Source organism: Nipponia nippon, unplaced genomic scaffold, assembly GCF_047370975.1.
Source record: "Nipponia nippon isolate SJK-2023a ecotype South Korea unplaced genomic scaffold, ASM4737097v1 scaffold_8, whole genome shotgun sequence".
Taxonomy (NCBI): Eukaryota; Metazoa; Chordata; class Aves; order Pelecaniformes; family Threskiornithidae; genus Nipponia; species Nipponia nippon.
Window position 1 is genome coordinate 45,762,213 of NW_028262402.1, and position 237,537 is coordinate 45,999,749.

General features: G+C 39.0%; 6 protein-coding genes across 24 annotated transcripts; 2 read left to right on the forward strand and 4 right to left on the reverse strand.

Annotated features, from left to right (window-relative positions):
* Nucleotides 1-485: 485 nt before the first annotated feature.
* Nucleotides 486-32,450, reverse strand: LOC148050588 (uncharacterized). Of its 2 annotated transcripts, none has more exons than XM_087742435.1 (7): nt 32,335-32,450; nt 28,761-28,925; nt 26,743-26,865; nt 23,123-23,170; nt 20,642-20,730; nt 19,080-19,172; nt 486-10,094 (listed from the first exon to the last, which is right to left on the reverse strand). In XM_087742435.1, exons 2-7 carry the CDS (start codon nt 28,870-28,872, stop codon nt 9,915-9,917), a joined length of 645 nt encoding a protein of 214 aa, XP_087598561.1. In that variant the 5' UTR covers nt 28,873-28,925; nt 32,335-32,450; the 3' UTR covers nt 486-9,914. The 2 variants fall into 2 exon arrangements, with proteins under 2 accessions (XP_087598561.1, XP_087598560.1); XM_087742434.1 differs by having other exon boundaries at nt 23,099-23,170.
* A 14,144-nt stretch (nt 32,451-46,594) lies between these two features.
* On the forward strand, nt 46,595-101,680 carry BRD10 (bromodomain containing 10). Of its 4 annotated transcripts, XM_087742126.1 has the most exons (10): nt 47,306-48,120; nt 50,660-50,860; nt 55,809-57,241; nt 68,697-68,773; nt 74,592-74,681; nt 76,907-76,986; nt 82,564-82,696; nt 87,014-87,129; nt 90,851-91,038; nt 93,261-101,678. In XM_087742126.1, the coding sequence occupies exons 1-10, from the start codon at nt 47,531-47,533 to the stop codon at nt 96,887-96,889; spliced, it is 6,537 nt and encodes a 2,178-aa protein (XP_087598252.1). In that variant the 5' UTR covers nt 47,306-47,530; the 3' UTR covers nt 96,890-101,678. The 4 variants fall into 4 exon arrangements, with proteins under 4 accessions (XP_087598249.1, XP_087598252.1, XP_087598250.1 ...); XM_087742123.1 differs by lacking the exons at nt 76,907-76,986; nt 82,564-82,696 and adding an exon at nt 46,595-46,903 and having other exon boundaries at nt 47,474-48,120; nt 93,261-101,670; XM_087742125.1 differs by lacking the exons at nt 47,306-48,120; nt 50,660-50,860; nt 76,907-76,986; nt 82,564-82,696 and adding exons at nt 54,081-54,141; nt 55,139-55,171 and having other exon boundaries at nt 93,261-101,680.
* Nucleotides 101,681-107,395: 5,715 nt separating this feature from the next.
* MLANA (melan-A) lies at nt 107,396-117,218 on the reverse strand. Of its 2 annotated transcripts, none has more exons than XM_009474939.2 (5): nt 117,133-117,218; nt 116,154-116,252; nt 113,460-113,556; nt 111,856-111,957; nt 107,396-110,905 (listed from the first exon to the last, which is right to left on the reverse strand). In XM_009474939.2, exons 2-5 carry the CDS (start codon nt 116,225-116,227, stop codon nt 110,837-110,839), a joined length of 342 nt encoding a protein of 113 aa, XP_009473214.1. In that variant the 5' UTR covers nt 116,228-116,252; nt 117,133-117,218; the 3' UTR covers nt 107,396-110,836. The 2 variants fall into 2 exon arrangements, with proteins under 2 accessions (XP_009473214.1, XP_087598194.1); XM_087742068.1 differs by having other exon boundaries at nt 116,154-116,278; nt 117,133-117,198.
* Nucleotides 117,219-126,163: 8,945 nt separating this feature from the next.
* On the reverse strand, nt 126,164-134,877 carry LOC104021399 (monocarboxylate transporter 13). Its single transcript, XM_009474949.2, has 4 exons — nt 134,676-134,877; nt 130,691-130,834; nt 128,750-129,556; nt 126,164-126,888 (listed from the first exon to the last, which is right to left on the reverse strand). The coding sequence occupies exons 1-4, from the start codon at nt 134,875-134,877 to the stop codon at nt 126,662-126,664; spliced, it is 1,380 nt and encodes a 459-aa protein (XP_009473224.2). The 3' UTR covers nt 126,164-126,661.
* Nucleotides 134,878-150,748: 15,871 nt separating this feature from the next.
* ERMP1 (endoplasmic reticulum metallopeptidase 1) lies at nt 150,749-170,476 on the forward strand. 2 transcript variants are annotated; one of them, XM_087741674.1, is made up of 15 exons: nt 150,750-151,115; nt 152,063-152,364; nt 155,795-155,922; nt 156,269-156,374; nt 157,197-157,343; nt 158,898-158,990; nt 160,151-160,363; nt 161,311-161,531; nt 163,120-163,294; nt 163,878-164,068; nt 164,706-164,858; nt 165,397-165,599; nt 166,331-166,446; nt 166,914-167,077; nt 168,225-170,476. In XM_087741674.1, the coding sequence occupies exons 1-15, from the start codon at nt 150,826-150,828 to the stop codon at nt 168,387-168,389; spliced, it is 2,667 nt and encodes an 888-aa protein (XP_087597800.1). In that variant the 5' UTR covers nt 150,750-150,825; the 3' UTR covers nt 168,390-170,476. The 2 variants fall into 2 exon arrangements, with proteins under 2 accessions (XP_087597801.1, XP_087597800.1); XM_087741675.1 differs by lacking the exon at nt 168,225-170,476 and having other exon boundaries at nt 150,749-151,115; nt 165,397-165,451; nt 166,914-167,051.
* A 2,811-nt stretch (nt 170,477-173,287) lies between these two features.
* Nucleotides 173,288-230,394, reverse strand: RIC1 (RIC1 partner of RAB6A GEF complex). Of its 13 annotated transcripts, XR_015700994.1 has the most exons (27): nt 229,626-230,393; nt 218,580-218,687; nt 213,884-213,960; nt 202,531-202,638; nt 201,241-201,383; nt 200,877-201,013; nt 199,782-199,873; nt 198,579-198,709; nt 197,485-197,629; nt 196,927-196,975; nt 195,677-195,829; nt 195,124-195,327; nt 193,651-193,689; nt 193,272-193,382; nt 192,592-192,681; nt 187,291-187,451; nt 186,160-186,298; nt 184,145-184,261; nt 182,529-183,257; nt 182,045-182,203; nt 181,801-181,934; nt 180,481-180,767; nt 179,491-179,685; nt 177,381-177,570; nt 177,052-177,240; nt 176,023-176,664; nt 173,288-174,506 (listed from the first exon to the last, which is right to left on the reverse strand). XR_015700994.1 is itself a non-coding variant. In XM_087741935.1 (26 exons), the coding sequence occupies exons 1-26, from the start codon at nt 229,764-229,766 to the stop codon at nt 174,488-174,490; spliced, it is 4,047 nt and encodes a 1,348-aa protein (XP_087598061.1). In that variant the 3' UTR covers nt 173,288-174,487. The 13 variants fall into 13 exon arrangements, 12 of the variants coding, with proteins under 12 accessions (XP_087598061.1, XP_087598052.1, XP_087598053.1 ...); XM_087741935.1 differs by lacking the exon at nt 176,023-176,664 and having other exon boundaries at nt 229,626-229,766; XM_087741926.1 differs by lacking the exon at nt 173,288-174,506 and having other exon boundaries at nt 174,768-176,664; nt 200,877-201,010; nt 229,626-230,394.
* Between the last annotated feature and the right edge of the window lie 7,143 nt (nt 230,395-237,537).

Here is a 237,537-nt window from a genome sequence, read left to right on the forward strand (position 1 = left end):
GGCTGAAAGCTGTGCTTAGAATTGTGCTAAATTGTTACGATCATGTTTTTTGGCTGTTCCAGTTGATTCTTGGACTATTTGGGGAGCACTCCTTTAGTTTATGAAAATGTGTTTTCTGCTGTTGCATTCAATATACAGTTATTTTATATTTCAGAGAGGAAGAAAGACTGGATTGGATAATTCTTTTTATGTTTATGCTAATATTAATAATTTGTTTTCATTGAGAAATGAAAGCACCTGAAAATCATATATTCCAGGAGAAACACTCTTCCTTTTTCAGCTTTTTTTCTGCCCTGTAGTTTGGGAATGGTTGGCTGGTAACAGAGAACTGAGGAGGTTCTGTTCTTAAATGCAATTTGGTCCCTATTTACATGACCACCAAATGAACTCCATGACCAGCTCAGGTGGTTTGGTGGTATTCCATAAGTCCAAACTGGAAACTACCTTTCTGTAAGAAAACCACAGTAAGTAGGCTGATCCCTTTGATCAGAAAGAGCAATACCTTCATAATAGTTGTTGCAATAGGTATGGATTGCATTTGGACAGAGTTGTGCATGTGTTGATTCAAAGGTGCACAATGCAATCCTGTGCTGAATTCTTTCATTTAAACAAAGTGAGGTAGAAAGTCCTGTATCAGGATCCTCTGCATGAGGGACAGCCTCCCATAGTTTTCTAACTACACTGTAAGTCCAGAACATCTTGAAATGTGGTGTGTGGTGACCATATTTCACATATTTATCTCACAGGAAGTCCAGTTCTGTATTTTGAATTAAATAGTGCCATTTTATTTTGCCATTTCTTTCTGTCAGTCCAATAAAATCCAGTTTAGGCTGTTTTAAAATATATTCTCTGCGAAATAACTGCTTTTAAAAGCAAACATTAAGGAATTGTAAATAACATACACTTAGTTAAAAGGAACGATTTGATAATTTAATTAATGCTGGCAAAACAATTCACGCTGCTATGAGATACAAGGTTTTCAGACCTGATATAGTATGCACTGCACGCCACATTTCCTGCTAACTCAAACTAGATAGAAAATGGTGCTTTCTCTTTTCTCATGGTAATGTTATTCCTTGGCCTCCTTACTTCTTGTTTTTCTGTTTCTATTCATTTTTTTGGTAGTATTGGCTAGAAGAATACAGTTTCTTGCCAACGCTGGGCTTTTTTGTGTGTTGGGGGAGGAAAGATCAACAAATAGACCTTCTGTATTAATTTCCAGCAGAACTGAGAGGAATTAATCTAAAACGTATCGTTCTTGCATCTGTTTGTAAAGGTCTGGGGGTGGCGAAGAATCTGACTTTAGAATATAATAACAGGTTTTAAAAAAATGGTAATTTAAGAACATGTAATCATTTTCCATGGTGGAGCTGATAAATAAAATACTCAAACCAGAATGACTGTTCCGTTATAGAATATATTTTGTTGGCTTATTTTTACTGTTAGAAATATATCAGTATGTTATAGGATTCATAGCAACTATATGAGCAACTCTTTTATAGAAACTAAACTGCTAGATGAGAATGTAAAACAATCCTTCTTATAATTTCTTTCAGCATCTAAAGCAAAAAGGTACATATCTTTTCATCTGGAGATTCATGGTTTTTATCATCTTCCCATACAGTTGTTAACAATGAGGCAAAATAGCTGATTTTTTCCTAGACTTTGATTATGGGGTGGCACCAAGCAATATTTGATTCATCTGTTTGTAGAACTTAACAGTTACCAGAGAATACAAAGCATTTTCACAGTGTACCCTGAGAAAGGGTTACTTTATTTCTGAGGTTACATTTTAGGCCCATGAAGTCATGTTCCAGTTAGGGACCTATTTTCAAAGCAAACTGATTTCAAAACATGAGTTGAAATTACTTTCAGGTTTTACATCTGCCTCTGACCTTCTGCCAAATACAAGGCTTTAGCACTGTATTTTCGTGTTTTAAGCAAAGTTATTCTCTTGTTGCTATGTTAAAAGACCCATTCAAACAGAACAGTACTGAAATACAGTCTTCATTGTGCAGCTGAACCGGCAAGTGTTCAAGAAACAGAACAGTTACTAGGAGATCTGAGAAACCATAATTCACAGTAGCCCTAAAGCCTTTCTAGAGTCTGCCTCTGCCAACACTAGCAGGTTCCAAACGAAAAACCTCAGAGCTGCTGTTTTTTTAATGCCAACTCCTCAGCCCTGCCACCCCACCCTGGTTAATCTGGCCCAGAAGCTGATACGCTTCTTTTTTAATTATCTCAGGCACTTGTGCATTACCAGTGTGCATCACTTTTTAAAAAGTGTGATTGGTGATTTGGCCTATTTTTGGCCAAAGCAAGAGCAGTGTGAAAAACATTGGTGTTCTAACGCAAGCTGAAGCATAACATTCAAACCCAAGGAAACTGATGGTGGCAGTACCACTGCATTCAGCAGTGCAGTTAGCTGTACTTAGCATCTTTAAATGTAGCTGAACTTTACAGTTCAGCAGTGGAATGTAGAGGACTCAGGGGCAGTTCTGCCGTTAGGGGCCATGGAGTTCATTATCACAACATCTTTACCACGAATCACCTTAGTAATATCTTTTTTTATTTTGTGCTGAACACAGACAGTAGCAGTCCAAAATGCCAGCAACAAGGTAGGCATCATAACCACAGAGAAGGATGGTGCTGTAGCCCCCAGGGAGGTGGGGACTGGCTAAAAAGCATCACAAATGCCACTGTTACATCTCAGATTATAGCTCACGTTGCAGTGTCTCTGTCTTCGCCCAGAAAAATGCCTTCATCAGAATGCCTTCTGCCTTCATCAACAGTTAAGTAACACACAGAATAGATTTATGTAATAAAATTATTTTAATATTAACCATTTATAAATTAATATCTCAGTGTGCAGCCAGTCATCTCTTTGTTTGCCAAATGCATATCCCACTGTGACAAGGTGTACAATTGGGTTTAACAATGGAATTACACTAATATGTCTGTGGATTTTCTTATCAGCAACTTACTTATTAGATAAACAGTAGCTGTTCTGTTCATTAGCACTAATACTACAGAATCGCCCGCAAAGTAGCTCCATGCTGGGAGTGGGAGAATCACTTGTCAACAGCCTACTTCATCCTTACTGTTAAAAAAATGTTGTTATTAGAGTTGTTAAAAGAGTAAATGTGTTCATTGTATTTATTTAGTGATTAAGGGTCCATAGTCAGAACTGGGACCTCATTGAGATATTAGTCAAACACAGTTTGTTTAGATTTCTATTTAAAGTAAGACATGGTAAGAAAGTATAACAAATGATAGAGAGAATAAGATTACAGGCAAGAAAGGATAAGGATTACTGTATATTTCTGTGTCTGACCTGCTCTCTCCGGTACAGCATTATACTTTTTGTGGATTTTAATGCATTTTGTGATTTAAGCAGATGCATAGGGAGTAAAAGTCCTTCTGGGCTAAATAACTAGAAACTAAATGTCTATTATGCCTCTAATTTCACAACCAGACTTTATGACTCAGCTGATCCCTTCCATTTCCATGGTTGTTCTGTACTTACACATGTAGTTTTTAACTTTCAGCAATCCAAAAATTCTGGCCGTAGGATACTCAATTTCAAAGTCAACTTCAAGTCATATTACTAGGTTTAGGGTATTACCAGATAGAAGCTGAAAAATTGTGACAAATATCTTGAGATTAATATTAGGTTATAAATAAAAAGATTAGTTCATCATCATGAATTAAAGTAGTGCTTTCGGAAATCGAACAGATGACTAAAAGACAAAAGAGAACATTGTCATATTATATTGTCTGTTTGCCCTAAGAATACTGGACACTATCCTGCCATAAAGACTACAGGACTGAAGCCCAAGATATACTCACTTCAGTGTGAAGCTAAATATACTACCACTTAGGTTTGCAGATGGCTTATGATGAAGATATGGTGTGTCTGTATTTCTAAATTGTCAGTTCAAAGCTATCAAAGCCTTATAATGTATTTTGAGTAATCAAGAGGAAAGATGCATGAAGTTAGCTCATTTTTCCTGATCTTTGTCACCTATTAAAAAGTACACTGTAACAGACTTAAGACAAATACATGTAGATGAAATTTTATGGCTAAAATTAAAGCAAAAAAGGGTTAAAGAAACAGAAATATGTGTAACAAGACAAAGCACATTAAATATCCTTTGACTTAATCAACTAATTGTTTTATAATAAAATATTTTTTTATGTCTCTGTAAGGAAGATTGTGGCAGGGCCTTGAACACATAATAATATTAATACTAGTTTTAATACTAATGTATTAGTATGACTAATAGTCTAGTATTTAGTATGACCTCATTCAAGAGAATTACATAATTATGAAGAAAATATTAAATTAATTTCAGGCGGAAAATGTGGAGCTGTGAGTAAAGGAAGCAGCAAAGGTCAGACAGTATGGGTCTACTAAAACTTTGAATTATATATCCCCTGTTTCTAAATAACAGCTTCAAATATAGAAGCTCAGACTGAAAACAAAGCAAACTCATAATTAATTACTAATTAACTACTTTCTGTCTTTCTAAGCTGTCAAAAAAATGAAGTTGAAAACAGATTGAGAGATCCTGCAAATTCTGTAGTAAAGCTGCAGCGAATAATGAAGAACATATGACTTCCTAAATAGCCAAAATGTAAAAGTACCCCACATACATGGATAGCTATATTTAATTGTATTTTTATTTTTTTCTGCATTTCTTCTCATACAGGAAAAAATACTGCCACTTAGACAGTTAACATGGTGTCTACTGAGGAGCTAAAGCTTCAAACAACAGACAATAGATTTAGTTTTTGCTGTGTATGAGCACATACCTGTTATGTTACAAATAGACTCCAGGGCACCATTTCAATTAGTCTATCTTATTTGCAGTTCCCTGTACAACTGTAGAATAACCTGGGGCCAGAGGTGAGCACAGGGGTAAAATAGTTTGTTTAAACATACCTTTATGACTTCTTTGAACTGTGATTTGCACTCATTTGGGAAATTATTGGTACTATGATAAAAGGGCTTTGGGATTGATACAGAGATTTCAAGACATTGTCCTCTGCTCAGCTATGTGACAACTACAGATTTTTACCCGGGGCTAGTGTAGTTAACTCTTCTATTTGTTGGTTTTCTAGAGGGAGGAAGGAATGCACATAGAATCATGCTATTCTTTCTGTGCTTAATTTTCAAACTTTTTCTTTATCCCTCTCCATTTTATACCTTTTAGCTAATTATTTTCTTGTGTATCTTTCTGTTCTCCATACTGTGTCTTTCTGTTCTCACCTGTTCTCTTCCTCTGTATTTTCTCTCCAATTCCAATCCCTTTTCTACACTTTCTTACCCTTTTTTTTCAGGTACTTCTCATATTCAGCCTCTGTAAAACACCTCAGAATCCCTTTACCAATGAACTGGCAACAAAGATACATTGAAAAACATTTTAGTTTTTCTCATCAGTGTCTGCTAATCACTTCGGTTACTTGCGCTGACAACAGTTAGGCTTGAAGCCCGCTACACCAACAACCTGACTAGAACACTGGAAATCTAGTTGCTTTCTCTTTGTAAATATTTTTATGCGAAAGCAGTGCAAATGTCAGTTTTGCTGGTGTAGTGCTTAACAGGACAGTCTTAATGTTACAGAAAATATCATGCCTGTCAGCCACAACTTCAAAGTCTGTGAAAGAAAAATCTATTTATTGCAGGAATTAAATATTCTGGTAGTAATTTGCATAACTTGTGGAATTTAGGTAACGGTTGTAGCTAGGTGTATTAGATCTTCTAGTTTTTAACGTTATTAGAATACCTAACGTACATTCTGATTTCTTTAATAAAATCGTAGTTTAGTCATGACTTTTAGTTTCTGGGGGACGGGTGAGGGGGTGGGGGGGATCCTCACAGAACTGACCAGACTTCAATACAATGAGATGTGCTTACTGTATTTCCTGAAATCATTCAAATATTGCAAAGACTATTATTGCAAGAAAAATTACACCAGAAACGATCAGGTAAAATGACAGTAGCTTTTAAACTCACCTGATAATCATATTGGAATTACTTTTTATTTTCCAAATGAACCCTTGTTCTCCTTACACAGTCTTCTGCTTTGAAATAGCCCATGTGTTTCAATTTGGATTTTCTGGAGATCAAGAGGGAATCTTTCACTTGTTATGACATTTTTTCTGACACTGAATGTATTTTCCCTTGGGCTCAAGCCTGCATGTAGTCATGAAAACACTGTGCTTTGAAATGAAATCAATAGGATTTATTTTGTTTGCTTTTATGTGGTTCTGTATGTTTGTGTAGGTTGTATTGAATACTTTTGCTCTTTGGATTAAATATTCTGTAAGTTCTAAGACACTGAAATTGCCTTTGAATCATAGAATCATGATATAATTTACATTGGAAGGAACCTCTGAAGGTCATTTTGTCAAACCACCTGCTCAAAGCAGGCTTACCTTCAGCATTAGATGAGGTTGCACAGAGCCTTGTCCAGTTGAATTTTAAAAAAACTTTGAAGATGGACACTTTATAATCACAAAACTTGTTCCAATTCCTATATATCCTTATAATTTTTTTTTTCTTTACAGGCAGTCAAAATTTCCCTTTCTACAACTCGTGACTACTGCCTATTGTCCTTCTGCTGTGCAGCTCTAAGGAAAGTTTGGTTTCATCTTCCCTACAATCCCCCTTCAGCTAGGTGAAGAGTCACCCTTCTCACCTCCAGGCTAAACAAACCCTGCTGCCCTAGCCTTGCCTCCTCAGATGCTCCATCCTCCTAACCATCCTCGTGCCTCTGCTCAGCCTTGCTCCAGTATGTGCTGGAAAGCCCAAAACTGGGCACAGTACTGCAGATACGGCCTTGCAAATGCCAAATAGAGTGGAAAGTTTTCTTTCCGTGACTTCTTGGCTGCCCGCTTCAGCCATTCCAGGCACAGGAGATCTAAGCTCTATATCAGTTGGAAATAAATATCAGGGTTTGGAAAAAGAAATAGTTTTTTTGTTTGTTTGTTTTCAGCTGCTGAGAACATTTTTGTAGCTTGCTGATATGATGAAATTTGGATACAAGGTTACTACCGTTCACGGTGAAGTCCACGAGATGGTGCTAGAGAAGGACGGCTTCAATGAACTGTATGTTAACATGGGCGCTGTAGCTTAACAGCTGCCGTCTTTCGTCCTCGGTACTAGTTAGCCCATGTAATTTGCCAGAAGCAGTGAGGAGGGGAGCTGGTAGAGAATCTGCTCCTCTGCAGCTCTTCATCTATAGAGGGAATATGAGGAGTCACATTTAAAGCACACAAACGTCGGAGGAATTTAGCCTGCCTATGATTGATTAGATAAATTATGGACAAATAGAAACAAAACCAAGATGACGTTAAAAAAATCTCTGTTTATACACACCTTCTGCTTCAAAATTCATGCCACGTATATCTACAAGCAGCAACACTCAAGGCAGAATACCCTTCTGTCTAGATGAGTAGGGAACTACGAGATACGTATGTATTATTGTATCTGTTGTAATGGCAGCATCATCAGATCATCCTATCTAAGAGAAAAGGGCCCTTGGCTTCAGACTGTGAGTGACTGGAAGGGTGAGAACTTCACACCAGGGAAGAGGCATAAAGAAGTCTTTGTCTGTTGATGTGTTGTGTTACTAAAGATCCTCAACAGAAATTGCGTGATTTGGATTACTTACAAATTTTAGTACTGTTGCAATTGAACTAATGCTAGATTGTTATATTTTGTTTAGAAAATGTCAGTTTGAAGAGTTTGTATGAGCACAATAAGAATTCAGGAAAGACTAGGATCCAGAAATTGTTAACTTCTTTTTCTATGTACATTTATAGTTACAAAGCTGGCTGGATTTATTGTGTTTTCTGAGAAAAATTGTCAAATGGCATTACTATCTTATATCTCAAATCTGAAACTTTACAAAATTACCACTGCTGCTTTCCATAAGGGCTTTTGTCCCTTAAATTGTTAAAAAAAAAATAATCTTATTTTTAAGGTAGATGATAAAAGTACAAGATTCTGCATATAACCATAGTTTAACTATAAAACAGACTCAAAATTCACTGAGGTCAACGTTAATTTTTTGCTGACATCAGCAATGCTGATTTCATTAATAGGCTTTGTACGAGCTTTATGATGAGTTGTCATCATTTCATCAACTTACCATCTAGAGAACATGTTCTGTAATTTAGTAAGGTGATCACATTACCAATAATAAATGTATGACTATGAAGTGTTACTGTATCAGTTAGTGAAATTATTGTACCTGATATATAATCAAATTTATTTCTTGTGCAACGTAATAAATAGTGCTAAAATAATTTAGTGTAAGGTGTGCTGAAGTCAATATCTAGAGTTTGGGGTTTTTTTCTTCCCACTGACTTCACTGAACTCTTAACAGATCCAGAAGTTGTAAGTATTATTTAGGGAATACTCAAAACCTCTCTTCTGTTCAGTCAGCATTGGAAGCAACAGAATGATTTTCACTATTTGAAGAATACAAGCCCAGCAGTGAAACTCCACACTGCTAGTAGTGGCGGGGGGAGGAATCTTTTAAGGTCTCACGGATCTTTGGACTTTGGTCTACTATAGATAATTGCCTTATTGTAATGTGCATTGGTGTGATTGACTGATGTTAGGATTCCTATTTCAGGTATGCATTGTTTATTATACTTACACAGAACAATTCCTGCAAGTGCTGTGTAGCTTGTAGGTTGTTCCACTGCACCTACGTGACAACCTCTTGGCATAGGTGCCTGATGTCTATCATTTACACATATACATTCCCAAATGACTTGCATCAAAGAAAATTGCCGCTGAATCACAGTGGGATTCCATGCGCAGCAGTGGAGAACCAGATCTTTAATACCTAGTGATCCTGTGTACGCTTTTGGTTTGTCTCTTCTTGTATTTCAAATGTTTTGTGCCTTGCAGGGTATGGTCTATGGATGTTCCAAGTGTCAGCATCTTCCATTTCAGACTGACAAACCCTGTTGCTAAAAGGCAGGTGCTCTGACTGCTTCTCCAGTGTACCCCACATAAGCAGCTAGTGTTTATTTTATTCAGTCATTTGGAACATTTAATTATTTTTCAGATGCTGTTCTGCACTCTGCTTTGCAGCTGAACATGATTGCATTTCCCACTATGATTCAGAGGTGAAAGCCAATGTGTCAGAGCAATTTTCTGCCAGTATTCATAGGCATCTGTTATGCCCCGTCAGTTCAATATGCCTCCCTCCCTATGCCTGCACATTGTGAGTCTGATGCTCTGTATACATTTTCTTAGAGAGCTGCCATGCTGCATAGATGCTGAAATTGCATAATGGAATATACGGGCTGACTCAGAGCTACAGGGGCAGAGAGATCTTTTGTCTAACCTTCAGCCTCTTCCTTTGTTCTCAGTTAGACCTGAGACACCTTTTCCACTCCTTTCCCAAAGTCAGCCAGTCAGGACATGCAGATATGCATTTAATAACTTCTAATTGTTTTCTTCTCAAGTTCAGGTGAGATCATAAGAGACATCTTTTAAAAAGTAAAATGTTTACCACATGGAGAACTAACTGTGCTTTGTATTTCATATCCATGTATGCTTCCTTCTTTTTCCCCTGTCTTCAAAATATCCCCTGTGTATTTTTCCCCTTTCAGAAGAATTCAGGTCCTTAAAACCATAATTGTGCGGGTGAGACACAAAGAAACTGATCAGTTAGTAAGTTTTTCAAACTTAGCCTTTCTCTTTTCCTGTTGAAAGTACAGAAATAAAGGATGTTACTCATGCAAAATGGTGACTTAAGAAATTACAAAAAAGTAAAAATTAAGCCAAAATGAAAATTAGTTGATCTCAACCTTCCTTCTCTTCTGTTAGCTTATTATAGAAATTGTATGGACACTTAGACCTCTGAAAGGTAGACAAGTTACTTTTCCTATATGTATGACACCCTGAAGTAAAAATTTTTGTCCTCGTTGGGTTGTTTGTTTTCCGGCTTGCGAATATCAAGTGAGTCGTCATTCACATACAGGTAGTAACTTTTATCTTCATAGCATTGGAACTGCACTGAATCTCCTTGGTAATGCATGATGAAAAAGTGATTATCTTCACTCAGCTATGAAAATACACAAAGTAAAGAACATATGTTATATTTTTGAAGCCTTTCTATAGCATTTCATGTGACAAAAATTCATGTATGTTGCTGGCTTTTTATATTTTGAATGCTTTTCTCCAGTGACACATATTTGCCCATTTTTAGATAAACCTTTGGCAACACCTAATCATTTTGGGACGGATTGTGTGATAACTATGAATAAAACACCCGTCTCCCTCAAAGCACTGAGTATTTCCAGACCCATAGCTGCATTCCTTTGCTTCACAAAAAGACCAGCACAGTGTTCCTCTGCAGTATACCTGTTGTTGGGATAATTTAGGATTTTCATCTCATTATTTTCTTACCACAGACCTACCCTGTCAACTGCCACTAGCAACAAAATGTCAATCCACAGTTTTTCTTGCCTCTTTTGGAGTAAAACTAGAATGTTACAGTACCAATTACCCTTAAACAACTGTTCTTTTACCTATGATTTTTCTGTACGTCTCCAGTTTCCAATACACTTTTTTTAAGATCCATCTTTGGAGGAATGGCTGTTGTCAAAACAGCCCCTCTGTGTGTGTGGATGTGTTTGGGCTCTCTAAGCACCTCAGGGTGAGGACAGAGAAATAGTTACCAGAAAACAGCCCACCAGAGAGAGGAAGACTATGTGCTGAGAGGTAGCCTCTGAAACCATAAGCCCTGGAGACTAGTAGCCCTGTTAAATCTGCAAAAACTCAGGGTACCAAGGAGCTGCTGAACTCCAGCACACACCGGCACCCGCGATGGGTCATGCAGCCCATGCCACATCCAAGAAGGCAGTGGCTGCTATAGGTGGACAGAGACTACAGGGCAGTATATGTCAGCACGCCTGCTGAAACGAGGGACCCCGTGTGTGACTGTGCACAGCTGCCAGGAAACCCCTGGAGTGGGGGTATGCGCCCCTGCTCCTGAATGTGTGCACTGAGTGAGAAGGTAACTGAGAAGACTGTGTGAATAGTTATCTGCTGCTAATAGAAAGAGCTTAATTAATAAAAGGTAGAGATTTGTGTTTCCTCCAACTAAACCTCTTGTCAGGGAGCAGGGAGTTTATAATACCTTTTGGGGAAGACTGAGATGGTAAATGAATGCATCATCATCAAGTTATTTCATCTTCCCTTTTGAGTGATCTGTTTGAGCACTCTTATCCCACCTACAAGACAGTTCTATAAATCTGACCAGTCTGGTGTATTATCATTGTGCACAATGCTTAAGGGGACCTCTATAATGAAATGAATGCTTGGAGGAAAGCAGGAGGATATTAAAGGGTCCCAGCTATGCTGGAGATTACAGCATTGGTAATAACCACCTTTCCATGGAAGGAGGAATGTGTCCTTTCAGCCCATATGACAACAGGGGATGGAGAGAAAATGTCTTGCAGTTATTGCAGAGTACATGGAAGAAACTTGAGGATATGCCTATTGTATTAGCAAAGCTATAATGGGAAGCAGCTAAAACACTTTGTCCTGATCAAGTCAGTGTAACAGCAGAGCATCCGCAGCTTCAATCCAAAAATTCTGTTTTCAAAAATACTATTAAGAAAGTTGAAGACAATTTGCCTTTAGGAAAGAAATACCTCCTAGGGACTCAAAAAGGTAATAAGGAAATATAAGTGGAATAAAAGAATCTGGTGACTTCAGAAAAAAGGAAAGAAAACCTGCAGAAGCAAGGAGAGGGATTAATGTGTACACTGCAGAAGTTCATGCTAGAGCAAGGGAGACTCCAATGGGATCTGGTAAAGTGAAGCCAAAACCAGGCTCTTGCAAAAGCAGATCGAGATGCAAAAATTAAAAATACCTGCTGTATCTGCATGAAATGATGGAAAATTAGATGGAGAGCCATCACAGGAAGATGATTTGGGGAATGATATTGTGTGACTGGGAGAAGAAAGAGGAGTGGGGAGTAGAAGCATATCCAAACACTGCTAGGGCTGTGAGTTGCAGCAGGTCATTGAAGAATAAGGTGTTTTGCAGGAAATCATGACACAGATAAATTTCTATTATGGCCTCTTAAGAAGGCTGATGAGAAAATCTGGAGAATATGGTGGACTACTGCCAGATAAAGTTTATCCTAAGGACAGCTCCTATGGCAGCAGGCATGCCTGAGAGATCATTTGCAAGTTCCAAGAAAAAAACAACTGGTTCTCAGTTATAGATTTGACTGTTTCTTTGCCATTGCATTAAATGAAGAACCAATTTGCAGGTTAGGTTTCACATTTAGTGACAAAAAAATACACCTTTACTCATGTCCCTGTCCCGGTTTCAGCTGGGATAGAGTTAATTTTCTTCCTAGTAGCTGGTATAGTGCTGTGTTTTGGATTTAGCATGAGAATAATGTGATAACACACTGATGTTTTAGTTGTTGCTAAGCAGTGCTTATACTAAGCCAAGGACTTTTCAGCTTCTGATACTCTGCCAGCGAGGAGGTGCACAAGAAGCTGGGAGGGGGCACAGCTATGACAGCTGACCCAGACTGGCCAAAGGGCTACTCCATACCATATGACATCATGCTCAGTATATAAACTGGGGGGAGTTGGCTGGAGGACAGCAATCACTGCTCAGGGACTGGGTGGGCATCAGTCGGTGGGTGGTAAGCAGTTGCATCACTTGTTTTTCCAGAGTTTTATTTCTCACTCTTCATTACTAGTATTATTTTTTTAAAATTATTATTATATTTCAATTATTAAACTGCTCTTATCGCAACCCATAAGTGTTCTCACTTTCACTCTTCCAATTCTCTCCCCCATCCCACTGTGGGGGTAATGAGCAAGCAGCTGTGGTGCTCATTTGCCGACCGGAGTTAAACCACGACAGTCCCACGGGTGATTCACGATGCACTTGCGATATCATATGTATGCTCATGTTAGAGAAATGGTATAAATGTCTCCACAGGTTAAAGAAAAAAACATTGTCTTATGGAATAATATGTCAGTGATGGGAGCTACAGAGAAAGATGCGAGAGAGTAGTATCCAAGTTTTACAATAAAAAGACTCGAAATTATTTAAAGTCAGTCTGAATAAGGCACAATGAGCATAACCCCAGGCTAAGTTCAACTGCTGCACTCTAAACCAGGAAGCAGCTAAAAGATAAGAAGGAATAGGTATGAAGGCCAGCAGAAACAGAACAAATTACCTTACAGTGTCATGACATGTTACACAGAAGACTATAGGGCACACTACAATCTACATTTTGCTTCAGATGAAAGAAGGAAATGAGCACATGATCAAAAACCACAAGTCGTACAATGATGATAAGGAAACTAGTAAAACTGAGCTGCCACCTCAATTGCTATGGACCTTGGAAAGGATTACAAATTAATTATATGGTGCTTTGGATTTGTGACTAAAACAGGGTTGACGACACACCAGTGTTCTGGCTATTGCTGAGCAGTGCACACGCAGCATCAAGACCCTTTCTTTTTCCCACTCTGCCCCAGCAAGTAGGCTGGGGGTAGGCAAGAGGCTGGGAGGGGACGCAGCTGGGACAGCTGTCCCAGACTGGCCAAAGGGATATTCCATGCCATATAATGTCATGGTCAGCCACAAAGACTGGTGTAGAGGAAGAAGAGGGTGGGTTTTTTTTTGCTTCCAAGGTAGCTGTTGCTCAGAGACTGGCTGGGCTTTGATCTGCTTATGGGAGGAGGTGAGTATGTACTTTTGCATCACTTTCAGGGTCCTTTTCTTGACCTTCACATATTATACAGTCTTTATCTTGACTCACAAGTTTTTTCTGCTCTTGCTATTCTCTCCCCTGTCCCACTGGCAGAGAGTGGGATTGAGTGAGTGGCTGTGTGGGAGCTTGGCTGCTGGCTGGGGCCAACACACCTCTGTTTTTTTTTCTCACAGCTGGTCCTGTCCTGACAAATAGCAGGGCTATGCTTCCAGCCCTGGGGCAGTCAGTTCCAGGTGTACTGGATATCCCTCACATGAAAGCAAACTGTAGCCTGCACTCTGCTGCCAAAGGGATCAAGAAAAATGGTTCAGCAATATCAGTTGTAGCATACACTCTACTACATTCGACTCCCACTGATATTGGAGCTCTAGGACATCTGATATGGCAGCATTCAATGGTGGCTTTGTTCAGGCCAGAATAGTCCACTGTTAACTTCCACCCTCCACCAGAGTTTCACACTGGCCATATGGGACTGCTGAAGGGGAATGAACCTTGCTGTTCACTCCTTTGCTCTCCAACAGATGAATCAACTTATGGAGCCAAAAAAAACCCTCAAGCTGCATGCTGGGTGCCAAAAAGGACTGTGGTGGGTTGACCCCAGCCAGCAGCCAAGCACAGTAAACATGGCATCGTCACTACTGACAAGATCAAAAGTTCTGAACCAAGATCATTCTGTGGACCTCACTTGCCAGATTTTGCCTGTTTGGAGCTTCATTTTCTTTATTTTGGCCTATTTAACTGGAGTAAAGAGTAAGTCCCACAATAAGGTCTTTCATGACTCCACAGCTAACCTCTGACTAAAGTGGTCTCTGTCTTGTTTACGTTCATCTAACTACTCAGCAAAGTAGAAAGGACCCTAGAATAAAAACTGCTACAGCTCTTAATGGACCTTTGAGAGTTACAGCCCTTCAGATCTCAGTCTACCCAGGCCGACTATTCTAGTCGAAGTTTTGGGAAAATGCTGTCCAATTATAATAACCTAATAACCCTGCATTATCTGCCAAGGGACAACAACCTGAAGAGGAGCAGCCAGATCTACTGATAGAATTGTTGGCTTCAGTAATCTTTTAAGCAAATGTCTAGAGTCAAGAAGGAATTTAGGAGGGGTAACAACCAAGAAATGAAAGAGAAAGGAAGGTTTGAAACTGAGGGAAAACTGAGTGCTACTAGTACTTAATAAGAGCTGAAAGGGTTAAGTATACATATGCAAAGGTCTGAGGGTGATAATGTATCATGAATAGTAAAATATCATGGTTGAACCGGAACAGAAATAACACTGAAGAGAGATACTACAGATAGGTACTGAAGGAGATGTGTACTTCTCTGATAACCAATATATAATCACTAAACCCTGCACTTCTGGAAGAGTAAAAAAGAAATAGTAAAGATTTATACATAATGAAAATGGTAAAATGAGAACATTAAAACCTATACATACACGTAACAACACAGAATGTAAACAGCTCTCCCTGGTAATTCCCCCCTCTACTATTTGTTCCCCCTGTACTCCTTCCTCCTACGATCTGTTCAGCTGCCTGTGTCCCAAGGACACAGACCCAGCCCTGATACTACATGGCTGCATAATTTTGGTTGAGACTTCTAAGGCAACTAATAATTTATGAGACAGCCTGCAAGAAGATAAGAAGGGCATGAAACATTAGCAGTCTAGTTGAGAACTCCAGGTCAAATCAAGCCATTAATGTCAACAGTGAATGCTAAACAAAACTCATTTCAACAACATAACCATATGCTGTTTTTTTTCAAAAATGACTGGGATTAACACTTTCCTGTGCATGGGCTACATCAAGTGACAAAGTTTGTAAATATAATCTCACTTGTGCTAAAAGAGACTGTATTGGTTAGTGGGAGAATTATATATAAGGGGTGGGAAACATCCCATCATTGTCAACATGTTGTGGGGAGATAGTTGGGAAAACATTTTCTGTGGTGGAGCTAAAGGGAAATACTGTTCTGTATCTCTTAATTCTAACTGTTTTGTGGTTAACTGCATTTGCTTGTATGATATTATTAATTATGATAAGCATGCTCTATTATAGAGTTAAAATAATTACAGTTATAGGTAAATGTAAGCCTACTCCTGAGTGAACTGCTGGGGTTGGCCTCTCCGCTGCTGCTCCAGCTGGGCAACCACAAGTGTGTGCACTGTGTGAGGAGTAACTGCATTTGTGATGCAAACAGTTTTATGTATTTACCAGCATAGTGTTGCAACAAATAGTGGTTGTGATCTCTGTTACCTTCCTGACTTAATCCCCTGTCAGAATAAGATGTTATTATAAACTATTATTTGCTGCTACAAGGTGTTATTGTTTTATTGTGATAATAACAGCCTAATTAATAAAAGATGTTTTAATAAATATTGATTGTGAACTGTGGCTCCATAAGCCTTCGTTACAGAAATGGAAATTTACAACACTTATGCAACTCTTCCTGCTGGTATAACAGCAGGCTCTACAGATTCTCTTGTTTCTGGTAATTCTGCTGGCAGTCTTCCTATAAAAAAAGGAAAATGCCTGTCTTTAAGATTTACTGTTAAAAGCTAGCAGACTAAATATCCCATTACAGCACCACATAGCTTTGTCATTGGCCATGAGAAGTATTTCTCCATCTCAGTCAACTGCTCCCGTGCTTTTTCATCCTAAGGACAGTGGAGGCTTAATTGGTCACACCAGAAATTACTTTCTGATCAGTGCACCCATTCTAGAAGGTTTATTAAGAATCTCATGATTCAGACTTGACTATGATTTTGCCTCTTGGCCTAACTGGATGTGGTTCAAGTGCAGGCTGCTGATTTCTCCTCATACAAGTGAGTGACATTTTTTTTTCTTCTACTTGAAGGTATCAGCAAGAAACCATGATGAGTAGATCACTATCTGTCTTCTTAGGCAACAAACAGGTTCTCAGAATAAATTTTTTGTTTTAATTATCTGTTTAGAAACCCAGACTGATGAATAGGTCTCTACAGGCAACTGTAACAGCTTGTCTTTCCAGCTGTCCCCCAAAACTTGCAGCCATCAAGACACTAATTTTTTCCCTCTGAACAGCTCCACAGAAAAAGGCATATCTTTTTCAATAAAAAAACATATGAAATACATTTTAGAAGAATGCAATATGACTGTGATAGTCTACATCATACAAGGAGGGGACTAGAACTTGTCTTATAAATATCCTAAGCTTCCTTGCTTTCTCCTTCTATGTAGAGCCAAGGAATACTTGTGGCAAGTAAGTACTTAGCAGGAACTTAAACTGAAGGACTCACTTGCATCTTCCAGGCCAAGTATGTGAGAGATTTGTTCATTAATTACTAAAAAAAATTAATAGTACTGTAGCTCGTACCTTTGAAAGACCATTTCAGAATGACTTCAAACAAGAAACTTCTTGTAATTTCAAATTACCAAGATTCCTTTCTGATTTAGGAAAAATGTTAGCAATGTTAGAAATATTAGGCTGGGAATTTTAGGTTTTCAGTGTTCACATTCACTATTATAAAGTTCTGAATGCTCTCTGATCCTAGATAGCTTTAATTTTGCTCACTGAAATTGGAAGGATCATTTTTTCAATCCCCCTAAATAGTAAATCCACTGGACTACAATCCTTACAAAAATTATTAGCTACATTTCCTTAGTTTTACATTTTCTCTAGGTTAGAATGTCTAAGATATCTTGTAGAAAAACTAAAGTAGTTTCCTTCCTGTGTTCACAATGTTTTATCATTTCTATCTAGAGAAGAGCCAACAAAATCAAGCTTTGGTCACAAAACCACAACCACCTGGCTACCTGTATTTCTATACACAATGCTTTACTCCTGATTTATAATCATCTGCTGATACAGAATTCAGTCTGAAAGTATTTCAGGGACTTCTCACTTTTAATTTCTTATTTATATTAAATTATATATATATCTTTTAAGGTTTTCATAGAATCAAAAAATCATAGAATTGTTTAGGTTGGAAAAGACCCTTAAGATCATCAAGTCCAGCTGTTAACCTAGCACTGCCAGGTCCACCACTCAACCATGTCCCTAAGCACTATATCTACACGTCTTTTAAATACCTCCAGGGATGGAGACTCAACCACTTCCCTGGGCAGCCTGTTCCAGTGCCTGACAACCCTTTCAGTGAAGAAGTTTTTCCTAATATCTAAATATCTAAACCTGCCCCGGCACAACTTGAGGCCATTTTCTCTCGACCTATCACTTGTTACCTGGGAGAAGAGACTGACACCCACCTCGCTACAAGCTCCTTTCAGGCAGTTGCAGAGAGCAATAAGGTCTCCCCTCAGCCTCCTCTTCTCCAGACTAAACAACCCCAGCTACCTCAGCAGCTCCTCATACGACCTGTTCTCTAGACCCTTCACCAGCTTCATTGCCCTTCTTTGGACACGCTCCAGCACCTCAGTGTCCTTCTTGTAGTGAGGGGCCCAAAACTGAACACAGTATTCAAGATGCAGCCTCACCAGTGCCAAGTACAGGGGCACTATCACCTCCCTGGTCCTGCTGGCCACACTATTCCTGATACAAGCCAGGATGCTATTGGCCTTCTTGGCCACCTGGGCACACTGATGGCTCATGTTCAGGTGGCTGTCAACCAACACCCCCAGCTCCTTTTCCACCAGGCAGCTCTCCAGCCACTCTTCCCCAAGCCTGTAGCATTGCATGGGGTTGTTGTGACCCAAGTGCAAGACCGGGCACTGAGCCTTGTTGAACCTCATACAATTGGCCTCAGTGCAACGATCCAGCCTGTCCAGATCCCTCTGTAGGGCCTTCCTACCCTCCAGCAGATCAACACTCCCACCCAACTTGGTGTCGTCTGCAAATTCACTGAGTTTATTACTTCCCAGAACTTTTTGCCTATTTATTAAAAATATCATTACTTTTGTAAACTGACCCTTCTAGATCTGCTAATATGCTCATACAGATTTTCTAGATCTTGTCTAAGAATTTGTACCAGCTGAAAACTACTTTGTCTCTCCCTGCATTTTATATAAGTATAACAATAAAGGAAACATCTCCATCTTTCATGCTTTAATTGAAAGTCAGATATTTTGCCTGTAGACTGAAGGATGTACTCACACATACAGATCAAGTCAAAAGTATGGAAAAGTTCTTATTTTTGTTTTTCTGAGGAAAATACTAAAAATCAGCTGAAGTAGGAAAGTAAACAATTAGTTGCTCTAATGAGTAAACAGCAGGATACATTTAGCTGCACTTTTTTTACACCTATGTTTGCATACACTCTCTCACACACACGTTTTTATTTGTTTGATCATGATTATATACCTGTTTAAAGTCAGGATCTTCATGGTTGCATGTTTTCATGTTGCATCTTTCCATGGGAGGATAATCTGGCTCTGAACAGGATGCTTTTAAGACCTGTGTTTACAACCACCTAGATTGGTAATTTTGTCTTCATATTTTGCTCTTTTAATCCACCAAATGTAGTATTAATTCTAAAGAAAACTCTCTTTTTTGATAAAGTCCATTAATGATCACATTCAAATTATCCAAGATGAATAAGTTGATAAGTTCTCAAAACACTTCCATGAATATATTAATCTTTTACCACTGGCAGTGCAAAATGAATTGGGTTGAAAGTAAATACCAAAGACAGTCCTTCAAACTGTTTAATGCCCAGATTCTATTTTGCAATGCGGCCAAGAATGAACCATGTTGTAAAAGAATACCAAAACTTTATCACAGATAAGGAGCCTTGTCATCTTCCATATCAGAATTCCTGTAGAGATTAAGAAAATTATTTGTATTCTGCTGGAAAAAGAAAGGTCCATGATCTTCCAAGGTTTTTACATATTCAGGAGACACTAAATATGTCTTACCTCATTTTCAGATAAGAACTGCTTTTAATCATGTCAAGAAATGTAATCTGGTATAACTTGGTACTTTAAAATAGGTGATTGGGAAGTAAAATCCATTAGGGCTCAATACTCAGTTCTTTCCCTGATTTGGTGGAACACCTTTCAAAAAATTAATTTATGAAAAGGTAACCTCTGAACCAGAAAAATCCTTTTAAAACAGTTGCTCTTTCAAGGACAGAAAGAAAAATCCCAGTGGGATAATTATTTTAAATATAATTAATGTATCTTGCAACATACATTTCCCCAGATAATTCCAGGAAATATATTTTATGGAAAGTCATCTGTAAATTAAAAACAAATTAAAAACATCAAAAACTTAATTTGAAGAAACATTTGGTAATTTACACCATCATGCATGGCCAACGTTAGATGAACGGTCATTCTTTATCTCAACATAATCTGTGTAATCAGAGCTTCTTAGACCTTTGCCCTCTTTTAGAGGGTAAATTCCACCATAACATTCTTCCTCAGACAGATTTCAGTAAAGGTTATAACCCTCCAACAGGGAAAACTATTCTCGCCTGCTCTTCCTACCATAAACCTTCACAAGACTGGAGAAAATGAGAATGTTCTGACAACAGATGGAAAATGTTTAAAACAGGATACTATGTTCAGCTGTATTTTCTTTCCATCACATTCCTTATTTTGTACTTTGGGTTGATTCAGAGAAAATAATTCCCCTCTTAAATCATCTCTTTCCAAGGCATCATTCCTGCTTCTTCCTCCCCTTTTATTTCCTGCATGTTTTCTAGTCAAAAAGCCCCCTCCCCAACTGTCTTGTAGTGACAATGATTTTTTGCAATAACCTACTTTAAATATTTCCCCAGACAGAATAGAGGGAGGTAGTCAGAAGTTATGAAATGTGGAAGGTAGTAAGTAACGGAAAATGAATTTGAAAAGGTCTGTGGGGGAAACTGTTCTATAGTAAGAAAGAGCACCCACAAGTTACAAACGAAATAAACTTCTTACCTTCAGAGAGAGTTGCTTCTTACCCTTGCACAGTAGGACAAATTTATTAAGCTTTGATCTCTGTGTGAGGATCACCAAATTTTTAGAATCTGTTTTACATAGAGGAGAATATTGTAATAAAATGTGTATCACTGTAAAATGAAGCATAGCTGAAAGTATTTTCTAAAAAGACAACATTCAGGTTCACTTTACATCGATCGGCATAGGAATAGAAACAAATATAATCACTCTTGATACCATTCTCTTCTGTAAAGTATTCGAAGTCTATCACTTTGTGATGCTTTAAATTTGCCATATATATACTTTATTTCTCTATATTTATAGTTAATGTGTAGAATATCAGTTATACATGAATATATATAATATGAACTACAAAGGCTTATTTATTAGTACTTAACGCATACATGTAATATACATGTTTATGTAATATACCTGACTATGTGTATGTCGCTATGGAAAATGTAGGATTTTTTCCCTTTTATTTTCTGCATGCTTTCTAGGTCAAAATCTTTCCACTGTCGTAATTGTGGGTGCATTGGATTTATTCCCTTTTGAGATAATACTGCTTTTTCAGCTGCAGGAAATAACAACGTATCAATAACACAGGATACTCTTCAGCCTGATAAACTGACAATATTCGTTACCTTTTGGTACTTCAAGGCCTCAGCAAAAAGTAAATAAATTAAGGTACCCTTTGTCAACTGATACAGCATACAAGAGCATTGCCTAGCAAAGCTCGTGACATTAATAACTATCCAGTGATGTTATAACTATCTGACTACCGTGCAGATTTACCTCAAATAATAACACTTGTGCTTTTAAAAGTATCTCAGGTGTACTGATTAAGGCAAAAAATATAAAAGAAAGTAGCAGTTGATCTATATTCTATACCTGAATACAAATTTTACAGAGGTTAGGTAATTATGCATTAACAGTTGCACTTAAGGAGATTTTTTTTTCACATTATCAAAGGTATTTTTTAGCCTTTGAAGGATATTCAGAATCAGCAGAACACATTCATCCCACCTGACTGATTTTAGCTGCTCTAATCCTGGCCCTGATTTTAGTTGCTGTAACTTACCCTAACTGTAATGCTTTTGTGGAAGTCTTCTGAAGGAATTTTGTCTGAGCCAGCTACAGCATGAAAATAGCATAAAAATCCTTAAAAATTGAGACACACTCCAACCTAGTGTATTTTACTCAGTTTACATATGTACTCAGATAAATGTAGTAGAATGTAGGTCTAAAATTCTGCCATTTTTATTACTTTTTGTGACATAAGTTTAGATTGCGTCAGCTGCAATTGTCCAGCTTCAGCTGTAGCATGTAAGAGGCATGTCAGCAGCAAGACAATTTCATACCCAAGTCAAGAGTGTTCTGACTTAGAGGTAAGAGTGGCAAGAAAAGAGAGATGCAGGAGTCCAGCTAGTTGACCAGGGACATATGTTAATATGAGTTACATCCTAACTATCCTTGGCTTTCTCCATCTATAGAGTTTATTGTGACTTGCTTATACATTGTTTAGTCTGAGTAAATCTGAAGGAGTGTAACTTCTCCTATCACCTCTGAAAAACATGACAAGTGGTCTATCAGGCAGACAGTGAATGGCAAGGAAAGTAAGGAATTTTTCCATTATTTCATATGTGATACTTTCACTGTCTGATGGCCTTTGGATGAATTACCTAGCTTCTCTGGTTACTGAAACCTTACCAGAGTCTAAGGGGCAATTTTACAAATTCCTGCAAAGGAAATGCTTTGAAATTAACTAAATACAAGTAACCAATTCTTGCTTGGGATGTCCCTGAAGTGCAAAACGTTGGAATTTGGGAGGGTATCAATATTTTATACTGTTACCTAGAAATCCTCATTTGGCCATTGTTCAAGGTGCAGTCCTGAACCAGATGGATATTTGCTCACATCTGTTACAGCAGCCCTTTATGGCTGAACTTGGAATACATTTCTCTTCTACTGGAATACCTGGAACTAATATATCTTCGATTTTCCCAATAATTTCTTAGGCTTACAATATGAAAGTTCCAAAAATGTGCCTCCTCTTTCTTCATATTCATTTCTTTTTGTTTTTCCTTTTCTGTTACAACACATCTTTGCTAGCTAAGACCCATATACCAGCAATAGAGCAAACCCACTTTTCTTCAAAAAAAATTGGATTTTCTAGCTTGTATACATTCTATTTCCTCATATACATTTGTCTTCAGTCCAAACGATTACTCATAACTTGCTAAGGCAAATTTTGTAACTTCGAAGATTTCTTCTTATGGAACACAGAAAGGCTCTTTCATTTTTAGAACTGTCCAGCAACCTGACCTAAACAAAAATCTGGTCTAATATGTTATTACTAATGTCAAGTCTATGTATCAAACATTACTAATTTCTTTTCCTACTCTCAAATATCTCTTCAAAACCAGAGCCTAACAGAGAGAATGATACCTTTGATACCTTTTATTCCCACAGGAGTCTTACCAGTAACTGCTGGTTCATTCCTTGTGAACAGGCTTAACCACGCAATATCTAAAATACAAAATATTTAACAAATATGTGGAATTAGATAGTTACACTCTTCAAATTTAAAACATCACAAACAATTTAAAGAGCTGCTTTAAAACAATCTGAGAAAGAGTGTGTAATAGCAATAGGTATTAGACTTCATTTCCTGCAGGTCTCTGAATTCATGTAACCCCGGAATACTGTACCGTTAGGCTTGTGAACAGGTATGCTGAAGTCTGAACTCTGAGTCTAATAAATGTATTGATTGATTAATTATCTTTTGCAAAATAGAATGCACCAGAGAAAATAGAGGTCAGTAATGAGATGCAAGGCCTAAAATGCTATCAGAAAGAAGCCTGAAATTCTTTGGCAGCAGATGGGAGGACCATAACACGAAATGTACAAGACTGGAAAGCAACAGGTAGCAATAGCAGGGGGCTTCTGGTTTTTCCATCATCAGCCTGAATCACATAGTCAGCTATCTAGAGAAGGCATCACCCACTTCAGGTCAAAGTCACAAATATCCAGGTTACAGCTGATTCCTAATATGATGTTGTCTTAACTGTATCATCATGAATATATTTTTGTGGTGCTTGTGCTTACATATGTAAGAATAACATATAGTATGTCCTTTTTTTTCTTTTTCTTCTAGGAACATCAGTATCTTCTACATTAGGATTGTCACACTACGAATCTATTCACAAACTGCTTCTATTGCATACCTATGCAGGTTTTGGTTCTGCTCATAAATTAGCAATACTAGTTGTATGAGTTACTTCAAAATTCTATGAAGCTATCAAGTAAAAGATACTTCAAAAGATATAAAGCACACTTAAATACCTTATCAGTGCAGCTGTCATTATTCACAATTTAATAGAATAAAAATAACATTTAGTTTATAAATGAAGTTTTAAATTTATAAATAAAATAAAATTGATAAATTTAGTTTATCAAACAAGCCTTTCTATATCTTTATCTGAGGCATAAATAATGAACTTCTCATTCATGTAAAAGCTAGGTTTTTGTAAGAAAAAAACTTTCAGTAAGTTGATAGATACCTTAAAGATTTCAACTTTTTCCTGTATTTTGGTTAGAAATATGGTTTATTGTTTTTTCTCCCTACTTTCACATCTCTGGAAAAAATATATTTCTAGAATAATTGCATTTGTTGTTATTTGCCTCCTCTCTACCAAACGAATACTCTCGAACAACTACTTCTGTGATGTTAGTTGTGATATCATCTTTTGTGTCAATTAGAGAAGCCCCATTTGAGATAAGAGTTCTATGAAAAATAAAATAATCCTGCAAATTCCAACATCTTCTCTATTTTTCTCCATTTTGCCCTTGTGTCTGAGGATTATCTTTGCTTTCACTCTCCTAATAGCTAAGCATCTAGACTTCCCATTAACTCAAAAGGGAGTGACCAAAATAATCTTCTTATCATTTAAGTATATTACGTACTACTCTAAACAGGAATAAAAGTTTTTTTATATCACTATCAATATTCATAAAGATGCAATATAATGTTATGCCTACAGAAAACATAGGATCATAGAATCATAGAATCATTTAGGTTGGAAAAGACCCTTGAGATCATTAAGTCCAACCATTAACCTAGCACTGCCAAGTCCACCACTAAACCATGCCCCTAAGCACCATGTCTACCCATCTTTTAAATACCTCCGGGGATGGGGACTCAACCCCTTCCCTGGGCAGCCTGTTCCAGTGCCTGACCACCCTTTCAGTGAAGAAATTTTTCCTAGTATCCAATCTGAACCTCCCCTGGTGCACCTTGAGGATGTTTTCTCTCGTCCTATCACTTGTTACCTAGGAAAAAAGACCAACCCGCACCTCGCTACAACCTCCTTTCAGATAGTTCATAGAATCATAGAATACAATCATACAATAGAATCATAGAATCGTTTAAGTTGGAAAGCACCTCCAAGATCATCAAGCCCAACCTGTTAACCTAACTGCCAGGTCCACCACTCAACCATGTCTCTAAGCACCACATCTACACATCTTTTAAATACCTCCAGGGATGGGGACTCAACCACTTCCCTGGGCAGCCTGTTCCAGTGCCTAACCACTCTCTCCATGAAGAAATTTTTCCTAATATCTAATCTAAATCTCCTTTGGCACAACTTGAGGCCATTTCCTCTTGTCCTGTCACTTGTTACTTGGGAGAAGAGACCAACACCCACCTCGCTACAAGCTCCTTTCAAGTCGCTGTAGAGAGCGATAAGGTCTCCCCTCAGCCTCCTCTTCTCCAAACTAAACAACCCTAGCTCCCCTAGCCACTCCTCATAAGACTTGTGCTCCAGACCCTTCATCAGCTTCGTTGCCCTTCTTTGGACACGCTCCAGCATCTCAATGTGTTTCTTGCAGTGAAGGGTCCAAAACTGAACACAGTACTCGAGGTGCAGCCTCATCAGTGCCGAGTACAGGGGCACTATCACCTCCCTGGTCCTGCTGGCCACACTCTTCCTGATACAAGCCAGGATGCCATTGACCCTTTCGGCCACCTGGGCACACTGCTGGCTCATGTTCAGCCGGCTGTCAACCAACACCCCCAGGTCCTTTTCTGCCAGGCAGCTCTCCAGCCACTCTTCCCCAAGCCTGTAGCGTTGCATGGAGTTGTTGTGACCCAAGTGCAGGACCTGGCACTGAGCCTTGTTGAACCTCATATAGTTGGCCCCGGCCCAATGATCCAGCCTGTCCAGGTCCTTCTGTAGAGCCTTCCTACCCTCCAGCAGATCAACACTCCCACCCAACTTGGTGTCATCTGCAATCTCACTGAGGGTGCACTCATCCAGATCATCGATAAAGATATTAAACAGAACTGGCCCCAGTACTGAGCCCTGGGGAACACCACTCATGACCAGTCGCCAACTGGATTTAACACCATTCACCACCACTCTTTGGCCCCAGCCATCCAACCAGTCTTTTACCCAGCAGAGAGTGCACTTATCCAAGCCATGAGCAGTCAGTTTCTCCAGGAGAATGCTGTGAGAGACAGTGTCAAAGGCCTTACTAAAGTCCAGGTAGACAACATCCACAGCCTTCTCCTCATCCACTAAGCGTGTCACCTTGTCATAGAAGGAGATCAGGTTGGTCAAGCAGGATCTTCCCTTCATGAACCCATGCTGGCTGGGCCTGATGCCCTGGTTGTCCTGCATGTGCCGCGTGATGGCACTCAAGATGATCTGCTCCATGACCTTCCCCGCTACTGAGGTCAGGCTGACAGGCCTGTAGTTCCCCAGATCCTCCTTCTGACCCTTCTTGTAGATGGGTGTCACATTAGCTAACTTCCAGTCAGCTGGTACCTCCCCAGTTATAGAAAGCGATAAGGTCTCCCCTCAGGCTCCTTTTCTTCAGACTAAACAACCCCAGCTCCCTCAGCTGTTCCTCATAAGACTTGTTCTCTAGATCCTTCTGCAGCTTTGTTGCTCTTCTTTGAACACGCTCCAGCACCTCAATGTCCTTCTTGTAGTGAGGGGCCCAAAACTGAACACAGTACACATAACAGTACATTAAAAAATGTCCTATAGTACTACATATATGGGTGGTGAGTTTTGGTATAAAAAGCACACTACCTTCATGGGATTGTGAATCCTTGGTTGATATTTCATGATGACCATCTTCATCTATGTCAAAATGCACTGTTTTTGAATCTTCAGTCAGTATATAGCATTTCAGAGTTTCTCGCAGACTAAACACTAATAAAGAAAAGTTGTAATTAATCTTACTAGCAACAGAAAAATGGTAAAATTCCTTAATAAAAAGATCAAGTGTATTTTTGTAGCAATCTTTGCTCGAAAATGTATATTTATTTGAACTACAAACAGTATAGCCAACATATAATAGAAATTATACAGTGGGCTTAGGCAGCTGGTTTTGGGGCTGGATGGTGGTGTGAAGAAGGAAAGCAAAGATTTCTTTGCTGGGAAGGTTATCTCAGTGAGAAGAAGAGATGTATGCTGAACCTTTTGGAGACTTAACGTGCAAAAGCTTGAGCTGGAAAAAATGGCTTCCAACACAAGACGGATAGTGTAAGAAAAGCGATTGTGGACAACCTGCAGATACCTGCGTTGAAAGAGACTAATGGGGACAGGAGGAATTTGAACACAAGAGAGGGGGCCTAAATTAGCAGTTGGATGGTGAAGGAGTAGTCTTAAAGTGGGGGAGAGAGCCCTGTGAGGAGCCAGAGCCAGAGCAGGGCTGTGCACAGGAGCCTGTACGCAGAAAGATGTGCAAAACACAAGAGTTAAGTTGTAAGTTTTCATTCTGAAGAAAAGAAGAGGTGAAGTAGGGAAAGTATCTATGCAGCATACTGTTTCTAGATTAGTTTCCTTTATTTCATAGGTAAGTACTTGCCTGTTTCCCAATTTTGCACTTTGAAAATTGGATCTGTGTACAGACAAGAGTTCTAGGTTAGAGTGTATACGGCTACCTAAAATAGCAGCATTTACTTTGGGGACCTGACATCTCTTACTGAAAAAGAAAAACCAAACAGGTCTTCATAGCTAAAAGCTGCTAGGGGGCGAAATTGTTCCCTATCACTGCTGAACACAACTGTGCTGTTCTGGATGTCAGAAGGATGTAGGTCCAGCCACTTGGGTGTCAGACACCTACAGAATAACACGAAAAGGCACAATTCTTATTATGTTAGGCTGAACATTGTTTTACTCGAATAGGTTTGCTACTTTCAAACTCATTTATGACATTTCTGAGTTCACACAGACCTCCATGGTATGCTGTAAGAGAAACAGTCCTTTCTTTGCCAGAACAATTAGGTAAGTAAAACAACAGGATACTCAAAATGCACCAGCAGTGACACAATGTTCTGGGAATACATGACTTCACCAAAAACTTTGTTACTCATTTTATATTGAGGTACTCCATCTGAAACAACTGTATTTAAGCAGACATTTTGAAAAAAATAGAGGTGTTTCCAAGAAGCTTTCTTTCCACCATGTTCAGGCTGAGCAGAAACTCTGCATGTACAGTCAACAGAGACGGACGATGCACACCCTGACAGCCCGAGTCACACCCTACAGAAAGAGGCACGTGTGACATGTCCTGTGTTGGACCTTCGGCACATGCATAGCTGATCTATGTGTGGGCAAAGGCCTTCTCTTTAAAGGCCTAGCAACTAAGGCCATAGGGCTCCCAGAAAAAAATGGCTTTTTCTAAAAAGCAACAGGAGAACAACTACAATAATCAATGCAGCAAACCTTTTAAAAATGGTTATATTATAAAAGTTATAGTGTATGAATTCTACTTTTAACTAGAATTACAAGAACTAGTACAGTGCCCAAAATAAAATGGTTGGCAGGCCTGCTATGCCATTCACTCTTTTTTGGGGAGGTATACATGTACTTTAGGAATTACCAGTCTGAATTTGGTGGTGTGAAAAGTCTGATGTCACTGTTTTGAGGAGTATTTCTGTACTGGTTTTAAAGGCAGCTTTCATTTTTTTTTGTTCCTCCAGGTATTTTTGTTTGGCCTTATAGATAAGCTGTTCCAGATACTTAATTCAGTTGGATTCTGCTGTGGATTGTAATCATGTTTCCAAGATTACAAACATATCTGTCACTCAGGAAAGAGTTACCTGACTTTCCAGAAGCTGTTTTCCCAGTTCTCAGCAGAGATTGCCTCTTAACAGACGGCCTTCCACGGAGAGACACTTCATATGGCTTTCTGCGGCCTGAGCGGAGCAGCATCGTGGAAGCACTCAAGAAATCCTGATAACCTGAGTTGCCTCTGTTTTCCAGTCCTAAAGTAGGAGTTAGAGTTCGTCAAAATACTTTATGTTTCAGTTGAGAAACAAGTTTGCAAAGAGTATAATTTTGATAAATGACAGTTAAAGGGAGCAGAATGAACCCAATAAATGTTTGACTGCTTATATGACCCAAGCCTGTGTCTTGCAAGGCAAAAATGGTGTTGTTTCCAGTGACAGTAAATCAATTATCTATCTGCACTTCCACTAAGATGCAGGTTATCATGGATACAGTTGTGTTAAAACAATATATTTTAAAAGACTACCCCTTAGATAAAATATAAGTAGTTTATGTGACTTCAATTTAATTTATTTATGCTTCTCAATCATAGGAAGCTAGCTACACTTTGTTAGCTGGATTGGAAAATCATAATCTTATTTTCCTTCAGAATACAGTCTAAGATAATTTTCAAAGTATTCATAAGCAATTGAAAATGATGCTAACTTCAACACAGCATAATCTGACTTTCTGTAAAGACGTGCAGCCATACTGCAATCTTAAACCAAGGTTCAGGAAATGTTACCTCAGGAATGAGGACTGGAGTTTGGAAATTTGAGGAATATATTAGAATTATTAATGAATATCACAAGTGACCAGAAAAAAAAATCAATCTCCTACCATTAGCAACCATTCATACTTTCAAATTATTAATATTTCCTTTACAATTCAATAATTTAACTTCAATGTGCTCTGGATTTTTCAAATGTTGTTGTATTTGTGACTGTATTTACAAAAAATAATGCACTTCAGTTTTTGAAGGCTAGATGAATAAAAGGATTTAAGCATTACCTAGGCTAGATATCCTAAGGAGAGGCTGGTGTCTAAAAATGGGAACTACATTTACTGAGGAACCACGCAGGCAGCTAATAAGATATCCTGAGGATGCAGCTTAAATCACTGCATTTCAGAAAAGCTAAGGACCTTACTTTGGTTTGAAGAAAGGGAAACTGGAGTTCTCAAGTCTACACAGTCTCCTGAAGTCAACTGTTTATGACAACTGTTTATAGCAAGTGCAGACCAAAGAAAACAATGAACTTGAATTTTGTCTAGTACCCTGGCAAATGAACCAAGCAAAGATAGGTATAATGTTAGCCTCATGCAGCTTTTCACAGAATAACTAAGTATCAGTTAGGCCAGAAAGATCATGGCTCTGACACTAGTGTAATGATTTGTGAATTCACCTGGGGGGAGGGGACTTCCGTCTTCTGGTTTGGTTCAGTTCACTGATGCAGAATTTCACATTAAATATTTATGTGAAACGGTAGAAATGAAAGACTTCTGTCCCTGGCAATTCTCTTTTTACTAGACTAGGAAGGCTAATTAAGGCTCTTTTTCACTCTCTTTGGCTCTTTAGTTATAACTAAACATCCAGTTAGGCCACTAAAAAGTGAAACATTTATTAGAAAGAATTAACTTATTCTTCCTAGTAAAGATGTCTCATTTTTCAAATGTCTGATAACTTGTAGTCAGAGACAGAAAGGCTGGGCCTTCTTCATCTTGCTGAAATTACTTTATCACTGAGCATGTTAAACAAAAGAGAAGACCCTTTGCAGTTTTCCACTAAGTCTTAACTGGGACCTGACCTCTGCAAACATCTAACTGAATCAGGCTCTGCAGAGTATGTGGGCAGTAATACCAGCCTCTGGATCTTGAGACACATTAGTGTGCTAAGTGTTCAGCATTAACAAAGCATCAAGACTTCGTTAGATCTAGGATGCTCAAAACCAGACATTTAATCCCTTACAGAACACACCTACTGAAAACAGAAGTGCAATTCTAGCTTGGCTGCACCCGATTAGAAGTTCTGAAGATCCCAATTCCTGCTATTTATGCCCGTGAAGCAGTCAGGGAATTGTCTGCTGCTGGATTTGCCCTTCATATACTGCAGTTACTAATGCCAATTTATGTTGAGTTAGTCCTAAATGCTTAATTAAATGATTTTTTTTTTTGAGAACCAATGTGATATCATGCAAACGATCTAGATTCAGTCTTGCATCTGTGTTACCTACATCTATGACTATAAGAAAAGAAGGAGGATGATTACAAGCCAAGATCCTGAAGAATTCCTGAAGAGGGCAGGCCAGTTGAAAGAAATTTTCAGAAGCATATTTAGGAAAGAGATAAATTCTTAGGAAACTTTATATGGAGAAAGATAGACAGGTAATCTTCAAGTTCTTAAGAACGGTACTTAAGCTTAATTATTTTGGCTTGTTTGAACAAGTAGAAAATGGAAAAGTATGGTAGAACTTCATCTCTGTTAGCTCTCCAGAACAAATAAAGCTCTCTACAATAAATAACAAAAGCTTCTATAGCTTGAATTTCCTTACATGTCCCTTAAGACTGAGTGACATATAAATACTCCCATTTCAATAAGCCTTTCCTCTCATGCCATGTTCTTACACAGATGTCACCCACTCCCACTTTTTTTCATTCTTACTCATAATTTTTAATGTTGTATGTCTCTCCCTAGGTCTATTTCTTTGTTTTAATGTCTTTCATGCCCATTTCTTCAGTTCTTTTCTCTCTTCTGTAAGGTAAATGCTGCTTGAAGAGGGCTAGGAAGAGTTGGATACTGTTCTTGGCTGCAGACCTAGTCAGCGCTATTTGTTTTGGAAACTTGGGTCTGTTTTGTGTCTAAGCTAAGTACAAAGGAAGCAGAAAACTTGAGCTATAGCTCTTTAAACTACTGAAATCAGTTATACTTGTGGCCGATGGCAACAAGATCACAAGCACAGGGAGTTTGAAATTTTTTCCTGCTACGTAGACCATATCAATTAATTTATAGGAAGGCAGCAAAGACAAATCTGTTATATAGCTTCTCTGGCCCCCTTAGTGATCTCATTTGTTCTTAGCCATCATTCTCTCTTCCACTTAACCCCCAGGCACATCTGATCATAAAATTAAATTAAATTCAGTACAGGAAAACAGAATTCAAAATTTCGGAGTTCATCCACATGGTGGTAGGATCGAAATATTATCTCATACTGTATTGGTACATTCATAACAAGGTATCTCTAAGACCATTAAAGGATCGGACCTGTTTTTATCATCAAGTGTATTGGGTTGCAGCTGACAGTCCTGCTTCCAAAGAACATAAGTAACTCCTCCAAGTTTGTTACAATTTAACAGTGGATTAAAAAGAACTTTTGGCATCCTATAGCTAAAAAATAATGAGGTTATAGTCTCTTTCAAATCAGACAGACTTTATGAAATCTATGCTCTAAACTAGATATAGGAATATATAAAAATAGACATAAACTAGACTAAGGAAGAGATCTCAGAAGCAAACTTTAAAGTCAACTGAAAAAAATCACTACTTGTTAGAATCTAAACAAGCAGTCTGATAAAATAATCTTAAATTGAAGCCTACTTAAACCCCTGCTGTAATCTTCCACTCTTGCTTACCTTATTTTGCTTGCTATTGTCTCTGCTGGGATACTTCTACTCAGCAGAATGCTAGAAGCAGCTCTGTTACGGCCAATTTATTGCCTGAACACATGGCCGGAAGCCAGACCTCTCACTAAAAGAATAGTCTGACGTGGACTTAATCTTTTAGATGTCTGCATTCACTCATTTACATCAATATTCCCATGGCTCTAACTGCTGCTGCAATTCCAGGAGTGTTGGAAATAGTAAGAAGAAACATTTAAACATCTGTTTCTCTAAGATACCACAGAAGCACTCTTCCCTGGAACTGCATGCAGATTTTTAGCCAGTAGTTCTGTGTAATGCCTGAATACACTCATAGATACTATTCTGATTATTTTACGTCACTGATATTATTCTTGCTGTCTGTCATTCCTTCCAAGGCTAATTCAAGGGCAGATGCTGGATTTATGGTAATACAGACATATTAAAAGTAGGAGTGTATCCTCAGTTTCAGGGAGCTTGAAACAAGTTAACTGCTTAAACATTTACCCAGCTATTAAATGGGCTTTGCAGGCATTGCACCAATGGCAATTGTTGGACTGCTTGTGACATGAGCAAACTTGTTTAAAGTAGATATGCTGTATTTGTTTGCCCAGATAATGGCTTTTATCATACAAGAACTAGCTCTTTCATTATCACTTTTGGCATGTTCAGTTGGCTTTATCTACCTACCTACATACATTCTTAAACCTTCACTCACCTGTTGGTCCTCTCTATTCATACACACCAAATTTTTTTCCAATAAGTGAGCCTTGCATTTTTAGAGGAGTGAATCACACTTTTATATACCTCACTGAAATAATGAAACTCCTCTAACAACACTGACAACTGCTTTTTTTGCTAGAGTTTTCTTAATATCAAGGAGCTTTTATCTAGAATTTGTATACTATGTCAAGAAAGTTCTATGTTTTACCTGTGTTTGGTTTAGGAAAAGTCTTTTTTAGTTCATTAAGCCCTCACTGGACACTGGTAGTATATCAGGTCAGTAGAAAGACTTTGTTAAGAAATACATTTAATGACAAAGCAATGTGAAACTTCAAAATCTCAAGTCTTTGGCTATTACTCAAGCAGATTGAAAAATGTGGGAAGGATTATAAATGTCATGATGTTAAGAAAGACTGTCGTTTCAGTATAGGACAAATGCAATGAAAAATGTATGATGTGGCAAAAGCCTTTTTTTTTGTAATACAATTGTTCAGAGGCTACACTGGGCCAAGTTCTGGTGACACTGCAGCAGCTGCATTTTTTGGTAAGGAGCAGATGGATCCAGGTTGTGGGATGTCAACCACATGTCATGTGACCTGTCCTTACAGGCTGTATCTGTTCCTGGGCCATGAGGTAACATTCCAGGTTTAAGCGATGTGTTTGTGGTCCCTACAGCCACAGCACAGAACAATTTTTTATTTTAAATTACCAACTGCATGGACATTATAATGCACTACTGTACAATAGCTAAATAATAACATGCCATCAGCAGCCACAAAAAGAAACAATCTTAAACTTATTGTAATTCATATAATCTGGGTCGATTAAGCCATGTAAATACTGAGGATGTATCCACATTGCAGATGGCCTTCCATCTTAGCCTTTACAGTTTATTTTAAACTTTATTGTTGTTTAGACTGTAATTGACTATGTCATTGAGCGTTTCCAGATCTGAAGAGTCTTTCTAAATCCAAATCAGTAGTGGTCTTCAACAACAAATGGAGGTTTTAGTTTATTGTATGCCAAAGTTTAGCGTTGGCAGAAAGCTCAGCAATGAACCAGCTGTGCAGCATCTTCCCTGACCAGTGCATGCTCCCATCAGCAATAACATTATCAAAAGCAGGAAAAACCAATGGGGAATTTGTGCAGGTCCTGGTGAAAAATATCAAGTTATCATGGGAAAAGTACTAGTAGGGGGCACCACCTGCTCCACTGGAGAGGGAACGGGGGGAGGACACTCATCTGGGGAGCCCTGCACACTTCTCTTCCTGGCTGGCCACTGGGAAGCATTTTCCATTCTCTCTCTGCCTCTCCTCTCCTCCCCTCCCCACCCCCCGCTACTTCTTGGCACATACATCTCCCTTTCCCTTTCTGTCACTCTGTCTCTCACTCTTCTTGTTTGTTTGTTGTTTTTTTTTTTTTAATTTTCCTAGCTTCACCATTAGAATCAATGTTTTTCATCAGCTGCGGACCCAGCTTATAACTGTATCCCTACAGTTACAATGCTAGGTCCAGTCCATTGCTGGACATATCTTCAAAATTCTCCTCTAATTCAAATCAGTATTTCATATTAAATTATCTTGAAAGGCAATAGCCTTTAGAAAACAGTCATATTGAGAAAAACATCAACAAAATTACTATAAAATTAGTTTTAGTATAATTATTGGCATGGAAAGTAACAAGGAAAACAACTGCCTAAAACTGGTTTGGGTTTTTTTAGGTAAAAGGATAGTCATCTGCAAAAAGTCAATATTTGCAGCAATGAGAAGAAGGAAAAAGTTTCCTGGTACCACATGTTAATGCATGAATAATATTGAGCATACAGTAAATACCAGCAACTACATTTTATCAGCCAGTTAATTTGCAAACAATTTGCAGGAGACCTAACTCAAACTCTTTCAAGCTGCAAGAAAACTGAAACATAGCCAATGAGCTGTACCAGAAAAAAGATCAGATATAAAAACTTATTTCTAATTCTGACTCCAGCATATTGCCAGATTTACACTGGGGAAAAGTTTGATCACAAATAGTAATATTCTAAAGGAAGCCTATCCAAAATATTTTCAGTGAAAGTAATGGAAAACATTAAAAGAGATGTGAAGGATAGTATTTTCAGATTTTGGACATGTCAGGTCAAAAATACTTGCTCTAATTTGACTACAGAGTTTCTAGTCTAAAATCCACTGATTTTACTATTAGGCAATACAGATTATATTTTCATTATAGCAGAACATATATTATTATTTGTATGATAAGTTCCTCTTTTTCTTCACATTGAGGTCTTTCTTCCCCAAAGGCATGAAGATACCAAACTGAATATATTTAGCAGGTTACTGAAACAAACTGACATGGCAATCTATCAATAAATTTTTTTCTTGGAAACTGTAGGGTTTTTTAATATTCTACGAACATTTTAACATGAGCATGTAACAGTCAATTTTATCTTACTTCACATCCTGTTTACATGGCATGCCAAAGACATATATAGGACTAAACTGAGTCTACTCTAGCCTATCTATTGTTCCCAGTACTTCCAAACTGTCATTAAATAATTCTGTTCTACTCTACAGTGAAGCATTCTACTACTCAAAACAGTGGGCACTTATTTAAACCTCCATGTGTTTCTGTATACAACAGAAGACTAATAACTTAGTAATGTCTATGCTGACCACTGCTGCAAAGTCTACCATTTTTTGAGAAACCTCTGTTCTTAAAAACACACACAAGAAAAGTGAAAAATGGTGCCGTATAAGCAGAAGCTATTTCTTCTCCAATACCATTTTACTATTTTTTAACATTTCTCAAAGTCTAGAGTTCCTACACTGGATGTTACTGCAGTTGTTTTTTACTCATTATGGGTTATATAATTTTTGGCTCTTCCAGGAATAACAAAAGGATGATGGCTCTTGAACTTGAGATCACAAAAGATGTGCTCTCTTCACTCGCTAGGGGACACACAGGTCCACAGAAGTGGTTCAGCAAAAGTGGTCCACTACACAGTAATATACCTGGGGGCTGTCAGGATATCTCCTTGGACTCCAGTAGCTTCTCTCTCTTAAATGCAAAATTGAGTCACATTAACTTTGGATTTAGCCCTTCTGTTCCGAAGGAGAGTAGGGTTAACTTCAAATGAGAGTGGGAGTGACACAATATAAACGGGGATTCCAGAGTTTACAGTTTCATATTAAAAGTTACACAAAGGGAGGCCATGCTGAGATCAGTTGTTCTCTTTTTCTTTAGTTGTCTTGATTTCAGTGGGGATTTTCAATGAGACACAATGAAGACTTATCCTCAATAGAGAAGGATACGGTTGCAGAACTTTTAAACAAACTGGATGTAAACAAGCCCTTTGGACTTAACAGAGCGCACTCACAAGTGCTGAGGGCGCTGGCCAATGTCATTGTGAGGCCACTCTTGGTCATCTCTGGAAAGTCATGGCAGCTGAGAGAGGTTCCTGAGGACTGGAAAAGAGCAAATGCCACTCCTACCTCCAAGAAGGATGGGAAGAAGGATTGTGGGAAGTACTGACCAGTCAGCTTCACCTTGATCCCAGAGAAGGTGAAACAAATAACAACAGAAACCATTTCTACACTATATGAAGGACGAAAAGGTGAGTGGGAGTAGTCAGCATGGATTCATGAAGGGTAAATCATGCCCAACCAACCTGATAGTGTTCTGCAATGAGATGACTGGCACTATGGATCACAGGAGAGCAGTGGATGCTGTTTATTTTGACTTTAGTAAGATTTTCAACAGTCTTCCATTGCATTACAAACTGATGAAATATGGACTAGGTAAGTGGACAGTGAGGTGGGTTTAAAACTGGTGCCAGGCTTAGAGGGTTGTAATCAGTGGCATGAAGTCCACCTCGGAGACCAGTCACTTATGGTGTACCCCAGGGCTGATACACAGGTGTCCTGGTTTCAGCTGGGATAGAGTTAATTTTCTTCTTGGAATCCGGTAGCCAGGGCTGTGTTTGGGGTTTAGGATGAGAACAATGTCGATGATATACACTGATGTTTTGGTTCTTGCTAAGTAGTGCTAAGTACTTACTAAGTGGCGCTCACACTGGTCAAGGACTTTTCAGCTTCCCATGCTCTGCCCAGTGCACAAGAAGCTGGGAGGGGGCACAGACAGGACAGCTGACCCAGACTAGCCAAGGAGCTATTCCATACCATATGACATCATGCTCAGTATAGGTGAGGGGGGGATGGAAGGAGGGGCAAGAATTGCTGCTTAGGGGATGTGCTGGGCATCTGTGGGCAGGTGGTGAGCAATTGTACAGTGGATTGCTTGCTTTGTATTATTATTGTACTATGATTACTTGTTTTTATTATTATTGTTATTATTACTATTACTACTGTTCTATTTTTTTTTTTTTTAGTTATTAAACTGTTCTTATCTCAACCCACAAGTTTTCCCCTTTTGCCCTTCCAATTCTCTCCCCCATCCCACCGGTGGGGGAGTGAGCGAGCGGCTGCGTGGTGCTTAGTTGCTAGCTGGGGTTAAACCATGACAATGGGCTAGTACTCTTTAATGTCTTCATTAATGATCTAGATGATGGGGCAGAGTTATCCCTCAGGAAGTTTGCAAATAAGTCAGAATTGGGAGGAGTGGTTGATACACCGGATGGATGCACCAGCTGCTGCCACTCAGATGGACCTTGACAAACTGGAGGAGTGTGCTGTTCGGAACTTCATGGAGTTCAACAAAGGCAAATGCAAAGTGCTGCACCTGGGGAAGAATGACACCTTACACCAGCACAACCTTGAGGCTGATTGACTGGAAAGCAGCTTGGCAGAACTGGAACAGGTTGTCTGGAGAGGTTGTGGAACCTCTGTCCTTGAAGATACTCAAAACCCACCTGAACAAGGCCCTGAGCAAGTTGTTCTAGTTGCCCCTGCTTTGAGCATGGAGGCATGGAGGCAACAGACCTCTAGAAGTCTGTTTCAACCTCAACTATCCTGTGATTCTGTGAAACTAATATTAAGAAAAATAGTCATTATATTGATGGATTTGTTTATTTACTTCAACTTGTTTAAATCTCCTATTTGGATATAATTGTGTTTTTTCTTTGAATGTAGAGTCAAAAGAGATGCACAGAAGAGATGTGGTTGGATGATACTGAAGATTGTTAGATTTTAACCAAATTTTACTGATGGATTCCTACAACTTTTGTGAACACACTCCAGAACAAGCATCAGTATTTGTAGTTATCCAGAAATAGAGATCACCCCTTTAATTTATACTTTTCAAGTATTGCCCAGTCTTTCCATTATTTTTCATTGATGGACTGGTACAGTAGGATAGAAGTTTTGTCTTGTATGTGTGTTCAATATGTAAGGTGACTAAACACTGCCACAGTTTCTTTTGTTTGACACCAGCCACCAGGCACAGTGACATACAATGCATACTGTAGAATTGTTGATAATGTGAACATATTTAGAGGCGGTCTCTTTTCCCTTGTCAGAAGTAGACATTCATATCTGGGTGACAGCAGTTTTAGCCCTGGCCCATGATACGTCTTCTCAGATACTGCAGAACATGGTCTTTACAGTTAATGATTATAAAGGACTGAATGGGCAGTGAACAGAGCAAATGTTTTAGTCCTCTAAACATTGCCTCTCTGTGTACTTTTAGTGTCCGTATCTAGCCTCTTTCTTTGCTGTTAAAATTCTGTCATTGTCTATTTTGTCCACTCTTCCTGCAATGGGAACGGGAAATAACTGCCATTTCTATAATACCAGAACAATGAAGAACAAGTTTCAGCTCTGCAATTACATGTACTAAAGTATAATTGCAAAACCTTCCACATAAATAAATGTTAAGTCTGTATGAAGCAATTTTGTGGTTGCCTTTCTTGTGTTTCACAATTACAGAGAGTAAAAACATACGACGCTGGACATTACTAAGTTCCTGTTACCCTGATTTTCTAAGGAACTGAGGCTTATGCAGTTGTGTTCTCTGTCTGTCTATCTGTCCTCTCCAATCACTTTTGAACTTGCTGGATAACTTTGACCAAGTTTGACAAGGGCACTGAAGGAGGAAGTTTAGCTGAAAAAAATACACATTCTTTCAAGTTTTGTGAACATCAGCAGCTGAAGAGCAGACAGACTGACATACACTGCTGAATGAAAAACTGCAGCTTGATCTCTAGAGTTACCCTTTGTCTTTGGCTAAGGACCTAGTTATCAGCCTGTATGTACTGGCTGTTCAGCTGTGTGGGTGCAACAGAGTAAATGACAACCCACAGTGGATCTGAACACTCGAGTTTATTTCAGAACCAAAGAGATTAGAGCTTTTACCCTATTTGATTATCCAGTACAATCACTCACTCACATCACGTTCCTAGGTCCACTTTCCTCCTCTGCAAGAAGGTCCCTGCTGGTCTGGGGTGGCTGGGCAGAAAACCATGTTGGTTCCTGCTGTGCCGCTTCCTGCAGCCTCCAGTCTCAGACATTACCAGCCACGGTCCCTGGGCATCCCACAGCATTTATCTCCACACAGCTCTCTGACCTCTGGGATCTTTCCTCCAACCAGGATTTCACTTTCCTCCTTCTGGGCCTCTTTCCACTTTCTGAGACCACTTCTATTCAGGAATCTTTTTTTTTTTGGAGCCAGCTCTTCTTTCCAGGGCCCCAAGTCCTCAGTTTTCTAAATCCAGACAGTCTATGTGCAAAAGCACAATGCATGATCTGCCTCTTAGGTGGTGTTTTTGTCTCTTTATTAATTGGAGGGCTCATGACATGTCACTTTTATTTTGTGCAGATATTACTAAAATTTACAGCCAGGCTCTATCAGTTGCAGCTAGCAGGTAGCAGGCTTGTGCTTCAGAGTTTCAAAGATCAGTTTCATATATTCAACACCACCTCAACATGCAGCCATTATCTGCCACCTTTTAGCATTCACAGTTTAAGTTATTTTTTCATCTGTGACATCAGCGAGCACGTATGTAGCTGAACCAGTCACAACACTGGCCTGTGACACTCTTGCCTCGCTGTCAATGGAAGGTAGGGGAGGGAATGAGGGAAGGTTTAAGGATGTGAAGACACTGGAGCAGAGTAACTTCATATCAGTACACATCAGTTCACAGGGAACCAGCTGAGATTAGTTTTATTTTTCAGGAGCCAATGTTAGAGCTACATGTCTGTTCTGCCTGTCACATACTTAGGTGACAAAAAGTAAATTTGGTCCAGTGTTATGGAGAAAAAGTAGCTGGCACTTGGTAAGTGTGTTATAAAATGTAGAAATGGGGAAGAATATAAAAATTTAAACTTTTAGAATAAAATAAAGATGGCAAGTTCCATCGCACTGCTCTTCAGCAGGAGCCTGGTTTAGCGGTCTAATCAGAAGTAACTAGCTCATGCAGTGGACTTCAAAGGCAATGTAGAATCTAGAAAAAAGATTTGAATTTGTTCAATTGCTTTACTCTTTCTCTAGTTCTAAAAAGACATCATAACAGAATTTTGAATCATAACGTCGTTTTAATAAAAATTAAATATTTATTCATGGTCTTTGTAAGAGATTGGATTTTTGATACATTGCAACACATTGTAAAATTTTACTTCTGCTTTACTTTAGGTTGTTGAGAATGACTTATTTTAGGGAGAACTGTAGTTTTTCAGCATTATTTGCTGCAGAACTTTGGGTGCAAAACAGCTTACAGCTTTGAGAACTCAAAAAAGGGCGATTGTCTCTAAAGTGTAAAATTCAAGGATGCTTTCTCTGTTTTCTGTCAGCTTGTATATCTAATCAGCAATGAGGACAACATTACCAATAAAAAGTAGTACTGTATCCCTAAATGGGAGGAAGACCTAAGTAATGGTGGTGGGACATGTGAGAGGATGAAAAAGATCAGCAGAATAACTCACCTGGAACATTTCAAAGATTGATTATTTTCTTCACATGCCAGAGAAGCTGTTCCCCAAGAATTTCTGTGCAGCTGAAAAAAAGGTAACTTCAGATGGCAGATCCTCAAAAGAAAAGAAATTTGATAGTGTTCTCCGGAGTTTGGCGTTGGTTTTATTTACCATTAGTTTATGTAAGCAAAAGGAGCATGTGGTTATTTGGGTACACAGCTTAAATGTTTCTGCTGGCAGTGCTAATTCAGTCATCCCACAGAAGAGCTCCAAGGACTCTCAATGTGGGCTGTCTTGTATGTCACTGTGGAGGGTCATCAGTAGCATAAAATTTAATTTTGGACCTCTGGGTTTAATGTATGAACTAAAAGAAGCAGAATGAAGGCAACAGTAAGCTAATCAGTCACTATTTGTAACACTGCCAGGAGGAGAAGAAAATGATACACTGAGTGGATGGGTGTTATATAAAAAACAGATTTTTTTCTGACATGTGGAGCATAACCTAAAGTTGAAGGTGGAAGATACTTTTTGATTCCCCTTTACTGCTCCAGAAGCAGAGAGATAACATTATTTCAAGGTTCAGAAAGTCCAGGGCTTCACAGAAAGAAACAGGCAATTTTACTCTTCTTCCTAAACGCTGTTTCTGTACTGCTGCTGCAGAGATAATCCTTCTTTCTTCATCCCACACCCTGAAACAGGCAGCTTCTGACCTGTTAGGACACAACCTTCCAGTGTCCTAATACACTTATTATAATTCTGCCAGCCTAAATGATTCTTTGAGGGTGGTGGAATGATGATATCTTCCTTTACAAAAATGCTATAGTCCTCTTGAAAAGGTTAGGATAGACAACAACTTGAGCTAGAGGGCCTTTGGATTTAAGAGGTTTAGAGTAGTTTTTGTAAAATATTTTACACATTTTCTGAGAATTATGTATAAATCTCTGAGAATCTGTTGTTAAATATAGACAATGGCCACAAGTAACTTGGGGAGTTAAAACTTCTGGGTTTTGCCTAGTAGTTCATCTTGCTCTGTATATTATTTGTAGCCACTAGCTGTTCCTTTATGGTCTAATAACACTGATTTCAATTTGAGAGCAAATGTGAAGGCAAAGTATCAGGTTAGGGCACACTATAAAAACTCCAAGTTTCAGGAAGAGACTAAATATTTACATTGTCAATAGGTGTCTGCAGAAATTGTGTTTTCATGGTGAGCCTAAAATACTTTCTTAACTTTAGATCCCTGAATTTGACCTCCATGGCCTGCTAAGATTCCCTCACCCAACAATCATATCAGAGGCAGAGGATACTGGTCATGTCTGATAGTTGGCTCTATTCCTTTACAAGATCATCCTGTCCTTTGCGAACTATATATGGAAGATTATTCTTTCCCAAGCATATCTCACATTTCTCCCTCATGCTATACCTTTATCCACTTGACATTTGCACTTTTCCCTACCCACCTCAGACAGTGTGGATAACACTATAATTGCAAAATTTCTTACCATCTTGTGATAACATGAAGGCAGATGGGCTTATTTAGTGTAATATTCTGTCTTAGAGAAGATCAAGCAGATCCACACTTGCAATTATTTTTTTGTGGTTAAAAAAGATGTAAATCTATATCACGACATTTTACAAAAATTGTATCTCAAAATCAGATGTATGGAGAGAAATTAGAATAAGCCTCATTGAAGTGTTAAGTTTATCAGCTACATTTATTCTGAACAATATTTTTTCTGATATGTGGGTCATAGGTCCTATTATTAATACTGCATGTGATGAAACACAACTCCATTTTATCACTGTTACATATTTTCTAAAGTTTGTTTGCTTTTGCTCCAGCAGTTAAACCCTGCTTACATCGAAATGGAGTACTACTTCTAACTTAAAGCAGGAATGGGGTATGGTTTTTATTCAACAGTGCACTCGTGTGGCAAGACTTAGAAAGTACATAGATAGTATATCATGGGATTGGTTAAAAGCAATGTATTTTTTTTTTTACAGAAGACAAAACAATAGATAAAAGTTGTTGTAGATAGATACAATGATCTGTCCTCCAGTATAACTCATTTCAGGTAATTTTTTTTTTTATTATTGTTTTATCCTGCTTTGTTTGCATACTTAGAAAAAATATACTCTTTCAAATATTTTGGTGATCCAAATCACAGCTCCCAATAAAGAGTATTATCTTGTTTTGTCACATGTGGCCCCATTCTTCACTCTAAATTTAATTTCAGAGTGTAATCTTGATATCTGTATTTCTTTCATCACCATAGACTAAAAGACCTGTTTTCTAAGGCAGACCTGAATATAGCTGAGATGTTATCACACCAGAATCTACGGACATCACATTTTGTGGCTTCTCAGGTACTAGTCTATGAATTGTATGCAGAATTCTGACTACAAGTTCTCACAGCATCAAGGCAAGGCCAGAGGTATAGCAAGAAGTAACAACTTCTATTAAGCCACCTGGTTTTGTTAAGAAAGAATAAATGAGCTTCCAGGCAAACAAGCCCTTTTTTAAAAAAAAAAAAAAAGAAAAAAAAAAAAAGAGTTGAAAGCTAAACATACATTGAAAACAACTGCTCTTATTTACGTAGATACGCAGCATGTGATATAACCACCCATGTTATCTCATTCCTGACTCGCAGGGAGGAGTATTTCAAAGGATAAGAATTGAACAAAAATTCTAACTTTTTTGAATACCAAAAAAGTGGAAAACAGATACTGGCTTTGTAGTTCATTATAGTCTCTCTCCCTATCGCAAAGCTGCATATTCCAGAAACTACAAATTCTTTTTCTTTCATTAAGAAGACAGCCACCTCAAAGAAATCATAATAGGCACCTGTACACCGAGAGCTCTTAGGCAGCTGTAGAGATGGTAACTGGTTAGCTGACACAAGTCAAATCAGCTTTACTGTTGCCATTTCTAGTCTTTGTGAAGCTGTATTTCAGGGAGAAAGAAGCCCTTCAGAGCACACCTCCCATGTTTCGGGCAATCACAAGCAGGTGTAGATCAGTATAATGTGTCAGGGAGCAGAAGGTCAGCTGGGAGCAGAGAGACACAGCAAGGCACGGAGGGCAGAGCGCTCACTAACAAGAGCTGCAGTACCACAGTGCCCAAGCAAGAAGAACTGGACTTATAATTCCCTCTCTCCTCCAATGGGACGTGTTTGGTCCAACTGAAATAGTTGGACTGCCTATAGTCTTGCTAAGCTTTCTTTCGCTTTGCCATTTCCCATGGCTAAGAGATTTCTTGCAAAGTGTCCGGCTGCCAGCAGGTCCCGCAGCAGGGAGGCTGCAAGCAACACACGTCTCAATGGGGCTGGAATACAGGAGAAGGACATTCACAGTCCTGAAGAATGAAAAGCCTTATTTTGAAGATTACTGGAGAGCTGATCCTCATTAGTCCAGGGCAGGCCTGATCTCAAGACTTGTGAAGACCCATGGCCTTACAAGTTGTTAGGCCAAGGACTGAAGGGGGGAGGGAAGCCACTGCTTGAGTGTCCTGTGGGAAGAGGCCTAAGAGTCCTGCTTGGATGAATTTTCCTATCTGATTGACCCAGCAGTACCAGAAAGCGAGTGTTGCTGGCTGAACATCCAAAAGCCACAAAGCTGCTAAAAGAGCTGTCAGGCTAATCTACTTTAATTTATACTGGAAATTCCCACTGTAACTTGGCTGGCTGCTTTCCATCATCTTCAATCATGCTTTTTCTCCAGTTGATTTAATTTCCACATATGTTGCAGGAAGCCCTCCACCACTTCTGTCCCCCTGATGATGACCCTCCACCTTCAGCCTGGAATGGGAATTAGACAAGCCAAACTCTCTTCCTGGGATAAGTTATCAAAGAAAACCCAAGACAGCATTCCCTCTGCTTTGCACCAGGACATGCTGGTCCGTTATGGCCCCAGTAAGAAAGGTATTCAGACTCTGCAAAGTATCATTTCAAATGCAATTTATTAGAGTTAACACCATAAAGAAATAGAGAATTGTTATCTTACAGCATTTCAGACGCTGAGAACCACGAGTAGTGCAGCATCGAACGGGCCTCTGATCAGGGCACACCATGGAGATTCTGTCTGTGGAAGGGCTACCCCATTGTGGTCATTCATGCTATTAGAGGATTTTCTTATAAGAAAACAACTCTATTCATCATTTCTACTGTCAAACACAAAGGATATTCACACGACAACTTCTGCTGTGCTTATAAATAGAGGTAAGGTCACAGAGGTGGTGTAATTGCCAGTACAATGTGGGAGCTGCCCGCCGGCTCCTCTAACAGTGAGCTGGCTGAGTTTACCCTGTGGCCATGCGATATGCACAGCACGAGACAGGGCTGAAGGTCATGCTGTACATGGCTACATGTGGGTTAACTGTTGCATGGATCACTAAGGTCTCAATGCACGATGGTCCTCCAGGCAGGATCACCTCCCTCCAACGTGGAGGCACGCTGCAGTCTCCACTCCAGTACCACACCCTGCACGCTGAGATGTCTGACCTCATTTCTTTGGAGTTTGCAATTCAAGAGGAGGTTTTGGAGGATAAAACCAGGCAGCTGTAATATCAGTAAGTGATCAGGAGAGATGGCAGGACCTTGGGGATCGACCTTCGTGCATAGGCTGTAGCAGGACTTTGTAGACTGGGGTTGGAAAAGAGGGAACTTTTGCTAAGCTTGTGAGTCCCAAACTTCTGTCCTGTAGGCCTGCAGGGGAACTGTAGCACTGTGAGCAGGGCACCAGGCCTGTGGCCTCCACTCAGGCCCCTTCCGCAAAAGCAGCTTGACAGATGCATTTATGAAAGCTGGCTGTGACCAAACGGGGATGAAGGGGACGGAAATCTCCTGGTGTCCTTAGAATGAGAAAGTGCAATAACAGGCGAGTGGTTCTACATTTCTTTATGTTGCAAAGTCTGATTTACTCCCATCAAGATGGTGTCATAAGCAAGGTCTCTGGAGCTATCGCTGCAGAAAGCTACCTTGCAGAATGGACAAGAATGCCCCTATAGAAGTAGAGGCTTCATCAAAAAAAAACTTGGTTCCCCCACATTGTCTATCTCTTAGGAAGGTACCCTAAGCTTTTCAGGCAGTTGTATGTTGGAGGGGATAAAGCTCAAAACTGTGCACTCAAGTAATCTGTCTCCCAGGTGTTCAACGCTACTGCTGTGGAGTCCCCCGGACCTGGGCAATGTTCCTGAGTATGCCACTGTATGGGCGAGCAGGACCGGAGGGTGCCCAAGGGCAAATCTGAGGTTTAGGTTGGATATTAGGAAAAACTCCTTCACCAAAAGGCTAGTCGGGCACTGGACCAGGCTGCCCAGGGAAGTGGTTGAGTCCCCATCCCCGGAGGTATTTAAAAGACGGGTAGACGTGGTGCTTGAGGACACGGTTGAGTGGTGGACTTGGCAGTGCTAGGTTAACGGCTGGACTCGATGACCTTAAGGGTCTTTTCCAACCTTAACGATTCTATGATTGTATGAAAGGACTACGAGCGCAGCCCCAGGCTGGTTCCACGTAGCAGCTTCCACTCACAGAAGACAAACTCCTGCCGTAGCACTTCGACAGGCAGGACGGAATGCTTTGGCAAACCCCCTCACTTTACGTTCACGTCTCTGACGGAATGCCTTTCACATTCGGGAAATCCGTCATCGGGGCGTCCCTAGAGGAAATCTCGTAGCCACAGCACAGCAGCAAAGCTCCGTTCACGCTTCGGTGAGGCTGGTGGGTTCCTACGCAGCAGTACCGACACCCTGCCAACCGAAAGCAGCGCGGAGACCGCGGCCACTCAGCCGGGGACTCCCCCCACTAGACACGCCTCCCCCGCGCCGCGCGCGTGCGCACCAACGGCCACCGCCCCGGGCGGCGCAGGCGCCCGCGGCCTCCCGCGCCCCACGCCCAGCCAGGCGCCCTCTGATGACGCCACCTCACCTGGCCCCCCGAAACACCCAGCGCGCCGCTGCCGCCGCTCGGGCGCGTGCGCGCTAGGTGAGGCGCCGCGTCCCTTTCTCTCGCCCCTCTCCCGGGCCGCCGGGGGCCGCGCCCCCTCCCGCACGCGCTGACCGTTAACTGACACCGCTGCCCGCCGCGGCCGCCCCCGGCCGCCGCCGCTGGGCCGGCCCCGCCGCGCCGCGCTGCGAGGCGAGGAGGGGAAGCGCCCGCCGCCCGCCCTCTCCTCCTCCCTTCGGGAGGGGGCCGCGGGCGAGCGGAGGAGGGAGGCCCCGTCACGGCGGGGGGCGGGGGGGGGCGCGGGCGGGGAGGGGGGCGAGGCCGGCGGGGGGCGGGATGCGGCAGGAGGGATGCGCCGCTGTCCGCCGCCGGGGGCGGCCCCCGAGGACGAGGGCGCGGTCCTCGGGCGGGCGGGGCCGTACGCAGGCCCGGGCGCGCCAGGCGGAGGCCGGGGGAGGCCGGCGCCGGGGAGAGGCGGGCCAAGCCGGCGGCCGGCCGCTGCCTCCTCCCCGGCAGCCGCGGCCCACCCCCCCGCCCCGCAGCTGGGGGCAGGGCTGAGGCCGTCGCGGGGGAGCGTGGCGAGGGACTGAGTCGTGTCTCCGTGCATAGGTGAGCCCGATGTCGATTTGCCGGCGGGGCGAGGGGGAGCGCGGCGGTCCCTAGCTGATGCTGAAGAACCGGCCCGGGGCCGGCAGCCCCCCTGGAGCCGGCGAGGCCCTGTGCGTGCGCGGGGTGGGAGACATGGACCCGGCAGAGCCCGCGGGCGCCGCGGGCGGAGACCTTTCGGCGGACCGGCCCGCGGCTAGCCGCCTTCGGTGCGGGGAGGATGAGCCGGAGAAGGAGGGAGATGATGCGGGAGGGGAGAGCGGCGGCTGCTCCTGGGAGCAGAGCCTGAATCCCGAGCTGCAGCAGGGATACCGCATCTTGCGCGAGTTTCTCATGGAGAAGTACCGACCTCTGACAGCGCCGTTTTTGAAGCCCCTCGCGGATCAGGCACCCATCAGGGAAGAAGGAGCTGGCTCCCCCTCGGGTCGTAACAGCAGTCACTCCTTTCAGCAGTCGCCCGCTGGAATGTGGCTGTTGAAGATGGAAGAGAAATTTTCCAGTGGGCAGTACGCAGGAATAGCAGATTTCGTGGGTGATTTCCGACTAATGCTGGAGACATGTTACCGGCTCCATGGTGTAGATCACTGGCTCTCCAAACAGGCCCAGAAGCTGGAGATGATGCTGGAACAGAAGCTGGCGCTGCTGTCCCGGTAGGTGTAGAAAACTCTACAGGGGCCCTGCCAGATGCTGCTTACATAAAGTAGAACAGGAGGGTGTGTTTCTTTATGTAAAAAAAATACCATTTGAATGGTTTTTTAAAAACCCACAGTAAAACACGTTTGAACGGTTCCCATTCAAATCCTCAAACTCTCAGTACTTCCACAAAGAGGGACGTTTCCTACTGGGAGCTATTCAAATCTTAATTCAGAATGCTTTGGGGATTCCAAACCCGAAAATACCAAAATGCAAAATAGGGCACAGTATTTCCTGGCTAAGATTTTCTTTCTGAAAGAAGCCTTTTATGAACCTGGAGGCAGACGTGTTTAGACAAGATGTCAAATGCTCCTTTCTTTATTTTATGCTGTCAAAACCAAGTGAAACTGCCCAAACTCTATGAACAACTGGCTCTTTAAAGTTGTGATTTTTGCAGTCTGTGAAATTTTTGCTGTCTTTAAAATAAGTAGGAATAACATCTTCAGCCAAAGTACCTGCTTTGAAGTGGGTAATTTAATGTTGGAATATTTTTTGATAATCGTAAAGTGAAAGATAATGCTTGGCATATTATAGTCTTGAATGGCAAAATGGAAATTGTGATATGTTTAAATATAAGTCCCTGGCAGGAATTTGTTTATCAGCCAAGGCAGCTGAAGCATAGAAAGCTGTCAAGCTATACAGTAGAAAGCCCAGTTTAAATCAGAACTGAAATACATGCTTTCCCATGAGTTTGAAATAGGCTTAGTTTAGTAATATTCAGAAAAGTGTGGTGGCTTCTTACAATGAAATGTCCACCAGTCTTCTGAGGGACACAGTATTTTGTATGTAAAGACCAAGAGGATTTTTTGGCAAAGGGTGAAGGTGAAGAAGGAGCAGTATTGGGAAACACATAAAGCTGTGCATGTCCGTCAACCTTAAACTTGCTAGTGACACGGAGCATTAGCCACCAGCTGGTCAGAAGAACCTTGCTTGTGTAGTAGGAAGACTTAAGGAACATGGTGCAGAACTCAATTGAATAAGCCAGAGTGAATGTATTCTGTGTTGGTGTAGCAATGCTATATTTGAAACTCGTTTTGCATAACAGCAGTTTTGGGACAGTTTGGGAGTAGGAGGGAAGGAGCTGAACCTAATGGGGCATGAATGTTGCTAGTTTGCTTGAGTAAAACTTCGTTTAAAAAAAAAATAAATCAGAATTCCTGGCTTAAAAGAGCTACTGCTGACAAATAAATAGCTAACCAAATGCAGCTTGGAAGATTTGTGCCAAGTTCATTTCTGTATGTTGTGTGACTGTAACATGTCAACTGTATTGAATTGAAGTGCATTTTGATGAAGGCTCTTTGTTTAATTATTATGACTATTCATTGGATTAGGTAGGACCTGAGAATGCTCAATGCCTTTTTATTAGAAACTCCATAAGAAAGTGAAGTCATTTATGTACCGTGTCATGAAATAGCAATATATGTATTTACTAAAAAAATTCGATTGCTGTTGTCATTCTTTCACAAATGCACAGTCTTTGCTGAAATAATTATTAAGAAATATTAAACTGGCTAAAAATAATCCTACCTCAGTATATAGGGAATTTGTCTTATATTAACTCTTCAGAGATTTGTAAAGATTTTTTTGATATGTCTGTGTACATTAGTTTGGTAAAAGTTTCTAAGAACTATATAGAGAAAGGATTATGGAATCCAGAAGTCTCAAAGTTGTTTTACAATTTTTGATCAGACAGATTTGTTTTAAGTGTTTAACAGAACTAATTTTATTAGTAAAATCAAATTCAAGAACTACTTCTTGGAATAATCATTCTTACTTCATTACTGAGCAGTACTTAGCTCAATGGTCGCCATCAAGTGACTCAAGGGAAGCGATCAGTGTTAGCTGTATGATTCTCAGATATTACAAACCACAGAAAATTACCTTTGAATGGAGGTCGCTTTTGAATGGAGGTTGGATTTTTTCCCCTGTCCCCTCACATGTTTTCAGAGGTTGTGTGATAGAGTGTTACTTCTCATACCAGTTTTGCTGGAGTACTTTGAAACAGTGTAAGATGGAATGTAACTTTACAATGAAATTTGTGGTGTTTTCCTTTTCATTTTTTTTTTTAAATTTTTAACAAAACTAAATGCTTTTTAACACACGCACACACCCCAACGCAAACCAACAAGTGCACATTTTTTTTTCAGTATTTTTAGGTGTCTTCTAAAAATGATAGTTTCTGATCTCAGGTCTTGTGGAAGTATTTTCTTTCCAAATATTTATGGATTGCTGTAGGAAATTCAATCTCCAAATAATATTTGATTACTTGAGATAAATATCCACCATTTTTAACAGATGTGAAAACATAGCTCATGTTAGCATGTTGGTTTTAAGTTTAAAATTTCATAAAAGAACTTTCAAAGTGGAAAAAAGGTTAGGTGAAAAATAGCTTCTTTTCTGAATAAATATGCTTGATCTTGGGTTGGTAGTGTGGGCGTTGAAGCGCTGTTGGTAAGGGAAATTGTAATTGTGAATTGCCTTGCTTTTTTCTTCTAGGCATTTAAGAGAGAAAACATCAATAGCTGTAACATCAAGAGGATGCTATGGGCTGGAAGATGAGAAAGGAACAGCATGCATTTCAACAAGACGTCGTTCCACACCTCGTAATTTAGTAGGCTTGTCAACAGGCATGTTTGAGTCTGTGATGGTTCAAGTTCTAAGACAAGAGGAACAGCTGAGAGCAAAAGAGGAAAAGAGGTAATAGGAAAACTGTTTTGGTGTGGTTTTAAATAATTATGTCTTCCTAGTTCTTTACAGGGGCTAGCTCCTTAAGGCTTTTTTAGGTAAATAAATGTTGTAGTGCTTTGTGTCTTAAGTTCATGAAAGAACCTAGGACTTCAATACAGTGCATCCACAAAGCAAGAGATTAGTTTTTGATTTACGACCTTCTTGAAAAATTGCTGAAGTCCTGTAAGCTTTAAAATAAATTAAGGACGCTGTTATTTTAGGATTGTGAAACTTTTAATAGTAACTGAAAGCATCCACAGCAATTTCCTGTTAGCTCCATTACGGTTTATCGTACCTCTCCTTGGACTGTTTTGCATGCAACAATTAGATTAAAAACTACCAGAATGCTTAACTATAGTCTCAATTCTGTGATACTGTCACTGCTTCCCTCACTGATAGCCGGAAGCAAATTATCTCTGCCAGTGCCACTCTTGTTATCGCACTGATGTGGCATTTCAGCTTGTCAGTTAAGTAACAAATTTAGAATGTGTATGTAGTTAAGTCTGTGGGATTTTGTGGTTTTCATAAATTTAAGAGATATATAATTCCAGGCAGTGTTTAATGTTGAGTGTGGTATGTTTCACTTTGAGGAAAATGAAGCTTATAAGCTTGTATACTTCAACATTAAGTTGAGAGATTGCGTCTGAACACGGAGCATGATGATAAGACAGTATTAGCTTTAGGAAGCAAAATATTTCCAGCTTTTTTCAAAGTTTACGGTTTTAGATATTTTTCTCATATATAACCAGTTCACTCTCATTTTGCAGGTAATCTTCATTTTCAACAGATTTGAAGTCATACAGTTTTGGCTGACTTGAGTGTTAGCCAGTACTTTTTCCCTAGAAATAAGCGAATCTTTCTTCTTCTAATCCACCTCACACTTTGCAGAAAAGCAAAGATCACTAGGGTTATTGTTTCTCTGGTAAAATTATCTTGATTTGTGTTCAGTTCTGTGTTCTAGATCTCTGAACTTGATAACACTGTTATGAAAAAGGACATTTTGATTGGATTTCAATTCATCCATAGAGTCAGTAGGACATATTACCTGATCAAATAAAAATTTTGCTTTCATACACCTGTTTTAAGCATATTCCTGCAAAGCTGTAGTAATTAACAGTTAAGTCCATGTATCTGGATATACTCAAAAGTCCCAGATCCTGTGCAAAGGATACTCCACAGTGGCTGATTCTACAGAATGTTCTTCAATAACAGAAAAATACCACAATTAGCTTGCCTCTTTATGCCCTAAACTTTTGAACTATGTCACTTATTAGGAAGGAATAAAAATGTGTCAGTAGGTAGCTGGTTGAATATTTCTTTAACTCTATTGATCTCCTCAAATAATCATGCTTCAGATGTCTTCTTAACTTTTCTTATTTCCTAATATATCCACCATGTTTTCAAAGTAACTTGGACCTCTCTATACGAATTGTTTCCCAGCTCACCAAAATGCAAATGTTCCAAAAGTACATTGTAGAGGTATTCTATGAAAAAGACTTGGAAATTGGAAGGCCTGTAAAATTAGTGTTGCATTACCAGTGAAGATCATATGATACAGCATATATACATTTTTCAAAGTGTTTTAGATATAAATGCACATACTTGTGACACTAAGATGGGGCAGTATTTTATTCAAAAATGTATTCCAACTTCCTAAACTTAGTCTGGATTATTTTTAAAATATTGGTTTTGTTGAATATATTGTTACCTGTTAAGAAGAGAAAATTGTTATTCAGCTTCTTTTTTTTTTAGAAATCTGACACACTGAGATTAGCACAGAATAGGTACTTCCAAAAGTATATGCAAGATTGCAGAATTGAGTAGTTTAATTGGAGTGCACAGTGCCATCCTTTTGGTAACCCTGTTGCAGTATGCCTTGGAGCTGCAGTCTTGGTCCATTAGCAGATGTGCATTTTCATTACTGAATTTGGCTTTCACTCGCTCTTCATTTTTTGTAATAACAATGAAGTTTGCTGAACTGAAATTGCATTTATACCTGTTTAAAGCTTATACTGAATCTGCAAGGAATATTCAAGTAAAAATACGTGATTCTGAACAATTATCCACATCTTTTTCAGGCCACAAAATGTTAATGCAGAATTCCTATTTATTTGAATGTATCCCAGTAGAATTAATGGTACAAACTCTATTCTTAGAACTAAAGTGCTACTTTAGTGGATACAAATTATTTTATTGATTATTATTATTGATCGTTTCACTTAGTCTTTCATCACAGTTGTAAAAGAATGAGTGTCCAAATATTTTGCTATAATATAGGCTATCCTGTGTTAAAGTTTAATTATGAATGACTATGATGGTCAACCCAAATAAGTGGGTAAACTATTTAGGATTTTAATTTCTACCATATGGAAGTTCGCCTTCCTTCTGGTCTTGCTCTGCTGCTGTTTTTCCCCATAAAATTGCGTGTAGTGCAGAAGTAAAACTTGCTCGTGTGCTGGCAAATCAGTTGTGTTTGGATAGGCAACACCTGGTGTTTACCCGCTTGCAGATGAGTTATCAGGAACATGATTCAATTTCTGGCCATCTAGCTGGCCGCTCTGCATACACGTACTTTCTAGCTAGTAATTATCTTAGTTTAGACTGTTTAGCCACCTCTACTAGGAGTTACATACTTTCAGCCCCAGATCAGTAAGGTTGCAAATGCAAGTGCCTTTCTACAAAACTTAGCCTCATACCTAAAGAAATATAGCTATTCTTTGTAGACAGTTCTCACTTTCTTGTAGTTTATTTATTTCTTGCACAATCTATTTCATTTTTTCTTTATTTAATGTTTTATAACCTCCCCCAACTCATACATTCATCATGGTAGACTCAACATATAAAAAATGAGAAGATATCTTTGCAAAGTTGATTTCACTATTTTGCAGCTAATAATTTCTGTACAGCAGCAAAAGCACTTTTCCTCCTTGAAGTATATATATAACAACATCTGATTTACTTTTCTTGTCAGTCTTGTTTATAAGCTTTCTTTTTGTTCAATTGTTCCAATTATCAGAATATTGAATATCTTCTTTGGATTATTAGTTACATTTCCATCATTTCAATGAGGTTCTACTCGGCTGCTTCGTTACATGCTAATTAAGTAACATATCAATATAAGTACTAACTTACATATTAGTTAACAATAAATAATCATGGAATTATTATATAATTGGAAATGCTTGCATTTAGGTACTGAAACATAGAGGTAGATTCCTACTGAAAATTTTAAAACCACCAGTGAATGACAGGTAATTAAGTGTTGATTTCAATGGGAGTTAAGTGTCTGTACGACTTTAGTTTGTTGAAGATTATGGTAGGCAGCTCTGTCTTTACCATCTCTGAAAACGTGATCCTGGGATAAGTTTCAGGCATATTCATTAAAACATTTAAAGAGTTCAATTCTGCTTGCAAGTTAGTCATTTAAATTAGCAAATTGTGGAATGAGGTATGCTTATACAGTCAATTTTGCCTTTATGAGGATGTTGTGAGCATGGAAGGAACTGGGTCCTACAGAAAAATGTAGAGTATGTCATAATATGATGTAAGACATTACAGATACAGAATTAAGGTCGCGTGGGCGTCTCCAAATTTAATTTCTTCTGACTATTAAATCTTTATTTAATTTAGAATAATGCGTAATATTGCTGTTTTGTACATAGCTTTCTAGTTTATTTTTTACAAGAAAGTTTGTAGAAACAAGTTATTGTAGAATTAAAACAGTTCTCTGTACCTTGTCATCAGAGTTCCAATGCCTTACCTTTTTCCTATGAAAAATTAACTCAACCCTTCAGTGTGTTAGAAGTGGTAAATGAGGGGAAAAGAGTACAATCTAGTCTTTGCCTCCTCTCCCCTCTAACTGAAATCTCTTGCTGCAAGTGAGAAGGAATGAGCTGGTGAGATGTGTCTGCTGTCTTAAGGTAGAAAATGATAAGAAAAGTGGGGAGTTATGTCTGGATTCTGTTTTAGGTGGTTATCTGTACTTGGGGAGTATGTCTGCTGAGTTTTAAGGTCAGATGCCATGGTTTTATCCACTCAGGAGCTGCAAAACAACTGCTGCAGATGTGTTCTAGGAATATGTTTGTCCTTGGTTAGTCTGGAAATGTCAGCTTGACCTTAGAATAGTTTTGTGTTATTATTGTAAACACAATATATGTGTATAGATTTTTCAGAAGTTTTTACAGGCCTCTGATTATTGATAACCTCTTTCTCTGAATACCCACTATTTCTGCTCTATCCTTTTTTTAGATAGGGGGACCAGAACTGAATACAGTTTTTCAGGTGAGGGCAAACCATTTATTAATGTAATGACATTTAATTTCTGGTGTTATTTTCCATCACATTCTTCATGCATCCTGATATTTGTTTCCTTTTTTGACCACCATTGCAAACCAACTAGTAACACTCCTATGGGTGGGAGGGAAAAGGGCTTTTGTATGTGAATGAAGCACTTAACAGTTAGGCATGTGTACTTGTGTGCTGAAGAAGGGAGTTACAAGGTAGGTGACACGAGGCGCAGGGCAAGCATTTGAAAGCAAGACTTATCTGGAATTTGTTTTCAGAGATTTTTATATGGGTAGTTTGTTGGAAATACTTAATCCTGCCGAAAAGGGATTGGGGAAGGGAATACATTTTTAAAAAAAAATCTAAACCACCCAAACTATTGATATCTACCAGGTTTTTTTGTTACCTTTTCCCTTTTTTAAACTAGTGGTGATAGAAATAAAAGACTATAATTTCCCATTTTGGTGCAGTGGTGTATTGTGTAATCCAAAGTAAGACAAACTGAATTCAAACTTTATGTACTGTGTTCTTTATTACTTCAAAATAAGTACGTCATGCTGTAGTTCTGTTCTTTTCTCCCTGGTTTCTTTTTGTTCACCTGATATCTGAACTTTCATGAACTTTCTTTTAATAGGCTGAGAGAGCAAGAAAGAAAAGAAGCAGAAGAAGCTAGTCACAAAGAAATAGAAGAATGGGAAAAGTCACTTTTAGCTCAAGCAGCACCTACAAGGATGGAAACAATGTGGGAGATTCCAGCTATTGGTCATTTTCTTTGTTTAGCACAACAGATTTTAAATTTACCTGAAATAGTGTTCTATGAATTGGAACGTTGTCTTCTGATGCCTCAGTGTAATGCTTTTTTATCTAAAATAATGACTTCTTTGTTAAGTCCTCCTCATCGCAGATCCACGTTACATCGCAGGCCTACACTTTCTTACAGGACTTGGGAAGCAGCACTCAGACAGAAAGTACAACACTGGTATACTCTTGTAGGGCAAACTGACAATCCTAATAGCTCCGCAGAAAAACTTGGATTGTGTCCTCAGTTTTTCAAAGTCCTTGGAGAAGTTAATCCCTTGGAGGAAAAACCATTTCATGAGCTACCATTCTACCAAAAAGTGTGGTTGCTAAAAGGTCTCTGTGATTTCGTGTATGAAACACAAAAGGATGTTCAGGATGCAGTACTAGGTCAGCCTATCCATGAATGCAGAGAAGTAATTCTTGGTTATGACTACTTGGAGAACGCGTATGTTCACTTTCCACAGTTCTGTGGTGCAGATGTTCGGATTTACAAACAAAAACCTTTTCAGGCTCCTGAATTCCCATCTCCTCCCATTAAAGTTAAAAAAGTGTCACGTATTAAAGTGGAGAAAGTAAAACATGAATATGTAAGCAAAAGCAATGGGGAGGTCAATTCTGGTGGTAGAGAAGAGCTGTTACATCATTCCAAGACAGAAGTAGAGAAAAGTATGGACTCCATCATTATCTGTCCAGAAAAAAAAACACATTTAGGTAGCTTTAGAGTCGCTGCAGAGGAGATTAAGATTAACTGTGAAATCAAGACCTCAAGAGTCTGCGACATGAAAAAAACTGGTTGCTGTAAAGAGAACTTGAGGAATTTGATTAGTTCAGGAGAGATTGTTGGTATGGGTGGTCACACTAGTTCAGGAGACATAAAGGCTGTGGAGAATGGACAAGGTTGTGGTGAAATGGCCAGAGTAAAAGCTGAGATCAGCCCATTCAGGGAGAACACGCTGAAAGCTTGCCAAATGCATGTCAATGGCACTCATAATGACAACCAAGACATAAATTACCATGAATCTGCTAAAGAAACAATGCTAGAGAACTCACTGCAAAATAATAAACTAAATAAATTGCGGGCAAAAAAAAAGAAGAAGAAAAAAAAGAAGTTGAAGGATATTCTAAATGAAAATCTACAGAGAAAACTTGATGACTTGCAAAGAAAGCGTGAGATTCATCTTCATCCATTCAAATCTTACAAATCTGAGATCCAGAACAAGTTGTTTATAATTAAAAAGAAAGCAAAACACAAGAAGCACAAGTCTGGTAAGTTGACATTTTCACCTGTAGTATGAATTAGGAGGATACTGATTTCTTTTTTTTTTTTATTGTTGTCTTGGCTGATTAGTCTACATTTTATTTTGTGAAACAGGACAGCCTTATTGCATTAGACTTTTCTGGTGTTAATTTTAATGTGAAAGTTTCCCATTCAGTAACACAAACATATAAAACAGGCTCATCAGCTGATAGAACCATGATTTGCAGAATGTATCTTTAGAGAACATAATTCATTGGAAGAGTTTGTTTTTTACAAAAAATACTTAGGAGAATGAATCTGACTGACTGGTTAACATCAGAGAGTGTAGCTTGTTTTATGCTGTCTTATGTCATAGCAGTTGTGGAAATATTTCTCCCCTCTCTGATAATATTACCTTATCCAAATTACAAAGAAACACAGAGTAATTACATGAGATCATGAATCCAAAATCATTCCTGTTCAACTGTGCAGTTTAGGTCATCAAAGAGTATCGCTTTACTGCAGGCCTGATCACATTTCGGCTTAGTCCAACAACTGAGATACAGAATTTATGCAGATAGCATTTTTATTACAGATGTGGGCAGCATCTAGTTACGTGTTTCAGGTAGGTGATACACCATCCAGATTTTAGTTAACTCACTGGAAAATTTTAAAACAATTGCACCATAAAGCTTGATCTGTTATCCTGTTGAGTCATGGGCTAAGCTATCTGTGCTAGATTTTAGCAGACTGCTTCAAACATCACATTTTTTTGAAGCGATAGGCTTATTTTCAGAACAGTGTAGGTTGACAGGTAAATGCTGGATTTCATCTGAAAAGCAGAGAGTGAAAACCAAAAATCTGTGTAACAAAGTGTCTTCTAAAGGGTAAGTGAATTCAGAGATCTGATGCCAATGCATTTTAGCTAGAAGCTGAGTGGAAATTTACAGCCAAGAAAACAAGTACTGTTTAGATCCCAAATATTTGTGCAGAATAGCCAAAGAACTGTCTTACCATACAAACCACAAACTCCTCCCTCCAAAAAATTTCAATGCCCACATCTAAACATAAAATTTAAGAGTTACAGTTGAAGTTCATATATGTAATATTCAGCAAAAGTAATGTATTTTACATTCACTTTTGTGACTGTTAACTCTCCAAATGTTTTACTGTTTTCATTCTTCTTAAAACCAAACAACAACAAAATGAATAGTAACCCAAATTGCAAATAAGGGCTTTTTAATTTAAAGAACTGTGGGGAAAAAAATTGGGGACCAAGTGTCCCTTACTTTTCTGTGGAAGTATTTAAAGTAGGTCGCCATCTTCATTGTAACCCTCATTTTACAACAGATGCTTAAAAATCCACTTTCTATGAATTAAGAGATGCTCACAGAACAGCATGTGTAATTTTTCAGTAGATCATTGTTTTGAAAGACAACCACTGTTAGCAAAACAGACTGGCAATATTTGAAAGTAGCTTTTGAAGTTAATTGATATAGGTGATGTTTACTGTGATAACTGCTTTTCTTATACATGTCATAAAAATAACAAAATTTCAAAAAAGCCGCCTGTTTGCCTCCATCTTGACACTTGATGTACTTAGTAGCATGTTAGCAGAATTTTTTTATAGTTACAAATCATGTTTTGTTTTTAAAGACTAAAAGAGGCAAATTTGGAAGTCCTGTTAGAAGAACTGTAAATACTGAGTTTAAGCTTTTTTTAAAGAAATTCCTCATGAACAGCTATCAGAGAATGATTGTATTTACAATAAAAGTATATGCTATAATATAATCTCAGTGAAAATTCTCATATTTTTAGTTTGTAACGTTAAAGAATTTTTGGTCTTGAGTACATCCCAGACTAAATCCTGCACTGTTAGTGGAAACTGTAGTGCTTACTGTAATGTGCTTAATCACAATACCTAAATACAGGCAGTTCTTTCGGTTCAAAATTCCTGTCTTTTAATTGACACAGTGGAAATTCAGCTCATTACTAAAACTAGAATCAGGAGAGAACTTTCCTTCAGTCCGTTTCCTTTTTGTATCTTGCATATGGTGCCGGGTTGCTAAAGTGAAAACAGAAATCCCTGGCTTTTCATTATCCCAGTTATGTTACATATATTGACCTGTATAGCTATTATGTGATCTCCATTTCTTGCAATAAGTTTGTTTTGTTTTCTGAAGTGCTAAAAAAAGTTTGGGTTTTGTAATTTCTTAATACCAAGGCTCATCTAATGCTGATCTGATAGAACGGAGATTATTTATCCAATTATTGTCCTTTGTGCTTTATGTTGAGCTTTTTTAGAATATATTTTAGGACTCTATGTTTCAGAAGCTTATTATAAAACAAGCTAGTGTTCCATACTGCTAAAAACATGGGAGTTAAAACAGTTGTTCTTTCAGTTTTAATTTGTGGTTTTACATGACTGAATAGTAAATTCAGCAGTAGAGTGCCATGTACCGCTGTTTTTCCAATTCCATATTGTGTCATAAGGAGCTTAACATTATCAGAGGTAATTTAATATAGAAAACAATTAGTGCATAGCTTTGTTAAGAATACGTATCTGTAGCTGCAGACCAGTACCAGATGCCATTAATCATCTGAACTTAGGTTTTAATTATACGTATTTTCATCATCAGAGAACACTGCAGGTAGAGTATTACTCCCTTTCATTGTCAGTTTTGGACAGGAAGGAGATGTGTCAGTGCAGGTGGAAATCCAGAAAAGAGTCACAAAGTTCTCTGTCACAATTCTGTTGGTGTTTGCACTGTTTTGCAACCCTGACTGCACATGGAGATGTCCTCTGTGTCTATTCAGTAAGAAATGACAGAAATTCCTCTTCTCCACTTTCACTTCTCCTGTGTCTCTAATTGCTTGATCTGCTGGCTCTGATAGTCTGAGTTATGCTCAGATGGTGTGTTCGTTTTCATTCAGGTGGAGGGCATAAAACATTCTGTTTCATCTGCAGGTGGCAGGCATTGTCCTGGGCATGATATGAAGGGTTCTTTTTCTTTTGGTACTCTCTTGTCCTTTATCTTTTGATATGTTGAGGCATTTCCCTTCTTATTCTGACTACTTCACTGCAAATTTTGACCTTGCTGGAGAAAATTTTCCTAAAACATTACAGTATTATGAGAAAGAGCTTTTCTTCCTATGCTTGTTAAGTGGCTGTTAGTCCTGTAGCTATTAGGCTGAAATGGATAGGATTGCACTGAATTTATGCTAATGCCTTATTGTTTCATAATGTTTCATAATGTTTAAGGCTAAGTAGTATTTCTCAAAGCTCTTCTGTTTAAAGATACCCTTACAATGTAGAACAGAGAAAGAGATTTGGTAAAACTTGTTCCGAATTCAGAAAAGCACTTGATTGAAATCTGATCATAGCCATAATCACTGTTTACAATCTTCTTTAAAAGTACAGGAGGTAGAAGAGAGCATCAGTAATGTAAAAGCAAGTACCTTTCCTTATTTTTTAACAAGGTGATATTTTTTTTCCGCTATTGGCTCTCTAAGGCAGCTAAATGTAACTTTGAGTCCCAGTTCATGTTTCTATTGAGATGATTTGCACATTCCTGACTTGCTGTAGTGGTGGTACCCAAAAGATGCTGTTCATAAATATAGACAGGTTGTTCAGTTTTTTAGCTGAAATCTTCCCGTAACTATTGTGAGCAAAACTTACTGGCGAACACAGCCATGTTGTGAGCATTGCCATAGTTAGGAGGTTTTCTTGAATCTATGTCTTTGAAACATGGCAATGGTTATTACTGTGGCAGTGTTCTGTGTCAATATTACTGACAGGGCAGTACTGGATATAATGCAAAGACAGAATCAGAGAGAGTAGTTCTGTAAACAACTTGCATGCTACACATTTATTTTAAATGTTATTTTACTAGTGGAGTTAGATAAATTAGGCTATAAATCCTTCAATTAGACTGTGACAATGGTGATAGGCTTGTTGGATCTGGACTAAGACAGCTACGCTGAAGTAAATCGTGGGGTACAACCAAGATTGCAGTGGAAGGCACGGTACAAAAGCATGAGAATTCTGTGATTGCGTGCTTGAAACAGGGATTGGATGAAATTCAGAACATCCATAGGGTTGAGAAAACAGGAGGGACCAGAGGCTGCTTGAAAGAACTGCGATATGCCTGAAGCAGAGATTGAAGTGAGTGTAAGTGGAATCTCTTCTATTCCAATTGGCGTAGAAGACACCAATACAGCACACACCTTTAGAAGAACCTTGATGTAAATTCTATACCCTGTACTTGTGCTGTGAAAGATTCATAGCAGTCTACCCGCTTAAAGTCTATTTCACAGTGTCTTTTATTTTTTTAGAGTACCATTACATTTTGTATATGAAATCAAGCATTGCTTGAATGTGAAGAAATGAATTTAACAGCCTGGCAGCAGTTTTGTAGTGTCTGGTGGACTGTCCTTGGGAGTTTAATCTTCACTTTTGTCTTCAGAGTTGTAAAAACTTTGTTGTAAGCCTCTAGATCTGGAACAGCCTGTTAACCATGTTGAAAACATTAAATGAGGTATTCTGCCAAGTTGTAACAATGTACTCAATGCATTAAGCTGCAGCGTCAGTATCTCCAGAAACCTACCCCTGAGGTTTGTTGGATTTACTTACATTGCTCAGTTAAGTCAGCATTATTAATGCACCTGTTCAGACCTGCTTTGCTCTTTTGACTACATAAAAGCATATGCTGTGTCAGTGTGGAAGCTTCAAAAATCTATAGTAAGGCTTCGTTTTCCAGATTATTGCACATTATTTTCTGAAAGAGGAGCTGTTGGGAGCAACATAGAAGATTAGGAGAATAAAGAGAAAACAGGACATGCTCAGTAGCTGCCAAATCTTTGAAAGGCATGAAATGTGTCTTACAAATTTGTGAACAGGAAAATTCAGGCCGTTTTTTCAATTGGAGAACAGTAGAGTTGCTGCTAGAATGTAATGAGAAAACAGGAATTCTTGCAGTTGGAGGGGACTAACTTTATTTTACCATGGCAAATACTACTGAGTTAGTGTTTGTCAAAAACATCTGTTTCTTCATCTGGGGGAATGAGGCTCTTCTGCATGTGTGGTAAAAATTGCATTTTTCTTAAAAATTATTATTAAAATCAATTTTTATTAAAATTGCTCTATGTTGTCACTTTATAATTTGAAGCACGGATTGATATTACTTTTGTTCTTCAAGGAGGAGCCACAAGGACTCAACTATCAGTTCATAACAAAAAGTTCCACTAGATCTGTAAAAATGTTCCTGCTTTCAAGTCCAAATGATTTATGCTATGATAACTTATAAATGGGTTGTATTGTCCTTCCTGAGGTTATTTACAAATGTCAAGAGCATTTCTGTGGCTTAGTGTTTTATTTATCTACATTTCTATGCCTCTAAAATAGGACTAGAAGAGATCTAAAATATCATTTATTTATTTATTCCTCCTTCTTCACCCTCAGATGGCAAGACCAGCTTGAGATGGCTTCTGTTTTAATTGCATCTAATCTCCCTAGTGGGGTTTTTGGATGGTCATAACTAGTGTCCAGGTCCTAGTTTTTATGTTACTTTGTTAATTACCTGCACATCTATTCAGTGATAACATCTGTGGAATTTGTTTTGGCTTGAAAGGAAAGCATATGGTAGCCAGACATCTTGTGGACCTACTGAACTTAAATAACATCTAAGAATTTTCTCAGAGCTGGCTAAGGGGCTCTTGGATAGTAAAATGTTGATTTTCAGTGAATTCTAGAACAGAAGTGTTCCAGCAGTGGTGTTACTTAATAAATGTGAAAGATGTGTAGATCTGGATTTGTTTATTTTCATCAATGAGTTTGTTTAACAAACTACTTGATGACAATTATAAATATGTAGAAGGAAAATCGATAAAAAACAGCTCTTAACTGTCAGTCGAAAGTATAAAATAATCCAGTCTCTTGGAATTGAGATTAGAACAGATGATAAAGCATTACTTCAGGGAAGTCATATTTCTTCTGCCCCACCTATTGCAATCACCATTAATTTAGCATTAAAAATTAAAAAGCAGTAATGTAAAAATTGTTCACCTTTGAATTATTTCTCTCATTTATTTTGGTGTAGTTTTGGTTTGTTATATAAAGTACTGCCTTTACTCTGAGACTGAGTCATACATGAAACCTGGAACACACTATTTCAAACAGTAGAGATATTTCAGCGCTTTCCAATACGACATTCACTGACTTTGAAATCAGCTTTTCTCAGAATAGCATTTGTTTCACATTCACTTTAGTGCTTTCACTAACCTCTGTTATTGAGTTATACTAACACTCACTATACAGGTTTCTGTCCTCACTGGCCTTCAAGCACCAAACACTGTCCAGGTAGACAGGGCAGTATCCAAGTTATTATTACTTGTGTCTGCTTAATACAGGTTTCAGCTTTTTTGGCAGATGAGGAGGGGCTTGTTCAAGTAAGTTTACTGTGGAAAACCTGTATTTTACTGCATTGCTGCTGCAAGATGGAGTTTGTTTTCATTCAGAAAAAACAATGGTGTGATAGCTAAAATGTTACACAACTGCGCTGTCCTTTACTGCAGATGGTATGCATTTTGACAGTGTTCTTGTTTCAATTTAATATCCAAGTGGTTTGTTTCAGCAGGCAAAGTCAGGAAATATGCAAATTGAGCTTTTGGGCACTGATGCTACCAGCTCTGGGTATAAGTTGGTAGCATGTTGTTGGAGAGAAATATTACCTCAAATCAACAGAGAGTTTTGTTTTATATCCACAGATAACTAAATTATAGTTTAATTTAGGATGAGATTTGTTGTCGTTTGCTTGAAGAATAAAGCAATTGTGTATTTTGCCTTTATTCGCTGGTAGAGATCAAAAGGACTCTTTATTTGTTGCACAGTCCTGATTCTTCCACTGAACATGGATGGGCTCTCGCCTTAGGTGTCTCTAGTTGTGTCCCCTCCCTGATCTCAGGAACAGCTTAGCTCTCTGTCAGTATTGGAGGTGGCATAAAAAGAGCTGATCCTCTCTGGCAGCGTGGGAGGGGAAAAGAGATGATAGTTACAACTTCTGTACAAGGTAAGGTGTCTCAGAGTCTCTTCCCCTCTGAACTGAAACTCAACTGAGATCTGGAGCCTGTTGGAAAAGGCAGTGTGGAGACATAATTAGTGACACAGTAAAATCAGGTGAATGCAAGGTTACACAGGAATAATATAGGCTGACATTTCCAAGCTTCAAAACAGTTCAATTTGCAGCAAAGTAGATTTTTTTTTTTAATATAGTTTTGATTGTATATATTTGAATACAAACCATGTTGGTGTTTTTGTTTTGTTTTTTTTTTCCCCCACTAATGTTATTTTATAATTCTGGCAAGGGGGAATAAAGCTCTGCTCTTTTTTTTTTTTTTTTTTTCCCAAAGAAGTGTTGACTATGTTTGAAATTGAACTTTATTTAAAAAAGAAGTAATACTTTAATCTTTATTACAAGTATTGTTCTACAGTAGAAACAGGAATAAGAATGAATCAGTAATTATTTATCAATATTTACAAAACATTTATCAAATACTTGTTCAAGTAAGTATTTCTCTACTCCGCAAAAAGTAATTTAGTATTGTAGCTGTTGCTGGATAGGGAGGCCACTGTTAGTGCCTCAAGATGGTAGGCCTAACAACAGCTTTTATGCAGTTGCAGCTATTGAAGAAGGCTTCTTCAGCTGTTTCAAGATGATGATTTTCTTTGGACTTTATGTTGTAGTTTGAGAAACTCTTTATTTGTTTTGATCAAGAGTGTTTTTCTCATTTCATTCTTACATGATTAGGGACAAGTGTAAAGAAATTGATTGGACAAAAGTATTATTTGATTTATCTTCCTTCTGTGCAGTGCAGTCCTGAGTTATTGATTCCTATGTATTCCTATGTATTTGTTCCTATGTATGAGCAAGGCAGTCTTTTAAAGAGCCACAGAGCCATAGAAAAGCTGGTTGGAAGGAACATCTGGAGGTCACCTAGTCTGATTCCTTGTTTGAAGCAGGACTGTCACAAATACCAGATCAGGTCAGCTGTGACTTGAAGACTTCTGAAGATGGAAATCTATTTACTGAGCCACTGTTCCCCCTTCTCCCTCCAAGAATTTTTGTACTGTTACTGTTTTGTGCTTGTTAAGTGGTTTATAAATTATGGCTAGTAAAAGCTGGGGACCAAGAGATGGGAAGCAAGCAGGGTGTGTTGAGTTGGAATAGGTGACCTGAAGAGATAACGCATATGAGCTTCCTTATTAGAAATATTTGGGTTTTTCTTTATTATTTCTTAGGTGTGTTTTTCTAACTTTGTTTGCTTTCAATCAGCAATTAAATACATTTGTACATTAAGTATGTACATTTGGAAGGTACAGTGTGCTGTATTTCAAAATGCGTGTAGCTTCTGTTGGAAACATTACTTAGTCTGCTGAAGTAAGTAATTTAAGCCTTTTTAAATAGTCTCTTTACCTAGGATTATGGGCAAAGGAGCTCTAGCAGACGTCAGTGGAGTGGTTTGAGAAGTTGCCACTCACAGCGGATGCCTATTCAATCCCTTAGGCATTTTACTGTACCTGCAGAATCTATGCCCACCTGAGAATGGCAGTTGAAGCTAAGCGACTGCTCTGTGGTGGCATGGCTGAAGTGTTCGCGTGGTTATGCTACATGCAACAGGGCCAGTAGCAGGTAGCTGGTAGAGGCTGACATCCCTTACCACTGTTGTTGTTTTTGTTGAATGTGTCAGCTGGTGGTCTGAGAATCTAAACTATCAGATCTTGATAGATTTTTATTGAGGAGATCTGATCCTTGGCTAATCTTATCCAAGGATTTTTCGCTTAAAGGTAAGTGAATTGGAATATTTTTAGGTACTAAACTAAATTTGGAAACTGGACACAGGTGCAGTTGCATTGTCTCAGGAATACTAAATAGAAGTTTTCCTTTATCATCTTTGGGTTTTTTTTCCTCTCAAAGCTAGTAAAGAAAATTTTTCTTTTAAAACTTGACATACGAGAAATTATTTTTGAAAACCAGAGGTAACTTTTTTAAAAAGAGAGAGATTATCAGTACTATTGCTATAACTTCTTTTGAAATTCAATTTGGTATTTTATAAGGATGTCATTAAGGTAGAAGATGAGTTTGCCAAAGTTAGTTTGCTGTATATATTAAATCTCTCCCATTGTGCAAATACCTGTAGTGTTTTCTTATATTTTGGTATGTGATATGTGCCTGCACCATAGGACATCTGATGTGTATAGTCATAAAGTGGGAAAGAGACTGTGATGCTGCTCTGTACAGATATATTCTTAGTTCATGGCAGATGTCAGCCTGGGAATTGTGTAAGTCTTATGGTACATATGTGCAAGTAGGCATGCTTTATGATAACCCATATGTCATACTGTATTTTCAAAGACTTTTTTTCCTTGATTCAGTTTACACAGAAGGTAAGGCTCATTTTCCTTGTGCTTCTAGTGAGTTTTTTTTAATTCTTGTTCTTTCTGTTACCCCATATCTTCTCTACTGCATGCTTTTCAGATGCTGCTGCAAAGGAAGAAATAGTTACTTTCTTGTTTTGGTAATGAATTATAATTCTTCCTAACAATTTTTCCCCCCTTTTTCTGAAGGAAATATTGGAGAAAAGAGAGTCTATTTCTGTTAACTCTGTTATTTTTTGAAGTACACTGTATCATACAGCACCTGATGCTGAAAATACTCAAGTAAATATTTGCTGAAAAATATGTTGAAAATACTCAAATAAAATGAAAATTTTCATTTTAATGATATTCAAATCTTTCTTTTTGTAAAGAAGCAAGACAGTCTAGCTGCCCAATGGTTTTATCCCTTCATGTTCTTGCCAGATGACATTCTTTTACAGGGCTATAACAAGGAACCACAATATGACCAGACTTCTTTTCTGAGTCAGTTTGTCAAGAAAGCTTATATTAGATGTCTGCTTTAGTCCATAAAATGGACAGCACTGTTCTCAGTAGTAGCAATTATGTTTTCCATGCGTCAGGATTCATAAAAGTATAACAAAAATGCTGACTTTTTTGCCCATTGTCAAAACATTTGGGTCATTGTTCTAATAAACATGCTTCTCTGTTTTATCACTTCTTCTGTAATGTGAAATCTGAGTTCTTATTTTTGGTAGTTGAGGGCTCTTCAGTGCAGAGTTTCAAATCTGGGTTGATTTATTGATTTTTATATGGTTTGGGTTTATGTGGAGTTTCAAATCTAGATCTTTTGAGCCCTGTGCCCTGTCTCTTAACTGTGTTTTATTTCAGATTCAGGTAAGATGTTTAGAAAACTTACAGTGTAATAAACTGAAAATAGGATAGTGTGATAAGCTGAAAATATAGATGCCTAGGCATCTGCGAATAGGTGTATGTATATGTACATATGCATTTGCACACACAAGCAAGTATCTATTAAAAAAATAAATGCAATTTCTGCCAATATTTTCATTAATATAAATATCAAATCTGCCTGTGTTTGTGTTATTACCAAGTGCCTGTAATGATTCTATCTGACAACAAATTCCACATACTTTGTATGATTTTTTTTTTTTTTTTTAAATTTGGGGGGGGGGGGGGGCGTGTTAAGGTTTTTAATTATTGTTTAGGACTCCTGAATGTGAGCACAGCAGTAATCTTAGACTGATAGTTTGGTCTGAATGAACAGGTCAGAAGTGTGCTTGTTTCAGTTTACCGTATGAATGTAGAAATAACCATATGAGAAACTCCATTATCTTGCATATATGGCTTGGTGACATAGCTGCTTGATTTGAGAAATGTATGTGACTTGTGAACCCTGGTACTATAGGCAGTAAAGCACTTGCCTTACCTTCAAGGAGGTTTTTAGTTATATCCGTGTTCTTGTATAGCACACCTGGGTGTGAAGGGCATTATAGGAAGGTGTTTGCTTTCTTCTAAAATGTTAGGTTTTGCCACAGTCAGAAAAAACAAATCAGTAATCTGATTTCATTGGTAACTTCAGTATGTTAATTCGGGGATTTCTAGATATTGTTTGTGCTTTGAGGGTATTTTTTACTATAAGATACAGAGGTCCCAGACCCTAATATGTGGTTCACTTTACAGTGTCAGAGAACAAATATTGCAGGTAAGATGCTATATTTCTTAAGTTTGTGGTATAAGTTCTGGATTTTACTCCTTTCAGAACAGTGGTGTGAATGTTTCTTTTATGACTTGAATTTTTAGGTGGTATATTATGGGCATTGTAGTGGGTTTGTTCTTTTTTCTTTTGTTGTGCTTTTCTTTTCTTCCCCCCCCCAAAAGTCTGCCCTACACAAATACTTACAGTTTAATGTTTGCTTTTGCTGAGTCTAGTTCTGATTCATCATGTTTTTGTGACTTGCTGTCAACCGTCTGTTAGTTATAGTTTAACTTTCAAGTCTGTATGTAATTTGGTTTTATTAATGAAGTACAACAAACAGCATTATGAAGCTTTTCTCTTTTAATCTTACAAGGAAAAAAATCGGTATCTAAAAAAGCAATCACAAAGAAGAGGAAAGGTGTCACAAAGTCTACCATACCAGAATTTCAGGTAAATTATTTTAATTTTTGTTTTAAGCACTTGAAATCTGAATGTCTGTAAAGTAAGTCCTTTAGTTTCTGATAGAGGCCTTGGAAATCCTAATCAAAGATGGATCTCCTTCTTCTAGTTCAAAAAGTTTAATCTGATACTGTTTTTAAAAGTGCATTTCACCTTTTCTTGGTAGAGAATGTTCTAGTGTTTTTTATTATGTGCAGCTTACACACTGTTTCCCGGTATTGTTTAAGATCCCAGATGAATCTGTTACAGGACAAAACCTGTAAAAACTAGTTGTTGTTCATGGAATTTTTAAGGTAGATACAATTTTCTGGGATAAAATTACTTGGGTTTTGTATGAGGTGTGACACTGTGGTCCTTGAATTGAAATCTAGTTTGATTTACTGAAGAACTTGCAAAAAACTTGTAGGCTCCTGTGCTCATCTTGTTTGCAACTTTTACCCCTTATATGCACATGACCTTTAGACCAGAAAGCACTAAGAAAAGAGTGCTAATTATGATAATGTGGTTTTATGGTACTTTAATAGAAGTGTTCTGAGTCACAGTTTATGTGTGCATGCCTGCTTGGATTGAAGGTCTCCTTTGGCTGTAAATTTTTTTTTTTTCAGAAAGCAATGTGTGCTGTTCTGAGCACTAGACCCACATTAAATCGTGACTGTTCTGTAAAACCGTCACACTGAATCAATTTATTCCATGATTATGATGTGTTTGAGGTGGAGCTAGTAGAATTTCTGGTGATAAAATTTGTTAGTAACAATCAATATTGAGAAAAGACTGATATTTAAGTGTACGCAGACTTTTGTCTATATTCTAATGGTAGTCACTAAAATATTTCCTAGCAGCACCAAAAAATAGGTACAATGTCTAAAAATTTTATTTTTCCGAGCATATTACCTGCATGCCATGGATGTACACGGTTAGGTTAGAAATAACTTTTTACAGTATTAAACTACTGCATTTAAGCAATCTGTCTAAAACATTATATAAAACTTTGTCCAACTTCTTATTTAAGCAAGGTAAACTGTATACTTACACATCTATCTAAGCGTAAAATTAACATTATTACATTTACCTATGTAAAATGCTAATTAAAATGTAACAATAATTCTGGCTCTTTTGGTCAAAGCTAGGCTTTATATATGTTTTTGGTGAAGCTAAGATTGTTTAGTATGAGCAGTTTAATCTTATTAGGGAACTTTTTAACAATTTAACCTGCCTTTTTCAAGCAGACAGGCAGGACTGGGATGACTGTTAGAAGTATTTGCAAGAATTAAAACACTTATATTTGGAATATCACTAAGACTTTTAGAACCTAGTAAAGTATGCTTCAGGTTACTCTGCTCCACATACATGGATAGCCGAACTTAATGAAATTATGTAACTGTTTGAAGGTGAGAGTATATTTTTTAAATACTTGGTAAGACAGCTTGAGGGTATACAGGCCCTGTGAGGTATGCCAGGGAGGGTATAAGCATAAGAATATTGCTATTTATATCTAAACATCAGTTGTTTTGGAAAGAAAGGAAATAAATGAAAATTTGTAAAATGTTTTATGTGCTTGCAGCCTACAAATGTTAAAAAAAAAAAAAAAAAAAAAAAAAAGGCCACAAGGCACTTTATTTCATAAGACTAGATCCTGTACTTAAGTATAGATCCTTTACCTGAAAATCATAACTTGACATTAAAGCTAAGAAAATTAGTATTAATAAATCTTTTAATATGTGCAGTGACCCAAATTACACATTACAATCAATTATTAACAAAAAAAATCAGGAGATAATTGTACTACTTAATCTTAACATTTATAAAAACATTTTTAAAGAACATTTGAGGACACATAATGCATGGATTTTCTGCTCTCTGTCATAGTTTGAATGTCATGGACAAGGCAGTAAAAGCATAGGTCAGTGAACATCACTCCTTCCTTGTATGTGATTTCAGACCTTATATTCATTTCTTAGCTCAAGGCTGCTTAAAAAAAAACCCACAAACAACAAAAAACAAACCCAAAACAAAAGCAGATGCAAATTAAATTCTCTTTACTGAATAAAAACCTCACAAAAAACATGTCCTGTTTTTAATATTTTGAAAATTAGTTGAGAAGTGAGTTTACAGCTTCATAGATCATGAGTTAGTTGGCTGTTGCATATTTCCTTTTAAAAGAAATTCTGAATTCCAAGCTTATTATTACTGTTGCTCATTAATGTTTTAAAGAAAGGACAGTAATTATATTGCTGTACAGAAGGGACACTACTGTGGTTTTCTTAGGTTTCTTTTCCAGTTAGAAAGTACATTTAGGTTTGGTAACAAGTGCTTTGTCTCGGTCTTTCCTCCTTTCCCCTCGCATATGTACACACATGGCTATATAGACCTACATGTATTATAATTAAGGAAGAAAGGAACACACATTTTAAGGAACTGGGCTAACTTCAGCTTTTCTGTTTAACTGTGCCTTAACAGTTTTAGTTTTATCAGCTATGGTCTATATCAAATACAGATCTCAAAAGGGGGCTATCTGGACATTTTCCATGTGGAGATGGCAGCAATAAAAGAGCAGGTTCGTAGGAAATAAAAGTGTAACTTACAATCATTACACAGATAACCTGAAGTTAAGCACAAGACAACACTGAAGTGAGTAAAAATTATGCTAAAAGATTGGCTGAAGTTAAGGGGGCAAGGAGGGAGCATCAGTGATCCGGGGGAGTACACTAGGTTTGTATTTATGAATAGGTCCACAGATTAGATTTGTTTTTATAATGATAAATAGTTCATTCAGAAATTCTGAGGAATTGTCACGGGAGAGTGACAAGTTGGAATAGAGCTTGGGCCCCCTGTCTTTCCTTACAAAAAATCGGGAGATTTCCTGTCTTTCCTCCTTGGAGTTCTAGGAGTCAGTGAGGGTCTCTGAGAGATTACTGAGATGTGAGATTGTATCCTAACAGGAAAGGTGAACACAGAATTTGAAAATTTACCTGAAGCTTCCATTGTATTCAGTTGAAAAATAGGATGCTTATTGCCTATCAAAATTAAGCTCATATAGAGTAAGTACAGTGCCTGATGTGAAAATGTCTGTGTTGTAGTTAGCATGTACATAATGAATTACATGATTTGTACATTAATGGCAGTATTTACAACCTGAATCTTCAAGCCATCATGTAGTGTTCTAGAGAATAGGGACTAATCTTTCACTACCTTTAATAAGTCATAAAGGAAACATTTTTTCTCTTCAGATTCTTTTTCTCATGATAGATGATTAAAAGGCGTGTTCTTCAAGAGCAGTATGTGAAACTACCAGTGAGCTATCAGAATGTGACAGAATGATTAGATTGTAGCATTAATACCTTTCTTTTTGCCTTCATGTTAACTTAAATGCTAAAACACAAAACGATTTAGAAAGGCAGTGTTGTTAGCAGAAAATTGAATTGCTAAGTTCAGCCAGTTAACAACCATGAGCAAAGAACACTGGAACGTGCATTAGAGTCTCATTATGAGAAACAGCAGCTAGATTCCGTATCAAAATGATCATACAAAATACACTACACTTTTTTAATTACTGTTCCTGTCATCTTTCCTTCAAAATGCTGGCTTCATTCTGTAAGACAGGAAATGTTAACCAAGTGAGAGAAGTTTCACAAATAACTTTTTCCCAATCACTGTGCATCTTTAGTACCTCATCTCAAATCCTACTGTGAATGAAGAAATATAAACTTCTTGAACCTTTTTATAGTGGTTTTCAGAACAGTGTTGGAGTATTTCAAATACTAAACTCATTTTGACAGTAAAGCCTCTAAGCTGAGCTGCTGTTACCTTCCTTGTTTTACCAGTGGGTAACTGACAAACAGATATTAGCCTCAAATGTACACCTCTTCTGACGAAAATTGGAATTTAGAGATTTGATTACTCTTCTCTGTCACCCCATCCCCGAGACAAGTAAACTTTACATATTTGCATTGGTTTTCCCATTGATGTAGTTTGGATTGGTACACACTAAGAATTTTGCAAATCAGATCCTTATGTCTCAAGTGACTGTTCTGAAGATGAGAAACAGGACTGGGACCTGTGAAAAGTTTGGCGGCATGAATTGTCTGATGGAGGAGCTTCTTATGGTAGAGTCAAAGATAAAGTTGGTATTTCCAGGACAGCGTTCAACTAACAATAGTGAAATCATCCTTCTCCTTGCAAACTTTTGCCTTTCTAGAAGTGAGTTCCTAGAGAGATAGTGATCCGCTTCTAGAAAATGAAGATAGTGTCTTTCTTTGGTTGATAGTTCTGCTTTATCTTTGATCATGGTACACTGAATTAAATGTGTCTCATAGCAGAAAATAAAAAGCAGTGCTAAAATTTAAAAACTGGTTTCTCAGGTATATAGTCAAAGGAGGAGTGGATTATAATTGTGTGGGGAAAATCTTTATCCATGCCTTTATTGACTTTTGTCAGGGGCTTGATGTGACAAACTTGCACCTTTTTGTATAATGATACTGTATCATAGATTTCTGGCCAGATGGGAAAAGAAAAGCCAGTATTTGACTTCCATTTTACATCTTACGTATGTGGAACTTCTTTTACTGCAGGACATTCATTTATGTTGAACCTAGTAGAGTTACACATAGTAATACTATTTTCTGAGTTAAGATAGAAACTTTTTGCAAGTTAATTTTACATATGTTGTCTCCAGCAAGACAATGCCAATTCCCTTATTCATTTATTTTAAACTTGATAAATGTGAACACTGTAAACTTTAGTTTGAGTCACTCCAATTCCCCAATGCTCTCAAATGTACAGAAGTGTTGTGAAAATAATGGCATGTATGCGTTAGAGGTTTCTGAAATTTCTGTATTGTGCTAAAAATGTCACTTCTGTGTTCTAATAGTGAAACAAAGGGGCTTTTTTAAATATGAATTTGCTGCAAATCTAAAGCTTCATGTGTAATTAAAGTCAAAATGTATTGTTATAAATTACTGATTTGGGGAAAAAAATTTTAAAAATTAGCAGTTATATGATAAAAGCATTTTTATGGGTTTTTTTCTGTTTGGATTTGATTTTCTTAAATTATTTTAACATCTTTTCGGTAGTAATGAAAACATTTCCACCTAAGGGCATTCAGAAAGGAGCAAGTCTTAACATACAATAGCCTGAAAGAACCTAACAGCTTAATAATTTCCAGTTTATTAAGTCTTTAATTGCCCTAAATGATGGTAAGCCAAAACATACAGATTACTTTTGTTTGATTTTTTTCAAGAAAATAGCATTCATATTCTGAAAGGAAAAATGTAAAAAGCTGTTTTCTAAAGACAGGAATAAGAATAATATAATCGTTTTTCAAAACATAGGTAGGTAGGTAGATTTGATAGACATGGCTAGGTTATCTTTTAGGAATCCTCTGTGTAAACATATAAAGTTATGTGCAGGAAAAAGTTGTAACAAGTGTAATTATGTATAACCATGGCATAGTCCAAAGCTTGTACACTTTAATTCACCAGTGAGTTTTGGTACTCAAACCTGTTCCAACTCATTACTATACTTGAGACAACTTTGGTAGTTGTCATTCACAGAAGTTTTAAGAAAATACCTACGTTTTTAAATGGAAGCTTACAGGCAGAGATATGGTTTATGTCTGAAGAATAAAGTATTTTCTTAGTAGATTTTCTTCCCTCAAGAAGTCCTATTTTTTTTTACGTCTAAAAATGCTATAAGAAAATAAAAATCAAATGGTGGCACTAAGTAATAACATGTGCTTTTAGATTTTATTTAACTTCATTGTACATTTTCCAAGTCCCACATTACCAAGTGTTTGTGTTCATTTGTTTTTTAGCTTATTTGCACTAATCTTGATGAACTCAGGGAATTAATCACAAAGATTGAGAATGAACTCAAAGATCTGGAGGACATTAAAAAGAAATCGGTATGTGACATTAAAAGCTTTCTCTTGTATGGGTATAAACCGGTGCCAGTTATTTGCTGAGGCCTGTGAACTGAAGATTTTATGCCTGTTCAGTAAGCTGCATGAAGCCTCATAAGGTTGATACCTGGAGACTGTAATCTTAATCTTTTCTGTATATAGTGCTCTGTTCACAATGTTTTTATGATAAGCAAATTCAATAACTGTGTTAACACTTTTAATTGCCAAAATAAAATGTGGATAGTGGTAATACCTTAAGAGTAGTTCATTTCTGTTAAACATGTGACCATTCTTCCCTGAGGACAAACTCTTACCCAACAAGCAATTACAGGATAGAGTTCTCATATCTGCCTATGCAGTGCTGATCAGATCTTCTTGTGAACTGACTCTTAACATTGTTTATTAGGATCCTTAACTCCTTTTGTTTGGAAGTAAGTTATTAAAATTGGTTTTGTTCATTTTTATTCAAGTAGGTTGTACAGGAAAGCATGCTATCTGGCTTTTGATACCAGATTGAGATACAAATTTTACTCGTACGCTGGGTCACTCGGTCTGTGCAGCTGAAAACCTCAAAAGAGTAATGGTTAGACAAGAGAATCCAACATGTTTGGGGTTTTGTAGGAGACAGTGATTCTCATCAAGATAGTAGATGGTTTTAAATACATAAATAGTACTAATTTAAATGGCCCTCTACAGCCAACTCTTCATATTAATTACTGTTTTTCATTGCAGTTTTGTTTATTAAACCTTTGGTAGGCATTTCTGTGACACTTCCATGAACAGTAGTAGTTAAAAATGTTGCTTTTTCTCTGTCTTAGAAAGTAGGCTGCTAATTTCTGTGAATGTCTTTAGTCTCATGCAGAAACAATTTATTCTTAAATTATTTAAATAGGGGAGAGATGGTAGGTGAGAGGTAATATAAATTAGGACTCTGAAAGACAAATTTCAGTGCAGACACTTAGCATAATAGTTGTTAAAATATCCAAAGGAATAAAAACAGACTTAACTTGAAATTATTTTGTAGTTGCTAAATTGCAAATTGATTTTGTGATAAGATTGTCAAGAGGTTATCAGAAAGGCTATGTCAACAATAGAAGAAAAAGCCAAAAATGAGAGTACACATCAGCATATCAATAATCTTGGTATAGGTGAGACTTTTATTCTACTAGTAAAACTGTACCAACAAGACTTCTTCAAGGGTAGACAAATGCTAAATATGTCATAATTGCTCTTTGAACTGAAATCTGATAATGTCATTATGTAAATAAGTTGCATGACTTCAGCAGGAATACTATGTTTAGTTCTAATCGCACCATCTTAAAAAAACCAAACACTTAAGTACAGGGAGGTTAAGATACAACTCATTCAGCATTCAGAAGTTGTGAGGTAAGGACAATCTGTGTGCTTGTTGTATAGATCTATCAGATCATGATTCTGGGTTTCTAAACACTTGTGTTGTTAGAAATTTTATGTAAAGAAAAAAGGCTAGGATTAATTGCTGAAGAAGTGATTATAAGAACACAGTAAAGTGAAGTATTGATTTTTAAAAAATAATTATCAGGCAAATTTCATATTAACTTTTAAAAAATACGAATAGATGTTAAATTAGGTGAACAGTCAATAAACTTGACTTGCTAAAATGAGGTTTCACCTTGCAAGGGAAGTCATTAGAATTTCATTTTTGATGTCTAACACCATGTGTAATTAGGTTAGGTATCTTAAAAAATGGAGGAAATGCAGATTTTCCTTCTTCAGTTCTGACATAAATGACAGTGGCAGTTTCAAAAGCATCCAGATTAGAGTGTTTCAGCTTTTCTGCAGTGCCTTGTCTATCAAGTAAAACATTGTTCTAATCTGATGATGGAAATTTGACCTAATGTGAAAACTTATTTTAATATGACGGTATTAATTTTGATGCTGTTCGTGGACTTCTTTCTTGTTTTGACCGAAGATGGTGGTGTTCTTACTATTTCATGGTAAATTTACTGATTTTTGTTTGCAATGGTGACCTAGGTGAAGCCATAGGAATCTTTCTTCTCTGTGACTAACCTGCTCAGTAATTCCAGTTTTAGTAGTTGTTAGCACATGCTACTGAGAAAAACCCTCAAGGCAAGCTTTAAAGCTTATTTTAAATAATAGCACATTTGAGAAATACAGCTTGTCTAATTTACATTAAGACTTTAAAGTATAACCCTTTTTCTTAGTCCTAACTGCCCTTTGTTTCCTAGGAGACCATTCTAGAGTACATAAAAGGATTTCCTTCTCCAGAACTTGGAAGTACTGGAGGCTGTAATGAAAGAGCTGAGCTGTAAGACTTCTTTAACATGAGTAAACTTACTGTTTTCCTGCATATTTTTTGTAGGTAGTTGGACTGGTTGTATCTGACACTTTTCAGAACATCAGCTTGAGCCAAGAAATGACATGAGAGATTTTTAGCCCAAACAAGTTTTGTTTGGCAAGTTAAAAACAAAGCAGAACAGGGTTATGTAATGGAAAGCCATGGGTAATTTTAAGTGTACTACCAGTTTCTCGTACAACAATGAAATAATCAAACTGTTGGAAAGGATTTTTCACTGTTTAGTTGATAAAACAGTTTGATTCTGTACTGTTTTCTACACCCATGTTGTCTTTTGAATTAGCTATGAGTAATATTTTTCCATTTAAAAATTCTTGCACTTCTGCTTGATTACTCGTGAGTTTGTTGTGACAATGATGAGATTTGCCTTAGTGCCAGTTGCCATAACTGTTTACAGAGGAAAACGAAATTTGACCTCAGTTCTTCAATTTTAAACAGAAGTTCAACTCCGTATTATTTCTTCCCAGACTGCTTCACTCTTGAACTCTAGCCACAGTTCTGAAGCGAGGCTGCAATTTCACATATGCTTTCAACTGACATAAGCCAAAACTGCTGCCAAATAAATAGTTCCTACTCTCTATGTCTCTGGCAGCTCATATTTTCTATGCCAGCCCATGAAAGAGGGTAGCAGAATTCTTTGTTCAGCTGCATGGTGAGAGAGTTAGTCTGTGATAAATCTAACTACTTTTATACTGCTGCTGAGGTGTTTGTAACCCAGATCAGTTTTCTAGTGCAATTTATTATGCAGTTGCACAAATACCTGTGCTTGTGTTCTGCCACAGTTTGAGGGGTCATTGTAAGGACAGGAATGAGCATTTGGGAGCAAAAGAAAGTGGGACTGCTTTTGACAGGAAAAGTGCTGTTCTGTGGCAGGCGAAGTTGTACGTGGTATTACCATCAGAGGTGCTCTAAAAAGTCTATCCCTTCAGCTACGGAACAGTTCCTCTCCTTACCACCTACTACGTTTCAAGAGGGAGGGGAGAGAATAAGTTAGTCAGATTTATTATTTATTTGAGTGCCTGACTGGAAATCAGAAAGTAGGAGGTGCAGAAAGGGGACTTGAAGGACTTGAGTCTAATGCTCTGTGCACTGTCTAGTGAAAGGATGGAGAGTGGCTCCCTAAGGAATGTCTAAGCTAGAATGTCTTCTAGCTTTGGTACATTCCTTAGGACATGTGAAGTGACATCGTTTCACTTTAAAGCAGTGTGACTAAAAAATAGAGTAAAAATGGAATTAATAGAAAAAAACACAGAATTTACAGTAACAAGAATTAGATTCTAGTAAAAATTATGTCTGTTTTATTGCCAATACTGACATAGATGTGATGTGGGGGAAGTTACAAGCAGTCAGTAGACAATTATAAATCTGAAGTAGAACATACTGGCTTAAAATTCTATTGAGATTTTATTGCATTTTTACCTCATGTTGCTGAAAATTTAGACTGTATATATAAGAATGGCAGTTCAGTTGAATGTGAGCTGTTAGAGATTTGCTATAATCAGCAAATTGATCAAGACATGCAAAGTAGCCTACTTCCACTTAAAAATCTATTTGCAGCAGTATTGATGAAAAAATAATTTTGACAAACATACGTGGTAGTGAAGCATTTTACCAGTATATTTAGGATAACATAAAGGCTTCAGTCTAATATATGAAATTTCTTTTATGAGAAGAGATAGTAAAGTAGCACCTTCTATCCTGATCAGCATGCAAGTTAACAACTCTCCGTTTCTGACATTTTGAATCCCATCTTTCTCTGTTGTCTTCTGTGTCAGGTAAAATCAGTGGGAGTTGCAGAATGAATGGAAATCTCTTTACTGCCTTTCAGATAATCAGTTTCTTTTGTGATCTGAAGTCATTGCTTTTTTGTGTGAAACTGTTAATTAAGCTATTCTGTAGATCAGTTGTATGTATTTAACTGTTGCATATCATAGAAGAACTTGATTTTTTTTTTCTTTTTTAAATCCCTTCTTGCCATTGTGTAGTATGAAACTGACAGAATTGCAGATACTTCTATCAAATAGTGAACTTCGGGCTTTTTTGCAGATGTCATTTTGCAAGCTGACTTTGTCATAAGCATGTTTATTGTAAAATGAACTGGGTTTTGACAAGGACAGTTAATTCTAGACCCTGTCCTGATGATGTTAAAACATAGATTGTCTTAGAGAGAACATAAAGATTGAAAGATTCCTTGTTTACTGAAATGCAAGACTTTATTTTGGTAGCGCCACTGGATTTGAAGCATGCCCTGCAAGTCTGATTGGTAAGTGCATAGCTGTCTGGGGAGTGAGAAGGGAGGCTGGAGCCCAGGATTCCCACAGTTAAGTTTACAAGGTTAAAATGGATAAAGGGCAGTACCTTTCTGAGGAGGAGACCAGACTCTTCCTACAGGGAGAGAAAAGTCAGCAGAGGTGAGGGGAAGGAGAATTACTTAGTCAAAGGACACCAGCCAAGTTCATGACTAATTAGGGTTTGGAAAAAATGCATTGAAGATTTTGTTGTTTTGCAGAGGTCTGTAACACACTGGTGTTCTTGACCTAGTAGTAAAAAAGGTAAAAACCTCCTTCATAAAGGTTTTGGGTTCTGCCATCTTCTAATGTTCCTGAAGGTTTTAATTAGACAGTTGTGCTTCCCAAGACAGGTGAATGTCTTTGTCTATCTTTGGGAGTGGATATATCTTTTAAGCAGGTGAGTCAGAAGGGCTGAAAGCAAACAGGTTTTCTGTAGCTCTAAGTCGATATCACCTGCAGAAATATGTATTTTGGAGTGCACCCGAAAATTCAGAGTTAAAAACGCATGGGTTCAGGTCAGAAATATTTAGAACCTCAGACATAAATTCCTTTGTAAGATACTGAGGCTATCCAAAGGAATACATTGGGTCAGGATGGAACATAATATTTTCTGTGTCTCCTTTTTTTGAAATTTCGAACAGGCTGCTGTTAAATTTGTTCATGGGAAGTGGAAGTATCTAAACTAAGAGGAGACTGTTTTTCTCTTTTATTTTTTATTGATTTGCTACACTTTACTTAAAAAGAAAAAAAAAGTTAATATATGGCAAAAATAATGCAAAGTGGCTCATTTACTAAATAAAAATTTATAAAATATTTCCTCTGTGTACAGTAAAGAAATGGGAAATACTGCCACATGTTTGCAAATGTTTGGTAGGGAAACTGTGTTTAGACAAGACTGTACAAGGACTTCTCAAGAATTCTCAGCAGAAATTCATGTGGCCATCAAAAATAGATTAGGGCTCTTACTAATATTTTAGTGAATCAGACCTCAACTTTACAAACAATAAAGTGGAAAAACTTATTGTGTCTTCTCATTTGGGGCCTATGGAAACTTAATTATTACTGGGTTAAATCTTCTTTACTTTTTAGCAGGAGGTAGACTTCCTTGTCCACATTCCTCCGTCCTCTTCTCCTGCCCTCTTTCCCCCTTTCCCCAGGAAATATGTACCATTCTTGGGACTTTTAATGTAAGGAGTTTTTGGTTATACTTGTTTTCATCTGTATTACTATATTTACATAAATGTACATGCAAACAAATATTATAGTCTGAGAAATCTATGTTTGCACACACGTTTGCAGGTTTAAACTGAAGATGAAGACATCCATATTCCAATAAATATTTAGGATAACAGAATTTTAATAGATCTGCTTGAAGTCTTGCTGCTGAAACATTTTCCTTTAATTTCAGCTTGGGTTCTGTGTTACTATGCATCTTCATCTGTAATGTATCTAACATATTCTCTTTTTCCATTCTTTGTCCCAAAAACTTGATTTGTACTTTAGTCACTCCAAATGGTCTGTTATTGCTTCTCTCTGGCTTGCCTGCATCTTTTAAAAACACTTGATATGAGCCCAAAACATTGAATTTTGAGTCTGAAATTTACATATTTACGTCCATGCAGTTTCCTGTCCTTCTGAGGAGAGATTCAGCATATGGAGCTTTTGGAAATCAAACCAGCTATTTAGTTGTCAACCAGCTATTTAGTTATATAATATGAATGAATAAAGCCAATTTTAGGCTTCAAATTTTTAAATCTTCATAATAATTACTTTTTCTGGTGTTTCTGTCTTCTGCTTATCTCACTACCTTTCAATATTTTTGTCCCAGTCTTCAGTTCTTAGTTCCTCCAGTATCTCTTTTTCTGTCTATATTGTCTAGTTTTTTTCACAACTATTTTCTCTTATCTTCCCATGATCTTTCATGCCTTTCCTTGTGTGGCTAGCCTTCCAAAAAATGTTTGCTAAGAAGCTTTCCTTAAGCCACTTTTGTCATGTACCTTTCTACAGTTCCAAATGTGAAAGTGTGGATTCTGCATCAAAGATATGAATGTGTACTCATACATTTAATCTGGAACATTTTTGTCACAGAGATACTACTGTAGATTCAGAACATTTCACAGTGCTTGGATTTTGGTCAGTTAGTATATTATTTCAAAAGAAGTATTCAAGGCATTCCTGTTAGCACACAGTTATAACAGAACAGCTGATTTTAAGATAGTCAGCTGAAGAATAGAGAAATACTTGTATACCTAGCTTTGAGAAGATGCAAAATTTAGCTGTATGAAAGGGAGTTAAGTAAGATCCATAATAGCTTAGAAGGCACAGATTTTTTTGTAGGTAGTTTAAGATACTGCATACATCCAGCTTCTTCATGAGTTACAGAAGTATGTTAGTTAATATCTTGAAGTTCTTCTAATGAAGAGTAAAGAAGATAGCAAGATCATGCTGATAATAAACTTTCTTCCGTGTTTTTGTGTTATATATCTTTAAAATAAATGTGGTAGATTAATCAATGCAATGATGATCATGTAGTAATTTTGCCTAAAGAAAATTAGAACATGTGGCTAAATGTGTGAATGAAAAGTCATTTGATAGTCATGAACTAAATAATAAGATAAAGACAGTCTTGGAAGCAAAAAATCTGTTGCCTTTTTTTTTTTTTTTTTTTTTTTTTACTTCATTTGTTTGCAATGTTTAATAAGAGGGTATGGCATACCATTGTAGGATATGGTTTGGTGTGACCAGATATCTAGGTAATGGAAGTGCAAGCTGAAGACTTTTAAAAAAACAAACAAACAAAAAAACTTATATCTTCTCATCAGTTGCCAATAAATGCTCAAAGATAAAACTGATTAAGAGATGTCATGAGTGAATTTGTTTTATAATTACTACAAGTCATTCTTCCTGACTATATTCAGTTCCAGTCTTCAAATAACATCAGAGGTTAGCCATTGATAGATATTTATAATATTCAGAATGACATTGCTGAAATACAGCATATTGACTTTCAGGAACTTTTACTGTAGAAGAAAACTCTAAGCATTTTGAAAATGAAAACACTTCCAATTATAATGAGTTTGTATGGTATGAACACATCATCTCATCTTGCATTCTTATTCAGTCAAAACTGCCATTGAAGTGTCTGAAATTCTAGTATTTGGCCCATAAACTGGTTAATAAGAACATTCAATATCAACCCATATCTGAATTGAAAAAGTTATCGATCTCTTTTCTTTAGGTATCTGATGTCCAAAGCAGCTGCAGAGCACCAACTCCCTCTCTGTGTGACATCACTAGAAAACGCTAGACTGGTGATGTCACACATACCACAGAACCCCGCTGCAGAATGGAGCAGGCCTATTAAGGGTAAGGTAAGTTTTCTCCCTCCACCACCACCCCTTTTCAACAATATTGCATGGTTTTATAAGATTTCTGATTTTCTTTATTTTATGTCCCTGGGATATAAAGTAAAGATTAAAGAAAATCTTATAAAACTGCATAATATTGTGGTTGTGTGTGTTTATTTAAAAACAAAACAAAAACTGCCCTATAAAGTTCAATCCTTACCCCATATATCCATATCCTGGCTCCAGTCTGCTTTGGGGTTCCATGATGAGTATGCCAGAATAGTGTATGTTGGGGCATCACGGAGAGTGGAGTCAGCATTTCCTGGCTGCTCTGGATGTCAGAAACCTTATTTTAAAAGGTAAGTTTTCAGCCGAGAATGTGTTGAATGTCTCTCTGTGTTTATATGGAAACATTCAGCACATTTCTAAAATGTATTTTTATTGTGTTTGTATTTTTAAAATTTACTTGTAACTTAACACAGCTGAAAATCACATTTTATACTTGTCCTCTGTCTAGGCCTTTTTACTCTTTTGTTCTGTTGTTAATACCTTACATTACGTTTTCCAGAAGAAAATTGTGTTTTGTTTGTCACTACCTTCAACAAGATGGTAACTAGACATTAGATGCAAGGTATAGAAGCAGTGGTACTGGAAATGCGAATTACAGACCACATAATAGCATAACTCAGTACACATCCAAGTTAGGTACTGGATATTTCTATTTAACTAATCAGTCAGGAATATAGGCTCTTAGCGAACTTAGAATTAGCTCATGTAAATTGAAGGAGAACAGTTTCTTAGATTGGTTTTACCTCTAAAGTACTGTCTTGGGTTGATGTAGTTGGATAATTTCCATTCATGGCTACCAATAAAATCCTGCCAGATTTCATAAACACCAGAAGGCAGTGCATCCAGATCTCCATTTCTACAGACCCCTTGTTGATGAGAGGACTGAACTACAGGGTTTGTAATAGCTATTCCTTTGTACTAACCTGCCATTGTACTAAACCACTCCTCATGGAATTTCCTGAACAGCTGTATTTTGATTTCTTTGAGTGGAACAGTCGTGGCTACTCTGCTGTGGTCAGTTCCTTCTGTGCCATTAGATGTTGCATTCCATTTATTTGTTAATCCCATAACACATCAGGTCATACTCTTTTTTTTTTTTTTTTTTTTTTTTTTTAATTTAAAGGCTTTTATCTTTCATCATAAGGAACCCTGCAGTCACTGCTTAAAAGGGACATCTGAATGTCTCCCCACCTTGAAGCAGGACTATTGCAAGTGCTGCCTTAAGTCATCCATGACCTGACTAGCCAAGTTCTGAAAACAAGAAAGAAAGGAGATTCAGCAGCTTCTCTGCACAACCTATTCTAATGCCGTATATTTCTGATTAAAATATACCTTCTAATGTTCAGCCTGAACCTCCTAAGCTTCAGTTTGTAGCTGTTCTCCTGCATTATATCATTTGGTATTACTGAGAAGAGTTTGCAACACAGATACTTGTAAAGGCAGGTTTATTACCTGTAGAAATTAGTAGGCAGCTATGTAATGCTGAAGTAGGGAGTTAAGTCATAGCTTTATCAATTATTGATTTGCCTTTTTTTTTTCCTGGAAAAAACACAAGACTGTGTTAGAGAATGACATTGCATAGGAAAGGTAATGCTAGATTTTGTACTGATGTGTCTTAAGGTTATAGACTTATTTTTAATGTCCCTTCCTTTTTATTATTTTAATATTTAAGGAATAATAGCAGATCGTTTGTGTAACATCTGGGCTTTGCAGAAATCTTATGTGTTTTCACAGAAAACCAACTGAACCACAATAATTTAAAAGATAAGGATTTTTTTTTTTTCCCCAGTCCTTTTTGGCCCATATTTGTTCTGTGTCCTGACTATTTCTGAGGAAAGAAAATTCTCCTCATGGCTTAAATTTGTGTGTGTTTCCACTAACAGGTTTATTGTCAACTCCTAAACCCCAGTAAGAAAAATGAGTAATTTGGATACAGGGAAATAATTAATTTACATTTTTTAAAATCATGTTGCTGTAATGTATGCATTAAAATTATTTGGGAGCAAATATGGAGTTTTCCAGAGATTATATCCAGAGGACACTATTTTTGTTAAAAACTAGCTCTAGAATTCTGTGGGCAGGGGATTAGTTGTTCTTTTGTTCATTTTTGTAAGCAAGGAGGAAAGTGACTTGCATTTTTTCTTCTTTGAAGTGTTAGTGAAGGCAGTAAAGTCTTGAAGTCTGCTCTTGACTAAGCCTTCTACTTGTATTTGGCTATTCAATGCATGATACAGCTATCACTTCAAAGTTTACTCAGTGGTCAGCTAATATTTATCTGGCTCATAAGTACTCTTTTTTTCTGTTTAAACCAAGATCTTAGCCTTATTTAAAGATAAATCAGTCTCAGAAATTAATAAGTTCTTGGTTTTACTCTGTAGTAATTTTCCATATCTTTTTAATACTACATTTTCACACGTCCCATTTTTTGCTATATCAAATGCCTGTACAGCATTTCTATGTCCTCAAAGTAGTGGCATAGTTTATTCTTGCCACTTTGGTTTTTGTTTTAGGACAATCCACTAGTACTGTGTAGTATATAAACTCATCCTTTTAAAACTCTGTGCAATGTTTTGTATATCTTACAAGACAGATAAATCTGTACACGTAATATTCTTTCATATGTTAGCAATTAATTCTATTGACTGCTAACATTTGGAGGTCACACCAAATGCCTTGGTAGGCTACAGTATACACAAGGGATGTTTTCCATTGCAGTGCTCACTGGCAGATTTTATGCTGCAGTGTGTTACATGTGCAAATACGGCCACAAATGAAGGAAATTAGAATACAGTTTGCTGACTTGTCTATGTGCTCAACACTAACCATTATGTAGTATCGTGGCATAATTTCCTACTTAAAATCTTTGCTTTTGTAATTTTAATTGAAGAATGAAGGAGTAGCTATTAATTTTGTTATGTAACATGTAAATGATTATCCATAGAAAAATAGATACCTGGTCTTCAAACAAGCATTCAGCCTGACTGATCTTGCTGTACATTGAAGAGATCTGCTAAAATGTGTAGCAAGGAACTATTCCAAAGTCAATAGAAAAAATCATTACTGTAGACTGCTGAAAGGCAGCTGTCTCAAGCTTTGTCCAGCTTTTCCTGTCCTGCATTTCTTGGTGTGCTGGACCACAGAAAGCTGTGAAGGATATGAGCTCTATCAAAAGCTAAATATGTATATGAAATAAAGAAGTTCCCAAGTCTTGTTTCTTTTTCTTGCAGAACCATAGTCTCTTTACTGTCTTACATCCTCTCTGACAAGTTAAGAGGTAAAATACTCATTTATGTAAAATGCACAGAATTAGTAGAGTGTCAGAAGGACTAGAGTATACCACATATCTTTTTGTAGCTGTTGCATATATATGCATTGTTCAGTCTTTTGTGGAATACACTGGAGAATAAAGTTTTGGGAAGAAATACTTACAAGGGGTATCCAAGAGAGTTTTAAGAGATGTGTTCTGCAGCATTATGTCTGCCATGGTTGTGCTGTATATATGTACCTGCACGCTCCCAATGTCTTTTATCCTTATTCAGCCTTTCCTGATTTATTAAAACATAAATTCTTCATGAAAGATCATAAGATTACATATATCAGTTTGGAAAAGGAAACCATTTTTAATTATACATTTGACTTAAAAGCTTAAAGCTTTTCTGTGAGAAAACTGGTCTCTGCTGGATAGTCTGTTACTTCATAAATGACCAATTTGCAAAACTTTTCTTTTGAAAAAAAGTTTACCTAGAACTTTGACTAAAATACAAAAATGTAATGCAAAACCTGTGTTTTTATCCCTGAAAATTGTAGTAAATTTTATTTGCAAATAATAATATAAATTATATCACTTATGTTAAATGAGATTATGCTAAGATTTTATGTAGAAATTTTATCTCTAACTATTAAAAGTGTACAGTTGGTTTCCCTGACCTGAATAGATTACTACCTATGTTAGTTACACATTTAAGTAATTTTAAACACATGGTGTGTTCATAGGATTCTGCTTCAGTTTTAAGCTTGACCTGTAAAGAGTGAACATCCTTGCAGTATTACTTTTTTATTTAGGACATTATCTTTCTGTAGTATAAAAAAAAGTAGAAGTATTAATGTGTTACGTAGGTTAAGGGTAGATGTAATTGTGAAACTTACCAATATTTTCTTCCAGTTATCTTCCTCATATGCTGTATTAGTGTACAAGGATTACTGTAGTATTAATACAATATAACAAGATTCAGGTCTAATGCAATGATAAATAAATGGTATTTATGTTTGCAGGTAAGATGGTATCACCGGAAGCAAGCAGTAAAGGAATTGCATGGTACGTTGTTACGACTGCTTAATGAACTGTTACCATGGGAACCAAAGCTAATGAAAGCATTTCAGAGAAACAGGTAATTAGCTGCTCTTTTTTTAACAATCGTGCATGGGATGAAAAACAGAGTAAAATTCACCTTTTAAAAACTAATGAATAAGTTGGCTTCTCAAATAAATTAAATGAAAATACTTTGAGGAGAGGAATGAGGCACTGGCAGTGCTTTAGTTGGAAGAATTATTTTATGTTCCAGACTTACTGTCTCTAAAGAAAGTTGAGTTTAACCCCCTAATACTTTTTACCTCTGAAATGCTCTAGAATCCGTAAACATGCCTATCAATAGTTGTATCACAATCCAGCTGGGATTCGTATTGCTGTTTATTTGACTTAGAAGTGCTGAAAACCTGTATCTAGAAAACTAGACCATGGCTTCTTAGAATACTTTGTCAGACTACTTACTGTCTAAAGCTGCCTAAATTAGTTGTTAACGAATTCTCCACAAAGCAGTTCTTAAAACACTGTTTTATGGTCTTTGTAACCCTGTAAATTTGAAATGCATCTGGAATGAGCTGTGTCAGAGAAATATCAGTGAAGCAGTGACTGATTTAAATCTAGTAAGGACAAGTATTAGTAGCGGTGAAGATGCTACCCAGGTTGTAAATCCTGGAGAGGTTGGATATTGACTTAGTATCATCATTGTGTCTTCAAGCTTGGTGTCATTGTTGTCTGTTAGCCATACAGCTGTTGCTGTAATCATACCTTAGTTTTGCCACAGACATTTAAAAAGCAAGTAATGATAAGAAGCTTGAACTCTATGTCAAATGATAGGTAAAGTTAGGCAGCTGCTTAAATGTTGAGTGTGAATGAAGCAACTTACACAGTTACATGGTGCAGAACTAATTCTGAAAAGTGTAAAAGGTATTATGTTTAAAAAAACCCAACACCATAGCACCAAAGACAGTAAACAGATAGAACTACTAAGAGTTGGTTCCTTAATAGCTTATTTTATGGATATCATGCATGAGTTAAAATCCTTATTTGGAAATTTAGGATGTTATTGAACATTTTGCTTTAAATAATGGACCAAAGTACAAGTTTTGCTTTTTTTCTGTTCTATTCACGTTTGTGTTAATTTTCCTTAGCTGTTCATTTCTTCCTGTCTCTAGCAATTCAGACTCCTGTTGGAAATGTGGCAGATTGTAATACTATATAGAAAGAATTTCAGTTTCCAGTATATGGGGCTTCCAGTTTTGTCCTTTTATGTAAATTCTGCTGTGGAATGGTTTGGTGCCAAGTATTAGTTCTTGTTTGTTAAATGTGGTTATAGAATACAGAGGTAGAACTGCGGTGTAAAGTTTGTAGAAGTACTATATATGAGGTGTGTCTAATATGAGTAAATTTTAGTCTGGAACGAGGTGGCTGAGGTCTTGTATGTACCTGTGCTGGTAGCTAGAGAAGCATGCACTTAGAGTGGAGGATAATTTCTGAGATTAACTTAACTCATATTTCTCAGGATGTATGTTTTAGGCTGTAACCCTGGTTTATTCAGCAATGCTAGCCTAGGTATTTCCACGACATAGCTGTTTGGAGAGACACGTCATATATCAGGGAACAGCTCCAGCTGAAAAAGAATCTTTACAAATTGTGGGGTTGGAGAGAGAGATGGGTGGGGGGAAGCTAGGTCAATGTCTTGGTCTGGTTCATTATGCAGCTGCTGGGCACCAATGACAATGGTGAAGAAAGGTGTCATGTGAAAGGGAAAAAGAAATTGAGTAAAGATTGCTTATGCTGGTGTAAACAGCAGCACCACCACAGGTCTAGCTGCAGTTGCAGTGTCTATAGGGTGTCTCAGCCAGCTACTAACATCTACTAATTGAATGACAGCGTGGCCTTCTAGGTTGTCAAGGGCTGGGTAGAGCTCCTTCCTTCTGTGCAAGACCTCAGTATGGAATAGGAGTCTGGAGTTTTCTGTCCTTCCTTTTTTGTTGTCTTTAACTAGTAGAAGCACTCTTTATGATTAAAAATCATTTCCCCCCTTCCCCCCTGTTTCTGAAAGGTCCCCTGGTCTTGTCAAAATTATGACGGAGTATCATGTTGAATGATATTTGAATAGCAGCAAGGTTTAAATGAAAGGTTACTTGTGCCCACTGATCACATTTGTTCACTGGCCCCACAGCAGAAATCCCTCAAAAGAAAAAAGGAATTTTCCATCCAGAAGCTTTAGTACAGTAGTGGTTCCCTGGTGTCCTCCTATAGTTCTCCCACACCTAGACTTCAAGTTCAAAATCCAAATGGTAGAGTTGAAGTATTGTCCACACTACATCTTCATACAGACTTCAAGGTTGTCTTCTCTCAGTGAGAGTGTCAAAGCTGTGAGTAAACCATTAGGTCTTACTGACCCTGAGACCAGCCTCACCTGGGCCTCCATCTACCTCACCTGCCCATGGGCCCAGGATCCCCATTTCAGGTCATTCTGCAGCCTTCAATCTTCAATCATAGGAATGCCAGTTTCCAGCTCAACTACAGGAATTACCCTGCCTGGCCATGGGTCCTGCTGATCTGGACTGACCCTCAGACTGACCTTGGACCTGCATCACCACTGTGGACCTGCCCAGAAATCACTTGACTGGATCCTGACCCTGGCCATCACTGAACCTGATCCTGATCTGAACCTGTGACTTGACTTCCCAGCTTGACCTCAGACCTGCCTCAGCACCAGGAACTTGCTTGTTGATCTGGGCTCTCGGTTGAACCTCATTACCACCCTAGGCCTGCCCTGCTCCCTCATTCAGGGGCGGTGATATGGTGTCCTGGCTGGTGAGGTGCATGCCCTGCCAGCTGTGACATCATGCTTGGCTCCTCCCTTTCCATCCCCTAGGGAGCAGCTGGCCATTGCTGCACTCAGTGCAAACAACTGTTATTTTAATGCGTAAGCATGGGTAGATTTAAGGTCTTATTCTTACTGTCATAAGGGTTAGATCCAGACTAGAGTCTAGATTCTATTCCACACAAGGTGCTAATTGCTATAATCTATTTATTCATTTGCTAAATAATCCTTCTGGATATTGTGTTGGTTACCACCAGCTGAATCCTGTAGTTCACTGTATTTGTACACTAAAATACCGCCTAGATCTCATCTAAACAATGGTTTAGAAGAAGGGACAATGGAAATATGTAGCAGTTTAGGAGTATCAAGGTAAGTGGATGCGTTTCTGAACAGTGTTCAAATGAGTAAAGCAGCTATATATTTCCATCATATACACATTCTTTAGTGGAATGTGAGCCTATGGAAATGACAGCAGCAGCTGTTCTAATGCCTCAGAGATAAGAAAGTTTTCTTAAAGGAGAAAGTTATATTACAGTCCCATAGCTGGGCCAAAAGCATGATGCATTTAAGAAAAACAAGATTTACTTAATTCTTTAATTGGGGTTGCCTTCAGAGGAAAGAGTAGACTTGTTACAGTTAGTACTCAAGTCTGTACAGGTACATTTGTCGCAATGCAAGATGAAGAAACAGAAGATGGATGCAGTAAAACAGTGATGGTCATATTTGGCTCAGTCTTTTTGGCTATTGTTAGAGGACTTAATGACATAGAATTCCATTTTGGTGAGGGAAGGAACATTACTGTCACTTCACATTTTCTGGATTTTAGAGATTTGCAGACAGAGCTACCCTGAAATTTTTTGAAGGGCACAGGCAATTAATTCTACAGCAACTTTTTGTGTGGGAGCAAATAAAAATTTAAAAAACCTTAAAAACAGTGTGGTTCTTTAGTAAAGTTAGTTTTGTTATTTTCAAGGTCTAGATTGAAGAAGGACTATGACGACTTTAAAAGACATCCAGACCATGATAAATTTACCAGAGAATTGTGGAGTAATGATGAAAGTGAAGTTGATTCTGGTAAAGACTCTTTTGCAGTAGTATGTGGTAAATCTTCAGAGTCTGCAGAGCATGTGGAAGTTCCCAAAAAGGATCATCCAGACAATGGTAAGCATTTACTGGAATTTGATAGCTTGAACTTGATTCAGGATCTGAAACAAGTTGATTCAGGAGCTTAATTTTTCCATGTGAGCTTGGTCCTACTTTTTACCTTAACTACTACTGTCATAATATTGAAATAGCTTGTGATGCGTGTCTGATGGATGTAGACTAGAAGAGGGCAGACATGATCAACTTGAAAATTCTGATTAATACAAGTTTTTGCCATTTTTGTGCTTAACTATTTCTGTGATAATGTAGTAGGCCTGCTCAGAATTTACGTTTATGGTGGGCTGACCTTGGCTGGCTGCCAAATGCCTACCCAGCCACTTTGTTGCTCCCCTTCGTTAACAGGACAGGGATAGAAAATAAGATGGGAAAGCTCACGGGTCAAGATACAGATAGATCACTCACCAGTTACTGTCACAGGCAAAACAGACTAACTTGGGGAAAATTAATTTGATTTATTGCCAATGAAAAACAGAGTAGGATGGTGAGAAACAAAGACAAAAACTAAAACACCTTCCTCCCTTCCACCCCATCTCCACCTTCTTCCCAGGCTGAGCTTCATTCCCAATTCTTATACCTCCTCCCCTGTCAAGTGGCACAGGGAGGGGCATGGAGGTTGGGGGTTGAGGTTAGTTCATAACACTTCGTCTCTGCTGCTGCTTCCTCACACTTTTGCCCTGCTCCTGTGTTGTCCCTCCCATACGATACAGTCCTTCACAAACTGCTCCAGCATGGCTCCTCTCCACAGGCTAGAGTCCTTCAGGGTAAGACTGCTCCAGGGTGGGTCCCCCATAAGCCACAGATCTTGTCAGGAGCCTGCTCCAGTGTGGGCTCTCTGTGAAATGCGGCTTCCTTCAGGGCATATTCACGTGCTGTGGAATAGAGTCCTCAACAGGCTGCAGTGTAGATACCTGCTCCAGCATGGTCCTCCATGGGAGGGGGTCAACCTGCTTTCGCCATGGTCTTCATGGGTTGCAAAAGAATCCATTCCAGTGCCTGGAGTACCTCTTTCCCCTCCTTCTTCACTGCCTTTGGTGTCTACAGGGTTGTTTCTCTTAGTTTTTTCCTCAGTCCTCTCTGTCGCAATCTTCTGTGCAGCATTTTCCATGAGGCATCACCAGCTTGGCTGACGAGCTCAGCCATGTCCTGCAGTGGATCTGTTTTGGAGGCAGCTGTGTCTGGCACAGGGTGGCTCCTGGCCTGTCCTCACAGAGGCCCCCCTGCAACCCTGCACTGCCAAAACCTTGCCAAAACCTCAATGCACAGCCACTCTGTCCACCTGGCACCCCTGCCTGCATCCTGAGCCCTCCTATCCACTTCACGCATTGCCTGCTCGTTGGCTAGTCCAGGTTGATGTTCGGTATGAAACTTGGCACTTGCACCCTTGTCCCACAGGCACCCCACACTCACAAGTCCGCCTGATATGCCAGCCCAGACCCCAAGTCCCCTGCTCACCAGCTAGTCCAGCTTGAAGTTTGCCAGTGAATACACACACACTGCCCCCAGACACATTGGATTTGAGGACTATACAAATACTCACCCCTCAGCAGCCGGCACGCGGCACACAGGCTGTGACCTCCTGCTCTGTCCTTGCAGCTCCCCCTTCCCCTGCACATCCCTTCATGGGTTTGTGTAGCTCTACTGATCCCCTCACCTCTCCCAGCCCAGTGTCCAGGATCAGCCCTGATTTACAATCATATCAGTTCCGAAGTCTGAGTTGATCTTCCTGGAAGGGGCACCTGCAGTTTCTTGATAGCGCATCAGTTAGTGTGATTGGTGAGGTTGTTTCTTGTCATTGTCTCCGTGTTTGTTTTGTTAGATCTGTGTGTCTATTCTTTCTGGCTTCTCCCTTTTCCCCCTCAGTTTCCCAATTAACCTGGTCCTTGATGAGATAGCCTTGCTGGAATAAATATTCTCACACTCACATACCTTCATCAATTAGTGTGAGTGACCAGGTTTGGTTTTCCTCAGTGTCTTCCATGCTGGTCAGGTTTGTGTCCCTGTATGTTCTTGTTTATTACTTCCTCCTTTCCTTATTACCCCCTTTTTGTGTTGAAAAAAGTCCTTGACCAGATGCCCTTAAAGAAGCAGACATTCTCCTTCCACATATCCTTACACTTGCAAATTAACATTTTGCCTTTAGCTAGACACTGTAAAGTTGTTATATAAAGGTATCAGTTGCAAACGTGTAAAACACAGTTTCTGTTTTAATATCCTTGCAGATGAGATGAAACTATTAGAGATGAATTTACCTGCAGGAAAAAACAGAATTCTGAAAAAAGAATCAACTTCTAAAGAAATACAGAAGACACTGCCCAAGTGTGTTAAACGACAGTCCAAGCAAAACAGTTGTCTGGATCAAAGCACTAATGAGCTTTCACCAAGGAAGAAAGCTAAGCTAAGCACTAATGAGGCTGTGGTCCAGAGTTCAGAAAGTAGCCCGCAGCCAGATAGTTGTTTGACTGAGCTGAAACAACTTGAAGGGTCAACTCTAAAATCATTTTCCTTGACAGATCCTGCAACATCAGTATCAAACTGTCTGAAAGGGACCAAACCCATCCAGGCCTTGCTTGCCAAGAATACTGGGAACAAAGTGACCTTAACAAATCAACTGTCACCTCCCCCAGGCATAATTCTATCTACTTCTGAAAAGCCAGTTTTAGCACCTTTGGAATCATCACTGATAAAACCACCATTTCCCTGCCAGACCAGTTCAAAGACTCCTTTACAAATGGTATACAAAATGCCAAATGGCCACTGTGTACCAATAGACCTTCACAACAGCTCTGTGAAAATTCAAATACAACCTGTGATTGACCCTAAAACTGGAGAAAAAGTCATGCAACAAGTTCTTATTTTACCTAAGAATTTTCTTATTCAGCAGAAGGAAGAAAAAATTGTGTCCAAGGACATTCAGTCACTACAACAAAAATCAGCTGAGCTGCACTGTACAACTTTACCAGAAATATCAAATGTCAGTGTTTCTTTAACACCTGTTCTGGTAACAGGCCCTGCAAATGCTACCACTGAGTCACCTAGTACAATTTTTAACAAGAATATTACCCACTTGTCACAAGTGACTGGTCCCCTGAACACTACGCAATCATTCCCTGCTGTAACGTCAGCAGGTAACTTATTACCATCAACACTTCAGGTGAGCCAAACTGAAACTGACAAAATCAAGGCTACAGTTTCAACTGCCACATTCCCTGTGCCTTTGACTTCACCTCTTTCCACAACTAGCCAGTCTTTGATATCAGCAACAGCATTAAGTGGGTCCACAAACACTGCTTCTGCCTGTGGTAGTCTTGCATCAAAGCAGGCAACTGACTCCTTTGAAACTAGGCAAGAACTGAAGACAGTGTGTATAAGAGAATCTCAATCTATTCTGGTCACCACACGAGGTGGAAACACAGGAATCGTTAAAGTGCGAACAAACCCAGACCAGATTTCACCTAGTAGTTTATCTTCTAGTTCAGTTTTCACTTATGCACCTCAACTTCAGGCTTTTCTTGTGCCAAAAACCACAGCATTATCATGTTCTACTCTTCCACCTGTAGCAACAGCCACATCTGGTCTCCCACATATTGGACAACCCTCTCTTTCTGGATTTGCCCCCTCAACGGCTTCTTCTGTTAACATTCCAGCTTTCCCAGCTGATTTTACCCAGGCAACGGAGAAAAATATCAAATTCACAGTACAGCAGCCTGCTGTTGGGGGCAATCTGGGTCAAGTAATGGAGAACTCCTGCTATGTGTCCTCTCCTTTATCCTCCACTTCATTAGCTAGCAATTTGATGTCAGCAACTCCAAACAGTCCCGTTAGTGTGACTAGCATTGGAAAAAATAAAACTGTCATAACTCCAAATACTTCTGTGCAGCAACAAGGTGGTACTAAAACAAATCCTGTTATACAATCTGAGTCTAATGCGGCAACAAATGGAGATTTAATCAGTGGTACTCCAGTCCAGAAACTTACATTAGTCACAAATCCACCTATTTTATCCCCCTGTGGGGCACCGGGAGTCAGTATTATACCCTCTCCAGCATCCACTGGTGTTAACGCTCAGAAGTTGGTTTTCATTAACACACAAATTGCCAATGCCCCATCAACCACCAATATAGTTGCAGAGTCATTGAAACATAACCTTCCTTCTTCCCTCAGCAAAACCTTTGTCAGTGCCACAGAGCAACCACAGTTGGTTCTGATCCCATCTACAGTAGGAGCACCAATAAGAATAAATTCATCACCAACTATTGCTCAAGTAAAAGATGCAAAAATTGGACTAAATATAGGTCAAACCATTGTAAATACTAAAGGCAATGCACAGCAGGGTCCACCAGTTAATATATTGCACTCTGCCATTTCTAAGGGAGAAGACAAAAAGAGCATGGGCTTGACACTGTGTTTGACAAGTAGTAGTACTTTGGTTCCTGTTCCAAGTTTTGTGAGTCAAAGTGCTGTGTCAGCTAATGAATCTGTATGTGTTGCAACAAAAGCTGAAAATGCCTTTACAGTAACAACAGCAAATGCATGTGTAGAATCCATTTCAGTAACATCAAGTGGGACTTCTTCTGGGACACGGCCCACTGTCTTGGTTGGTGGAAATGATCCCTCAAGAATAAGGCCAATTCTGGGTAATCGACTGTGTACATCAAATATTGGAAATACTGTGGGTATATCAACTGTGAAAACAGGACATCTTGCTTCATCTGTGCTGATTTCAACAACACAACCAACAGTAGCTCCTCAAAACTTAGCATCTGCTTTGCAGTTTCCAGTCATTAGCTTGCCTGGGTCTGTAGCCACCCCCCACAAAGTGCTACATACAGTTCCTCAGTTGGCAGCAGTTGCAGCTCCTCCTCCAGTACCAAAAAGCCAGTTGCCCACACTGCTTCAGTTTCAGTCGTCAGGAGCTTCAGCTGCTATGCCAAGTAATGCAGGTATTCACAAACCTCACAGTATGTTGCCCCCTCCATCACCAAATGCAGCTAAAGTCATTAGTTTCCCTAGTTTTTCTTCCCTACAATGCCAACAGGTGCCTCCCAGTACAGAGAAACAAAGTCACGCTTGTGCTTCTACTGTTCAGATGTCTGCAGCTTCACCAACTGTAACAAGCAAGGCAGGAGGTCAGTTGAATGAACCTTGCATTCAACAGAAAATAGTCATTAACACCTGTATGCCTTTGGCACCTGGAACTCAGATAATGATTAATGGTACTCGTTTTGTTGTTCCACCACAAGGCCTTGGAGCTGGCAGCCATGTTCTTCTTCTCTCTTGTAATACAAAACAGACTCTTCCTTTAACTATTAACCATGGTCAAGAGGCTCAAGGTGTACCAATTGTTAATCCAATAACCTCAAAAATCATGCTAGCACCAAGTAATTCACTGAGTTGGCAAATATCAAAACATCCTTTGAAAAGCTCTACAAAAATTGTGAATTCTTTTGGGTCTGCAGATGCTTTACCCATCGTACATGCAACACCCCAGATACTTAGTACTCCAGCTAGCTCATGTACTCCACTGTCTGCAGCAACACTGTCTGTGTCCTCAGTGATAAAATCTCCTGTTAATGTTGTAGCTACATCTTCTGTGGTTTCTGCCGTTCATCCTCCAAACTCTCATTTACCAAGCAACACTTCAGTGTTTCACTTAGACACCTCTATCAAAAAACTGTTGGTCAGTCCAGAGGGAGCCATTTTGAATGCTATAAATACTCCAGCATCAAAAGTTTCTACCCTGTCTTCATCACTGCCTCCTGTTATTGTGTCCACAAGCAGAAGTTCTACCACTGTCATCCCTGCATCTCAGTCATCTTGCCTTGATAAACCTGACAAAGCTGCATCCTGAATTTACTGCAAATGAGCCACTTTGAAATTTTGGGGCATTCTTCTGACTTTGGAAGTTGTAACTATTGAGCAATTTCTTACATTGTTTGAAACAGTTGATTTACTCAAAATTACTTAAGATTACAGTTCTTTCCCGTTTACCTGTGGGGCTTAGGAGGTAGAAAAATGTATTTAGTTTGTCAGAAGTTTTCAGAGAGTTCTTTAGTAAAAAGGTCAGAAATGACCAATGAGTTCATTAAACATTTTAGTTTGGAGAAACCTAGCCTTTTGCACATGTTCCATCTTACAGTATGGACTGTTTGCCAGTGTGTTTATGACAGTATATATCTCCTTTTTATTTGTCAAATTTATTTTTTATTTGTTTCTGTAAAAAAAATATTTATGCATTGTAAAAATGCAATCTATGGTATAGAATTGTACATATTCATGAATTCCTAACAATCTGTACTAAACTATATGTACAAAGAACTATGCTGTCTTATTTATGTTTTGTTTACATAATGTATAGTTTTTTAAGTATTTTAGTAACTTTGGACCAGTGTACTGTTTAGCAACAATGCAGAAGAATCTGCATATAATAAATCAAGTTGCTGTACTGCTTTGTGTTGGCAATAGTTGAAAAATGTGTATACCTGTTACACCATGGGAGAATACATATATAGACATCTTCCTACTTAATGCAGATGCATCTCAGCTTTTCGAATGTAGTAGAATGAAATTATTTAATCTCTTCTGCTCCTTTGTGGTTTACATTTCACATGAGTTGATCGGAGTTGGAAGGAAGGCCATCTTCTTGATCCTCCTGATACAGGGCGGGATAACTCATACTTATCCATTCTTAATAAATGTTTTTGGTTATATTGCCTAAAATCTCCAGTGATGTGGTAAGGCTAGAAATGGTTTCCCAGACACCAGTCTAAGTCACACTGGTTGCTGTTCAGGACTACCGTGTTTTGTCATAAAGCTCAAAGATCTGTTGAACAGTTCATTATTCTCTTTTTTACAGCCTTGTATGCATTTCCACGTATCTGCTAACTGTAACAAGGTCACTCTTTAACCTTCTGTCTATCCATAACAAGCTACCCAGTTTTTTTTTCTTTTCTTTAGCTTTTAATTGGTCTATCTGGAAGGATAGTGCTAAAACATCACAAAGTATTAAAGGAGGCCTTATTAGTGCTTTGAGTGGGAATAATTCACATATTACATAAACCTTTCCTTTTTATGCAGCGTATTCAATATTTGTTCGCTTAGGTTCAGCTTTTGATCTGATAAAACCCTTGGGTTATTTTCTGCAGGTCAGCTGAGTTCACCGGTGCCTGCTGCAGTGTTCATGGAAACAGAGAATTTTTTGGTATCTTTTGAGACTTGGCATGTAACGAAAGGGTGCCTATCTAGCAGCTCTTATTTTATGGAACGTGATGATTTTAAAAGTGCCGTTTTAAAATCTGAAGTCATGGTCTCTGTTAGTTGCTTGGAAGATCCAGTCTCAGGCTGAACATCTTTGTGGGGGGGAGATTTTTTTGTTGCTTTTTTTTTAGAAACTAGAATGGAGGATTTCAGAAGAACTCGTGAATGTTAGTTGCCTTTTTCATAGCTATGACTTCAAAGGGGGATAAAAGCTTCCATACCTGTATTTAGCAGCTTGCTTAGACTGATTTTCATCAAGACGAACTTAAGCTTTTGCTCCTCATCCTATCGAGTTTTCTTCTTCCCTTCCCCATTTGCTATACACAGTTTGGCAGTTTGGAGCTTGGGTTGAAGAGTAAGACCACAGCTTACTCCCTCTGTGTTGGCTGCCCTTCATATTGTTCTGAAAAGTAATCTGGGAATTAGTTAACTAGAGTTCTGAGAAAGTGGAGGGAAGAAAGGCTCGTGCCTTCCGTAGGTACCTTCCCCTTCTGCACTAGCTAAAAAATTTGAATGGGGCAATTCCCTCTTTCTGGATCAGCAATCTCCATCTTATCTCAGGGCTGGGAAAGATGGACGCTATCAGTTTTGGGGTGAGAGAAGGTTTCTTTTTATTTTAGAAAAAGCTACCTGGTACACTTTTCCTACTTCTCATTAAAGGTGTTACGTAATTGATTTTGAAGACACCTAGTAGTTAAATGGTGTTTGCCTGCCAGAGTTTACAATATTAAGGCTTTTTAAATCTGACTGCATTTTGCAGTTGAACGCTGCAGGTGACGTTTGCAACGGAGGAATATGGCAGAGAATGGCAGTTTATTCATGGACATTTTACATACTCTAAAGCCATATATACCAGCAGCACATTTTATTTCCATTTCACTGATGGAAGCTTGGGACTGACTTTCTTGGATTTTTCTCTTCTCTTACAATGTCTGTTTCTCCTTTTTAATCTTTATGTTTGTTGTAGAGTGAATATCTACATTGTTTGGAAAGCTTAAGACTAGGTTCTACTATTGCAGGCGGCCTGGATGGAGAAAAAAATCTTGCATGACATTTCCCTGTGTGCTAATGTAGTAAAAAGATTTATGCTATAATTAATTCTATGAAGAGAAAAGTTAGAAAAGCTTAATTGAGGAACTCAGAACTCAAAGTACTTTAATGTTTTCCTAGAAATTTTCTGAATTAGTACAATAATATTTTATAATTGTTTTATAAATATTTTATAATTTGGCAGGCATAAACTTGCAACATGCAGAATTTGATTCAGTTTGATTAGAATTTTCATGGACTTCTAATTCTCTACTGGACACATGTTCAGATTCCAAATCCTATTGAAGAAAGGCTTGAGACTGCTATGTAATGGGTTTGCATGATTCATTGTTTTGTAAAAACAAATTTTAGTCATTTTTGAGAATAAAAGTCCTCTTTCCATCACTCCTCTCTGATAATATAAATGTCGGTCAGAGTAAGACTTTTTTTTCGAATGAAAGTAAATAGCCATTACCAATTTGCTTCGTATCTTCTGTTCTCTGTACCAAATATATAGTGCTACCTATAGCACAAAAAGAACTGCAAAAAAGTAGACTATATTCACTGACTCAATGAAACAGCAGAACTACCTGCATCTTTACTTGAAGTTAAAAAGACATTTAATTACATAAACAAATACATATAAAGTCAATCTTTGAAGAAAACTTGTTCAGCTTTTCAGAGCTTGTAAAATGCCTTGCTTTTAGACCTCTTCAGATATTATAAACAGATATTTGGACACTATATTGTATACAAAACTTCGGGTTTATTAATGACTTTCAACATTTTGGATTATATATTTGATATTTACCTAAATGGACATATTCTGCACAATAATTCTGCTTTGCTTTGAGTAGAAAATTACATTCTTTTTGCCTCACTGTTCAAACCCATGTGTGTGTGTGCTATTTTCTTCTAGGGATTCTGCCTCTACCATACTAGAAGCAATTAAATTTCACAAGTATTAGAAGTCACAGAAGTCACCTGTTCAAACGAAGTGTTCCTGTCAAGTCATTCAAACCCAGTCTGATTTCACTGTGTGACATAGCAAAGAGTATAATGCAAAAAGGGAAGCAAAAATTCTGATAAACTTATTTGTCTCATGTAAATAGGTCAGAAAATTACTAAAAGCTGGCATTTGAAGGGAGTCCATAGACTCAACACAGAGTTTGTTTCATAGCTGGTTTTGCTTATATTCTGTGGTAGTGCAGAATTTTAGTAGACCAAATTGATTTTAAAGTAAATTAACCATTTTTATTAAAGCATGAATGTTTGTTATGATGAGGCTGTTTCCTTTAAAAAGAACAGCAGGAGGTGCTCGCAAAGGCTTAAATTCATGTAGCCTGTTCCCTGTGAGCTGCACCTGAAGTGAGGTCCATCTATCCTAGCATCATGTCTCTTGGTGCAGTCAACAGTAGCACCCCAAAAGAGCATAATAAGAGGCCTGAATACTCTTCCAGTATCCACTAATCTGAGAGCCAGAGTTTTCCTCAGAGAGCTGTGGGTTTTTTTCAATTTAATAGCCCTCAATGTATTTTTCTTGATGAAATTGACCAATCCTTTCTAGAATTCCTCTTGAACACATGTAAACTATTACCTTCCACAGTGTCCTGTGGTAAAGAGTTTTTCACACAGTGTGTAAATAAATCTCCTGTTTGTTTCTGAGCCTGGCACCTGCTAGTTTCATTTGAGGCAAATAACATTTATATTGTAAGATACAATAAACCTTTGCTCTTTATTAATTTTTCCATGTGGCCTATGTAGACATTTGCCATATTGGTTGTCTCTTTTCTAGAGTGAAGAGACATAGTAAATTCAATTATTTCTTATATGGAAGTAATCAGTTACTGCCATTGCTGTGTATACCTTTTTCAGTTTTACTAGATCCTTGAGATGTGGGATCAGAATAGTGCGTATTCTAAAAGCACTATTAATCTATTCAGCAGCGTGATGATGATTTTTCTCTCCTACTAATTATTTCAGATTTTTGGGGTGGGTTTCTGACTATTATTTAGCCTTGTACTTACATTTCATAGAAATAACAGTTGTAAACCAAATACACAGCAGTGTCAAAATAAATTAAATTAATCCTATAAGACTATACCACTTGCAGAATGTCATGGCTCTAAAGACATGATCTTTAAACTAGATTATTGAAACGAGTGCAAGTCTGGCACTTTCCTCTCTCTGTACAGTTCCTATTTTTGTCTGGTTTAGCTCTCTTGAAAATGTAGAAGGACAAACTGCTGTAATGATTTTGAACATTATGATTTTTTAACTCTCATTATTTTTATGCATAGGATACAAGCTTAAGTCTGTATATTAGGTGCACAATCATTTTATACACATTGGCACTGAAATAAAAAATTCTGAGTTGTTAAAGAGGCCACTTTTGCAAATGTGACACAGATTATGTTCTATTTTAAATATTTTCCTTGAAACTACAGCGGCATAAAACAAATTTTAAGATCTTGATAAACATGTATTTTCTTCTTTTCTCAAAATACTGAACTTAGAATCATAGAATCGTCAAGGTTGGAAAAGACCCTTAAGATCATCGAGTCCAACCGTCAACCTATCACTGCCAAGTCCATCTATACCATGTCTTCAAGCACCGTATCTATCCGTTCTTTAAATACCTCCAGGGATGGAGACTCAACCCCTTCCCTGGGCAGCCTGTTCCAATGCTTGACCACCCTCTCGGTGAAGAAGTTTTTCCTAATATTCAACCTAAACCTTCCCTGGTGCAGCTTGAGGCTGTTTCCTCTCGTCCTATCACTCGTTGCTAGGGAGAAGAGACCGACCCCCACCTCGCTACAACCTCCTTTCTGGTAGTTGTAGAGAGCAATAAGGTCTCCCCTCAGCCTCCTCTTCTCCAGGCTAAACAACCCCAGCTCCCTCAGCCGCTCCTCATAAGACTTTTGCTCTAGACCCTTCACCAACTTCATTGCCCTCCTCTGGACAAGCTCCAGCACCTCAATGTCCTTCTTGTAGTGAAGGGTCCAAAACTGAACACAGCATTTGACGTGCGACCTCACCAGTGCCAAGTACAGGGGTACTATCACCTCCTGGTCCTGCTGGTCACACTATTCCCAATACAAGCCCAGATGCCATTGGCCCTCTTGGCCACCTGGGCACACTGCTGGCTCATATTCAGCTGGCTGTCAACCAACACCCCCAGGTCCTTTTCCGCCAGGCAACTCTCCAGCATCTCCTGCCCCAGCCTGTAGCGTTGCATGGGGTTGTTGTGACCCAAGTGCAGGACCCGGCACTGAGCCTTGTTGAATCTCATGCGGTTGGCCCCAGCCCATCGATCCAGCCTGTCCAGGTCCTTCTGTAGAGCCTTCCTACCCTCCAGCAGATCGACACTTCCACCTAACTTGGTGTCATCTGCAAACTTAGTGAGGGTGCACTCAATCCCCTCATCCAGATCAGCAATGAAGATATTGAACAGGACCAGCCCCAACACTGAGCCCTGGGGAACACCACTCGTGACTGGCAGCCAACTGGATTTGACTCCATTCACCACCACTCTCTGGGCTCGGCCGTCCAGCCAGCTTTTAACCCAGCGTAGAGTGCACCCATCCAAGCCATGAGCAGCCAGCTTCTCCAGGACAATGCTGTGGGAGACAGTGTCAAAGGCCTTACTAAAGTCCAAGTAGACAACATCCACAGCCTTCTCCTCATCCACTAAGCGGGTCACCTTGTCACAGAAGGAGACCAGGTTAGTGAAACAGGACCTCCCTTTCATAAACCCATGCTGGCTGGGCCTGATCCCTCGGTTGTCCCGCACTTGCTGCATAATGGCACTCAAGATGATCTGCTCCATGACCTTCCCCGGCACCGAGGTCAGGTTGACAGGCCTGTAGTTCCCTGGATCCTCCTTCCGACCCTTCTTGTAGAGGGGCGTCACGTTTGCTAGCTTCCAGTCATCTGGGACCTCCCCGGTTGACCAGGACTGCTGATAAATGATGGAGAGTGGCTTGGCCAGCTCCTCTGCCAGCTCCCTCAGTATCCTCGGGTGGATCCCATCTGGGCCCATGGACTTGCGCACATCCAGATGGAGGAGCAGGTCAGTGACTGTCACGTCTTCAACAACTGGGACTTCACTCTGTGTCCTATCTCCGTCTCCCAGCTCAGGGGCCTGAAAAACCCGAGGATGAATAGCTTGACTATTAAAGACTGAGGCAAAGAAGGCGTTAAGTACCTCTGCCTTCTCCTCATCCTTCATGGCAAGGTTATCTTCTGTATCCAACAAAGGAGGGAGATTCTCCCTGGCCCTCCTTTTGTCACTAACATATTTATAAAAACTTTTTTTGTTGTCTTTAACAGCGGTGGCCAGTTTAAGTTCCAGCTGTGCCTTCTCCTTTCTGATCTTCTCCCTGCATATCCTCACAGCATCCTTGTAATCCCTCTGAGTCGCCTGCCCCTGCTTCCAAAGGCGGTAGGCTCTCTTTTTTTTCCTGAGTTCCAGCCAAAGCTCTCTGTCCAGCCAGGCCAGTCTTCTCCCCCACCTGCTCGACTTGCGGCACATGGGGAGGGGCTGCTCAATAGTCTTGCTGATCAATAGTCATACCTGGATGTCTGGCGTAAACTTGGAAACCAGGATACTTTTTTGTTTCATATGTGATTGGTCCAGAAGTTCTGCAGGAAGTTGCTGTTCTTACAGTATCTTTTATTTCAATCTCAGCTGAACTAAACACATTAAATGGAAATGGTATGTAAAAGCAAAGTAAAGGAAATGTAATTAATTGCTTATAATATTTCTTGAAATTAAGTTTATTACACAGAAAGTGTATTGAAATGTGCATAAGTATGATTTTCCACCTTTTGCAGATGAGGACAATGAAGTACAGAGATCTTGTAGCAACCTGGAAGAACTGGGGACAGGATCCTTGGTCCCTCGACTCCTCTTCCAGCATCCCATCCATAACTAAAGGTTAGATTACTGCTTTATTTTCCTCTATTCTTGCTTTTTACAAAGAAGAAAAATTAATTAGAAAATCAAGTTGTTTTCAAGAATGTGAGTGGCACTGACAGGTAGCATTTATAAAAATTAAATAGCACAGGAAAACAAGACAGGAAAGGAACCACTATAACTGTGGGTTTTGTGATTGTCTTCAGGCTTTAGAACTTTGCTTGTCAATATTGATGTCATAAAAAGAAGACAATATACTACTTTGGTTAGTTGTTTGTATTGATTCCTTCTAGTAAATATGCAAGTATAAGATCTGTAGGTTATGGGCACCTAGTACCAGCATACACATGGAGATCCTGTCCACATAACACACTGGTATTTGTAGAATCATTCCTCACTCCCTTTTTTTTAATCACATGCAGCTGTAAAATAGAATATCAAAGAGGGATTAGTGATTGGGTGTTACTAAGTAGTCACAGGGTGTCTTGGTTATAGTAAGAAAAGAGTGGAATTATGATGGAATCAATTTACACAGTATAAAAAGCAGGTATTTTTAGCGTTATATTCAATTTTAACTGCTGGGGAGGAGGAATTGCTTACATCTATTCATAAAAAACCTTGTCAATTCATATTAGCAGCATGCCAATACTAAAATTACGATAGTTTGTTTGAGGCTTGTCTGGCCAGTATTCTACAGTTCAACTCCATGTTATGCCTTCAAAATATTGTTCTTGCCTGTAGAGTGCTTTTCTGCAAAGTGATCTTAGAAGAACATTTGATAGACAAACACATGAAGTGGGGGAGGCCTGTCCTAAAGTGTTTTCCTCTTTCCATGGCCTAAGAAATTGATGCAAAACCATGACCTTTTGTTAAAAAACAGCCCATATTTGAAAGTGAGTTTCTTACTTTGGTGCATGGAATGCAAGTGATATGGTTGGTACAGCAGTCAGTCCTTGTATGAGCTGCACCTTGGACTGGGCATTTATCTCACTGTAGTGGCCAGTAGAGAACGCTTAGTGGAAAGAACAAGAAGCAGATCAAGTATAAGTTAATTTTCCCCAGTATGTGTACACAGGCTCCAACACTAATTCCGGGAGAACTGTGCAAACTCAGCCTGGACTTGTCTGTGACATGAAAGAACAGATTTTGCAGCCAGACAATCAGGTGCTGGAAAAAGATGAGCAGTAATTCAGAGAAGCAGAGCAGAAGAAACAATGGACACAAAAGCACAAAATTGCTTCTCCAGTTTAAGAAGTGGTAGGAGAGGTGCATGGATCCTGCTAAAAAGCAGAAGTTTTGAGTGAAGAATTGACTCTGAAATATCATTGTTGTCCTTCCTGTTGGTGAGGCCAAAAACTGAGAGGTGTAAAGCATGTGAACTGCATATCCTGGGGATAACACATGTAAGAAAAACAGGCTTCTTAAATCTGGGTTGACACCAAAAATGTTCAGGAAGAGGTTTCTGGAGATACAGAAATAGGAGCAATGAGTTACAAGGTAGGCATCTGATACCTTTTAATCCTTGCAAGGATGATGCCACAGGAGATTAATGTTCAGGGAATATTCACACTTACCATATGATTTTGTTGTTTTACTGCAAATTCTGAAGCAGTTCCAAGATTTTTCTGAATATAGTTACCAGATGACAAGCCTGAAGTTCCCCCTGCAAACAACTGCAGACAGCACATCTATCACTGAACGGTGTCTAAAAGGGGCAGCTGTTTTGCTCCTGAATGTCAATAAAGAGTTACTTGGGCTCTAAGTGATGGCATGCAGAAACAGAAATCAATTACTTCTGCCAAAATAAATGGGAAAGAACAAACTGACAGAAACTGAAAGATTAGACCTTTTTCTTAGAAAATACTCTTCAACAAAAATGAGTCAGTTCTTTTCCCTAATAGCTACAAGAATGCAGCTGATGATAAAGCAAATTCAAAAAGAACTGGGAAGAAGGAAGGCTGCTTTTCTGTGTAAGCAGAGAACATAGTGAATGTGCAGCAGAGCAGACTGTTTCTCCCATCCAGAAATGGAAGCTAGCAGAGTTGAAAAGACGTTACAAAATTAGTATTGAAAGACTAAAGTATTTACATTAGGCCATCATTCTTTGTCTCGTACTGATCTGTACTCAACTTGTGGTGTACCTCTCAGGGAAGGAGCAAATAAAGCATGTGGTCCAAACATGTAACTGGGGCTATACTAAAATGGTTTGGAAATGTGAAGGCACATGTGCTGCTCAAGCATTGTTCTGGTTTTGGCCCGTGTGAGTCCAGCAAGAGTGGAGTTTACCTCTATCGCATGGCAAGAGTTTTCTGGGGGAACTAGAGAAGGCAATAACTGTGGCTCGTAGCTTAGGTGTCAATAGTGTTGTCACAGTGGATTCTACATTCTGCCCATTTTTTCCTGGTAAAATAGGGCCCAGTAGTCTGGTTCTCTTTTGATGAGTAAATTTGAGAGATGGTTGAGGGTGGATGAGGATGAGATGGACGAGGGTCTGTCCTTCATATTCCCATGAGCACAAGGCATTTAGTAATGCTGCTACCCCCAAATATGTGGTCTTTTGCATTGGCCCAAGAGTAGAACCTATGTGGACAAAACATCTTGAAGAGGTAGACTTTTGCTGCAATGGAAGTAATAGTTCTTTCTGCTTATTAGAAACCAAGCTGCCTTTGAGCCAAGAATTTTCTAGGGAAAAGAAGTGAAAATCAGAGGATTGTGTAAGGATGCAGAATATGGAGGGGCAATTCCAAAAAGTGCACGAGGGCTGTTTTCTAGCTGTCAGCATGTATGACGTGTAGATAGTAGCTGTAGATAGCTTTTTTAACTTTATACGGCTGTCAGTTTACATTTATAACTATATGTAAAGTTCCGTGCAGATGTGTGTCCAAAAGACAACGCTGGAAACCTTCAAGCACTTTTCAGATCTAAATACGTTTAATGAAATGGCATGAACACACAACAGTCTTTCAGTTTCGTTGCACAGTTTAATATGCAGTCAACAGAAAAGTACAAATTAATAAATGCTATTTCTCCAGAGCACAGAAGACCTTTTCCTTCATGTAAGAAGTGAAAACCAGTTTACTTTTAAAGGCAAGAAAACGTACTCTAATGTCATATGTCTAAATACATACACCGACAAAGTAATGGATATTTTACCAATATTAGACATAAACATGAACTAAAATATGCTGGCTATGTTTTATTTAGCTGAAAAATTACAAGCAATGTGGTTAATACTAATACAGTTCTTGAGGCCGAGATAATTGTATCTACATCCTCAGCTGCAACAGGTATTAAGCCAACAGAGATTGCGGAGGTGAATGTCACTGGATTGTCCTGGCAACCAGCTGCATGCACCAGACCTGTTACACTGGACTGGTGAGACTCTAAGAAACCAAGTGCTTCCTGTGGAAAGTCCTTGGTACTTTTTTTTATCATAGCTCCCTGACGAATGTGGTATATACCCTATGGCTCTTGGCCCAGTGAGTGTTTTGCTGCACAGTTCAGTATGCCAGGAAGATTGTACTCGCTAGGACCCGCTGCATTTTAGCTTTGTGCTGTGGCTGGGATGGCTGACCAATATTCTGGAATCTTTTAAGGCTACATTGAGGCCTGTGACCTTACTAGGAAGTAGATGATCCAGCAGGATCATACCAGGAATCCAAACACAAACAATGCAACTGCTACTGCCATTATAATTTACCAATCTGACCAAAACACACTCTATTAATGAAAGGCCCGGTTTTCAAGTTGTTCATTGTATCTACATAAGGGTTGCCTGCATAGCTGTAGAGCTGTTGCTAAGATCTTCTTGTATAGACAAGCTTTAATAACAGTGTGTCTGCTTCTCTCATGGAAGCAGTTTAATGCAGACCAGTAGCAAGCAGAGCTTCATTCTCCAGCTATGACCAGCCACCTCTCTTCATCAGCATTCTGGGGGAGAACTCAAATTGCCCATGGGTTTCTTAATTTGCTCATTTGGTGCGAGAAAATAAAGTGCAAAGATCATGTTTGTTGAGAATTATAGTTGTAATACAAGGCATCTGATTGCATCCTGATTGCAGAGAGGGTAAAAAAGGAGGAGCAGGAGATCTTTGACTTTTACACCATCCCTGTACTTACATGACCATACCAGAGAAATTATAAATCTAAATTTTGGTGACCATTTATTACCCTGGGCTCATATGACTGTCTAATGTGAAAGCCTTTCCTGGAAATTTGAAAACTCTATACCACATTCTCCCTGTGTGGTAACTGAGAAGTTTCTATGCACTTCTCTTTCTTTTTAAGGGGACAGACATCCTAGAAAGTCTTAGTTTGTCTTTGGTCAAGTGCAGTGTGATTGAATGTAATACAGAAAGTACATAACATAGCCAGTTCTTGCAGCATGCGACTTTGGCAATTACAGGTCTCTTGCTTTCAAGTTCTCACCTGTCCTGTATTGGTGTTTTTTAATGGATCAGCAGCCAGCCTCTCCCGTGTACCCTCATTGGGTATAGAGCCAGATTTGGAAAATGGAATTTGTGAGCGTGTTTAGCACGAGTGATGAAGCCTCCACCTATATAATATAGTACTCTGTGAACCTCAATTTCTTGCTCTTACTTTCACACACTAATTAAAAATCTGAGACCACTGTCTAACTGTGTCTATAAAGAAAGAATACTGCTTTCACAGGGAGGAAAAATGGGAGGACTTTCTGAAAACTAAGGATAGGTTTCCAGGAGGGCTTATCTGTCCTTTAAGTATCTATAAATTAGTGTCAAAGTTCAATAGTTCCACCTCTGGCTGCTGAGCAGTTCCCACAATGTGGCCTTATGTAGTTCTGGAAATAAATTAATGTTTCTACTTAGTCAATGTTAACTTCCCCATGAGCTTTTGAAATGGCTAGTAACATATTTAATGTGGATACTACTGAAAAATGCATGGGATCAAGTAAAGCTTTTTGAACACTAAGCACTTCTTTATAGTAATTAATCTTTATAGAAATTACTTTTTTCTCAGCCATGAATGTGTATGTCCATTCCATTCAACTGTAGTCTTTTGAAAGGATGTTGCCCCAGGGTAGAGTTGCAGAGTACATAGTTGCTGAAGATCATTAGCGTCAAGCTTCACCTTACCAGTTCTGCAAAAAATTTAGTCAGCCATTGTGTTCTACACCTCTGGTGCTTACTAGCTGTAACCTGGCATTTTGTGTGTTTTACTGTGTATTCTTCTTCCTATCACTAAACAAGCCCACAGAATTTTTTCCTTGAAGGTGTATATTGGAAATGACACGTTTAAGACAGCTTTTTAGGTTAAAGTACCTCTCCAAATTTCTAAATACAAATATCAGCTAAATTTATAAAAACAGATATAGTGATTATAACCTTTCACAGGCATTACAGATATTTATTATCTTCCAACAAGTATCTAATTTTGCTAATCTATATAAACATTTTTATTACAAAAGAAACATTTCTAAAAACCTATGTTGTCTTATTTATCACCATATATGGAGTTTATGCTAGGTAAGTAAATCTAACTTGTATTTAAAACTTTTTTTTTTGTTTTAAGGTGTTTGTGTTTGCATATTTAATGACAAAGAACTGCATTCTTTACTAATAGCAGTTAGTAATTGTTTTATGAAAATAGTTTTCTTCTGTAACTACTTTTCATTTTAATGAACGTTGTACAGTGTTAGCTGCCTCCTGTTGTGAGGTATCAGGCCTTGTGCATAAATTTGTTGATCTGCATATAATCTTAAGTAAGAATCTGGCAAGTAAACAATAACAAAAAAGGCTAAGCAAAAAATAACTGCCAAATGTATGTAGCCTAATTTATGTATACCACAATTCTTTGTTTTCTATTGCTGCTAGTGTTCTGGCAACCTGGAAAAATTAACATCTTGGGAGTCTGCTGTCTTCTGTATTCTTCAAGGAATGTGGGCTTCACACATTTTGTTTCATCATCTTAGAAACAGATGACACATAAAGCTCTATATCTACCAAGGGTTTTTGCTTTCTCACAAGACTGCCAGTAGGAAACTAAAGGTGATCATCATTATACCCATTGACTGATATGAAATAATATGGACTCTTAAGCAGAAATTCCTATGTTGCCTGGGTCATGTTTTAGGAGGAATTATTTTGTTACAGGTACATAAACGGGTGATGTGAGGTAAAAGCCCATTGTAAAACACATATTTGCTTTTTGCAGTTTAATTTTAGAACTGCTGGTAGGGAAAATGGTTAGTCTTTGTAACAGAACATGTAGTCAAATGGTTTTATCCATTTTATGACAGATTCTTGTACATTACATTCTAGGAAATAGTCTCTTGGTAGATCTATGAAAGATGCAAGATGCCCAGACTTGAGTTTAAGTGTATTAATCTCACCACAGAAAATGAAAAATTTAAAACAAAAGCACATTCAGATTTATTGAGGCATTTCAAGAACCAGTTCTGTAAACTAAGCAGAAATAATTTTCAGCAACTGCTAATGAAAGCATATGAATTTTTTTTTATGATTTTAGCTTTAAGATAGTTAAGCATGTACAGGAAATTAAGAGGGAGCATGAAGAAATTGAATTGGTATGTTTAGAGTTTAAGATTTCATGTTATCATGGTGAATAAGGTGGTGGTGACTGATCTGCAGCAATTTTGTCATAAGCAGGCGGAGCACCAGGTACCTATGGTAAGAAAAATGATGTGAAAGATTGAAAAAACAGTTGAGGTGCAAGAAAATGACATTAAAGATGCAGCGAGCTATTGACCTTCATATCAGATATGGTACTACAACTGAAAATAGCTGAGCTCAATCATTATGTCTTTATTTTTTTTAAGGTTAGTTTTTGCTAATTATTTTTTTTGTTTTGCATCACACTAAATTAATTTTGTTTGTATCATTCATCCAAAGAGAGAATTTTCAGTGTTATAAGGACGGGAATTTTTTTTTTTTTTTATATTGAGAATTCAGACTAATACTGAAACTTTCCTTTAAGAGTCTTAATGCAGGTACATTGTCTTATTTCCAATGTTAACAATTTAGGCAGCTTATTTAAAATTAATTGTAAATTAGCCTTTTCCCTATTCTAAAACTATTTAAGCACACCCATAACTTGACATATATATTTATCAATTAAGTTATTTTAACTTTTTTTAAATTATAGGTTTGAATGTTCAACTTTCCATAATGATTAGAGGAGCTAAAATCTTCAAGTTTTATAACGTTCCCTGGCAATTCTTGTCAAGGTATAGTATACCAGACACAGTGCATTTGTTTTTTGTCAGAATGGTGAAACATCTATTAGGGAGATGTTTGTTTATTCAGTATATTTTAGCATTCAGGTGTTATATCAGTCTAATAGATTGCATAATGATCATACAACTTAAGAATAATGGTAGGTGAAAGAAGAGAATTTCTTAAAAGAACAATTCTTAATAGTAGATTTTAAAAACCCTTTTCACAGTAAAAATTGTGCAAAATACTACTTTTTAAGTTAATGCAGAGGCATTGAAGACCCAGTCTGGAAAGCACACCCCAACAAATAAATCATCAACAAGTGACTGTTTACCAAGATTGTCTCACCATGTCTTAAGTTTATGTTGTAAGTAAATGAAACCTTGAATTGCTACTTACCACAGAATTAAAGTTTCTGTATTCCTGCAGAGCCATTTTGCAGTCTGGTATTGTTCCATCACCTACCACGGTTCGTATTGTGCCCACACTAGAGCTTTTGTTCTGTGACAGATCATAAAGAAATATGAGGAAGATGAAAGGAAGAAGAGGATGTGAAGTTGCAGCAAATTATGCATCATTTAATATTTGTCAGCACCTTTACTGTATGTATTAGAATCTGGGATTAGGGCCAGACACAATGCCATCAAGTAAAAGATTGGTAATCTACCTGTCACTTTTTGCTGTCTCTGCTGAAACAAACTCTCTCCTGTATTTCCCAATTACATTGCCAGAAAAATGAGAATCACATTTTTTAGGTCCAGGACTGCTGCATGAAATGACACCTTCTCATGTACCTGAATGCCTCCTCCTTTTTATCCCACCTATTTCTTTCTTTAATCTCCAACCTTTTTCTTTTCCATTTTTCCACCATTTCTTTTGTATACATTCTGTACCACTTCTCCCCTAGCCAAAAACCCTTACAAAAATTTGATTTTCAAAACCAGAAAGCAGCAATCTGCAATGAGAAGGAATTAAAAAAGAAATTGTCCTTTTTGCCATGATGTACAAAGCAGGCATGAAAGAATTCTGGTCTGCTTTTTGAAGTTTTTTTTGAGCATTACCGTCATTTTTGCAACATTTCACTATGAAAGGTCGGGTTTTATGTATTCTTCCAGTTCATATACATATTGGATAGATCACTGGAAAGGTAACAGGACAAAGTTATCGGAAACAGCAAGGAAATGAATTTGCTGACTTAGGTGAGAGGTATGTTTTTTAATTCCAAATGGTCACATCTTTTTTGAAATATTAGGATAAGTAAAAAATATTCACTGTAAAACATATAATTGGATAAAGCTTTCACTTAAAAGGATTAAAAGTGGCCTCCCTTTCATAGGAGAGAGGGCAGAACTTCAAAGATAAAGCTTTGAGACTTCTAACAACAGATGTTATGAGAAGGACTGTACCTTTTTTAATATTTTTTTAGAAGACACAAAGTAGAATTTTTTAGAAGTAGCATTTATAAAGCAAACTTCAAACCTGCCCTGCTTTTTTGTAGATCTTAAAACTGCAAGTCAGCTTTTATACAAATACATCATGCATCACCCATACACTAACATAACATTTACTTAGTTACTTGTAACAGTTATTTTTCTTCTCTGCTTCCTAGATTAACTCTAATCATATCTGTCCTTATTTAGGGGTAAGTCTTATGAGTAGTGAATATGTTATTTAAATGAAAGTAGAGAGAACCCGTCATGATTTTGTGTAAATATTAAATATAATGCTTCCTAGAGATCAGTTTTTCCACTGATGTGTTGGGCAAAGTTGGGCAACTGGCTTCATCTCACTATGCTTCTGCTTCCTTTGCCTCACTTGCAAGTTCTTCAGGGCAAGGTGTGTTTCATACTGTGTGGTTTTACCTGTGTGTAAGTCAGTGTATATATTGCCTGACATAATGATGTCCTATTACAGATTTGATATTCTCTGCATTAATGCAATGCAAATAATGATATTATGTTGTCAAAATAATAGCATGCTGGGAAGTGAGCTGCCATGCTTACCCGCAGACTTTTATAGCCATTACGTCTTTTGTAATAATAGCAGCCAAAGATAAGTAAAATTGCCAGCACCAAAATGAAGAGTCCAATACCCAGAGCTCTGTTGGGAAAGCAAAACAAAATAATTGACACCAGAACTAGATGCACTCTTCTGGGAGCAAGAATTATTAGAGCAAAAGTTTGTATCAGTATCCTTTTATCAGAGGAAGGCATGGAGCAGAATTTACCTCAGAAAACAGAGAAAGTATTAATAACTTCAGCCAGTTTCTGTAGATTAAGCAGTTACCTAAATTGTCTGCCAAGTTCTTAAGCATTTTAAAAATGAGGAATATATTGCTTTGAAGATAATAATCTACCAGTGACGACTACTTCTAAAAAAATCCCTGCCTGTAAATCCAGCAAACAGCATTGCGAAGTTGGAAGAGAATCTGAAATAAATTAAATGCCACACCGGCAGAGACACAGCTCATGTTTATTTGTTAAATTTCTCTAGGCAGCAAGTATTGAGAAATATATCCTAATTGCATCATATTGTGACAACTGGGGACAAAAGGATTTTTTTGATACATAAAACACTACACAACGTCAAAACCCGAGTAAGAAACTTTGAATTATTCATAAAGAGCTCTATAATTCTTTAGTTCTTGTTTCGTGACGTACTAGGCACAATATTGGTGTCACTGGGTCATTTTAGGCAACGTAGTCTTTGCGAGCTGTGCTTCCCACTGCTTACCAAGGACTTGGGAGAAGTAGCACAGTTCCACTATCTGTCAGAAAGCAAGCTGACAAAGCAGTTGCAAGTTTCCTAGTCACAAAACCCCTTCCTCCTGTGCTAATATCCTCTCTGTTAAGACATACAGAATTCATTCCCCATTTTTTTGTTCTTTGCCTGTTCAGGAACAGCAGACTCTGCAAAACGCTCAAAAGGAAAAGAGGACAGGAAAAAAAATGACCACATGCGTCAGGACAAACCCACTCTAACATACTTTTACATATCTTACATAGAGTTGCCCTGCAGTAATCAGCACCAGGCTTTTCCATGGGGCCCGAGGAGTGGGGCATGTGACTTATGAGAGACCTTTTATATCTATTTTCTATCAATCATTTTCACTGACTCAGAGTCTCATGAAGGAGTGTTTCCTTGTGACCTAAGAAGCCTGAAAGAAGATGCAAGCAGATTCATGTGGCAGAACAGGCTGTCTTTTTGTCTGAACTGCCTGTGGGCTGTTTGAAGCATGAAGCCTCTTGGAGCCAACGGGATTTTCTTTTTCACAAGTACCTGAAGCTTGCAAGTTGCTCCTGCCCCTTCAAGGCTCTGTGTTGGCTGGAGATCTGTTTAACCCAAGAATAGAGCTCACGGCATTCACTTGCTTTCTGGCGCAGCCGTGTTGCAGCTGGTCTTCAAAGTTACGAGATGGCTCCACTGGTTTTGTTACTGTCCCCAGCACAGTAAAAACTTGAAGAGACTACTTCTCCAAGCAACTGCTGCCTTTTCTGCATTTTGAGACTGCTTTCTGATTTTCATGTGTTCTGTAGTTTTAGCCGTCCATTAGCCTGTATCCCCCATGGAATGTGTGTCATTTCTGGAGTTGGTGATTTTACCTCTGTATTTGCCATCTAACTCCTTCCTATTCAGAGGCTAGTATGAAAAGTGCATATGCCATTTCTTGCAATTCCAGTTAAAGTTGCAGCTGTGATATTCGTAATCTGTGCTTATATCTTGAATGCTCCTTCTGGTACCGGAAGGAGAGAGTCACTTTTCCCTTGCGTATCTAGAAAAGCTGCTTACAGTTGCAGCCACTGGAATTCATGGCAGTTAGAGGTGAGCGTGCTTAGTTTCAAGGGCTGAGACATGAGTAGCCAGCTTTCTCTTTTGGAGAACCGAACTGCTGTGGAAGGACTATGAGAGTGCCTTCCCCTTTGTTTATTCTCTCTGCCCAGGGATGAACACGGAGAAGCAAGTATCTAGCAGTAGGGGGGGGGGAGGGGATGGGAAGGGAACAAGTCACCAAGTTTGGTGGCCAGTAAGCCAGTACCAGAAGCACATTCCACATACAGATATCTCAAGCACATTGGAAATATTTGTCTAAAGTAATAAGAACACATCACCAGTGGGATAGTGCCTCTAGTAATCCAACACTGAACATATTTAATTGTAAGCCAAAACTAACAAAATATTAGCTTGAATTAGTTCTGCTTAAGTGGAGTCTCACCCAGAAACAATTTACTGAGAGTCACATTTGTATGTCATTGATGTCTCCATCTGCTTTTTGATGGTATTTTACCATTATTCTGGGGTATTCACTTACATTATTCTTTAGGGTGAGACAATGTCCCTTTGAGGTTCTGAAGAGAGGTATGTGGATCTGGAAATAAAACTTACTGTAAAGATCACGTCGCAACAGCCTCAAAAGAAAATTCTAAATAAACCTCAATAAACCTAGTGATTTTATTATAAAGGTTAATGACTTGTGATCAAACTCTAGATTCTTGACTTCTGTAATTCTGATTTTTCTTAACCGTTGAGGGCTCTTTATGATTCTGCAATGACAAACATTAGAGACAACTACAGGATAGCTAAAATGTACTCCACCCATATACAACAGTGACTTTTCCTGATACTATTTTGTACATTTCTTTCAATGTAAATTTTTTTCACCAGCTTACACACTAACATAGGTTTTGCTTTATACTTACTCTTCTGCTGCAAGATAGCTGTATCCTTTCCCTCCGAAAAAGTCACCATGTGGATGGTGATTTCCTCTGGGCATTTTGTGAGCTTGGTCCTGCTCAAACCTACAGGATAGAAATGCAGTGCCTCACTGCAATAAATAATTTGTTATCTTTAAAGCATAATATCATCAACTTCTTTGTTTTAAGGGGAGCATTTTAGGGAGGCAGGGCAATCTGATATCTTTAGAATCAAGTAGACCCATATACATATGCCACTGTCCCAATTTAAGGCAAACCTCCAAACTGTAACTATAGTCTACGTTTGAATAGCTCCACTGACATCAAGGTATTTGCACCTGAGTGCAACAGAGAAGAATTTGACATGGTCTCTTTAGATACTAAGCAATGGCAGACTTCTGAAATAAAATCTTTTAGGAATATAGAAAGAAATGCAATTTACCTAGACAAGAAAAACTATTCAGCAGAAGAAAAACTAATATTGTCCTTACAAGTAGTTGTTTCTTTTTTTCTGTTACTCTCTGTAAACGCTGAAGGGCCAGGTTTTCAATTAGCATAAACTCTCAGAGAACTGTTGATTTTCGGATGGTTATACTAATTTATATCTGCTGACAATCTATACTTAGATGTGCAGTGAATTTATATTATAATCTTAATTTCCAGTCTTAAGGGAATAATCATCCAGTTAAAAGCAGTCTGAACAGTTAAAAATCTAATTGATCAAATATAGTGACGAAGAAATCCACAAGTAATCATGTTTCTATCATTTAAACAGCACAACAACAGATCCTACTTGATAGTATCCAGCTAATCTACCTACCTTACACAGGTAAAGTATAAAACCCAATGACTTTACTGAAGAGAATTCTAGCCAAGGAAATAAAACATTTTCAGAGTTCACTTAGAGACAGTTAAGCCTCTTATGAAGTATAATTTTGAAGCAACACAGAAAATTTTGGGTAGAATAAAAAAATATAAATCTTACCTCCGTCAGACCTGTATTCTGTCTGTTAACTGAAAGGCATGTACAGCTTTCTTTTCCTTGACTTAGTCTGTTTTTTCTTCTTTGATCTGTTCTCTTATGACTATCACGAGTTTAAATTCCTTTCAGTACAGCTTCTGAATGCATTAATTAGCATGAAAGAGGCAAGGAGACAACTTTTCTTTTTCTTTTTACAGTCTGCATCCTTCCCTCCTAATAAGCAGCTCAAAAATCTATTTCTTCATTTATTACATACCCTCTGAGAAATTGCTGAACACCATTGTACCTGCCTAGTCAGTACAAGCTCCTAGAGTGGGCAGACTACTTCTAAATTCAAACTTGTTTTGATTTAGGGCTGATTATTTTGCGACAGAGGGCTGGTATAAACAGTGTTTTCTCATTTGTTTAACTATAGCTTTGTATATGCCCACTTTTCGCACCATTGTAACATGGAAACTAGTATAGTTAGAACAAAACTCATAGATGTATACCATGATAGAAGTGATTAGAGCAAGTACAGCTTAATGCTCTACTGGTAGCAAATGCTGCAACAAAAAGAGAGTCTGTCCCATGGGCTGCAGAACTAACAAAGCCTGGTTTCCAACAGATTAGTGTGAATTGCCTGTGCTCACGCTGCAGTAATTCCATTTACAGCACCAGGCAAGAAAAAGCAGTCTGTGATTAATTCAGAGGTCTGGGTGCTGTGATGGACCAGCGGTGTTAGTTACTGCCAAAAAAAAAAAAAGAAGATATAGGAACCATGTTCTGCTTGTCATTTCTCCCAGTGAATCATTAATTTGGGCCTCTCTATCCTGCCACAGATTTTTTTTTTTTAAGTTTGAAGAATTCAAACTTAAAACTTTGACATTTTTGCTTCTCTTTGAAGCTGTGAATCTGGCACTAAATGAAAATGGCTGACAGACTCAAAAGTGAATAGGAAAGAACAGATAGTGTGAGAGGTCAACATCCATTTCCTTATGAAATCAGATGAAAAGTCTTAACATCAATATTCTTAGCTAGTGCAGGGCTGGGAAGATCCAGAGCATTTTTCTGCTTGTGTGTTTTATAAAATCATAGAATCATTTAGGTTGGAAAAGACCTTTAAGATCATCAAGTCCAACCGTTAATGTAGCACTGCCAAGTCCACCACTAAACCATGTCCCTGAGCACCATGTCTACCCATCTTTTAAATACCGCTAAGGGATGGAGACTCAACCCCTTCCCTGGGCAGCCTGTTCCAGTGTCTGACTACCCTTCCAGTGAAGAAATTTATCCTAATATCCAATCTAAACCTGCCCTGCCAGCACCACTTGAGGCCATTTCCTGTTGTCCTGTCCCTTGTTACTTGGGAGAAGAGACTGACCCCCACCTCACTACAACCTCCTTTCAGGTAGCTGTAGAGAGCAATAAGGTCTCCCCTCAGCCTCCTCTTCTCCACACTAAACAGCCCCAGCTCCCTCAGCCGCTCCCCATAAGACTTGTGCTTCAAACCCTTCATCAGCTTTGTTGCCCTTCTTCGCACACGCTCCAGCACCTCAGTGTTCTTGTAGTGAGGGGCCCAAAACTGAACACAGCATTTGACGTGCGACCTCACCAGTGCCGAGTACAAGGGGACGATCACTTCCCTGGTCCTGATGGCCACGCTATTTCTGATACAAGCCAGGATGCTATTGGATTTCTTGGCCACCTGGGCACACTGATGGCTCATGTTCAGCCGGCTGTCAACCAACACCCCCAGGTCCTTTTCTGCCAGGCAGCTCTCCAGCCACTCCTCCCCAAGCCTGTAGCGTTGCATGGGGTTGTTGTGACCGAAGTGCAGGACCTGGCACTGAGCCTTGTTGAACCTCATATAGTTGGCCCCAGCCCATTGATCCAGCCTGTCCAGGTCCCTCTGTAGGGCCTTCCTGCCCTCCAGCAGATCAACACTCCCACTCAACTTGGTGTCATCTGCAAACTTAGTGAGGGTGCACTCGATCCCCTCGTCCAGATCATCGATAAAGATATTAAACAGAACTGGCCCCAGTACTGAGCCCTGGGGAGCACCACTTGTGACCGGCCGCCAACTGGATTTAACTCCATTCACCACCACTCTTTGGGCCTGGCCATCCAGCCAGTTTTTTACCCAGCAAAGAGTACGCCCATCCAAGCCGTGAGCAGCCAGTTTCTTCAGGAGAGTGCTGTGGGAAACGGTGTCAAAGGCCTTACTAAAGTCCAAGTAGACAACATCCACAGCCTTTCCCTCATCCACTGTGGGTCACCTTGTCATAGAAGGAGATCAGGTTGGTCAAGTAGGACCTGCCTTTCATAAACCCATGCTGACTGTGCCTGATCCCCTGGTTGTCCTGTACGTGCCACATGATGGCACTCACGATGATCTGCTCCACAACCTTCCCCGGCACTGAGGTCAGGCTGACAGGCCTGTAGTTCCCTGGATCCTCCTTCTGGCCCTTTTTGTAGATGGGCATCACATTTGCTAACTTCCAGTCAACAGGGACCTCCCTGGTTAGCCAGGACTGCTGATAGATGATGGAAAGTGGCTTGGTCAGCACTTCTACCATCTCCATCAGTACCCTTGGGTGGATCCCATCCAGCCCCATAGACTTGTGTGTGTCTACATGTTGTAGCAGTTCACTAACCATTTCCCCTTGGATTACGGGGGCTTCATTCTGGTCCTCATCCCTGTCTTCTAGCTCAGGGGGCTGGGTACCCCAAGAACAACTGGTCTGACTATTAAAGATTGAGGCAGAGAAGGCATTAAGTACCTCAGCCTTTTCCTTGTCCTCTGTCACTGTGTTTTCCCCCACATCCAGTAAAGGATGGAGATTCACCTTAGCCCTCCTTTTGTTGCTAACGTATTTGTAGAAACATATTTTGTTGTCCTTTACAGCAGTAACCAGTTTATGTTCCAGCTGGGCTTTGGCCCTTCTAATCCTCTCCCTGCATAACCTCACAACATCCTTGTAGTCCTTCTGAGTTGCCTGCCCCTTCGTCCAAAGGTTGTAAACTCTCCTTTTATTCCTGAGTTCCAGCTGAAGCCCTCTGTTCAGCCAGGCTGGTCTTCTCCCCTGCTGGCTTGTCTTTCGGCACATGGGGACGGGCTGCTCCTGCGCCTTTAAGATTCCCTTCCTGAAGGATGTCCAGCCTGCCTGGACTCCTTTGCCCTTCAGGACTGCCTCCCAAGGGAGTCTGTCAACCAGGCTCCCGACCAGGTCAAAGTTTGCCCTCCAAAAGTCCAAGGTGACAGTTCTGCTGATACCCCTCCTTACTTCTCCAGGAACTGAAAACTCTGTCATTTTGTGGTCGCTGTGCCCAAGATGGCCTCCACCTGTCCCATCACCCACAAGTCCTTCTCTGTTCACAGAGAAGAGGTCCAGCGGGGTGCCTTCCCTAGTTGGCTCCCTCACCAGCTGCATCAGGCAGTTCTCTTCCACACACTCCAGGAACCTCCTAGACTGTCTCCTCTCTGCTGTATTGTATCTCCAGCAGGCATCTTGTAAGTTGAAGTCCCCCACGAGAACAAGGGCTAGCGATTGTGAGACTTCTCCCAGCTGCTTACAGAATACTTCGTCCGCCTCTTCATCCTGGTTGGGTGGTTTATAACAGATTCCCACCATGATATCTGCCTTGTTGGCCTTCCCCCTCATTCTTACCCATAAACACTCAACCCTATCATCACCATTGTTAAGCTCTAGACAATAAAAACATTCCCTAACGTACAGTGCTACCCCACTGCGTCTCCTTCCTTGCCTATCCCTTCTGAAGAGTTTACAGCCATCCACTGCAGCACTCCAGTTGTGCGAGTCATTCCACCATGTTTCCATGATGGCAACTATGTCAGTTTTCCTGCTGCACAGCGGCTTCCAGCTCCTCCTGTTTGTTGCCCGTGTTGGCGTAGATGCACTTCAGTTGGGCTGTTGATCCTGCCACCTTTTTGGGGGGAGAAGCCCTAGTTCCTATGTGAATATTCTCAGGTGCTTCCGTGGTTTCTAACACATCCATAGCCCTTCCATCTTTGCTGCCACATGGATCTCCATATCCTGCCTCCACTGAGATGGCAGACCAAAGGACCTTGCTAGAACATCGTGCCTCAAATGTTGGTGTGCTGCCCCCAGGCTTATCTCTAGCAAGCCTGGTTTTACCCCTTTCCCCCTTCCAATCTAGTTTAAAGCTCTTTCAATGAGCCCTGCTAACTCCTGTGCTAGGATCCTTTTCCCCCTTTGAGAGAGGTATAGCCTGTCTGTCGCCAGCAGGCCTGGTGACGTGTAAACCGACCTGTGATCAAAAAACCTGAAATCTTGCCGGAGACACCAGGCTCGAAGCCAGGTATTGATTCGCTGGGTCTTCCTGCATCTTTCCTTATCATTCCCTGCAACAGGAAGGATAGAGAACACTACTTGTGCTCCTGATCCCTTAACCAGACCTCTCAAGGCCCTGAATTGCCTAATTATGGTAAAAATCTGATCTTTCTTTGGATATTTTTCCATGGTGGTGCCCAGTGACATGACCAGAGGCAGTGGGCACAGACTGAAACACAGGAGGTTCCCTCTGAACATCAGGAAACACTTTTTTACAGTGATGGTGGCTGAGCCCTGGCACAGGTTGCCCAGAGCAGTTGTGGAGTCTTCCTTCTTGGAGATATTCAAAAGCTGTCTGGGCACGGTCCTGGGCAACCAGCTCTAGGTAGCCCTGCTGGAGCAGGGGATTAGACCAGATGACCTCCAGAGGTCCCTGCCAACCTCAGCCATTCTGTGATTAACACCAGAAAGATGTAATTGTTTTTGCTAGACCCATTAAAGTTTGAAAAAACACATTTTTTGTGGAGGGAAAAATAAAGGGAGGAAGAAGAATGAACATTAGTGAGGAGCATAAACTTGCTCATTTGGCCAAATGGTTCAGTGTTTCTCTTATTAACTCTTATATTATTCCGGATGAATTCAATGGGAGTTTCAAAGGTGAAAGAGATGTAAGGAAAATTTCTGTAGATACTTATGTGTGTAAAACAGTAAGTGTGCGCTATCACAGTCTATCAAGTTCCCAAGCAGCATGCCAGCCCTTGTGCAGTACTCTGAAAATGTCATAGAGCTCATTATCAAATCATGTGTTTTCCTGTAGAAAACCTTCACTTCTGGGAGAAGATGATAACTGAAGGGTACTGTTTGTTCTTGTCAGAATCAAACCTGATTTTCACTGAAAATCCATGTGACACCAAAATGAGTCTCTGCCCATTCCTTACCTCCAGCAGTGTGGTGAGCAAAATGTCAACTGATTGAACATTTTGAATGTCCAGTGTTCTGAATGAATCTCTTATTAATAGTATAACAAGGAAGGGAAGAAAAGAACAACTTTGTCATGGATCTGTCATGCCATCTGGTATATAAATGCACAATGCTGGTATTGAGGAACTGGATGGATGAGAAGGTGAAACACCATGTCCTGGTTCTGATCTCAGGTTTTTTACAAAATCTTGTTTCTCTGGGGTGGTGCTGCTAACTCCGTCAATGTAAAGTCACTGGAATTGATGTATGGATTCCACAGGTGTTACGTTTTTAAAGATAACATTTCAGGAAGAGAAGAGGATGGAAGAGGAGAAGTACTTAAGAGAAGCCCCACAGCAACCCAGGCCTTTTGTGATAGCCAGCAACCTGTGGCAAGCCTAGGACACTGATGAATCTTGATGATAGGTATGAAATGAATGCTTCTAGTGTAACTGAAAATAACATGCTTAACCTTTTAAAAACAATAGCAGTTGTTTTTATGCATTGACAGTGTGATTCCATCTTTCTAGGACAAGATCCTGGGATTTTTATTCATTTGTTTATTTCCCTTAATTGATAATCTTTATTTTTCTCTGGCGTTTGACGCTTCCTACAGCAGACAGAGCAAAGAAATGTAAGTACCTTGACACCTGATTTAGTAAAGGTTTTAGTTTTGAGTTTTATGGGAATTTCAGTGCAAATTCTCAAGTATTGCAGTGCTAAATCTATATTAACAGTAACATAGTACAGTAAGACTGAATAAGAAGATTATACCCCTTTCAGGTGGTGCTGAGGATCCTCATCTCTCCATGGTTTGGGGATTTACTTTGAAGTAGGTATTATCTGGATTCCAGAGCCACTGTAGGCCTGATTTGGAACTTTTTGAAAAGAAGCTATTCCTCAAATTGCTGCTACCTCAACTGCAGACACCGCCAGGATGCAACGTGTTGTCCTGTAGACTGCCTTGCACAGACACCATTAATAATGTTGTCATCCTGAAAGCCTGGTTCGTGAAAGTAAGTTCCTCCTCAAGTAATTTCAAAGTGAAACTGTGGTCCTTAGTGTCAGACCCATCACCCTCTGCTCCTTCTCTCAACAACGTACAGTACAGGAGTGGTAGTCTTAATCCTGTAGTAGCTATGCCAAGAGAATGCCATGAATGCAGTGGTGTCTGCACCTCGTTTTTCCAAAGAAAAAACATTGGATAACTTTCTGGCAGTGTTTTTCTTTGCTCCTGCTTTGCTCGTGGTTGACTGGAGGTTCTGAGCCCAGGGCATTTTTCAGATTTACGGGACTTTCTCTATGAGGTGCAGGATGACCAACCATGGGTGAAAACTTTTTGGATGCAGTTGGACACTATCAAGGTGAGGCAGAGTTATGACTTTCCTTGCATGTAATTTCAGGAGGCCATACCTGGATTCAAGAGAATGATGGTACTTTCTAAAGCCTCACAGTCCTGTTTCCACCAGAGAGTGGCTAACTGGTTTGGGGTGAGAAACTCTTTGCAGGTGAGCTGCTGATTTAAGTCTCTGAGGCCATCTCAGAAACTCTTTGTTTGAAGAAAGTGAATATAGGCAACACTGACAACATCATTAGCCACTTGGAACAAAACAGCCCTTTGCAAGTGATCCCTGCAGTAATAGTCCAGTGAAACTTAACTGGGAATATTGCTGCTAAAGCCAAAGTAAAAGCAGTCCCAAAATTAATACAAACACTTGGTACTTTTTCTGTGCTATTAAACAGATACGTAGTCATGAGCTGACAGAGTGTCCAGGTGACTAATACTATTCAGTGCATTTGGCAAAAAAAATAAAAGAACAACTTCTCATATCTCCCTTCACAGGGTCACAGGATCCTGTTCAGGCTAGTGGGGGCCTGGGGAGGTCTCCAGCCCCTGCCCAGAGCAGAGCCAGTTCTGGGCTGCTCAGGGTTTCACCCAGTCGGGGCATGAAACCCTCAAGAATGGAGACAGCCCAACCTCCCTGAGCCCCGGCTCCACCGCTGGCTTGTCCTCATGGCTCCAACCTGAGCCTCATGTTTCAGCTTGTGCCACTGCCTCTGTCCGTCCTGCCATGCGCCACTGTGAAGAGCCCTGTTGCGTCTCCTCCATTGCTCCTGTCAGTGCCAGGGGTGCTGTTGGGTGCCCCCAAAGCTGCCCTTTGTCCTGGCTGAACCAGCCCCGGTCCTGCAGCCTCTCAGTGGCCCTCTGCTGAACTCTGTCATGTTTATCAACTGCTTTCCTGTACTTGGTGTCCCAAAATGGATGCACAACTGTGGAGCGGAGGGGAATAATCACCTCTCTTGATCTACTGTCTGTGCCCCTGTTCATACATGCCAGGATGCCACTAGCCTTCTTTACTGCCTGTGTTAGATGTCAGGACATATCAAAATACAGAAATCAGTGACTGAGCTTGTAAATAAAATATAGAATTTTAATAGAAAGTCAGAGGTGGAAACTGCATCTATTAAGCATCCCTCCATTCCTTCCCCCTCCAACAATTCCCCTTCCTTTCATTTTATAAAATGAAGAGTTATTTTAAATATTGGAACACTGCAGAAGACTGAAGAATAATACTTTCTAGAAAAATCTAAGTTTTTCAATTGACATGATTGAAAAATGTTTTGTCAGAAATTTCAGGGCCTTGCTACAAGACTTTGCTCACCCAGCTGTGTTTCTTCCAATGTGTGTTCTGCAATCCAGCCCTCACAGATAGTTGATTTATTAGTGGTTCAGCTAATTTCTTGTAAGTTAAATTAAATTTTTGAAATAATTGTTACTTTTATAAGACAAGAAATAATTATTTTAGATGAGTGATTTATGTTAAACTTGGCTTCACAGATAAAGTGTTTCAATAGTAAAAATTTCTGAAGTTCGTAACTAGGGCAGCTATGACATTTGTAATAGTTTCAAAGCTTTTAAGTGCTATGGTTTTTATTTTTACTATTTCTTTTTAAATGTGATGCAGCCCTCCCTCCCTTCTTTTGTGTTCTCTCTTCCACCTGATAAAATAACAGAACCCCAAAAAAAGTGATTTGGATACAGACTCTTTTTATTCCCATAAATTGAATATTTGCTCAAAGACCCTCAGGATAGTTGAAATGTGGAACTAAAGAGGACCTCAGGTCAAGTCATCGAGTCCGTCCCACTGTTCTGAAGCACAACTGAATATATTTAGAATCTCCCTCATGTCTTATCTATTCTCTGATATCTCTGTTTTCATATTCTCCCTGTAGTCTGTTTCTATGCTTAACAGGCTACAATGAAGGTTTTTCCCCATTACATAACTCTGCCTTACTGCAAATTGTATCAATTACTAATTGCTTTAACAAGGAAAGGAATTAATTGTGTCTTCTTTACCTTAACCTATTATGGATTTAAAGTCTGTTCCCATGCTCTGTACAACCTTTCATCTTCTAAACCAGACAAACTTTATTTCATTTCTTACACTTTTTCTTTAGGCGGTGCTTTCTTAACCTTTCTCATTCTCGTTCCACTTAATTTTTTCCAACTTATGTACCTCTTCCAGTTAATGCCTTAGAAGCATCATTATCTCCTTTATCTTACCACAGCACAAAAAGACATTTACTATTTTTAACATAGGGTTGCATTTGGGATTCTTACTTGGTTTGAAGTCCACTGTAGCCTTAGGTCTATCTCTGTTATTCATCAATCCTTCTCCATTTTATGTGTGTGTATTTTGCTTTTTACTTCTGATATTTAGGAATCCATTTCTCTCTACTGAATTCTATTATTCATGTAACTTACCCCATTTGTCAGGTTTATTTATTTATCAGATTCCAGCCCTGCTCTGTAGAGTACCTGCAAACCCTTTAGCTCAACACTATATTAATGTACTCTTGCTTTCACATCCAACTTGTTTACTGAAAATACTGAACACTACTTCCCCAAGCTAAACGCCTGTGAGCTGATGCCTCTTCCTATTTGATAGTGATGGCTGCAGTCTGTATTTGGAGGGAGGGTTTCTATTTGCTGCACACACGCTTCATGGTAATTTCATTTAGACCACAGTTTCCCTAGTTTGCTTATCACGGCCCTGTGGGACTGTGTTGAAGACTTGTATAGTCAAAATGAATCTTCAACATCAAATGTGAAAATGGTTACTGGTGTGGTTTGCTTGTAAACCAACAACTTTCTTCCTCAGTTTCAAACATTCCTATCCAAAACTTCCATCATTTTATAAATCCTACTAGTATTGAGTCTGGAGAAAATAAAACACTTCCATATGTCCTGAAATGCTGTAAGATGTCCAATGTAGTCACACCACTACATCATGTTCTCGATACCTTCTGTTTTGAAGTTTCAGGGGATGGAGGGAAGGGTAGGGTAATGTTGACTTTTCTGGTTTAGTATTAGTCTGGCTTCCTCTTTCTTTTCTCTGTTGGAATTGATCTAAAGTAACTAAAAATCCAGCTGACAGGACAAGAGTGGCTCCTGCCATGTAGAAGCCTGCTCTGTAATCACCAGCCATGTCCACAATCAGACCTAGAAAGAAACAAATGACAGCAATGTGATTGATAGAAAGCAGGCTAACGTGAATTAGCTCAGCAGTCTCAACATATACTTTCAGAAAGGGAGTATGCTGGCTACATACCTGTCTTGGAGCTTTCTACATCATGAGTGCATGGAACATCACCCCATTATAGCATTTTAAAATTTGAAACAAAATTCACATCTCGTTTACTTTGCATATGTGAATTGCTAGTAAAACAAAATGCTATGCAGTTTGAAGCACTTTCCAACCTAAAACATGGCAGACAATGAAGGTAATGGCAGACAAAAACCAAATCATGCAGCTTTGTATCTGAGTAGCCCCACGTTCTGTGGTGTAGCTGCCATTAGTTGCTGTAATTTGGACCATAACCGTACAGCACAAGAGAGTTTAAATAAGGAAAGGAGAGGCCTCTGCTGGAGACACAGTTGGAGACATTGCCTGCAGTGTTATGGGCTTTCCTGCTCATCATTTACAAAGAGTCACAGATGTTAACAAAAAGACCCTGGTTTTTAGGTAGCTTTAAGCCAACCAAAATACCTAATGCCATTATGTACCGTACTGAAAGAACAGTAGTATAGTAGCAGTACTGCAGCAGTATATGTGGTAGTATCGGCTGCTCTGTGGGTACAAGGGCAGGTTCATTTGTGGGCTGATGAAGGCTGCTTGCTTGGTCTCCCATTGGAAAGTTTGTCCACATTTAGTGTACTCTCTAGCCATCGTTCCAATCTAACATCAGCCCTGTTAGGCTAAGGAACTCTGAATCCAGACCTTTTAGATTTTACTCTTAAAGTAGGAGAGGAGAGCTCCAGAAGCACTTAGTGTTCCCTCCTCTTCCATACCTTTTTTTTAGCTTACTGTATATACACAAAGGGGTCGCACTGATCTCCAGGTAATCAGCACTAGTGACCAGCCACTATGTAAGTGTCTCGTTAACTTTGTATTTTATTCAGATCTTCTCAAGATACTTTTGCTACTGTTCTGACTCAAATTCTCTATAAATCTTCCTGGTTCCTATATTTTCAAAAGTGAATTAAAATGTTCCAGTATTCAGTCTGACCCATTTGTAACCTATTAGTGGTGTTATCACCACAAAAGTCACTGTAGTGTGTGAGCAGTGGTCTTTGGATGAGGACTCAGATCTGCATTTTACAAGCCACAATGGTCATTTTTCTGCCATGTCACCTTGTAAAGTCCCTACAACTTGCAGCTTGTTTGTCTTGCGTTTTTCCAAGATGACTTTGTCTCATTGCCAGCCCATAAATCTGTGTGCTGTCTCATTGTCTGCTCTCTCTTCCCACTGTTTTTATGTGTTGCCTCCCCCATTTATTATAGCGGTTAGCTCAAATGCTGTCTGAAAACAGCAGGCATCTCTGTGAATATTTCCTTGAGGTTCACGTAGCCAAATGTTTCAAGCTGTTCATTTTGACCTTCTGTAGAAACCCTCCCAACAATACCAGCATTTATGCAACATCACTAGTGTCAAATTTCAGTTTCTTCTCTGAAAGTATGGATCTGCTGCTTGTCCCAAAGGTACACTTTCGTAGCAAGGCAGTGGGAGTCCATCAGGTGGGATTCTGTGGGATTCACAAAGCAGGAACACCACCATGCAATCCCTGCCATTCTTCCCTGCTTTCATGTTGAACAGCCATCTCTAAAACCACAGAGAAGAGAGGGAGCAAGATATTTTGGAGAGGAATTAAACTGACTCTCTGTTTTTATATACTCCTTGGTCCAGATACCCCTGAGCTAAAAAAGGGGGAAATTTGGGTCCAGATCCAGGTTTTTTAGTTCGGGTTACCATTCCCCTTTCTTCTTGTAAACTATATTTGGCAAAGTATCATCTTAACTTACCAGCAAGAGGAGGCCCCACAAAACCTCCAGTGCTTCGAATGAGCATGAAAAGCCCTAGAGCACTGTCAAAATCTGGCATGCCTACAACATCAGCTAGCACTGTAATGTGAACAGCGACCGTTGTGCCAAAGAAGAATCCATAGAAGCCAGTGAATATTGCCAAGGACAGGTAATTGTTAGCCAGTGGCAACAGCATCAGGGAAGTACTGATCAGTGTAATTGTCATTGTCAGCAAATGAACAGTTTTGGTAACGTGCAGATTGGCATACCAGCCACATAGCAGTCTGCCTGCAAAGTCCACCATAGCCAAAATAGACAGGAGGGATGCAGTCCACGATTCATCTATGCCCAGGCTGTAGCTAAGTGGAACTAAAAATAACGGAGGAACAAAAAAACTCATAGCAGCTAATATACCAAAAACAGCATAAAGTACAAACTCTGGCCGCTTCACAAGCATCCAATTGAAGGTTTTGTGTGTGATGGGAGACTCATCTTCTTTGTCTGTCCTAGATGTACCATTGCCAGGTGGTGTCTCAGTTTCAGAATGGTTAGCCTCAAGGAGGCAACTGCTTGCCAGGGGTCGCATCAGTACTCCACAGACACAAATATTGAGTTGGATGCCGCCTATGATCAAGAGGGCACCTTTCCATCCATATTGACTAATCAACCACTGGAAAAATGGCCCAAACGTGAATGCAAAAGCACATTCTCCAGCACTGGCAATAGCATTGGCCAAAGCTCTTTTCTTGGAGAAATAATGGCTAACAATACTAATGGCTGGTGTCCATGAAAAGGAAATCCCAAGTCCTGAAAAACACCAATACAGATAGCACCAATTAGACACTATTGAGGTATTTTGTGAAGGTGGAAAATAAAGCAGTCAGTAGTAGTAGATTTGCAAAGTTAAAAACTGGCAAAAGAAAAACATTTTTGTTCCTAGCAGAAGCATGAGCTCAGCCACACTATGTGTAAGAGTATATTTGTGGTGTATGTTCTGTAAGAATAAGTTGTATGTTCAAACAAAAAGGCAGAAGTATGAAGTATACACTATTATATCATCACTGTAAAAAAAAAAAAAAAAAAAAGTTGGTTTGACAGTTTGTCACTGGGTGAGAAATCATATGGCCATGTGGTAGAAACTAGACAGATCTCAGAGTGTCCATGCTGTCCTAATTAAGGCTGATACTAGATCAGATTGCTGGGTTAAGCTGAGCTGTGTTCAGGGTAGAAAGTGAGGGAGGACATGAAGAAAGCTGGTGTATTACCTCTATTTGTTCTTCATTTTCTTGCCTGACTGCTTTGAGCAGGCTTCAAACCTGCTCTAACTTACAGTGATTTTAATGGCTCCCTAGAAACTATTTGGCAGCCCACAACTGCCAAAGGGCTCAAATTCCAGACATTTTCTCAGGCATCCAGCATGGAACTGGGAATGGCTTATTTTATTCCCTGCCAGCGTCGCTTCCTGTTCCAGGAAAACCTGCTAGCTGTTGGAGACAACTTTCTGGCCTGTTTTCACCTGGAGTAAAGCAAAGGATTGGAATAAGCCCGGGCCTGTGTTCAAAATATAAGATTATTTGATAGCAAGTACAAAATTTGGGATGTCTACCTCCTTGTACTTCAGCACCCTTTAGGTTCTTTAAACCTTCACAGAGCTCTTGGCTCTGAGCAAAAAATAAACCACTTTTCATTTTTTGGTTGCATATAATTTGCAGGTGAAAATTACTATCATCTAACTATTCACCTTCTTTGTCATTGCAGGTTTCTAGCACAAATTCTAACTTCCAGAGTGGGACATGAGGGAACTGACCTTTAAAGAGGGTTGCTGGTTCTAGTTGCTCATAAAATCAAAACAGAAATCAGATTTTAAAACTCTACCATTATCACCCTCAAATAAGGGCTGAGTTGCTGGTGAAAGAAATCCATAAAGCCATAAAGTCATACCCTGCAGGAAGCCAGTTGTTGCATACATCCAGACCATGCTGAGTCCAAGAAATCCCAGTGCCATTCCTGAAAAAGCCAGGAGTCCTCCAGTGATCACAACTGCCCGATGGGTGTACCGTACACATAGTGAGCTGGCAACAGGGGCTGGATCAGCAGCAAAATAAGAGAAAGATAAATATATTAGGAACATTAAGCTGACCAACAGACCAAACAATCAAATAAAGCATTTGGAGGAGAAATACCCTTATAATGCTTGTCTCAAACAGCCTGAATTCTGCTGGACAAGGGGGCCAATTGAGATTTTAAAATTGGATCCTTGCTGATAGGGAAATGACTGTCCTTGCAGCACAGATTTTAAAATATATTAAAAATATGTGGACTTTTTTAAAGGGAAAGAGCATTTCAGCACCTTCCTTGCAAAACAGTTCTACTGAATTTCATGTAAGGATGCAACTAACAACATGACAGAAATTCATGTAGCCTTTTAGCAGAAAGAGAAACCACAGCCATAGATTCTCTAGGTTAAGCTATAAAAATTGTATTCTTGCAAGTGTATTATTGATATGGCTGGCATGAAAACTTTCTGGAGAAAACTAATCTTTATCTTCTAGAGCTTTGTAAAATCATCTGTTCATGGATTTGCAAATGTTTTATAAAGGACCAAAAATTGAGGTTTATTTTGAGGTAATATTTTTCCAGGGAATTTGCAGTTCATTTCTTAAATTTTTATTTCAGTGGTAGTTTCTCTCAGCAGACTGCAGGAACTCTTCAACACATGAGGGCAAAGTTGCGCCAGGTACAGATCTGACTTGGTGCAGCAATTCCCAAAACCAAAGCACTGGTCTCCAGTCACTGTCTGAAAGCACCTGAAATGTTAGGGATATTTTTGCTTAAGTAAGGATCAGTTATATCGCCTGGCTGTTTTTCCATCAGCATCACAGAGTTAAGATCACGGCCATACCCATCATGGAAACGCATTCTGTTCTATGGGAACAGTTTCAAACCCCAGCTACAGGATTTTTTATAAATAACCATGGCCACTAGAGGGATCCCAAGTAACACCTGAGACCACCAGTCCTCAGTGGGGTTTCATAGTGCAAACAGGGAGTCGGCTCCCTACAATTTACTGATATTCTGGAAATCGGAGCTCGGGGATAAAATGAAATTCGGTTAACGAGGACCATGCTTATAAACTGAAATAAGTGGGGAGACAATGAAGAGAGGGCAGTCAGCAAGGCAAGTTTTATAGTAGTTTGCAGGGGCACGTTGTTGTACATTCACCTGTGTTAAGTAAGATAAGAAAGAAGAGAATTTGGCAGCTGGGACAAGTGAGATAAACCTGGCAGAGAGATATTAATGGCTGCAAAATCTGCAGGATGTACACTGTCTGACAGCAGGTAGCTGGCAGAAGTCCTACAAACCTCAAATGTCTCATCAGCATTTACAGCAAAATTACAATGATTTGATAAGCATGTAAAAATTATACTGGAATTCAGTCATGGTCTGTAAGATGTAGTGGAAGGGATGAGGCAGGATAAAGCATATACAGTTGGAGAGTCATACATATATGATGAACAAAAAAAGAGAAAAGTAGACTCAGGATAACAAGAGATCCACAGAAGTGCTTAAAGACAAGAAAAAGATCTGCAGCTGGCGGAGAAATACTACCAAAAAGCAGTTTTTTTTAATAGAGAATGAGGAGAATAAATAGGCAGAAACTGAATATGGGGGAGCAGGAGGAAGAAAGAAGCTAGCCACAGAACTGGAAACAGAGAAGATAGCCAGGGTCCAGAGTCTGAAAGGATAAAGGGCAATACACAGAAAACTTACAAGCAATGGAAAGGGATGATAAACACAGTGCAAAGAGAAAGGTGATGGGAGATGTACATCAGTACCAAGAGAAGGCCTATGTGTGTGATGAGGAGAATTCTTGCTGTGGTAAATTGAACAGCCTGTTGCAGGTGCAAACCCCAAAAGTAGAAGCACGTGCTCTCCTTCCACACAAGACACAGAGCTGCTGTTGAAAGGATCCAAATGGGAAAAATCAATAATTCACTGATCATCCTTCATACTGAGCCAAATGACACTGAAGGTTTCCCAGAGGAACATATTAAGAAAGACTAAGCCAGGCCAGGAAAGATGATCAAAGAACTGGAGGCTCAGATGATCTTCAGCAGAAAGTCTTCTGGTCCCTATAAATGAAGCAAAGGCAGGAGAAGATAAGGAAAATTACCTAGTGACCCGAGAGATTATGAACTGCTATACATAAGGGTTTTGGCACATTTGGCCATCAAGCTGTATTCACTGAAAGACGATTATTTTCATAGGATTTCAAAGGATGAAAAACAATTTCTGCTGAAAGTTATAGCTGCCGCCTTTGAAGTAGGCCAGCCTCACACCTGGCTACACAAATACAGTTTTGCTGGTTTATACTTAATATTATTACTTGATATGCTCTATCCTTGATACATTCCTATATAATGTAAACATATATTAAAAAACAAACAAACAAACAAAACAAACCAAAAAAACCTAACACAGGGCTTTGAGTTCTTTTATTCTCCCACGTTGGCTTCCTTTTTTCTCATTAAGTTCATATGCCTGAATGACAAAATATTATCACAATAGGTCAATGATAAGTCTAATTTGTAAGCCAAATTGATATATTACCATTTATTCATCTCCATAGTCTGTGAAGTAGGTGGAAAAGCAGGTTTTTCATTGATTTTTCAATTAATTATTTCTGTCAGAATGAAACAAGCTCTAATACTGCAAATCAAGTATAGCAGTTTATAGAACAGATAAAATCTTTTCAACTCATGACTTTTGCTTTATCTTTTTACTTTGACTTTGAATTACTGTTTTGCTCTTCTGAATACATTTTTCAAAGAAAGATCAGTTGCTCATGATCTTTGGAAGTACTGCAATTACAAGCAATAATACTAACAGGTGTGGACTGAGTAGGATGCATATAATTATATAGTGTCTATGCAATGAAGTGTCTTCACAAACAAAATTATGGTAGCATTTATTACGTAAGGGTAGTTACCTATTGCAACTCTGTATCTACATGAGAATATGTAGAGCAGACTTCACAAATTCTGTACAGTTCCTGCCTGCACATGTTTGGAATCCTCACCGTAATGGCAAAGGATCATCCAGTTTACAAGGGCCAAAGGACTCTGTAAACAACTAAGTTAAGAGTCAAATGAAGTATGTTTGATACTTTTCCCACCTTCGTTTGGTGAGATGTGGTATTTGACCTGATCCCATAGCTCATTGCCTTTGACTGGGATAGTTCACTCTCTCTTCCCTTACTCTCTGTTTGCATCGTCTTGTCTTCCTTATGCTCTCTGTGAGTGAATTGAAATTTTTTTTTCTTTTTAACTCAGTGAGTTTTCTGTTAGATCAAAGACTTGGAATCATTCTAAGGGGGAAAAAGGACAGCCAGAGCTGGCAATACATGGAAGAAAGGGGGATCTTGATGAAGACAAAAAGGAGAGGTGGGGGGAAAGCAGGACTGAGAGTCACCATTTTGGTAATAGATGGCTTATCTGTTAGGCAAGGTCACAGTCCTTATGTCTTAAAGTACTTTGAAAAAGTGACAGTCACTGTGAGATCAGTGAACTTGCACAAACTGGTTTAAGAGCCTGATCCAACAAGCTCTGCAGTTCTTAGGATTATGTCCAATGAGTTTGATTAAAAGCCTGTAGGAAAACTGAATCACGACTCTAGGTACATGGAGTTCTTTAAGGCAATCAGATTCCTGTGTATATACAGAGTCCTCATTCATTAACCCATTCCATGTCTCAGGCATGGAAACATTTTTATGAGAGGAAGCAAATGCCAATTTTCTGTAAAAACCGAAGGAGGAAGTATTGTTCTTACTTCTTTCCAGTTTTTGTGTTTTTTTAAGGAAGCTCTTCAAAATTTCTTGAGTAGGTAAGACATTAAAATAAAGTGCTAGAGGAGCACTTCTACCTACCTCCTAAATGAAAGATGGCAATAGTTACTGATGTGATCCAGGAAGTGGTGCTTGCAAGTTCATCAAAGTGCTGCTGGATTTCAACAAAGAACAGACCAAAAGTCTTGAGGACGGCAGCAGTGAGGCCCATCACCACGAAGGCTGACACTACCACAACCCATCCATAGCCACCATCTGGTGGATTGCTGTCTTTGGCCTGCATCTTTTCTAATTCGCAGATCTTCTCTCAGGTTTTTTTGCTGGGGTGGTAGTGATGGTGGTGAGGATTTTTAAAAGATCTGCAAATTAGCAGAAGGCCCAGTGTTAAAGAAATTAATTAAAAGATTCTAGGAATGGCTTACACAAGTAACTACCAAGTGAGAATACAATATGTGTTTCAGTGGTTTGATTGAAAATATTACCTGGGAAACAGATGCCCCAGGAGACAGAAGGCAGAGTAGAAAGGAAAACAAAGAAAGCAAAAAACAGAAGAAAAGAAAAATATTCAGGTAAGGAGGGTAGAAAAAAGAAGCATGCAGATATGAAAATAGGAGAGAAGATGATGGGAAAAGAGATGATGCAGACACTAAGATTTTCAAAGACAGGCCCAGGATCCTACCCATTCTAGTAACTTCAAGAACCTTATCCCACCCACTTTTCAAACCAATACATTATAGTAAACAATTAGAAGATCAAATGCCTGACAAGATACCATACTTTCTAACGTTCTCTGGGCATTGCAATAAACTTCACAAATTTCAAAGCCATCAAGGCTGCTGTTTGTACCCATTAGCCTCTTGTCATAATTGTGTGTATGGATAAAGCATAATTATATTCGCCAAGTTGCTCCTATGAGTGGTTTCACTAGAGAGACAGAATAAGAGGTAGAAAAAAAGAAAATATTCCTAACCTTAAAAGGGCAGGAAATCTGTCAGTTTCAATCTTCTGGGTATCCACATAAATGGAAATAAATGGAACCTACTTCACTTATCTGGAAGTCTGAACGTAGTGGACTTTCCATTCCTGAAATGGCAGCCTCTCAAAGAAAGATTTCACCTTCCACTTGGCAAATACCAAAATGACATTTTAAAACAAAAGAATTCAAGTTGAAGGTATTGACTATGGGATTCTCTCAACCTTGTTACTGTCTATTTAATATTGCATAAGTTCCAGGAATGCTGCAAACCTGCTTCTTCTGTTTGTGCTTTGTCTCTAAAATCCCACATGAAGTAGCAACTTCGACTAAAGAGCAGGAATGTATAAACTTAGCACTGTGTCTTGCTGTTGTTGTAAGCAATACTCAAATTCAGAACCATAACAATAATTTCTTAGTAATGCTAGTGGCAATAGGTCTTCTCCCTGTGTAAACAGGATGTGTGTAATCTCAAAAATGGTATTCAGCATGGCACTGGGGGTTACTCTGGTCTCTGAGGAGTATATTAGGGAACCAGTATTAGATATGGTACCGGACATCTGAACACTACCTGTACACTGTGAAACTTTGGAGCTCCCTGCCACATAATACGATGGATACTAAAACTTTACATGGAATTATTAGATAAATCTGTCCTGTACAAAACTATTGATGACTACCAAACACTTAAAAATGGTCCCTGGCTCAGGAAGTCTCCAAGCTGTAAGTAGTCAGAAACTGGGAAGTATCACTTTATTCTTAGTCTAGTCTTAATCTTAAACATCCCCTTGTGGTCTGAACCAATATAGCTGTTTTTATAGTGTGAGTAACTTGCAAGGACACTGCATAAGAATTTTAGGGTCCTCAACATCCGAGCATTTGTTAATATTCACGGCTCCAGCACTGCAAAGCATTTTTGCCAAAATGTGGCACATGCTTCCTTGTAAAGGCATCTTAATAGGCAAGCACGTCTTATTAAACACATAACTGAAAAAGCGTATTTCCCCTTAGAAGCTTTGTGACAAACTTGGAATAATCACACAGTTCATGAAGGACATAGGATCTGGCTGAGGGAGGGCACATTCCTACTCTTTTCTTGTTTCTTCATGGACACTAAATTCTGAGTGGGCATGTTGTACAAAATGCAGGACACCAAAAAAGACATGGCACATGAAGCAGTTTTGTTCTAAGAGGGAGAATGTGAGCTAAAGATAGTTAATGTACTATACTTATATTTATCTTCCTGGGTGCAGCAGGGAAAGATGAGGGTTAAGGGAATCCATACTACTAGAAGCAATCCAGTACAAAGCAGCAGTCACTAGTCCCATGATTTGCCCCACTGAGGTACATGATCTCAGGAGGACCTAAAACACTGCAGCAGGGTGGGAGAAAGAAGCCGTTAGACCCTTGTAGGGATCAGAAGCAAAATCATCCTGCTGCCATGTGTCTGGCTCAAACTTCAGACTAACATGTGGCACTGGACACATTTGCATGACAGACATAGCCAGACAGATTAATCAGTTGCACAAGGTCTCAGACAACATCCTGAAAATCTTAAAACTTGGCCACAAGAGAGGGAGGAATGCCTTGTGGTTGAGGCCTATATGAAGGAATCTGGTTTTCATTCCACAAGTTTCTGGGTGACCTTGAGCAAACTGTTTGATCTTGCTGTGCCTCTGTTTTCTCAGTTGTCAAATGCAGCTAATACTTTCAAAGATCATGAATTCTATGAGGTCGAAAGGTTGAAAATGTTAACACTTGTATTAGTCCTCAGATACTCTAAGAAAATACAGAAACTAGATGAAGCCGTAGACATGTCTTCTTATATTGCTGGGCTCAAGTGGCATGGTCATAATTTGTTCTGAGGCACTGAAGAACATAAAAAAGGATGCAATACCTACGCTAAATGAGCCTGCCTAGGCAGAGTGACACTGATATTACTGCACTCTGCATGGACATGCCTAGGCGAGGGATTATGATTTCTGCCGCAAAACAGATACAAGAAATCCTGCTACTTACCAGGCAGCACACAGACTAAAACGGGCATGATAAAATCTACTACTTCCTGACACCACCCAGCACCCTTCACCTTCATTAGGTAAACTCTGCCCTAGGAGGAGTATAAATCAGGTCCTACCGCTCACAAGACTTAAATGAATAGTCTTTTTCCTGACGACAAATACATCTTTTATGTCACAGCTCAAAATTCAGCCTCCAGTTTCTTTTAATGATCCCAGTGTTGCATGCAACTCCAAAATGAAATTACTATTTCAGTTGTGTGATTAATTAATGAGGTAGTTATCTCCCAGGAGCCCTACAGATTTGAAAGCAGTGCAGCTACATACTGTAGGGAATTGCTGGAATGCCTGAACAGAGTAGCAGAAAGTGCAGATGTTGCAATGGGTGGACATGTTGATCCTGACATCATGCTCTGCTTTCTTCTCTCCTTCACTTGCAAGTGAAAGTTTACTACAAGCATGTAATTGAGAAAAAACTAAGCTAAGAAAACACCCAGGATCTCTTTTTGCTTTTAGCTATTGAGTAATGGTAAATGGTAAGGTTTTAATGTCTTCACTTTCTGCTCTTGCCCCTGAAACTAAACTTTTAAAAGAAAGGAGGAAAAACCTGTAGGGAAACAGCCCTTTCTGTTGTGCGTGGCCACACACAAGACCTCTTAAAGAATGTAAACCCATGCCTTGGAAGCATTATCATTCTGCCTAGCATCCCACTGCCTCCTACCTCAAAGCTTTCCCATGGCAGCTGGAATGGATGCCCTATGAGACAGGGGCTTCAATCAGGAAAGCCACAATGCTGTCGTCTGTGCTTGGTGTGTGCATCAGCAAGAGCAGACAGCTCTGCCAATAGTATCATTCCCCTTACGGCACAATCTGTCAGCAAGAACATGCAGGCAAAAGTGCAACCTTTATCTTTGCAGCTGGATAACTACGAAGGCACTTTCTGCGGCACTGGGGGTGTTCCTCTATTCATGGTCTACAAGTTCTCCAAGCTATTTCTGCTTTTATTCAGGTCAATGATTCAGAAGGTTTATCGGACAATAATAAAAATAAATTATATAAAGTTTGTCTGACTGCTTGCATTTTAGGGTGCCATATAAACTTGTGAAGACTGATACTTGCATTGCTTGGTTCTCCTGTGTTCCATGTTCTAATTTGCTTTTTACAGAAGAGCAAATGAGTTTAATATATTTGCTGCATTTTGCAGAACAAATTGGTGGTGGAATCAAGAAAAGACTGTTGTTGCCATGAACACTAGTCTTCTTGTTTTCATGCAACTCATACATAAAGCTCCCCAAATAACTGTATTCACTCTCCCTTAGAGCTCAGGTGGACTCCCTGTGAGCTCGTGGTACTTAGCACTTTGCAGAAACTGGTTCCCCAAGAAGACAAAAAAGGCAAGTATTGAGATTTTTCATGCTTAGATGAAGAAACGTGACTTGTTAGTGGCGGTTTGGTTTGGGCTTTCAGTACAAGCATGACACTTTAGCTTGGATTTGGACTTACCAAAAGAAAAAGAAGAAAAACACACTTGATGTACACAAAGGCAAAACTACTTTTACCAAAGGCTGCTATTGGGACAGGACTACCAACTAGACTACCTTGAAGTAGGAACTATTCAGCAAAATCAACTACATAAAACTAAATACAACATAGATCTTTAATAAATTGGCACCAGATTAACAAATATAATCTTGTTTTAGTTGTTGTATTAGAAGAAAGAGGGAAAGAAACATGGAAATAAATTGTGATTTATGTTGAAGCTTCCTTCGCACATGTGCCTTTGTAGATAGACAGCGAACAGGTACTTACTATGTTTGTCACACTTCTGTTCTTCATCTAACACTCAGACTGGCTCTGCTGATGCTCTCATGCCGCCACAGCTTCAAATACAACAGAGCTGTGCTAGCTACTGCTCTTCAGATGCAAATTCAAGAGGACGTCTTAATAAAATTCTCCTTTCTAACTTCATTAACATCAGTTTAGTAAAAGCCAGTCTAATGAACATGATCTATAACACAATTTACTGACAAAGCATATCAGGATGGAAAAGAGGGGCTGAATGCTCTGAGCAGCCAGTTTGAACTAACAAAAATAAAGCACACCATAAAGAAATTACCTTATTCGGGTAACCCAGGCTTGTATGGGATATGAAGCTCTTCCTTCACCTTCTAGTTGTATATAAGTTCTTGAGTTGTGCTGCAAACCACCAGGTCATCTTATTCATTGTTCCTTGTATGCACAGTCTAGTTGAACAAACCAAACCTGTCTCATTCAGGATGTGTAAGCCGTCAGATTTTATAAGAATCCCCTCCTCCCCTCCCCAAAAGTCATTTGACTCCACCTACACTCAGAAAAACAAAGTTCTGTCCTGACTGGAGATCAGAGAAAGCAAAATCAGGAATGGATGGAGGGAACGAAAGAAGAAAGGCAAATTTTATAATATATCTGCACTGTACTTGTACTAGACTTGGACTACTGTCCACAGTTTTTATTGACCTCAACTACTCGGCCAACCAGAAAGTTCAGATGTGTCAGATGACCTCAAACTCCCCAGTGTTCTGGGGCAGTTACTGCCAATGTATGTTCAAATATGAAATTCATTTGTGGCTTCTCTATGATTGTGCTGTTGGGCAGATGTTGGCTACAGCTGAGCTTCACATAGTCTGCAGCAACTACAGAAATAAGAGGAAGTTTGAATATGCTCTCCAGGTCCTGAGTCTGCAACATGGATGGTCAGAACCTTTCACTGTATCAGAGCAGTCCCTTTGTTGTGTGACTTGGTTTTTTAAGGGCCCCCAATTCCTTATATACTGCTGGATCTTGTAAAGCTTTTATCTCCCAGCTTTTACTGCTAGTTATTGTAACTGATTCTGTGTTTCCTAACAATCTGCCTTGCACTAAGCATGTGGTGGCTATAGCCTGCTATTGTAGTAGTTGGGGGGAGAGGGTGGGTTGTTGCGGTAGCTTGTCACTTTTTGTAATCTTTTTATTTACATGCTTGTGTGCTTACCTTATGACCTGGTCAGTAATCTGTGTGGTTTGTGAGCGCTAAAGGGAAGTATCAGCGTATGGACTGGTCAGTTAACTTGCACAACTAAGAAACAGATATATTTCATTTTGGGGGGCATTTTTGAAGTGGAAAGTCAGCGAGTTTGTGTGGTGACATTCTAATTTTCTTTTGCTGGGAGGATTGTCTAGGATTGTTTTGTAGGGCTGGAGAAGTCAAAAGCATGGCAAAGAAAAATTATGGGGTAGTTTTTGAAGTGTATTTAAGTGTGCACTGGTGACAGAAAAGTTGCTGCCATCCCTTCTTCAGCTTCCTGCTCCCGTGTGGGCTTTTATGCAGTGAACCAGACTGGTGACCTGACCCAGCTGGGCAAAACACTATGCTGGGGCCGTTCCTCAATTTGGAGAAATTCATTGTGTGCCTTCACAATGGAGAAGGCAGAAAAAAGTGGCCAGGAATGAAACCTGGCAGATGGGGCTGCTTAATCCAGTGGAGAAATTCACATGGCAATTGTAGTATATTCACACACCCCATGAAGCTGTGAGCCTAGAAACTCTGCCAAGGAAAGGTAGGTGACTCCAGTGGTGCCAATGAGGAACGATAACTGAATTGTAGACTTACTTTAAGACAAAGTTTCAGAGTAACTTGTCAGCAGTGACACTGCTCACGGCTCCCTTCTTCCTCCCCACACTGGAGGGAGTTATGTGCTACGTTGCTGCACAACTTCTGTCTGAGAAACCTGGGAGGTCGTGAGCTGAAAGATGTCTTTATGCTGGATTTTCTTATACCCTGATATATATTTTTTATATATATATATATTTTAGCCTGGAGAAGAGGAGGCTGAGGGGTGACCTTATTGCTCTCTACAACTACCTGAAAGGAGGTTGTAGCGAGGTGGGGGTTGGTCTCTTCTCCCTAGCAACGAGTGACAGAACGAGAGGAAACGGCCTCAAGCTGCGCCAGGGGAGGTTTAGGTTGGATATTAGGAAAAACTTCTTCACCGAAAGGGTGGCCAGGCATTGGAACAGGCTGCCCAGGGAAGTGGTTGAGTCTCCATCCCTGGAGGTATTTAAAGAACGGATAGATACGGTGCTCAAAGACATGGTATAGATGGATTTGGCAGTGATAGGTTAACGGTTGGACTCGATGATCTTAAGGGCCTTTTCCAACCTTGACGATTCTATGATTCTATGATTCTATAAAGTGGATTGGTAGGTCTGGTTCTTTCACAGGCTTATTTTCCCTCCTAACTCTGTAGGCCTGAGTTACCTTCCTGAGCCCCACTGTGAAAAAAATAAACTGTGCAGCAATTGTGTGTGCATAGATGGATGACACTAAGCTACACGGTCCAGACAGATATGCATATGACAGTGACTGTGATAAGCAAGACTACATATGATTCTATGATTTCTTATATAGTTAGAGATGTAAACCCGATGGAGACAAACAGCAATCCAAACAGATTTTGTTGATCATAGCAGAGATGAAGCCTCTCTGGACAACTTGTGCCAATGTTGTACCACTCTCATTGTGATTTTTTTCCCTTAATATCTAATTTGAATTTTCATTGCTGTAGCTTATGACTTTGGCCTTTTGCCCTTTTCCTGTGCCACTCAATGGAAAGTAAAAGACAATTCTTCATATGCCCACTGCAGGCCTACGGAGGCTTTTGAAGTCTGTTTTGCCAGTTGCACTGAACTTCCATTCAGTCCATTAGAGTATATGGCAATGCAGAAAATTAGGTATAATGGATAGCCTAGTGAATGAGGAAGAATAGCTGCTTGAAACTGCCAACCCTAGGAAATACTAAATAACATAGCATACCATGTAATCAAAATGAGATGATTTACGTTAATAGTTTGTATCTGTTTTTTTGTATCCATTTTAAATGCATGAGACATGTTAGTACCTAGAAATCAGACAGTAAGTCAGCAGTCAGATGAGAAGAAGACCTTAAAGATTAACAACCTCTAAGGTTTTTCTTGTACCTGGTAAAATATATGGGACAAGAGCAGGATTCTTTGTATTAAAGAGTCTTGGAAAGCTATTTTGAGTTTGTTATTCATGAAGAATTTTTCATTATTCCAGTACTGTGTTATGTTTTAGTCATGGATGTTCAAGTCTATAGACAAAATAATGATCTCTGGAATAGTTCATCGATCAGTCCATCAGATTATTTTTTAATATTATATTCATTGAAATTATTGGAGATTATGTGCAAAGGAATATTGTCATGGCCTGTCATGACTGTGGCTTAAAAACAGAATGGTCTTGTACATTGAATGTTCACTTTCTACAGTATTTCCTACTACATACATTTAATCTTTAGTCATATCATTTAGTTTGGGTTATCCATAACTACTATTATGAACTACAACCATAGCAGCTTTTGCTCAGCTGATCAGGCTGAAATATTATTTTCACAACTTTCTGTCAATGTATGGAATCTTTATGCTATACCTGCAGCTTTGTACAGTACTTCTCCCTAATCATCTCACTGCTTTTCTCCATATTTTACATTTCAAAATTAAATCTAAGCCTCTCTCATTTCTCCTTAAGAAATAAGAAAAAATGTAGACTGTACTTCTAGAAATACTACTTACATTATTTCTTGTTTAGCATTTAAGCATTTTAGAATACTCTTAAGAGAGCTTTCAGGTTTCCATTCATACATCTGAGAAAACAGTTTATTCCAGGTGGCAAGAAGAGTCACTTCTGTTCAGATCTAGTTTGTCAGCTCAGCTTTCACTAAGTCCAAGGGCTAGCTTCCACTTCAAGTGCTTGAGGAAGCATAAAATACGTTCATAGGTAGACTGCTACATGAAATATTTGGTGTGAAGTGAAATGAGAATCTGCCTGGAACATCCGTACTTTAGAGAATAACAGTGATTCATGATTAGGAAGAAATTATGCTTAAATGCTGTCCAATCACGTCATAAAGAATTATTTAACCGTTCAGGAGTTAGCTGTGTCTTGGCTTTTACTATTAGGCTTGTAGAAACTAGCAATGGTTTAAACAGAGGCTGGCTATACATGCTTTTCGAAATGCCTTTTTCTCAGTAATCTCAAAACTGAAGTTAGTGACTGTGTTCTCTGCTGCTGCATTTCAACTCCATTGATTTCAAAGTTATTTCACCCCTTTCACCACCAAAGAATTTCTTCACTGATTTCTCAATTGGAACACGGCTGCTTTTGAAGAAGCTACAATATATCTACCTATTGACTATTTATTATTATTGTAGTACATATAAGATGTGGGAAACAAGTCTCCACAGTGTAGTTCTTATTTAAATAAACTGCACAAATCATAGAAGCATAGAAGCATAGAATCATTTAGGTTGGAAAAGACCTTTAAGATCATCAAGTCCAACCGTTAACCTATCACTGCCAAGTCCACCACTAAACCATGTCCCTGAGCATTACATCTACACATCTTTTAAATACTGCAAGGGATGGAGACCCAACCACTTCCCTGGGCAGCCTGTTCCAATGCCTGACTACTCTTTCAGTGAATAAATTTTTCCTAATATCCAATCTAAACTTCCCCTGGTGCAGCTTGACGCCATTTCCTCTCGTCCTATCGCTTGTTACTTGGCAGAAGAGACCAGCCCCCACCTCACTACAGCCGCCTTTCAGGTACTTGTAGAGAGCAATAAGGTCTCCCCTCAGCCTCCTCTTCTCCAGGTTAAACAACCCCAGCTACCTCAGCAGCTCCTCATAAGACTTGTGCTCCAGACCCCTCATCAGCTTCGTTGCCCTTCTCTGGACACACTCCAGCACCTCAGTGTCCTTCTTGTAGTGAGGGGCCCAAAACTGAACACAGTGTTCAAGGTGCAGCCTCACCAGTGCCAAGTACAGGGGCACTATCACCTCCCTGGTCCTGCTGGCCACACTATTCCTGATGCAAATCAGGATGCTATCGGCCTTCTTGGCCACCTGGGCACACTGATGGCTCATGTTCAGCCGGCTGTCAACCAACACCCCCAGGTCCTTTTTCCACCAGGCAGCTCTCCAGCCACTCCTCCCCAAGCCTGTAGCGTTGCATGGGGTTGTTGTGACCGAAGTGCAGGACCCGGCACTGAGCCCTGTTGAACCTCATACAGTTGGCCCTGGCCCAACGATCCAGCCTGTCCAGGTCCCTCTGTAGGGCCTTCCTGCCCTCCAGCAGATCGACACTCCCACTCAACTTGGTGTCATCTGCAAACTTACTGAGGGTGCACTCGATCCCCTTGTCCAGATCATTGATAAAGATATTAAACAGAACTGGCCCCAGAACTGAGCTTTGGGGAGCACCACTTGTGACCAGCCGCCAACTGGATTTGACTCCATTCACCACCACTCTTTGGGCCCGGCCATCCAGCCAGTTTTTTACCCAGCGAAGAGTACGCCTGTCCAAGCCATGAGCAGCCAGTTTCTCCAGGAGAGTGCTGTGGGAAACGGTGTCAAAGGCCTTACTGATGTCCAGCCTTAAATGTAAAAGGCCAGGCTGCCATAAATACACACAGAGCCTGGCAAAGTCTCCTAGCAGTCAGCTGTGCTCAGGTGGAAGGACAGACAGCTTATGAAACTATGCCTCCTGCATTCAGCAGTCCTTGGTGGTGATCATGCTTGTCTTTCTGCCTGGAACTACAAGCTCTTATCACATACACACTCTTTTTTTACTGACCAAAGCTTTCTGAGAGCGTTATATATACAGAGAGTAAGCCACGATAAAATATTGCCAGATCACATGATTTCTCAACTAAGAGAATGTTATGAAAATTACTGAATCAAAATGACTGTGTCTTTGGTTTGTGGTGTTAAATGACTGCTGGTGTAATATAGGTAGCCTGAACATGAATTATTTGAGGATTGTGTGTAGGAGAGATGTTAGCATGGGAAAGGATTAGGAAACTACTATGGAAGAAATAAACAAGCTGACGTTACTGCCAAAACAGCTGGCATGGGATGCTAAACCAAACTGGGTAAGAAATGTAGGCGAGTCTGGAGAGAGTTGAGATCTTGAAGGAAAAAAAGATATCGATCTTGATGTGATTAGAGAAGGAGAACCACGGAGGTGATTCAGTCGCATAATGTTGTTAGGCTGATGAAGGAGGTGATTTCTGTGCTTGTGTTTTGTGGAGATAGGATAGTTGACAGTGACAGCTGGCAGATATTGGAGGGGCTAAAGAGCAGAAAGAGGTAGCAATCAAGCCTTTGAGTGATTAGGGTTTGGCAGAAGGTGTCAGACTGTACAAGCTGAGATATTTCATAGATAAAGGAAGACTAAATGGCTTATATTTGGACTGGGCTCTGGTTATCCTATTATCAGCGTAACAAATTATTATTAGTTTAAGATTGACTGAACCTTTCCAGGCTGGGAGCAAAAGAAGAAAAAGCCTTCTGTCTTGAAATCACAGCAGGGGGTGCTGACTGCCCCCCTCCCCTCTCTCCAGGGTAACATCAAGCCCTGGCCTCCCTTTAATAACACAGGGAATGCTAAGCCTGCATGGAAAACGGGCATCCGTTTTCCATTTGCCCCACATGCCCCCATGTGGGGCAGAGCATCCACAGAAAAGAGGGTGACCTAGAGCCTGAACTGGCTGCAATGGGAGGGTACGTCTATCAGAAGAAAGGCTGTTTGTTTTGTTTTTCGACAAGTAATAATCAGCTCATTTTCTCTATGCAATTATTGGTTGTGATTACAGCTCCCATTACAAAATAACAGGGTAAAAAAGAGGGAGCACAGAAAATGAGTACTGCTAAACAGGGAAGAGGGAAAAGCACTGCTTAAGCTTATCAAAACAACATGCTTAAGTACAGTGCTGATGCAAACAACAGTCTACCTGTGCCCTATCAATCTAGAATCAGATGTTGAGGGATATAAGCTCATTAGACTCCCTGTGCCATTTTCTTAAACTAGACTACCATATGCAATGCCATCCATACATTAAGTACATCCATACATTAACTACAGTGCTGATGCAAACAACAGTCTACCTGCGCCCTATCAATCTAGAATCAGACGTTGAGGGATATAAGCTCATTAGAGTCCCTGTGCCATTTTCTTAAACTAGACTACCATATGCAATGCCATCCATGGCTAGATGCAGTATTGTGGAGTTATGTGATAAAGTGGGGCAATAACCAAGAAGAAGAAACACAAACTTCCTTGACGGCATGAAGTGTGCCTGCGTAGAAGAGTTCTCAAAGTGAACAGCTGCTTATATCTGAACTGAATACAGGCTACACAAGACTGACCTGTATTTTTACAAGGGTAGATTCCTGCACTGAGTTCTTACAATATTCTTCCTGGTTTCATTTTTAAGACTAGGATAGCTACAGATAATGAAGAAGAACACCTGTTGATTCAGAGCAATACTGAATGCTTACCAAGTTTGCAAGACAAACATTTTTAAGCTTGCAGTATACAGAATCAGAGGTGGGCCATAGTTAAGGGATGGGGACTGGACTGTGGGTAGCAATGACCAAAAAAAAAACCCTTGAAGACAGTGTAGAAAATTGGTTCAATACGAGCTTCCAGTTACAACACTGTGGCTACAGGAATGAGGTGACTGGTGGGTACATGAGTGAAGAGCGGATAGATCTGATGCCTGAGGGAGGAGTGAAGATCGAGCTCCATTGCAGCAGAAGGGTTCAGATGCTCAATGGTCCAACAGGCTTCAGCACGGGGAAGCAAGATTTTTCCAAAGCCACAGGTGTGACTAGGAAAGGCTGACACAATAGGCCCTGGAAACTCAGGATGTAAAATCTTGTTTCTCCTCCTCACAGGGTTTCCTGCTTCCTGCTGAGTTCCAGTTTCACTGAAAGCTGGTATGGAAGACCCTGCCTGTCAGAGAAGCTATGGGACACTGAGCGGACGGCTGGAACATGCTGTAGTGACAGAAACAGATTCCCACGACAGCTGGACAGAACTGACACTTCAAAACTGTGTCAGCATGCTTACGTTAAAGCGAACAAACAGCTCTGTCTCCCTGCAGAGTAGCGACTATTTTACCTCTGTATTTGGCACTGCTGTAGGCACTGGAATACTACTCCTCCTTCTGGTTCAGCAATGCAGGAAAGTTATTGAAAAACTGGAAATCACCAGAGAACAGTGAGGAGGAGGATGAAAAGACTGGCAAAGTAACAGCTTATAAAGCTCAAGCTTGAAGATGAATGTAAGAGGAGTCTTGACCATGATGTATTAATACCTACAGTGGACCAGAAATCTTGTAATAAAGGGATTTTCAATTTATCAGTCAATGATATAAGAGGATCCAATGGATGGAAACCGAAGCTAAGAAATTAGTACCACAAATAAGTCACATTCAAATGAGAAATATGACTATGGGAACAACTTACCAATTATTTGATGGATGCTTCAGCATTGTTTATTTTTAATCAAAACTAAATGCTTTTCTGAATGCAGTATTCTACTTCTCTTACCCTAAATAACTGATGGTGGCCTTAACCTATAAAACGTCCATATCTGTATTTATTTACTAAGCAAGCATGTTACCCTGCTATCATTTACCTTGGTTTTGCTACTAAGTTAGAAAAGAAAGCAAGCCCATAGCCCCTGTGGGTGAGAGACTGGAATTTTTACTTTTCCTGCTTAAAATGTAGTTTACAAGTGTAATTCATGCTCAGTAAACAAGGGATTTCCCTCTGTTGTGAGATGACAAAACGAAGCAGCGTAGATTGCAAGATACTAGGTTAAGCATCAGCCTTCTTGACATAAAGTCAAACTGAATCTATGCTGAATCATTTGTTTGGAAATTAGATCCAATTATCTTAAATCGGTCATTCCAGACTAACAGAGCAATAAAAGGCACTGTATTTGTTGATGTATTTGACCCTGATGTTCCAGTCATGTCAAAACATGTATGCACTATACTTCCAGCTTAATTCACATTGCACAGTGCCCTCCCAAACGCTGTGCTCAGAACAGATGATAAAAGGGCTCTTGGTACTCCAACATCATAAGTCTTTCTGATCTAAAGCACAAAATTACTTCTGAATTTTGAATTGACAGAATATTAAAATTGTTTTGACATGTAGAGTATGACTGTCACCAAAATCAGTATAGTCAGGTCTTTTTCTTAACTGAGGGGTTTTTAGAGTTCAAATGTTGCCCAAAGAATGAAAGGAAAAAGACCATTAAGAAAAGGATGAAATTCTTTTACAGTTCTAATCCTCAAATAAGCATAGAGCCAAAATAAATGAATGATGCATAGCTCCTATTTTCTCAAATCGTGTATTACCCTCCAGATCAATAATGTAGGGTCTATTCTGACAGAGTCAAATTGAAATGCAGCAGAATGTGTTGCTGGAGAGGAACTGCCCCTGCATAAAGCTGCTTAGGTGAGTTTTTTGGGAGCAGTGGCCCCCAGTACTTTAGCACTGATGATATTATTCATGAAATCAAAATAAAGGATAAAAGTCTATACTTGATTCCTTGTTTGACTTCTCTATACAACTTTAAGACCTACTTAGGAATTTTCAAAGGAGAAATGCAGATCTACACCGGCTATCTGGCCACATCTTTCTTATGTATGTTAGTAGTACTACCTTACCATCATACAGATTATTAATATGACATTTTCAATGGGCAGCTTCCATTCCATCACATTTTTGGGGGCTTACATTTAATAAGCTTAGGTTATTTGTGTTGCAAGCATTTCACCAGACTAATTATGCACCTGTATTTTTAAGAAAACCTTGACATTGGAATTTTTCATAGAAGAGCTGTTCCTAATGTAAAAGCTACTTCTGAGAACCAAAGCTGGGGCTATCTTTGTCTACTTGTGAAGAGGGAGGTAACGCAGGTAAGTGAAGCAAAAGCAGGAAGGAAGAAAAAAAAAATTGAACAGAATAAAACAAACCTCTCAGCCTGGAACTATGTTACTGGGTCTTAAATGTAGTAGCATAATCTGGAGTTGTTAAGTGATAAACTGTAAGCAATATTCCTGTCTGTACCGAGGGTGCAGTGAAGCAAATGAGAAAATTCATTAAGCCAGAATATGGACATTGACTGAAGCACCCGAGGTGTGCAGACAGCGTAGTCATCACATCTTAGTGCACCACTCCTTCAGACTTTTTCACCCTGAAGAGTATTGCAGCTCCTGGTAGGAAGCTTCCATGTGGCAACACAGAGGTAGGGTAGAAAGCAGCAATGTTCAGTGTTTATCTGTAACACTGGATATATTGAAACAGCCATTTCTCTGGATCATGTCGTTACATATTTTGTTTCCAGATTACGTCACACAGCACAAGAGACAAGTATCTTTCAGGATATCTGCAGGAGTAGCCAGGTGTGTTGCAAAGCAGTATGATAAAGGTAGGAAAAATGACCATCGAACAGCTCTGTCCCATCACTCAAAGGCCCCACGAGACCAGGCAGAAGCATGCTCCCCCAGGGAGAGGCAACTGGAGCTCGACAGAGGCGACGCTCCATGTCACAGCTCGGGCCGCCGCTCCTTGGCACGACTTCACTAGAAGCTGCTATTCACTAGCACCTCCAAGAGTTACCGCACTTCACCACCGGCTACCTGAACTCCCGTCAGGGCAGTGCTACAGCTACGAAATGCCAAAAACATAATGCAGCCGGGGAAAGAAACCCGCCAACCCCGACCACTGCCAGTGCCATGATGCCATGTCTGCGAGACTTCACCACCCCTCGTCTCTGCTGCGGTGGTTTGTGGCACTCTTTACGCTCCCCCACTGACATTGCTTCTGCACACTTTCCCTTGTGTTTTAACAAACCAACAAAAAAAAAAGGCGTGAAAACACAAAGCCTTGTACATCTTTGTGAGTGAGGCGACGCTGCCCACAAAGCACGGGGCGATCCTCGGACAGCCGCAGGGTCAGGCCGTTGCTCGCCCAGGCGCTGCAGCGGGACAGAGGGCTCCACCGCCACCGGGCCGGTGCCCTCCACCGGCAACCGCCGCCGAGGGCTTCCCGGCCTCGGTTTCGTGGCCGGACGCACGCCCGGGCCTGCCAGGCGAGAAGCTACCGCTCCCGCCGCGCAGCACAACCCGCAGCGCGCGCAACTGACCCCAACGGCCCGGGCGCTCGGGCGCCGACGGGGCCCTGCCCGCCCCACGTGACCCGCCGGGGCCACGCCCCCCGCCTCTGCCCGCCGTCCCCAGCCGAGGCGGGGGCCGGGCGCTTTTTGACCCTCGTCCGTTTCCGTATCGCGCCTCTGCGCGGCGGAGCTCGCGCCGGCAGCCGGGACCGATCGCGCGGCCCATGGAGGGGAACGCGGCGGCTGTGAGGCGGCTCCGCGCCACCGGCGGCCACCGCGACCGGGACCAACGCCACCCGCCGCCGGGAGAGGACGGCGACCGCGACATGGGCGGGAAGAAGCGGGGCGGGCCGCGGCGGCGGCGGCTGCTGCTGCCGCTGCCCGAGGCGCGGGGGGCGCCGCTGGTGCTGCTGTACCTGCTGGGGCTGCGGGCGCTGGTGCAGCTCTCGCACCGGCAGCTGCTGAGCCAGCCGCCCGCCGCCGGGCCCCGCGACTTCAGCGCCCGCCGCGCCAGGTACGGCGGGCGGGGCGGGGCGGGGGCTGCCCCTCCTGCCGGCGGAGGATGCGCCGGGCGGGCGGGCGGCCGAAGGCCCGGAGGCCCTGCCGTGTCACGCCAGCCCGGGGGCAGAGTCCGCCCGGCCTTTCCCCGAGGGCGGCGGTATTGCCGTTCGCTTTCCGCAGGGAGCCCCGGCGGGAGGCTGGCAGCGGCGGCCTGGCCCTGCCTTCGAGCCGGCGCAGGGAGGAGCCCGGCCCTGCAGCGTCCAGTTAGTCGGGTGTGCGCCCTGGGAGTGCCGCCGGCTGGCCGCGGCCGTGGGGGCCTCTGCCGGCAGTTGCCAGGTTCCTGTCCCCTGCAGGGTGCTTCTGCCTTTCCCTGCCCTGGCAAGAGCGCAGAGCTCGCCTGGACGCTTCCAGAGAGTAGGTGAAAATATTGTAAGGGCTCCAGCTCTGTATTGGCTGCCTCTTAAAGGTGCTGTTTTGGGCTGATCAAACAATGCATCCTCCACAGATTAATTCTCCTGGTATTATAAAGTACTCAGTGTCTGGGAGAGCTTCTTTGCAAATTTTTAGTTGGTGTAAATCTTGCTAAGAATGTGCTTCTTCAGACGTTCAGGGGAGAGCATGTATGCATATGGAGAACCTTGCTAAAGATAAAATCTTTAGCTTCTCCATTCACCCTTTTGTTTCTTTTTGGATTGATATGTTCAAGCCAGAAAACCAGTAGTTTGATTTGATACCATGATAGATAGGATGACGAGCCCTGAGTAAAGATTGGTCCTATATGCTCATTACCATAATGATCTTCGGCATCCTGACTGCAGTTACCATGTAATTGTCTAAAAGTCTCTTCCACTTACTGTGAGTTTTGAAATAGGACAGTGTAGAAAAATGTTACAGTTGTAGATAACTTAGATACTAAATGTTGAACGTGTTGATGCTGAACGTGTAATTTATCTCTTACAGGGGCTATCTTGACAACATAACAGCAATTGGGCCCAGAACAGTTGGAAGTCCAGAAAATGAAGTTCTTGCAGTTAACTACCTCTTAGAACAAATTAGGGCAATAGAAAGAGAAAGCACAGATGCTCACAAGATATCTGTAGACATACAGAGGCCCACAGGCTCTTTCAGCATTGACTTTTTAGGAGGCTTTACTAGTTACTATGCAAACATAACCAATGTCATAGTGAAGCTGGAACCCCGAAATGGAGCTGAGCATGCAGTGTTATCCAATTGTCACTTTGATTCCGTACCAAATACCCCGGGTAGGTCCACGTGTTCATTCTGCGTTTCTGTATATTACATGAGGCACAGAGCTTGGCTCGCTGTCTTCTCATACCAAAGAACCTTATAGCCACATGCTAGAATACTGCATGTGTCAACTAGTCTGCTTGATTTTGGTGAGATTCAGTATTTAGAGTGACAGGTTGGTCCTATTAAAGTCAGGATTTCACTCTCACTTTCTGGTAGCCAGCAAATTACAGATACTGTATTTAGATTTCTGGAAAGTTTGGTTATATCTGCCTTTCTTGTAATTCACTGCTTATGCATGTAGTTCATGTGCTGCTTCCACCTGTCATTCAGGTCTTTCCATACTTCTGTACTGATTTAATCCTGGCTTTCCTTCCACAGGATGCTTTGTGCCAGAGACTGTTCCCACCCTCACTAACCAGTCTGTGTTTCCCCCTCCCTTTGCTGGTATCATACTTTATCTAAAATTTTTAGTGTGATATCCTTAAGCTATGCCAATTTTTTTTTTTCTTTCTGCATTCAAAGCTTCCGTCTCAAAAGACTGTAGTGATCAAAGATTAAGGTACTGTTGCCTTGGTAGCGTGTACATTGCTTTCACTGCTACTTTCACTGTTGCGTACTCTCTTATTCTTGTCCCTCTGCATTTTTATGAGTGTAATCATGTTAAATAATGATTGCAGCAAGGGTGTAAACAGCTTTGTAACTACATGGTTTTAACAGTGCCAGGAAGGTAGGGAACTGAAAACTGCACGAAAACATATGTTGTAACACTCAGCCACAGGTGTGTGCCTGTTATTGCAGTTGAAAAATACCTACAGATTTCAGGCACCAACAGCACAGCTTTTACTGAAGTTTCTTCATTTGCACCCCACGCAATATTTTATTTTTTGGTGTAAACCTTCTGTTCTTTAGCACATGCAAATAGTCTTCATTATTGAGAAAACAGTTGAGTACTAGCTGGAGAAACAGAGCACTTGCCGTACTCTTTGTGCGTTTTTTTCTGCCAACAGATAGTATACAGAACTTCTCTTTCTCCTCAATTGTATTTAGGCAAGATGAGTTTCCAAATTAAACTTAATAACTGCATGATTATTATACATGCTCTGTGATTTAAGAACTGCAGAGATGCTAATACTGTATTTATAGTCTTAATGTGGCTGCCTAGACTTAGAAAGAATATTTCACAAGCATAATACAACGATTATTGAAAACTGCCCTATGTAAATTGCGTCTCTGCTTCGACAGGTTGTAGCACAGGATTATGTCTACATCAGTTATTTTCTTTACAGTTACTCAGACAGTAAAATATTTCACCAACCTTGCACAGAGGTGCCAAAAAATATTTGTGATTTATCTAGGATTATGCAGAAATCTGTGGAGGAGCCAGAAATCAGCCTGTATGCTTGCCCTTAATCACAAAACAGCCTAGCCCTTTGCCACAACAGTGAGGAATTGCTCTGTCTTTTGTTTTCTTAGTGTGAAACATGCACATAACTTAAGCAAGAACCTTTTGTTTTCTATTCTGTATTTCTCTAAGTTATTTGCTTACAGCTTTTTCTCATTACCAAAAATGTGTCATTTAACCAGAATCAGCAGGACTCAGGGATCAATGAATAATGTATTTGAAAATCAGATAATAAAACATAATCTGCTGTTGATGCTTATGCATACAAAATGAGTAAAGCAAAACCCAGTAAATGATTAGAGCTTCAGTGTTAGAAAGCTTGAGTTCCTTGTGAAAGAAAAACACAGACTGTAAACTCCTAAAAAACAGGCTGTAAACTCCTAAAGCATGTCTATTGTTCTAATGGTACTAATTTTATATGGCCTATTTGATTCTTTTCTAATAAACTTGAAGGCGGAAACATCCTTGAAATTATCATCGCAGATGTAGCTGATAACGTGGTTTTCTTAGGTTACTGGTACTTGCCATAAAATCTGTTTTAACCTCCCATCAGTTTTGCTGTATATGAAGTATTTGAGGATGATACTTTCTCTGTGAGCTTATGTCATAGCCATGGCTACAGGGCTGCTTTAATCAGAAGTAAATCTGTATGTCTGTTGAAACCAATAACTTTTATTTTTCTTAGCTTCACAGCGAGGCAGATAAGTCATTAATCTTGCTGAAAACTATAATCACTTCTCTGCTGAGTTTTCAACACGGCATAGGTTAGATAAAAGAACTCAGTGTAGCTATGAATTTGGGTAGCAATATAATCAGGGCTTTAAATCAGATATTTGGGGGGGGGGGGCTTTTTGGAAAGCTTTTGGCAGAACAAAGCATTAATTTCTGAGAAACAGATTAGAGAACAGTGTATTGGAAAGATTTTGGGTTTATTTATTTATTCTAAAGTACTTCCATACAATAAGCTAAGGCTAAAATTTAGACAGATTTGTATCAGGAATATGCCCTTTTCACAGAAGGGGCAGATATGTCTAAATTTTGCCAAGTTACAAGCTTTGGAAAAGCTGCTTTTTTTATGTGTAAATTAAACAGTTTTAGCAGCTAATGGGTCTGCCCTAATAGCATGCTGAGGCCTGACCACACTGTCGTCGTCATCTCAATACATGTTGACATCATATGTGCAACCCAGGCCTAAAGGAATGAGGTTAAATTTCTCTGTTTGCTCCCAGATTTTATTGATTAGAGTGGGGTAGGGAGATGCTACAGCTTGCACTGAAGTGAGGGAAATGGGGCAATGGGAGACCTTGGCTAAAAAATGGATCCTTAATAAAGATAAAAAAATGGCGGGGCATGGGACGAGGTGTGAGGAAGTGCAAGTAACTCTAGAATAGTGTTGGATGAGGAACTCAAACAGAGAACAGACTACTGAGCTCAGAGCAAAAGGGGTTTTCTACAAAGAAAAGGGTGGTGGAAAGCATCTGATCATGAAAATACTGTATTATAGTATGTACTTTCATTTTAAGAATGTTTTAAAGGTGTGGATTCTGGTGTTTCCTTTGCTTTATTTTGCAGTCTTGGCCTTACGTTACTTTGAGGTTTTGTCCACTTGCTTGAATGCATTGTAACAGTGTAGAGTGCTTTAGGGTGACTTGTGTGGGAATGTTTGTTTTTTAAAATTTGAGTATGCTGTAAGTGAAAGTTATGTCCTTGTTTATTTGTATTGGTCTTAGAAAAATAAATAATTACCACTTTACTTGCTTAGTAACCTGGTTAGTCTACTTTTCTTCCACAGTAGTATTGGATCTGATAACCTGTACTTCACTTGCTCAACTTTTGAACGTAATTTTTCTTTCTGCTGTTGCTTTTAACTAGTATAGACAAAGGGTGCAAACCGTAGCAGAAAATATACTAAAGCTTGACATAATTGTACCTCAGTTAGATTAAGTGACTGAGATAACATAAAGCTGTTTTCTTCTCTTATCCTTGTTGCAATTTTGTGTGTGTGTTGTAAGCCATACTATTCTGCTGATTATTTTAAGGTGCCAGTGATGATGCTGTTAGCTGCGCAGTGATGCTTGAAATACTTAATACACTTTCAAAATCATCAGAGCCCCTGCAGCATGCTGTCATATTCTTATTTAATGGTGCAGAAGAAAATATTTTGCAGGTGAGAATATGCCAGAATTATAAAACATACATCAAAGCTGTGTATTAGGACTCTGACAAAGGAAAGAGTAACTGCAGATATGACTTGTATTTAATCTGTTGAAATATTAGTTAAATGCCAGTCTTAACATTCTGAGGAAAATGTATTTGATTTCAAAGAGAAAAATATACTTAGATTAAGAATATTGTCCATATTAATTTAATTAGAAGACTTGGATTTTCTGTTTGTGTTGTAAGTGATCTGGCTGCCTTGTCCAGTCTTGAGTTATGATCATATGTGATGGAAAATAACATTTAGGCTGGTCTGGAAGATATTTGACCTATATTTTTTTTGTTTTCCCATCAAGGCTAGTCACGGCTTCATTACACAACATGAGTGGGCCAAGTCAATTAGAGCTTTTATTAACCTGGAGGCAGCAGGTGTAGGAGGAAAAGAACTTGTTTTTCAAACAGGTATGAGCTTGCATTGTGTCCACTTTCTACACTGGGATAATTTGATAATAAACAATGTAGACTTGAAGGATTATTGAAAGTGACTCATAAGCAAAAGACAGGAGAACCTCTGTGCCTCTGTCCCAACCCTGTGCAGCAAATAAGTCGCTCTCCATCTTTAGATACATGTAGGCTAAAGCACTGCCACAGAATTTGCCTCATAGGTGGGAAGCCTGTGTAGAACAGAATTACAGAAGTTGTATTTCCCTTTTACATCAAAGTAATACGGAGAAAAAAGATTTGGGTATCTCCTATGTCTTGCATACTCATACTTCCATATGCTTTATTTAATTTTCACAGCAAAACTTCTGTGTTTTGTAGGCTACAATTAAACTTCTGCTCCATCCTAGCTGGACTGCAGACTTCCTTCTGCTGCTGGAGCTGCTTAATTGTTTACTTGCATTGAATGCTTTAGTGGAGAGACTTTTCTTTTTACAACAGTTTTGAGCTGTGATACATAGATGATAAATTGCAAACCCTGCTAAAGGTTGTGACTTCTTCATTAGTGCTGAGTCTTTTTTGGGAGATGGCTTGTCTGCTCTGCCACTGAACACTCAAGGTGTCAGTGGGTTTTTTTCCCCCAAGCGTAACTAATTCTTTCTCTCAAGTGGGAGTCATTCAGCCAAAACAAATGCACTTAATGCATTTAAATTCCCCTGTGGGGCAACAGCATTAAAACTCTAGTGAGTTCCTTTGCGTTATTTATTTGTTACCATAAAGATACACATCTTAACTGAAGTTCAAAAGGTATTTGTTGTGAACTTTCTGCTCATCTTTTGTTAGGACCTGAGAATCCTTGGTTGGTACAAGCATACGTAGTTGCAGCCAAACATCCCTTTGCCTCTGTGGTGGCACAGGAAATATTTCAGAGTGGTATTATCCCAGCAGATACAGACTTCCGTATCTACAGGGACTTTGGCAATGTTCCAGGTATGTTATCAGAAGACATGTCAATGTGCATTAGGCAACCATTTACTGTAAGTTTATAATAAGGAGACTGCTCTGCAGTTCACTATGTGAAGGTCCTCAAATCTGGTTTGTCTTTCAGTTTGGCAGTAAATTTTCCTGCTTTTTTTCTAAGGCAAGAGCCTGTAGGTTTGGTTTGTTGTGTAGATTGTTAAGGATGTTTTTGGAGACTGCAGTTTTCCAGAAAGAAACTACATTGCAGAAAAGTTTCGTGAAAATCAGGAAAACACTCCAGGAATTAACAGTATACTATTAAATATTCTGTTTTGAAACCTTTTGGTAATGATGCTAATAACCTGCGTGCAGGAATTAAATATCTGTACCTAATGGATAAACCAAAATCATCTTTTTTAAAGATAGTGACTTAGTGATTAATGCGTTTTCATTATTTTTTCTTTTTGTCAGAATCGAGCACAGGACAGCAGTTTTTGGTTTTGCTAATCTGTTTACGGTTTGGTATCCATTCTGCAGAGAATGACCAGTGGGAAAAAATGTGGAACACACAATGCAAACACAGTTCAAAGGAACATAAACTTCTGTAAAATCCTTGCTGTCTGGCACAGGTTGTCTTTGGAGTCACTTTCAAGAAGTGATATTTCTGAACTGATTCTTAGAACAAAACATGTTGGCATATTCTGAACTGTTCCAAAGTACACTTCTAGCCTGAAAATAAAGTAGCTGATTTTGTACAATGTGCTCTTTATTTGTTCAGAATTGTACCTGGATCATAAATCAATTCTCACTGACCTCTGTTTTTTCTAAATAAATAGAAATGAAATAGTTGAGTTAAAGAACTAGTTTGTTCCTCTTTGTCCATTGGTAGAATTGAGGTCTGCTTTGTTAAACCTCTGCAAAATTATGAGGATTCAGACTGCAGACAGCAGCTTTTTGCATATGCAGCTGAGGGCGTGTGGGTTTGGAATACACTGAATGTATAATTAATCTTGCAGAAAACCTTTTTTTTTTTTTTTTTTTTTTGTAAATATTGTTTGTTTATTTTTACAAATTATTTGGACTTTTAAATTAAGAGTTTTTAGACTGGCTATTTGAAAAGCTGTTTACAAATTAGAAGTAAAAAGAACACACCTGGTATTTTGAGAAGGTGTTTCTATAGTTCCACAATGCTGCTTTTTATTACTTTTCAGCGTGGATCTCTATTGATGTTTTACTGGTCAATGTTTGGAAAACACCTTGTACATCTTTTCTGAAGCCGAGATGATTAAGTATTTTCATGTGTTTTTCCAGTAGAGGTCAGTTTGTGTACAGATGTCCCGCAAATCAATACACTAGAAAGGACAGATATTTTAAAATGTTTTAAAAGTGTATTTTTTTTAAATACATGTGGAATCCCAGTTAGTCTTGCTTCTACAAAACAGACTGTTTTGTTCATCTTTAAGAATCATCAGTAGGCTACGAAGTAGAGCAACGTTTTGTGTGAAATATATCTGAGGTTTTCACATGTTTGTTTTGAGGTTTTAGGCTTACATAATTTCAAACATGCTTTTTCTTTCTCTGTAGGAATAGATTTGGCTTTTATTGAAAATGGCTACATCTATCATACAGAATATGACACATCAGACAGAATTTTAACAGATTCCATTCAGAGAGCAGGTTGGTATTTCAAGAATTCGGTAATTTAGTAGAGAGTTGTGTTGTAGCTGCTTTTTCACTTTGCTGTAAGACTACCATCACAAGAAATTTTAATTACACATTTAGAACATGCTAGACGTTCTAAAGAACAGAGAACTAACTGAATGCATGTCTTTAAAATACAAAGGAAATATGTTTAGTCAACTTGGGAAGATAAACTTTATCAGCATCCAGTGATGTTGATTTGAAAGTAGCTGTGGAAGCTAATTAAGGTTATAATCCAGCCAGTGATACCTAATTGTTCTGCGTTCTGCGTTCCTTTTCTCTCAGTAAGTCCTCTTATTGATTGATGTTCATCATGAGGAGCTTATGGTTTAGTTGGTGGCATAGAGACTCATCTGCCAACAGAGGTTTTTCTTTTAGAATGGATCTCAAGTCAAACTTACATGGTAGCACATACACTGTGGATAAACAGGATTTATTTTCTACTAACAGGCTGTGCCCATAGTAGGCTATTTGACAGATTGTAGTAAAGAAAATTTCAGTAAGACCTTGAGTTTCCCAGGAAAAACTAACATAATCCTAAATGCCTCCAGGATTTTGACCATTTCCCTCTTTAGCTTATACAGAAGCCAACTTAGATGACCAGCATGAATAAGAGTTTTTTAAACACTTTCTTGCGCCAATGCAGTTGCAAGACAGGAAGTAACACTTCTAAATTCCTGCTGGAAAGGTGATTTTACTGGTCGTGGTAGTTACATAGAACATCTCTTGCTAAATGTATCACAGCTAAAAAAAAAAAAAAAAGACAAACTTTTCAGACAGTAAGCACTTTTACAGGTCAAGTAAAAGCAAAATGAAAGTTGAGAACAATTGTTCTCACTTGATCACATGTGTTTTGGCTGTGCTGTGGGAAGGGAAGAGGTGATTGGTGCCTGTGTTTAAATACATTAAGCTTCCCAAGTACACTTATTTTAGTGACACTATAGATTAACTCATGAAAATACTATGCTGCGCATACCATCGAATACCTGTTTCGGAATAATCAATTCTATATTCACGTCTTTGTTGAGGATATTTCAGTACAGTTTTATTTTTAAGAACACTTACATTTAGAAGAATGCTGTGTACTAATTCGTCAGCCCTGATGTGGTTATGTTGTGTATCTGCTTTTTTAATAGGTGACAATATTCTAGCTGTCCTAAAATACCTAGCAACATCAGATAAGTTGGCTAAATCTTATGAGTATCGACATGGAAATGTTGTGTTCTTTGATGTACTTGGTTTATTTGTCCTCGCTTATCCTGCTCGTGTTGGCACCATCATGAACTATATTACAGCAGCAATTGCTTTTCTTTATCTAAGCAAGAAAGTATTACAGCCCAAAACCAGAGGTAAGTCTAGTTCTTAAAAAAAAAAAAAATCACATTACTCTCTAACAAATAGCAGTTAGCAGATGAAGTGTTCAGGCGATTAAGGTATGTTTTTAGATGAACTTCAGAAATAAATTTTAGGTGTGTAGCATGCCATAGCAGTTGCTTTGTGTTTAAATCTCTGAACTGTGAATAATTATGATGAAGAAAGACTATGATAGGCCTAGATCTCTAGCATTTATGCATCATGATTATGTCTCTTATCCTTTCATGAAGATTGAAGTTAAATCTTTTAGAGATCTGAAAATGGAAAAAAAATAAAATTTGCTTAATATCTGTATAAACTCTTTGTTCTGTTAGCACAGGCAGGGCTTCAGAATCATGTTTCTTTAACACCTGTCCAAAGGCAGGAGCAAATAAGAAAACAACAAATGGGGAAAAAGATAACAAAGCTTAATAAAGGGTGTAAAACAACTTAAATCTTCTAGTTAGACCTCTTCAGGTATGTGTAGGAACATATCTGTTTTTAAAAAAAAAAAAAAATCAAACCAAAACCACCACCACCCCAAAATCCAGCAAACATTTTTAGAGTAGGAAAAAGTTACAAGAATAGCAATTTTTTTTTTGGGGGGGGGGGTGGGGAACACACAACACGGGGATGACTTTATAGATGGTAGAGTGGCTCCACTGGTTCCCTAGAGAAATTTTTACTATCGGGAACATGTTAATCTGCAAAATACACTAGGACCCTGGGAATAAATCTTGCAGTGGAGAAGACTGCAAAAAGGCTTGCAAAGAAATAGGTTCAGTGATTTAGACCATGCTGTTAAGAAATCTTAAGAGTGGACTCCTCATGCAGTTTTATTTTGGTCATTACAGCAATTACACTGTGGGGTAATTACAGTCTTGATGACAGTCTGCAGTAGAATACATGACTGTTGAATGCAACTTTTTTTTCTTCTTCATAGCTATTCATAACCTGAAGAAATTCTTTACTGCGTTTGGCTTAACACTGATGAGTTGGGTCTGCACACTGGTGACAGTCCTTATAGTAGCAGTGTTCGTCTCTGTCATTGGGCGGTCTCTTTCTTGGTACACCCATTTCTATGTTTCTGTGTTTCTGTATGGTACCGCAGCTGCCGCTAAGCTCATTCTTGTGCATACACTAGCCAAGAAGTTCTTCTACAAGGTAAGCTTGACTTCATTGCTAATGTTGAAAGGGAATGTAGTGTTTAATCTGTGGAAGACTTAATTTTTGAGTTGATTAAAGAGGTGCAAAATGTTTTCTGTATTGGACAGAAGTATTTAAAATGTTGCTGTAAAAATTGCTTCATCTAAGCATAGGGGTTGCTCTACTAAATCAGAGAGTTAAGAGCTTTGGGATTTAAGGCTTTCTCCTTGCTAATGACCTTTAGGAGCTGCTTCAGGAAAAAAATGCAAAAGCCTAGTAGAATACAGTATAAGGTGCTGTTTCTTTCCCTGTCTGCACCTTCCCTTCCTGCTATCACTTCAGTGATAAGAGAGCAGAGCAACAGCTAGAGAATTTAGGTGTTCTGATACCTTTCAATATTCTTGATAATTACAGAATCTACATATATACTCGAATGTTCTTTGAACCTTACTGGATTCTTGCTTCTGAATGTACTTGCATGACAGGTTCCCTAAATTTAATAATTTATTTTGGTATGGTACCTCCTTATGTATCTTTTAATATTTTTATTCTTTATTTAGTCTAATTTCTAATTTACATTTTGTTGTGAAACTTGGAATTCTGTTTCTCTCTGGTTTATTCTGTCCTTTTATTATGCATGTTGTTTTGGTGCTGTCATTTATATTCATAACTTTCTAAGCAAATAATACGACCTTTTTTTTCCCCAGATGGTTCACATGAGAGCTTTTTTCTTACATCTATCAGAATTTCTAGTTCTGGTATGCCCTCTTCTAATATAGTAACCTGTGCTGTACAGAGCTTTCTAAATGAAGCTGTTGTAAAAATTTGAGTAGTCAACCTTCCCCATATGGTTATCCCAACTGTTAGTTGTTTTGACCACATCTGGAGAAGGAACAGAGCCCTTGATAGTCCATGTTCTTTTCTGCAATAGGTAAAGGTCCTTTAGGCCCCTGCAAGGCTTGTTGGGGATTTGGGGTGTGTTATCTTTCCATTGCTGTCATTTGTCGTGATTACTGTCTATCTGCCTTTTTTGCTTAGAATTCTTCATGGACTAACCAATACAATTTAACGTGCATAATAATGTCATAATTATAGCTCATAACAATCTCATATATGTAGATATAGTTTAACGGGTTTGTATTAAAAAACAAATAGGTCCTTGAGGTGGTGCCATGAGTTATCTGACAGATGATGCTTTTCCAGGGCAGAAGTCGACTACTTGTGCCTGTTAGGTTTAGGTTTTAGGCACAGTAATATTTAGTCATTCAGCTTGCTGTTCTTCTCAGTCATTTGTACAAGCTTTGGTCAAGGGAATGTTGGAAGCCTAAGTTGTCAGCCAAATCCAGCTTCATCCAAGTATTTGAAGACGTTTTAAGAACTTAGTGAACTTTGACTGTATGGAAAGTTCTGGGTAGATCTGTCATGCTTTTATCTGGAAGTGGGTTTTGTAATTGTTTGGGAAAGGTGAGTGTGAACTGGTATATGTATGTTAACAAATACATGTACGTGGTGTTGTCCAAGAAATAAGGATTTTTCTGTGTGTTCTCATGAGATGTGATACATGGAATATGCTCAGTAGTGGGTGTATTTGCTTTTTTTGTTACAGAATATGAATGAGCAGTACCTGGGAGATATTTTTTTTGATGCTTCATTGATGATTTGGTCTATAGCATTGACTGTGATTACCCAGATGGGCCTTTGTTCAGCATTCATTTGTACGTTATGGGTAGCATTTCCTTTACTCGCTAAGCTGATGATCCATAAAGAGTTCAGCCAAAAAGGTATGAGTTTTGAGAGGGGGAGGTTGCATTTTGAAACATCTGCCCTTACTATTGTATATTGAATGTTTCCTCCAAACTCTTATTTAAGCAGAAGAAATACCAAACTTTGAATTTGAATAGTCAAAGTAACCATGTGACATTTTTGTAACAAGAAGAAGTGTTCTTGAACTAAAGACAGTTTGAAAGTATGGAGAAGCTCTTTAAAAAAAATACACTGAAAAACATCCTGTGTCTCAGACTAAAAAGAACAATACTATGTGAGGTTATTAATAAGTGATCAGATACTTTAATGGATAGTAAAGGTGGTTAAAAATACTGTAATATTTAAACAGTGCTTGGGACAGAACACCTGTTTAATTTTTTTTTTGTGTAATACAAGAATAGTTTTGTGGTGTTTTTGGAAGAATTGTATTGGCATTGACTATGCAAAATGAGATCCTCTTTCCATATCCAGGTCAGGGATGAGGACCGGTATTGTGTATTGGGCCTTGCAGCAGTATATGGATATATTAGTAAAGCTGTGTGTTTATGTCCTTTTAAGCTTTTATGGTTTTGTCTTTTGTTTTTTTTCTGTCTCCTGTAGGTGCCACAGTGAAGTTTGTCATGATGTACATGCTGGGAATGTTTGTTCCCTATCTGTATATGATGTATCTTAGTTGGACTGTATTTGAAATGTTTACACCTATCATGGGACGAAGTGGTTCAGAAATTCTACCAGATGTGGTGTTGGCAGGATTTATTGTGGTCATCACTATGATTCTGTCATCCTATTTTGTAAGTAGAATTTGTAAATGTTGTTTAAAACTTCTAAACTTTCTCTAGAGTTTAGAATCAATGTTTTTCTAAATTAATACTTGAAGTTAATGATAATTTGACAATGTCTATTGTCAACAATATATGTTACAGGAAACTTCTAGGAAACATGTTAAAGATTCCATGTTTTGTGTTAGTCAAAGAAAAGTCATTGAAGCAAGGGTTACAAAAATATATCTGCTCTATGATGATGTAGTAAAGATGGGTGTAAAATATGCAATTTAATGCTGGAGTTTGAAGAGGCATTCGTTTTACATGAAGTATAGTATGTGACTGAACAGTACATATACTACAAAAAAATTCTCAGGGCGGGGAGTTGAGGGGGTGTTTCTGCTGCCCTTGCTACAGAGGTTCTATGTTTTTGCTGGCAGATGTTTTAAAAAACAGGAAATTTTTGAAAGCTCTGGGAAGTACTCACTTTATTCCTTTTGGTTTTAAATACTGAGATTACAAAGAAGTGTCTTGTGTCAGGTGGTACTTGCAATGGTATCTTTTAAATGTACTTTCAGTTCCATAATTGGATTTTAGAGTTATACAAATAGTGTCTTACTTCTTAAGTCTTGCAGTTTTATAACTCGGCTGTCTTTTTATTCTCTAGATTAACTTCATTTACCTTGTCAAAAGTACAAAAACGACGCTAATAACTTTAACTACTGTGTTTGTAGTCACTCTGATTCTCGTTTGTAGTGGAATCTTCTTTCCTTACAGTTCTGATGCAGATAATCCAAAGCCTAAGCGTGTCTTTCTCCAGGTAAGAAAAGCATTGCATATCATATTGCCTCTGTGGTTGCACAAGTGTTTGGTTTTTTCAAAGCTTAAACCTCCCTGCCCCCCACCCCAAAAAGAGTAACCTTCCCTTTCTTGCTAGATTTAAAAGCTCTAACAATTTTTCCTGGATTTGAAAGAATTGCTAATGTCTCCCTTGTTCAATCTCTGTGGTCAGTTTATCTGTGTCAGAAGAGCAGGGTTTTTTTAGGGGGTTTTAAGTGGGAGAGTTGAGTAAGCAATGATAATTTTAAAAGTGAAAGTGATGGGAGATGAGCAAATACAGGCACAGTCTTCTTCTGAATGTAGGTGTTTTTATGGTATGTTTCTTTTATCTGAGTAATTCTCTCTACGTAGTCATAAATACTCAGATATGTGTTCAGTGCATACTGAAAATGCAGTAGACCTTAAGGACTGACAAGGAGGATATTTCAGAATCACTTCGGACTCCTGCAGACTGCACACGCTCCATCATCTTTCTGTGTATCTTTTTTTTTTTTTTTTTTTTCTTCTTCTTCTTGTAGCACACAAGCAGAAGATTTCATGATCTAGATGGAAATGTGGTTAAAAGTGACTCTGGTATATGGATTAATGGATTTGATTATAATGGAATATCTCACATAACTCCCCATGTACCTGAAATCAATGACACCATTAGAACTCCATGCGAGGAGCAGGCTCCTTTCTGTGGCCTTCCTTGGATTCTGCCAGTGCATTTCATGTTCCGGTTGGTGTGAACTCTGCTTCACTTGAGCACTTAGTGCCAAAGCAAATTGGTCATTTATGCAATCTTGCTTGTGTAAGGGAAGAGGAAGTAAGGATAACCTTGGTCTAAAAGTAAATAATCCTTCCACTTCAGGAGACACTTAAACCTCTGTCCAGATGCAGTGTCTTCTGTCAGAATCTCTGCAAGAGATTGCTGGGTCTGCTGCAGGAGCTGTAGAAATTGACGTGTGCAAAATTGATGTCAGCACCAGTGGAGAAAAAGGTGAAGGGGGTGCCTTCTAAAGGGCAGTTCAGGGTACGAGTATATGTCTCTTCCCTTCTTCCCCCCCTCACCTCAGCTGACAGCAGAGAAAGTCCAGAGTAGCTGGTCTCCACAGAAGAAAACTAGCTTCTCTGACTGTTTCTCATACCCCAGGAATCTTGTGAACAAGAGTGTAGCAGTTTGGACATGCAAATATTCTTACTTATTTTATTGTTTTGTAAATTAGGGCAGATGAAGCTAATGAATCAATGCACTGGTGACTATTTTTCTATTAATATACCCTTTAAATATTTCTCTGGCCACAAGCTGCTACTTTTACTGCCTTCTGCTAGAATCAGTAGATTTTGAATATTTCATTTAGTAACAGTCAGCTGTACTATACAAAAAGTTCTTATTGGCTTCTCATATTTAGTACCTCTGAGTGTTGCATTGAGAAGAAGTTAAGAGTTCATTTCTCCCCACACCCCCAGGAAAAACTGGTATCTTCCTGCTCCAGAAATTTTTCCAAGAAGCCCCATTCACTTTAAAGTTCTGTCCAAGGAGCTGATGCCCTGGAACTCTGTGAGGTTAAGCTTTGAAGTATCTGGTGAGTGACTGAAGCTTCTGATTTGTGATTTGTATTTATTTTTATGCCCATAATAAATCAGGTTTTGAATCCAGTACTGCAAGTTCTAGTGCCATTCCCAAAATAGTGAGCTTTGTGAGATTAGCATCAATTAATTCAATTTCACAACACACTAGAAGCTGTGGGTGTTGTGTGGCAGTTGTTACTTGGGGGACTGATAACCTTGTCTGTTTTGAGTAAGCCTTGATCTTTTTATATCAAGTCCTTTCTTAGAGTCCATTTTATAGCTCTGTCACTCTCCTACATCATAATCTCATTTATCTCACCACTTAAAATAATCGAAGCTTCTTCTGTAGAGGAGACAGTTGTATCATGTTTTGGAAGATATGAATAGTAATGCACAGATAACATGCTACTGTATAGGAAAACAGATGGTTATTCTACCTCCACCTGTTGATACCTCTAGATACATATCCCTGTCTCTGCAGGTCCAAGTCACATGTCCCTGTACGTTCGGCCACATGAAGGGTCGGCTCTGTCCACCTGGTCTCTTGGGGATGGTATGCCGGTTGCTAGCTTAGGAGGAGACTACTTTGTGTTTTACTCCCGCGGGCTGCAGGCTACACCGTGGCACTTCTGGGTTGAACTGACGGTGGGTATGCTGCTGCTGGAAATCCGGCAATCCCTTGGTCTGCCCTGTTGTCAGCATTTCTGCATTCTTATGTGAAAAATGTCATAATAACTTTCTTAAGCTTTGCTTTATTTGATAGATCCTAATTTTAGCTTCCCTCTTTTAATTTGTCCCTCAACTTTATATATCAGCTCACGTGTATGTTTGATGCTTAGTCCACTAACTTGCCGAACAGCCAAAGGGGGAATATTTTCCATGTCTCCATGGTCTTAGGTCGTAAGTTTGGATTTCTCTCATCTTAACCTCATAGTTTTGAAATTTTATCTTTATTACTGTTATTTCAGAGTTCTTTTTCTTATTATGAGTAGTTTCCTTTTCATGTATTTTGTTTGCTTGGTTTTGGGAAATTACAGGGAGTTCACAGTGGGAAACTTACCTGTCTTGAAGATGAAGACGGTTGTAAAAGCACTGTTTTCTGAATTTTCTTTTACATTATTTTCAGTTGGAAGCAAGGCTTCCAGCATCGCTCTTCCAGTGGGATTTATGATCCACCCCTGCCATTAACTTGCCAGTGAAGAACTTTGTGCAGATCTGTATGTTTTTATTATAGGTTTAACAGTGTTTTATTCTTTGAGTAAATATTAGGAGAACCTTTGAAACTTCAGAAAGTCCCTTGTTCCTTCCTGGATCAGGCAGTCTGAACACTTAACCAAGTAATCCTCTGAGTGTAATTGATAAAGGCAGACAGGAATCTGTGGTGTGACAGGCTTTGCAAGATTGGTAGTGGCAAAGCTAGACAGAAAAGGCTTTTCATCCTAAGGATTCGCAATAGAAGGATCAGTATAAACACTATGTTGGAGTCCATGTCTTGATTTGTCAGCAAAACTGACACATATGCAAACATTGAAGTTAAAGCATGTGCAAGCTATGTAACGTGTCAGAGGCCCTGTGATCTAAATACCTAGTTGCAAATTCAATTCAAATTGAACTCATGTAATCAGACTAATACGTTTGAAGATAGGAAGCGTTTTAACATACAGGACAAAGAGCTGCAGGATGAAGTTTGTTGCATAGATCTTAAGTCTGTAGAAAAGTACATCTGGATTGATCTTATGTTTAAAAGCCATGAACAACCATAAAGACTGTGTTGCCCTTTTCTCACTTTCAGGCCCCAGAAAAGCATTCAGATGGAATAGTCTCCCTCGCCATAGCAGCACATTACTTTTTTGGGGAAGATCAAAAGTCGCCTCAACTCTGTGCCTTACTGGAGAGGTTTCCAAACTGGACGTTTTCTTCTGGTTGGTCCTGCACTTACGACCTTTTTGTCTTCTAATGTTGACAGTAATGCAGCACTAATAGGGTAAACTCTTTGGCGCAGAATGCTGTTGTAGCAAACACATTCTAACAAGATGCCAGAGACTTTCACAAGATTTTAAAGTACTTCGGCAACAAATGGTGTTTCTTTGGCAGTTTGACTATTTAAAGACTACTGCTCTCTTGGGGATATAGTGATACTTCATGTCAATGTGAATACGGTTCACTGTGGTTCTTCCACTGAAATGGCAGTTTGAGTAGTGGGTTTCTTAAAACTGCATTGGAGGAGGTAACGTCAGCATAATATGATGGCAATTGTAATGAAAAGGTCTCATGAAATGACTTTGTTATGTAAAATATAACCATACTTCACGCACGTGTGGGGACTATCGCCTACCAATCCTATCCATCCTATTGAAGTAAGACCTTCAGCTAGAAGATACTTGTTCACGTGGTGGCGGGGCAGAGGTGGCAAAGTCCTAAACATTACTTTTGTCACTGAATGAACACTGAAGGCTATGATGCTTGTGTAGGTTGCATTCCCAGTCCTTGGCAAATGCACAATGCAGAAAAATTGATATTATAGTGATGGAATGTGGTAATTATTTATCTAGATTATCTTTTCCAAATAATACGTTTCTGTTAAAAACTTAGTTCGCACCCTTTTGCCTGTCTCTTCAGTGTTATAACTCGAGTGGGTAAGTTTGACTTAACAACCATCTTGTAGTTTTGTTCCTGTTGGGATCTTTCAGTATCAGCACATAAGCATGTGACTTGCTCTCTTGTATGTAAGAGTGCTAAGTCCCCACTCCTCGACGTGGATGTCTTATAATTCATCTACTCTAAATTTCAAGTTATCTTCTAATTTATTAGAATTGGCGAATTTTTGGTATCTCCTCTGGAGAGACTTTTGGTAATGTGACAGTATTGCACTTTGCTAATACATTTAACTGTTTTTTAAAATAGTTTGCTTTCCATAAGGAAAAATAGCAAGAAGAGTCATCTTTAAAAAGATGTCTAATATCTCTGGATTGCTCTTGTTTTATTTCCACAGGATGGGTTTTATAAATGACTGAGTGATCTAGAATATCTTCCAGTTTTAATTGACAAGCTTTGAGTACAGAAGTCACTGACCTCTTTTTTTTTTTAATACTCCCAGGTTTTTTTCAGTGCAGTGTAATAGTTAATGTTAGTTTCTGAAATTCAAAGAACTCTATGTATCTGAAGAAACTTCTTCATGCTTTTTTCCAAACTATATATAAAACATTCTGTGACATCAATACCATGCTACAAATTGTACAGATTAGTATTTTGTTCATCTCATGAGTATTGCCAAATCACATGCAAAGCAGATATTGTGCATGCATCATCATTTTGAGTAAAAACATGCTAGTACTGGGAAGTTTGCAGGGCACATGAAAGAAAATTTTGTGACAGTTAAATTTGTGTGATCTGTGGTGGACAGCAGCTCCCCGATCAGGTATTTTTCCTTCAAATTATTCTGTAGTTGTGTATGACAGTGGCAAGAACCAGTTTAATTTGTCGCAAAGTACGTTTGTGAAGATTGTCAATTGACTCATGGACTAGGTAAGAGGTTTAATTATTGTAATCATAATGAACTGGCCATCAGTATCTTAAAACCAGTGGGTCTTTCTACATTAACATGTGCATTAACCATCACTCATTTGATTGTATCTGATTTGAAACTACAATCCCTATATTATGCATTTTTTATTTTTTTTTAAAAGTGCTATTAATGAGTTGAAAAGCAGAGTTTTAGTTCATAACTCTTGTGTCTTGAATCGCAACAAATGTTTCGTACTGTACTCTAGCTGATGCACAGCTAGTTAAAAGCTGCACTGATGTTTGCTGTCTTCCTCGGTTTTGATTTTTATCTTATGTTTCGCCTCTGATGTAAAGCTTTGAAAAAGTGCTGTGTGAAGAATTTGTACCAGGAGCCAAAAATATAAAAATGCCTGTTAGCAATTTCTGCAACTTCAGTGAAGCAATAACTTTTGCTAACTCAGGATTTGACCTTTATTAAATAATTTAATTATGAGGGATGTCTATTTGTTGTAAATTTCTGTCTTTCTAAATAAAAGCAAAACTTAATCAGTGAAACTTGATTTTTCAGCATGATTAAAGGCATATTTGCATTGTTCTTATTTATTGCACTAAAGTTTTATTTAGGCTTGGGGTAGAAATACTGCTAAGTGATGCTTGAGTTAGGCAGCTAGAGTTAGAGCTATGTGGGAGATACGCATGGCCAAAGAATGTAAAAATTATCTGAGCTGAGAAATGTTAAAATGAGGGCCCTGGCTGGTTGCCTGGAGAGGAAGGTTCTTCTTGAAACAAGATGTGGTGTGGAAGAGTCACTGGTAGCAAAGCTAGGTATTCTTTGCAAAACTGATAGTTGACAGCAAATTTACTGTTTATCACAGGCAGAGAAACAGGATGGAATATTTTGCAAACTGTTTCAGTGTCCATCTGCTTCCCCATTCAGTACAAGCAGATCAGTCTTCGGCTACTGTGGCTTTTTACTTCTCATTAAAAGTATTGTGTGTCTTATTCTGTGAAATACAAAAGAAGCAAGCAGCTGGTAATTTTAAGGATAGAAGTGCATGGGAGTAGAGAAAGTCTTTATTCTTAGTGGGGGCAGTAAGCAGCTAGCTGATTGGAATTCCCCTATGTTAATTTGAAACAATTGACATGCACAGCCTTTTCTAAATTGCTTTACTCTTCCTTAATGCTGGAGTTCTTCCCTGAGTTTTGATGGCTTTGAGAATCCATTATGTTCTCTATGAACATACATAGTACTCTGTTACATATCTATAGGTAAAAGAGCTTCAGAAATAAGTATTTTATCAATTTAAGCATGTGGTTGCAAAGGAGGCCTGTACACGTTGTGGTTATACAATCTAATGCAGCATTAGTGTGTCACCGTACCTTCAGACTGCCTGTCAAGTAGAAGTATGCATTTGAAAAAAGAAAGTGCAATGAACATGAGAATTTCAGCTATCGTACACAAAGTGACAGGCTGTTGAGCTGAGTGGAGCCGTTCTGTGTTAGCAAGACCTGTCTTTAATGTCTGTTCAATCTAGGTTGGGTTCCAAACCTGTTGGAAAAACACTAAATCAAATAGACAAGATCTAACAAGTCTATGCAGAGCCAGTTGTAGCATATGGGACATAGCTGCTGAAGAGTTCGCCTGCATGGTAATGCTGTTCAGTACTTTTTTCCTTGAGGGCTAAACCTAATCTGGTTCTTGATAATAATGTGGAAGGAGCCTGCAGGGTGACCAATCTTAGAACTTGATATGCGGTCTTAGTGAAGGGTGGTTAAAAAGCCATGCAAGATGAGTAACCCTAAATGCTGTCACAAAACGGTGTGGTTGGTTAGACAATGTGAAGTTGTGTAAGCGTGACTTCTGTTTTGAAGATAGAACATGGATTCTTGGTCTTCATGAAAATCTGCTCCAGTCTTGGAGGATAAAATAGTCCTAGAAATTACAGGCTTCCCTGTTCACTGCAGAAGAGGTTCTGCTGGGTTCCCACACTTCATGGTTCTGTCAAAGCTGCAGATGCAGCTTGAGAACTTTAAGCCAATTTAGGGAGATGAGTCACTGCTACCTATATTTCAAGCAAGGTGTCAAGCATCACTAGCCATTAGCAAAACAGCTTTTAAAAAAATTTCAGTTTCAGAAACCTGTAAGGATCAGTCTTGAAAGTTAGCAGTAGTTTGTCTAGAAAGGAATAATTCAGACTGGTCTGAGACTCTGGAACAGATACAAGCTTCAAAGCCAGTAGGTACAGCTGAATTTAAGTACGTGTCTTAGAAAGGTGCCCATGCACAGTTTATTCAGGGATGTTGCTGCTTCTGTGTGTGGTGGTGGGGTCCTTCTTCTTTTGATAGGAAATAATTTGAAAAAAAAGTTACGAAAGAGTGGTTAGGTGCCTTATGTCTGAACTGTTTAGCTAACTTCAGCCTCCAGTTGTGGGCTTTTGTAAAGTCTCAGTGCTCTCTGGTAGGAAACTCCTTGAGTTTACTTATTTCAGGTGGTACATAATAAAACAGAAAACTCAGCAAGTTGAATCTTTCTTTGAGTGGTATGAGAAAGCTCCTCCCTTTTCTGTGTTTAAGCACTGGGCCAGCCAAAACTGGCATTCATCTCACTGCCCACTAGAATATCTGAAGAGTCTTCAGCTCTAGGGTAGGAAACGATGAGACAGTAAGTTGGGTCTGTGCCCCCCGCCCCCCTTTTTTTTTCTTGGGGGCTCTCCTTCCTTCAGTTGAAGCCAGCTTACCACCCTCAACAAGTCACCCATCATCTTTTATAGTATCTTTATAGCTGCAGATGACTTCTCTCCTCAGTTTACAGCAAAAAGAAGGTTGAAAAAACTGTGGTGAAAATTATCCTCAGAAATGTGATCTGACTCAAGCAGTTTTGCAAGTATACCCTGTGTGAGAGGTTTTTTTTAGATGGGTAGCAAGGAATCCAGCTTGTTGCTGGTTTTCAGAGGCAATTAGTTTTGTACAGGATGAGAACCAGATCAAGAAGACTTTGATGATATGCAGATGCTGGTGAAGGCAGAAATTTGATATCTTTCTATGCCATTAAATGCTTAAGTAGGCCAGGCTGGCAAGAACCAGGGCAGCCAGTTTTATGTGAGCTGGATAAGCAAAGTGAGTGGAGAAACACTGAGTTGGAATTCCATAGAAAATGTTGACCGTCAACTGGTTGAACAGCCCATTTTTCCTACGTTTAGGTTAAGGTAATAGCGCATGTTTGTAGATGAATAAACCTTTGGTGGGTTAACCATGACTGGCTGGCTGCCAGGTGCCCACCAAAAAGCTCATGGGTTGAGATAGGGAGATTACTCACCAGTTACCATAATAGGCAAAACAAACTGGCCTAGGAAAAAATTAATTTAATTTATTGCCAATTAAAGATAAAGTAGGATAGCAACAAACACAGAGGAAAAATTAAAAACACCTTCCCCCCAACTTCCCCTTTCTTCCCATCCTCAACTTCACTCTTCTACCTCCTCTTCCACAATGGTGCAGAGGCATCAGGGATGGTCAGTCGAGGGTCGGGTCATGGTCAGCCTGTACCAGTTCCTCTCTGCTGCTGTTCCCCTGCTCCAGCATGGCATCCCTCCCATGCGATGGAGTCTTTCATGAACTGCTCCAGTGTGGATCCTCCTCTTGATGGGGTAGTCCTTCAGGAACAGACTGTACCAGCATGGGTCCCCCGTGGCCCGCGGTTCCTGCCAGAAAACCTGCTCCTGCATGGGCTCTCCATGGGCTGCAGCTGCCTTCAGGGCTCATCCACCTGCTCTGGTGTGGGGTCCTCCACAGGCTACAGTGTGGCTATCTGCTCTGATGTGCTCCACAGTGGGTGGCAGGGGGACAGCCTGCTTCACCACGGTCTAAAAAGATTTAACTGCTGAACAACAGTAGCATGGTAGTAAGATATTAAGAACGTTAGTAAATCAGTTCATGTACGTGTTTACTTGTACAGATCCACAGGCTGCAAGGGATCTCTGCTCCAGTGCCTGGAGCATCTCCTCCTGTCTCTCCTTTATGGGCCTGGCTGTCTGCAGGACTGTTCCTCACATTTTTTCCTCACTTGTCTCTCTCACAGCTGCTGCACAGCATTTTTTTACCCCTTGTTACGTATATTATCAGAGAGGGAGCACCAGTGTGGCTGATGGGCTCAGCTGTGTCCCGTGGTGGGTCTGTTGGAACTTGGCTGTGTCCCGACACAGGGGTGGCTCCTGGGCTCTACTCACCAAGGCCACCCCTGCAGCCCCCCTTGCTACCACACCCTTGCCACCTAAACCCAATACACCTCTTCTCAAAACAACAGGTGGATGTGACTGCAAAGATCCACTAATAAGGTAATTTTTAACGTAGAAGCTCGACACCTTCATCCTGTGAAACAGGCCATAGGGGTATGGTGTGGCAAACTCAGTCTTCATTGGGTAACGTCTTTGAGAGCTTTGTTTCTCTGAGACAACCTACTTGAATTCTGATCATTTACTGTCAATGGCTTGAAGTCAGAAATAGTTATTTTCCACAGGAGTAACTTCAAGTAAAGTTGAATACATTTGTCTTTTAATTACAGGTATAACAGCTGTGAAATTGAAATACAAAATTAGCACATAAGATTTGCATAGAGAGAATTACTACTAAAGAAGTACAAACTTCTGAAATTTCACAACTAAAAAGATTTAACTGCTAAACAACAGTAGCACAGTAGTAAGATACTAATATTAAGAATGTTAGTATATCTGTTAATGTATGTGTTTACTTGTACAGATCCAAAACCTGAACAGCAGAAAGCTGATCAGGATGGGCCTGGCTTACATTATTACCACAGAACCACAGAAAAATATTAACTTGTAGCACAGTTTTTATTTCTTTTAACATAGATTAAGCAGGTTTTTTATCATAAAAAAGCTTTAAGTATCCCCTTATAACAATAATGGATTTTGATGTTGGATCACAACAGGCCTGTAGGTATGACAGACATTATCTGTAACCAGTAGCTACAATGCAGACTAAGCTTAACGCTGGGATTCTTGAACCGGATTTCTTTCCTATAACTTCGGTATTAGTTTCCACTCTTAAATGGAAAGTCAAGCTGCACTCACTAAAATCTCCAGCTTTGCAAGTAATACTCGCAATTATTGCACTTGTACTGGTTGTATTGGCTTGGTAAAGCCGTTCTAAAGCAACAGTTTAATATTTGTACATTTTAAAGCACTTCATCTTATCTACAAAGGAAATAAAGATGATAAAACCACAATTTATTTCAACTTAATTATGAATATTCTTAATTTTCAGAGTTTAAATGGATGCGCATTTAGAAACTACACTAGAAAAGCAACAGATGCTGTAACTACCCTGTGATGACTAGTTTGGTCCATGTCAGTAATCAAGTGATGTTATAAAAAATAAACTAGTTTATTTTGTATAAAATGAGTAATGTTGCATTTTTGTTCAGATTGCACAGTACAAACAAGCTAATATCTAAATTAATACTGTTACAGGTAGTTATTACATAGGGACAGCAGCTAGAAAAAATAAGTACCTCAAAGCAACAGACTTCTGCAGCCAGCTTTCCATAACATTGTATGAAAGTTAAATGTCTTAGTTGCAAGTATGCATATTATAAAATGTTTGAAAAATGTTTAAGTATGAGCTGTTAAACTAATTTTCCATAGCAAGAGTATATGATGATTATTTACATTTAAAAAATCCATTTTTGAGAAAAGAATTTACAATGAAATAAATAACCTTCAGCAATCCCTTAAACCCAACTACAAGATCCGTAACTGGCAGTAAAAAACAGGTAAGCCACCTTGTGTCAATGTTAGGTCAGTAAAGTATGCCTCATCCAGAAAGAAGTGCAACTCTGCTTTAACTTTACTAGTAATCTAGAAACATGCACAATACATATTGGTACCTTCAAATATGGTACAACCTTGAGTATTTGTACAAGAGTATTCACAAAAACATACAATATATTTTACAATCCTTTAATACAAAATATCGATATCAAACCAATCTGAACTGCATTGATCAGACATTTCTCAAGCAGGCAAGCTGCAAAGGATAACAGTTTTTAAACTTAATCCCCTCTTCACCTTTTAAACTCAAGCAAGAGATAAATAGTTTCTTCAGGACATGTGTTGGTGATGTAAAGGTACTGATGAATATTAGCTGAAACTGTCTCTGTATGTATTCACTGTCTCTCAACACCATTAAGTATCAAAATCTAAAGCTGCAGTCTGAAGATTGCATAAAAAAAAAAATCTTGCCTCCTTTTGAAATTATTAGATGAAACTGCTTCTTAGTTATCCCCACTAAAGATTTCAAAGATTGAAATATTAAAAAAAAAAAAAAAAAAAAAGAAGAGTTCAAATCCAAAACATGGAAGCATGTCTAAGAGCTGGTTTGCTTCCTTTCACACCTGATGCTTGGGAAGTTGTTCATCTTCCGTTTAAGACACAATACAGTCATAATTGCCTTCTTGGCATGAATCCTCATCTTCTGTCTTAGACTTGTCCTCTTCATGCCTGCTTGCATTGCTGTTGCCAGCATCACTTTGAGGATTAGTGCCATGGCTAGATGAAGTCCTGCTTTCCTCAGCTCTGGGATTCGCTTGCTCGGTAACCTTAGAAGGATTCACTGGCTGAAAAGCTTCAGGCTGTACTTGCTCTTCTGCTATTTCACTTAGTTTCTGGATCTGTGGTTTGATGATATTTAGAAATGGCTTGTACCCAGGGCTAGGAAAATAATGGTATAGAACACCATGAGTGAATTAAAAAATAGTACTTCCGTCATATGCCTGAAAAGCAGCTTTTCTTGGGAGATGTTTAATATAAATGAATATCTTCTATAATCCTTCCTGTACAGAGACTTTTTTTATAAACAGAGGGAAAAGGCAACCATAATCAAACAATAAAAGTTGGAGGGTTGGTTGTTTTGGGTTTGGTTTGTTGGGTTTTTTCCCAGATCAATCACAACTGTATTACGTGTCTGTCCTGAAATTTTCTGCAGAAGTGCTTTTAAATAATTGTTTCAGCTCAGGCTGAGATAACTCAAAACGTTATTTTTTAGGTAACTAATTATTGACAGCTGGAATGAAAATGAAGGAGGAAAATAACACTCACCAATCTGTAGAAGCCCATTTGTCAACAGCATATAGGCCAGTCTTGATATTCTGACAGATTTCTCCATCAATATCAGAGGATTGCATTATACTGAAAACCTGGTTGATTACTGAAGATTCTCTGAGGATAAGGCCTATGATAATACACCAATCCAGACATCCTGCTTCCATGAAGATATGTAGCAAGTACCTATATGAAAAAACAGTCTACTCATTTCTTTTTCCATTCTGGAGACAAAATCCTAGTGTGATTCTGTAGACAGTGTTTCTTTCCCCTGATGCTGCATACTAGTCATTTTAAGTTTCAAATGCCAAGATTACGTTACTTACCGCAGCTGGACCTGTGACTTGTGCGGCCCTTTACTAGCCAGTTCTAGAGAGATATGTTCAAGCTCTGACTGAGTTAGACTTAGACTGGAGAAGTTTTCATCCACCATGGTCCAGTCACCATCCACCACAGAACTTGTTTCAGTCAGGTCCGTTGCTGAACCAATGCTGCATTCGTCACCTACCAAAAACACTCAGAAACATAAGGGAGAAAGAAACTACTTACTTTAGTAAGACTCAGAATTTCTGAACTACTTCCTATAGAAATTGACAAATTACACAGTAACGCTTCACTGTGTATCATAGTGGTAAGAAGTTACTCCAGGCATACTGCAGATTCCACTTGAGCATTCTTCTTGTCACACTATATGGTAGAATTATTATTGCAGGAATGCAGTAGTGTTTCTATCAAATAAAAATAATCTTGCAGAATAATATCAATAAGAGATCCTAGAGATGTGTTGGCGATCATTGTAAGAGCCCAGTGACAGCCTCTTACATACTACAGTCCTACAATTAAGTCTGTAGGAAGGGTTGCAGTCTGTCTAAAGATACTGCTTTCTTCACCTCTAACTTTGTTAAAAATCAAGATGCAATAGCAAGTTCTTTTCTTCATACAAAAGCCTGAAGATTCTGAATGCTTGGTAATGTAAAGATTTACCTGCACTGATTACAAAAAGAAATAAGTGTTTCTAATAAAAATATGAAGAGTAGATGTAGCACAGAACTTTCACAGAAACAGTAACAGCAAAGCTAAAACCATTATAGTGGTGAGTAAGGAAGGCACCCACCCTCCAGAACAGTTTCCATATTAAAGTAGACGCATCTTTTCTGTGGAAAATATTTAGAAACTCAGAAAGTTATTTTATTAGCTTCTTGCCCATAAATACCACTGCTGGATTAGTTATTTGTGAAATTATTACTATTAGAATTCAGCTTGCAATGTTTTAAAGACTATTAATTTAGTTTCACTTTAGAAATAAACTGCTCCAAAATGCATACCAAAGTCCATTGAACTCAAAGGTCTTCATCCAGCTCAGAAAAAAATGAGATACTTGTTTATAGAAACAGTGGTAGTGGCAGACAGCAGTACAAGATAGTGCAATGAAAAGAGAAATAAATTTTCCCCGTTTAAATTATGCTTTTTTTGAGAGTTCTTTTTTGGAGAGTTCAAATTTACTTAAACCTAATGCATTCTTGCAGTCTCCAGAAGTAATAAACAAGAGAAACAGGAGTGAAAGTAGAATGAGGCGGTGCCCCAGCAGAGGGAGAAAACCTCACTCTCTCTTCATTTTTTAAAGACCATCAACTTGTGAAATAGCAGCTCCAAGTGCTCTGACTCTCACAGGAGGCCCTAGCATCTTGGGGAGAGTGTGGTTCATACTTAGTACTTAGGTCTTTCCCCTAATAAAGTGGAAATCACATGACATAGACACTGTTGAAAATGTTGCTCTATGCTTGAGCACAAGAGGGAGTAAAAAAAAAAAAAAAAAAAAAAAGAGATGAATGGTCAGACAAATATTTCCTGTCTCTGACTGTGGTCAGAAAAGATGCATAGAGAATAAAATTCCCCTTTGTGTTTTCATAAGCTGATCATACATTTGAGCTTTTAGAAAAGCGATTTAAACAAGGCCATAGGAAAAAAGAAAACTATATGGGACTATAATTTCCTCAACTTCCTCAATAAAGAATGTATCTTATATCTTTCTAAAGAAATCCAAAAGCACAAAGTTCATGCATTAGAACAGTGCCAACCTGTGCAAGAGGCCAACCTGTGCAAAATACAAAGATAAAAAAACCTCAGGACACTCTTCATAGCCAGACTGTAAAAATACTAAATTTCTAGTTATCGTCACAGACAGGAACTTCAGCAAATATCAGTATTCGTATTCTAGTTGAAGTACTTAGAGATGTATGACATGGGCATTGTCTTTCTGTTGTAAAAATTTCAGTTCACTTTTCAACAAGTCCTCTTTTTTTTTTTTTTCCTCTGAATTATGGTTTTCAGCAGCTGAGAAGCAACAATACAGCAGTGGCATGCAAATACCAAAATATAAGTGCGTACTTCCAGGTGCATTCTTCCAATAAGCAGACAGAAGGAAGAGTGACTAACCTTTACTTAGCAAAGGAGAAAGGAATGCATCTTGCATGTGTGGTCCATGGGATGAAACTGTGTCAATCTCTCTCTGAGAGGAGCTGATAGCGCCAAGCCAGCTGCGACTCCGAGGTGCGTGTGAAACCCCTGTGTCCATTTCCATGTTTACAAAGGTGTCTGCAGACTGAGATTTTAGCAGCTGCTCCCCCCCGGCTAAAAAAAAGAACCCACCAAAGAAAAGTCATGTAACCATCAAAAAAGAAATTTGGGAAGTTATCTGCAGGCATTTCAGAAAGCTAAAACGTGTATCTAAGTCAATATTCAGTTAGTTTGCTAAGGGATCACCAAAAGTAAGGGAATGCAGCAAGTTCAGGTTTTCAAGAATTTCTGATCTGCTTTTTATGTCAGCACTGGCATAAAAGAATTATCAGCCAATAAAGTGTTAGCATCAATAGAACTAAATAATGGTGCTGCTACTACCAAAAATAGGAAGACTTGGCAGCTAGTATCAACTTTGCCCTAAGAAGATAAACTAGTGAACTGATAGATTAATAATACAAAGGAGGTTTACAGCAAGTCCTCAAAATTCTTACCCCTTAACATAAAGCAAAATTTCAAATATTAGGGACGTTATTTTGTTAAACATAAAAAAATTAATCAAAACTTCATATAAAGACTATATAAGAATGTTGATTTTAGTAATTTTCTGTAGCAGAATTTATGTCAAAGAGCAATATCCACGTTCAAGTCAACACCTGCACAAGTGATATCCAGTTCAGTCCACCTGAGAAAGCAAGAAACCTCAACAGAAACAGCAGTGTAATCAGACTACACAAGAGATGCCGTCTGTGTTAAACAGAAACCCTTCAAAAAAACACATCCTGTGTGAGAAAGCTGTGCAGGTGGCAAGCTTCTTTGCTTGGCTGAACCAAGGAAGGACAGATTCAGACTGAGGTGTAGGACTGCAGGAGGGAAACCTAGTCCAAATCAACTCAGATGTTACAGTACCTGTCTTGTACTTTCCATTCTTGAAAGGTGAATTAATAGACGATGCCGGTATGACTGGAAATGGCCAGAGGAAATCCTTGTGTAGCTTTTTCAAAGCGAACACAAAATCCTCCACGCGGGCAGCTCTGGCTCGCTCCTTGCACAGCCAGCCAATCAGCTCAAAGCCTAACTGTGCAGCAAAGCAGCCAAGGTCTTTCAGCTTGATTTCTTCTAGCAGACGCCGAGCATGCCGCCAGAGCATCATGTCAATGTACATGTTCTCGGCACAGTCACTGTCTTTACTCCACCTATAGACAGACCAGAGAACAGTGACATTAAGACTGATAAAACAGAGTCATAAAGGCTGTTGGCCACAACCACAGTACATCGAATGACCAGAGTAGTAGCTTTCTGTGTACCAACAAAAGCAGTTTCCACCATTCCTTGCTATTTATGTTCTCTAAAAGATCCTACTGCCTCAACGGGTAAGTGAAATAAGGGAAGGAAGTTACAACAGCAGCAGTGTCCATAGAGTATTAAACCATTAGCAATGCAGAAAAAAAGTAAAGAACGAGAGATAAAAGGCAGATGCCACTGCAGAGTGACTTCTGAGAAACAAGTTTATAGAACAAGTGAAGTATTAATCTAGGACCCTTCCTATCAAAACTCTTAAGATAGTACTCTCTATGGAAAATTACTAAATAAAAGCATTTGAATTTTTATTAAGATTGTTTTGAAGGTCTTATATGGGGGAAAAAAGTCAAAACCAAGATAATAATGAATCCCAGCTCAGTGCTACTTCTGAACATTAATACTGATAAATACGAATTCTGTATAGAGCAGTTTAAGAGGGATTCACCCCAAGCTGTAAAAGGTTCTATTTATGGCTTGGCAACACACTGCTAGATCAAGATGTGCACAGTATCACAGTGCAATGTATACTATGATGCTGCAGTACCGTGAGCTCTGCAAGACATATCTTTCAGCAAAACAGATCCTTCAAATACAACGCATGCATTCTCACTAGCTATTTAAATTACTACGTATGCACCCAGTGGATTCAGAGGCTTTTCGTCAGCAATTTCCATTTAAGTGTACCTGCGTATATATACATACAAACACACACATACATTTACATGTGTGAGAATATATTCTTCCAAGACATAAGAGAGAGGCACAGGCATTACGAGAGTCAGGAAAAGACAAATGCAGAACGATGTGGAGGGAGACAATGACAAATCTAACTCTTATCACATAATGTACTTCTATAACTTAAATTGGTAAGAGAGTTAGTACAGTACCTAACAAAGTGGGGAAGGAGAGGACATTGCTACGAATTACCTTTTTCCAGATGGGCCAGAGGGCATACTCAGTGTTTTTGTCAAGTTAAATTTGCTATGGAGATTCTCTGCTGATTGGGATAAACTAATGCTGCGATGTCTGAAGAACTCAAAGCCACTACTTGAACTAGGTTCCTAAAACCAAGAAAACCCAAACATACAGTCAAAGGAGCAAACATGCTGTATAATAGCAAGATTAATCACACAAGGTTTGATGCACAGTATTTACTATTTTCATCACAAACCTGAGTTGTTGGTGTAGCTGGAGGTGTCTCTGTTTCTCCAGAGCCAATGGCTTTAAGAAATCTGATCATATGACGACAAAGATCCCACTTTCCCTGCTCTAAGGCAGTATTAAATAGGAGAGTAGCATGTTGTCTGCTAACTGCTGGAACTTCCATATTCTGCAAGTAACAAAGGATAATTAAGTCATTTGCTTTTGCCATCGAGCAACAAAAGTCCTATTAAGTCAAGCCACATCATGTCACATTCAAGTATACCAGAGATAAGAAGAAGGAAATTTCATGCTGTTATTTTTCCTTTTTATAACAGTAAACTAACTACTTACATTGCATGATATTCCCCCCCTTTATAACTGGACATAACCTCAACAAAGAACTGTTAAATTAAAAATTTGTTTAACATGCGTAACTTTGGTATGACAATATTTTTTAAATACTACAACATTAGTAAATATGACCTCCCTTGCAATATATGAGGTACCATTACCTGTAGGATAATAAGATAAGAGGCAGCTGTGTCCAAGTCCTGGGCCATTAAACACTCTTCAAATAAGTCCTTCGGGTTTCCAACAGCAGCAAAAAGGTAATTCCACAGGGCATATTCTGTCTTCCTAGCACAATGAACAACTGTCTGCAGGAAGAGGGGGAACTCTGTAATGAATTTTGCCACAGTGGGAAGCAGAGGGTCGGGAATGGGTTCCCGCGAGGTAGCTTCTTCTTCCAGCACTTCATGAAGCATCAGTTCTAGTACGTGAGGAAAGTATGGTAATGTGGCACAGGAGTGGGCCAAAAGCAAGGCTTGTTCACCGAGGTTCCTAACCAAGAGCTGGCGTAAAATGTGATGGAGGTAGATCTGAGAGGTTCTCTCAACAATGGAGAAAGGAAAGAGAACCTCTAAGTGTTCTCTAGCACTGGTTTGAGTGTATAAACAGTCATAGAGCACAGTGTCATTAACAGCACCAAGAACCAAGGCATCTTCAAACAAAACAGCCAATGGGTATATGTTGATGTGGAAAGGCAGCATGATCCGTCTTGACAGAAAGGAATGCGGTTTTCGATGATCTCTGGGAAACAGAGGAAGCCAGACTTTCATACCTGCCCCACCACAGCTGAGCCACAGAGCCTCCAATAAGTGACGTTTCTGTTTGTTGATCCTGCAAGTAGTCCATACATTTTCAACAGACTGGGCTAGGACAACTGGAGCACAAAAAGGCAGCTATTTAAGGAAAAAAAAATCAGAATTAATTATTCTTTTTTTTTTTTTACCCTCTTCACAAGAACTCTTTTTTCAGCTAAGAACTACTCTCTTCAAACATGTTATTCTTCTAACAAAGAAGAAACAAATCTGTTTATCCCCTAACTGCACCCTAGCACCTTTGAAAACACCACTTATTACTTACATTAACTCAAAAGACATTTCTTTCATTTTTTTTAACCTCCTTATACTTAGTCAGGAAGCCTGAGCAGTGAGAATAAGGGAGGAAAATAAAATCCTGCTCTCTGCTTCTTCAGTTGGCCCAAGAGTCCAACCTAGAACTGACAAAATTACTACAAACACCAAATTTGCTAGTGTTTGACTGAGCTGCAACAGCTTTTCATCTAAGCTTTTCAGATCTCACTTTCCCAAAGTCTTCTTCATCAGCACAGAAAAACCAAAAAGTTCAGTCACTGATTTATATTATTGTTGGTTTTAGGAACTTCGTAAACATACTCTGCAAAAAATGATCATGTTCCATAAACATACAGAACAGTTTTAGATAGACTGGAGATTTTCTGTCATTAGTGCATACCAAATTTTGCACAGGACCTTTACACTGAAAACGTTTATCTGTCAGTGCAATACAAGTAGCAAACACACATAAATACTTTAGTTAGACATTCACACAATTACGTAATAACTTTTCACAGATTCTTAGAGAAAAAAAAAAAAAATCACGGGACTAGCGATTTACTTCCAACTAACAATTCAGCCTGTAAGCATAAGACACTGCTTTGCATTATAGACCTCTTTTCTTTATGCCTGGACCACTCCCTTCCACAACTTCTTCAGTCACTGACAACATCTTTGAAGCCATATACAATATTCCACACATATTTACTCACATGCTTCCTTTGATTAGGATTATTATCCTTATCTCGTATTTGGGGTCCAGATCGATCCCTTTGCAACATGATGAGTTGTCCTGCTAAGTTTAGCATAATACTTTCAGCCTCACAAGCCTAACGATAAAAGAGTATTATGCAAATTATTTAAGCTTTTTGAATGTATCAATTTACCCACAACCACAATAAAAACCCAGAATAAAAAGAGTAAATTAACTGCACTGCCATACAGAGATGACTAACAACCAAATTCAATGCAGAACGACTCAGAAAAATCAAGTAGAACTAAGTACCTACAGATAGATTCATTTATGTAGTTCTTGGGCAAAGGAGTAAATACTGGAAGGTTTCTGGTTCACTGGACTCATTCCATGTGTTTGTTTGATATGGGCTTTTTCCAACTATGCCTCTTGGCAAGGGCAAGCCACCAGCATTTTAAGAAAACTAGAGCACTGTATTCTTATCAGTATCACCACTATACGATTGCCAGTATCTGACTGCAAAGACTAACACTGGTAGACAAGCCAAAAAGAGTTGAGCCAAAAACAGTTTAGCCACACTTGTACAGCATCTTGAACTTTTAGAAGCTGCAGTTAGAGAAAAATCTTTCTAGTTAGGTGTATCAAGAAAACAAAGTATTCTTTCTAAAGATTTATTTCAGAACTGTTTCATGCTAATTTTAAACGAAGTCACTGGAGCTAATACCATGCTGTGCATGCAGTTTAGTTTTAAAACACATGGTAGAGGGTCTGTATGGCAAATTTGCAGCATCAGGGGTTAAGGTCACTAATAGGTAACAACACCGAAAAGGCTGACACACTCTGTCTGACTTTGTCTACAGTGCATTGTCATATTCACTGCTAACATTAATACATTTCTTTTGATCAGGAGGATTGACAAAGTTTGAGCCTATGGGCTTCTAGTTAGAAAGAAAAGAGGTAATATTTGTTCAGTCTGAAGCTAAGTTTAAAATATTACTAGTGCTCTAAAAAGTTTCAGTAGCTTTTTTGCAAAATTAGGAAACACCACAGGTCAGGTAGTTGAGGAATAAGGACGCTGTCCCATGGCAAGACAGACCACAAAACCACAAGCATGTCGCCTTTTTATGCCCTTGTGTAAGACTGTGTCAGTCTCAGGACACACGTTCAGCATTGTGGGCCACTAAATTAGAGTGAACTGAAGGAGGCAAGCGTAAACCTTCAGATTTTACATCTGTGGCATTACTTTCATATCTGCCAGTGGCTTTGGTATGTGGAGAAAAATACATACCTTCACATGTCTACAGGCCTGCCTCACAGACCACGCAACTTCTGTACTATCTTAAGATAGCTGCACTGATGAGAAAATACTCTTCATACTGCAGCTATTCAAATAGTTAAGCTTAATTTCTTCATACCACAGACAACAAAAATCCAAGTTCTCTTTGCACTGTGCTTTCAGTGGCCTGAATAATTTCCTGGAGTTAAGACAGGGCTTCACCTTCATACCTTAGTTATTGTTTGGCTGTTGGCCTACCTCCTGACCTAACTAGTGGGAGAGATTATCTATCTTTATTTAAGTGTAGCAGGAAATTGACTAGAAGTAACCTTATAGGGTAATACGCCATCTTTTCTGTTTTTATGTTTATTCTTTAAGTAATGAACCTGTTACTGCAAGAATGGCATTTCCTAATGCCATGGCTTGCTCTGGTGTTCAACTTTTAATACACAACGGAGAAACATACCCTTGACATTGTTAAGTTTAATTTGTCCTCCAAGATTTGGCCCAAAACTTTACAAGATGACAAGAGTAGATATGAAATAGAAGTAAGACTTTGAATTTTATTTCCACCCATCACCTCCAATTCACACATAAAGTGTCTACATAACAAGCATCAGAAAAAACATGTTCTGCATTTTACTACATAAAAGAACCACTGATTTATGATTCATTTATCAGTCAGGTAACCTTTGAGGACTAAGCTAACAAGTCCAGGCACCAATTCTTTTAAATTTTGAGCACTATAGACCTGTTACCTGCTGAGGCATCTTCAAGGTGATGCCAGTCTCTGTCCTCACTGATGTCAACGTAACAGACACTACAAGAAAAGGATGAGGAATGTACCGAGACATGGACACTTCTTGAAGAACTTGGATACTGGCAGTAGGGTTAAGACTGAAAGGAAAGATGACTAAGTTTAGCAATTTTAAAATAGTACTTAAAAAATTAATATCTTGAAGTAAACCTAATGAAAGTAAGCAACTTAACCTCAGCAAACAGTTTACTCTACAGCCCAACATGACTTCCCTTTAACCAGGAATCCCACAGGTCCACATATCTACTCTACATAAAGTTAACAAATAAACCTAAGCTGGGCTACTTTATCTTGATAGTTTGGGGGAATACAGCTATGAGTGAATAGAAGACAACATCAGATACTACAGAGTAAGACTCTATTCGCCCTTAAATTAGACAATTCCAGGGTTTGGATTTTGTTGGAGTTTTCTTTGAAAAGTATTGCAAATATTTTCCTCTAAAGTGGATCAACAGCTCGCTTTCTGCTAAAAAAAAAGAAAGGTCCCTTCTTGCTGAAACCAAGATGCCATAACTATAAGAAAAATCACCTGCTTAGGCACTTCAAAAAACTATCTGGGAATCTTTACCTCCTCCTTAGGTTCACAAATCTTAACTGTCTGAAAGTATGTGGGTCTTATGATGCTACCTCTTCTGCACCAAAATAGCTACCCACAACCACACCACAGACCAAACTTCTTTCTTCATCTTTGCTACTCTGCCACCCTCACCAATTCCTATTTCTAATGTTAGAAGCATTTTTTATTAAAAATATTCAAATATGTGAGTGCCTTTTAGTACCTTTTTCTTCTATTTACATTCATTTCCCAAGTCCCTATCAGCTAGAACATGTTTGTACAGACAGCTGGAAACACACATCTCAGTCACTACCTCCACATCTACTGTGCATATCTGCATGCAGGCAAGTGACAACACTCATGAACTATCACTTGTGCATACAAACACCCCTCTGTATTTTAAAAATCTGACTCCACAAGTTATCAAACAACTTCATATTATCACAAGAATTGACTCAGGCCGAGAACAGATTGACAAGTACATTACTGCCAAAGCATTTAAATACTGATACTCACCCGTCAGGCCTTCTCTCAATACTGTAAAGGCAAATGGAACAATCTGCTCTGAACAATATTACAATGTCCCGGAAGACACTCAGTAGTAACGTGTCTGCTTGCACTTTGGTGATGTGTGCAAATGCATTGTCAAGATTAGACGTTCGCAGGTAGATTCTCAGCTACAAAGAAAAGGAGTAGTTTGAATACAGGTTCTGTTTACCAACAAACTAACAGTAATTGCACATTCAATTATTTTATTTTTTGTGGAATGACTGTCAAGGATTTCTAGTAAGGCACATTACTGGGTTTTTGTTTCATCAAATGTTTTATCCATCGCATTATATTATAAAGTCGTTAAAGAACAGTACAGTCAAATCTGAAGTACTGAACAACAAACATAAGGAAGGATTTTTATTCATCAGTTTTAAAAAGCAAAGAGTAAGCAAAGCTCTTCTGCCCATCTAATTTAAAACCTTACAGAAGTGTCCCAAAATACTGTAACTAGATACCTCAAAACAGGCTTCATGCTAGCATGCAATAATATTACAAAGTTTTCAGAACAATGAGTAGATTCATGGTAGTCAGCAGAAAATAGATTTTAATGGCAATAATAGACTTTTCTGCAAAGAATTACTTACATACTAATAAAGAATTTCTGAACATGGCCAAAAGCCACCTACGTATCATAGAATCATAGAACAGTTTGGGTTGGAAGGAACCTTGAAAAGTCATCTAGTCCAACCCCCCTGCAGTGGGCAGGGACATCTTCAACTATATCAGGTTGATCAGAGCTCCGTCCAACCTGACCTTGAATGTCTCCAGGGATGGGGCATCTACCACGTCTCTGGGTAACCTGTTCCAGTGTCTCACCACACTCATTGTAAAAAATTTTTCCTTATATCTGGTCTGAATCTACTCTCCTTTAGTTTCAAACCACCACGCCCTGTCCTATTGCTACAGACCCTACTAAAAACTCTCCCTCCGTCTTTCTTATAAGCCCCCTTTAAGTACTAAAATTTTGGCCACAGTAAGGTCTCCTGGAGCCTTCTCTTCTCCAGACTGAACAACCCCAACTCTCTCAGCCTGTCCTCATAGGAGAGGTGTTCCAGCCCTCTGATCATTTTTGTGGCCCTCCTCTGGACCCACTCCAACAGGTCCATGTCCTTCCTGTGCTGAGGACCCCAGAGCTGGACGCAGTACTCCAGGGGCAGAATCACCTCCCTCAACCTGCTGGCCACATTTCTTTTGATGCAGTCCAGGATACCTTTGGCTTTCTGGGCTGCGAGAGCACACTGCCAGCTCATGTCCAGCTTTTCATCCACCAGTACCCCCAAGTCCTTCTCCGTAGGGCTGCTCTCAATCCCTTCATCCCTCAGCCTGTATTTATACCAGTGGTTGCCCCAACCCAGGTGCAGGACCCTGCACTTGGCCTTGTTGAACCTCATGAGGTTCACACAGGCCTACTTCTCAAGCTTGTCCAGGTCCCTCTGGATGGCATCCCATCCCTTAGGCGTGTCAACCACACCACTCAGCTTGGTGTTGTCTGAAAATTTGCTGAGGGTGCACTCAATCCCGCTGTCTGTGTCATTGATGAAGATATTAAACAGTACTGGTCCCAATATGGACCCCTGAGGGACACCACTCGTCACCAGTCTCCATCCGGACATTGAGCTGTTGACCACTATTCTCTGGATCTCTCCAATTCCAATTTAGAGAGAAGAATATTGTGGGGGACCGTGTCAAAGGCCTTACAGAAGTCCAGATAGATGACATCCACAGCTCTTCCCTTGTCCACTGATGTAGTCACTCCATCACAGAAGATCACCAGGCTGGTCAGGCAGGAATTGCCCTTGGTGAAGCTGTGCTGGCTGTCTCAAATCACCTCCCTGTCCTCCATGTGCCTTAGCATAGCTTCTAGGAGGATCTGTTCCATGATCTTCCCAGGCACAGAGGTGAGGCTGACAGGTCGGTAGTTCCCAGGGTCCTCCTTTCCACCCTTTTTATAAAAATGGGTGCAATGTTTCCCTTTTTCCAGTCACTGGGGACTTTACCTGACTGCCATGACTTTTCAAATATCATGGAGAGTGGCTTGGCAACTACATCAGCCAACTCCCTCGGGACTCTGGGGATGCATCTTGTCAGGTCCCATATACTTAGGTATGTTCAGGGTCCTCAGGTGGCCTTGAACGTGATCTTCTCTTACAGTGGGAAGGACTTTGCTCCCCTAGTCCCCGTTTTGCGGTCCATCCACTCAAGAGGTGTGGAAAGAGAGGTTGCCAGTGAAGACTGAGGCAAAGAAGCTGTTGAGTACCTTACCCTTCTCCTCATCCATTGTCACCAGTTTGCCAGTCGTGTTCATTGGCGGGGTATGCTTTCTTTGACTTTCCTTTTCAGGCTGACATACCTATAGAAGCCCTTCTTATTATTCTTTGTGTCTCTTGCCAAGTTCAGCTCCAGCTGTGCCTTGGCCTTCCTGATCCCATCCCTACACAACCAGGCAGCATCCCTATACTCTTCCCAGGACACCTGTCCCTGCTTCCACTGCCTGTGCATTTCCTTCTTGCCCTTCAGTTTGACCAGCAGATCTTGATTCAGCCATGCCAGTCTCCTGCCTTCCTTTCCAGATTTGTTACCCCTGGGGATTGAGACCTCTTGTGCTCTATGGAAAGCATCCTTAAAGATATGCCAGCTCTGTTCTGCTCCCTTGCCCCTGAGGGCAGTTTCCAAGGGGGTCCTACTGACTAACTCCTTGAAGAGCTGGAATTTTGCTTTCCTAAAATTCGGGGTCCTGACTTTCCTCTTCACCTGAGCCATATCCCTAAGGACTGCAAACTCCACCAGCGCATGATCACTGCAGCCAAGGCTGCCTCCAATCTCAACGTCACTGATTAGCTCACTCACGTTGGTGATCAACAGGTCCAGTATTGCATCCCCTCTGGTAGGGTTGTCTATTACCTGGCTTAAGAAGTTATCCTCAATGCATTCCAAGAATCTCCTGGATTGTCTACAGCCTGCTGTGCTACTTTTCTGGCAGATGTTGGGGTGGTTGAAGTCCCCCAGCAGGATGAGAGCCTGTGAGCGCAATGCCTCCTGTAGCTGGAGTAAAAAGGCTTCATCAATAGGCTCTCCTTGATCAGGTGCCCTGTAGTAAGCACTGACCACAAGGTTCCCTTTGTTGGCTCAGTCTTACCCATAACCTTTCAACCTGCTTGTGGCTATTCTTCAGAGACAGCTCTTCACACTCTGTCCATTTCCTGATATAGAGGGCAACCCCTCTGCCTCTCCTTCCTCACCTGTCCCTTCTGAACAGCCTATAGCCAGACAGCCGTACTCCAGTCATGGGATTCATCCCACCAAGTTTCAGTAAAGGTGACTAGTCATAGCTTTCTAGTAGCATGGTGGCTTCCAGCTCCTCCCTTTTGTTGCCCACACTGCATGCATTGGTGTAGGGGCACTTCAGCTGGGCTGTCAGCCATGTCACCTTCTTAGAAGAACACTCCTTAATTCCTGTGAGTTACTTCACTAGTGTTATCCTGTTGGCTCCTATTACCTCAGGAGGCCCTGGCTCATCTCCGTAAGACTTCAGGTGTGCTGCAGTGTAGGCAGCATGTCTCAGTGCAACAGGCTGAGGGCTCTCGCTAGCACCCTGTCCCTCTAACCTTGGTGTGTCATCCCACAGCTTGCCACTGGCAAGCCAGATATTATCCCCCTCCCCCTTCAAGTCTAGTTTCAAGCTCTGTCAATGAGCCCCGCTACCTCGTGAGCAAAGACCCTCTTCTCCTTTTGAGAAAGGTGAATCCCATCTGACACCAGCAGGCCTGGTGCCATGTAGACCATCCCATTATCGAAAATCCCAAAACTGTGGCAGTGACACCAGCCACAGAGCCATGTATTAATAGACTGGGTCAGTCTGTTTCTTCCAATGTTGCTGCCAGCAACTGGAAGGAGAGGGCAAAAAATTACCTGTGCTCCAGCTTCCCTCACCAACCATCCCAAGGCCCTGCAGTCACTTTTGATTGCCCTCAGACTACACATCACTGCTTCATTGCCACCCAAATGGAAGAGCAATAATGGGTAATAGCCCAAGGGCCATACCAGTCTAGGAAGTTTCCTAGCGATGTCCTTAACCTGGGCCCCAGGGAGGCAGCAGACTTCCCTAAGAGGAGGGTCTGTCTGGCACACTGGACCCTCTGTTCCCCTCAGAAGGGAGTCACCTACAACTGTAACCTGTATTTTCTTCCTTGTGGAGGTGGTCATGATACGGTGGATAGGCCTTTCTGACCTTGGCAACACCTCTGGTATAGAAGGACCATCATCCACATCATCGATTGACTGGCCTTCCACATCCAGAGCCTCATACCTGTTGTACAGAGGCACCTGGGAAGGTGAGGTGGGCAAGGAGGGGGTTTGCCTGCCACCCCGAGCGTTGACTTGCCTCCATTCACTCCTTCCTTTAAGCTACTGCCTTCAGACTGGTGGCGGGAGGATACAGGATCCCCTTGATCTTGCATTTTTTCTGGTGCCTGTTCCTGTTTCTGTCTCAGGGAGGGCAGAGCATGGTTCCGCCAGCCTGTCTCTTTCTCAGACTCCCTGATGCTCCTTAACCTTTCTACTTCCTCTCGTAGCTCTGCCACCAGGCTGAGCAGATCGTCCACCTGGTCACACCTCACACAGCTGTTCTCACTACCGCCATCCCTTACCAGTGAAAGGCTCTGGCACGCCCTGCAGCCCACGACCTGGATGGCTGCATGTTTTCATGGGAGCTCCATCTGGGTAGCCACATCAGTCTGGTGAGAGCAGAGGATGTAGCTTTCTGCCGTGTGGACACCACAGGTAAGCTCCTTCTGGGAGGGTGATGAGCACCAACTGAACTTACCTCTTGAACTGGTAGGGTGACGACACCCTTCCTGCATGCACTTCCATGCAAACTGCAGCACAAACTGCCACACCACGCCCTCCCTGGGTGACGCGCCGTGCTCTGTTTGCCCACTCTGTTGGCAGCACTCCTGGTCGCTCACACTCCCCAGGCTGCTTTGTATAGGTATAGAGGTGGTCGCAGTTCCTCTAGCAATGCCCAGGCCTCGATAGAGTTTCTAATGGGAGCTGCCAGGTCCTGGCAGGTCTCTCCACTGCCCTGGCATTTTCCTGCCTCAGGAAGCCCCCCTGTGTGCCAAGATCTGCTACTCTGCTGCAGATCAGGCCGGCTCCAGAGCAGCTCCCCTCAGTGACTGACCAAGCTTTTCATATTTATAATACTACCGTAGAACAGATCAGATATTCTAAACATGATTTATTTACTTTGAAAAAAAAATACCTCACCTCTTCCTGATGATCATTTAAATTATAACATGCAAGAACAATGAAGTCATTCCACCATGCTAAGCCACCTGTTACCGTCATATTTTGCTCCTGAAATGAAAAAAGCAAGCAAATATGTATGTATTTTTATATACACACACACACGTACATTCTATGGGTAATTTCTGAAAGCCATACATGATCTCTACAAGCTTTACTGATAGTGGCAAGACAATCTATGTATAGGAAGTTTTTGTGGTTTAAAAAACCCAAAGTACTGGAGAATAATATGTGAAGGACAAACATCAGCTTACAAAACACAGCTTCACAGTTCCTTATGCTACTGGCATCCCTGAACTCTCTCAAATTAGCTTTCTGTTTCTGGCCAGAATTTACAAGCTTGGCATCCAAAGCTATGCCTCACACAAACTCTCAGATAAGACATATGGGAGTAAGTGTCTGACTATACGTACTCAGATTTGGAAACCTTTTAATAATCAGACAGAAATTATTGTGCCAAAGCCACAAGATAAGTGTTTCAGCCATTTTATGAAAAACACATGCAAAACCAGCATCCCTCATCCCAAGTGTGTCTACAGGTGGTTTATTTTATGAAGGTATGTTTTCATTTTCTCCAAGAGTCACGTTCCAACAAATACAACCTCCCCAGTATGCCTGAATAAAGTACCATAACCTCTCACCTGGGTAATGTTTCCAAACAGCTTCCATTTTTTGGTGAGTAAAGAATAATGTGCAAAACCAAACTTGCCAACAACAGCTACATTCTGTCCAAGCTTGTCAATAGCTGAAAACTGTTCAAAGAGAAAAACCCCAGAACCTCAGGAGGGAACTTATTTAAATGATATATCCTATCCAAATACATCACTACAAGGCAATATAATGTCAGAGTCAAAACTTGTAAAGTATCTTCATGTTTTCTACTTTATGGCCCAACACATACTCTTCTTTCTGTAATTTAAAACAATTACTTCATCTTCCAGAGCTCATCCAACCCTAAGGAACAGTTATAAAAACCCAATACTTTTAAAGAAGCAAAAACATGTTCTTAAAATAACTCACCCTTATAGGCCAGTTGCTCTCTAGGTATGTACTATGAATCTAAAAAAAAAGAGAAAAACCAAAGCCACATAAGTATACCAAGCACCATTAAAGTAGTGATTAATTATAATGTTCTAAAGGAATTTGTAAAATGTCCGTGTTTTTCCAAAACACTGGTTTAAAGGTTGTTAATGTTGGGATTTCTTTTTTAAATACAATTACTTCCCCTCCCTCAAGAAAGCTACTGAAGCCTAAATGTTAGCCTGTTTTTAATACAAGAAATACAGAAATGCATTAACAACATACAACAGCTAATACTGCATTACAGATTAATAGTCAAAATTTTCTCTTCTTCCCCCACTAGGTACTTCTCCTCCATCAGAATTTCATGGGAATGTACAAGTTTTGATAAACACACCATTCAGGATAGACTTTCAGTGTTGGCATGAAATTTCTAACCCCATCAGAAATACACACCAGCACATCCAAAAGCTTTGTTATGAGAGCACTTGACTGGGATATGTCAAATTAAATCTTGATCCTGGATTCTTCATGTCACATGGGATGATACAAATCCAGGTTCAAACTTCAGTCCTTGGTCTGATACAAGGCAGTCAGGTGCTCTCATTACCCAGCCACTGGCTGTTCTCATGGGTATGTTGCTCCACATAGTAATTCCAATTGTGTTAGTTTTACTCCTACACAGAATGAGGACTTCCCCCTCCCATGCCAGTTTCAGAAGACAGAAGAGCTACCTGGCCAGCTAAAGTGGAAATTCAACAGTATCTATAACCTGACATTCACGCCTAGAGTCAAATGCTGTTTAATAATACTGATTCACTACTATGTGAAAAACAAAATCTTGAGGACCTTTTAAAAACCTTTATTTAGAAAAATATCTACCAATTCAAGCGTGGAAGAACACACACTAGAATTACAGATTTAAAGTTATTTAATTTTTCCTCCATATTACAGAGAAAATAGAATCTCTCCCATTACCACCCTGGAAATAATTTCTTCTTTGCAAGCTTGAAATTGTGAAGTTTTAATTATATGCTTAAATAGATGCCATCTAAGACTGCCTGAAAATACAGCCAAAGTCTGAAGGCTGTATTCATCAGCTGAATATGCTTAAAGTAATTTGCATAAATAACAGAACAAATCCTTAAAGGATTTCTTGCATGTTGCACTTATTCTCCCTTTGAAAGCATAGGAAAGTAATTTAACTACTCCTTCCTGAAGTCAAAAAGATATTTAGATTTTTTTATTGGCTAGGATGCAAACTCATAGCCACAAGGCTGAAATGGCCAACATTCTTTTACCAGTTGGCAATAAGAAAAAGCTGTACTGGGGAAACCCAAGAGGCAATAAAAAAAGCAATGATCTCACACTAGAGGAAAAGGGTGGCAGAAACTGATGACATCAGCTGCAAATTCCAGTTCTATAAAAACTCTTGCAAGCACAGAGCACATATGGGCAACCAGCAACAATTACCTGTACAACATGCCAATGTCTGTGTCCTAGTAAAGTGCTTAAACCCTGAGAATCTAAACTGCCATCTGAAAATGGGCCTCTTTCCCTGGTAGGCTTATGTTCAGAGTGTGCTGAAGTATTTCTGGGATTCTGAGCCTGTGTTGCATCTCCACAGTTCAAATACAAGCGATCTTCTCCTTGAAGAAGGACTTGTTCCTGGTTACTCTACATTAAAAACAAAACAACAAAAAACCAAAAGAAACCTCACACTCCATGTACAGAAAACAAAGGAAAGCACATGACCAATATATTAAGAAGTTCTACGTAAACAATATGAAAAATAAGCGTTAAGGCAGTTCTCAGTTTTTGTGTCACTGTGTATTAGTAGGTTTTATGTTACAGTATTGCACAGCAATATTTTCAAAGTACCATTTTAAAGGCTCTATGACAAAAAAGGAAGACCAGTCTAATGATTGCAAACCAGACTTAAAACCTGTTAAGTGAATAACTCAGGTCACCCAAAAACTGGAAGTACACTCTAAAATAAGGATATATTTATAAACAAAAAACTTACCATACAAGGGTTAACAGTGAGTGCGCTTTTGATGAAATGAAACTGCAGAATACCAAACTGGCGAGCTTCATTATTTGCATCTCTTTCAGGCTTCATGCTTGAAGAAGAATTCCCATCAATAACCCACAGATGATACCCTTCTGATCCCCAGGTCTGAATGTAAAAGAATAACAATAATAAAAACCCAAAACCAACACTGTATATTCTCAGAAAACAAGAACTACAGAAACTTACTGTAACTGATCTTATGAGAGACATAAGCCTGGTAAAAAACCACACAGTTTGGTGTTCTAAAACATATCATCACAGGAATCATAAGTAATCCACAGCAGTAAAATCCACATAGAACAGTAAGAATCTAGTTTAAATTCTTTTCTTTTTTATGTAAAAAATGATGATTAAATGAAAAGTAACTATGCAAGATATTCACATAAGTAATGAAGACTGTTTAGTTTGCAGCTTAAAGCAATTAACAGAAACTCCACAAACAGAACCAGGTATGAAAAAATCCTGATCCCCAAAATTACATTCGTTGTTGTTCATTAAATTCAATGGTATCAGAATTTCAATCTTGGGGTTTTTTTTAAAAGGTACATTGTCCTGTCCTTGCAGACATGTACATCCACTTGGGATGAGTTTTTAAAGTTGTCAATCTGCATCGCAACTAGGCTATACTAGAAGTCTTGTACAAAATTCATCATGGTTTGTAAAAGAGGCCTTGAAGATTGTGTTTGATATTTAACAACATCTACTGATTTCACAGACTTGCAGGATTTCATATTAATTAGTTTGTATTAAAACAACAGCAGCTAAGTTTCTCTTGAATTCATGTTCTGAGCTAAACTACTTCAACAGCCAAAGGTAAGCTAGTAATTTTAGAGAAGTAAGTTTACAATTAGTGTTGTTCTGTGTCTCATTGTATTCTGAAATACAGCACCAGGTTAAAAACCAAAAAGATATTACGGAAAACCCGAAGTGTTCATTCTTAATATTAAAAGCAAAGCCAAGAAAATCGATGCCATGCACACTTTATGATCAGGTGTATACATGGGGTGGGGGAAATCATCAGCTGTCCCCTTTTCCCTCTTCCTTCAATACACTGATGTTAGGAAGTGTAGTAAAGGCACCTTACTCTTTAAAAGTAATAAAGCTAAAGAAAGCCAGTTTGATTTTCTGAAAATCTGTTTTACTAAAAATAATGTAAAAAATTAACAGCCATCCTATTATAGTATTTTTACATTCATATTTACCATAGAACTGATCTTTAGAGGGTCCTTCTTGGCACCATCAGATTGGTACCTTAAAAAAGAACAGAACAAGTTTGAGTTTGGAAATAACTTCATCAAAATAAGAAATTATCTTCCTATCTTTGTATTGTCGTATGGTTTGATACTGAACCTCACCTCAAACTATAAAGCCTTTTTGATCCATGACACTGTATAAAAGGCAATGCAATTGTCAGATGTCTAGGATACACTGTTTGAATTGTGGTTTCTGGATGTTAGCACATTTTCAGCAAATATATACTGGCATTGAGGGAATTTTAATATTTGCCTGCTAAAGCCTGCCTTTAGGGTAATTTGCTTTTATGGCCAAAAAGACCACTAGAGAAAGAAAATAATACATTTTCATTTATATTCAAATGATCCCTTCCTAAATATTATTAAATGATTCCAATATCTAAGAAATTGTAACAGAAAAATATTTTTAAAAGCTAATTCAGTGAATTAGTTTCTAATTAAATGCTTTTAATCAGAAAAATAAAGTTTTCTAATAAAATCTTTTACAATTTCATTAACAATACTCACGCAAAATCACCTCCTAAAGTACAGATAAGCTGAGCACCAAAAACACTCCATAAGGACAAGCCTCCACACTCCCACGTCACCATCACAACACAGCTATCAGGTGACCATCTGATTAGTTTAACAGGTCCTGTTTTATTCCAAATATCTGTTTAAAAACAGACAATAAAATACCATGTGAAAAACATCAAATGTCCTTCAATTGCTTTCACCATAAGAGTAGAAACAAAAATATATGGAAATAAATATTTGATCTTTCAATTAACTGTTGCATTCATAAAACTGACCATCTCAAAATGAATAAGTAGCAAATGAAGAATTCACGTTTCCTTTCCAATACACAGTTGGTTTCATAGGAAACTAAGAATACATGAAAACAGCCCAGAAATACACTGTGCTATGACGCAACCATAGAACTGCAATTATGGCAAAATGATTTTTAGGACAAAAGATTTTATATTCCTCTATTGAAACCTCTAACACGGCATTTAGCACAACTGTAAAACTCTATTATTTACAGATTTGATTTTTTTGTTGAAACCTACTAGGCACACACATTTTCAGCTGAGGATGCAATTTACCCACTTTATACGTTCCTCACTCTCAAGCCTGCAATGCTCACCACTACTACACAAAAAATTCCATTGAGTTTTTGTTCACTGCAGTTCAGGCAGGGTGCTGAATTACTCAATTTTTTTCTGTACCCTACATGTCAGTTATTTCAAGTTAATTCACACCTCTATTATATTCATTATCAGTTTTGACAATAATCTGTCATTTTCTCAGGTGAGTAATGGAAAAGTAATCTCAAGACTACATGTAGGAACTACTAAGATCTGCAGCATTTAAAAACGAACAACCAGAAGCAGCACTGTCTGTAAACTGCTAACTCAGATTCAGATTTAGTAAAATAAAAAAAACCAAAACACCCAAAAAAACCCAACAAAAACATCCCCAGACCCCCACATATGAAACACATCCAAAAGTCAGTTAAAAGCAAGCAGCTAAAAGAACAAACGCAAATACTGATCCCATTGGTGATAATGCAAACAACAAATAGCTGTTAACTAGCCATGGATAAAAATATTCTTTAATACCATAAAAACAGCTGGAAAATTCTAGCAGTAAAAGTAGCTCACCAGGATATTGTTTTGGTGTCAGCTCCAATTTATGAGAAAACTGCATGGCGCCAGTAGTGGTATCTATTGTATAAACCTGCACAGAGCCGCTGGAAGAGATTACACATGCTTTAGACTACAGATCATTTGGATTTCTCATCAGTTTCAAGAGTAAAATAAAAGCTGCTTTTTTCTCACCAATACCAAATTTATCTAGAACAGAAACATTGTGTCAAGTAACACTCAAAGAACTTTATGAAACAAATCTGTAAGATACTTTCCAGAAGACAGTGGAGGACCCAAAACACCAGCCCTGTAATAACCAATGCACTACGACTATTTGATTCTCTGAAAATACACATGCACACACAATCCACATATATTTATGGTTTCCAACTGGAAGACAATCCATGAGGGAAGTCAGTATTCACCAAGTGCTAAAGTTTCATCAGGAGTGTACTAATGCATACCAAGATGAATGAATTATAGTAACTATTCCTGTTTCAGAGGCAAACACCAACACACTGCATTGTTACTACAACCAAGAATACTATTTCTTAAGAAGACAATTGAAGACTAAACGACCCAGATCTTTTGAATGCTCTAAAAACCGAATAAAATACAATTAAAAAAAAAAAAAGCTGCACTCTAGACCAGCTAAAGCAGTATTACACAGGAGGGACTGTCTTGAAGGAGCAATAAGCAAAACACACTAAAAGCACTTTTGCAACATTTGATTTATACATACTCACAGTTACTCGAACAGACAATATTTTTCCTGACCAAATCAACACTTCACAGAGCATTTTCTCAGTTGGGTGCGAAGTGTTGATTCTTGTCCAATATTATTACAATTAGCTGCTTAAAACTGACTTTATAATCCTGCTTTGATATTAACTGGGACGGCAGCACTTTCCAATCCTTACTACTGGTCCAGCTACCTTTTAATTTTTTTCCAGAGCTGAACAGCAAGCATCAGTTTAAACTGCAGTTCAAGCAAGCAACCATTTCTTTCTTCTTCCCTCCTACCTTCTTGGCAGAGCAGATTGTACTACCTCTAGGAGGACCGATCGTTTTCATCTTTACAGCTCTTGCAACACAACTTGGTAAGAAGAAACTAGTACTTAAGCTTTATAATGAAATCATTTCCCCCCCGCAATGAACCAGGCTTACAAAACTTACTTGGCACATCCAAATGCCATTAGCCTGTATTTGTTATTTACTGCCACACAAGTTCCATCAATCACATCTTGTGCCCAAACACCATGGAGCTGCTGTAAAGAAAGGAATTCACAGAATTTTTGGTTAAACAGTGCTTTTATTCCTAATAGTCAGCTTCTACCCAGGTAATACCCACGTACGCCATATTACAGATCTGCCAGTTGACCTTCACCACCTCAGAAAATTTCTATTGCAAATATCAGTATTAACTGACATGGCTGAGATAAACAAAATCTGGTACATGTAAAACAGGTTTCATTGTTCTTAATAAAAACTACAGAAAGATGTCAGTATGTAAGGAAACTGTTTATCAGAGCTCTGAATAACCAAAGCAAGTCAATACCTATAAGGCAAGAATATCCCTGATACTGCGTTAAAAAATCAGTAGATGGTACTAAGGATGAAGACAAAACACAAAACAGGAAAATAAATTCCCATCTGCAACAGCTGAAATTGCAGATATTGTGTGGGAAGGAGTTTGGGACAGACTACACAAATCCTTCTGGGTTTTCTGTAATTAAGATGAAGAGATCTAATGACACAATGTAGTACAGTCCGTAGGCTGAATTACAGGTAAGAAAACACTTAACTTGGAAAAGACTCCTTTAAAACAAATTCTGAAGTATGCTTGTCACTATGCTAAGAGTTAGGCTAAGAGTTCGGCTTGATTATGGCTAAAAGCTAGAAATAGCACTTATGATACTTTGCCATAGGAGAAACCACTTCTTATCACCTCACTTATAACTAGCAACAGGAAGTCTGTTGCAGAGACAGTGAGAAGATCTCAGAACTATAATGACATTTTGAAGCAATAAACAAAAATTAAATCTACTATCAATTATGCTCTCCCATACACAGGCACTAGCCCTAGAACAATCTAGTTCAAATTATGGTAAGAAATATAGTCTTGTTCTTACATTATCTCTTAAACAGTTGATAAATTTTAATTTCTTTGCAGCTGAACAGAATTTAAAATAGAAAGCTAACTGAAATGCAGAGACCAAGGAAAACACATTTATTGTAGAGAGCATGCTAGAAATACTAAAGGAAATATACCTCAGCAGTGAATCTACTTGACATTGGTGCAATGAAACCAACTCTGCCATCATTAAAAACAACTGCAAAACCATCAAGCGTGGCACAGTATTCCATATCTCTGATGTAAACATCTTCAAAGCCCAAAAATGAACCTGCTGAGAAAATACCAGTAATTTAAAAATACGTGAACACAGTGACATTGCAAGACAACAGACTTTTCAGTTGTTTACTGATTACTTCACAGAAAAAATTGATTTAAACAGACTATTTTATTCACATCTACAAAAGGCACATTTTTCTCATCTCTGCTTGAGAACAGACATAATATTTTATGTTAGATGGTATTTCGCCAATAAAGAAAAAAAAAAAACCCAAAACCTACCTCGAGAAGACTGCAGGTCCACAGAAAATGGAACTGTACATAGGTTGATGGCCTTCCTTCCATTGGTCATACCGTCCCAGTGAACGAGATGGAGAAATCCATCAGCAGTAGCAACAAGTAGATCCTCTAACATGGACTGCAAACTAACAAACGTATTTGTCATTCCCTAAAAAACTGCTTCTCAAATCAATGTCACAGAAACATTAATTAACGCAACAAACACCATATTACTGCTTCTTGTATCAGCAACTATGTTGAAAAGTTACATCAAATAAGTCACAAACGAAGTGCCAAAATCCTCTAGACAGTAAAGGTACCAAGCTGACAAAATATGGTATCTGTCTCTCTTTTTCTCCAGGAATCAGAGTTCATGAACTAGTCTGTATTGTTAGAGTAACTGTTTAACTGGTATATGAACTGTTGAAGATCATTTTAATACTTTTGACTAAACGTAAGACATTACTGCCAACAATCAATTATTCATCTATCCTAGAAAATTACCAATATTGCCTAGGCTGTAAATAATCCACAACACTTTCTAACCCACGGTCTAAGCCCATTAATGAAGCAGAAATTAGACTTCTCCTAAATCCTTCCCTAAACATCTCCAAAATTCTGAAAACTATTGTTAACCTATTTCCACGCAGATAACCTGCAGCCTCCCAGAAAACCTTTTTCCAGTACATACTGCATTTCTTCCAACATCCATTTTCTCCTATGGGGCCTCTTCCCAAATAGCACTTTGTTACTTTCCCACCCCACCCCAATGCTATGGAGTTTCACCAACTTTTCACACACACTTATTTAGCATGTTCAAAGCTTATTTATAGGGAAGACAATCACCACAAAAAAAAAAAGAAGAGGTTAACAAAAAGTTTTTCCAGGACAAACAGGGCCCCTCTGCAGCAGCTGGAGAAATGTTGAAAAGCTACAGGCAGTTTTGCTCTTATGTACCTATGTCTCCATGAAATCTCTAATCCATACTATGAGCTGAAGGACAAACATATTTACAGTAACATAATGTAATACTGAACATACATGTGCTATATACTTCTATATGCCAAAAATATCAGTATAGCCAAGCACAGAAAGAAGGAATTCTTAAACAGCAATTTACTTTTTTACCTCCTCAGACTTACTATTAGTAACTTACTATTAGTAACTATTAGTCCTTACTATTAATAAGTCTAAAAACTTACTAGAAGCTTTTTCCATCCAGTTTCCCCTTCACTTTTTAACAAGTAACCGCTATATGCAGAAAAATTCTTAAGACATGATTAGTGAGCATACCTTGTGATAGACGCTTGCAAGTCCAGCACTTTCTTCATTTCTAGACATAATGAAGGAGCACATTGTTCCTCCTTATAATGTGGGGTTCCCTTTAGATGTGGGCTTCCTCTAAAATAAAAGAGATATACTACAATTGAAACAAGATGTCCCTCAAAAGTGATAAGAGTTACTGACTTACATTCCTGTGGGTTTTTTTCCCCTTATATATACACACAACAGACACTCACGTGCAACCTTCCACAAGCAGCACTTAATACCTAGGACATAATTTTAGTGTAAAAAGTTTAGTCTGTCATATTATCCTATATGCCTATAAAGACTATGTAAGCAAAATAAGACAATGACCAGAGAATGAACATTACAATAACTATGTGGCCTGTCTTAATAATCCTAAAACAAGTGATACGTATTAATGCAAATTCTGATTCAATAAAATGGTATTCAACTGTTTCCATTAATTGTGTTGAATTTTTAAGTATCTCCAATTTATTCTTTGCCAAGATGCATTACAGATACTATAGACTGTAAAATGTTCATGCTTCTTCAGTTCCTTTTGCCATATCAATGTTTATACTATTAATTCAGCATGCATAACCCAACAGGTAGACATTTATTACAGTAATTCATAAGAATATATCTCCCTATAGCAAATAAACAATAAATATAAGACCCACTAATAAAAGAGAAGACTGAATACTGATTCTCTTCCTTTAAACAGACCTTTACACAGTATCAATATCTAGATGTAGAAAGCTTCCAATTTTTAATTTTCCTTATTTTAAATTTCATATTTCATTCTCTAACGAAATGCAGTTATTTTAAAACTCAATACAGCATCATTAAAGTATTCCTTATTTGTCTGGGTTGTCAGATGTGTCATGTGTTTCATTAACTTTTTTTTTTTAAATGAAAACTGACCTACAATTGTAAGTATTGTAACATGTCATCCAGCTCATCCCTGTCAAGAGCATTATGCTAGTAAACAAAGCAAACTATGCATGAAACAGGCACTGCAGACAAGTCAGAGTTTAGTATAACTTCATTCGTCAGAAATAAAGATTACATAGATTTGTGTAGGTACCTGTTACCTGGATTTTAACTGACAGAACACTTATTTTCTTTTACACCAGAGTAGCCAATGCAACTGCCTAAGACATGGCAGAAACCAAAGCAGTTGCAGTTTTAGGTAAGTTTAACACCACAAGGATACCTCCATCTCTTTCCTGCCTTGGTTATTTCAGTGGATATCAAGTTCCTTAATTCCATTACCATTTCATAGTAAAACACAAAATTCATATCTGTTATTCTTTGATGAATATTACACCTTTACTTATGCAGCAAGGACAAAGATATATGCTAGCTAAGGTAAGACTGAGGCAACTTAAACATTCTGGAGTTAGCAGACAGAAGTAGTAACATCTTTCCAGAACAAAACCATGGCGACCATGAAGGATTACAGCAAAAAGTGAGAAAAAATTACTGTAAGGTTCATTAATCTACCACCCACAGGTGGTAACTTGTATGAACATTAAATTATTAAAATGTTTGTTTTTCATTTCAAAAGAAAATTAATTACAAAATACAGCTCTCTTGGGAAAGAGTAGCCCTTCATGTAAGCTAGCTATCACGGACTGACAAGAGGCCTGACATTAAAAAACAAAAAAGTTGAGTAGTTAATACTAGTATTGTGGGATTGCTGCAGTTTTTTCTAAATGGTAAATGAGACTGCATTTCTTTAAGTTCATGAAGCCAAATCCACCTGATTTGGCCTGGTACCTTTTAGTCAAGGATTTCACAGATAAAAAAATACATCATGCAGGATTAATTCCTTAAAATCTCTATGTCACTATCTGCAATGAAGCATCCTGGGGGCTGCAGAAAGACTTAGAAAACCCCAGGTGTTTGGAGACGTGCCTTTCAACCCATGTGGTCATAGAGGTTCAGATAGCATACTCCCAAGCAAGATGAAATGACTCTGGGTTATCAAGAATCAGTGGTACAACTGAATCTTGTAAGCAAACAACTAAAACTGAGAGAAAGGGGGTGTGTAATGCATAAATGTTACAGTTATGTATGTATAACACACCATATAACATGCCTGTTGGAACTGACTGAGGTACATAACCAAGTATAAACATAGTGTTTCTGCACAGCACAAATATAAAGCCAGAATGAGAACAACATGGTTTAAAAGACATCCTTTGCTGGAAGAGAATTTCAAGTCTCCATGTGGGCAGGCTTCTTTTTCTTTAAACATCTTTGATAAAAATAGTCTGCAAGAAATTTGAATATTTTCAGTTTCACGAGCCAGTTTCAGCAAGTTTGTTACCATCTGCGGAGTATATCTTTTTCCACTGAGGCACTATCATCATGAAAAACTCCAAAACATCGGTATTTTAATTCATTGCCTGTGATTATGTCAAATTCATTGATTCAAAAAGAAACCCTTACTATGGGTGCAAAGGGAGCGCAATCAAAATACGCTGCATTCACATAGTCCACATCTGCATGAGTCAGCCTTACTAGTCAAGTTACTTTGACCTTTAAACGAAGAATGTGCACTGCTGACAGAAGCAGGAAAGAATGTTTGGTCTGGGTTGCCACATCAGCATCTGCTACCGTTGCAGCCAAACTTTAAGTAACTCACTTTTGCACAAGAATTGAGAGGAACGGACACATTCCAGGGACCAACCAGCTGCGTGTCAAAATAAATTATTTCACTTCTATCCGCACAGCATCTGTTAATGTAACTAAACCTGCAAATAAAATCTCTTAATACTCAGAACTGAGAAAAATCTCCCACTACATCTGCAATCCAAGAAAACCCCAAACATGGAAAGATTAGGAATACCAGGCTGTTTTTTTAAAGGTAGAATACAAGGTTTATGGGGAAGTTTCAGATCTGAATTGAAGGTCAAGGTGTATTTTTTAAACCACCCGGTTCATTCTCTCTTCCCTATTTAGCATATCACCAGTGATATGCTTTTTCACAGAAAACAGATTACTATACAGTGTAACAAAATGTCTTTCAGATGTTGAAAGCCTATGTAACTGTATCTCATGAATCCCCTTTTAAGTAAGGATAAAGAGGAATGGTAAACGTAAGTCTCCCTTAAGGGCTTGCCCTCTTTCTCCAAACTCCAATTCTCTCAAGCTTTCCCCACATTAACCTTCTCCGGCTGTTCAGTTCAAAGCTGGCTTCCCCAGAACTAAAGAGGAGCCTACAAATAAGTGAATTGCTAAAATTCTTAGCATGAAGCCATAATTTTTTGTATTCATTTGATCTTCTTACAGGGGAAGAACCGGCTCTGGAAGTAAGACTTCAATTCTGTTATAAGAAAAAACTGTAAGCTCAAACTATGATGCTAGATGCAACTATGAGAAAACGGAGAAGTGTATTTAACACACACACACACACAAAAAACCCACAATCAACAAACCTTAAGCATCCTAAATTCAAGAAGGAGGCAGCACCACACAAAAGCAGAGTCAGCTAGCCTCCTCTGAACTGGGAGGAAGAATTTCCTTGGAGTTTGCTACCTGGGGCGAGGGGAGGTTCAGGGAAGAAACAGGACACCAGCCAGCTGATTTTTCTAGCAGCACAGAACTGCATTATGTCCTCCACTACATGCACAGCGGTTACAGGATACAGCATGGTCCATGGACAAAACTCACTCAGAAATATCATTACCAGACTTAGTCACTGCTAGCAGAAGCAACTAAGAAATAATCCGGACGTTAATTACAGCAGAATCTGAAAGTATGTACTTATGGACTTCTTTATAATTTGTAATTAAGGTATATAAAACATCTTTTTTAGTTGGTTCTAAGTATTTCAAAATAATGTTCAGTTTTTCAAAATAATGTTCCCTGTTTTCTGCTTATTACTGGAGAATTCTATTCCAGAGGTAGAAATAGCGTTAGATTAGGATTTAAGTTTCCACCTTACTATCTGGGGTAATCACAGTAATACAGGTAGATGTTATGGCTGGATAGTAGTATAGAAAAGTTCAGAGACGCTCTCACGGTCAACGAATATTGTGCTTCCAAAAAAACCCTAGTGTGGTTAATGGCAGATATTGCATTAATTAAAACAACCAAACAAACAACAAACAAGTCACTAGCATCCCTTCCCACTAGTCAAGTCACAGCTGCTTGGGAAGTAGCGGAGACATTTTACTGAAAAAAATATTAAAGACTCCAGACTTGTTCATCAGTAAATATTTTTGGAACAAATAATTGATACAAGGTAAAATATTTTTATACTTCTTTGGGGCTATGATATTCTTAATTGTTGCTGCTAAAATGGTTTCTTCAGTGGTACTTTTTGGAATAAAAAAAAAAAAATAAAAAAAAAACAAACCCCAACACCTTGATGTTTTGATTATTAAGAGCATTATACATGTGAGAAAAACAGGGCAAACAATGTTTCTAAATGATTTACACCACCAAGAACAAAGTTGCTCTCCCTGAAGGCACAAAAGCAAAAAACTGACAGCAGCTATTACTGTTGCATTAGCACAATTACACAATGTTTATTAACCGTTTTAAAATGGTTCATGTGACCAGTTAGTGAATTGTCTGTACAGCTGAGGACTAATTTTTTTTTTTATACCTGATTCAAAGAGCCTGCATCGTCACCTCTAAATGTGTGATTCTTCACTAACAATTCACTGCCCACCATGCTTTTTAGGAATGGTTCTAAAACAAGTAAAAAAGTTACACTATGAGCTTTGATTTCCATACGGCTAGTGTCTTCTCACCCCTAAACCTGCGTCTCTCCACCCTACACTGCAGGCAGCCACCAGCTGAAGATGAAATGTCTGGCTGGATCCAGAGCTAAACCGCGCACAGACTGGCAAGAGCTGGACACACAAAAATTTACAGAGAGTCTACGGTAACAACTATAAAGAATGAATAAGCGTTTACAAAAGCAATTCTTAGTACAGCCGTTTCTACCCAATTGAGTAATAACAGGTTTCTGTGGTTTGAGAAGACAAATAACTAGCTGGCATATTAATCAACTATTCACGTAAAAAAGCTAAATGGTTTACCAAATTATTATTCCAGTTGCAAAGATTTCTTGACGACATTTTAAACCTCCTGAACCACATCAAAGGCTAGCAAGTGCCATAATGGTTAAAAAAAAAATTCTACAAATAATCTAGTTTTAAAAATACATTTTCCAACCTATGCCAAAAACAACTTATGGGGAAAACCACACTGTTAAAAGTTTAGCACAAGCTTAATTCCCAATAAAAATTATTTAGTAAGTTAATTAACTGTACAGCTCATCAGTTACCCTTGTAGAGTTTAAAGTTCAAAACCTTTGTACACACTGATCTTAAGTCCGCTGAATCAGGAAAAAAATCCCCACTAATTTATGGCACCTATAAACCATCTTGCTACAGAAAAGGAAAAAGTTTTGAAAAGTGCCAGAAAGAGTAGGACATGAATACAGTAATCAGACGTATAAGGAACAATACAGCATTGTAAACCAGGATATAAACAGTACTTTGTTCACGTGCCCATACTGGTTAGAAAACAACCTCAATTTTAAAATTAAAAATTTACAGCATTGAGGTCTCATTCTAAATTTACGCAACGTTCGTATCTCTTCCCTCCACCCCAACCCCAAATGCAGTCTCCACTTGAGGACATGAGGAAATCCGAGGCAAAAGAACCTCCAATTACCATATTTAGTTTATTAGCCATGTAAAGTTTTTTAGGTTTTGTCTTTTTTAAAGGTAAGAATATCCTCAGCATTAAGTCACCACACGCTGTCTCTTTAACTGACAAATCTTAAGTCACTCTCCTTGCCAGAACTCTAAACAGAAATATCAGTTTAGTACAGGGAAGTCTCTACTGTGATGATATTACACATCTCTTCACTGTGAAACAAAGGAATATCTGTATAAATTCCTTCAGAAACTCCTCCAAAAAATATTACTGTACCTTGCCACAGCTGACAAAGCTACAAATTTGCTTGTATGCACTGCCACTTTTCTTAAGTGTATCACAGGTGGAGATTAATTTTATTTTACCATTCTATTATCTTACCATACATACGTTTTCTTCATGTTTTATCTTGTAATGACTTTAGTAATAAGGTGGTATAATTAGACTGAACTAACTGAAGTGGGACTTTGTACTTGTGCTCACTGCAGGAAAGTATCCCAGAATGCGGGCTAATGGCCAACACTGATTCTCTTCCAAGTCTGCTCCGAACTGGAGCAAAGTCTCTAAGAGCTGGAATGAAGCTGCAAACTATTCTGGCTCAATTTAAAAAACAAAACACAAAACCTCCACACAATTACTGCTTTTTTTCCTGTTTTTAGTCTAACAAATTAAGTAGGATACTTTAGGTTTTCATTGAGTATGAATGTCTGTTCACTCTGAGAACAGGCTAGCAATTCCTAGCCAAATATCAATAGAGCCAGAAATATTTTCTTCAATAGAACAACTGCAATTCATAACATTCCTAAAATACGACAATTTGACAAAAAACTATTGGTTGACACCAGCAAACATTTAAAAAGCTTCCTTTTTAATATACAAATACTCAGAATTCATGACACAATGCTGTGCTTATGATATGAGCACTTGTTTTATCACATTAATCTAATAATGGATTTTACACAAAATTTGCATAATGCTGAAGAGGTCAGTTCCTTAACCGTTATCATATCTACATAAGTATATTTTAAACTGATTTAACCTCTAAAGGTATAAAAGAGAAGAAGAATTTAAGAAGAATTTCCCACTCCACCATCTTAAAGTATGTCGTATATTCTCAATTTTGTAAGAGCTATGCCCTCAGATATTGATAAAAGAAACTTAAAAGCTTTTGTGGGCTCCAGCCACAAACACTGATAATCTTGAATTCCAGCACTTCCATTAAAACACTGAATTTCAGAATATAAAGACCGTTACAATAGGTTGATATGAAAAGGAGGAAGTCATGCCAAATGGGCATTTTTAAACAGGAAATCAATTTTCCTAGACTCTGATTCTGTCTCTTTTTAAACAAACAATAGCAGGGGGAGTTCAGTCAGCCTCACTTTCCAAAACCTGGTTATTTCACACTACTAAAAGATAAGGGGAAGCACAGATTCTTGCATTCAAATGAATTCTCAAACACAATGAAAGCTTAGCCTCAACTCACGCTTTAGCTCTTCTACTAAACCTGTGTTGGTTAGATTGTAAGAGTGAGAAGACTTAGCCCTAAAAAAAAATTAAAAATCATACTGTCATTAGATATCCTGCAATGTGTATTGACTTATAAACAGCAAAAATGTTTCTGTCACCTTCCATGCAGTTTTATTTTGTTTTATACCTTGAGGCATTTCGTTCAAGCTGTACCAGCAAAAAACTTTTGCAAGTGTAATTACAGTTTATACAATAACTGTATGCTAGAATAGTTCTGTTAACAGACCATATATAGGCAAGCTCTTTTGGATCATCTTGCTCAACAGCCATATATAGAAACAACTCTGTGTAGTAACAACCATAAACTGGAAGGATTGTACTTTTTCTCCACAAACATCCCTCTCCCATATGGGCAAATGAGGAGTGATTTTTATTTTCAGCAACTTTTTTTGGTGCTTTTCTTCAAATCAAGGCTAAACCACTATCAAGCAAATTTTAAAGCAGTTATTTGAAAAATACCAATACCACATAAAGCTGTAACTTTACTGCAGTGATCCCAATCTGGAAGACTGCAAAAATAACTAAAGCCAAGAAACTATCTGTCTATCATATACCTTATGACCTGCTTTTCTGACTTTTTTTTTTTTATTTACGGTAAAATATACACATTTCATTTAAATGAGACCTAAACTGACAGGAAAATTTAAACACAATCTTTCTCAACGTTTTCATTTGTATGGGATCAAACCTAGCTGCAAGTTCAACTTTAGGATACTGACTAAACTAGAAAATCTTGCACCAGAATTTTGGCGCAGCTGAGGACGTTACTGGTGTGTACTCCCAGTGCACGACCACCTCACTACGTTGACCTGCACTGCTTAAGAATTCTGTTCAAGCTGAAGTTGTATTAAGAGAGTTTTACTTTAATTTTGTAGTCACTACATTGAAATTTTATGTTTCTGTCAGAACTAGCGATTATCATTTAAAGAAAGTATACTAGAGAACAGGCTTTGTTCTGCTTACAAAAAGTTAGTAAATATGGACCGTTCATCAACATTAAGAATTATTCATAGTTTTAAAAAGTACAATAAAACTGAACTTTTAGGAGCACTGACAGAAGTGTGTTCACTAGCTAAAAAAACAAACATACAAAAAAACTCCTACAACTTATGATATTCTACAATATCTCTTAACTTTCTGGTATGTTGTGGAGGTGTCCAAAGAGAAGAATGGCAGACAAAAAGCCTTTACCTCAAATATGCCAAGTGTGGAGACCTACATTTGAACCTGTTGTCCACCCATTTCACTGTGTCTACTAACTTATTTCCAGCAGCTGTCCTATCACACTGCTAACGCAGAGACAGCCTTACATCTTTATACTCTCTGCAAAAATCACCACCCTCCCACTCACTTGGCCTAACATAGGTAAATAACCACATAAGACAGAGCTGGACAAGTCATAATTAATATTTGCATGAAAGTTAAAATGTTGCAAGCAATTGCTTTACCATGAACTATCACATGAGCATTATCATACCAGTATCACTGAGCAGCCACTCCATGTTTTTGAACTTCCCAGCACTGCTGCTCTGTGCTGCTTCAAAGTCGCCATTTTCTAATGCCAGCCTTTTATTATATGCCAACTTGCAAGCTACTGGAATCCAGGAGAGGGGACGGAGAGGGGTAAAGAAGGGAGACAGGCAGGTTTGGTTTCCCCATCGGGTCAGCAACCTGACTTTACTTAAGGCACAGCTGCATAATCGCTGCTGCCAACACAGAGCAAGGAGCCAAGAACACACTGTTACAGTGGGAGAACACAGTAACATGTCCCCTTTCAAGCACAAGGCAAGTCACATATGAGGCCTTTCACTGATCTTTAATGGCTTCAGAACTAACAAAATTAATTTGGTATTGTTCAGTCCAGTAGAAATGAAATCCAAGCATTTCAGTGAAATAATGACTTTGGAAAACGAACAAATGCCAGAAGAAAGTGAAAAGTTTCTATTCTGGGCTTTTGGTTTAGTTTGTCTGTTTGTTCATTTTGGGTTTGTTTTTTTTTTTTCCGGTCAGTTGGTTTTTTTTAGTATTTGATCTACAAAGCAAATTAGTGAAACTGCCCACAGGCAGTGCACTGTATCTGCACCAAAAAAAAAAAAGTTCATCCCATCATTATAACTCATAGAATAATTTGACATTAATCACAGCAGGCATAATTCACACACAAATGGTTGTGTCTTTCTTTTGATCTACAAAACCAGAAGAGTGGTATTTTTATGCGGGTTTTCAAAATTGAAGGCTAAATATAGACAGATTAGTAATCCCAGTAAATTCAGTGAGATCATTCATCTTCTTAAAGTTAAGCGCATGTATTAGTCTTAGGAGATTGTGAGCAACCTATCATTAACACTCTAGGGACAAACACTTTGTCTTACTCATCCACAGAATCAGCATTATACCCCTTTGGGCTCTACAAATATATATTAAAATCTTGACCATTCAACACATAGCTAACAGAAAGACTTTTTCATAAAACACACGCTTTTAGGTTGACGACACAAATCAATTATCAATGTTTTATATAAAAGTTAGACTGGTTAGTCATTGACTGCTTAACAAATATTTTCAAACCTTCCTACATGTGGCATGTCTAAACAAAATTTCCAAAGCTTTTTTTAACTTTTACTGCATATTTGATACATACTTCCATATATTTTCAGATTTTGCCAATAAAAAAAACCTGCCAAATAGAATAAGAAGAACATACCATAAACTACTGTTTATTCTTTTGCATTATGTACAGCTGAAGATATACTATCCCTTTATTTATTTCAACAGGTTGCAGCAACAGGTTGTCTGCTTTTTTTTTTTTTTCCCTCTGATGACAGTACGTCAAATGTGAAAAGTCAGTTTGAAAAATGCTATTCAGGTCTCAGAAAAGGCAAATAAAGTAATATAACTTGTCTGCATTAGTCTTAAGTTTTTGGAAAACAGACAAGTAAGTTGCAACAGTAAATTCCATTTAATTCCAGAGCTTTGAGGGCTATTTCAGAGGCCAAAAGATGCATTATACTAATAACACGCACAAAATTTTCCACTCAGTGAAGCAAGAATTCACTCTGAAATCATTTACTACCTGTCAAGTCATTTCTTCCTATATGCACTTGTAAAAGAATAGAGATTTAAAATTTAAATGTTCATGAAGACTTGATTATTTTTTTTTTAATGTTCATGGTTTAACAGTTATGGTTTAAAAAATCAAAACGTTTTCATCTTACATGACATCATAGGTTATCCAATACTCCTCATAGATGTCAATTTGGAGACACCCACTGATCAACTTTAACTTGTTTTATGCATATGAAAAAAATTTAAAATTAAGTTGACTAGCATTACCATAATGATGAAGGTATATATATAGATACATCAAAAAAACAGTTTCTAGCCCATGAGAAATCAAGAGTTTTATTATTCCTGTGGGCAAATTTGATCCCGTCAATGACTACAGATTCTGCCTATCTAAACACACACAGACACACATATATACACCCCTTGAGGTTTTAATTTCTTCTAAATATTTCCCAATTTTGCCAAATCCAAGGTCAACTAAGTCAACCACAAATAACTCCAACATACAGTCACATTTTAACACATAAAATGTATTCGGTCATTCACAGTAAGGAAAAAAAGATTATAATGACAACGTAACATGCTGCAGCTAAAATACTTGTATTCTTACTAAAAATGATTCAGATTCTTTCCAAAATATCGAGAATTTATTCCCCATTTATGTCAAAAATCTCCAAGTTATTACAAATTGGGGGAATCTGTTAAAATATTGCACCCTAATAGTTCCTAAGAAACATGACTTATTCAACTGAGTTACTCAAAAGGAATTATTAAAGCTTGTTACAGATCATGAATTCAACATCAACGTCAAATTATAAAATTAGACAATTCTAACCCAGCTATTTAGGATTTTGAGAACTTCCAAGATGGGCCTAAGGAATCTTAACAGAGCACAGCAAACCAATTAGGCCAACTTCTCCTCTGAACTGACTAACTCATAGGAATGATTCTTCATATACTCATCAAGTTTTAAAACATACTTTGGAAGGAAATATTTTATATCATAACATCTGCTTAGGACTTGTCTAGTCGTATTTTTTCACACTGTGGGGATGTAAAGAAAGTTTAGAATACTTACTTGGGATACATTGGCTCATAAAGATACTTGTCTCTTGCTGATGGGATTTCAAAAAATAAGATGTATCCATTTGCAGTCTGAAAGAGAAACACTGATAAGATACATATCTAGTCTATCTGATGAGCAAAATCTATACAGACTCTTGGCAATTTCTACATACGTCCCATATATGGAACACAAATATACACTCATGTCAAGTTTCAGATATATTAAAAACTGTGCATTGAAATTCATTCTAGGTAAAATCCATACTAGCCCTTAAAGCTCACTGAATAGATCACTTAGTAAGCAGAAAAACAGAAAAACACCACTGTTGATGTATGCATCCAGCGGAAATTTTCCTCTGATTCATATAAATACATAAAACCAGACAGCTACATCAGATATTTAAAACCTGGGCATTTAATTCCCACCAATGAAGAAAATTAATGCAGAAAGCACGTAGTAGAAGGTAGCAAGCCTTCAGATGAAGGCCTCCAAGCGTTTGAACAGATATGGACACTACGGGGTGCAAAGAAGCTAGGCACTGCCTCTCAATGTTGGTCATCCAGATAGTTTTCAAAAAATCCTCACGTCACACAGTACTTTTAGATAACGTAACACCTTTTCAAAATCTTCCAGTGTCTGAAAAAAATTCTACTATAATTCAATCCCAAGTCATATTCTGTCATTCTGGAAGACTGACTTCAAACTATAACACTATTCAGAGAACAAATATAAATCATTTAGTTATCAGATGTTCCAGTCATGACTAGAAGCTGATCCAGTGTTTGTATAAGCACAGGAGAAGCAGATGACCAATAAGGTTAGTTGTTCAAAGAAGTATGACTTGTTTAAAGCACAAATTTATCCTTCAGGCATATCAGCAAATGCATTTTGGTTAAACTGTTTCCATCCAATCATTTTAATATGGGCTGGGCATGTACCCAAAGCACTATTACTGGAGACAAGAAGCACTGAAATGAATGGTTTCAAGTTGCTTTGCAAGGCTGGTTTCCTTTTCTTTGAATAAAGGAAAAAGTAACACTCTTATTAGCTCAGTGTATCAGTTCACAGATGCCATGTTTTGCCCCAGTCAAGGATTTTGCCTTATCATGAAATAAATTTGTGGTTTGCCTTCGAAGTCCAAGAAACACAATTATTCTCATTCAACGTGAGTATCTTTCTCATGCAAGAATAAAATCCACACCATAGCGGTGAGCTCAAGACAGGCTGAAAATAAATGGAAGCTTTTCTATGTGCAGTAATATCACATTCAGGTATTATGTGGTAAAGAAACGTGCTCGTTTCTAACAAACTTCTTTACAGGTTCTTTCCATTACATCATTAAATATTTAACCTGTAAGTTATCTCATCCTGGAAGGAAAAGTAAAACAATACTGTGAACTATCTTTATACTGATATTAAGGCACAAAGGGCCTTACTGAACACTATTCAAAGCACGAAGTTGCTATTGTTACAGGTTCATTTCTAAATAGAACCTCAAATTCCATCAAGAAATGGATGAAATGCAGAAGCATTCAACCATGTGTTTCTTGCAAATTGATCATCTTCATTCACATAGGTTTCTACATTGCTTTAGAAATGTCTGTGTTGCAATGAAACTTACTAAAGTAACCATCATTGTCATCCATTCCATGATCATTCTCATATCTGACAGTCAAAAGTATAAACATACAGTACCTTACAAGGGATTTCACTACATGGTTTCTCATATGCTGCCATGTTTAACAAAGCTCTGCCTTAGCTATGAGAATGCACACTGAAGAGCAGCGTGTATCAGAGGACTGCCTGTAGCAGGGGAAGGACTAAAATGCTTTGTATATTTCTCCATATTGAAGCATCTTGACCCAATTCACAAGTTTGTTTAACTACTAGAACTAGCTACCTTGGGTGTGTGTACTAACCTAGACAAGAAACAAAATATTTCCCAGTAACACTGGAAAAATTACAAATGCAGCAATATGACAGAAGAAACTACAAAATGTCAGGGAAAAAAGATCAGTTTAGAAAATGTGCCAACAGTTTAGCAATGAAAGATACTGGTAGTAAAAGAAGTTAGAATTGCAGGGGGATAATGCCAGCGTGAGAACTGCTTAAATTTGTTTAACTGCACATCATTAAAGCTACTTGAGGTATTTTATAAAGCCTTATATGCTAGACTAAAGTTTGCCTTCTGTACAAATAATAATTACCTCAAAGCATATGCTGCAAAGTGATTTATTTTCCTAGAAGTGCTATGAACACTCTAGCAGTCAGAAACAAAAACCACTGTATATCACTGCTCTAGTGGGCATTCAATCCAGACTACACTCCCCATCATTATGTCATTAAAATAAAAGAAAAAAGAAGTGAATTTACCACTTGGCTAATAAGTACACACTAAGCCTTTTGTTCACCTTCTTAAAAACAAAGTACAACATAATTTTATTATTACATAAAACTACTACAATCAAGAAACTCAAGAGCACAGGTAATAACAGGTGAGAAACTAAATCACCTAACCCAGCTTTCAAACTAGTATTTTTAGCTATTGCACAGGACTTCAGTAATTAACTGAAGTAATTAACTGAAGTTAATTCAGTTCAACAAAACTAGTAGTACAAACTATTCCTTTTTTAATTAATATTTTGCTTTGCTATGGCTCCTTCATTTGTACACATTAGTTTTCTTCTTAAGTCACAAAGGAGGGAGAAAAATGTTTATTCTCTTGGAAAGAAGTTCACAGTTTTACTTGGGGATAAAAGTATCATGCATCAGCAGGAACACCTTCATTAAGCTCCCAAAACTGCCTGTCCACCCTGTCTCTCTGTAACAAAAATACCAATATTTGTAAATGTGGTCTTTCAGCAAGACTCATTAACTGTTTCAAATTAAACTTCATATATATTCCCAAAGCATATTAAAAAAACTTGCAAAACAGAACTGATGTTAAAACTACAATAACAAACATGCTTGACTATATTATTTGTATATATACACCCAGGAGATGCAATATAAGCGTAAGAAACATGAAGAATACCAGAAATCTCATGATACTCATTGTTTTATAAACTGTTTGACCATTTTGGATTTTAATTTGTAAAACTTAAGTTTACAAACTGAGACTTTGTGGGTATTTAGATTCTGACATCATCTGCCAAAAACAGCACCACAGATTTAGCTGCAGAAAAACTTGAAAGTACAGTAACTGAACTGGCAGAAATTAAAGCTAGTCCGACTGTCAGATGAACCATAAGGTCTCCTGAGCAAACGGATCCCAACATCACAGAAAAAACATAATATGCAAAGTAATTCAATATAACAATTTAAATCTCTTCTCAATTACTGCATAAAGGTATAATTAAAATGTGTTAGTATAGTTTACTTGTGCTTGTATGCTGTACTATAAAATTGAAAAATTCTTTTTTATTCACAGTAAGTGTTACAGAAGTCTTTCTGCCTTTGCTAGTAAATATTAGCATTTGCTAACTGAAAATATAATCTGACACTAACAGAAATACTTTACTGCATTGATTCCATGAGATCCTTTTAGGCGATTTAAACATTCCAAACCAGCTACTCAGAAAAGTCTACTGCTGCATTACACACAAGAAACAGGAGCACAGGAAGTTTAGTGGATTTTAAGTCATGATGATATTGATAGAGACACGAACTATTCCATAAACCATCTGGTATTTTCCACTGAGATAACAATATCCAATTGGTTTAAAAACTACAAAGCATTACAGGCATCATTTTAAGCATGAAAGATGGTTTATACTAGGAGATTAAGTCAGTGTACCAACAAATACAGTAGTTGTTATCTAGTTTGTAATTCCACATAATCAGCTTCTGATGGGAAGTGTAATATTTCATTCTTTTCTTCTGCACCTTCTCACAAGAAAATCTTAAATACAATAGCCTCGATTTTAAAAGCTAGAAAAACAAACTCACCCAATTTAAGACCTGGTCCTAACATAAGACCTGACCAAAAGTCACCAAGAGTCATCCCATATTCTGACTCCTCTAAACTCTACTCCCACCTTTGTTGCATCTACATCGCAGCTCGAATTTTTAAATGCTGGTGCTGAAATGGTCCATTCTACTGCTACGAGCACAGCATCAGCTACGAAACAAGATTTTATTTCCATGTGAGACAAGATTTCATCTTTACCTTTAAGACTCAACAGAAGAGTCTATGTATCACCTATCGCTGCCCTTGTTCCTGTGTTCTCAGTGCCTTGCAATTTTTTTTTAATCACCAAAAGATACTGCACCTTAATAAAGCCATAGTTTCATCCTCTTAAGACTCACCTTTCTAAAACATCTGTAAACCCTATTTATCAAGCTAAATATGCTTATGTCACCTAACTCCTCAACTATTTATTTCATTCACATGTCTTTAAATTCACTTATTCTTTGCGACCAGATTACTAAAGTAATGAGATGCTGGATCACCCCTTGCCAATACATCTAAACATTATTTTAATACAAAGAACTGCAGTTCATTCTTCAGAGGAAAAAAAGAATTAAAATTACTAAAGGAAGCTTCTATCACCCAAAAAAACGTAGTTGGTACTATTATATATTTTCACAAGATAAATATCAATTAAATGTATATACAGTCTGCAAGTTTGTATAAGCACAGAAACTAGTAATACAAAACTGTCTTTGCAATAGTTTAACCACAGTAAGAAGTAAAAACCCTACTTACTGAAACAGCTATCATGGTGCTGTCAGGCCGCCATTCTGCTTGTTTATAAGGTCCAAACTGAGAAGCTGCTTTTGATAGTTCCTTGTAACTTACGATTAATACACTGGGCTGAAGGAAAAAAAAAAAAAATTACATCTCATATGTAGAAGGAATGGGATGTTTGTTATATTGCAATATAACTGTAAACAACTATGTTCCCTTAACAGCAACAAGACGTTTCCCTTGAAGAGGGAGGTTAAAAAAATAGTGCATATTTGACAATGCATTACACAATGGTGCTTTTAAAGGGACTTTATGCAGAACTCCTGCCACACTGTCATTCCTAATCTCACTCACCGAAGACATTTAAAAAAAATACTTCATCTGCCCACAAAGGAGTCATTACAGAATACAGAAGTAGTTTCAAGTTAGACAAAGGGTGGCTGATGCTTAAGAGGAATAAAAGCATCTCAAAGAGGTTCCTATAATGAAAAGGACTGTCAAATTAACTAGGATGAAATATTCTATAGAGTATTTGGTACAATCCATTTGCTTAGTTTCTACTAAATGGATGGGATACTGTATTAAAGAGAATGATAATGAGGAAATCTGCTTTATATCTTTTCAAGAACAGGTTGCCAGAAATTATGCAGAAAATCCACCTCTACAGTTTGCTGAAAAGATTTTGCACATGATGAGATGCACCCATTAGCACGTTTCCTCCTAGGAATGGAGAAGAGCTTTGGGGCCATGAAGCCCAGACAAAGTTACCATAGGCACTAAGTCTTCATTCCCTTTCACGAAAGCAGTTGAGAGCTGTGACACAAAATCCTAATGGAAGTTACCCTTTCTTGCTCCAGTACTTAGAAAAATTCTTCCTCCATAAATATATTTAAGAACTGTTTGTACGTTCTTGCTCTTGAAGCAGTAATAGCTTTCAGCTTAGATACGTATTCCCCCTTCTGCTACCCTCCACCACCTGGAGGTGAGGATGGAGAAATATGTGCATATGTATTAGTTAGATGACAACTGTACTTCCTCAGCCTTCAGTTAAATTAAACAAGCCACGTTCTTCTTGTCGTAAAAGAAGTTTGCCCTCAACTTCATAACAGATGCTCTCCCTAACTTTATCAATGCCAAATTTTCTTCAGAGTTGTAGCAGCAAACTCTGTACCAAAAAGAGCACGCTTCTCCAGCCCCTGGAAGGGAATCAAAAGGCTAAACAGTAATCACTCTTTTTGCTGAAAGTAACCATGAAACCACTTGGCAAAGCTTGTCATCCACCACTAGGACCACAGGTGATGGCAACTTACTATTGTTCTTAGTTAGTTTACTTGCTGGTACAACAAATCTGAAAACATTCATTCTATCCAGAAATCATGTGGGTGTCTGCTACCCCTGAATTCCATGGGTATCTACTACCATCCTATTTAGAATCAGTTTCTTCAGTTTCCCTTAAGAAAAAGCAGAGCTACAAACAGATTAATTTAAAAGGAAAAATAGTATGAAACAAAGTAATCAAATGTTTTCACCATACATATAAATAAGGAACTGAATTAATGTCACACAGGCAGTCTTAGCCTTGGTAAATTTATAGTATGACTTGGCATTCTGTAAACAGCATTATTACTTCAATTTCACACCCACACAGAACTGAGTTATCAAAAATAAAGTGAAATATTTATACTGTAAAGTATAATAAGCAAATTAATCTTTACCTTGAGAACTATTTACACCAGCTTTTTCAATTCATGTGGCTTCTTTTGTAGACATTTGCAAATCAAATTACCTAACATTAAATAGATAACTAATTATTCTTAAGAGATTCTTATTGATTGTTCTCATGAACTACACAGCCTCTCACTGCTTGGCTTAGACCCACCTTAACTGCCTTAGATACACACAGAAAAAGTGCCTTGTGACAGTACAGTCTTGGTAATCTGCATCATTAGTGCAGATTTGGAGACCAATCTTAAAGCAGTTCTGTGCTACAAGCATTTTAGCAGCAGGCTAAAAAAAAACATTTTAGAAGCTCATTAATACGCAACAATTTTCTTTCTATATGCTACTTTTACAGAACATAACGACAGTATTTATACTGTAATGTTCTTGTGACATTTATTCACGAGAAAGCTGCTATTACACCTTAGAACCTGGAAGAACATCCTGCATACACAGCAGCTATAAAATTTATACAAATTGATTTCTAGACTGATCTCATTTTGTGCCTTACAGATAAGGACTGAACGAGTTAATATTAGGAGTGCAAGCAATCATTTTTATCTTTTTGCAGCTTAAGTAGCTTCTTTTCTTATTAGAAAGCAGACCCACTTCTAATTCAATAGGTCACATAGGCTACGTAGCTAATGGATAAACCATAAATATTTCACAGTTTATTTCCACATACTCCACAACTCAAAAGCATTATTTCATATGTGAGGAAAACCCTAGCATAAAAACTTTATCGCCCTGTTTACAAGCTTCCCACAAAAGTGTTAACCGCTACAAGATTAACCAAGTTAGAAGGGTAGCTCAATATCCTGCTCTGCTCATGCAAGAGAAAGAGAAACAGTCATTTTACATCTGAAGTGACCAAAGATGTATAATGGCATAGGAGTATGTTCCATAAACAGGAGTATACCAGCCTAATTTTAATTGCTTGCCCCAAGCAAAGCAAGCCATTAAACACACAATTTAACAAAAACAAGGGCCTAGTTAGTACAATACTTTTCTCTGGTTAATTTTGGATATTTAACTCACAGACTGGACAGTAACAGTAGGGGTTTAGATTCTATTACACAGAATTTTTCCTAAATCTTTACATTTGTTTCTGTTAGAAAAAACAATTTTCCAAGTTAGCTTCATGAAAACACCATGTTTTTTTTTTCTTCTACACACTTCTGCATGCAGCTACTAAAATTATAAAGAAATCTAGTTAAGCACAACTAATGAAACATGCACACTGTCTCAAATAAGCCAAGATACTGATCCTCATTATTTATAATGATTAAAATCTGCTTGCTGAAATATTAATGGTAAAGCCACAGCTTTTGGAGAAACTGGTGATTCCAGAAACATAGCAAGTGACCTAGCAAATAAAGAGTTGTTTAAAAAAAAATAATAATTTGTCTACATACCAAAAGTAAACACCCTCAGTTTTTAAGGAAGAAAGAACAGGAGACTAAGGAAGAAAGAACTGAGCAAGCAAGTCTTTACTCAAATTGCAACTTAAAACTACCATAAGCTTCCCAAAATAGATAAGAAGCATATCTGGCATTTTACAATCTGCTGCAGAGAAAATCTAGCATTTTGATATAGCACACTTTGCCTCTCAGGAGGAATGTAAGGTCAGGCAAAACAGAAGCTGCCACTCACTTATGAACAGCACAGCAGAGGTTTCACAAAAATGGTGAAAAGAAAAAAATAAATAAAGGGAACAATAACCTTGAAAAGAATATAGGAGTATCATTACCACAGAGCAAACAAATTATCCAGTGCTCTAGTTAACGCTACTGAAAAGAGAGAAACAGAACTTCTCGTTCCCACAGTTAAATACACTTTATCTCCTTCCCTTCTTATACATCATTCAGCTACCTTGGCTACCTTTTCACAAGAGCACTTTCCACAGGAGCTCTTGCTCCGAAATCTTTACGCTTCTCAACAACGCCCTTCTAGCATAAAACATGCTTTTTTTTACTGATGCAAGATTATGACAACGTCCATAAGAGACAGCTGAAAGCAAATGTGTTTTGGATGAACAATAGTGAAATACAGGAATTGAACTATTTATAAAACAGTAAGGTAGCAAGCTAGCTTCATGAGCAAAGACACCTAACTCAAACTACTTTAAAACTCTCTTTTGTTTCATTATCAGTTGTTGTCATACATTAAGAATTCCTTTGGAGTTTCCACTAAGATGAGCTCTACAACAACATGAGGACAAAATACCTAAGCAAACAAATAAAAAAACCACCACAAAACAACACACAAAACCAAACCCACAGTGAAATAATTTAAAATCATTACTATTTTACTTAGTTCTACCTGACAAATACATCTTTCCCATTTCCCTTTTTTAAGCAATAACTATGAGCAGCATAAGTAGTCTCAGAACACTGAGCCATATAAAGTTGTTTTTATGAAGAAATCTATCAAGATAGACAAACCCGGAAGCAAATTCTCTCAGCAAGCTTAGACATGGGATATTACCACTTCATTTCTCTAAACACAAACATTCTACCACATCTGATGTAAATGCAAATCAAGTAGACATTTAAACCCTAAACTAAGAAGTGAATGTTGCTCTGAACAGGCCGTCTTCAAATAGGACGTTTGTTTGTTTGTTTGACAGAATATAAAATAATGAAAAAATGAGTTTTCCTTAATCTGGATTCTGTGGTTTGACTGCTGCAGGTTAATGACATACTGTGCATACAGTGGATTTAACAACTTAATTAGATCAGCAAATACAATGGAAAACTACTGGACCAAGTTTGAGAAGTAAACACCTAACAGCATGTATGCATTCAGATGTCGAAACTTCTTAGCACTCCCTTATTTTTAGTTGCTTTCCTACCATTAATTCACTTCAACCCAGAAGGAAAGAGAGCAAGACAGAACACTGCCATTTATAGTTGGCCAAAAAATTACTAAAAATATGAAGTAATACTCTTGCTCAGGCCTGTGGATGTTCCCGTAAGACACCAGCACTCCCATAATTTTTATGCAAAACAAATAAGTAGTTATTATATCTGTAGTAAATATGAATAGCAAAATCATACCCTTGCCTAAATTCTAAGAATGTTGCATCAAGCAGTTGATAGTCATACTCAAATTCTTATGTACTGCAAAAACTTCATGATTTTTTTTTAAATACAGATCAAGTTGCACTGAATCCAATTATTTCCGCCCAAATAATACCCAAGAACACCGAGTAGTTTTGCCAAGCCTATCCATAGCCAACATGTTCAGCTCTGAACTCCATTTTTTTTTTTTGATCTTTTTATTGTAACTATAAATCCAAAGTAACTTGAATTTTAAATGCAGGCAAATTTCACAATCCTTAATACTTCTTCCTCTCTTGTAAAGGATTCTCATCTTTAATGCCACCAATTCACTATTACTAATTTAATTTCCAAAGAATTTTTTACATTTAATTATACCTTTCAGACACTGACTATCTGGAAGACTAGCAGTCTTTTCACAACTGTTATGTCTAGGAAGAAGATTCTTGTATTTGGTGAGAGCATGCAACAGTATTAGCAGCTGACAACATGCTACTATGTATGGGTTTGGGTTTTTTAACGTAACATCAATACAAGAACCTGCATGGCCATAGATAACTGTTAAAATCCTAATATTCTCATCCCCCAATAATTTAATATTCTAGACATCAAAAATTAATCTCATTTAGAATCAAGAGGCAATTTCTTTCAAAAACACAAACGTTCTGCTTAGTTTTATAAGATAAATGCTTCAATGCTTCATTAGGCTGTAGGCACAAGACAAAAATCAAAAGCACGCTGTTCTGATGAGCTTACGATCTAAGTGACAAAGACAAGGCTGGGAGAAAACAGAACAAAAGCCTGGTGACACTGTGCACTTTATTTCATCATTAGATGGTCTGTGCTCCACTTTAAAGGCTGAAGCTTTATAGTTTTATAAACTAATAAACCAGAAAGGTTAGATGGAGAAAAGAAAAGCATGCATTCATGCATGCATAAGGAAGAGGAAAATTCATTAGTAAGGACCAGAAGAAAAAACAAAGACCACAAAAAGCCATTTTGTCAGTAACAGAGATACAAGGTGCTGATAAAAGAATTTCTAAAAGCAGGGTTAATTATAGAAACATAACCGCTTTAATTCAGTTTTAAAAGCAGCTGGAAAGCTTAGAGTCAGCAGAGTACCCATCCAACAAACACAGCAGACACAGCTCCCAATACTGTGCTTCACGTAAGCTACTGTGAAAGAGTTCAAAAAACCAAAGCGCATCAGAACTGTCAATCACCACCTCTCCCAAGCGAAAGTTTTCAGTTAACCTACTGCTCAAAAAACGTTGCCAATAAGAAAGGCACGTTCTATAGATCTTTGCTGCTCTGCAGCCCCATGAATTGCCAAGTGCCTAAATTTGGATTAAACGGAATTGTGTGTGATGGAGAATAGACTCTCTAACCTAATTTCTGATCTCATACTGGCAAACGACTCTGCTATGTACAACTAATTAGACAGTCAAAACTCAAAACTGAGGATGCTTTTCTCTTCATGCAAGTAATTCTGAGATGTCTTTCAGGGGTCATCTATTTTATATTAATGCAGGAGACACCAAAAACCTGGTAAGGCTTTCACATTGTCATTCACATGACAATTTTACATTTCATGTGATAAATCCATCAGTCTAACAGGCATTTCTCATTTCTGTAATTATGTAACCAAAAATACATCTTCATAATAGAAGCAACAGCACAACTGTTACTGTTACTGATGTATAAAAAGAAATGGCCTTCTTAGACAAATGTCTGATGGGTATCAGTAAGAGGTTAGCATCTCTGGGGTTAAATTACTAAGGAAAAAACACAGCAGGAGAGGCAAGACATCTTAGTTTGCACTGATGCTATCTGTCTCATATTCTTCACACTACACAACCACTTACATCATTATCAAGACTTCTGTTGTCCATTTTGCAATCAAATTTCAGATCAAAACGCTACAGAGATTGTATCTAATCCTATTTAGGAAAAGGCTACATAAAATAATTCAGTATATTATTCTGCTTACAGTTCTGAGATGAAAGCATAATCCTGAAAGCACAATGAAAACTTTTTTTTTTTTCTTTCAATGGCCATCTGTAATAAGAAAGAGTACCAAAACAACTGTGTATTTTTTAATATATTTATTCATATATTGTGTGAACTATAAGCACTGGTGTCACAAGTAACTCCTTTTTTAGTGTGCCAAAATTCCAGGTCACAGAGATCACTTCTCTAACAGAAGCACAATCCCCTGTTTTGTCCTATTTGTTTAAATAACATGTATACTTAGATTTAAAGCACATATCAAGTTCAACTCTAATACTGCAACAGCGTGAGATTGAAAAGTACATACGAGTGAGTTATGAGAGCTGCCTGAATATAGACTTATTCAGCATTTAGAATGAGTACAGATTATTTGACAATCTAGAATTCTGACATGCATGCTTTCCCATAAGCTTATAGTTCATTTGGGTCAGATCATCACAAAAAACAGGGAAGTTTAAAAACAAGGGTAGATGTAAATTAAAGAAATGAGAAATGCCTGTTAGACTGATGGATTATCACATGAAATGTAAAATTGTCATGTGAATATTCAGTGAGCCTTACCAGGTTTTTGGTGTCTCCTGCATTAATATAAAATAGATGACCCCTGAAAGACATCTCAGATTTACGTAGATGGTAGGTGTAAATCATAACCACCTAGGTAATTAAGAAATGCTCCTCAAAATGAGTAGCTGGGGCAAGCTACTCTTGGCGTCAAAGAGCTTACAAAACTGGTTTTGACTGGCAGAGTCATAGCAGATAGTCCAACAGCCTCCAGGAGTTTTCATTAAATATTCAAGGCCAGTACTTATTCCTGTCATTGCCACAAGTTTGTTATGATTAAAGAAAGGAAATGCTGAACTATATTTATACATACAACTACGTCATCAGACTATTCTTGTTGCACACAATTCACTCTTCAACACTTACAGGGGAAACTCCGCTCATCTATCATGCCTCCTTCCCCGGTTGCGTACACCTTCCCTTAATATCTAGAGCCCTGTGGGTGAATATCTAGAATTCCCTGTACTACCTAAAGCTCTTATTTCATGAGATAACCAAACCAATTTAAAAGCAACTACTGTTAAAGGCGTAACACTTTCAGCGAGCCAACTACAATGCTCCTTTGATCCCTTCATGAGGTGAAAAACACAGGCTTCTCTTTGTTCAGCAAGCTGAACAACTCTGTAAAAGCCATCACTAGTCCACCGTAAGAGCCACTAAAATATAGGTGCAAGCAGGAAAGATCACGACACTTAGGACTGCACAGCTGCCTCGTGAAACCTCACCTTTAGTTCCCAACTCAATCTATTAAACATCTATTACCTCATTTTAGCATTTCGGAAAGTTTCTTTCATGAATTGAAGTTTCTCATTTCAAGCATCCAAGTACTTAACATTACCAGAATGAAAGCATTGACAATGCTGTCAATTAAAACAGTTTCATTGCCTCTTAGTGCCAAGGAATCTTCTGAGGTACCAAGGCCAAAAATTTCTTCTGATTTAAGAAAAATACTTGGAACAGCAGTCTCCAAAGTGGAATGCATTTAATACAATCCACTGGGGTCCAGGAAGAAAATATTTTTTGTACCATTAATAAATAAAATAAAGTAAAAATTTTAAAATGTATTTATTTCGGCTTTACTGCATTCAGGTTTTTTTTTCCCCAAACCCTGGAACAGGCTTCCTAGAGAGGTGGTCGATGCCCCAAGCCTGTCAGTGTTTAAGAGGCATTTGGACAATGCCCTTAATAACATGCTTTAACTTTTAGTCAGCACTGAAGTGGTCAGACAGTTGGACTAGATGATTGTTGTAGGTCCCTTACAACTGAACTACTCTATTCTGTTCTACTTTATTTTTTTAATTTTTATGTTGTGTATGCTTGATAATGTGCATACTAGTACAGTAGCATATGCATGTAATTCATAAATAAATAAATGTACACATATTGGGGGTGCATGCTCAAAAATCTTTCACCAATACTGGTGCATGATCAAAAATGTTCACCACTGATAGGTGGTCTTTTCTATCCACAATCCAATCTCTCTCTCCCTGCAAAATAACATATAAAATAGTCAAGGACTTCTTGGCTCAAAGACACTAACAGAATTCCATCTGGTTTTACCTACACAATTTATCCTAGTTTCTAATCTTAACACCTATATTGTTTCCAAACCAGAAAACAATCCACACTTCGGGATAAACTTTCCTTAGTTCCATTAGTTCTTAGTGCACAGTAGGTGAAAAAGAGCTTTAAACATTACCACCTCACTTGAAAAATACACATACTGAATGTAAATTCACACGCCTGGAAGTATTTCAAAGGGCCCTCTGTTCTTGAAAAATTCAAAACAGAACTTCACCAGCCTCATCACCTCATTCTTACAGGAAATCTTTCATATATAGTTGAGATAGTATTAAGTCTTAACAAGAACATTAGCCTGAAGACTTCTCTACTTCAAGAAATTGAATTAGTTCAACCTGACCAGAACTTAGCCTTGTTCGAAAGAAGATACTTCTGACAAATGAAAACATTTTCTAGAATACAAAAATTTTAGTTTGTTTTATGAAAGTCCAACATATGATTTTAAGCTTCATCTTCAAAACCAAGCCAAAACCAAAAACCAAGAAAACAAAAAACCTCACTCAAAACCCCAGCTATATGCACAAAAATAATGCAAGAGTTTCTCTTAAAAAATGTCCTTAACAGAAACCTGTGTCTTACAGGATCTTGCTAATGGCCGGACGTCCTCAGAGGTGGTGAGATTGTAACGTACTTTTTAGTCTAAGATCAGTCAGTGATCAAGCCTAGCGAAGTCAGCACCTTCCTCAAAAGCACCTATTACATACTGAATAAAAATGTATTTAAAAAAAGTTAATGACCTGTAAGTTTGCTCAACTTTTCTGCTTCGAGTGAATTCTTTTAGTGCTCTGCCTGTAGCCAGTTATACAACATCTAACATTTCAAAACAAGTCCAAGCATGTAAGTTAATGAACATCATCTTCAGGAATAGACCATAAAGTAAACTACATGCTAGACAACAGGGCACATCTTGAGAAGCATTCTACAAGCCTGTTCTTTTTTATGTATTTTCCTGGAAAAGAACATCAGTTGTGCACTGTTGACAGACTACAACTATAGGTTTAACAACTGGCAAAAGCCAAAAGAGTGTACATTTTTATCTACACTAGGTGCCACAAATCTAAGAAAACAGAGGCCACGTGATGTGCACACAGCATAGTTACTGGGTTGGTATGTCCTCGTTGGATGCTTGCATAGGTTAAAAAAACAGCATCAGCACCCCACCCAGGAACTAACAAACAGCCACACAGAGTGCAACACAAGGTAAAATGACGAAATCTCTGCGTAACTTAAAACAAGATTTTAAGGCTATAACTACCATTCGATACCTTTCAGTATCAGCTTTCTAAAACTGGATTGTTACTTTTCTCCTGTAATCCAAGATGAAGTCTATAAATTATCTGGAGTTGGAAATATTTAGAGACAGATTCAGGGTCTAATCTAATCTAAAAGGATCCCGTATCAGAATTTAAAGTCAATATCAAAGCTGTTTCATTGACTGCATCAAATCAAACTGACAAACAGCATTTTTGTTACCATGCTAATTCAAAGTGAATTAAAAGCAAGGCATTCAATGTCAATTATTCATGTAGTCTCAAACCGGATGTTGCTAGAGCAGCAACTTCCATGCAAAAGCCATACCAATTCTTCTGTTCGGGGCCGCAAAACTTTTAAACTTTTCATGAAAAGAAAAGTTTGTGACCTTCTGAGTTATATCATTACACAGAATGTTATAGTCTGTTCTGTGTTTTATAAAAAATGTGTTTCATATCTCCTACATTCATACGTTCTTTTATATACAACACAGAACACATGCAGACATGAAGCATATTTGCAAAAAAAGCATTGCTACAAACACTCTTTGTATTAAGCTTAAGTGCTATTTAAAGTCAAAGCGCTATTTAACGTCAAAGTAAAAAAAAAAAAAAAAGTTGGTTAGAAGCCTCATTTTCAGGAATAACAGGTGTTAACTCCAAACAGATTGATCTTACATATTTTCTTAACACTTCGTTGCAATCAGTAAACATCGTGGCTTAACCGCTCTGACTCCCAAATAATGAAGTGTTCTGTAAGCTTTAGTCCCAAATTTTACAACCCTTTCTGGGACAGGAACGAAAAGGAACATTTTACAGATGAGACAGCTTTTCAGCCGGGCGAGCAGGGTTTGAGGGCTAACAGGAGGACGGATACTCACTCTGCAGTACCAGATGCTCAGCTGAGATGGGGACAACACTGCGAAGAAAGCTCTCTGGGGATCCGTCTGGATGTGAAGAGGCTGCTCCAGGGACTCCAGAGGACACAACAGCCTCTTGGGCCAGCCGCTGAGAAAATACATGGCTGTGGATTTCCCTCTTCCGAGAAGCGGGCTCTCAGCTCACTCTAGCCTAGGCGGGGGACGGCGGGGACATCGGCCGAAGGAGAGACGCAGGAGGGCTCGCTGCCCGCTCGACGGCCTCCGGACGAAGGGCTCTGACCGCCGGCCCGGGCCCGACCGCGCATAATCACCGGCAAAGCGACGCGACCCCTCGGCTCACCACTGCCGCCGCCGCCGCCCGCGCCGGGAGGGGGGCGGCTCAGGCCTCCCCGCCGCTGGGGGCCGCGGGCCGTCGCCCCCAGCCGCCGCCGGTGCCGCCGCCGGTGCCGGTGCTCTCGCGCGGGCCTGGGGTCGGGGAGCGCCGCAGCCGCCGAGGGCAGGGGCGGAGGCGAGTCCGGGGAGGGGCGAGAGCCAAGCCGGCCGCGGCCTGAGGGAGGCGGCGGCGGAGGCGGCCGGTCACTGCTCCGAGCGGGCCCGCGGGAGCTGCGGCGGCTGCAGCGGCGGCTCCTCTCTCCTGCGGGTGCCTCGCCCGCCCGCTCTTCGTGTCGCTGTCGTCGTCGTCGTCGCCGCCGCCAAGGTCCCCGCCGCCATCTCCCTCCTCCGCCTCCTCCCCCGCTACGGCGTCTGAACGCCGCGGCCCCGAGCGCGACGGCGGCGGCGCCGCGACGGAGGGAGGGGGAGGGCGGGGGCGGGGCGGGGCCGGGCGCGGAGGCGCCCATTGGCCCCGGCGGCGGGACCGCGCGGAAGTGACGTCAGAGGCGTCTGCGGCTCCCGCCCCCGGCCCCGAGAGACTCCGTGTCAAGGTTCCGGGCGAAGAGGCGCGCGCCGGCGGCGGAGGCGGGGCGGGGCAGAGCGAGGGGCGCATGCGCCTACGGGGGCGGGGTCTGCGCAAGGGCACCGCCCACCGCTGGCGGCATCTGGTGGCGGTCTGTGCGTGCGCGGGCGGGGCGAGGTGGGGCGGGGCGGGGCGGGGTGGGGTGGGGCCGCCCGGGCGAGGAGCCCTTCCCCCGCCGCACCGAGGCCTGCGGGGGTTCCGCCGCGAGTGGTCGCTGGGGGGCCAGGGCGGCCCTCCCTCCGCCGGGCCGCCGCCGTAGGACGTGCCCGCAGGGCGGCCAAAGCCGCTCCGAACAGGCAAGGCGGGAGGCCGCGGTGCTCGGGTAAGGCTCGGCCTCCGGCTCCCGCCGCCGTCGGTTGGGCTGCTCACGCCTCACAGCCCTGGCGGGCCCGGGCCGGCGTCGGGGCTTGGTGCTGTCGGAGTCTTTGCACGGAGTAGATCCCTTTCGCACCCAGCCCGCGACTTAGGAGGGGACGAGGGGGTTTAGTGAGAGGGGTGCCAGGGTGGGCTGCTGTAGCTGGGGAGGACGAGTCTGGGAGAGAAGGGCCTGCGAGTCGCCAGCCTGGGCGTTGCCATTGAGGCTGTGTTTTGGGGACAAGGTGAGTGCAGGGGACAGTGGGTTTGGCGTCAGGCTTCTGCCAGGTGCTGACACAAATGTTCTTCCCAAGTGACGAGTTGGATCTGATTTCATCGGGAAAAAAAAAAAAAAATCACTAGGTTATTTTTCATCTGAGACCTGTTCCTTAACCTTGTTTCCGTGATTGCCCAAATGCTTTTATTCACACATTAAGGGGAGAACAGGAGCATATGGTGTGAAGGATGAAAAGTGGAAACTAAAGCTATAGTTTTAGATGTAGTGAACGAGGCTTGTTAGACTCCTCTTGTGACTGGAAAATAAGAGGAGATGGAGGAGAACTAAATGTAGATGTCCACACCATTGCAAGGGCAGTGCCTGTGTTGGAAAGAAATAGCTACTGGTAGAAATAATCAGGAAACTTTACTGAGCTGGTCCCACATCACTGCTTGTTAGAGGAGTTCCTCTGTTCTGAGCTGTCTTGAAACAGGTCTCACTGCATGCAGATTACCCAGTTCCCTTCAAAGAATATGGTCTGTCCACATACCTAAGGCCTCCTCTCTCCTAACGTCTTTCTGGTAATAAATTGTTGTTATGATATGAATACCACATTCCAGCTGAAATATTTCCATCTGAGCACTAACACAAAAAGAGAAATGAGTTATAAAGATGTACATATTAGAATCCAGACAAAACTGTAATATACCTTGAAAAACAATGTAGTAAAGGAGCAAAATACCAAGACACTTTGCACCCTAGACTTTTAAGTGGGCAACTTGGAAAGGCCTTACCATCAAATTCCTTGCTGTCAGATAGATGCCAATCAGTGCTTCTGCTACAGACACCCTCCTTGCTATAGTCTCTTCTCTGAACTCTTTTTGGCCTGCTTTTTTGATAGCTAGCCTTCTAAATTAGGAGATGAAAATAATGTTCAAGAGTGTAGCAGCATCTCATTTATTAACTCCCCTTCTGTTCCTCATATTACAAAATAAATGGCACAAAATACATCCTGAAGAATAGGTGTGACTTTCAGAATCATCCTTATTCTGGATTTTTTTTGCCTTTTGCCAAGTTCATCTTACTTGATGGAAGTACAGAGAAATTTCTCAAAGAAAATCCATAAAACAATTAGTAAGGGACTTGAGTGTCTTTCATACTTCTTTGTAGCTTCCTTAGTCAATGCTACAGCATCCTAACACGTGTATGCGTAAGAGGCAAACATGCTTCCAGCACGTGCTGTTCCTGCGGAACAATGCCAGGTTGTGTGCTGAGAGCAGCATTAATGAAGGAAACAGCTACTGCTGTTAACAGCAACTACATTGTAGGATTTTGTTGTGACTGTACATTGTGCAAAAAGTGAGGAGACTGAAGTCTTTGTAATGTTTGCATTGCTGCTGTTGTTGCTTTCTTTGTGGAGAAGCATGAGGCACATAATTGAAATTAGAAATAATGATGGTGCAGTGTTTCATTAAAAGCATGACTATCAAAATCCTCACATCAGTGATATGAATGTGATCTAAACTATGTCACTTTTGGTACATTTTTGTGGGCTGAATCAAGAACATATTTAGATGCCTAGAATGATAGTTTGGTAATAATAGGTTTTTTTTAATCATAGGCTGTTTGTACTTGAGTACAAAAACTTAAGCACGTTTCTCAGTGTTGCGGTATGGGAATGTAACTCATAATGCCCTGGGACTCAAAAGTTGTGTAGAAATGAAGTGCATGTAGGGGACCAAGCTCACAACAGTTTCTTGAACAGATTTGGCAGTGGCTACCAAGGCACAGCTACAGGATATAGCTGTGACACTATGATAACAAAGCCTAACAGAGTTGTGAAATCCCTTTATGCACAGAGGTCCAGTTGTCAGTTATCATCAAGGTCACCTAGTTGAAGATAAGCCTTGCTTGCAGCTGCCTACTCAGGGACAGTCTTGTTGTTTTGGAAACTGCACCCTTGAGATAGCTGTGTCCTGAAAAGGAGGAGCTCATGCAGAGCTGTGGGAATATCCAGGGACATTGAATATCCTAAGCCTAGATACCTATGTCTCGATATTAGCAGGCTAGTGAGAGGAAGGAGGGGACACTGCTGGTGGCAAACGTAGATCCAGGATGAGAATGTTGCAGGAGGGTAGCTGTTTGGCACAGTTGTGGCTGTTAGACTCCTGGCTTTGATTTGCAGCTATTGCCATGAACTGTCATTTAGATTGTGCAGCTAGCTCTCACCTAATGTTCTATCTGCAGCTGTTGCATGAACAATTATGGAGGTTCAGTCCTTGTATGTGAAATTTTTTTTAAAAAAAAGACCCCTCTCCCCACTATTATTACTACCAGCAACATAGTTCAAAGGCAAAAAAAACTTACAGAAAGACTGTTAGTGAGGCATGGTCATAGTCAATGGCATGAAGTTTTTGCCAGCCTGCTTTAAGACGCAGGCATTATGTCATATAAACCACAGAAGGTGTGTGACAGTGCATGAGCATCTGTGTTACGTATATCAAAATATCCTTATTAAGCCATGTTGACTTCTTAAAACTGGTTATGCAACAAACGAGTCCTCTACCTTGCGGATTTCTGCTGCTGAAATTTGAAGATTGCCATAAATTAGCCTGTTATTTAACCTGCCTGTTTTATTAGTCGTTCTTTGACCCACCAAAAATGGCCTTCTTCATTAAGAACAGATCCATCTAAACAGAACAAGGTAGGGCAAATACTGAACTCATTTTCCTATAGACCATCTACAGAGATGATTTCAGAGAGTGAGTTATAATGGTTGGTAACATCCTTAAAGATGAAATCTAAAGAAATATCAAATTATTAATATCAGAAATTTGGAAGAAAAAACAGTAAAAGGGAAGTTATTTGCTATAACACCACAGGAAAATCTTATGTATTTGAAAAGGAAAAGGAAAAAAAAAACCAAAATCAGTGGATTAAGTGCTAAGGCTAGTCAGCTGCAAAGCCATGAGTTTTAATAAAGCACAGAGAAAAATCACTCTCATTATTGCAGACATTTTCTGAATTCAGTCAAGAGAGATGGAAGGAGTATTCCTGTGAAGAGACTGTTAGAAAGAAGAAGAACAGTTTATTCTATTGTTACTGCAAAATCAAAGTCAGCAAAATATGACCTGAAATACTGGGACAATACTCCTTTACAATAGCTGGACTCCATGATTTTACCACACAAAACAATGACTCTGGAATAGACCAGTACAGTTCTTTTGGGTTAATTGTTACGTTTATACTCACTTTTCTGTCAAATTTCTTTTTTATTTTTATACCCAGCTACAGTTAAATAGAACAAAAAGCTAATTCTGAGCAAAGAAAGTGCAAGTAATAAAATTAATTGGATACATTCCACCTCTTTTTCCTAGTAACCAATTATTCACAAATGGTCACAAAATAATTTGGGAACATTATTTACCGTTTGATAATTTGTACATTTCTGCAATTAATAATTATTGGTTTCAGATCATTCTCTAATTACCTGTAAATACTCACCATCCAGTGGTGTGTCATTTCACACAAGTCACACGGTACTGTTCTCAGTTTCTCACTGGACAATTTACGTAACTAGCTGGCAATACAAGCCAATAGTGTTAGAACTCAGTTTCCTGAGTTTTGCAATAGAGTTTGGCAATAATGTTTCTGGGTTTTTTTCAGTGGATGAACTGAACAACTGACACATTTTTATTCTGAATTTTGGAAATGTGTATATTACTCAGAAGTGGCTTTCACCAAGCATTCAAGAACCCAAACCTAAAATTTGCAAGTAAATTAGTAAATTTGTTAGTGAATTTTGGAGTGGAAGTATATGTGGATATAAATACTACAATAAAGTCATACTTAGGGTTTAGTTAGGTTTGAAATCAAATAAACTCGAGCCCAAAATACTTTCTTATGTTTACTTGTCTCTGAGAAAATACAAAGGGAAATCAAAGCAGAGGTCTCTACCTATACATTAACAGCCATACACAATATATAAAGCCAAATATGAAGGGACTAAAAGATTTGAAAGTTCTGAAAGCATCCATACCACTTAATGGATCAATCATTGTCAGTGTCAATAAATATATGTGCCAAAACCACGGGCTGTCAGATTTAACATAGCTACCACAACGTTTGCAGAAGATTTAGGTTCTTTGGAATAAAATCCCTGTAGAAACAACCCTGAGGACTTCAGTTCGGTTTTCATAACTGCTATAAATTCAGTAGGGTTTGGTTTTTTTTTTAAATTCCTCTTCTACATCAGTGAAAATATCCTTAGAAATACATTATCTTCTTTCAGATTTCCTTATCTGGGTTTCAGTGACTAATAAACATGCTCTTAGTTTCATGAGTAGCCTACCACTGAAGTATTTGCTCTGTGCACACAATTACTTTGCCAAAAGCCATTGTGGTTTCTGAACGTGTCTAGAGAATTGGATTCCTTGAAGGTGTTTGATACTAGGAAGCTGAAACATGCAGAATCACAGATCATTTTTAAAGTGTTGGCTTTAGGAAATGAGTTTATTCATTTAGATTCTGGAACACACAATGCAGCCTATTAAGCAAAGCACCAACATTATGGACTGCAGATCATTTAATTGGATTAGATCTCCTCTGATCAATAAAGACACTGTATACAAACTATATATGGCTTTCCAAGAGGGGAAAAGGGATTGTAGAAGGAGCTAAATGACTCTGGTATGCATTTCCTAACATCATTTTCAGTATAAACCAGTGCTGGAAAAACATTTTCTATTCAATGTAAACAAACTGACCAAAGCACCATGCAAGCTGCCCTGTGTGGAAAGAAACGAATTAAGCTTCTTTGGGGTGATGGCTGCATGTTTTTACCAGGTAACACCCTCTACCTGAAGTACAAAGTGCACAGTGCAGTTACAGTATATTACATGGATATGGAATTGAGGACAAAATGGATGGAGAAATAGGAGTTCTTGCATATGGAAGCATTGGTAGATAGGATGACCTAGGCTTGTATGTTACACATACTGGTTTTACTAGGTGTTTCTGGAATATTGCGAACATTTGCTGTATTGAATCATCTGAAACTCACAAAAGTGCACTTGAATTATGTTGCTGTATGTATTTATTGATACATGTTATCCATAACACTTGTGTTATGGATCCAGTGTTATCTGTAATAGATCATGCCTCGACTCTGCTGCTGAATTTGAAGAAGAATGTTTTCAGTCCGAAGATGAACAGTAAAGGAGAACATACATGTTGGAGGCAGGAGTCTGATCTGGTAGGCTGTTGAACATCATCTGCAGCATGGGACTCCATCTCTACCCAAGAAGCAGGATCCTGACTTAAAGGTGTCAAGATGCGCTGGGTTAAAAACTGGCTGGACGGCTGAGCCCAAAGAGTGGTGGTTAATGGAATCAAATCCAGTTGGCGGCCAGTCACGAGTGGTGTTCCCCAGGGCTCAGTACTGGGGCCAGTCCTGTTCAACATCTTCATTGATGATCTGGATGAGGGGATTGCTCATCCCAAATCATCATTGATTAAATGGTAACCCATTCAATGCAAGAATATCAGCATAAAGTAGAGCCTTTTCATTACTGTGTTTATGAATAAATTGCTCTTCTTCATGCCTATCCCCTGCACATCAAACAAAATATGTTTTCCAATCAGGAGGCTCAGAGCAGTGGGGACAAATACATGCCAAGACCTCTGACTTCTGGTCTGAGATCATGCAGGGACATCTGTGTGGTCTCTAGGAAGTCACCTAAGTCTTTGTTGTTAAAATCTCGGTAGTAATATGTGCCTCACCAAACTGTTACGTGTGTAAATTAGTTAGAGAGACAGATTCCAAGTTGTTTGTCAAGCAGAAACTTGCACTCCAGCTGAAGATCTGAAGGGGAAAAAGATGAAACATCAGGACTACCTGATAATATATACGCACACAAGAAGTCTGAATACTGTCAGTTATATTCGTAGATGGACCTCACAAAGATTAAATAACCTGTCAGAAAAATAAACCCATTAAAGAAGAATGCATTAGGAAAATTATAGAGAGTTAGTTGACTTTATCCACATTTAGAAAAATCTCTAATTAACTGTCCTGCGGCCTGTATAGAGGTTTGCAATTTGTAAATAAACACTGTGTGGAGCTATAGAGCTTGTTCTTCTGGAGATGCAAATCAGATAGCATCAAAACAGCAAAACGAAAGGAGAAGTGCTATATGAACTGCTGCTTTTAGGCTACACAGCAGTAGTCACATTTTTTCAGTCAGTGAACCGTGCGAACTTTTCAGCAGTTCCTTGATAGAGTTAAACAGACATTTTCCTAAATGTAATCAAAGCACTTGTTTTCGGTGATAGGATCTTAATTAAAAAAGAGAAGCATTTCAGCTTTTGTAGGCCATACCCACAAA

What these genes read in the sequence shown, in the direction of transcription:
- LOC148050588 (XM_087742434.1), bottom strand. Translation starts at nt 28,872, where the DNA reads ATGCTGCTCCGCTCAGGCCGCAGAAAGCCATATGAAGTGTCTCTCCGT. An exon ending in GGATTCACAATCCCATGAAG is followed by an intron (nt 23,171 to 26,742) that starts GTAGTGTGCTTT and finishes TTTGTATTTTAG; the next exon opens with ATATTGCGTGGTTAAGCCTG. An exon ending in GACTCCTGTGGGAATAAAAG is followed by an intron (nt 20,731 to 23,098) that starts GTATCAAAGGTA and finishes TATGTAAAACAG; the next exon opens with ATTCTAAAAATTTGGTGATC.
- BRD10 (XM_087742126.1), top strand. Translation starts at nt 47,531, where the DNA reads ATGCTGAAGAACCGGCCCGGGGCCGGCAGCCCCCCTGGAGCCGGCGAG. An exon ending in AAGCTGGCGCTGCTGTCCCG is followed by an intron (nt 48,121 to 50,659) that starts GTAGGTGTAGAA and finishes TTTTTCTTCTAG; the next exon opens with GCATTTAAGAGAGAAAACAT. An exon ending in GCAGGCCTATTAAGGGTAAG is followed by an intron (nt 82,697 to 87,013) that starts GTAAGTTTTCTC and finishes TTATGTTTGCAG; the next exon opens with GTAAGATGGTATCACCGGAA.
- MLANA (XM_009474939.2), bottom strand. Translation starts at nt 116,227, where the DNA reads ATGCCCAGAGGAAATCACCATCCACATGGTGACTTTTTCGGAGGGAAA. An exon ending in AGCTATCTTGCAGCAGAAGA is followed by an intron (nt 113,557 to 116,153) that starts GTAAGTATAAAG and finishes CTTTCCCAACAG; the next exon opens with AGCTCTGGGTATTGGACTCT. An exon ending in ACAGAAACTTTAATTCTGTG is followed by an intron (nt 110,906 to 111,855) that starts GTAAGTAGCAAT and finishes TTCTTACCATAG; the next exon opens with GTACCTGGTGCTCCGCCTGC.
- LOC104021399 (XM_009474949.2), bottom strand. Translation starts at nt 134,877, where the DNA reads ATGCAGGCCAAAGACAGCAATCCACCAGATGGTGGCTATGGATGGGTT. An exon ending in TGCCATCTTTCATTTAGGAG is followed by an intron (nt 130,835 to 134,675) that starts GTAGGTAGAAGT and finishes CTGCTGATCCAG; the next exon opens with CCCCTGTTGCCAGCTCACTA. An exon ending in TGTGGGGCCTCCTCTTGCTG is followed by an intron (nt 126,889 to 128,749) that starts GTAAGTTAAGAT and finishes GTTTCTTTCTAG; the next exon opens with GTCTGATTGTGGACATGGCT.
- ERMP1 (XM_087741674.1), top strand. Translation starts at nt 150,826, where the DNA reads ATGGAGGGGAACGCGGCGGCTGTGAGGCGGCTCCGCGCCACCGGCGGC. An exon ending in AGATTCCATTCAGAGAGCAG is followed by an intron (nt 158,991 to 160,150) that starts GTTGGTATTTCA and finishes CTTTTTTAATAG; the next exon opens with GTGACAATATTCTAGCTGTC. An exon ending in GTTAAGCTTTGAAGTATCTG is followed by an intron (nt 166,447 to 166,913) that starts GTGAGTGACTGA and finishes CTGTCTCTGCAG; the next exon opens with GTCCAAGTCACATGTCCCTG.
- RIC1 (XM_087741925.1), bottom strand. Translation starts at nt 229,766, where the DNA reads ATGTATTTTCTCAGCGGCTGGCCCAAGAGGCTGTTGTGTCCTCTGGAG. An exon ending in GAATGGAAAGTACAAGACAG is followed by an intron (nt 179,686 to 180,480) that starts GTACTGTAACAT and finishes TCTTTTTTTTAG; the next exon opens with CCGGGGGGGAGCAGCTGCTA. An exon ending in AAATGGGCTTCTACAGATTG is followed by an intron (nt 176,665 to 177,051) that starts GTGAGTGTTATT and finishes TTATTTTCCTAG; the next exon opens with CCCTGGGTACAAGCCATTTC.